This window comes from Schistocerca serialis, chromosome 2 (assembly GCF_023864345.2).
Source record: "Schistocerca serialis cubense isolate TAMUIC-IGC-003099 chromosome 2, iqSchSeri2.2, whole genome shotgun sequence".
Classification (NCBI taxonomy): domain Eukaryota; kingdom Metazoa; phylum Arthropoda; class Insecta; order Orthoptera; family Acrididae; genus Schistocerca; species Schistocerca serialis.
Window position 1 is genome coordinate 121,702,529 of NC_064639.1, and position 288,358 is coordinate 121,990,886.

At 41.7% G+C, this 288,358-nt stretch overlaps 1 protein-coding gene across 1 annotated transcript; it reads right to left on the bottom strand.

The window, feature by feature from the left end:
• Positions 1 to 4,511: 4,511 nt before the first annotated feature.
• On the bottom strand, positions 4,512 to 237,589 carry LOC126456801 (kinesin-like protein KIF13A). Its single transcript, XM_050092590.1, has 34 exons — positions 237,462 to 237,589; positions 163,523 to 163,677; positions 161,843 to 161,956; positions 161,366 to 161,613; positions 154,380 to 154,491; positions 151,342 to 151,554; positions 151,173 to 151,193; positions 146,779 to 146,869; positions 143,937 to 144,085; positions 141,053 to 141,299; positions 139,367 to 139,507; positions 139,077 to 139,251; positions 132,667 to 132,829; positions 132,335 to 132,478; positions 132,090 to 132,254; positions 126,606 to 126,731; positions 126,082 to 126,304; positions 123,660 to 123,774; positions 122,032 to 122,274; positions 118,170 to 118,303; positions 113,997 to 114,179; positions 105,461 to 105,652; positions 103,490 to 103,692; positions 94,969 to 95,059; positions 93,955 to 94,097; positions 88,518 to 88,713; positions 72,098 to 72,166; positions 67,030 to 67,223; positions 65,542 to 65,663; positions 58,029 to 58,782; positions 50,981 to 51,176; positions 36,021 to 36,218; positions 21,099 to 21,275; positions 4,512 to 6,424 (listed from the first exon to the last, which is right to left on the bottom strand). Exons 2-34 carry the CDS (start codon positions 163,655 to 163,657, stop codon positions 6,339 to 6,341), a joined length of 5,763 nt encoding a protein of 1,920 aa, XP_049948547.1. The 5' UTR covers positions 163,658 to 163,677; positions 237,462 to 237,589; the 3' UTR covers positions 4,512 to 6,338.
• Between the last annotated feature and the right edge of the window lie 50,769 nt (positions 237,590 to 288,358).

Genomic DNA, 288,358 nt, shown 5'->3' on the forward strand with positions numbered 1-288,358 from the left:
AGCAAGTAAATCATTCATGAGCAAATGTTTTTGTAAAAAAGAATGCAGTTCTGTTCTTTCTGAAGAACATCTTATCTTTTCTGAAAACTTATGTAATTAAAATGTTATTTTATGCAAAATGTTGTTGGTTACCAGAATTTTCCTATCTTAGAATGTAATCCTTTCAAAAATCCAATGCCATAGTACTGTGTTCCTGATTTTTCTGTTTCCAAAAATATACATTACAATTAATTAATGAATCATCTCAGAAAATTTGAGTTTCCAGAAATTTGTTGGCAGGTTTTGCTATGTTTCAGAGATAAAAGTGCACATCAAAATTCCACTTTGTAAAATGGAACCTATCATTTTTGTCCTTTGAAGAACACTTAGTTTTCATTGAGCTATGTAACTCATTTCTCCTAAATACAAAGTCTGAATTGCCACAGTTAATCAGATGTGGTGTGAACACTGAGCCACACATGCGCACCAACTCCTGGTATGCATTGCTCAGCAAACGACCCATTTGCTTGATCTTGTCACAGTGGGCTGTTTACAGTGAAGTTCAAAATGCTTAAGACAGTCGATCCACCCACAGATTGTGAAATATGGTCAGTGATTTTTTGACCACAAGAAACATTGCAGCAGAGGAAATTCATCAATAGATAAGAGAGGTCAATGGCCCCAATGTGATGAGTGATAGGAAAATGTATAAGAGGGTGAGAGCTTTCAAGGATGGGTGGGAAAATGTCCATCATGAACAACGATCATGCCGATCATCAGTGATCTCAGAATATTTGGTCAAAGCCGTGAACAAAAAGATTCAAAAAGCTCGGTGACTCACAATTTCAACTTAAGCACTGGAATTTCTGAACATGGATAGCAGAACTTTGCACAGAATTGTCTCTGAAAATTGTGATTTTGCAAACTGGGTGTGCATTGGATTGTTAGGCTGTTGATCAAGGAACACAAAATGGGAAGAATGGCTTGTGCTCTTTATTCTTTTTGCACTGATATCGAAGGAAGGTTATCAATTTTTGGAGAACATTGTTATAAGGAACAATATAGAGGTTCCTCATACAACCCCAGCATCTAAACATCAGTCAATGGAATGGTGTCACATGACATCACCAGTCAAAGTCAAGGCCCACCTACAATCTCAACACACAAGGTAATGGCAACTGTGTTTTGGAATAAGCATGGAGCCTTGTTAGTTGAGTTTTTGTAGCAAGGGACAACAATAAATGCAGCCACTGACTGCACTACCCAAATGAAACTTCAATGTGCAATGCAGAATAAGTGATACAGCCTTCTAATGTGTGGATTTTTTTGCTGCATGACAATGCCATACCTCATTCTGTCACTCACACTCAAAATATGATCAACAGACGATGAGGGTTTAAAAAAACCAATCAAGCAATGTTCACATAGTCAGTCTGTGTCCAAAATTCATCACGTAAAGTTCCTTGACAGTCAACATTATGTACAGTCACTTGATCATACTCAGTGTCAGTTTCACTTTGCTTGAGTGGTGTTTATATAGTGAGTCACTGCTGAGACACAGTCATGTGGACTGGTCAGTAATTGAGTGTGGGCAATGCATTACTGTCAGTTGTTTCTGTAATTTAGACTCATCATAGTCTTTGTCAGTTTACTGATCTGTACTATTACAAATGTGAAGTTTACAATATAAAAACTGATCATCATCAAGCTGTTGTATATAGGGAAATTGTGGTGCCAGAATTTGCCATAAAATGCAGGAAGAGAAACACCTAGCTCTGGGCTATGCCATTTTGATTTTCAACTTTCTGTCATTCCTATCAGTGGAATCTGGTACTACAACAATAACTGAATGAAACTTTTGCTGCAAGATGGCACCTAGTCAACATGTCTATGTCATCACAATAAATGTCCATTTAGAATCATCCATGAAGCAAATACAGAATCATTCTAATGATGATATGACACAGGTTGCAGATGGGGAAATCCACTGACATAAGCAGCTTTTAAAAAGGCACATTGTAATAGGTAACATCTTGAAATGAACATCTGGGGAAAGAGGTTCAAGGATGACAAAACCACAAGTAGACTTCAAGATAATGGACATTCACACTTTATCACAGAATGAGGATGTCGGAGGCCTGCCCTCTATATAAAGGAGGATAAGCTGCAATCTGTGGCAGACCTTGTGGCAGAGTACAATGCTGGCAAAGTCACAAGCATTTCGGAGAACTCTGTTCAGTGCCCACTACTGAATGTGGAGCTCCACAGCAGATGACCCCTACATGGTTCCATGTTGACCCAATGATTGCAACTGTGACTGCTGTGGGTATATGATAATTAAGACTGGACTTTGGCTAGACAGAAACCTGTCAGCTGGTCAGATGAATCACATTTCTTGTTACACAAGTTTAATGGTCATACGCCATCATCCAGGTAAATGGCTGAGACCCTATCAGGCACTAGCTACATACCCAGCAACTACAGTCCATATTTTATGAGAATTATGCAACCAGTGTGAAGCTATCTCCTACCACACAACTTTATAAACCTACCACGGACTTATTGGATAATGCCATGCAAAATCATTGCTGTTCAAATTTTACTAACACACTGCTAAGCAGTTGCTAATGTTTTGAGTCATCAGTGTATTACATACACAACAGACCAGTTCATGATGGGAAAGACTATCCCTCATATATCTTACAGAGTTGTCAGTATTATTAGAGAAATTCAGTCTTATACAGTGGTTGATTGACAGTTACATTTCTTGTGCATCATTTGTAAAAGTAACAGGAGTGGGGATGGAGGAGATGATTAAATGGTACATTTTTGTGGGATGTAAAAATATACATACTACTAATATTTTAGTAACATAAATGAGAAGTCTTACAAAGCTATAAATTTCATAAACAAATCTGCACAATTTTATTGCAATAAAAAATAAAATACCTGACATTTCAACATAACAGTGACAACTCAACAGCCATCAATCACTGAAGATACATAATATAAAACTACGAAAGTAAAACATCAGAACAAGAGATCATTATTACTTTTAAAACTGACAGTTCCTATTCCACAAAATTTGATTCATGTAATAAATGTAAATATTATAAATAAATAGGATGCAACCAGTCAATTTTAGTTAAATACTGCATGTGTATGTAGCATAAAGTTGCAAAATAAAACACAATCATTTTTCCCTGATTAATGAAAGACAAAATGTTTATTTACAAACAAAATGCTGTTTTCTGGTAAGAATGCAGCAGAAAAACATTTTTTTCAATAAATAATTCACCTCCCCTTATCCTCGCTATAATGTTGAAAATCTGCCATACAAGTACATTCAGGGACTGGGTCAAGCCTCTTCAGAACAGTTAAAATGAAGCAGTTTGAAAGCACACATCATTACAGTTGTGGGCCCTCTTCAACAAATTGTCCCTTATTGTTATGAAAGTATGGCAAATACAAGTTTTGTACCAAGAAGATACAAAATGCTTTATTCACAATAAACACAGTAGGAATGCCTCTCTTTAATATAGTTTCTTAAACATTTAAATTGATTTCTGGCAATGTTTCTAAAACTGGAACGGTATTAGTGAAATGGACAAAATTTCTAGGATGGATTATGGTAAAATATTGTTAATGCAAATATTATGTCTGTTTTTGGAGAATTTTCTTTCCTTACACCTAAAATTTACATTAAGTCTGTGGACAGCTTTACATTGGACAAAATGTTTGGAGACTTTCTCCATACCTTCTGTTATCACAAGTATAAGAATGCTTCAGGAGGGGGTTTCATATATGCACCAGTGAATAAAGTGTGCACTGTCTAATATGGATGTCCAATGTGTGTATCAATGTTAATGGAGAGAGAGAGATAGAGAGAAGGAGAGCAACAGTAACTTTTGGCAATTTATACTTATGAAAAAATATTTTTACAGTTAATATTATGTGCAAAATGTTTCTTTATACAAATATAATTTTTACAGTTACTCTATGCAACATAGATACTGGAAATGTCCTTTACAGCTGTGTGTTTTCTCCAGTGTTCAATACTGTTTTACATGTTACAGATTTTCAGAACAAAACAGCAGTGCGGAAAATCACTACGTGATTTGCCAGTGCAAAGACCTCATAATAAGTCAACATGTAACTGCTGTCTGTAACATCTCTCTCCCCCAGCTTTCTGACTTTTTGCAGAAGTAAGTTAGGAAATCATCAGGTATAAAATATTACTACATTTTAATAAAATACACCCTCTTGTTAACAATATTTCAGTTCTGAACATAAAGTTTACAATATGTAATCCACTGTGAATAAATATATTCCTCAGAGATGTGATGTGAAAGTAAAATTCCCTGATACAAGGACACATACATTTTGAAACTGCACAATGAAATTCTGTTTATATGCTAAACTGAAATAGATCAATTAATCAATTGGCAGCAGATTAATATGCATTTGTCAACCATGTGATGTCCAAAAAGCATATTTTTTCCACCATTATACTGGTAGTTTTGATTTTGACATTGTTTTTTTTACTTTTAAGATGTTCTGCTGTTGTAAATTGTTTATTTGTTCTTCTGCTATTGTTGAATGCATGTTTCACTACAAATCTGGCTGTTACCATGGTGACATGATGAGCAAATCATTTATAACCATACAGTTATTGCTGTAAATTTATTCTCCTAAAATTGTAATATGAAAGTTGATAATGCATCTATCCATGGCATAAATAACGAATAAGGAAAAATATTAAGTTGTTGCTATCAGCACACATGAGCAGCTACAAATTTCTGATTACTTAAATTTTAAGCTGCAGAATTGAATTAAGGAATGCTTGGAGTTATACAAATACGTAATTCCACTACTTAAATGAAAGTAGTTACTTGGAATGACACTGATCTGTTGGCATTTCAAAACTTGCTGCTCAGGTAACTGGCATCAATTAACAAACTATGCAGCATGTTAACTATTTCAGCATACCTGCTAGTATGTAATTTTTGCGAAATAAAGCAGTATAATAGTTTACTGAATATCACAGCAAATTATACTTGTGTGTTGCCCTTCTTTCATCACAGAGTTTAAGTAATTATTTATCTCTTTGTTAAACTAAAAACTTTTTAAATTAATAAATAACTTACTTGACATTTTCTATTCTTCAGTAATTTTGCAGATATTCAAAATTTTCCTGTTTTGATCTTGTAAAATATTTGTACCAAAAGATGAATTAATAGCTATTGCTAACACAAAATCTCAATACCTCATGATTTCCACTGTGATCTACCCATCCACAAGCATTTCTCATTACTTGTAACAATTGTGCACCCAAAATAAAATTACATTCTTCCTCTTTAAAAAAACACACACACATACCACATTAATAAAAAAAGGGACAAAAAAATCAGTCAAAATCAACCAGTATAGTGCACCTCTCACATCTTCCTTTTTTTTTTTTTTTGTTATTACGTGCTATATGGCTACTGGAAAATACTGTAGAAGCATTATTCATGGAATGGTGTATTGCAAAATAATGCAATTGCCACTGATTTGTTGCACTTTCAGTTATATTATTACAACAGTACAAAATGGCCACATCTCTGAGGCCATACTACACTGAGTGATTGCTTGAACTTCATTTAAAACTACCTGACACAATACAGAAATACTCAGAACTGGTGACATTGCTGTTTAGCAACAGTGGGAATGGATACAGTGCATTAATACCTGCAAGCAGCTTTTGTGTCCTTAGAAAGAAAATCACAATCTACTCCAATAATCCAGATGACTTATGAAAACATTGCTTTTCAAGTTCATCTACTGCACAAAACAGAGAACTGCAAATAAATATGCACAGTACTTTAAAAAAATCTTAATACCAGTGGCACATAACTATAAAAATGGAGGGAAATTGTATTGCAGTATCATCAGTGGCTCAGGATCAGCATTTGCCCTGTTTCTACAAGGTTTGAGATACTTATTTAGAAGTAAAATGTAAACAAAAACAAAAAAAAAAGCTCCAGGTCATCATCTGTTTCTCACTACTTGGCAATTATATAATAGTTTCAGAACAAAGTGGAAATGAACAAAGAATTTAGTGAAAGAATTTTTGTTTTATACACTAAATAACAGGTAAGCCTACAATAAATAACAGATAGCTCTAAATCTGAAATTACACAGACTGTTGAGCCTCCGGTCTCAAAATATACACTCATATTCTACAAGTAAGATACTTATACAGTAATCTGTGCTCAGAGTGAATTTAGTTTGGAGTGAAAGTTGATGGCCATTTGGCTGGACAAATAACCAACAAGACTGTGCGATAAAATCTCAGCACAGCAGGCTGCTGCTGGCAGTTACTTCCTCGTTGTGGTTCGAGTACCCACTGTGCTCATACCTTCACCACGGCTACGGGATCGATGTAAGGTGGACAGGCCTTCACCTGCAATTTATGAAACAATACGAAGCAGTAATGAACAATGCACTCTACAATTAAAAAGTAAACGATACAGAGAGAAGTAACATTTACCCTAAACTGTAATTACATACTATGTACAAACGTAAAGCACAGCTTGATTAAACAGAGCAACAAAATCCTTTAACTATATTTCCCCAGAATGTTACAGTGAAACAAGGCATTACAAAAGAATATATTGTTGTCATTACTGTGTCTCAAACATTAAAACTATAAGGGTATGATAACTGAAATATCACTATAAAAGTAACAATGCAGCTTCTTTCCTTGCCCATCTGATTTTTTTATATCGCTGTCATCATACTTCAGTATCCTACAGTCTCTCATTTGATCAAATTACTGATTATTAGGTAAAAATAGTAGCTTTTATTATTTACATTGGAAATGTAAATAATATATGCTTTCACACATGTAAGCATCTTTTGCAATTACTGTTGACAATGATGATGCTATGTAAACCGTCTGCATACAACTATTTTGAATCACAGGGCATCTCGTATACTTTGTGACGGAACATTAGTTATATACCCAACTAAAACAACAAAACAAATCAACTGTCACCACATTACCATTTTAAACACAATATTTCAATGACCAAACGCCATTTTCTTTGGGTCCTACAAGTTTCACAGTTAGGTGTACTTGCTGCCTGGACTACAACCAGAATGTTAAATATTGTTTGTATCGTGTCACTATTTATAGCAGAGTTTAATTCCTGATGTCCACTATGCCCTTCGATGCTCTTTTATTTTTCAGGCATCAGTATTCTGCGAAAAACAAATTTTCTCAGCATTTTCCAACTCTTATGGGTGTGATGGCCTGTGAGATATCCATAAATTGAGTGCCAAACCACAAGCGTTATTTAAAATGCAACTGCTGTCCATGTGTACTATGTTTTCTGACATCCTTATTTCAATAGACTCCTGTCCCAGAAACTTGGCATTTGCCCATGGTACTGACCTCACTGTATTTCTTTTCGTGATTATACTCAGTGCAACGCTCAGTGACAGCTGATTTGCTTGGTTGTTTTAGTTGGGTATATCACTGATGTTCCTCATATCTCTCCTTGACAGCTCTGATGGTCTGCCCCACGTAAGACATGCTGCATTCACATGGAATGCTATACACACACCGCTTTCAGAGACCAAATCGTCTACAGATCTTTTCAGATATTGGACCAGCATAAGGTAGATAAGTTATTTTTGATTTCTCTTCCTCAGTCTCAACCTCTCCCTCAGGTATTCTTAATTTTAACTGCATCGCCTGTTCAATTTGATGATCTGAGTCCCCACTCCTTTGGAACACTATTTGTAGGTGGTGCAATTCTTCAGCGAAGCTCTCCTTGTCTGAAAGTGTTTTATCTGTTATGCACCAAATTTCTGTGTGGTAGACAGTGATGGCTTGAAATTACATTTTGACTTAGGAATCCACCCATTTTTCTCTTAACTAACACATTATGGAAGGGCTGTTGGCCCTCTTTTTCAAGTTCTATCACAAATTTTATACTACGATGGGTGGAGTTTAAATATTCCAAGAGAAGCTTTTCTGCTACTGAGACCACATGGCAAACATGTTGTCCACGTTGGAAGAAACATATTGGTTTCAACTTGGCTGATTCTAGTTCCTTTGCTTCAAAGTTTTCCATCTAAGAGTTCGCCACAAGTGATAGTGGGCTATTCATCAGCAGGCCATCGGTTGTTCATAATATTTTCCATTGAACAGGAAATAAGTAGATGTGACAATGTGCCTAAAAATTTCAGCAAACTAATCACTGTACATTTCTGCAATTAGCTCCAAGGAAACAGAAAACAAAAGTGTCTTAAAGAGCGGGATTACATTGAAACTGACCATAATATCAACACCCTGGAGCCGCAATTGACTGAGGCGATGTACAATGTGAGTGGAGTTGTGGATGTGGTGTTTGCACTTCTGCATACACTGAGAATGCATTTCAGGTACTTTGCCAGCTGGTATTTAGGTATACCAATATTACTAGCTACATCTCTCAGGGGAATGTACTTTAGAAAGACCATTTGATTTGTAACATCCACTATGCTCTTTTATGTTCCTTCGTTTTTCAGAGCTGACTCTGATATTCCATGAAACGCAATTTCTGTCAGGGATGTGACAGTCAGCGAGATTTTAATGAATTCAGTGTCAGGTCCCAAGCATTATTTAAATTGAAACCACTTCCCTATTTATTATGTTTACTGACATCTTTATGTCAATAAACATTTTAATTATGCTGTCCCTAAAACTTGCCATTTGCACCACAGCACTACTCTTATGTTACTGTATTTCATGATTATATTCGAGGCAATACCCAGTGACAGGTGATTTACTTGACTGTTTTAGTCAGATATGTCACTGATGTTCCTTGCATCTCTGCTTGGTGGTTCTGATAGTCTACTCCTTATAAAAATCATTTGTTGTAGCCACTTGGAGTGGAACATTTAAACTCCATCCATTTCAATAGAAAAATTCATGAAGGATCTCCAACTACCTTTCCTCAGCGTCTTAGTTAAGAGATGAATGCATGGATCTCTGGGTTACAGTGTATATAGAAAACCTACACACACTGTCCTCTGTACCCACACCTCATGCCATCACCATCTGACAAAGAAATTTGGTGCAAAAGACCCTTGCATAGAGCTCAAATACTTTCAGGCATGGAGAGCTTTGCTGAAGCATTACAACACCTATGAATAATGTTTCAAAGAAATGGGCACTCCAGATCGTCAGACTTAATAGGCGATGCAGTCAAAATCAAGAATGTTGGGAAGAAAAAAAAAAAAAAAAAAAAAAAAAAAAAAAAAAAAAAAAGAAAGAAAAAAGAAAACCTTATGCTTTCCCATATCTCAAATGATTGGTAAGCTCCTATGGAAACATGGCATCAATTATATTTTGCTCCCTTCAACTAAGATAAAAATTACTTTTGGTAATGTAGGTCTCCAAACGCTCAACATTTCATGATTATGTGGCGTGTCTTACGTCGGACAGACTATGAGAACAGTCAAGAAGAGATGCAAAGAACATGAGCAATACATCTGACTAAAGGAACCAAGCAAATCAGCTGGTGCCGAGCACTGCCCTGAATATAATCATGAAATGAAATGAAATGTAGTGAGACCAGTATTGTGGTGCAAATGTCAAATTTCTGGAACAACATAATTACAGAGCCTATCAAAATAAATATGTCAGGAAACCTAGTAAACAGAGATGGCAGTTCCAATTTAAATAACTCTTAGGGTCTGACATTCAAATGCCAGAGTTTTGGCCATACAACGCTGAGTTGCAGTGACGAAGCAACTTGTGAGAAGTGTGGAAAGACAGCCCATGAAGCTGGGACAGATTGTCCATCTCCAGCAGTCTGTATTAACTGCTCTGGAAGCCATCCAGTCTGGAGCCAAGCCCGCCCTGTTTTCGCAGAGGAATGCAAAATTCAGGAAATCAGAGTGACTAAGCGGATCCTGTACGCAGAAGCCAAAACGGACTATCAGACGATGAAACCCCCTGTCTTTGCCACTTCTTACGCTTCGTCGGTGCAGAAACCTGTTACTAGGGTCAACACTTCAACTCAGACGACATCCAGTGTTCCCCTATTTACCTCTAGCACCTGTACTTGCACATGTATGTGCCAAAGTAAAGCAAAAGACATAGCGATTCAAACAACTACAAGGGAAGAGACCAGTAATGCTTCCACAGTGCACAGCCCGAAGTATGTCCCTCAACACCAAGTTTCATCGAAGAAATGTGGCTCTCACCATTTCCTTTCCCCTTCATCCTTGCTGGAAAGTGAGCAGGGAAAGGATCCCAACTTACGGGTCGAAAGCTGACCCGGGCGCCATCAGACGTCATTCTGGCATGTCTGACTGATGATGAGAACATAATCGATTTTGATGCCTCATCACCAGACCCAGTCAGCCCCAAAACCCCATCTCACTCTACAAGTGCCTCACCACTTTGGCACAGAGACGGGTAAATCGAGACTACATTGACGAAATGGCTACCATACTTCAGTGGAATATAAATGGATACAGGACTCATCTGGTGGAACTGAGACTCCTTGTAAAGGACAGACCCTTTTGCCTCTGCCTTCAAGAGACTCATTTTAAAGAGACTGACACACCTTTACTTGGAGGTTATCACCTTTATAGAAATGATGACCTTATTGGTGACAGGCGTTGCAGTGTTCATAAAGGACACTTTTCACTCCTCACCTATTCTCTTAACAACAACACTGCAAATGGTTGCTGTTCAGATAGTGGCCCATGTTGACATCACAGTGTGCTCTGTGTACTTACCACCCCATAAGCCCCTTGATAGTAGGGTCCTCACTCATCTTCTTGATGAACTACCATGACCCTTTCTCCTTTTGGGGGACTTCAATGCATACAGTGCACTGCAATATGGGGTTCTAACACCACTTGCCCCAAGGATCAGGTACTTGAGGATATGCTACACACAACAGATCTTATACTGCTGAACATGGGTCAAGCCACACATTTTAGCACCGCTACAGGTTTGTCTACAGCCATAGACCTCTCCTTCTGCTCGCCTGCTCTTGAGGACACTGCTCAGTGGGCAGTGCATGGTAGCGACCATTTCCCATTCTGGATCCATCTGCCTAATGGAGCAGATACTGAAGAAAGCCACTGAGATGGTTATTCAAGAAGGCTAACTGGATGCTTTACAGGCAGTTAGCTGTTTTCGAGCAATGTGACGGGATCCAGGACTGGGTGGATCACATTACAGCTGTGATTCACCATGCTGTTGATGCATCCATCCCAAAGTCTGTGAAAGTGTGCCTAGAAGGCGACCTGCCCCTTGGTGGAATGATGAGTGTCGCTTTGCAATCAGGAACAGAAGGGCAGCAATGCGCAGATTCAATCGATGCCCTACAGATGAGAATCTTGCAAACTTTCGAATGGCGCGTGCAAAGGCGAGAAGAATAATTTGGGAGAGTAAGTAGAGGTCTTGGCAAGAGTTCCTGAACTCCATCAATAGGTCCACACCTGCATGCAAAGTATGGGAAGCCATTAGGAGGATCTCGAGGCACAACTCTCGACCGCCAAGTAGCAGCTGTATGAATACAGGGGTCTCTTGTAACTTCAACAATGGATATAGCTCAGATAATGGCTGAATCATATAAATCCATTACGGCCGATTCCAGCCAGGATCCCACCTTCCATCAATATCAGGAGGCACAGGCAAAGGCTGCTCTCGATTTCCGTTCCACCAACATAGAAGAATACAACCAGCCTTTCTCTCTGTGGGAGCGACCCCTGGAAACAACCAAATAACCTACAGCATGTTGCAACAGTTGGACCGATGGTTGAAGGAAGTCCTCCTTCAACTCTTCAATAAAATTTGGATAACTGGTGACTTTCCAAACTCGTGGAAGGAATCTATTTTAATCCCAATTTTAAAACCAGGAAAAGATTGGACAGACCCTGGTAGTTACTGTAGTATTAGCCTGACAAGCTGCATAGGAAAGACACTAGAGTGTATGGTCCATCGGTGCCTAGTGTCGGTTCTGGAAACCGGGTCCCTACTCAGTCCCTCCCAGGGTGGGTTCAGGAGGTTTTGCTCCACTCTTGATAACCTGACAGTGCTTGAAGTGGCCATTCAACAAGCTTTCCTTCATAACCAACACTTTATCAGTGTTTTCTTCGATTTGGAAAAGGCCTACAATAATATCTGGAGGCATAATATTTTGTTGCAGCTCCACGTTTTAAAACTGGGGGACACCAATCTTACTTTTAAGGAAAAGGTGAAGTATCCGGGTCTTATCTTTGATGAGAAGTTAACATGATTGCCACATCTTAAAGAACTGAAACTGAGATGTCTCAAGGTCTTAAACATCCTTAAACGTGTTTCATAGGTCTTGGGGAGCTGACAGAGCACGTCTGCTCCAACTTTATAAGGGATTCGTGTGACCCCGGCTTGAATATGGATGCCACATTTATGGGTCAGCAAGGCCTTCATACCTTAAAATGCTGGCTGCAGTTCACCAGGAGGTTTTTATGCTGTCAGTAGGGGCCTATCGCACGAGCCTTGTTATTATTTTGTGTGCAGAGGCTGGTGAGCCTCCGCTGTCTATTCGACATCATCTTCCCCCCAGGGGCTCAGCATTCATTTGCTGAGTACGGGCTTGGCGACCCCAGGGTCCTGAGCTGGGGACTGGTCAGCGCCGCCAGTCTCCCGTCACCGTAAACCCCGGACATGCTTCAGCGACAACCGCATGGCGCTGCGGTGGAATATTGTGTGCTGCGGGGAATGGTAATCTTGGCTTGACGGCCTAGACTGTGAGGAAGGTAAACCTCTACAAAAACCCCTCAATCTTACGATGAGCTGCGCGCCTATAAGATGCATGGCTGTTGGGGTGGAGCAGTCGGAAGCGGGCAACCTCTGGGGCACCTGCCGCACCCCAGTTGTATAAGGCTTACTCAGGCACGCGGGGCTCTGTCTGAGCGGACCTTTAGTTCCCTAGCTGCTCGAGGGACCACAATGGACCCTTTGACCTCTACGTTTCCCCCTACCAGTGGATTGGGTGGGCCACTGGTAGGAAAACACACCCAATCGAAAAAGCGACTTCGTGCTGGGAGTCCTCCAGCGCCTGGTGTTACTAGAGATTTAACAGACTGTCGTAACAGAGCACATGCTGATATCCAGAATGTGTTTTTGATTGTCAAACGGAAGGAAGGTAGCTTTGAGAGAGTTTCTCCCTTTTACATCCACAAGGGTCTTGAGGGAATTGCAGGAACACTGAAATCTGTGAAGTGTCTGCGCAATGGGACTCTGTTAGTTGAAACTTCTAGTTCCCGTCAAGTCACTTCTCTTAGGAAAGCAACCTGTCTCGGAGAGTACGCTATCGAGACCGAGCTCCACTCCACTTTGAACTATAGTAAGGGTGTTGTGACATGTAGGGACTTGGTGGATGTCCCCAAGGACGAGTTGAAATCTGAGTGGGCTGACGAAGGTATTGTCGACGTGCAGCATATTATGAAACGAGTCGATGGGGAGCTAGTCAAATCCGACTCGTTTATTCTCACGTTCAATTGCCCGAGACTCCCAGAGCATGTTAAAGCGGGTTTCTTACGTTTGCCAGTACGGCCATATTTCCCCAACCCAATGCGCTGTTTTAAATGTCAGCGCTTTGGGCATACTACGTTGGGGTGCAATGGGATAGCCACTTGTGGTAAATGTGGTCAGCCTGCCCATGAAGGAGCCGATTGTTCATCGCCTGTGAAGTGCGTGAATTGCTCTGGGAGTCACCCTGTCTGGAGCCGGGTCTGCCCCATCTATCTCGAGGAACGGAAGATACAGAAGATCAAAACATCTAAGCGCATCCCCTATGGTGAGGCCAAGAAGCTCTTTAAGGCCATGCAGCCTCCTTGTTTACAACATCTTTCGCTTCCACTCTGCAGGAACTGGTACAGTTGCCCACTGTTGCTACACAAACGGAGGTTGCTAGTGTCAGCACTAATACCTGCATTTGCCAGTGCACTTGTGCCGCTGCGGTTGTTTTGCAACCTGCAGCTCTCCCCACAATGTCGGACAAGGCCGTGGTTGCTGACATTGGGGTACTTCCTGCACCTCCCCATATGGCACCTTCTGCCCAGGCGAGTAAAGCTCCAACTGTTGACAAGGTTCTGCATTCTAAGCCCCCCAAGACGAAGACGCCGAAGGTGAAGGTTTTGCCACTTGAGGAGAGTAGTCAGGGTCAGTCCGATGACGATGCCATCGTACTGTCTGACATCTCCCTTGGGTCGCCATCAGAGCTGATGGACATTGATGTCGACCGGGGGCGATCTTCTCGCCCCAGGAATAAATCTCCGGCCAGTGTGGGTCCTCCTCCAAAGCACAGGAGCAGGGTGAAAATTCAGCCACCCTGATCACTGGCTCCCATATTACAGTGGAACCTGAATGGGTTCAGGAAGCATGTGGCTGAATTACAACTCCTTGTACAAGAGCGCGCCTTGTGCTTATGTCTCCAAGAGACACATTTCCGGGCCACTGATGCTCCTTCTTTACGGGGCTATACCGTGTATCGAAAAGATGATCTGATGGGGGAAAGGGCAAAGGGTGGTGTTGCGGTTTTTGTCCATGACATGCACCACTCATCTGAGCTCCCTCTCATTACGGACTTGCAAGCAGTTGCAGTTGACCTTCTTGTGGGGCGGAGGCTCACAATCTGTTCCGTTTACTTACCGCCTCAGGATGCAATAGACTCTGAGGCTCTCACAGACCTTATTACCCAACTCCCCCACCCATTTCTCCTTCTGGGGGACTTCAATGCTCATAATGTCTTATGGGGCTCTACGACTACTTGCCCCAGGGGTCGCATTCTGGAAAGCCTCATGGCATCCGAAGAACTGTGCATCCTCAACTCTGGTGCTCCCACTCATTTCTGTACTGCTTCTGGGTCGTCGTCAGCTATTGACCTTTCCTTTTGCTCTCCAGCACTCACGGATTCTGCTCTGTGGGAGGTTGCCGCTGACCTCCATTCTAGTGACCACTTCCCCCTTTGGATTCGCCTCCTGGATGAGACTGTGGCATTACCAGTGCCGCCCAGGTGGCACCTCTGCAGAGCTGACTGGACACTTTTCAGCCATTTAGCTGTTTTGGAACACCGTGCCAGCGTCCACGAATGGGTCGACCATGTTACAGCCGTGATCTCCCATGCTGCTGAATTGTCGATCCCATGGTCCTCAAGTCATCCCAAGAGGCGCCCTGTCCCTTGGTGGACCACTGAGTGCCGCTCAGCCATCCGAGCCCGCCGTGCAGCTCTGCGCCGCTTCAAGTGCCGTCCCTCAGCTGACAATCTTGCGGCCTTTCTGGTGGCAAGGGCCAAGGTGCGGCGAGTGATTAAAGAGAGCAAAAGACGGTCATGGCAATCGTTCCTGAACTCCATCTCCCGCTCCACTAGTTCTACAAAAGTATGGGAAGCCATCAGGAGGATTTCCGGGAAATGCAGCCAACTACCTGTCACGGCATTGCTGCATCAGGGTTGTCTACTCACATTGCCCAGACACTGGCCATGTATTTTGCCAAATCTACTGCCACTATTAACTGTGATCCAGATTTCTGCCGCTACCGCACTGTCATTGAGAGGGATCACTTGGACTTCCGGTCTCCAAATTCTGAACCCTACAACTGCCCCTTCACAATGTGGGAACTGGATTCGGCGCTGTCTGAGGCTCATGATACAGCGCCAGGTGATGATCAAATCCTGTACAACATGCTGCAGCACTTGTTGCTGCCATCCAAGGAAGTTCTCCTGAATTGTTTTAATATGATATGGTCATCCGGCACGTTCCCTGACTCGTGGAGGGAGGCGATTTTGGTTCCCCTCCTCAAACCGGAAAAAGACCGAATGCATCCCAGTAGTTATCGGAGTATTGCTTTGACAAGCTGTGTCGGGAAGACATTGGAATGCATGGTCAACCGTCGCCTGGTTTGGCTGCTCGAGACTAGGCAGCTCCTTAGCCATTCTCAGTGTGGCTTTCGGAGATGTCGTTCAACTATAGACAACTTGACCCTGCTTGAGGCGGCCATCCAGCAGGCCTTCCTACGTAACCAGCATTGTCTAGGTGTATTCTTTGACATTAATAAGGCGTATGACACTACTTGGCGCCGACTTATCCTCAGTCAACTCCATCAGTGGGGCTTTCGTGGCCATCTCCCCATCTTCATTTGGTCCTTTCTTTCCCGCCGCCTCTTTCGATATCGGGTTGGTAATGTGCTATCTGATTTGTACGTGCAGGAGAATGGTGTTCCTCAGGGAAGCGTTTTAAGTGTCACCAAAGGTTTTCAGAAATTACTGCAACCAGTCGCCTTTTATGTAGATGTATTTTATTTAACCATGACCGGTTTCGAGCTGCCTAGCAAGGCAGCTCGAAACCGGTCATGGCTAAATAAAATACATCTACATAAAAGGCGACTGGTTGCAGTAATTTCTGAAAACCTTTTCACACCACAGTCGCAGTGTTCCACATCCACAATGGATAAAAGTCTTAAGTGTCACCCTCTTTGCCGTTGCCATTAACAGTATCACATCCACTATCCGGAGTCCTGCCCAGTGCTCCTTGTTTGTGGACGATTTTGCTGTTTTCTGTTCTTCCTCCAGTCTTGTCACTGCTAGTCAGCAGCTGCAGCTTACGATAAAGCGATTAGAGGCATGGACTGCGAAGACGGGTTTTACCTTTTCTGCAGACAAATGTGTGTGTGTTCATTTTAATCGTTCTCGACGTGCTTTTACCTCCCCTGAATTGCATCTGAGGGACACCATTCTTCCTTTTAGAGACACTGTGGGGTTCCTGGGCCTCACTTTTGATTCCAAGTTGTCGTGGTTGCCGCACCTTAAAGACCTCAAGGTGCGGGCCCTGAAGGCGCTGAATATTTTGAAGTGTCTGAGCCATCGGTCCTGGGGAGCAGATCGGGCGCGTCTGCTGCAGTTTTATAGGGCTTTCGTCCGGTCGCGTCTTGACTATGGATGCACCATGTATGGGTCAGCGAGGCCTTCGTATCTGAAGATTCTTGACGCAGTACACCATGAGGGTATCAGGCTGGCTACTGGTGCCTTCCGTACCAGTCCCATCCCCAGCCTGTGTGCTGAGGCAGGGGAACCGCCGCACGCTATCTGGCGGAAACTCCTCATGGTGTGACGGGTGTGTCAATTCCTTGCCTGTCCTACCTCCCCTGCATACCCTACTGTTGCCCGACCACCTATGGAACGTCTCTTTTCCAGTCGTCCAAGGGCAACGAGACCATTTGTGATTTGTGCCAAGCATTTGCTTGAGTCCCTTGGTGTGGAGCGTGTGGCACCCCAACTCCAGGGTTTTACCCGCCTGCCTCCCTGGTTGCTCCAGAGGCCCAGCGTCCTTTTAGACTTGTCAGAGTACCGGAGGAGCTGCACTCCTGCGTTTGTTTTTACCTCCTTATTTTACGATATTTTAAACCAGCATGCCGAGCATGAACCAGTATTTACGGATGGCTCTAAACAGGGGGACTCTGTTGGTTGTGCTGTTGTTTTCCCTGATCGAGTCGTCAAGTTACGGCTTCCTGCAGCGTTTACCATCTTTGATGCCGAATTGTTTGCGATCTTGCGGGCATTGGAGCAGATGAGATGTGTTCCCAGTCTCAAGTTTCTCATCTGTTCTGACTCCCTGAGAGCCCTTCAGACCATGCAACACTTGTACCCAGCGGATACGGTCGTCCAGAACATCCATGATGCCCTACTCCACCTGCAACGGCAGGGGAAGGAGGTTTCTTTCTGCTGGGTGCCGGGGCACGTGGGTATTAGGGGAAATGAACTGGCGGATGTGGCTGCCAAAGATGCATGTTCCCTCCCTCGCGTTGTTGAATGTGCCGTCCCCCTCCATGCTGTTACCTCCCTTTTGCGTTTTCGTGTTATGCGTCAATGGGAAGAGGAGTGGCTGGCAGTTGGTGAAAATAAGCTGTCTCTGGTCAAGGCCACCACGCGGCCATGGCGTACGTCCTACCAGTCATGCAGGCGGGATGAGGTTCTCCTCACTCGCCTCCGCATCGGGCACAGTCCCTTAACGCACGGTTTTTTACTCCGGCGGGAGGACCCCCCAATCTGCAGTGCTTGTGGCGTCCAGATTACTGTCCGCCACATTTTACTTGACTGTCCTTTATTCTCTGACCAGAGGGCGGTGGTTTCCTTGTCACCGGATTTGCCCTCTATTTTGCAAGACGATGCAACGACTGTTGTTAAAGTCTTACGGTTTTGTGTCCTGTCCAATTTGTTGCCTCGGATTTTAGGGAGAGGATTTTAATGTGCTGCTGGGTGACTGGCTCACCCAGGTTTTAGGCAAGAGGTCTGCCAGTCACGATTACCTACTTGTTTCACTTCGATTTCTGTTCTCTTTTCCTTGTGTTTCCTTTCCTTTTTTAGTGTGTTTCTTCTCCTCTTGTTTTGCCTCTGTATGCGAGGATTTGTAACTGCATCAGGTCTGTGTCTTTTAGCCATTCTCCTTGTTCGCTGTCCGTCTTCGTCCCTTCACTGCATGTGTTCCTGTTTCTATGCATTTGGGCGCTGATGACCACGCGCCCGAAAACCTCAAACCACACACACACACACACACACACACACACACACACACACACGACATCATCTACTCATGGTACACCAAGCATACAGAGCTTTGTCCATTCCTACATAACCAGCATGCAGTTACGTTGTTCAGCCACCACTGGAACAGCTGTTCGATCAACCACAAGCAACATGGCCATTTGGGATCCGTGCAAGGGAGAGCTTTGAATTATTACAGGTGAGGGGCATTAAGGTCCAAAGCCAGGGGTGGAGTAGGGTGTCCCCCTGGCTACTACCAAGGCCTAGATTGCTTTCAGAACTAACTGCTTACAAGAAGCATTGTACCCCATACCATGTTTCTAAAATTAAATTTAATGTAATTTTACATAGCCACCCAGATTTTATTACCGTCTACATGGATGGTTTCTAAGCAGGGAGATGTTTTTGGTTGTTCTGTCGTGTTCCCTGAGACTATGCTCAGGATATGGCTCCCAGGGCAGTTTTCAGTTTATTACGTGGAATTGTTTGCTATCCTGGGGGTGATGGAGCAGATGCGACAGCACCATGACAAAAAATTTATCATCTGCTCTGATTCTCAAAGTACCCTTCTTGCTGTTGGACAGATGTACCCATTGGATCGGATGGTGCAACAAGTGCAGGACACTCTCCTCCTCTTGAGCAGGCAAAACAAGGAACTCGTTTTTTGCTGGGTTCCAGGGCACATAGGCATCCAGGGTAACGAACTCGCGGCTGTTGCTAAGGAGGCTTGCTCCCTTCATCCTCCTGCCCGCCAATCAGTCCCTCTGCGGGCTGTCACTTCATTTGTGACCAGGAAGGCCATATGTTGGTGGTGAAGAAGTAGCCCTCACTTGGCTTAGAGTGGGACTTTGCCCACTGACATACGGCTTCCTCTTATGTCGGGAGGAGACCCTGTATTTCAGAGATGCGGGACACAGCTGTCAGTGTCATCTTTTAACTGAGTGTGTTTTATATGAGGATCTGAGGGTTAACTGGGTCTCCCACAGGATCTTCCCCCTATTTTAACTGATAATGAGGAGAGTGTTGTTCGTGTCTTAAAATTTTGTGCAGTGTCCAGAATTCTTTCCAAAATACTTGGTGTGAGATCTTAATGTATCATAGAGTGACTGGATCACATACTATTTCTAAGTAGTCATCCAGCTATTGTTATTTGTCCCTTTTCTTAATAGCATCCTCACATGTATTTTCTCCATGATTTTATTTAGTTATCCCACTGTGCCTTGCTGGGGTTTTATTATGGGCTTTTATGAACCTCACCTTTTTGGGGTTCCTTTACATTTCCTGTGGTGTGATCAAACACAGTTTCCCAGTTAATTATCTCCTTCCATAGATAGTGAAAATCTTCTTTGGTATAACATAAATGCAAGGGTGCTGATGACCTAGCTGTTTAGTGCCCTCGGCCATAAATCATCAATCATCATCATCATCATCATCATCATCATCATCACTGGCATTCAATTTGTTAAAAGCTCGCTGGCTATCACAACTGCCAGAGTTGGGAAACACGGAGAGAATATGTCTTTTGTGCAATATCAGTGGGAGCTCTGAAAAATAATAATGCATCAAAGGGCATAGTGGGTGTGAGGTATAGGACTCTGCTGTAAATGGCATCAACAACAGTTCACAGTCTGTTTGTAGTCCAGGCAGCAAGTACACATAACAGCAAAACTTGCAGCACCTGAAGAAGATGGCTGGGCCAGTAGTAAAAATATTGCGCTTAAAATGAAAGCAACAACTCGGCAGAGCACCCAGGAACACACCATTATTCAACATCTGTGGTGTTATATGCAAAATTTATAAATGGTCCCTTTCATAATGGTGCTTTAATTCACTGAAAGGAGTTTGTGTGCATCACCAGTTTAGTACTGTTGTGTCTGACTCACATTTGACTAGTTGTCCTTTTACTTTTTCACACCTGGGGATTTAAATCAATGCCCACGAGCAGCCAATATCTGTAATTGCTTTGTGTCTTAATTCATAGTGGCTGCTGGGTTGAAATGGTATTATCATACACTGTAAGGTGGCCTACAGAGTATGGAGATAAATGCAGATGATGGGTAAGACACGGAAGGGAGAAGCAAAATGAAATTTCAAGCCACAAAATAGGTATGAACTGCAGAGACAATTAAAGGACAAATTGGGAATAGAAGAATATTTAAACATAAGTGTAGATGGTAAGCAACAGTAAACTGTCAAGAAACATTGAACAACAGATGATTCCACATGATATGAGAGAGTTTACCAAGGTAGAAAATAAGTAAATGTGAAAGAGAGATGAGGCATAGGTACAGACTAAGTGTGACGGTTGAAAGGCAGTACACAACTACAAGAGAGATCAGATGAGGTCAAGAGAACACTGAAAACAAGAACATGTTGTACAACAAACAGCCACCTGCAGAGGGCTGACATACTAATCTGGGAGGATGACTCCTTATCAGTTCTGAATGTCTGTGTTTCTTTTTTTTCCAGCCTAGTAAAAAACAGCATTTACACTTGCACAGTACACTTTGAAAATATTACTGACAAAAGCAATAGGCATACCTCTACTGCTGCTTCTCTTCATTGAACCACTAGGTGGAGCCGATTCAGATTGTCGATTTCCAGTCCTCATGGCACGGCCTCGTCGATCTTGTATTAATTTATCTGCTCGTACAAAAATTCCACACTTTGGTTTGCAAGTGAAATACCGCACACCCTGCACAGTACCATCATTCTTTCCTGCAAAAGGGAAGGGGTGCCTGTGATCACTTGGCAACATGATTACAGTATGGGAGATCCTTTACATTAAATGTGAAACTTTTTCATTCAGCACTCTTCATTTAAGTTTATCATGAGGGATGCAGATAAAGCATGCTAAAGTTGTCATAATTATCTAACTCACAGCTAAAAAATCAATTGCAAGGTGATGTAATTTTTTTTAAAATTTCCACTGAAGTGTTAATAATCCGTCAGTTAAGAAATGCTAAATGTAACAGTTATAACAACATGGTTCCCATGGCTCTTACTCCACTTTTCCATTTGCTTATCCCAGTCTTCAAAGCAACCACAAAATTTCTATTCTGCTGCCCATCACAGTTCCCCAGATGATGCCTTTTTAGTGGCCTTAAAACTGTGCAGTTTGAGATGGTCTTTAATTTTTGTAAATAAAATATTCATATAAATATTATAAAATATTCACATTTTGGAGAAACAGGGGTATTCAAGGATGGTGTTTCTTGTCCCGACTGAAAGCTCCTTGTTAATGATAGTCATATGAGTGGACACATTATCATGTTAAAGCATCCACAACATATATATAAAACTTACAAGAATTAAACTGGGTAACATCTTTGATAACTGCCAACATTTTGACAGTTGAACACTCTGCTATCTGTCAGAAAGCAGCAAGCAGTTAATAGTCTGTGGTGATTTCGAAGCAGATTTTCTAAATGATTATGACAGGAAAACTGATATGGAGACCTTATTTGGATCCTACAATTTAATCATTTAATCTAACTCTCCAACATGGGTGGGTAAAGACAGCAGGACCCTAATAGGTATTTTTTTCATGAAGGTCAAAGCAAGGAAATAACTATATACCCAGTAACATATACTCTTTCTTGTCATGATGTGCAGTTAGAATAAATGAGATAATGCCTTACAGTACAGACCCTTCTCAGCAGAAATCAGTTATGATACTTAAGGATAGTTAACAAGAGATGACCTGGTGTGAAATTTATAGTGAACCAGATTCTCACATAAAAATGTGTTCCATGATTAATTCACATCATTATTTGGAAATAGCTTTCTGCTTAAGCTAATCAGAAAGGTCATTAAATGTACAAGTAAAAAACCATGGATCACTAGAGGGATTAAAGTATCTTCTGAAAGGGATAAAACTATTCAAAATTACTACAAAAAGTTATTTAAAAAAATCAAGAAACAGGCACATTATGCAGAAGCCAATAAATCGAAAAACAGACTTAAGGCTATACGGAATGTAGTGAAATGATAGACAGAGCAACTGGCCAACGAACAGAATAACATCACTACTGACTTAAATGGAAGAGCTATAAATGACGAGTTGCAAGAAGCAAATGTGTTTAATGATCATTTCTTATGTATAGTAGAAGATATAGGGATAAACAGTTGATGAGGTGCAGGTAGCAAATGTGTTTAATGATCATTTCTTAAGTATAGTAGAAGATAAAGGGATAAACAGTTCAAGGGAAAAAGCACAGCAGTGCATTAAAAAAGTAATTCTCATAAAATTCAAACATATGAATGTATCACAAACTGTTTCATTTGAAATTAAGAAAATTACATAGTCCCTCAAAACTAAAAGTTCATATGGATTGGTTAGTACTTCCGACAGAACACTAAAGATTTGTTCCCATATAATAAGCCCTGTCTTATCTGAAATATGCAACTCATCATCTACTCAAGGCATTTTTCCAAGAGACTGAAATGTGCCGTTGCTACACTGCTCTTTAAGAGAGATGATAGGAGAGATGTCAATAACTGCTGGCATGTTTCGCTACCTACTTACATTATTTTCCAAAATCTTAGAGAAGGTGACATATTCCAGAATAATATCCCACCTATGTAACAATAATATCCTCTGTAAATCACAGTTTGGATTTCAGAAGAGTTGCTCTAATGAGAATACCATTTAGATGTTCACCCACCAAATTTTACAAGCATTAGTAACAAAATAGCATCAGTTAGTATTTTCTGTGACCTATCTAAAGCATTTGACCATGTGAACCACAATATCTTCCTAGATAAACTGAGATTTTATAGCACTGATGGCATAACTAAATAATATACAATGTCATATCTAACCAAAAGAATACAGAAAGTTTCACCTACTAGTTCAACCAACGTAATCAGGGAAGATTTTTCTGAATGGAGAGCAATCACATATGGAGTTCCCAAGGCTAAATCTACGTCCACCATTGTTCTTCATATATGTAAATGATCTTCTGTCTATTATGCAAAAACAGTATTAGTTTTTTTTGTAAATAACATTAGTATTGTAATCGATCCAAGCAGGCACACAGCAACAGTATAAACAGTAAAAAATGTTCTTAACAGTGTCACTGACTGGTTTCCTGCAGATGGTCTTGCTTTCAATTTTGAAAAGATACAACATATTCAATTATGAACATCTAGAGGTACTACATAAATGCTTGAACGGATGGTGAGCCGACGCTTGAATTGGGTACTTGAGTCTCGGGGCCTTCTGGCTCCATCTCAGGGTGGGTTCCGTAAAGGCCGCTCCGCCGCCGACAATCTGGTGAGCCTGGAGTCGGCCATCCGTACTGCTTTTGCCCGCCGTCAGCACCTGGTCGCTGTCTTTTTCGACATGCGGAAGGCGTACGATACGACATGGCGTCATCACATTCTTTCTACGCTTCATGGATGGGGTCTTCGGGGTCCTCTGCCGATTTTTATCCGCAATTTTCTGTCGTGTCGTACCTTCCGCGTGCAAGTCGCGGCCTCGTATAGTTCCTCCCACGTCCAGGAGAACGGTGTGCCACAGGGCTCTGTTTTAAGTGTCTGTCTGTTTTTAATAGCCATTAACGGGCTTGCTGCGGCCGTGGGACATTCTGTCTCCGCTTCCCTGTATGCTGACGACTTCTGCCTTTACTACAGCTCTACTGGCATTGCAGCTGTTGAACGTCAGCTACAGGGCGCTATCCGTAAGGCGCAGTCTTGGGCTGTAGCGCATGGGTTTCAGTTTTCGGCAGCCAAGACCCGCGTTATGCATTTCTGCCGGCGCCGAACAGTCCATCCTGAGCCGCGGCTTTATCTTGCCGGCGAACTCCTTGCTGTGGTGGAGACCCACAGGTTTTTGGGGGTGGTTTTCGATGCCCGATTGACTTGGCTGCCTCATATCCGGCAGCTGAAACAGACGTGTTGGCGGCATCTAAACGCTCTGAGATGCTTGAGCAACACCCGCTGGGGCGCCGACCGCTCTACACTGTTACGGCTCTACCAGGCGTTAATCCAGTCCCGTCTGGATTATGGGAGCCTGGCTTATGGCTCAGCATCCCCATCTGCGTTACGGGTGCTGGACCCGATTCTCCACAGCGGGATACGCCTTGCCACTGGTGCTTTCCGCACCAGCCCTGTGGACAGCGTACTATTGGAGGCAGGTGTACCTCCACTGCGGTTCCGACGCCAACGTTTGCTGGCCGCTTATGCTGCCCATGTTCTAAGCTCGCCCGGGCATCCAAACTATCGTCTCCTGTTCCCGCGGTCGGTCGTCCGTATGCCAGAACGTCGGCCCCGGTCCGGTTGTACAATAGCGGTCCGCGTCAAAGAGCTTCTCTCTGGGCTCCAGGGTTTTACTGTTCCACCTCTTTCCGGGCTACTTTGCCTACACCCCCATGGTGTGTTCGTCGCCCTAGCCTTCGGCTCGACTTGGCACAGGGCCCTAAGGACTCAGTCCTTCCAGAGGCCTTCCGCCGCCGCTTTTATTCCATCCTGGCCACGTATCAGGGCTCTGGTGTTGTTTACACTGACGGTTCGATGGTTGCTGGTCGTGTCGGATATGCGCTCACTCTAGGGGACCATTCCGAACAACGTTCCTTGCCGGATGGCTGCAGCGTTTACACTGCCGAACTGGTCACCATCTTTCGTGCCCTAGAGTATATCCGCTCCTGCTCAAGTGAGTCCTTCGTTATCTGTAGCGATTCCCTGAGCGGTTTACGAGCTCTCGACCAGTGTTTCCCTCGTTCTCGTCTGGTGATGGCTATCCACGAGTCTCTGCATACTCTCGCCTGTTGCGGCCGCTCTGTGGTCTTTGTGTGGACCCCCGGTCATGTCGGTATCCCGGGTAACGAACATGTTGACCGCCTGGCGAAAGAGGCCACCAGTCAGCCATCTCTGGACGTTGGCCTCCCAGAGACTGATTTGCGGGCAGTCTTCCGCCGCAGAATCTTGGCGCTATGGGACGATGAATGGCGCGAACTGACAATGCGCAATAAACTCCGTGCTGTCAAGGAGACGACGGCTGTGTGGCGGTCATCCCTGCGAGCCACTCGCAGGGACTCAGTAGTTCTTTGCCGGCTCCGCATTGGCCACTCCCGGCTGACACACAGTTATTTACTGCGCCGGGAGGACCCCCCACTATGTCGCTGTGGGGCAGCTTTGACAGTGGCCCACATTTTGCTGGCCTGCCCCCTTTTAGCTGTGGTCAGGCAGACATTTGCTCTGCCTGCTACGCTCCCTGCCCTTTTAACAGACGACTCCACTATGGCTGACTTAGTTTTACGTTTTATTCGGGCAGGGGGATTTTATCATTTACTCTGAGTGTTTCTGTTTTATTTTCTTGTTTTGTGTTGATTCTGGCCTTTGGCCTATGGTTTTACACTGATTTTTTAATGTGTTTCTAAGTGGTTGGCCTTTCCTTTTTTATGTCTATGGTCGGCCAACCACCGTCACACTCTGTGTGGTTTTAGTTTGTTTTGTCTTGTCTTTGTCTCAGTATCTCTTGTTCTGTATCGTCTGTGATCTCTTCTGTTCCTCGTTTTTATTCTCTGTGGGTGTTCTTTGTCTTTGGAAAAAGGGACCGATGACCATAGCAGTCTGGTCCCTTTAATCCCCCAAACCAACCAACCAAATAAGTGTGCAGACAGTGTGGAAATAATAAATAGGGAGGAAACTTTAATATTTTTAGGTGTCCACATTGATGAGAATTTAAACTGGAAAAAGTTCATTTTAGAACTTTTAAAACAACTTAGTTCAGCCATATTTTCACTTAGAATCATTGCAAATCTTGGGGAGAGACAAGTCACTAAGTTGACATGTTTTGCAGATTTTTAGTGTCATATGGAATACTGTTCTGAGGTAATTCATCTTTAAGAAAGAGTCTTCATTGCTCAGAAATGTGCTGTATGAGTAATATGTGGTGCTCACCCATGATCATCTTGTAGGCATCTGTTTAAGGATTTGGGCACTCTGGCTACTGCTTCACAGTACATTTATTCCATCATGAAATTTGTTTTAAATAATCCACTGCAGTTCAAAAGAGATAATGTAGTAAATATGAGGGCCATTCATAAAGTAAAGAATGCTTATTTTCTATAGAAATTTTTAATTAATATTTTTTATTTAATCATGTCAGAAACACACACTATAGCTTACAAGTTATACAAAATGTTCCAAGACATGGTACTATAAGCATTACAATTACAATTAAATGCAGCGTGACCAGTATGCAGCAACTTTGCATGCTTTCTTGGTGGCATCGATGACATTCTGTGGCTTGCACGACGTTGGGCATAGACTGCAGACAAGAAGGTGACTCATTGTCTGTTCTTCACCACATTCACATCCCGTGGAGTCACATGCAAATCCCCATTTTTTCAAGTCAGTCTTCATTCTTCCAACTCCAGAATGCAGCCTATTGAGGGTCTTCCATATTGACCAGATTTTTTTTGTGACCTGATGGGAGGCTTTTGGTCGGGATTATCCACCCTGCAAGGTGGCTGGATCTGGAACACCATGAGTCGAGTCTGAAGTTTGAAGGTGGTTCAGTGACGCTTTCAGTTGAATGGTGAAAGCTTTTCCTTGACTCGAGCCTTGGTACTGCTGGCTGATACCCGTGTAGTGCGTGGGTCTTCAGATTCAATGCCTTAGATTTTTCCAGTCTGGATGCACATTCACGATGGATATATGGAGGTGGGATGCCCACCAGACAATAAACTTTATCAAGTTGTGTGTATCTCTAACATCCCGTAATGAGTCTGCAGGTTTCATTCAAGGTGATATCCGGTTGTTTAGCATGACTACATCTGCACCACACAGGGCAAGCATATTCTTCAGCTGAATGACAAAGAGCTACAGCAGAAGTTCTTAACTTGTGAGGATGCGTCCCCCATGTTGAAACCGATAATTTCCGGAGAATGTTGTTCCCTTCAGACATCTTCCGTTTGGTGTTCAAGCAATGTCTTCTGTAGATAAGTGCTTGATCAAGAGTGGATATTTGGGGGTGAAGCAGTGTTCTAATTGCTTGCCTTCCCAGAACATCTGCAATTTCCTTGCTGCATGCCTGTTTCTAAGATGGAAAGCCTGAATCTGTGTTTTTGCTGGATTTGGCTTCAGCTGGTTGTCTTGGTAATAGCCACTTCGAATTTCTAGAGAATGGGAGAGCTTGTCTTCAACATGTTCAAAAGATGTTCCTTGAACTGCTAGAGCGGCATCACCAGCATCTTTGTCCCTTGTGGGCAGGGCTGATCATTTGTGCAGATGTTAAAAAGTATAGGAGCTAGCACACTTCCTTGTAGAAGGCCATTCTTTACATTCATCCATCTGCTCTGCTTACCTTCAAATTCAACAAAAAACCTTCTGTTCTGAAGGAAGCACTCAATCATTTGGGTGAGTTTGTAATCCCCAGTTATGTTTTATGTTAAGCACTTCATTTACCAGTGTATGGTGGTTAACAGTATCATAGGCTTATGTCAAGTCAATAAAAGCTACACCAGTGACTTTGTTGTTTTCATAGCCATCTTCTATATATTTTGTTAGGTGAAGTACTTGTGAAGTACAGCTTCTCCCTGGTCGAAATCCAGCTTGTTCTGACATGAGCAATGGTTCTACCACATCAGACAGTCTGTCCAGAATCGTTCTTTCCAATATTTTAGATAAATGACACAGTAAGAAGATTAGTCAGTAGTTGTTGGGATCGCTTGCATTCTTGCCAGGCTTGAGTGTTGCAATAACTCTGGCTTTTCTCCACAATTTGGGGATTTTGCAGTAGCTGATTCAACTGTTGAATAAGTCCAAGAACTATTGCTTACTGACAGGACCAAATCTTTTAAGTTGTTCAATGCAGTCATTTATACCTGCCACCTTACCAGTTTTGCCTTTATTCAGTAGTAGTAGTAGTAGTAGTAGAGGGGTTTTGTGGGCGCACGACAGCAAGGTCTTCAGCGCCCGTTCAGTGTCATAGTGAGACAGGTGCCAAGGAGAAAAAAAAAAAAAAAAAAAAAAAAAAAAAAAAAAAAAAAAAAAAAAAAAAAAAACCCTCAGAACATTTACATAAAACGGAACATAAAACACGGGGAACAATCATTGAAAAATATGTGCTCACCCACACCGAAGCGTGGGACGGAGCAGGGCGTCACCAGTAAAACATGGACAACACAGGAAGAAAGTGGTAGAGGGAGCTAAAACAATGTAGCAGATGGAAGTGGCTGGCTGACCGCAAGGAAAAAAGGGAGGAGTCAGCCACTCTGCAATACACTAAAACCTCCAGCCTAAAAGTTTAGGCCAGAGTCCAGACACATCACAAAACTTAAAAACCCTAGACACACACGTCTCATCGTTAGCTAAAACACAAGGCAGATCCCCATCAACTTGAGCTTCTGCCCTTGCATCACGGTATAAAATGCAGTCTGTTAAAATGTGCTGGACAGAGATGTGCACACCACAAGCATCACAAAACGGAGGATCCTCCCGCCGTAATAAATAGCTATGCGTCAGAGGACAGTGCCCGATCCGAAGACGTGTGAGGGCCACCTCTTCCCACCTGAGCAACCGGCAGGAGGAATGCCACGGCCGAGTGGTTGACTTTACCGACCGCAGTTTATTGGCCGTCACTGCCAGCCATTCGTCCTCCCACAACTCCATGCACTTCCTGTGGAGTGCAGCGATGACTGACTGCAAGGGGATAGGACACTGGACCACATCCTGCTCTCTGCAGACCTCCTTGGCAGCCCGATCAGCCTGTTCATTGCCCCATATGCCGACATGACCAGGCACCCAGCAGAAGGATACCTCTTTACCCCGCTGTTGGAGCAAGTACAGTTGGTCATGTATCAGCTGGACCATCTCCCCAGTCGGGTATAGGTTCTGCAGTGATTGTAAGGCACTAAGAAAATCGGAGCAGAGAAGAAATCGATCGCCCCGAACACGATTCATCCGCTCCAGTGCCTTCAGGATCGCGTGGACCTCCGCTGCGAAAATGGTATATTCAGCAGGGAGGCAAATCCGGGTAACATGATCAGGGAACACCACAGAACAGCCAAGGAAAGTCTCCTGTTTGAAGCCATCAGTATAAACGACAGTGAAACCGTGATGCACATCTAAAATGTTAAAAAACAGAGATTGAAACGTAAAATCTGGTGTGCCATCTTTCTTAAAATTAGTCAAATCTAAAATAAGTTTGGGTCTCCGGAGGAGCCAAGGTGGAGATCTGCTCCAACCGCGACGTAAACCACGAAGACCAGCCATAGACATCGCACCGAGGCAATCCTGTGCGCGAATTCCATAGGGCTGCGTCGCATGTTGCCGGTTATGAAACAGTCGTGCCAGAGGAGGCTGAGCAACGGTATGGTATGCAGGGGTGTATGGTGTGGACAAAGTTTCATACGCCTGGCGCACTGTAAGTAGCCGTCGCCGCATATGAAGTGGCGGTTCACCAGCCTCTGCACAGAGGCTTGGTATGGGGCTACTTCGGAATGCCCCAGTGGCCAACCGAAGCCCTTCATGGTGCACAACGTCCAACAACTTTAAGTAAGAAGGCCTCGCAGACCCATACACCGTGCACCCATAATCGAGCCGAGATCACACAAACGCCCTGTAAAACTGGAGCAGACAAGTCCTGTCAGCTCCCCATGTACTGTAGCTAAGACATTTTAAAATACTTAAAGCCTTAAGTGACCACCATTTCAGGTCTTTAAGATGAGGTAACCACGTGAGCTTCGAGTCAAAAATGAGCCCCAGAAATCTCACCTTGTCTTTAAAAGTAAGAATAGTGTCCCTCATCCTCAACTCAGGAAAGGTTAAAATCAAACGAGAACGGTTAAAAAGAACACATACAGACTTCTCGGTGGAAAACTTAAAACCACTCTTCTGCGCCCAGTCACCCAAATGTCTAATCGTAAGTTGCAACTGACGAGTTGTCGTTGCAAGGCTTGAAGAAGAGCAAAACAAAGAGAAATCATCCACAAACAAAGAACACTGGACAGGACTTTTCACTATGGACGTAATGCTGTTAATAGCGATGGCAAAGAGAGTCACACTTGAAACGCTGCCCTGAGGGACACCGTTCTTCCGCGCAAAGCGATCAGACAGGACATCACCAATTCGGTATCTAAAATATCGTGGTGAGAGGAAAGACTGAATAAAAAGAGGAAGACAACCACGAAAACCCCATTCGTGAAGCTGCTCCAGGATGAGACACCTCCAAGTGGTATTGTAGGCCTTCTCGATGTCGAAAAACACACCTAGAAGGTGATGACGGCATAGGAAAGCTTGTTGTATAGCCGCCTCCAGGAGGGCAAGGTTATCGAAGGTGGAACGAAACCTCCTGAACCCACACTGAAAGCGACTAAGGAGTTGCCGGGATTCCAACATCCAGACAAGGCGGCGGTTGACCATCCGCTCCAAGGTCTTCCCTATGCAACTAATGAGGGCAATACTACGGTAGCTACTTGGGCTCGTGCGGTCTTTCCCAGATTTTAAAAAAGGGATTAAAACTGCCTCACGCCACGCGTCAGGAAAGTGACCCGATGCCCAAATGTCATTAAAAAGTGCAAGGAGGAGTTCTCTGTTGCGCATTGTGAGGTGCCATAGCATACTGTAATGGATCCTGTCGTGACCAGGGGATGTGTCACGAGCTCCAGACAACGCAGAATCCAGCTCCCACATAGAAAATGGGCAGTTGTAAACTTCATGAGAGGTGGACTGGAAGTTCAGACTACATCTCTCAGCAACCGCTCTATGGCGCTGGAAACCTGGATCCTGACTGGTTGTTGCAGTAACTGTGGCAAAATACGCTGCCATAGTCGGGGCAATGTCTCGCGGATCCGTGTGGAGAGTGCCGTTAGTCATTACAGCAGCTATGGGGCACCTCCCTCCTCTGCCAGAAATTCTCCTGATGGTCTCCCACACAATGGAACTTCTGGTGGAATGATTAATGGTGTTCAGGAACGTTTGCCATGACCTCTTCTTGCTCTCACGAATAATGCGGCGACATCTTGCCCTCGCCACCCGAAAGGCTGCAAGATTCTCAGCAGTCGGCCGACACTTGAACCGACGCAGAGCCGCACGCCTGGTCCTGATTGCAGAGCGGCATTCGGCACTCCACCAAGGCACAGGTGGCCTCTTCTGGTGGCCTGTGGACTGTGGAATGGATGCTGCAGTGGCGTGGTGGACCGTTTTGGTAATATGATCCAACCACACCTCAACATTCGCACAGTGATCGAATTGGGCCAACTGGCTATAAAGTGTCCAGTCGGCTCCACTGAGCACCCATCGTGGTGGTCTCCTTTCGGGGCCCACGCCATCTGGCAGGTGAATCCAGACTGGGAAATGATCACTGCCATGCAAGTCAGCAACCACTTCCCAGTGAGCACTGGCGGCAAGAGCTGGAGAGCAAAGCGAGAGATCAATGGCAGAGAACGACCCAGTTGCCGTGCAGAAATGAGTACTCTGTCCTCCATTGAGCAAGTAGGCACAGGATGACAGGAGAAGCCTCTCAATTGCTCTACCCCTGGGGCAGGTAATTGCAGAGCCCCAAAGCACATTGTGGGCATTAAAATCACCACAAATAATGAATGGCTGGGGGAGCTGTGTAAGAAGGTCGGTGAGGGCCACTTCATCAAGAGCATCATGTGGGGGCAAGTAAAGTGAACGTACAGTCAATGGATGACGCACGTGCACGGACACAGCGACAGCCTGTAAAGTCGTCGTACGTGAGAGAGGCAAGGAGTGGTAGTCCGTCCTGACGAAAATACCTACGCCGCCTCTAGCTCTCTCTCCACGCAGGTCATCCTTTTTGTGGAGTGAATAGCCTCGTATCTCAGGGGAGTTTGATGGATGTAAATACGTCTCCTGGAGACAGAGACACAGTGGTCTACCCTGAGAGAGTAGACGGAGTTCCTCCACATGCGTCCTGAACCCTTGCAAGTTCCACTGGAGTATGGGAGCCATCTATGTTGGGGGTAGCACCTTCATCCTGTCTCTCCGACGGGGCGGGGAGACCACAGCAGGTGGAGGGGCAGGCGTGGGACGAGATGATTGCCCCACACATACATCGTACTCCATCAACTCTGGGGAAGAGTCAGATGAAGCCTCACGTAAAACCACATCTGCATGGTCAGATGGTTTACCACAGGATTTGACCCGCTGTTGCTGCTGTAAAGTAGCTTTCTGTGGTTTGGTGGACTTTGGGAGAGCTGATGTGGGAGTGGTAATTGGCGCACTGGGCTTGGGAACAACCTCAGCTGTTGGAGGTGCGAGGGGCTGGACCAAGTTCGCCACTGTACCTTTGTCTGCCGTTCGAGTAGCGGCTACTGGCTCTGAAACACTGGCTGCTGCTCTATTCAGATCTTCCATTGTGAGATGGTAAGAGAGTATGCTGTTTTCCTGGCACATCAGTTTTCGCAAAGTAAAATTTGAAAACAAGCTGAAAAAGTTTCTCCATATCAACTCCTTCAATTCTGTAGAAGAATTTATATTATTGTAATGTGTAAAGGGTGGTGGGTAAGAATACTAACTCATGTCTGTATTTAATAATAATAACAATAAAATAATAATAATAATAACAATAATAAACAAAAGACATAAATGTTCAGTATTTAGCTGTGTTTACAAAATAATGTGTGATGTTAATTTAAAATGCTTGTTCCACATCATTTCATTATTATTTACCATGCAAATGATCCATGGTACATGAAACTACCCAACAAACTAAGCCTGTCATTTTGAAGGCACAAATTCAGTGTGAGATGGTTGTGCAAGGCAATTTAAGTCCTTAGTAGGTGGGGTTATGCTGACCTGGTAACATAATATGGCATTTGCAGAACAACAACCAAACACTATAAACAACTAGTGCCACCAGAAAATCAAAAATGACCAATATCATAAGTTACAGATAGTGAATATTACTTATCAGTAGATGAGTAAGTAGCAGTATCTCTGCCCCTCTGTTGCACAACCAAGGAGATAGCAGGACTTGAAACAGAATTTTGTTGCCATGTAGGGCAATCTAGGTGGCCAACTCAATTCACTCGAACTGTTCAGAATGTTCTCAGAACAGTCACGAAAAATTGTGGCCCAGTGACATGGTGCATTGTCATCCATAAAAATAACATCATCAGTTGGGAACATGAAGTCCAAAAATAGGTGCAAATGGTTTTCAAGTAGCAGAACGTATCATTTAGAATCAATGATTAGTTCAGTTGGACCAGAAGATGCAGTCCATTCCATGCAAACAAAGCCCACACCACCAGCTCAGAACAGTGCCTTGCTCACAACTTGGGTCCATGGCTGTGTGGGGTCTGCGCCACAACATTTTAGGGAGAGGATTTTAATGTGCTGCTGGGTGACTGGCTCACCCAGGTTTTAGGTAAGATGTCCGCCAGTCACGATTACCTTCTTGTTTCACTTCGATTTCTGTTCTCTTTTCCTTGTGTTTTCTTTCCTTTTTTAGTGCGTTTCTTCTCCTCTTGTTTTGCCTCTGTATGTGAGGATTTGGAACTGCGTCAGGTTTGTGTCTTTTAGCCATTCCCCTTGTTCGCTGTCCGTCTTCGTCCCTTCACTGCATGTGTTCCTGTTTCTATGCGTTTGCCCGAAAACCTCAAACCACACACACACACACACACACACACACACACACACACACACTGAACCCTACCATCAGCTCTTACCAGCTGAGATTGGGACTCATCTGACCAAGCCACAGTTTTCCAATCATCTAGAGTCCAAACAATATGGTCATGAGCCCAAGAGCGGTGCTGCAGGTAATGTTGTGCTGTTACCAAAGGTACTCACGTCACTGATCTGCTGCCATAACCCATTAACACCAAGTTTCACCACACTGTCCTAAGGGATATGTTTATCATACATCCCACATTGATTTCTGCAGTTGTTTCATGCAGTGTTGCTACACAAATGATGCTGCTCTTGTTCATTAAGTGAAAGGCGTATGCGTAAGCGTAACCATTCATTGTTTGTGGTGAAAGGTAACACCTGAAATTTGGTATTCTCAGCGCACTCTTGACACTGTGGATCTTGGAATATTGAATTCCCTAATAATTTCTGAAATGGAATGTCCTGTGTGTTTAGCTCCAACTACAATTCAGCATTCAGAGTCTGTTAATTCCCATCATGCAGCCAAAATCATGTTGGACACCATTTTGCATGAATCACCCGAGTACAAATGACAGACCCACCAACACCTGAGTACAAATGACAGCCCCACCAATGCACTGCCCTTTCATACCTTGCGTATGCAATATACCACCATATGTATATGTGCATATCACTATCCCACAACTTATCACCTCAGTGTACTTTTCTTATAAAGATTGCACATGGGTGAGTCTACTAATAAATTCATCAATAAATACTTTAGGCCACTTAAACGTAGATAAATATTTTATGGTAGGTGGGAAACTATTGAAAATGTGTGTTCCTGAATAATGGTCACCTTGCTGGGTCAAAGTGGTTATGTCTTCATGAAGGCTGTTATTTCTGGTACTTATTCCATGAACTAAGTTGTTGATTTCAACCAGAGATAAATTACTTATGATAAATTTCATACAGGAATAAATACAATGTGAAGTACTAGTTAGGACACAGTTCTGTAAATGGGCTTCTGAAAGATGAATTCAAACTATATGCTTTTGCCCTGATGAGTTCCACAGAATATGATACCATATGAGACTGAGGAATAAAAGTAAGTAATGTCTGCCAACTTTTTTATGTTTAAAACACATATGCCTGATAAAATTCTCATAGCAAATAAAGATTTGTCTGTATATTTCAGCAGTTCTCTTGTAAGCTTCTCCCAACTGCATGTATTATTAGGTTTAATCCAAAGATTGAACACTGTCAATCACCTCTACCTGCATGTCCTGCATGCATATATTTTAGGCCTATGTTGTACAGAAACCTCTTGCAGTTTCTGCATTGCATATAATGATATTTTTTAAATTTATATCCACTTCCCTGCTCCATACATAGCTATTCACTGTTATTTTGATATCTGGACCATTCATTCGACACACAAAGAGACCAAGGTCTTTTTTATTACTATTTAATTTTCATCGTGACAGTTTACTTCAAGACAAAATCTTCTTCATGGGTCTTTCTACCAAAAAATTCAATTTTTATTTATCTATTACTATCATCCCAGGTGCCTTAAATGCGCAAATGTACAATATACAGGGCATGTATCAGTTTACTAGCATCACTTAATCTCAGTTGTCTTCTCCCTTGCAGTATCACTTACTATGAAGTAAGTAGAATGCACTTTATTATCATCTGTTTCTGCTCTTATCTTAAGTGTCTGATTCTCAAAGTTCAAACTTTTCTTGGAATTACAAGAACCACCACTGACCCTACTTCTGCAGACTATTTTGATTAAAAAAAGTTTCATGCAGACAAGAACAACAATCAAAAGATATGAACATGAAAATGTGGCAAATCATGGCCTTTTAACATGTATTTCAGAAAATTTATTACCTGTTGGGGCATCCAGAGCCACGCCTACCCATGTTCCTTGCGCAAATTCAGTTCCGCCTACATAGGCAACAACACCTGAAGAGTTATAGGGTCGAATAAGGACACTCTCACCTACTACAACCCATTCAGGTATGGGTGCATCTGAAATTCTGTTTAGATCACGACGTGATCCAAATGAACTTCCAGCATCACCATCATCTGTAACATACGGCAGGAGTTTCAATTAGACGTTATAAACAACCAAATATTACAAACTGCATCTCAAAAATAGAAAACAAAATCGATCATTTTTATGTTGTGCTGGTTAGATTCCAAGTTATTTATTATTATTTTTTCAGTTTATAGCTTTCAATTCTTTACTTTTGCCACTAAGTATGTTTTCGAAATGATGTTTTAGTTTATATGTGAGACAGAAGCAGTGTGCCTGCCAATTGATATCATCTGGATTAGGGCTATCATTCAAAATAATAATAATAATAATAATAATAATAATGAAAGAAAAACTGGTTTGAGAATTATGGATAATGTACCCTTCAAGGGGAATGGTTCTGCAGTACACACTACAAATAGGTTATGTTGGTCATAACCTATTTGCTTGGCTTCTCTTTATCAAATGACAGAACCTTGGTAATATCCTTCAGGTCCTACAATAAAACTCTCTGTTCCATTTCCATGCTCCTACCAATGACTGTGATTAGAAAAATCCTGAGACCACAGACCAATGCTTGCCGACTTTCAAGGAAACCCTGCATCACCATATGTCTATTTCGCTATGAGATTTCAATATCCAAATTGGAAGCTAACATGAAAACTGAAAGATTACTGGAAGACATCCAGCCTGTGACACAATCAATGTCAAATGTTTAATCAGCCTATGCACTAACTATGGACTACTACTGGTGTCCAAGGCATTTAAACATCTACCGAGGAAGACCAAGATATATCGCAGCCCAAACAGCATGTTGGGTGAGTTCCAGATCGACAACGTAGCAATAGACAGACAAAACCATTGCAGCATTATGAATGTTATGGTGCTTAGAGGAACTAACTTCAATTCCAATTATTACCTATCACTGGTAAAAATGAATCTAAGGCATCTAAAAAGGACCAATAATACACCAGTGAAGAATAAGAAGATCCCCAGATTTGATTCACGAAACTTTAGTATGATAGTACTAGCTAACAAGAATGGCTGAACCAGAATACCAGGAGGGTGAACACCTCTATACGCCAGTATCAACCCAGAGACATCATAGTAACAACAGCTCAGGAGACATTCTCCAGCAGAGCTAAGAGGAATGAGCACAATTGGTGGTCCAGCAAGTGTGACGATGCTACAGATGCACAAGAATGATGTCAACTTACAAGCCTTTATTACACACAGGAAGCTCACAGTTAGCGTCATAGGAGGGGGCAAAGAGGAAGAACAGTGGACAATTTATTCAGCATGTGGAGGACAACCTTAAAGGGAAGAACCAGAGAACTATATAAGGGCTTCAAACAACAGAGAACGCAGTACATATTGCCTACTTTACATCTCCAGTGAGAAAATGGATCACTATGCACCAGTGATAGAAAATGGACTAAAACGGTAGCTGACTGCTTCTAGAAACTTCTAAGTGCCAAAGAATCCACTCAATAACTCCCAGTTAGAGAACCTACTAACCCCAACACCAAGCATATCCCTCTTCCCACGTACATAGGAAAGGAAAATGTCATACATCTCCTCAAAAACAACAAAGCCTCTGAGAAATATGGTATAGAGACATGAATGCTGAAATCAGCTGAAGAAAACATACACAAGCTTATACAGTACACACAGTAATCCTGGACACACGAGCTAGCAAAAAACTCCCAGATAACAGGACCTCAGCCATTATCCACCCAATTCGCAAAGCAGGAACAAATCTGATCCTGGTAACTACAGAAGAATATTGTTGCTTGCAGTCACATATAAAAGCTTTTCATAGATCTTCAATGACACATAACGAGACAGTGGGACAAGGAGTTAGAGGAATACAGGTCCAGTATTGAACAAATACAAAACTTTGAGACCACCATGTTATACAGCAAGAAATAAGCCAGGCAGTGGGTAGCTACCTTCGTAGACTTCCAAAAGGCATATGACTCTTTGGATAGAACCATGCTCTTTGGAATGTGAAAGGAACTAGGACTCAACAAAAAACTCAACAGATTGGTGCAAGTCACCCTGTGCAACACCAAATTGAAAGTAGAGTTTAGAGGACAACTCTCAGAGAGTTACCAGACCAATACAGGGGTAAGGCAAGGAGATGGTATTTCATGTATAATAAATGTATGCATCTTTGTGACTTAGGTATTACTCAGTGACAAAAGCATGCTGTAATTTTTTATTCTTAAATACTGTACTGTCAGCATTCAACATATAGTTCTGCTGACTGTTAGTGCTGGAAGCTTCCAGTATATGCATTACACCTCAGCTGATCACAAAGCCATTTTGTTTGCAGGTGAAAAAGTGTGTTTGAATTCTGCTAATGCCACTAAATTTGGAAGGCTGACTAACTGAAGATAAGATGTTATATAAAAGTTATATATGGAGACCATTGTGTGCAAGAGTTAAATGTTACAAAAATTTTTTTTCAGTATAATGTAATTGGATAGATAAAAAATCTACTCACCAAGCAGTGGCAGGGGAACACACATATCAGAAAAGGTTTTATGTAGGCATGCTTTCAGAGCCAGTGAATCCTTCTTCTTTAACCTACTGAGTATAGACTGGGATATCTATGGATTCATTGTGGGAGAGAAATTATGGGCAAACTTTAAGAATTTTAAGAAGATTATAAATCATGGTCTGGAGAGTTATGTGCCTCGTACGTAGATAAAAGATGGAAAAGATCCACCATAGTTTAATAACTAAATTCAAAGGATACTGAGGAAGCAGAGGCTGGTGCACTCTCAGTTCAAAAGGGAACACACAAATGACAACAAGCGAAGGTTAGTAGAGACTTGTTCATCTGTGAATAGATCTATGAGCAAAGCATACAACTACCATCATCACACTTTAACAAAAGATCTGACAGAGTATCCTAGAAAATTTTCGTTTTATGTAAAATCGCTAAGTGGGTCTAAGACTTCCATCCAGTCCCTTGTCGAGCAGCCTGGTGTGGCAGTTCACAAAAGCAAAACACAAGCCAAAGTTTTAAATTTCACATTCAAGAAATCATTCACACAGCAGAATCAGACAAACATACCATCATTTGACCTTCAGACAGACTCCCATATGGACGATATAGTGGTAAGCATACCTGGTGTAGAGAAACAACTGAAATATTTGAAAGCAAATAAATCATTAGCTCCAGATGGAATCCCAGGTCAGTTTTACAAAGAGAACTCTACAGGATTGGGCCCTTACATAGCTTGCAGTTACTGTGAATCTCTCATCCAACATGAAGTCCCAAGCGACTGGAAAAAAAGTGCGTGTGACTCCACTGTATACGAAGGGTAAAAGAATGGACCCACAAAATTACAGGCCAATATCCCTAATTTCTGTTTGCTGCAGGTTGGAAATTTTCTCCACTTGTGGACTGAGTATTGTGTTGTCCTCATCATCATTTCATCCTCATCATCAATCACAAGTTGCCCAATGTGGGGCCAACTGAATCAAGACTTGCGCTTCGCGGCCGAACCCAAATGGGATCTCCCAGCCAGCAATGCCATACGATGATTTCATTTTTTTACATGATATAATGCGAAGTATGGATGAAGGGTAACAAACAGATCCCATATTTCTAGATTTCCAGAAAGCATTTGACATGGTGCCCCATTGCAGGCTGTTAATGAAGGTATGAGAAAATGAAATAAGTTCACAGATATGAGAGTGCCTCAAAGACTTCTTAAATAATAGAACCCAGTATGTTGTCCTCATTGGTAGGTGTTCATCAGAGACAAGCGTGGCCCAGGGAAGTGTGATACAACTGCTGTTGTTCTCTCTCTCACTTCTTAAATAATAGAACCCAGTATGTTGTCCTCATTGGTAGGTGTTCATCAGAGACAAGGGTGGCCCAGGGAATTGTGATACAACTGCTGTTGTTATCTCTCTCTCTCTCTCTCTCTCTCTCTCTCTCTCTCTCGAAGAGAGGATATATTGAAGGGCAAGTTCCCATCTCCGGAGTTCTGATAGGTTGGTGTCAGTGGGAAGTATCCAGATAACCCGGACGGTGTGACACTGTGCCAAGATGTGCTGGCCGTGCACCCAGGCTTGTTTAGCCATAGGGTGATCCTCATTACCAACAAACACTGTCTGCCTGTGTCAGTTCGTGTGAATGGACAGTTTGTTGCTGATCATTCCCACATACACTCCTGGAAATGGAAAAAAGAACACATTGACACCGGTGTGTCAGACCCACCATACTTGCTCCGGACACTGCGAGAGGGCTGTACAAGCAATGATCACACGCACGGCACAGCGGACACACCAGGAACCGCGGTGTTGGCCGTCGAATGGCGCTAGCTGCGCAGCATTTGTGCACCGCCGCCGTCAGTGTCAGCCAGTTTGCCGTGGCATACGGAGCTCCATAGCAGTCTTTAACACTGGTAGCATGCCGCGACAGCGTGGACGTGAACCGTATGTGCAGTTGACGGACTTTGAGCGAGGGCGTATAGTGGGCATGCGGGAGGCCGGGTGCACGTACCGCCGAATTGCTCAACACGTGGGGCGTGAGGCCTCCACAGTACATCGATGTTGTCACCAGTGGTCGGCGGAAGGTGCACGTGCCCGTCGACCTGGGACCGGACCGCAGCGACGCACGGATGCACGCCAAGACCGTAGGATCCTACGCAGTGCCGTATGGGACCGCACCGCCACTTCCCAGCAAATTAGGGACACTGTTGCTCCTGGGGTATCGGCGAGGACCATTCACAACCGTCTCCATGAAGCTGGGCTACGGTCCCGCACACCGTTAGGCCGTCTTCCGCTCACGCCCCAACATCGTGCAGCCCGCCTCCAGTGGTGTCGCGACAGGCGTGAATGGAGACATTTCGTCTTCAGCAATGAGAGTCGCTTCTGCCTTGGTGCCAATGATGGTCGTATGCGTGTTTGGCACCATGCAGGTGAGCGCCACAATCAGGACTGCATACGACCGAGGCACACAGGGCCAACACCCGGCATCATGGTGTGCGCCACAATCAGGACTGCATACGACCGAGGCACACAGGGCCAACACCCGGCATCATGGTGTGGGGAGCGATCTCCTACACTGGCCGTACACCACTGGTGATCGTCGAGGGGACACTGAATAGTGCACGGTACATCCAAACCGTCATCGAACCCATCGTTCTACCATTCCTAGACCGGCAAGGGAACTTGCTGTTCCAACAGGACAATGCACGTCCGCATGTATCCCGTGCCACCCAACGTGCTCTAGAAGGTGTACGTCAACTACCCTGGCCAGCAAGATCTCCGGATCTGTCCCCCATTGAGCATGTTTGGGACTGGATGAAGCGTCGTCTCACGCGGTCTGCACGTCCAGCACGAACGCTGGTCCAACTGAGGCGCCAGGTGGAAATGGCATGGCAAGCCGTTCCACAGGACTACATCCAGCATCTCTACGATCGTCTCCATGGGAGAATAGCAGCCTGCATTGCTGCGAAAGGTGGATATACACTGTACTAGTGCCGACATTGTGCATGCTCTGTTGCCTGTGTCTATGTGCCTGTGGTTCTGTCAGTGTGATCATGTGATGTATCTGACCCCAGGAATGTGTCAATAAAGTTTCCCCTTCCTGGGACAATGAATTCATGGTGTTCTTATTTCAATTTCCAGGAGTGTAGAAGGCTTCACAGTGTAGGTAGGTCAGTTGGTAAATCACGTGGGTGCTTTCACACGTGGCTCTGCTTTTGATCGCGTACACCTTCCAGGTTACAGGAAAGAGGTTTTAGGTATGGTGGCAGGTGATTGGCGTGAAAGGAAGTGCTCCATCGCAGCGAGGCCCTGAACGTGTGGGATATTTGTGTATAGGGAAGTGGCATCAATGGTTACAAGGATGGTTTCCGGGGCTAACAGATTGAGTAAGGATTCCACGCGTTCGAGAAAGTGGTTGGTGTCTTTGATGAAGTATGGGAGACTGCATGTAATGGGATGAAGGTAGGCAGAGATACGTTCTGTGGGGGCTTTGTAACCAGCTACAATGGGGTGGCCAGGATCATTAGGTTTGTGAATTTTAGGAAGTGGGTAGAAGGAAGGAGTGCTGGGTGTCGGTGAGGTCAGGAGATTGATGGAGTCAGGTGAAAGGTTTTGTAGGGAGCCTAAGGTTCTGAGGATTCCTTGAAGCTCCACCTGGACATCAGGAATGGGATTACCTTGGCAAACTTTGTATCTAGTGTTGTCTGAAAGCTGACACAGTCCCTCAGCCACATACTCCCGACGATCAAGTACCACGGTCATGGAACCCTTGTCAGTCGGAAGAATGACTATGGATCGGTCAGCTTTCAGATCATGGATAGCCTGGGCTTCAGCTGTGGTAATGTTGGGAGTAGGATTAAGGTTTTTCAAGAAAGACTGAGAGACAAGGCTGGAAGTGAGAAATTCCTGTAAGGTTTGGAGAGGGTGATTTTGAGGAAGAGGAGGTGGGTCCCGCTGTGATGGAGGACGGAACTGTTCCAGGCAGGGTTCAATTTGGAAAGTGTCCTGGGGAGTTGGATAATTAGGAGTAGGATTAGGATTATTCTTCTTCATGGCAAAGTGATGTTTCCAGCAGAGACTACGAGTGTAGGACAGTAAATCGTTGACGAGGGCTGTTTGGTTGAATCTGGGAGTGGGGCTGAAGGTGAGGCCTTTGGATAGGACAGAGGTTTCGGATTGGGAGAGAGGTTTGGAGGAAAGGTTAACTACTGAATTAGGGTGTTGTGGTTCCAGATTGTGTTGACTAGAATTTTGAGGTTTTAGGGGGAGCGGAGCTGGAAGTGGGAGATTGAGTAGATGGGAGAGACTGGGTCTGTGTGCAATGAGAGGAGGTTGAGGTTTGTTGGAAAGGTTGTGGAGGGTGTGTGAGTTGCCTTTCTGGAGGTGGAAACCAGGAGGTTGGATAGTTTTTTGAGGTGGAGGGTGGCATGCTGTTCTAAATTGCGCTTGGCCTGTAGGAGGATGCTCTGAACAGCCGGTGTGGATGTGGGAGAGGAAAGATTGAGGACTTAGATTAGGGATAGGAGTTGACGGGTGTGTGCATTGGCTGAGTTGATGTGTAGGTGAAGGATTAGGTGGGTGAGGTCTATGGATTGTTCAGTTTGGAACTGGTATAGGGACTGATGGAAAGAAGGGTTACAGCCAGAGATGGGAACTTTAAGTGTGAGGCCTTTGGGGGTAATGCCAAATGTCAGACAAGCGTGAGTAAATAAAATATTGGAGTGTAATCTGGCTAGGGCGAAGGCATGTTTGCGGAGGGAATGTAAATAAAACTTAATGGGGTCGTGGGAATGTTGTGAGGGGGACATGGTATTAGAAGGTGGAAAGGGTAACATGAGGCTAAAGTGAAAATAAAAATAAATGGGGAGAGATAAAGGTGAACTAGAAAGCAACTGGAGTTATGGTGGCAAACAAAGTCGAAAAAGTGTTGGTTTAAGCTGAACTATGTTGATCCTGTGGTGAACTTAGGTTGGTGAACAATGATGTGTACAAAGGTTAGGTAGTTGTGTTGCCACCAAAACACGTTAAAGGGTGGAGAAATTCGGGAAAATTTCGAAAAAACTGGGTGTAAATGTATTAAAAGAACTGGTGATGTGGTGGCAGATTATGGAAATGAGGCTAACAATTGTCTGACGAAGAAATAATAACGTTAAAACCTGTGGGAAGCTGCTAAAAAATGATCGGTTATGTGGGAAAAACAGGAATGGAAATGTCTGAGGGACTGCGTCACCTTTCAAACAACACTACATACAAAGTTTGCCAAGGTAATCCCATTCCTGATGTCCAGGCGGAGCTTCAAGGAATCCTCAGAACCTTAGGCCCCCTATAAAACCTTTCACCTGACTCCATCAACCTTCTGACCTCACCGACACCCCGCATTCCTACCTTCTACCTACCTCCTAAAATTCACAAACCCAAAGATCCTGGCCGCCCCATTGTAGTTGGTAATAAGGATCACCCTGTGGCTAAACATACCTTGGTGCACGACCAGCACATCTTGGCACAGTATTACACCGTCCAGTTATCTGGATACTTCCCACTGGCACCAACCTATCAGAACTCTGGAGTTGGGAACTTGCCCTCCAATATATCCTCTCTTCCTGTTACCCACCAGGCCTCAACCTCCACTAATTTCAAATTGCCGCCCCTCGTACATGACTTGTTACTAAACAACATCTTTGCCTCTGTACTTCCGCCTCGACTGACATCTCAAGTCTTTGCCTTTACATATGTCTGCTTGTGTCTGTATACGTGCGAATGGATATGTGTGTGTGTGTGTGTGTGTGTGTCCCGGGATTGGAATGACTCCTTACCCTCTCCCTTAAAACCCACATCCTCTCGTGTTTCCCTCTCTTTCCCTCTTTCCTGATGAACCAACCGTGGGTTGCGAAAGCTTGAATTTTGTGTGTGTATATATGATTTGGTGGACAGAGTGGGCAACCATCTGTGGTTGTTTGCTGATGATGCCATGGTGGTGTGCAGTACGGTGTCAAAGTTAAGTGGACTGTAGGATGATACAAAAGGACTTAGACAAAATTTCCAGTTAGTGTGATGCATGGGAGTTAGCCCTAAATGTGGAAAAATGTAAGTTAACATGGATGAGTAGGAATATCAAACCTGTAATGTTCAGTAATATTACTAGTGTCCTGCTCGACAAAGTCAAGTCACTTAAATATCTGGGTATAATGTTGCAAGTCAATATGAGATGGAATAAGCATGTGAGAACTGTGGTAAGGAAAGTGAATGGTTGACTTCAGTTTATTGGGAGAATTTTAGGAAAAAGGTGTTCACCTTTAAAAGAGGCTGTGTATAGGACACTGGTGTGGCTTATTCTTGAGTACTGCTGAAGTGTTTGGGATCCGTAGCAGGTCAGACTGAAGGAAGACATCAAAGCAGTTCAGAGGCGAGCTGCTAGATTTGTCATCAGTAGGTTTGAACAATGTTACAGAGATGCTTCAGGATTTCAAATAGGAATCCTGGAGGGAAGAGGTGACATTCTTCTCGAGAAACACTACTGAAAAAATTTAGAGAGCCAGCATTTGAAGCTGACTGGTGAATGATTCTACTGCTGTCAACGTAAGTTGCACACAGGGACCACAAAAAGTAGATACAGGAAATTAGGACTCATATGGAGGTATATAGGCGAATGGAACAGTCATATTACTAGTAGTGGTACAGGGTACCCTCTGCAACACACCATACAGTGGTTTGCGAACTATCTATGTAAATGTAGATAAAGAATAGGGGAGAAGGAAATGGACTGGAGAGGTTTAGGAAAAGGGTGAGGGTTCGTAAAAATCACCCAGGACCCTGGGTTAGGGGAGACTTACTGGATAGGATGAGAAGACAGACTCGGTGATTAGAGAAAGAAATAAGTTATGTCTTCAGATTAAAGGGCAGCACACTAACCTGCAGAAACGACTGTGGCAACTGAGATTGTAGAAAACAACCCTCATAAATGAATTTAGGGTCATCATTGAATGGTTTAGTAGAAAAGACAAATTTTTATTTCACATTATAACTTTTTTTCCAAATAGAACATACAGTTTTTTTCTCATACCACTGAACTTTTAAGTAAGTGTGCAACTTGTTCTTGCTCGCGTGGTTCCACTGAACACATATGTAAGTAAGTAAATGCTTTCTATAACTACCTGGCTTAATATACTTAAGTTTGTTTCATTCTTATTTTCTTTCAATGGCTTTTAAGAAAATTAGAAAAATAAATCTCACAAAATTGGCAAACACTGTGACAAGTATTTTCCTGTGTACTGACAAAGGAAAACCCATAAAACTGTGCACATTTGTAGCAAAATTATGGCATAAAGAAACACTAGATCAGCCCATCTTTTTGAGAAATGAATTTAACTATACTTTTCCTGCCTTAGACTTCATGTTACAATTGTCCTGCGCTGTGGGGAGGGAAACTTTGTGACAACTAATATTCCATATTCTTTGTGCCTTGTTACACATGAAAAATTATTGCCATCAAGAGTAAAGGATAAACATTCCATATATGTGGATATTATATGTCAAATCACCTATTTGTATAAGTTATCATACAGAAGATTCTATAAGTGTCACAAGGTTGCCCAATTTTAATGTTTCTGTCTCCCAGAAAAAATGGCCAAGAGACAGAGCAAATCTCTATCACCAAACACTGGACTAGGGATGGGGATCAAAACAGACAATCTAAGGATACCACACCTGGCTTCTGCTGATGAATCAGTTTATTGGCAAATGTAATGCAAGAGGCTTTTATGCAACTCCAAGCACTGCATTTAATAGCAGAGAAAGTTGATCTTTAGGTTAGCATTGGAAAGACTGAAATCATTACCAGTATTAAAGATACCCCACAAATTATGAGTCACCGTTACCACAAATATCAAGGGAGCCAAAACTGAGAAGTACCTAGGAGAATGGATGTCAGATGATCTCAGTGAAATGGTAGCTCCTGAAGAAAGTAAAATCAAACTGTATGGTGCTTGCAGAAAAATTTACACCTTGAAACATCTATTAATGAATGTAAAACTAAGACACTACCATGTGTACCGGTATGAAATGAGTGTTAAGTTACAAATGTGTCGATAGGGAACATTTGTTGTGAACGAGCCTTAATTTTTTTTTGTTTGGTTGGTATGACATCTGTCAAAGATATTTAGTATACATCAAGTCATGGGACAAACAATATCATATGTTTTCATTGTGTTAACAATGTCGAATTTTGTACCAGAAAGTGACGATTTGCGGAAAGCATTAATTATTCGTTTTCATTTGAAAAAAAGTGCTGCAGAGTTGCATCGAATGCTTGTCGAGGCATATGGTGATCATGCTCTATCAGAAGCAACATAAAATAGTTTCAACGGTTCAGAAATAATGATTTTGATGTAAGACATGAAGAACGTGGAAGACCACCAAAAAAGTTATTGCAAGCAATATTGGATGAAGATGATACTTTGAGTCAGAAGCAAATGGCAACAATGCTAAATGTTGCACAACAAACAATTTATGACCGTTTGAAAGCTATGGGAAAGATCCAAAAATGTGGAAAATGGGTGCCACATGAATTGAATGAAAGACAGACAGAAAACCGAAAAACCATTTGTCAAATTTTGCTTCAAAGACATGAAAGAAAATCAATTTTGCATCGAATTGTTACTGGCAATGAAAAATGGATTTATTTTTAGAATCCTAAATGGGAAAAATCATGGATTAATCCGGGACAACCATCAACATCAACTGCAAAACCAGATCGATTTGGCAAGAAGACAATGCTCTGTGTTTGGTGGGATCAGAAAGGTGTGGTGTATCATGAGCTTCTAAAACCCAGTGAAACTGTGAATACTAATTGCTACAGACACCAAATGATCAATTTGAACTATGTATTGATCGATAAAAGACCAGAATGGACCAGACGACAATGCAAAGTAATTTTTTTACATGACAATGCACCTGCACACAAAGCAAAACTGGTTCAGGATACAATCAAAACACTTGGCTGGGAGCTGCTACCCCACCCGCCATATTCACCAGACTTGGCCCTTTCCAACTACCATTTCTTTTCATCAACGGGACACGCATTGGCTGAGGAACACTTCGATTCCTACGAAGAAGTCGAAAATTGGGTGTCTGAATGGTTTGCTTCAAAAGACGAACATTTCTATTGGTGTGGTGTCCACAAATTGCAGGAAGGTGGTCAAAAGGTATAGAAAGCAATGGTCAGTACTTTGAATAAAATATTTTTACTTTTCAATTCAAAATTAGTGTTTCATTTTCACAAAAAAACACTCATTTCATACCGGTACACCTGGAATAATACAGTAATCAGTCCATGAGTCCTCTTTGCAGCAGTGTGCCTATCCCTAATCAAGACTCAATCAAGACTCCCCAATAAGCAACCTCAAATTACAAGAAAACAAATTCTTGTTAAAGATAGTGAGGTCAAGGATCCTACCAGATGGGAGACAATGGTACAAACCTAATCATGATCTCCACCAACACCAACAGAACCTTACCAATGCCATTAGAAGAAGACAACTAGCTTTCTGCGGCCACCTGTATAGAAAGAACTCCCAAATGCTGTCCTATAAGACCTTCAAAGTAACCATCAAGGGTAAATCTACTGGATTCCTGCAGATAAAGCAAATAGAGAAAGACCTTTCAGAACTTTGTATTAGCCAAGACTTAATCATTAACAGGGGTGACTACCATTTAGCTATTGAAATCAAGTCATTGCCTTACAAAAGTTAATTGCAATGAGATCAGGAAATGGTCCAAGGAATGCATGATAAGAATTCAGCAGAAAAATGAAGAATACAGGGCTAACAGCAAAGCTCAAGGTACTAACAAGAAAACAGCTACTAAACTTCACCAAAGACAACAGAAGTGGCAGACAACAACAGCCAAGCAAAAACACAAGAACCATTGTCCACAGGTGGCCCAAAAGAGTTAAATAATAATAATAATAATAATAATAATAATAATAATAAAATATAATATATATTTTTCATCCCCTTTTAAACTCTCATTCTCAGGAGTAAGGGGGCAGGGAGAAAATATCAAGCAGTAAAGGCAGGGTGTTCATACATATGAGAAAAGCACATGCAGGGAAAAGTATATGTCATTGCTAACATTCAATCAACAGCACCACAAGGCACTATAATATCTTCCCTTTTGTCTTTGCTTTATTTTAATATGATTTTTATGTATGAGGACACACTTGTGCATAATGTTCTCTTGCATAGAAATTAATTAGGTTGTGTTGGTAATATTTATTGCATAGTGCCTATGTTCATCTGCCACACGAAATTAAGAAAAAAGAAGGAATTCACTTGTTTGATTCAAAAGAAATTTGACAGCTTGTGGCATGTAAAGCTCACATGAAGACCTATTAAAAATAAAATTTAAGTTTATCTGACTTCACAACTGTCATTGATTTCATGATTTAATTGAGATCAAAAGTAGAGATTAAGCTTTGTATGAATTTTCGGTGCCACCTTCCAGAGATCACCGGTATAACTTCCCAGACAAGACACACACAAGGTCAAGAACAAACAGATATTTGAATACCTAAGAATGTTTTTAATTTCATAGGAACAGATGACTCAGGAGGTGATAGCACTTGAAAATAATTCTTATTTAACAATGAACTTTTATGTTATTTTACTTGAAGCAGATGTCTTGATCCACACGTATCTCAGTGTGCTATCCCCTTGCACGCACTCACCTCGCTGTTGAGCTCCCGAGTCATGTGTCGGTGGGAGGACGAGTGGCTGGACGTGACTGACAATAAGCTCCGTCTAGTCAAGCCCACAACGCGTGTGTGGTGTACTTCCTTTCAGCCCCATCGACGGGACGAGGTTCTCCTCACTCGGCTTCGAATAGGCCACAGCCCTATGACGCATGGCTTCCTGCTCCGGCGGGAGGACCCTCCACTGTGTGGTGCTTGCGGCGTCCAGGTCACTGTGCGCCACGTTTTATTGGATTGCGTTTTATTTTCTGACCAGCGGGCCGCGGCTGCCTTGCCAGCGGACCTGCCAACTCTTTTAGGCAACACTCGGACGAATGTGGTTAAAGTTTTAAAGTTCTGTGCCATGTCGAATGTTTTTACAAAGATTTTAGGGAGGGGATTTTAACTTGTTTCCTGTGTGACAAGCTCGCCCATATTTTATGTAAGTGGCCAGACACTGACGGTTTCCTATGTCATTCTTGTCGCTATGTTATCCCTTACCTTAGGTTTTACCTTCTCAGGTCGTATTTTCCCTCTTTTCCTGCTTTGAGTGTGTTTTTCAGTTTTATTAGGTCTCTCCACATTCGTTCCTTTTACTGTGTGTCAGGGCGCTGATGACCTCGATGTTGAGCGCCCATAAACCCCAACACACACACACTACTCAGGAGACTGCTATTTTCCTTGCTCCTCTTTTCTTTTTTCAGTTCCCTGTAAATCAATATCTCTTACTGTCCCTTTTAATAATTTCTTGTGTGTTTTTCTCTGCATTACATCCACATCCACCAACCCAACATCCTTCCTTCATCTTTTCACCATTTTTCTTTATCTCTTCTTTTAATCCGCACCCAATAATTCTTTAATGTTTTAGTATTTACCCCAGACCTATTGACTGTGTCATTCTTGAGTGTGAAATAGAAATTAAATTCTTAGTCTTGCAGCCCATTATTATTTTCTGTTTCTCTCCTGAAACAGGTTTCTCAAAACCAAAGTTTAAAATGGTGTTAACTGATAAAAGTGAGGACACTGAATGAGCAGTATCCTACAGTTTTCCCTTTCCTGCACCTATGACAATAGCATCTCAAGAGAGAAGAAACCTGAATGTAGAAATCTGACAATAAAGTACGAGTAAGTACAATACAATACCATTAATATGTCATTTATTCCAGTATTAATCACAGGCATACATAATGAGATTAAGACTGCAATAAATAGCTTATTACAGTCATTGTGCAATTTGCTCATTTGGGTACAGCAGCTATATAGTAAGTGATGGAATAAAATTATACAGTGTAAAAAACCAGTTCTCAAGGAGTCCCAATACGAAATAAGAACTAGATGTATACCATCATCTGTATTTCTCATAGATAACATTGTTGTTGACCAAAGGCTAATGATTTGAGATTAAACTGGTGTCACAAACATGAGAGCTGAAGCTCAGGAATTATTGCTATTATTAGTATTACTAACTGTTTCTCAGATATGATATACCCATGGCATCAAACTAAGTTTCGCACTCTTGTGGCAGCAATTTTCATGAACAATTTGTGGGAGCAGCGAATTAAGACACTGTACCTTCATGTGGAAGTCTTTCTGAAGATGTGCTGTGTGGGCTTGACACTCCATTGTGTCCAAGTGCCAAGTTTTGGAGCCTCTGTTCCAATTTATAAGCAGCCTTGCTGTCAGACATTGCTGGACGGGCCATGGGAAAGGAAGCACGGTGCTGAGTTGAAACTGCATTCTTTGAAGTTGTTTTACGTCTTCTGACAACCTGTAATTGAAATGTATTTGGTTATTAAACATATTTAGTGCCATCTGCAGATTGTACAGTGTAGGTTCAACAGTGTAACTAATAAGAAAATAAATTCCACATCAAACTAAGTTCTCTATTTCTTCAGCAACAGCAGTTTGTTATTTTCAGGGGGCAATTCTACAGTTTCTAAAAGATTTGATGTTACAGCTGAGGACCCCATAAGCACTTGAATGAGAGTAAATTATGTAATAGAACACTGTTTATATTAATAATGTAATTTTGATCAAGTTCTTAAACAGACATTAAAAGCCACAAAATGAACTACTGTAAGATGAAAGTAATGGCACTATTACAATGCTTCTGTTAGTATTTGCTGCCCCTAATTTAGAATCAATAATATTGACTAAAAAAGTAAAAAATTGTTCTCAACTCAATCTTGGAAAATTTCAAAAAAAAGTTGCCATGGTATATGGTAATTCTTGAACAATGAATTTTGGACTGTAACATTCATATCACTTATACATACATATAATTTCATATTGTGCCTTTTCCTGTAATTTAAAAATCTGCATAAAAGATAAAAGGTAGCGATGGAATCACAGCTAAAATTCAAACTCTAGAGTACAAACAAGAGAGATTGAAGCAGTATGTAATCAGAATCCATTAGAAGATTTGGTCAAGGAATCAGGAGACAAAAAATGACGAATGATTTGAGAAAATGAATAATGCCCATTGAGAAGTAGTGGTGACAAGAAGCTGTTACTACCGAGACACTACCATTGATGTTATAAGCTTACTGTCCTTGCTGGAAGGTGCCATGTATGATGCGAATACATCAGCATAGAGGGATACAAGCGATCGGCAGAAATATTTATGAAGTGCACAGATTTCACGGTGGTTAGTGTAACGGAACATACCACACATAAGCTGAAGTGAAATAGCAAAATATGACCACCAACAAGCCTCCTGATGTTCTTCACTTTATACTGAACAGGACCTTTCCTGGAAGTAAGTATATATTGATGTGATCATCAACATAATTTAACAGGAACGACACAACTCACCTTAACAAGGAACACGCTCTGACAGTTCTGTGGCAAAGGAAGGAAGACAAAGGCTTAATGCCCTGTTGATGAAGAGGTTGGTAAAGATGGAAGACAAGCTTGATTAGGGGAAGGATAGGGACAGAAATCAGGTGTTCTTTCCAAAGCATTTGCAGTAAACAATTTGCAGAAACCATGGGAACCTATATCTAGATGGCCGGATGGCAACCAAACCACCATTTTCCTGAATTCAAGACCAGTATGTTAACAGTTTGCCACCACATTCTATCTGCTCTACAGTCCAAACATTGTGTTCAGCACACACTGTGATAATAAATGATGGATTTGTCAGGTAAAGCATTTGGCAAAGATTTTTATTCACTGCTGTTGTAATGTAAGCAGCGGTGTTATAACTACTATGAACCAAAATAAAGTGAATTTAAATGTATTGAAATTTCTGTGAACTGCTGTGTTAGCAGTTGTAAATACTTATGTCAATAAGCCCAGAATTTGATATATGAGGTGCTATCCAAAATTTTCAGGACTAGTGCTGCCATATGTCGAAAACCTTACCTTTGCATTAATGGTCACCATCACCCTCAAAAAAGTTCCCATCTGCATGTACACACGGGTCCCAGTGCTTCTGCCACTAGTCAAATGTTTTCTGGAAGTCCTGTTCTTTGAGTGTGTTTATCACCACCAGCGATGCTTCTTGAATCCTCTCTAGAGTGTCGAACCGACAGCCTTTCAACTTGAGTTTCAGCTTTGGGAATAGCACGAAGTCGCAAGGTGCCAAATCGGGTGAGTACTGTGGGTGGGATGCAACTGCCATGTTTTTTTTGCCAAAAATGTCCTGGTGAGCAAGGACATGTGGCGGGGCACACTGTCGTGATGCAGCAGTCAGTTCCCTTGATGACAAAGTTCGGGCCCTCATCGCCGCATGTTTTCACAGAGCCATCGCAAAATGTCACAATAGTACATGGAATTCACTGTTTGGTTGGGTGGGATGAATTCTTTGTGCACAATTCAACTTGGTATCAAAGAAAATGATGATCATGCTCTTCACTTTGCTCTTAACCTGTCTCGCTTTTTTGGATCTTGGAGAGCCTGGGCTCTTCCACAGGGGTGATTGTTGCTTTGTCTCTGGGTTATAACCGTAAATCCAGCTCTCGTCGCTGGTGATAACCCATGACAAGAAGGTTCGATCGTCAGCTGCAGTCTGATGAAGGTCTGCTGTTCTGTTCGCGGATCCATCGTAAAATCGCCACACACCAAACACAGAGCATTATGGAAATCACTATGGACATGCAACATGTCCTACCAGCTGAATGCCACTCTGTACACTGACTCCTCTGATAGCTCTCGCCACCTAGCGACTCCACCTCGTATTATATATTAGAAGTCACAAACTCCCACTTAGTGTATGGTGAAATTATGAATGATGAACAGATAACAATAAAAACAGATGACACTTTAAATGTTCTTATCATTACCACTTTTTCTGAAAATGCTTGGACCACAATAAATACGATTTATATAAATGGTCTTGTGCACCCATGGAGGAGAGAGAGAGAGAGAGAGAGAGAGAGAGAGAGAGAGAGAGAGAGAGAGTTATTAATATTTCACTTTTGTGTTGAAAACTTATAATTTCCACAAAATAATGTTTAATACACTACCAATTAACAAAATCAGTACTCCCACTACAACTGAAATATTAGTCATGCACAGCTGAAGCTGAAATGATAATCACAATAGAAGTTTAATATATTACAGTTGCAGGGACAGGCACTACATCAGTGAATTTCTTAATTAATATTATGTTAGTCTTGCTTCCTCAAAACTTTTCCTCTTCTTTGACCAACGAAGGAAAAAATAATTGTATCTGATAGGGAACTGGTTTTGATGACAATGTGGTCCATCCCCTTCTATCAGTTTTAGACATAATTCATATCTATATTTGATTATTGAGATGTTTCTCCTGGTAGATATGTATTTGTTTTGACAGAATAATAGTTACATGTTGTTTATTGCCAAAAGCCTTGGGGATCTCAAAGACTTACAGTACCTCAGATAGAACTATGTTCCAATGATCAGTACTTTTGATGTGCAACTCTAATTAATTTATTTCCTTTTTAATCCATGTCATATTAAACAGCTCAGTTGCAATGTATTAACATATACCAGCACTAAAGCAGCTTTGCAGAGGGTCACTGTGAAGATAGTTGAGGGTTTAGTTTCAAAATAATGTGGCCTAATTCCCAAGAGGATTTTATTCGAATAGACACTTGCCATGGATATCTTCACACTTATAAAAGAATACTTTGTAATAAACATACCTGATGACAGGTGTTCTCTGGGATATTGACAATTTTATGTCCTTAGCAAATGCAGGCATCACAGCGAATGTTCTGATTAATGTGCAGAATGCAGCCATGGGTCACAAGACTAACAAGGTACTAATTAGGAACTTTCACAGGTCATACCATCATACTATCATACTGTCGAGCACTGCTTTTAACTTGTAAGGTGTTGTCAATAGGGCAATGCAACAAAATCAGGGAAATAAATTACTTAATACTACACCTGTGGCAGTGTTCTGTACATTTTTTGTGTGTCCACTAACTCCATTATATCATACTAATGGTAAATTATCATCCCTGTTTCGTATAGAATGCTGTAAACCTTATACAGACTTTGGATGGGCTTTCCAATGATGATTTGCTGGTCTACAGACAGATGCATTGATGTCTGCCTGAACAACAGGAATATGTTAAACAAATGGACCATGGGCAGTACAGTGTGAAGTACATGGTGCATCATAATTAACAGTGAAAGCTGCCAAGGATGAAAGTATATGACAACAAAAGCAAAGTGCTATATCCCTGGTAGACGGATAGCGGTGGACATATCAGTCAATGCACAAATGGAGGAAGCTGACAGACAGGAGAGCCACTTGTGGAAGAGTAACCCAACCCAATTGTATAGAGAACGAAACACGACAGACAGCGTACGGACAAGACAACAGACCAAGACTAGGACAAGCAACCTTACAAAAACAAGGCACTTAGCAAAGCAGTTGCCACAATGATGACAACAAGATCAAGAGCAGTAGAGAGACCAAAGATGCAACCAGAGAGAATACTCAGCTACCATGCAACATAGTTATCCAATCGCTAAAGTATAGTGAAGATTAATCTATAGTATCAAGCGCAAGCACTGAACTGCATGGTGTGCATTGCTGCCTAAATACTGGCCACATGGAATGGTATTCACTGGCAAACTCAAATGGAGAGACTGTGGCACACTCGCCATGAAAGTGCAGTGCAGCCCTCCATCAGCTGTTAAGGTCAAACTCCACTGGTAGTCATTCAACCTCTGCGGTACTTGGTACCAGACAAAGCTATTCCAGTAACCATGAGCCCGCAAATGTGCTGTTTGCATGATTACTGTGAATGTGTTGTTGCGAGCTGCCGTGACATATAGTCCCCATTAGTGGAATGTATTTGAAATGTAAATTTTTCAATTAAATTTCCATTCAATTGGGCACAAATTTCACTCATGAACTACCATAACAAGAAATACAATACTGCTTCAGCAAGTTACATGTTACAGCCTGCCCGGTTAGCCATGTGTTAGGCCGCATGGCTTTCCAGATTGGGAAGGAGTCACTGGTCCCCAGAACGAATCCTCCCGGCGGACTTGGGTCGAGGTCCGGTGAGCCTGCCAGTCTGTGGATGGTTTTTAGGCGGTTTTCCATCCGCCTCGGCAAATGCAGGCTGGTTCCCCTTATTTCACTTCAGCTACACTATGTCGGCAATTGCTGCGCAAACAAGTTCTCCACATAAGCGTACACCACCAATACTCTACCACGCAAACATAGGGGTTACACTCATGTGGTGTGAGACGTTCCCTGGGGAGGGAGGGGGGGGTGTCCACCGGGGGCCGAACCACACAATAACCCTCAAAGAGTGGTTCAGTGTGAGGCGGCGGGGGGGTGAGGTGGACTGGGGTAGTCATCGTGGGGTTGTGGACCACTATGGCTGCGGCGGGGACGGAGCCTCTCTGTCGTTTCTAAGCCCCCGGTTAACATACAATACTATACATGTTACAACTTACTGTACACTCATAGCTGTTAAAGGGTCTATTCTATGTACTGTCCTCACATATGGATGAAGTACTGTAGTCATCCTTACAGTGATGCATGAATTCTTTAAAAAAAAAAAACCTGGATCATCTTGTAAAGCTTGGCAATATTATAAAATTTGCTGCTGTAGTTATTCAACCAAATCAACGGTAGTGCTGGACACTACACTTTTGAGATGACTCCAAACAGAAAAGTCCATAAAACTGTACCATAAATCTTGGAGGCCAAGGTACAGACTCTGCTTGACCTAATTATTTTGGACTGTACTGGCACATTACATGCCATCCTACATCAGTAATAAAATGTGCCTGTGCCCCATCATGCTTATACTATACTCCTTAACCACGGGACATTGGTGAATTAGATGAGGACTTATTTAAAATACATTTGTACTAACAAAGATGATATTTCATACTGAAATCAGTGTTGGCTCATAACCACATACTCACAATTATAACAAAAAGGCTCGTTAGAAGACCCAAATTTACTGAAACATTTGCTTCTGTTCTTGTGTACTCCAACCTGTGTGAGCTTCTGCTATTAATTATGATACATCATGTATAGTATAGAACAGTCATAAAAAGCAGAAGAGTGTTTGTCCACACAAGAGAATAACAGCAAATCATGAGCTCTGCAGCAGAAAATTGCAGAAAATGTGAGCATGTTTTTGCAATGTTAGTGCTTTATCTCCCTTGTACTGAGCTGTTCTGTGATGCAGTGTACAAGGAAAACTTAGAACTCCCATCTCAGAAACATTGTGCTGTAGATTCAAAGTTTAATATACATATTTCTTTTCTAACATCATTTCAGAAGCTTGTGAATACATTTTAATACACAGCAAATGAATATTGCAGTATCTCACACATATATACTTTCTGCAGTCGAGGACTGTCGAAATACAGTTTCACATTTGCTGTTTGCATCTTCCAGATTTTTTGAAGCATTCATTATTATAAAAAAACAATAACTTGTTATAAACTTAATATGTCCTGAGACGTTAGCTCTTAATAACACTTCCATATTACAGTACAGAACAAAACCATTTGATGGTGTGGTCTTCACATTGCCTACCCATTCTGCGATTTTACTGTAGAACAAGCATTCCATGTACATGGTAATATTTCTCCTATAATAATAATATTTCTTAGTGGCACTTTGACCTGAACAGCATAATCATTTCCATGAGTAGTGCAGCCCCTTTTTATCACTGAAATCAGTTTCTCTAGTTACCTAACTAGTATTGAACATTGTCAGTGACAGAAAATGTTAAAACACAGTTCCTTAGACAAATTCTATAAACAACCAGCAGGAACCTGTAAACCTGTATATCTGTATAGGATTTTCAGAGTATGTCCAGAAGTTTTTATAGCACTAAAAGTTCCTCCCCCTCTCTCTCTCTCTCTCTCTCTCTCTCTCTCTCTCTCTCTCTCTCTCTCTCTCTTTCTCTCCCCCCCCCCCCCCCCCCCTCTATCTGCAGAGCAATAACATGATCAAGACTGGGCATGGTATTTTATAATGCACACACTGGATAATGCATGAATCCCGAAATATTTCAACTATATGCAGTTTTACAATATTTTACAATGCAACGTATATGATGTTAAGTGCAAAACACACACACATATGGGAGGGCAGGACTGGGAGAAGTTACAACAGCTTAGAAAATTTATTTAATGTACTTACTTTCCCTGGAGGTAAACGGGTGTGGACAACTGAGCTTCCTTCTGATGGTGAGTCATCGCCTGAGTTTGGTGTTGCAGGAGAATGTGAAGAAACAGCTTTGGTCAGATTTATTGTATCCGCACCTCCTGTCAGTTCATCCACAATGTCTGCAGAATCACAAACACTTCCTGGTTGAAGTTCATGAGTTTGATGTTGAACAGTATCACTTTCTGATATCTGATCACTGGATAACCTACTAACATCACTTTCCGAATCAATGTTACATTCACTGTCTTTCGGAATGGAATTTTCGATGTTATGGGGCTCCTCTTTCAGTTCCTTGCTCTCAGACAATTCTTTTTCACTCGTGTGGCTATTTTTCAAATCCAAACTTAAAGAACTTCTATCAGGTATGTTCGCAACAGAAGGCTGGACATTCTGAGTATCACTTTCCACAGGAATCTCTGAAACAGCCTGCACTGATTCATTTCCTTTGTTGGCTGCTTCAGTAGATTTCCAAGGAATTACTTCTCCTTCAGCTTCGGCTTCAGTGGAACAGCTCATCCTGTTTTCAACAATTTCTTGCCTCTCAGAGATATTTCCATAGTTCTCTATCTCTTCTTCATGGTAATTGGCTTCAGCAACAGGGTGTAATTCAGCAATAGCCAGCGGTCGTGTTTCCACATCTGGAGTCTCATCAACACTAATACTCCGTACAGACATAGAATCTTCACTAGTAAGATTCGTGTAGGAGACAGCCTGAGATCCATATCCACTGAAATAATAGTACAAATATTTAGTTACACTTATTATTCAGGTAAAAACAAGGTTTGAATCCGCTAGCTTCAGAAAATGAAGCAACTATGACAAATTCAATAACTACATCAAATAGTAGTTCAAAATGGTTCAAATGGCTCTGAGCACTATGGGACTTAGCATCTGACGTCATCAGTCCCCTAAAACTTAGAACTACTTAAACCTAACTAACCTAAGGACATCACACACATCCATGCCCGAGGCAGGATTCGACTGAAGCACCTAGAACCGCTCAGCCACTGTGGCTGGCTCAAATAGCAGTGCACTAATAAACATTGTGCACAGCTTTTGCTGCAAATAGTTCAGTATTGCAGTAAGGTAAACAAAATTTTATTTATTAATGTTGCAGGTAAGTTCTGGTAAACTGTAAATATATTAGCTCTGCTATGAACACTGCACAGCTTTTTATGTTTCAATGAACCCCAACAAGTTGTCCACCAGGATGAATGGCTACAGCCAAGCTCTTGCCAAGAATGAAGTTGACTACCCGATGGTACGATACAAGATGCAGTTGAGCACAAAATGCTCAATTTCAATGGCTGCTTCACAACCCATGCTATCTGGATCCTTCCTTGCACCAACAGCCTCTATGAACTAGGCAGATGGGAGTTATCTTTACAATACATCCTTCACTCCCGTAATTGTCTGGCTTCCATCTCCAGTAACTCACTGTCTCCACATCCTCCACCCAACAGTTTTCCCCTCTTCTGCCCTGCCACCCCTAATAGTTCACATCCCCATGTCACCTCCAGTGTGCCTCGATCCCCACTGACTCTGACGACCGTGCATCACACACTTAGCCTATGCACCTGCCACCTCTCCCTCCCACATTGTTAGCTGGCAAACCAACTGCCTGCCTCTGAGCCGCTAGCCATCCAACCCCAACCCCTGTCCCTGCCTTTTTCCCCTCTCTTTTTCTCTTCTCCCTCCCCACCCTACATGACACTACCCTCACCACAGCTAGTCCACCTGCCAAAATACAGCACTGGGGCTGTTTGTCAAGCTGGCACCACGTAGAGGCATTGACGTGTGTGTGTGTGTGTGTGTGTGTGTGTGTGTGTGTGTGTGTGTGTGTGTGTGTGTATGTGTGTGTTTTACTCTAGCTCAAAAAAAGTATTACTCCAAAAGCTAGGAAGTTTTCACTCTTTTGTGTGTGCTATTCATGACTCAACTCAATTACAAACTTTAGTTATTAATAGATTGTCTAGTTGGATATATTAAAGGAAAAGACAGTGATATATTTGTACAATATCTTGGATTTAAGCTAATTTATTCAAAGTTTTAAAGCAGAAAGCCTGTCCACTATGTCCCATACACAGCACATCTCTAATCAAAAATGGGTGATGGTTGTCCCTTCCTTTCAGCCAGTTCTACCACCACTGTCATATTGTGCTGCTCCTCAATAGCAGGGTCACTATATGTAGGATATCTCAACATTCTTTCCAGAGTACGTACTGCACAGGAATCCTTGACTGTTTCCACCACCAGTCCATTCTGTGCCATTGCCTTGTCTGGTAGCCGGAACATTGTCACCTCTTTCCATAGATGTTGTAGGCATACGAATGTGTCCGGGGTGGACTAGACTGGTTTGACTGCTGGTCACATGCACTGGATGGCTTTCATAACACCCAGGGAATGGGGGCAAAGGCATAATTCATAGTTCAAATATGTCTTGTCTGCTTCAGTGCCATCAAGCTACAGGTGCCCGGGTTCGCCACGACCGTAACCAGCTATATCTGCCTGAGTCCTCTGGGATAAACCATTCTGTTCAGCTCATGGAACAAGAACTGTACAGAATGTCCCACAAGGAATATGTAATATATCACTGGCATATTTGAGTAAAATAATATTGAACATGTGATCTGTTCTGAATAGTCGTTAGAACACCAGTCGTTTGTTTTAATGCCGGTAGCATCACAATTGTTCTGTTATTTGTGTTTCATTGCCATAAAAAAAGGTTGCACATTTTATGTATCTTTACAATGAGGTCATTAGAGGAATACCACAAGCTTGGAAGGGAAAAGGAAATTGGTAGTGTTCTTTTCAGATGAAACAACCTCATCAAGTGATTTCAGGAAACCACATAAAGCACAAATTTGGATGGCTGGATGGGGATATGAACCCTGCTCCTCCTGGATGCAAGTCACATGTCTTAACAGCTGTGCTATCTCACACTCAGTGTTTAAACAAGTGACTGGTTTGTTGTTTATGGCACAAATGCTGTGTTATTATACACCGTTATAGTGGAATACAAAATACCACAAGAGTGACCAATGCTAACTGTTTACAGATATTGTATTTGCAGCCAGCCGTGGTGGTCGTGCGGTTCTAGGCACTACAGTCCGGAACCGCGGGACTGCTATGGTCGCAGGTTCGACTCCTGCCTCGGGCATGGATGTGTGTGATGTCCGTAGGTTAGTTAGGTTTAAGTAGTTCTAAGTTCTAGGGGACTGATGACCTGAGATGTTAAGTCCCATAGTGCTCAGAGCCATTTGAACCATTTGTATTTGCAGTTTCATAGTCGTTTTAGAAGAGTACTGCTGATATTATCTAAGGGCCAGAGTTCCTGATCCAGGAGTCTGTGGCAGCATTTGAAGTACATTGAGCAAGACTGTGATTTTTTCAACTGTCTTCTGTCAACTGAATAATGACACTTATACAATCTAGAGGAATAAGAAAGTCATTTATGATAAAGCCAAGGTACCTCTGTCGCTATCATGTGAGGTAATGCTCCCACAGTTTAACCATGTATTTCAATCCAAACAGTTATAACTAATTACCCAACCAAAATCCACATAAATAATTTAAAAATATTTTAAATTTAATTTCTCAATCAATGTTGGCTGTATTTTCATAGACAGCCTCCTGTTAGGTCCCATTAGTTTCTACTGACATATTATTTGCTGGTTTGAGAAGAGCATCAGGTCTATAGAAAGAAACTCAATAAACTTTTACACATGCTACTTATTCCACTTGATGAATCCTTTTGTCGCTATAGAGCAACATTATTCAGTGTATGATCTGCAGTAATAGTCAGAAGTTCTTCCATTGTGCATTACATGAATGGTGAAGGAAAGGGAGAAAAATGTTAGTGGCACAATATGTATGCACCGTACCCTGTAAGGTGATTTTCAAATATGCACATTAAATAACTGAAGAGTGAAATTCTCAAAGGTGTTAAGTGACAAAACATTATACACAATATTATGTTTTAATAAAGTATTTTCTTTGGTTTTTATACCAGGAACTATGTGAAACCAAAGCACTCTTATTGGACTATTTACAATATTAACAATATGTAAATAACATTGAGCTAAAATGCGTATAAAGCAATACTTAAATCTGGTACTTAAAAAAATTGGATTTCCTGTGAAAGGTGTTGTGCCACTGAACTTACAAAAAAAAAGTTTCAAATGATAATATAACTACAATATCCTTATCAGTACCAAACTGGAGTTAAACAGTATGAAACACATGAAAGTGTTATATTACTGATATTGCAAAAACCTATTTTTCAAACAATAATAAAACTTTACTGATACAAAACTGTATTAAACAGTTGAAATACAAACACTTTTTACTATTATTCCTGACAGAGTTAAATGTAGAATGACTTTACTCCTACAGGAAGACAGTCCAACACTGACAACAGATCTTTCTTCTTTTCAACAGTGATACTATCTGGCATTTCAGGACTGGTATTTCAGCTTTCTGTATATCCCTCAGTGTCTTTACTTTTTTTCAAAACATGAAATTCTTTCCAGTGTTATATAATGCTGAAAGTTGTTTTCATTAAAACTTTTCCAGGATATGGCTCTGAGCACTATGGGACTCAACTGCTGAGGTCATTAGTCCCCTAGAACTTAGAACTAGTTAAACCTAACTAACCTAAGGACATCACAAACATCCATGCCCGAGGCAGGATTCGAACCTGCGACCGTAGCGGTCTTGCGGTTCCAGACTGTAGCGCCTTTAACCGCACGGCCACTTCGGCCGGCTTTCCAGGATATCTCGCATCCATTTGGAAGCAAGAGGTTTTTGTTATGTTCATTGTGTTAACTGAAATTAAGGAGTACGCAGCAGACTGCAAGTCAAAGAGATAGTCTACCTCCACATGTACAACTTTGAACTTACTTATACTTTTTGCTGATGCAATCACTTTTTTAAGATCTGCTGGGATAAACAGCTTCATTACTCTTTTATGCTTCTCAACAAGAGCAAAATCTCAGTTGCACTGTAAACAGCTGTGACTGCTAACAAGAAAATTATTATGGTGAATGACTTCAAAAACTCCACAGGAAATTAGAAATAGGTACAAAAAGTATTATTACTCTGTTTTTATTTTGTTCTACACAGTTATCAATAAACACATGTAGATCCTTTTTGTTCTGTAATACCAAGATTGACAATACATAAAAGACATGAAGCAATTTTGTTACCTCCTTTATTAGCAATACCTTCACACCCTAAACGCATGTAGGAAGTCTGGGTGTCACCTAAGCTGATGCAGAAATTAAAATGGCTCAAATGAGAATGATAAAATGTTTCTGAATGAGTAAGTGTAGAAACATACAGTACTTGCTGTAAATCCATAGAAATAGAAGATATTTCACTTTCTGACACATAAGCAAGAGTGATTGTGGCTTTCATCTTGTCCATAGCATTTTTCGCCTTACATAGGTGCAATTCTATTGCCTGCTTTGCAGGTACACTTTTTAGACTTTGCCCTTTCACATTGTAGTTTGTCACAGGTTTTAAATCTATATACCCTGGGGCGATGGAATTTCAGTTCAGGAAAATTTTTCTTTAAGACAGCCTTATAGTATCAGTATCAAACCCTGTTGTTTGGAAGTATTTCATTAAACATATTCAAGTCTGGACGTACAAACTATGTGCTAGATTTTGCCCATGAGTAGTTGCTTTCATCCTTTGGAAATTAATTAATATAATTTTTCACTCTGCACTAGTAACTATTTGTATACTTAGTTGGTGCATTAGATTTCCTGTGAACAATGTAATTTATATCGCTCTTCTTCTTCTTCTTCTTCTTCTTAGAAATTATCACTTCTATTTCCTTGTGGCCTAAATAATACATGTTCATGAATGTATTTTTGCAAATCTAAATCAAGTCACCTTTCCCATTTGGGACACATTGCAGTAATCTACCACGTATTGGTATCTTCACTCTCAGTATCATATTTTTGGTGCCACTGGACTTATCCATGGTAACTATATTGCATAAGAAAGATCTTCTTGTTTATCTGATCTAGCTTACAGAATTCAGGAAAGACATGCAGTTTTGAATCTTTGTCAAGTTCCCTGCAATGGAATTTGCATTTGCATATTTTCTGCAATTATAAGGATGCATGTTACCAAGTTAATAACCAATATCTAACCCAACAATGGTTTCAGTTTTAAACCACATTTTAAAATAATTTCAACATGCAATTCATGTACTTCAAGTGCTGGAGGATCTTCTCTTTAGGTTTTGTACTAGCAGGCTTGATTACAAAAGTAAAATATAACCTTTTCACTTTAAATAAAGATAATGTATATAACTTCGCCTCATAAAGCATGGACCACACTGAACTCAGAACTTCCCACAATAACAATGCTAATCCGCATCTCATCAGTGATAATATCAACCCGGGTTCGATTCCCGGCGGGGTCAGGGATTTTCTCTGCCAGTGATGACTGGGTGTTGTGTTCTGTCTTTAGGTTAGTTAGGTTTAAGTAGTTCTAAGTTCTAGGGGACTGATGACCATAGATGTTAAGTCCCATAGTGCTCAGAGCCATTTGATAATATCAATGTGGCACTTAACACTTTTCAAGAGACAATGACTGCTGTAGTTCATAGCAGTGCTATCTATCATCATCATCATCATCATCATCATCATCATCAGTTTCAACTCAAAGATGATAAACAGGAACACAGAGCTTGTGAGAGGAAAATAGCTACAGCTTAAAGCACTTTATGACCAAAAAAAATTATGACCATTTTGGCACTTCACACCTTTGAGAATTCCACTCACAATTGTTGATCATTAACTAAGGGAAAATATAAATGAATTAGAAAGACTACAATCAGATGGATAAGTACAACTAGGACAATTCATATGGCAGAAACAATGAAACAAGCACCATATACCTCCTGTTATGTCACAGACCGAATTATACCTCACATAGCTCAGTGTTGTTTTATTGATGTAACATAATCAACCATTCAAAAAAAGGAAAAAAATGCTAATTATGTTAAATCACATAATCATCTGTTTATACATAGTAAGTTCTAAACAGCAAAAGAACATCTTCAAACTGAGAGATGCATATCCACAATGTGTGAGGTGTCAGACAGGCCCTTCTAAAAGCATAAAGAGAGGGAACCATCATTATCAAAGTGGTAGGTTTCAGTAATTTCGGGTAATTCAGTTGTAGGTGTCATTTGTGAGATTCAGAAGTTTACACAATTAATTTGCATCATTTTTATGACCTTTTCCCCACAAAATAATCATTGAATAAAATGCTATAACATCCTTAGTGTAACATTATTTACAGGTCAGAACCAGTAGCAACAAATGGGTGGACACAGAGTGGATATAAAATACATATGATTATAATAATTAGTTATACCATATGAATGTTGAGAAGAAAGGAAACGATAAGTATTATCAAAATTTATAGTTATTTCTTATAGTTATTTCTTATAGTTATTTCTTACCTAGAAGATGCACTTGGAGTACTCATCTTTGTTGACTGAAGTTCTGCTAAGGAGTCCAGTGTTCTTGAACTAGGTAAACCAGATTTTACCAAGTAATTTGGTCTTGTATGTTGACCAGAACTCTGAAAACAAATAACATTACTTAAATAATAGAGACTTCTGCCAAAACACAACAGCATTTTCATGACATGGATTCTGTATATTCTAACACCTGTCTTGAAAACACACACAGTATATATGGAACTAACAATGTGTGACAGGTCATAAGTCTAAGTATTTACCTCCTAGGACCGGAACAACTGAACTACGATCATCGCCAGGCCTTCTCACTAGGCTTCCACCCTCCCACAGTGGTATTCTGCCACACAGCCAACTTGAGTAGTATCCTATTCTGTACATATACTTGCCCCACTAACAGCATCCCTATGGAAGTCCCAAGTGCAAGACCTGTCCCTATCCATTGGCCATCACTTTCTGTTTCAGTCTTGTCACTGGCATTACTTATGCTGTCAGAAGCAGTGCCACTTGTGAAAACAGCCACATCACCTACCAACTTCACTGGAGCCACCCAAAATATTCGATGTGGGTAACATCATGAACTAATAATCCACATGTATGAATGACCTCTGCTAAATTGAGGCCAGGGTCAAATGCAACACCCAGTTGTAGAGGATGGTGTTTAGCACAATATGGTTAATTTTAATAACTACTTCACATCATGAGCCATCTAGATCTTACTCCTAAACCCGCTTTTTGTAATTGTGGGTCTTTAAGTTTCCCCTCCAAAACGTCCTATATTCCCACAACCCCTTGCCTCAATATAAATTTCTTCCTGTCATTTTCTTGCTCAGTGTCAGCCTCTAACTTCCCATAGAACTTTTCCCTTCCTCATCATCTCCATCTTGAAGTCTCTTATGCCAAATTTTCCACCTTCCACTGTAATATTTCCTCAGAATTTCTCCTAGCAACCACTTACCATATCTTTGATGTAGAGGCTGCCATGTCCGCTGCATACACCTGTGTGTTTACACACTGGCGCAACTTTTCTTAATGTTGTCCACTGCTGTTCAACACTCTCTCCACCCCAAGTCTCTTCCATGTCTTCAGTACTACTCACTCTAGCCATATTACAGAAAATTAGTGAATATGTGTTACTTACTTTAAAAGGATCTCTGTGAGGTATTTGAGCAGTGCACTTTAGTGTTGTTACTCATCCAAATATCTTTCCATAGGACATAAATAGTGACTAGTGAGAAAGCTGGTGCCCAATGGTACACCAAAATGGTAATACATAATGGCCACCATCAATATGTTAACAGTTATAGAAGATTTGTCATGTCTGTCATATTTTACTCACATACAAGTTCTGTAATTTTTGCATCTTACTGTTGAGCTTGTTTGATGATAATTAAAACATCCTCTTTTTTACCAAACACCCTCATACTGCCCAACTGAAACTGAAAATAGCAAATATGGTTATACACTTACTTGATAAGACTCTGACTCAGAAAATTCAGGATCACTGTAAATGCCATCTGGGTCTGCCAGCTCTGCTTTTGAACTCGTATTAGACTTGGGAGCACTCGAACATTTCTGCTGGACTGTCGCGGCATCTTTGCTTGTAGCTGAGTGGCTGCACTGCTCCTCATGGAGTGTCGTCATTCGGAGACCGAGCTTCGTGGCTGCAAGGTTGGGAGATGCTGTTGCCAACAACAGACACTTAAGAACTAAGAAATACATCTAAGAAAGTCCACTTATGATCTTACTTTCAGCAAGAGATAATTATGCAGTTCTTTCCGATAGAAACTGTGTGCAGCATTTTTCAGATTAAGAACATGGTAAAAACTCTGCAGTAGATTACAATTATAAACAATATTTTATTTGGCTAAAACTGAAATTTTGACAATAAATGGCATGCACAGTGTAATTCTCATAGTTTTCTTAAGAGTACAAGGCAACTATGCTGGAATGTCAAAAGGTAGGTTACAAAAGTATAGTCATGGGTGTTATGTATATCAATGAATACTACTGCACTAAAAGTCCATGCTGCAGTTGTATGATTATAAAAACATCAGTGCTATTAGTAATTAATAAATATTGATGTTTAACAGAGATTGTTATTTCTAATATACAACTGGATTCAGGCATTGTGGCATGCATATTACAGAAATGTGCTCTGTACATAAGCAAAATTAAAAAGGTTAATGAGTTTTACAAAATGGAAGCTCTATAAACAAAGCTTGTAACTCAAAGAACAAGTTTTCACTATTCAGAAGTATGGCAGACAGTTAAATTGCCAGTTTCATATAAGCTACAGAATGGGTTTCTTTAGAGCTGATTTGGTACAATTAATAAAATTTTAGATGGCTTTGTACACTCCATGTTACCTTCAAAGTTCTTTATTTATCTACTAGTTTTTATACTATGTTCACAATTCATGAGTCCCACAAGAGAGAGTAGCACTCAAGAATGAACAGTATTTAGTGTCATGTACAGCTATTTTTCATTGATAACATCCCCACAGCTCACACGTCTTTGTGCATTTATGCACTGCTCTCTAGTAAATTTGTCACTATGCCCTAACTCCGGAAACAATCAACTTATATTTATACTTGAGTGTTTATTTGTTTTGCCGGTGCACTTTTTATATGTGCAGCACTTCATTTTCAGTCTTACAAAGTACTGTGCCTAGTGGAAATTCTAAATGATGATGCAGTCAACAGTACGAATCCCTTTCTGATGTATCGTTAATAGGGATAAATGTTCCATTTTTCTGGACATTTAAAGCAATAATTGAGTTCTTGTAGAGTAAACCGCAGTGGATAAGGTGTCAGCATAAACAAATGAATTTTTCTCTTTTGTTCATGATAGGCAACATATTTCTGTGTGTTTTACTATCAAATACAAATTAGAAAGGAAATTAAACATGGCGAGATATTTCCTAGTCTAATACTCATGTAGTGTTGAGAGAACAGATGTCAAGATATGGAGAGTAACTTTACATATTATTAGTACAGTCTGCTGTAACAGGTCTGTTCAGGATGTGGCTAGGTGAGCAAGAACATTTGCTCACCACTTGGGAAGTGAGCACCTGTGCTATACTATGGCAATCTGACTCAATATGTCATGCATAGGAAGAGAAAACTGTGTGCTGTCTTTGGAGAAATGACCATGTATTAAGTTCCCCAAGTCTTTAACATAAGTGTATATACTTACAGGCAATGTTTAAAGTGTAGAGTAGCTCATTTTAAATTGATGAAAAGCAGCACGATGGCCAGGTTAAGTACTTCAAAGCAAAGGTGAGACACACTAACATAAATTAATATGACTTCAGTGTAGGATGCTTAGTTGCAGTTACTACTTATAAACCTACAGTGTGACAGGCAGTTGTGTGGTAAGTTTCAAAATAAAATAAGTATGTACAGCTGTATAAAAAATTTCTTCAACATACACTGATCAGCCATAACATTATGAACACCTACCTAATAGCCAATATGTCCTATTTTGGCACAGATAACAGTGGCAACACTTCATGGCTTGGAAACAATGAGGCCGTGGTAGGTCAATGGAGGGAGTTGGCACCACACCTACATACAAGTCACCTAATTCCTCAATTCTGGGAGGGGGGCGGGGGGGGGGGGGGGGGCAGGGGGGATGAGCTCTGATGCCACATTCAATCACATCTTGGATGCATTTGATCAGATCCAGACCTGGTGAATGGGGGGGCCAGTACATCAACTGGAAGACCCATCGTGTTCCTTGAACCACTCCATCACACTCCTGGCCTTGTGCCTTGGTGCATTATTTTGCTGAAAAACATCACTGCCATTGGGAAATATGATCATCATGAAGGGGTGTATGTAGTCTGCGACCAGTGTATGATAGTCCTTGGCTGTCATGGTGCCTTGCACGAGCCCCACTGGACCCATGGATGCCCACAGGAATCTCTCCAAGAGCTTAACGGAGCTGCCGCCAGCCTGTCTCCGTCCCACACTACAGGTGTCAAGGAGCTGTTCCCTTGGAAGATGACAGATTCGCAACCTCCCATCGCCATGATGAAGGAGGTATTGGGGTTCATCAGACCGTGCAATGCTCTGCCACTGAGCCAATGTCCAGTGTTGACAGTCACGTGCCCGTTTCAATCGTAGTCACTGACATCATGGTATTAACATTGGCACATGCATGGGTCGTCAGCTGAGGAGGCCCATTGTTAGGAGTGCTCGGTGTATTTTGTGTTCAAACACACTTTTACTCTGCCCAGCATTAAAATCTGATTTTAGTTCCACCACAGTTCACTGCCTGTTTTACCTGTCTGGCCAGCCTACGATGCCAGACATCTGTAATGAGGGGGTGGCCGCCCACCCCACGATGTCTGGACGTTATTTCACCGCATGTTGAAGACACTCACCACAGCACTACTCAAACACCTGACAAGTCGTGCAGTTTCCAAAATGCTCATGCCGAGCCTAACGCCATCACAATTTGCCTTGGTCAAACTCGGATAGATCACATACCATTCCCATTCTACACACAAACAGCATGCTCACTGATACTACATGCACTGTACGTGTGTCTCACTAGCAGTCATTTCTCACCAGATGATGATGCTATTGCCTGGATGGGTTTACATCTGTAGTACGTCAGTGGTCATAATGTTCTGGCTGCTAGTATAAATTTCCAATTTAAAAGTTTGTAGTTATGATTACGTCAATGTCTGGACATGTGTACTTGTGTGAATGACTTTTTTATTCAATGAAGAGGATGTAATCTATCTAAGAGTCTCACTGACAGATTTCAACCTAAAAGCTTATCTTTGAATTAGCAGTGCTCAGAAAGTGATACAAGACATTGATGCTTTAGTGAAAAGCCAAATAAGTAGTATTGATTGAATTCCAGTATTTTTATGTTTAACATGTGAATAAAATAGTCATGAAATACAAGTTGATGTCAGTTTAAACTTTGCCCAAAAATGGCAATCATCATAAGACTGTTCAGTCATGAAAAATATGTTTCATACTCATCCCACTAATTAAAAGAAAGGTAACTTTCACTTCATTTGCCATTTCTCATCAATGTAACTAAATTTTCTGCAAAAGGCATTAATTAGCCACAGTGGACTGACCCATCACTGTAGAAATAACATTAGTGGCCACAGAACAGATTCATTGACAACAACATCTCATGTAGAGGTACCTTATTTGATTCCTCCATCCCCTGCCCACCCTTCCCCTTCTCATGCCATTAGTCCCTGTGAACCAGATGGTTGCTCATTGCTGTGGCACGAGCATGAGCTAGCTCCCAAGATTAGACTGGTAAACAGGCCTGTGATATAAGTGTTTCTCAAGATTTTTTATGACTTTTCCAATGAAATTAAAAGAAAAAAGCTATCCCTCACCTGATCCTTCACATTACTGTTGTTAAAGTGAGGCAAACATAGCCATCTTATTTTAATGTGCATAGTTTCTGACAAATGGATACTGAAATAAAAGCTGCATTAGTATTTATTAATACAGAGTTATATGAGGTGATATAATATCCATTTCCATTTTATGTTTTGCCACACTTAAATTAGATTCTTAAGATTTCTCCAGCATTTATATAGGTGATAAGCAATTTTGCATTGCTCCATAACTTTAAACTATTTTCAACATTCAGAAAAACATCAGTCCAGTTCTAAATATGGATGTGACACATTGGTAGACACAACAGCTGGTGCAGCATGCAAAAACAAAATATAAAGATGACTTGGATGTGGCCACACATTTAATTTCACTAAAAAGCTCAATGAGTTAAGAACGAAAATGTTAGGTGTAACTAGTCAGCACTTCCTTGTGGGGTACAAAACAATAACAGCAACATAAGGATAATCATACAGGATCATACAATGTGAAGCATATTTACAAGGTGGAAAAAAGTGATTAATGTAACATATGATCCCTTCCCTTATGGATGAAGAGTTTCTTTCTCCAAAAATGCTGTTTATCTTACTTTAAACCATAAATAAATAAATATTTATGTGTAAAGACTGACAAGAAATAACACCCTAACACAAAACCACTCAACCTGGTATCCTTTACTGTGTTGAGTGAGTTAAATAATCAAAGATGTTATTATTAATTTTAGATAAGTCTCCAAGTTGTTGAAAAATGAAAGCCAAACAGGTTTTGCCAGAAAACTACTGGTAATAAAAGAAGCTGATTGCTATGACTGTATTTATTCAATACTGCAAAGCTTATGCAGCTTTAAAAATGCACTTAAAATGTTCAGCATTGACTACTACAGAGTTTCTTGATATAATATTAAAAGAGCAGTTATTAACAAAAAAACATTGCCAGAAATTTTGAAAAAATATTGTTAATTTGTACCTGTACTTTTCTCATACTGACTGTTACCAAACAATACTATTGTGTGTTCAACCCATAGTAAAACTCCTTTTTGCATTCTCCCAACAGGAAAGGATCATAACACGGCCAACCGAGCAAAGAGTTGAAACAACACAGAAGGTATGACATGTAGCAATCACTGGAAAAGACAGAAATATGGGGGAGCAACCTACGTTTGGGCCCGGCCGGCTGCAGGCGAAGAGAGTTGAGGTTCAGGTTCAGATTGAGGAATGTAGGGCGAGCTGAAAAGAGCACCACACCATCATAATACAGTAAACAACAGACACCAGTGACAAGAAGGTGCTTGTAGCTAAATCCTGGGTGTGAAACTGAGTATTAGTAAGTTCCGGATAGTTACACAAATATGCAGGGAGCAACACAACAATGTTCCTCTGGTTACAGATACTATACAGTGCAATTCAGATATTGAAGGGTAACACATAAAGCTAGGGAAACTTGTTAAACACTTTGTACAAAACACAGATCTGGAATATTTTATTGTACATTTAGGGTAAAAAAGCAGGGTTCTTCTAATGCAGAAGATAAAAGATTAATATCCCAGAATGTATAGTAGCAAAACTTATCACATAGATCTGGTCATACATGTATACATTGTTGCATTGCCACAGAACACTTATTACAATGTACAATACGTAAGAGAGAGAGAGAGAGAGAGAGAGAGAGAGAGGGAGGGAAGCACTACAATACTGTAGAAGTGTTGTTGAAGTGCTCTCTCTCTCTCTCTCTCTCTCTCTCTCTCTCTCTCTCTCTTTCTCTCTCTCTCTCTGAAACCTCACTGGTAGTTAACATTCATTAAACTGTCTTGGTTCAACTCCATTTCTCTCTTGCTGTGCATGCTTCTCGATATGAGAAGCAGAGCAACGTACCAACACCATTTCTACTTCCTCTCTGAATGGTCTCTCTTCTTTCAATCACTGATTTTCTTTTGCTCATGGAGCTACTTCTTGTCCCATAGTTAGAATTTGTTTGTTCCCATATTTGTGGTCTACCATCAGGGTAGTTTTACATCATTTTAGATATCCATTAATAGATGTTTGTCTCCTCTGCTATATGTTTTAGTGTCATACTTCAGCCCATTAGTTCCAGTGTGCAACATCATCACCCTAGCAGTGAGCAAGGAGTATATAATCACAACATATGACTAATGCGGATAAGACAATGAGGATCTGCATCAACTAAATAAACTGAGCCACTGTTCATTCTCTTTTAACTGTGATGTTAATTGGATTTTAACAACAAAAATAATCAAGTACTGATAATATAATGTAAATGGATACATAAAAAATCTACTCACCAAGCAGCAGCAGGAGAAAACACACACACACACACACACACACACACACACACAAGGATTTAACTTTCACAAGCTTTCGGAGCCAGTGCCTCCTTCTTCTGGCAGAAGAATTGAAGGGGAAGGAAGGGGGGGGGGGCGAAGAAAAAGGATTGGAGAGATTTAGGGAAAGGGGAAACGTTTAGAAAAGTCACCCAGAACCCTGGGTCAGGAGAGACTTATCGGATGCGATGAGAAGGAAAGACTCTTTACTTTTGCCAGTTACAGGGCTGGAATAGGTGGTAGTAAGAGCGTGCTTAGGGCAAGTCATGCAGTGGGGACAGGCACATGAACAGAAGCTATAGGGTAGAGACATGGGTGCAGAAGGAGCATAGGGTCTAACAAGGATATTGCAGAGACTGGGAGGGTGATGAAAAGCTATTCCAGGTGTGGTGGGCAAAATCTCAGACAGAATAGATCTCATTTCAGGGCATGGTTTTAGGTAGTCATAGTCTTCTTGAAGTGTGATTGATACATTCAACACCAGGATAATACTGGGAGACAATTGGTGTGCTCCAAAGTTATTGTTTTGGAGGGGGTCAGCAGTACCAGGATTGCATGTGATGGCCCAGAAATCTGCTTTTGAACTAGGCTGTTGGGACAATTACGTCCAATGAAGGCCAAAGTGAGAGAGGTGATGTATTGCTGTAAATAGTCTGCATCCAAACAAATACGTTTGCCATGAATGCCAAGACTGTATGGAGGGAACGTTTGACATGGAAAGGATGGCCACTGTCAAAATGTAAGTACTATTGCTTGTTAGTAGGTTTGACGTGGACAGAAGTGTGTAGCTGGCCTTCGGTGAGGATGAGATCAATATTATACATCAAGGAAAGTGGCTTGGTACTTGGAATAGGACCATGTGAAATTTAATTGGGAGAAGGTATTTAGAGACTCCAGGAATTTTAACAGGTCAGCCTCACAATGAGTCCATACGGCAAAGATGTCATCAATGTATCTAAATCAAACCAGTGGGTGAAGGTTTATGGACCGCAGGAAATCCCCCTCCAAGCGATCCATGAAAAGGGTTATGGCTAATAGCTTTTTTCTCGCCCTCCCAATCTCCGCAATATCCTTGTCAGACCCTTTGCTCCTTCTTCACCCATCTCCTACCCTATGGCTCCTACCCCAGTGACTGCCCCCGCTACAAGACTTGCCCCATGCACCCTCCTACCACCATCTATTCCAACCCTGTAACTGGCAAAACATATACTATCAAAGGGAGAGCCATCTTCGAAACGACACGTCATATACCAATTGCTATGTAAACACTGTTCAGCATTTTACATCACCATGGCTACCACCCAGTCATCAGTCAGGATGAATGGGCATAGGCAGAGGGTGTACACAGGCAACACACAATATCCTTCACAGAGCATACTGTACAAATTGACCTTGGTGCTTGTTTCACCACACATGTCATCTGGATTCTTCCTCCAGACACCAGTTTCTCAGAAAAATGGCTCTGAGCACTATGGGACTTAACTGCAGTGGTCATCAGTCCCCTAGAACTTAGAACTACTTAAACCTAACTAACCTAAGGACATCACACACATCCATGCCTGAGGCAGGATTCGAACATGCGACCGTACCAGTTCCTCAGAACTCTGCAGGGAGGAACTAGCACTACAACATGTCCTTGGTTCTCACCACCCACCTGTCCATAATTTATGCAAATTTCTTCTGTCTCGGATTTTATTCACAGTAACTACTCCTTTTTTCACTCTATTTTAGTTTTCTATATCTTTCATTTTCTGACTTGTCTATTTTTCAATGTCCCCCCTCCCACTTGTTACATACAATGCACTTAGCTTTTCACTCTTACTAACTTTTGCACAATATTTTATTAGTACTCTCTGTCTTACATATTACCCCATCTTCCACCTTTAAGCTCTCAGGTTTTCAAATCTCATCCGGTGCAGTCCCCAACAATCAGTCTTTCCTTTTCATCCCGTCCAGTAAGTCTCCCCTGACTCAGGGTTCTGAACAGTACCCCTTTCACTAAATCTGAACAGTACCCCTTTCACTAAATCTCTCCAGTGCTTTCCCTTTATTACTCTTTCTTCCACTTCAGCTCTTCAGCCAGAAGAAGGCGCCATTGGCTCCGAAAGCTTGTAAAAGTTAAATCCTTTTGTGTCTCTGTTCTCCTACCGCTGCTTGATGAGTAGATTTTTTATCTGTCCATTTCAATTAGATTTTAAGATATTTAAGGAACGAGTGAAAGAAGAGCATACGTATAATCCTACAATTTACTTAAATCAGGGTTCCCTTTTAGATGTCATTTTGCTACCTGTAACACATATTCCACAATATAATGTTCTACTTTTCATATATGGATTCCCTAATACTGCAATTTACAATCTGTGTCCATGTCCATCTACAATCTGTGTCCATGTCCATCCAGTCAATGCCCTTAAACCAGTTCTTGAGCACAAAACTATTAACAGTTTACAAATAAGCATGTGGCATGCCCTGAAAATAACAGATGCAATATCAGGATGCCAAAAGGCAAACCAACTTTTTTTTTCTTTTTTGTTTTTGCAAATGATTAATGCACATGCAGCTCAACCAAACGGACACAAACTTTCCACTGTGGTGTATATGATTTGCATTGCAGGAAATAAAGGCTCAAGAGAACTTCTAAATTCTAATGCACTTATTGTTATAATTACCATCTGAGATCTGGAGTGACAAAATTCAAAATACATTATTGATTATTACACATCTGACACCCATTTCTGAGAAAAAGTTCTCTCTTGACTATTCCATTACTGTCTTCAGTTATATGCATTCGTACTACTCTTGCATGTTTTACAATTTACCCACCTGCAATTAGATAACTATTTTGTCTTTTCTACTGTTTTAAGCTCCAGCAAAATATTTCCTTGGTCTATCCATCATCCATTCACCTTGCTACATATCCTACCCCATCTCCAATTCTTTTTCATCAGAATTATAATTTTTTGTCAATTTCTGATCTGATCCTTAATCCATTTCCTTATTCTCTTGGCTCTCCAAGCAATTACCATTGTGCATCTCTCCACCTATAATACTTGAACAGTTGATGTCTCATTCTCACAAGGCAAAACTGGCAATAAAGACTAATTGAGAATTTTCCTTCCTGCACAGATTGGAAGCACAGATTTGAAACAACTATATAGTTTATAAAAGTGTGTCATTCCATTTTTGCCACCTGCGGAGTCCTCAGCTGCTTTATACTAGATTTTCAGGACTACTTTCAAACTTACTCTGTTATGTTCTTCATTATTTGTTGAAATTTGTGTCACAACAGGAAAACAATACATCAGCAGCAGAACAAAGACAGTTGAGATATGTTCCATTAATTTGTATTCCTTCTTCATTTCCACATTTAAGGATCTAAATTCTTTCTTTAGGGCTGCTGAGAATAGCTTTGGATGATGTGGAATCTTCTTGCCCAACTATTGTTTCAACTCTCAATTTCCTAGTACCTAATGAAGTATATACTAATGAAAGGTGAACCTTCAGTTAAAACTTCCAGGCTGAGAAGCTGTGATCATTATATAAAACTATTCCTTGATGTTTCATCCCTGAATGTGGGAGACAACTGCTGTTACAGTTTTACTTCTGAATATCTGTCTTGCAGTTGGAGAAAAAATGTCCAGCAATAGTTTTATATATTGACCATGACCTCTCAGCCCGAAAGCTTTCATGGAAGTAAACACCAGCCACAACAGCCAACATTGTATGAATGGTTGAACCAATTCCTTGTTTCACCAAGGCTATCTGTACAGATTTCTCACAAGTGAGTGAAAAACAGTCTTATAAATCCCAGATAAAAAGATAATCATATTCATTACTCACTTTTATAACTTTGTTCATGACTTATGAATGGCCCGTTGTGTTAAATCCATTTATGATGACAGTTTGTTCCTTTGCTGGATTGAAATCCAATGCCGCCTCCCCCCTTCTAAAATGCAGTTGGTGATACGTTTAGGGGTTTAGGGTAGTAAATGGAGATATACATACATTTTAGGGTAGATGTCGATAGAGCATAGCTTTTTATGTCTTCAAATGCTTGTACAACATTTTCTCTGGAATCATCCCTGAAGTTTCCTGGAGAACAGTCATTCTCTAATCTCTGTCCTACTTGCACTTTAAAATCCCCAGCTATCATCTTGCAGTGGGCTTTGCTCTCACTTTCCAGTTTTCTTTACCTCATCTTAAGAATATGTGCAAGTTGGTGCATAGAGATGAACAATTTCCATGAAATATGGATTTTTTTTTTAATCTTGTTATCATGTCTGAGATTTGTTCAGTATCTGTAAGAATTTATTTTTAAAGATAGACGTGTGGGCAGACAAAACCCTAATGTTTGGCATGTCATCAATAGCAATGGATGAAGAATAAGAAGAGCATGATATGTATAAAAACCATACAATAAATGATCCATGCATTATTCAACAGTTTTGTATTAAGATACGGATGTGTTAATTAAGTTCAGAAAAACAGACAATTTCCTAGAGTAAATCAGTTATATTACAACAGGGATAAAAGAGAAAATTAATTTACCAATAAATATTTATTTCTGGACTGAGTATTAAAGGCAGAGGAGAGAGAGAGAGAGAGAGAGAGAGAGAGAGAGAGAGAGAGAGAGAGAGAGAGAGACAGACAGAGAGAGAGAGAGAGAGAGAGAGAGAGAGAGAGAGAGAGAGAGCTCTGTGTTAATGAAAATAATGATAATGGGGACTGCTTCACAAAGACCAAAACATTTGGTTACATATTTTCGCCATATGGCAACTAAACCTGTTGGTATTGACAATTATCTCATAACGAGTGGTGACTGAATAAAATAACTATGAGTGACTCTTCAATAATCAAAATCTTCAATAATCATAGCAACTCATTCTCAACTAAGCTTGAAATTTACAAAGATACTCCATTTCGGAAAATATTTTATTTTGTTTTTCTGAAGATATCTTAAGAAAATAGATAACAATCAATAGTGCAACATTTAACACGTCTAACATATCCACTGTTGTACAATAAAAAGCTACTATTACTGTAAATGCTGCATTTATATTGACATTTAACTGAGGTGATTGCTGAAAAGAAGCTGAATAGATACTTATGTTTGCACTGAAAAAGCAAAAATCCATGAAATCAACAGTTACATCCTAATTTTTGTGTTGAGCAATATTAAGAAACTGCATAAAATTAGGTAATCCTTCATAACCATTAATTAAATCTCTTTAAATTTTCTGATTTCATGGAATATTCTTCAATTTTTCAAACAATGAACTGATAAAGCATTCCTTTCAGCAGATATCTGACAAAATAAAAATTCAAGACACACAAATAACTGTTAAAAGATACAAGTTACAATTTTTCAGCCTCTGTTTAAAGTCAGAGAGACTGGAAGAAAAAAAATGACAAACATCTATCTTCAATTTGTTACACAAGGACAAAACATCAATTCTGTACTAACATTTAAGATTATGTGGAATCAATTTCCAACAGAAAAAAAATTGGATGCCATGCATTTATAATATTTATTCGAAAGGATTCTACACGGTTCATATCACGAACATATAATTTTACTACCTTACGTATCCGGATCACATAAACTTAATTTTGTTTGTTTAGTTTTAAAATTCTTATTGCAATCATTTCTGTCAACAGTGAATAACATTCCACATAAAGATTCTTTAGATTTTCTAGAAAATAAATATAATTCTGGGACTCACGTATGAATGAGAATCAGCATGCACAGACACTGACATAAGATATATTGATATCCCAAGACAGTTATCCAAACACTATTTGCCATTTGTTTACAATTTAAAGCTGTTACTTTCCTTGAAATTGTAAAGCTACACACCCAACTTATTTAAGGAAAATCACTCTGTGTTCGCCACATGAGGGAAAAATATCTACTATGATAGATTCGACACATTCTATACAAACAATACTGCCATTTTCTATGTTCCTTTCTTATGATTTACCTTCAGCCACAGATGAAGGGCTACCCAGGTATCTGTGTTTTTGTCAACACTGTTACAGTTACTCTGGGCATTTCTGGTTGCTTTGGAAATAGATATTAATGGCCATAAAGTAAATTAAACACTACATGTAAAATCCTTCAGTATCCTGCTGGAAAACCACCTAAAATAGGGTCATCATGCAAATAAACTAGTCAAGAAGCTCAATTTGCAATGTTCTGCATTTTTCAGTTATCTTACATGGTACTGATATGAAGACAATGTTGCCAGCTTATTTTGCTAATTTTTACTGCCTTTTGCTTTATAGAATTCCCTTTGGATGCAATACAGCTAAAGGGAATAAAGTATTTATTTGGTAATAATTTAGTAATAGCAGTAAGGATATTTTATAAAGTAGGTAACTGCACATTTCACAGAAGACTATTGCACTCACTTCCAGCTGCGCTTATTTGTTAATGGTGTTCCTTAATAATAATAAGTTTTAGAGGAACTGTGATTTATACAAAATGATTTCAACATAGACTTTGCCACCTTGTCCAGGGCCTAAAGTGGGGTTCTGTACTCTGTTAGGGATTCTTTCAACAGAGCCTTACCAGTCTTTAATATAATTAATTTCATAGCAAACATATAATAGGTAACAACAGAAAATGATCTGAAAATCTAAAAAACTACATTAAATTATAAGTACACTCTCCTGTACAAATCATAACCTATATAAAGGAAGTGAGTCCCTCATCTGGGCCATAGAGAGATTGTATAACGAGCTTATAAAAAAAGTGAAACTGACATATACACTGCAGGCAGTTACCACAATCTACCAATTTCTTTAATATTCCAAGGAAAGTAACTTCATAATGTACCATTCTTTCTTCCTCATTTGTTAGAACATAATATTATTTCCGAAGGTAACACAGGACTATTTCCTTAGTATGCAATGCGTTACCATCTTTCAGTGCAAATCACTGTAGTTACAACAAATTTTTTTAAGGAATCATTATGTGGAATTTAAAATGGTGTCATGCAATTCAAGATGCATTCCATCTGAGGTACCGGGAACAATTCTGAACCTCTGTGACTTTAAACTAGCTACATGTAACATTGAAATCAGAGCAGTGTTATTCAAACTTCATGATTCACAACTACTGGTATACACACCAAGTTATTTATGGTGACTGGCTCTGATGTATTCAAAATCCAAGTGTAAAAATATAACTGAGAGTTACACTATCACTGTACCTCTTCAATTACATAGTTTGATACAGCACCATACAGAAAATGTCCTGCAGCTCATCACCTCACATAATGCTGATGCTACATATCTACATAATAAACAAGGTTGCAAGAAGTGCCACTCAATACTCAGTTTTAAACTGACAACTAAAAACCTACAGGGATAAATGAAGTAACAGCTGAATAAAGTATATTTCCTCAATATTCTTTCTTCTCTTTGCCCTTTCTTGCCTGTTCTTCTCTTGTTCTCTCTTGGTTTACCATTTCATGCTTACTCACAAATGATCATTATTAATAATTGTTAATCATCTCAGAAGATGTGACTTTTCATGCTTTCCTGACAGCTCTGTTGCAAATACGCTTCTTGGGTTTGCCGTCGTATTGTATTGTGTAACTCGCACAATATTTCATCGATGCAACTGCTTGACATCATCAGTTGGTGGTAGCTGCTGCTGTCACTGCTGCAAGGTGCGACTGATGATAATCATGCGGCGGTGGTGGAATTTATCATTCCGGAAGCAGGCAATATGCGATATGCTTTGCCATGCCTTCCGTTCTAAGCAAACTCAAAGCAGGGATGCAAACGAAGATGCAGAGGCACCCACTGCAACAGCATTCTTGCCCTATTTTGGTGGCATGTCTTCGAGAATAGAAAGAATCCTCAAAAAGCATGACATCAAGTGTGCTTTTTGGCCACCAGCAAAATTAAGGAATATATTGTGCTCGGTCAAAGACAACCTTGGCCTTAGGAAATGTGGCGTGTATAAAATCCCATGCCAATGTGGAAAATCTTATATCGGATAGACATGGCAAACTGCACAAGAATGTTAAATCGAACATCGTCGTCATACGTGCCTGGGGCAACCTGATAAATCAGTGGTAGCGGAGCATTGCCTGGTCACGGGACATTGTATGCTTTCCGAACAGACGGAAATTTTATCCCCAATGTCATCTTTCTGGGACTGTGTTGTCAAGGAGGCCATTCATATCAGTACGGCGGACACTCTTATCAACAGGGATGCATGTTTTCAACTAAGTGCTGCCTGAAATCCAGCACAGGCTGCCATTAAATCAAAAACAGGGAAAACAAGAACTTCTGATTCATCATGTGACACAACGCACAACTGAGATATAGTTCAGACTTTAACCGCAGGAGCGTCTGGCACACAGTTGCTGCCCATAGCACACACAGATGGAATTTCTGCGGCTCCCAGCAGGGGGCGCCAGGAGCGCTGCTTTCCTCCAACTACGTGCGTCTTTCCATGCACGCACATTGCCTGCTCCTGGCACAATAAATTCTGACGCTGCTCCTCAATTATCATCAGTTGCGCCTTGCACCAGTGACAGCAGAGCTACCACCTCCTGATGATGTTGAGCAGTTGCATCGATGAAATACTGTGTGAGTTACACAATACGATCCAGCGGCAAACCTGAGAAGCGGATTTGTCTCAGAAGATGTTAATAGTGCTTAAAATGGTACTGCTGACAGAAATTAGTTCTCAAACAGAAACCAGGTCTAATAATCCAGTAATCAAAATCAATAAATTGGAGAAACATACCACCATATTTCCAGACAAATTATTAGCAAAGGAGTCACAACAGTCGGAGCGTGTAAGGAGAAACCACCAATTACATATGTCAAACAATGGAAAGTCCAGGGTGGAATAACAAAAATATGAAAAGGATAGATAGCTAGTCACCCTAAAGAGATTTTGAGCCACAGATAGATATTATGAAAAGACTGCTAAACTAGTCCAGCCATGGAGGAGACAGTTCACAAGAGTCTCATTCAAATAATAGTTGAGTACTGCTTGTCAGCCTGGGACTCTTACCAAGTAGAATTGATACATTAAACAGAGAAGATCCAAAGAGGAGCAGCACCTTTCATTGCACTTTCATTTAGTAAGTATGGAAGTGTCACGGAGATGCTCACCCAGATTCAATGGCAGGTGCTACAAGACAGGCACTGTGCTTCACAATGCACTTAACTGTTAAAATTCTTAGAGTGTACATTCCTAGAAGAGGCAATCAAAATATGCTTTCTCCTAGATATCTGTCATGAAAGAAATACCACCTCACATGGAGGCTTACCAACAATAGTTCATCCCGCACTCCATTCCTTGGGGAATACAGGGGCAATCTAGATGTAAATGAAAATGTGGAAAATGGTTGAGCTACAGTGGTATGGACATTGAAGACTTTTCTTCATCTACCAGTGCACCACTTCATCTAGCAAAATGTTTAAGTGGACCTCCTTGCTTATTCCCCTATTTCAGCAAATACGATCACATTCCGAAAGATAAAGCAAGGGCATATAATGTGTGAAAAGAGGGCAGAAACATGGAGGCACAGAAGATTTTACTACTATAATAGACAACCTATTTCCCCCCACAAAATAAAAGTTTACAGACTGGAGATCTGGTACATAGCATGTAACATCTGTTTTAATGATGTTCTTCCATCATGGAAATTTCCCCAATCACCTACACAGGAGAGGCATTAGACACTACCTAACTTGTTTGTGCAACTCAGCATCAAAAGGTAACTTAAACTGCCACTAATATTTACCATTTTTCATTCAACAATACAAAAGAATTGTAAATGTTCAGTTGCCATACTATGCTGTTATGATCTGTTATCAGATGTTGTGCTTATAATGGCCTCACACAATTTTAATTAATTATCTGTACCATTTATGTAATAAAGTGCTGGGTGCACGTCACAAATGCTCAAAAAAATCTTCTAAGAATTTCCACATGCCAAGGAAGATAATATATTCCATTGTCTCATTATGTGTCCTAGCTCCAAAAATCTTCCATCACTACCCATTCCTCTATCGGCTATTTACTACCTTCCATATGTACAGCTACATACATACTCTGTAAGCCACTGTATGGCACATGGCAGAGGGTACCACTACTAGCCATTTCCTTCACTGTTCCATTCGCAAAGCCTCATATGCACCTTGAGATCAAATATACCATTTTATTGATTTCAACCAGAAGAACATTCTGTATAACATTATTTATAAATATGTCTGCTTGTGTCTGTATGTGTGGATGTATATGTGTGTGTGTGTGCGCGAGTGTATACCTGTCCTCTTTTCCCCCTAAGGTAAGTCTTTCCGCTCCCGGTATTGGAATGACTCCTTACCCTCTCCCTTAAAACCCACTTCCTTTCGTCTTTCCCTCTCCTTCCCTCTTTCCTGATGAGGCAACAGTTTGTTGCGAAAGCTTGAATTTTGTGTGTATGTTTGTGTTTGTTTGTGTGTCTATCGACCTGCCAGCGCTTTCGTTCGGTAAGTCACCTCATCTTTGTTTTTATATATAATTATTTATAAATTCATATATAGCAAAATTTTGTTTTTCATTGATCTATTTCTATATAATATGTACATCTAACTGCTTTAAAAGTGAATTCTAATTTAGATTTCTCTCCGTAATAACATGGTAAACTAAAATAAGGAAATCGCTGAAATGACTACGAAGCTGCTAGAATAATTTTAATCATAGTGTAACTCAAGTAAATGAAACATTACTTGCATCTACAAATGCAAGACCATTAATGTTTGAATAACACTGTTCTAAACTACACAAAATGCAACTATACAACATCTTCTGTGATCTTAAGTGTAATTATGAACACTGATTTCTTATAACCCAGACAGAGGCTATGGGAGTAACTATCCAAAAACAGCAATAAAACACTGTGCAATGTCAACAGATAACCACAGAATAATTTGTTGATGTTCCTGCTGTATTCCTGCTATGATACACAACTCATTTTCTCAATTTCTTCAGGATTCAGGAGTAGGATACTACTCTAAAGTCAACACAACACAATGCTTAAAACTCACAAAATCAATAAGTTTCTTATAGCGAAACTTTCTGTGGAAGACTAGGGTTGAATTTATGTGAAACAAATCACTATAACAGGTGAAATGATATCTACAGTATGCAAATATTTGTTTCATGGGTAAAACACTCTTCCACAATATTTTTTCTTTTAGTAAATTGAAGAAAATAATTACGTTGTAATATCAGAAATGACAAACAACAGTATACAGTGCTGATATTGCAACAAGCCACAAAAGACACAAATATTTTGCACTTTTAAGGCCTGGCAGAAATTAGCAAAAACAAAAATGCCAGATTTTCAACTTGGTAAATTATTGCAAAACATAGTCATGAAAAATATCAGAGGAAATTTTACACCCCACAGAATTTTAAAAGGAAAGGTAATGCCATGCAATAAAGCAATAAGATAAACAGTAGTGTCTCAGGAATTCCTAGTCAAACTACAAATACAGCAACAGAAGCTACTTGGTCTATCCTAGAACAAACAGCATTCACGATATTACCCAACTGAGTGGATCATTTATTTCACAATATACAATATAGAGATTATTGTCTTTTCTCTCTGCATATAGCATCTTCTTTTCACAAAGGTATTAAGCCAATGAAATGCACTATCTCTAGACCAAAACAAACATATGTTAAATGTTCAATTTCATAAACAAGAAGTAGCATCAGGTTTTCACTATCTAGTCACAGACCAAAATACGTCACACTCAGTGCAAGTAAAATGTCACAAATGCTGAAGGTCTACTTAAAATTCATAGCAAAACAGAGAACAAGCTCCATTTTACCTGAGAGGATGGAGCCTAGGTTGCAGAACAAAATGAAACAATATGTCAGAGTAAAGATGTTGGCAGCTGGTTTTAAAAATATATCCTACCTTCAGGATGATTATTTTTGTTGGACATGGCAAGTACAATAACCACTATTTTTCTCATTATTAGGTCACTATTCTTGGGTTCCCTAACAGTACTTGGAAATTAAGAAAGTTACGAAATACACACAGAAAGAAGGAAAATTACATTTAAAGTCAAATTATTATAATTATTTTTGTGCAAGTATTTTCTTATAATGTTAGTGAATGCAAACAAGGAAGAGATTAATACAATATAGATGTCAGCTGTGCAAAAGAAACTAAAGCTATAATTCATATTCACATCTACATGAAATATTAGATTGAAGATGGGAACCCATACAACAGTAAATGTATTTTGTCAACAACCTGTGCAAATTTCTAATGCATATAACTGTGGAATAAATATCTTACTTGTGAAAAATCTGTCATTGTACCAAGAGCAACAGCAGTGCTAGGAGACAGACATAGGCAAAAAGAGTTGATATACTGAGCCATAGTTACATTAAAATAGTAAAAGGGAGCACAACCCAAACAGCAGCAAAAAAACAAATAAGTAAATATAATCAAAGCAAGCTGCCACTTACGGGGATCTGTGATCACAAAAACACACACAGGTGAAAATGAGAGCAAATGAAAACATATCTTCCATGTGAAGTACTTATAAGCACAGATAAGCTGTTTATACAATTTGTTTCTTTGACTGTAATATACACCGGTGTGGATATTGGAGGAGAGACTTTATAGATAGTTTGACGTACAGCAACTGGAGGCTTAACCAGTACAGTGTTTCTTTCTGCTAGTGTTATTACTGTTATTTTGACTGTTTTTAATCATAATTCACCTGTAGCAGGATCTCATTTACCTTACAGAAATCATATCAAAAATACCAGATTATTCAAACTGTCTATGTACTGTCCTTTCACACAGAAATATAATTTTTGACCACCTTTTCCAGTTACTTTCTCTCATTCTGCAATTATGTCTTTTATAATCTATAGTTCTTCCTTTTCTAATGTCATTACAATTTCAGCCATCAGACATTCACTGCTGGATGAGGCTTCCTCTACAGCTCTACAGTTTTCCATGCATTATGGTCTTAAAACACACACACACACACACACACACACACACACACACACACACACACCATCCATTCACTTAGTTACATGTCTAGTCCATTCCACTTCTTCTTCTGTAGTTACAACTCTTTTTTTCCACTCCAATCTGTTTACAGTTCCACTTGCCCATTTTCCTGCTTCTCCTTGTAATTCCCAACGTGCATCTATGCATCATTAAGTGAGCAAACCTCCATTTTAAAATGGTTTTCATATTAAAAGTCTATGCCCACGGTCATTAAGTTGAAGCTAGTACCCACACTGATTGGTAAACCTTCTGCATTGAATGCACTGGAATCTTTGTTTTGAAAACTCAATACAGCTCTCCAAACCTACACTTAATATTATAATAGTTTATTTTACTGTCCATCCAGTCATTACCATTAAAAATACTGGTACTATGACTTCATCATCCATGTAACTTCTACAATTAAAACAAAATGGGTAACAGGCATGTTTTAACTTATTAGTAAAGCATATTCAGTGATGATTCTGTAATAGTTTTGACTCTAAAAGCACTCCTCCACCCCCCCCCCCCCCCCCTCCCAACGCTTCTGTCCTTCCTGCTATCCTCATGAAAGACACAGACATATATCACAAATACAAACAGTGAACATACGAACATAGTATTGTCAAAGTAGGAATTTTTTTTTAAGAAAAGGATGCACAACACAGCACTGAGTGTTAAATGCATACTGATACACTAAAATTTGCAAGACGTTACCTGTAACTCCATCTTTATGAATCTGATGTTAAGTGCATACAGAAACCTCACACTTCAAGAAAAATATGGGCTCTGAAAAACCAGGATAACTGAGTAATGGATGACCAGCAAAGTTTTTCACTTTAAACTCAACTGATGATGAAAGAAAACTACAGTTGTCATAATAATAGGGAAAAGAAACACTAAACACTATTAGCAACTCATAGAAAACATCAAATCCTGAAGCAAAACTGCACACAACTCTATAGCAATTTTATAAACAAAACAGTCCACACCCTGTTTTTGTTTAGCTGTTATGACTGGTTTCAACTGAAGTAGATCTTCAGATTTAAACCTGAAATACAGGAAGACTGTTACTGCTAGTGGCATCTGTTGTTGTTGTAGCCTATAGTACTTGAAATAGCAAAAAATTTATATGATCACCACTGATTATTCTTTACTAGTAAAGTGAAATGTTTCTGATTAAATGTTTCTTAACTTGCTTAGGAGGGGTAAAGCAGAATAATACTGATAATATATCACTATTTCAATGGGCAGATTATACATTATTTTAAATTAATTATTGTTGATTTTCTGGTTTACTTTCAAAAACCTTTATTAGTAGTTGTATATCTGAACTAGTGCCAAACAATACTATAGCATCTCAATAAGGAAATTGGTTCAGATATGTTACATTAATCCATATTCTTTTTTCATTTTCCCTACTTAAAGACACAAAAACTTCCTCATCTTTAACTTCTGTTCCTTTATTCACATCGAATGGTTTCACATTGCTCATCTGGCATTACTTCTGACACATTATTTTTATTATTAATTATCTCTGTACCTGATTATTCTCTTGATCAATACAAACATTCAAAGAAATCATTAAGTGGTTGGATAATTTTCCCTGTGTTGCTGGCCACAATGATGTCCGCTTTGTTAACTATAAAATCAGGTGTCTGCCTTACATGTGTTTGTATTTTTCTTTCTTCATTTCTGATGTAACTTGTGTAAATAAGCAATTTTTCTCTGTCCATTTATGATCTGAGGAACAGCTTCAGAATGATAGAATTTAAATCAGGAACAAATGACATAATTCTGAAGCCTTGATTTCTGAATAATTCTTAAAATTTGTTATCATGGAAGATATGATTCAGCAACTGAATAGTTCAAATATTACACAGACAAAAGAACTTCCACAATATAAGCAAAATAGTTAAGTTAGGAACTGCCATAACAGAAAACATTGCAAGATTCTGAATATACCTGGAAAAAATTTGACACCAAATTTGGGAAGTAACTGTAATCTTACCATTATCGGTGAATGAAACAAATGTCTGTTATATTAAAACATTTTGTGCTCCACTGCTATCTACACAGCTATATAAGATTATTGTCTTACAAAAGGAAAAAAAGAGCACTGTCATTAGCAAATGATATTGGAGGGCAAATAACTAAAACATTTAATTTTATACACATTGGTTGAAAAATTCTTACCCAGTCCAAATGGTTTTGTTGGTGTTGTTATCATATCACCATCTGCTGAATTGGCTTTTGCAAAACCAGGAGATGTTGAAGGGCGTCCTCTGCTTTCCCTGTGCATAGAATTGTTCAGATGCTCCAAGTTAAGGTCTGTAACACTCTCAGACCTTGCGACTCCACCCACGTCGGAACTGCTATCGAACCGCATAATCTGAAAAGACGGAAACTAGCTAGATCATAAAAAGTATCAAATTATTTCATAATATTGACAACCTTGCATCTAGAAAAAACTTTGGTAATTCCACTGATATGAAGCTGTACATGTACAAGGCTTATAGCTCAATAATAAAGAAGATAGTTTTGTACATGTTGGCATGTGGCAATAACCAAGCAAAAATAAAATTTAAAATAATAAATCTGTGATGTATAATGATACCTAAAGTACAAAGGTTTATCAGGGACCACATCATATATAAAGAAAGGTAGGTATTTATAGTAAATGCCATATGTGTTCAACTTTACCAAAGTAACCAACCTTGCCTTAGAATGGTATCTGAAATTCAGAATTCTAAACACTGCACTACATTTAATACAGTGGGTCCCAGGAGGATCAGCTAATAGTCAGGAATATGACAAGAATGATCATTTGAAGCAAAAAAATATATATTAAAATGAATGTAAATAGTCTCAACTGCAAGAAATATTTTGTTTTGACGTTGCCGGTTTTGGTCTGTTTTAGACCACCTTCAGATGTCATACTGAAATATGAACATATAACGGAATTAGAGGGATGTAGTAACATACAAGATACATCACCAGTAGCTTGCAACAACTAGTTGCTGTCACAACTTTGAAATCAGCTCCTGTGAAACATGCGTATCGTCACCTTCAATCCACTACCATGGTAAATAATGGTGTCGGTCAACCAGTATTTTCACTGCCACTATGATCTAAGAGCAATATGCAATTACTTGCATGCATTTCTACATGTCACATGCATGCCTCTATGTATTTGACATCCAGCTGCTGTCGCAGCTCTGAAATCCTCTTCTGCTGGATGGTGCACATCAATATGACCACACTATCTCCATGGGAACCACTAGTGTTGCCTAACTACCATCATTGCTGCCATGCCATCTATGAGTTTATGATAAATCTCCACAGATGACTATCAGTATTCTCACAACCAATTATGACTGGTTATCTCTTTTACACATATTTTTTTTATCACAGATAGATAAAATGCTGTTTATAGCAGTTACTTTGTATAATATAAGGCACCTATTTCTTCATTTGTTATTAGCTTTAGTGTAACCATTCCATATATATTGTACTGAAACAACTTTTTTACATCCTGTATGCCTAATTGGCTATCACTGATGTAATTTGGTATTCAGTGGGCGGAGCATCACATATTTAAGCAACAGCCGCATTGCTCTCCTTAGTGGTTAGCATTCGTGGGGTCGTAACACCTGCTCTGTTCACTGTCACAACCTATCATCATGAGCATAATTTCTTCTTTTATTATTTGTTATGTAAGACATATTTTATATATTACTGCATCCCGTTTCTTGTGGTCGAGACTGTTTACATTCATTTGAAAATAATAAAAAAATGTCCTCAGAGAGAAATGTTCGCAAAAATTACTAAAAACATTATATACATGGGTTCTAAAATGCATACCTTGGAGCTATGAGCTATTTCATACTGTGAAACAAATCTCTTCTTCTGCAAGCTCTTTGTTTTCCGTGTTTTGAGAGGTGGTAGTAAGAACACGAAAAAAATATCCAGTAAACATGCACTCTAAAGTGCATATCTTAAAAGCTATGAGTGCTTGTTCATCTTCACTATTGAGAAACACATCTCTCCTACTGAACAAGTGCTAATAGATCTTAAGGTACACATTTTAGAGTCCATGTTTATTAGACTTTTTTTTTGTCTATACTACCTCCTCACAAAATACAGAGAGCAAAGAGCTTGCAGTAGAAGAGATTTGTTTTGCAGTGTTGGAGATGAAGAAGTACTCGTAGCTCTTGATAGACTTTTTTCTGTCATATCCCTGAATATTGATCATTCCTTCTGGGACACCCCGTATATCAAGCACAATAGTTTCTGCTATTGCTACCATCGTTTCTGAAAGTATTTGTATGGAGTGTAGCCATGTATGGAAGTGAAACATGGACGATAACTAGTTTGGACAAGAAGAGAATAGAAGCTTTCAAAATGTGGTGCTACAGAAGAATGCTGAAGATAAGGTGGGTAGATCACATAACTAATGAGGAGGTATTGAATAGGATTGGGGAGAAGAGAAGTTTGTGGCACAACTTGACTAGAAGAAGGGATCGGTTGGTAGGACATGTTTTGAGGCATCAAGGGATCACAAATTTAGCGTTTGAGGGCACTGTGGAGGGTAAAAATCGTAGAGGGAGACCAAGAGATGAATACACCAAGCAGATTCAGAAGGATGTAGGCTGCAGTAGGTACTGGGAGATCAAGAAGATTGCACAGGATAGAGTAGCATGGAGAGATGCATCAAACCAGTCTCAGGACTGAAGACCACAACAACAACAACAACAACAACAACAACAACAATTGCTACCATGTAACTCAGGGTCTGAAGGTTGTGCACAGTTATAAATACAAGAAGAAGTAGGGTATTGGAGTAGGTATCCTAACATGTTCCAGGAAAAATGCAATGTCTGGAAACACTTTGCGTACACCTAATGAGTATTGCTATAGGCTAAAGAAAATATCACTCCACTCTAATAGAAATGTGAATAATAAGTGGAACTTCATATAATGGAGATCCAGAAACTACGGTGTTCAGGCTCTTGTAGCAGTTGTAATACTCATTAAGGGCTTCCCATTCATCTTAAAGAGTGGAAATAAGTCATTCAGAAAATCATCAATAACATCACTAAATCCATGTCATTCAGTTATGTAGCAGTGTTAACCATTCATGCTAAGTGTGTTGGGAATTACTGGAAAGGGCAGAGACACAAACAAATTGATCAGGCAACAGACTGAGGCAGAAGCCATAATTATGATTTTAATGAAAGTGAAATATGGGTGAGCAGTATAAATAAAGGATGGGACAAGACAGTTCACTGATGGCAGAAATAAAAAGACTGAACTAATGATGCAATGGAAGTTGAGAAGAGGAAATTAGAAAATGTGTAGAAACATGCAGGAACAGCTTGGGTGTACATTGCATGTCCAGAAAGTATGCACCATTTTGTAAAAAAATAAAATAAAATAAAACAAAAAAACACACACACAAAAACATATTTTCAAACTGAAATTTATTTTTATAACAAAGAGCATTTCTTAAACTATTTTTCTGCATACCTGCCACCACTGTTCAGACATCCGTCATAGTGGGAAACCAACTTTTCTAAGCCATCTTCTTAGAAAGACGCCACCACTGAAGACGGCCATGGCAGAAAATTGTTTTTTGCATCATCATTGCTGTCAAAGTGTCTCCCTCCAAAATCATGCTTGAAGTTCAAGAACAAGTGGCAGTCAGAAGGTGAGAGATCAGGGATGCATGGCATTAAATGCTCATTAAAGGCATTGTGTTGCTTTATGACAACATAAGTCCCCATTCTGCTGGTGTCACTCAAACTTTATTCAGCAATTTGGTTGGGAGCAGTTACATCAGCCACCTTACAACCCCGATCTTGTACCTTCTGACTACTAGTTGTTCTTTAACTTTAAGCATGATTTTGAAGGAAAGTGCTTCGACAGCGATGGCAATGCAAGAAACGGGGTTCAGCACTGGCTGTCTTCACTGGCAGCAACTTTCTATAAAGAGGGCATAGAAAACTTGGTTTGCTGCTATGACAAATGTCTAAATAATGATGACAACTATGTATAAAAATAGTTCAATACATGTTCTTTCTTGTGAAAACAAATTGTGGTTTTAACAAAATGTCTGACAAGCTTTTTTTTTTCTTTTTTTTTTTCCAAAATGTTACTTTCTTTACAGACAGGCCTCATATATTGCTGAAGTCAGTAATGGATGGAAAAGTCTGGAGGAGGGCTTTATCTAGCAGCAAGCATCACATGGCTTCTGACTACATTCAATTAATGCAGAACTGATAACCTAGCTATTTGGTCCCCTCTCCCAAATCAACCAACCAAACATTTGTGCATTTTTGAGCTTTAATGTACCCTTTTGATTTGTCACAAATTTCTTGGTTCTTTTCTCACCCTTTAATCCTTTGTCTGTTAGAGTTCACTGTCCCCCCCAAATCAACCAACCAAACATTTGTGCATTATTGAGCTCTAATGCACCCATTTAATTAGTCACAACTTTTTGGTTCTTTTCTCATACTTTAACACTTTGTCCACTAGAGTTCACTGTTTTTCTGCATATCAGCTTCAATCAAGCAATTTGTAGGGTTAGAGATATTAGTTGTAATATTGCTGCCTTGCCCAACAGAGTAACGCCAGGTAAGCATTTATAGCTTCATACTTCAATGTATTTACGTTAGCTTTATTTCAGCATATTCACACAAACATATTTCTCCTTGTTTCATGTGTCACTGACAATGTCTGTCAATGAGGTATCGACTTTCTCAACTGATACGAAGCTTTTCAGTGATAGACACTAATATTTGATGGATTATTGTCAGCAACTGCAAGAAGAGGGAGCAGTACAGCAGCTGTACTCCGTAATGAATGTTATGAAATGAGTTAGTTCTCGCTTATCTTTCAAAGGATACAGTTCATGAATATTTTGTATTTATGATGGTATCTCTGTAATTACGAGATAAATAAAATGGAGAGGATAGCGGAATGTTTCAAAAGAAAAATATTTTGCTATTGTGTGTTTTTGTTTTATTTATTTTGCAAAAAAACTGGAAAGTTATCTTGAAATGAAGCAAAAAAATGAGGCTTGCACAAATGAATAACTGTAATTTTGGTACTCTGATAGTTTAATACACTGTCTTACTTCCTTATTCTATTTCAGTGTATTTTTTTAAATTTTTGAACTATTCGAGTACCAAAATTACAATTATTCATTTATGCAAACCTTATTTTTTTGCTTCATTTCAAGGTAACTTTCCAACTCTTTGAAAAATAAATAAAATTCTTTACAAATAAAAACATTCAGTTATAGAGAATTTTTATTTTTAATAATTGAACTATATTCAGAACTTATTTATTTTCTCATTACAGATAATACATCATCAATCTTAATTCATGCACTGTACCCTCATTGTCAACTCCATGCGAAAGGAACCCAATTGTGTGAATATACTGAAAAAAGGCTAATATAAATATAGTGTAGTGTAAAATTATAAATCTGTAAAACTACGAACTGTGGCAAATGTTATCACACGTCACCACTTTTGAGAAAATTTCATGTCCATAAACATGAAACAGTAGTCAACAAATGAAGAAGGGCTTCTACAGCAAGACACTGGTTTTTATCATAACAATTTACCTGCGAGAAGTTTGGTACACTAGCTGTTTTCCTCATGTGTGTCTGACCCTGTGCTTGCAGCAGCTCTTTCACAGCAACATTCTGGCGCAAACGGTCTAGAGTCAAGATGCTCTCCACTGCACTTACTCCTTTAGTATATTTCTCTAGAAAAAAATAATAGAAAAATGCATTACATAAAGTGAAGAGTCATCAGTTGTAGTTTTCAGCATCATATTAAGAAGCCTTATATTTTATTTTTTATCATAATTGGTGCTGCTATATTTATTGTTCAGTTTATTTTTAATTATTCTGGCCATTCAACAATAGACACGTAGTGAACAACAACGCAAGAGACATGGAAAAGTAAAGACTAATCTACAGAAAATATGAGCTGTATATCCAACTAGGTTGAGGAGACAAGTTTTTTTGCATTCCAAAGAAACCAACTAAGTACTAAATACAGAGGAGAGGTGTAAAACTGCAAGGTACTAGAAATTAAATAAGCAGAATGTACGAAATAGAAAAAGTGAAGCTGGCAACCTAACACAATATAGAGATGGCCTAACAGAGTGACAGCAACAAGAAATTGAGTGTACACATTTGTCTCTATCTCAAAGACCACCAGTATTAATTAGTGTGCATGCACACACGCACTATTTTCCCTACTATGAAGCAAAACACTTTCTTGTCTTGTCAATGAAAGTTAAGGAAAAAAATGTTTCACTGTCTTGACATGCAATTCAGATATTCTTTCAACACATTTAAAAAATTAAATTAGTTCTGACTTTAAAATAAGGTCTCACCCTTGATTAATATCAGAAGATTGTACTACTGAAAATGACAGCAAAATTAAGAAGAAGAATGAAAGAGAAAAGAAATACAAAAGAAAAAAGAACTAGAACATGGGCACAATTAATTTCAGAACTATGTCGAAGACATAGAAAGAAACAGCACAAAAGATAAACACTATTGATACACAACTTCACACATGTTTATGTTAGATAACAAATTTATAGAAAAACTGCAACTGGTTACCTATGTATGTTTCTCCATCACTCATTGATGTCTCTTCACCAGAAGCAGCAATCTGTGCTAGCGATTCACGATCTTCCAGTTCTTCACTTGCCTTTAATTAGAAATATGAATATATGAATATAATAGAGGGAAACATTCCACGTGGGAAAAATATATCTAAAAAGAAAGATGATGAAACTTACCAAACAAAAGCGCTGGCAGGTCGATAGACACACTAACAAACACAAACATACACACAAAATTCTAGCTTTCGCAACCAATGGTTGCCTTGTCAGGAAAGAGGGAAGGAGAAGGAAAGACAAAAGGATATGGGTTTTAAGGGAGAGGGTAAGGAGTCATTCCAATCCCGGGAGCGGAAAGACTTACCTTAGGGGGAAAAAAGGACAGGTATACACTCGCACACACACACATATCCATCCACACATACACAGACACAAGCAGACAATGTCTGTGTCTGTGTATGTGTGGATGGATATGTGTGTGTGTGCGAGTGTATACCTGTCCTTTTTTCCCCCTAAGGTAAGTCTTTCCGCTCCCGGGATTGGAATGACTCCTTACCCTCTCCCTTAAAACCCATATCCTTTTGTCTTTCCTTCTCCTTCCCTCTTTCCTGACGAGGCAACCATTGGTTGCGAAAGCTAGAATTTTGTGTGTATGTTTGTGTTTGTTAGTGTGTCTATCGACCTGCCAGCGCTTTTGTTTGGTAAGTTTCATCATCTTTCTTTTTAGAAATATGAATATATGTATATATTTTATTAAACAGCAGCAATAATATTTTAATACATCACAGAATTTACTTTATATTAAAAGTTGCATATCCAGCATATTGAGCTCAAAGCTTACCAATCATGTTCAGGTTAACGCAACGATTCCATCAAGCCACCTACCACTGAACTGTAAACACCAATCACAAAAGCTCTAAATCTGTAAGACCAGTCAACTAACTCAAAAAGTAAGATGTAATGCTTCAGTCTCACTGGAAAATTTAGTTGATTTTGCCGTTAAAAAGAAGACATGTGCAAATTGTAAAGAAGAAATCACGAAGTTAAATGAATGTGCGTCCAGCTTACAATTTATAATCAGTGCTCTGAAAGTGGATATCTCTCATTTTCAGCTTGGAAAAAGTGAGTCGAATACTCAACAAGTTCCACAAAGCATCGCAAAAAGTGGACTAAAGTCACTTACAAAAAATAGAATGCAAGAACTGCAAGATTGTGTAAACAGTAAAAGTACTGGTGACACAATCTTTGTGCACGAAAATCCTTTTGAAGTGTTTTCAGATGTAGACTATGATATCTCAACGAGCTGTGTCAAACCAAATGGAAAGAAAAAGGACATCAGAAACAAAGAATGACAGAGTCACTTTCAACGACAAGAAACAAACAAATTCAACCGTGATTGTAGTTGCTAACAGTGAAACAGAATCAAGTGTTCCTCAAGATGGATTATCGACTAATAGGGACAAAAGATACAAAACAAACAGTGCCACCATGCAACATCCAAGTACCAGCAGTCCCAAAACGGTTATCATCAACCAGCAAAAACGTATAAAATAAACCTCTTTGCAGACAGTCGAGGATGGAACATAGCAGCCAAATTTCAGTGCAGAGGCAGTCACAAGATAACTAGCTTACTGAAACCAGGCAAAAAATTTCAGGCAGTGATTTCTATGAACCATGACATGAAAACTTAGCAGGACCAAATGACATAGCAAAAAATGAAATGAAAGACCTAGAGATCTCACTTAAAAGAAGGCTACATGAGCTAAGAAACTCAAACATGATCATATTATCTGTTCCACATCAATGTGACTTGCCAATCTGGTTGTGTGTAAATAAAGAAGTGTGAAGTGCAAATAAAAAGATACTAAACATATGCCCGAGATTCAAAAATGTTACATTTGTAGACATAAGCTGCATAGGAAGAGGAATCCACACATCCCATGGCTTACATCTCAACAGACTAAGGAAGGACTTACTTATAAAACGGATCCAGAAGTAGTGAACAGCAAATTGAATGTGCAATGTTGTGCTGCAGAGGCTATCCCTCTCAAGGGCAAAAATAACGAATACTTGAGAGAATCAAACACAAAATGCCAGGTCAGTAAAATAATACATCAGCAGGACAAGAGCAATGTTTTTTTTTAAAGACAGTAAGACCCTCCACCAGTGCAACACCAGATGCAGGTGTATGTGTTTCATATGTGCCTCAGATGGACATCAGTCTACACAAGAATAATTTATCACTTTTGCATTATAATGTTCATGGTTTAGAAAACAAAATAGATGCTTTTGAAACATTATTACAGGACTATCTTAACATCTATTAATAGTTACAATACACCAGAAACCATTGGACAACATTCAATATTGCAAATTAGAAGGCTACAACCTAGCTGTGTTCTACTGCAGAACACACAATAAAGGTGGTGGTGTTGCCATCAACTCAAGGAAATTTCTGTGTTGACAAAGATTTCAAAATTGCAATTCTTAAAATCACATTTTGCGCTGTTCATTTCTATGTCACAGGTGTATATAGACCCCCTGTGGAAACTATGATACTTTTCTGAAATCATTTGATGGAGTTTTAAATAAATTAATGTCATGCTGTGGAAGTGTAAATCTTGTCACACTGGGAGATTTGAACATCAACACTTAACGTGATGGTCAGGAAAGTGAACATTTTACAGATTGTATCCTGTCTTATGGAGCTAAAGATCTTCTTGGACTAGTACCAATCATAACAGCTAACATACATAATAGTTCAATTGATAATTGATCATGTTACCACAAATTATGACAACATCATCTCAACAGACATAATACATGGTCACCTCTCAGATCATTTAGGCCAAGCACTAGTGCTAAAATGTAATACCAAATTCAGACCAAGAAAAATGTATGAGCACAGGCGAATATAATCTGCAAACAACATTGCTACACTAAGACATAGTTTAGGCCAGGAATCATGGGAATAAGTTATGACTGCCATTGGGGTCAACAATAAATGGAACATGTTCATAGAAATTATGACTGAGCACTTAAATAGAGCCATGCCATTAAAAAAAAAGTGAGTATCCAGAAAAATCAACCTTCAAAATCAAAACCTGTGCCATTAGATTTTAAAACAAAAGACCTGAAAGAAAAAATGGAAAACTTGTATAGCTTACAGAGACTGACTAACTCAGAGTTACACAAAGAACTCTACAAACAGTACAAATATAAATACTGTAAAGTAGTCAGGAGATTAAAATGAGGAAGAATCAGCCAACAGATAGAAGGTTCACATAACATTTCAAAGACTTGCTGGTCAATTGTAAATAAAATCATAAACAGTGAAACAGAAACTAAAAGTAATAATGTACAATTAAATGCGAATAATGAAGATATCTCAGATCCTGTTCTAGTACAAAATATTTTTAATAATTACTTCATAGATACTGTTGAAAATGATGTCTCTATGAAACAGGATATACAGCAATCATATGAGTCCTGTAATAAACAGAACTGCAGTACACTACCCACAGTAAGCACATATGACACTCTGCAGTTTATTGGTAACTTCAGAAACATACAATCAACAGGATTAGATGAAATTTCTCCATATCTATTGAAGAAATGCAAACATGAACTAATGAAACCACTAGTTCATCTAATAAACTGTGTTCTCGAAGACAGTGTGTTCCCTGACAAGTTAAAACTGTCTGTAGTGAACCCAATACACAAAAAGGTGGAAATACAGCATGTACAGAACTACAGAGCCATTGCCCTAATCTCAACTTCCAGAAAACTGATAGAGAAAATAATATTAAAAAAATCTTCGAACATTACAATGAGGCTGAAATATTAAGTGCCTTCAAGCATGGCTTCAGAAGAGGTCGAAGTACCACGTCAGCAGCAGTTCAATTTGTCCATCATGTACTTGAAAAAATAAATGAAAAATCCCAAGCAGCAGGAGTATTCCTGGACCTCTCAAGGGCTTTTGATAAAGTACGGCATGATGTGCTCTTATCAAAAATTGTGAAGAGTGGTGTCACTGGAAAACTTATGCAACTGGTAGAAACATATTTAAAGGCTATAAAACAGGGCACGGAATTATGTACTCTGATGGACAAATACTGGAGAAGAGAAGATCAAGCATAAGAAATGTACATTTTGGTGTTCTTCAGGGCTCCGTTTTAGGTCCAGTCCTACACTATGTAAATGATTTCCCAAGTTCTCTTGACAATATCCAATTGATCACTATGTATGCAGACAATACATCTGGTGTCTGTTATGCAGACAATGAGCCCAGCCTAGTTGAAGAGATACGTAACTTTATTGAAAGAGAGAACCTAAAAGTAAACATAAAAAACTAATATTATTCATTTTAAACCAAGTGGTCCAAACAGACAAAATACTGTGATTGATGAAGTTCTACCAAAAACCTGTACAGATTGCAAATTCTTCGGTTTATGCATAGATGATTAACTTTCATGGAAGCAGCAAGCTGATTATGTCTGTAACAAAAATAACACCCAGTCTATATGTATTAAGAAGATTATCACCATATCTTAATTCTGAAACCCTAAGGATTGTATATTATGAATTAGTGTATCCTTTCTTGTCTTACTGTGGGGTGGGACATGCCAACTAATATGAAAAGGGTTTTCATATTGCAGAAGTGATCCTTGAGGAACACAGCAAAAATAAAATCAGGAACTTCTTGAAAACCCATATTCATTAGACACAATATTCTCACAGTTTATGGCATGTATGTACTAGAAACTATAGTGCTAGTGAAGGAAGACACTAAGATCACAAAAACAAACATGGATCTTCAAAACTATTTAACAAGACATAGAAAAGATTCTCATATGGTTAACAGAAGATTTACTTTAATAGCGAAAAGCCCTTATGTCAAAGGAGCTGTTTTTAATAACTTGTTACCAAATGTAGTTAAGATATTGACAGGGGATACTTTTAAAAAATTGAGTCAAGCAGTGGCTTATCCAAAAATTCCGTTATAACTTGAATTTATCATGAATTACAATGTAATAAGAAATAATGTAAACTAAAAAAATTATAATTGTAAAAACTTTATACTTAGTTGAAAATGCACATGCATGTAAAATTGCGTGTTAAGAGCAATAAATTGAAATGAATTGAACTGCTACTGAAGACAACTGATGATCTCCAGAGGATGCTTACCATATTTACTCGAATCTAAGCTGCACTTTTTTTCCAGTTTTTATAATCCAAAAAACCGCCTGTGGCTTAGAATCGAGTGCAAAGTAAGCAGAAGTTCTGAAAAATGTTGGTAGGTGCCGCCACAACTAACTTCTGCCGTCGAATATATGTAGCGCTACACAGGCATGCTTTGCAGGCACAAAGGTAAATACTGGCGCCAAAACCTCTGCGTCAGTAAATAAATTTTAAAAAAAGGTAGAAGAAGAGGTTTGTTCTCTGCCCCGAGTTTCGACCACTGCATTTTCATACATTACCCAACAAAGTAAATAGAAATTCCATATTGTTCATCTTCAAATGTAGCAGCCTTTCAAATATTCATAGCAACAAAAATAAATTTCTTAACACAAAAATACCAACAATGCACAAGACTTTAGGATTGTTGCACGAGTTGATACGCTGGGGCTAATTAAGATTTCATGTAGCGCACCTATAGCTTCGTGGAATTTTGTGAAGTGCTTGTTGGTGTTAGTGAACCATAATGAAGCGCTTTCATTATAGTACCAAATTCAAGAGGGGAGTTATTTCTTTTGATTGATGAGAACAACATCAGGCGATGGCGGCTGCAGAGAGACAAATTATTTGAATGTTCTAGTAGCAGGAAAGCATTTAGTGGGCCAAAGTGTGGCCGATATCATGCACTAGAAGTGATTGTAAATGAATTTGTTAAGGAACATCGTCAGAAATTCATGCCTGTGAATGCTCAAATTTTAAAAATTAAGGCACATGAAATGGCTAGAGAGCAAAAAATCAAAAATTTTAAGGCAAGTCGCAGGTGGATTGATCTGTTAATGAAGTGCTGGTGTTTTTCACTTCGGAGGCAAACATCAGTTACACAGAAACTGCTAAAAAATTATGAAGAAAAACTTGTGCAATTTCAGCGATTCATAATTAGGCAGCGCACAGAAAAGCAATACCTTCTTGGTCAGATATGAAATGCTGACTAAACTCCCGTATATTTTGACATGCCAACAAATTATATGGTTGATGCCAAAGGAAAGACAGACATAAGTGTTCTTACATCAGGGGGTCAAAAACAGCGGATGTCTGTCATGCTTGCTTGCACAGCAGATGGACATAAATTGTCCCCATAGTTTTCAAGTGAAAGACTTTACCAAAATCGGAAGTGTTTCCAAAAACTGTAATTGTACGAGCAAACGAAACTGGGTGGTTTCCGAAGGACACGATGTTGGAATAGATTAGGTGTGTGTGAAATCATCATCTTGGCACAATGCTTGGTTTATGCCATCTGTCGGTATCTGATGCGTACGCAGGCCATACAGCATCTGCAGTTAAATGAAAATTAAAGGAAAGCAAAATGGACTCGGCAGTAATTCCTGGCGGGATGACGTCAATTCTGTAACCACTTGACATCTGTTTGAATAAACAATTTAAGGACAAGCTTAAACGCATGTATACAGACTGGCTTTCAAAAAGATACAGACAACTGACACCAACAGGACGTGTAAAATGCGCAAGTTTGTCGCAAGTGTGCCAATGGATTTATGATGCATGGGAGTGTATTCCAAATCAGACTGTGGAACAAGCATTTAAAAAATGTCCGATATCCAATGCACTAGATGGTACAGAGGACGATGCTCTGTATGAAGAAATGAGCAACAAAGAATCGAGTGATAGTGATTCAGAATCAGAATCATGAATGATATTTTAAACATTTCGTATAAGATGTATTACAAACCTAATAAAATTTTGTTTTAAATTTCAGTGTTTAATTTCTAAGTTATTTTCATTCTTATTTTATAAGTGTTGCTACTCTGCATTGCACAGGATAGAAAAGCGTGGAGAGCTGCATCAAACCAGTCTATGGACTGAAGACAACAACAACACAATCAGCATTTGAAGTCATAATTAAAAATCTACTACGAAAATACGACTGGCAAGACTGTTTGGGGTGTATGTCAATATGGCCAACTCTACATTCTGAATTTTTTCCTATCTGTAACAAGAGATGGTTGCTAATAGGAACTTTTATGAATCGTGAATCACACGCAGTATTCTCTTCACCATAAGAATAATATGAATGTAAACATTATGCCATGTATTCTTTCATGTTTGCTGCTATTTCATTTAAATAATGTCTGCCTAATAAACTGCAAAACTAGAGTGAGACAATGGCAAACGCGGAAGAATATACATATCATGTCATGTTTCTATTCGTATTATTCCTATGCTGGATAGTGATACAGTCAGAAATGAAGCACGGCAACTGACTAGATTTTTGAATCTAAGATGACTAATTTCTGTGCAGAATGTAATGTAATAAAGAGTCGTCTGCAGACGTTTTCAAACGGAGAAAAACTTTCGCTAAATTCTCATTCAGAACATTTTCTATCATACGCAGTCTATTATTTGGTTCTAGTTAATCATTATCAAAGAAAGCAGTAGTGTAAGTAACAACAAATACCAGTCTCTTGTCATTGTTTCGCTAATGAGGCAAGGAAGGGTACCCGTTTGAATACAGACGCGTAACGCATAGCAATGGCTACCTGGTAAAGCTTAACTGCTAAGCTTATGACTCGAACCAAACTACTGTATGACAGACATCCATTCGACCTAAATTGTGTCTCATGTTACAATGGACCAACATTGTTTCTATTTGGAGCTGCGGTCTAAAACTTCTCTCTCCCCTTAAATTTCGAGTCTCAAATTTCAGGTGAAGCTTAGATTCGGGAATTTTTTTTTTCCTTCATTCCGAGTCTCATTTTTCAGATGCGGCTTAGATTCGAGTGCGGCTTAGATTCGAGTGCAGCTTAGATTCGAGTAAATATGGTATTCAACCATGAGAGATGTCTCTGCAATCTATGACATGACATGATCCACACTACGAGGTTTCATCATACATCCTACATTGCTGTACAAGTGTATCATACCCACTATCAATTTTCTGTATGCCACTGTTGGAGGGATATTTTCCTGTTGGAGGGATATTTTCCACTGTATAGTATTCACTCGCAACTTAAAGCTGGTTTTCTGGTACACCTTGTATCATGTAACAAGTCAGAATGGTGTGGGGGTCATCTTTTCGTGCATACATTATTGCCATACTTCATGTTGTTTTGTAAACCTTGGGTATTCCTTTAAATAGGATGTAACCTCTGCTGTGCACTTCACAGTGGTTTGTAGAGTACAGATCTAGACATTCCTTAACTTACGAATGTGTGTGTGTGTGTGTGTGTGTGTGTGTGTGTGTGTGTGTAAATGCTAAATATCAAATTAAAAGATGCAGACTAACAGTCAGTTCACTTATACAAAACTAAATTTAAGCACTTTCTTACCTTTGGAATGTTTGATACAATCTCATATGTGACACCACTCTGTGTCAGGCAGTCTGTTCGAACAATCTTTTTTCGTATCCTGTCAGTTATGCTTTGTCGCTTGTATATATTCAAAGCAAGTCTCTTCCTAAGAACTAAATCCATAGTTGCTGGATGAGACAGTCTGACAGTTGTTTTCAGTATCAGATAAACCCTTTCATTGGCTGCAAAAACATTTCAGTCATATCATTATTATTGTAATCTGAACAGGATATGACAGTAAATTTAAATTTCTTGCTCTAGTTCATGATTAATTTCCAAGTATTCATTGCATTTCAAAATGTGTTTAAAATAAAGAAATATTTTAAAAATATATTTCTTATTGAGACAGAAAATAATTTAATCATAATTGTCTGTATTGATCACACCAGTATAACTGGTTTAGCTTACTGCTATGAGTATCAATGCCAAATGCTTCGTACACCCAGGTACATGAACAGGTGCGCCTGTTTATGTAACTGCATGTGCTAAGCATTTGACATGGACATTAGCATCAGAATACTCTTAATGATTGCAGTAAGCCAAAACTGGTCATATTGTGAATTATTCAATAAGGTGTGATCAAAATGGACAATTATGAATAGTACATTCAAGAGGACAGTTATGAACAAAGTGCCAAATATAACCACAGATTTGTTTATAGATTTTATGTTTTCAATTGACAGAAAACAATATTTATGGTATTTCACATATCTATCAGTTTTGAGTCTGGTGAGGCTCAAAACCTGTGTAGATGACAGGATCTATAAGAAGTAAAAGAAAAAGAATGGTGAGATATGAGCATCTTAATAAGCAAATACAATACAAGTCGCAATTCAAATCTAAGGACTGATTGTTAACTAAGAGGGACTGTCTACACAGAAAAAATTGTGCATTCCCAATAGTTTCCTGTCATTATTGTCACTGTAAATTACTCATTGTTCACTTTTGTCTGCATTATGGACATTAAAATAAACAATACCTTTGGTCATAAATCAAGACATGAATACATTCCCCAATGCTGAAGTGTTTAATGAAAGATTAATTCACCATTAAACACACAAAACATACAGCACTATCATAACAAGTGAAGGAAAAGGTGTGCAATCTTATGTGAGAGCATGTAAATCCAATACAACAAACAGTGATTTGTGAGGCAGAGGGACAAATTTATTTTAAAATGAGAGAAACAGCCACTGGGGCAAATTCAAAAACTAGTTGAATATGTAAAGTTTCCAAAATTTTAAGAAACGGTTCATCAGGAATGTGTCTCTCACCTCTGCTCCAGTTTTTCCTGATTGAGAAGCTGATAAATAGGCAATCCCACCCCCCTTTTGTTGCAAATACTTTTGATATTCAGTTTTTCTTTTTCTTTTAATGAGATCAAGTATCTTCTTCCAGTGTCTGCCATCATTCCACAAATGCCTAATTGAAGTTGTAATAACTCTGAAGTAAGATTATAAAATTGTAATTTCTTTTATATATTCTGAGAAGTAGTCAGAGCAAGGAGTTTGAAGATAGCTACAATTATCATCCAGGAACATCCAATTGCAGACATATTATTTATTCTCTGTTGTAAGATCCCCTTTAGCACAGTCTTGAGAATACCTACCATCCATTCAAATATGGTATGTTGGCATACTTCACATTGATATTCTGTACACAAGCCAGAAATATGAATGGTAGGTGTACCAGGAATTTCTCTGCTGGATTCCAATGACCTGAAGGAAATTGGGTAATGACATTTGGATGCCGGTTGTTTTGGTTACGGTGGTTCAACACATCCAGGGTTCAACACCTAATTGTTATTTATGTTTTAGTACACTCAAAGGATTACCCATTCTTTAAAAATATAACAACAGTAAAACACATATGTGACAAACAGCTACGTAACTGCACCACAAACAAATTTATGTCCATACTGAATACAAGCAAGCAGTGCTTTTTTTGTACCTTCTGTAACTTTATTTAAGTGCAAGCTGTCATGGATGGATGAGTCCCATGCAGCTACAGCACAAACATCTTTTTCTTCATGTTTAATTATAGGTAAGTTATAGAATTTGTTGCCGTGTTCCTTTGGTAGAATTGAATTTGCTCCAGTAATTGAAACATCTTCCCCAGATTGATGTACAGATAGATCATCAGCTGTAATAATGAAGAATCATGTCAAGTTACAGCGGAAAAAGTAAAGAAAAGTATTAGCAAAAAATTAGATACAATTACTGATAACCACTCAAATTTTTTAATAAACTGAATATTTCAATATCTCTGCATGAAAACAATCAAAAATATTAATAAAAATATTTTCAAAATGAAGACAAAAAATTAAGGGTACAATTAATGAGTGGAATAATACACAATGTCAACTTCCATTTCCTCATTTTGAGTCATGTTTACATAGCAAGACAAATAATAAAGTAGAACAGCTGTTCTAAAGCAATGTGGGTAAGAATCAATGAAGCCACAGTTCTGTATACATCCTTTTTTTAATTTTAATAGCTGCCAAATATCTTGGGGATACTTTAGTCTGATAAAAACACAGGTTAAACTACAGTAATCATTAACTTTTTCAGAAAGAAAATGGATAGAGGGATGGAGGGGGGAGAGGCAGTTACAGCCCAGTTTTAACCACACAAATCTACACAGTTATGAACAATCAAATTGATGACCATCCATGATCAGTAAGATACATTGATAACAAATTTAATAATTTAAGACCAACACCATAATGATACAGATGCAAAGAAAAATAGAAAACAAATTTTAAAACTTGATAGCATGCATGAAATCTTAAATATGTAATATGTACCAAGTTCCCTTACTTCCTCTCCATTGATGTAACCCCCCCCCCCCCCCTCACACACACACACACACACACACACACACACACACACACACACACTTGTACATCAAAATTGGATGGTAAATACCAAACCTCATCCACACAGCAGTTGTAGATTGTTCGTTTATTTAAATCCGAAACACTGTTACACTATTACAAGCCTTCACAATTTATCCACTTTTGTATACAGATGTTTCTTCATTTGGGATATTCCCAATCGAATAGGCAACAAATGCAATGCACTTGCCTAAAGAGAGAGTGTTTATTTATTTTATTTATTTATTTCATTTCATGTTCCGTAGTTACTGGTAGCGAGTGAATCACAAGGATTTGGAACGTGTCAGATTCTACATAGTTCAAATATAACTTGTATAAATACAATAAAAAGATACAATGTACATAAAAGTCAACTAAACAACAGCACAATCAATTAACAGAAAATTGTGTTTCACATGTTAAGGATGAGGAATATATTTATGATATGCAATTTGTCAGATTGTAAACAGTTGAAATATATCTTACACAAATAAAAGATACGACGTAAATAAGATATCACCTAAGCAACAGCACATTCAGTTAACAGAACATTTTTGTTTCACATGTTAAGGACGTGTAATATATATAGGAGCCAAGATAAACTAAATATTCCAAAGGAAAAACAGGAATACCAATAAATAATTGTCATAGCACTCAAAATAAAATTAATTATACTAAGTTTACAATGCTTAAAAATTTAGTGATCATATATTTTCTTTCACATATTCATCAACTGTATAAAAAGATTTCTCTATCAGGTACTCCTTGAGAGTTTGTTTGAATGCTGGCAATCTTTTGTGAAGGCATTAGATGTGTGGTGGGAGAGCATTAAACAGCTTAATGCTGGAGTAATAAGCTCCTTTTTGAACCATAGTGAGGCTTCTCAGTTCAATGTACACACTGTTTTGGTTCTTGTTTTATAGCCATGAAATTGGCTGTTATCTTTGTAGATAGAAGGGTTTTTACAGACAAACGTCAACAAGGAAAAGATATATTGTGAGGAGGTGGTAAGGAACCCCATCTTTCAAAACAAGTGCCTGCAAGAGTGCCTGTGATGGTCACCACTCATTATTCTAACGGCTTTTATCTGTGCAATGAAAATTTTCTTTGTGAGAGGTTGGTTCCCCCAGAATATAATAGCATATTACATTAATGAATGAAAATAGCCAAAGTACGAAGACTTAATGTGTCTACTTCAGCCACTGAAGCAATAACCCATAGTGCAAATATTGCTGAGCTAAGTGCTTTATAAAGATGAAGAATGTGTGCTGACCAGTCACATTTACTGTCTATATAACCACCCAGGAATTCTGTAACCTCAGCTTTTTGTATTTTTTTATCTCTGCACTTAATGTTAATTTCTTCCAGATTTCTTTGTGGAGTATGAAATCTCATACAAAGGGTTTTATCTGTATTGAGTGAGAGACTATTAGAAGAAAACCAGTTTACAATACCATTGAAAACTTTATTCGGGTTTGTTCAATATTGTTGTCTGTAAAATCATCAATTAGAATTGTAGTGTCATCTGCAAAAAGAGTAAATTTACTGTTTGTGTCAGAACAAAGTGGGAGGTCATTAATGAAGATGAGGAATAGTAGTGGACACAAAACAGAGCCTTGTTCCACACCACAACTTACTAAGCCCCACTCAGATGAGGCAGGTTCTCTGGATGAGCCATTCAGGATTACAGTCTGCCTTTGGTCCTTTAGGTATGATTGGAACCACGAACCAACGATACCACCCAAACCATAATATTCTGTCTTTTTCAAAAGGATTAGATGGTTTACACAATCAAAAGCTTTTGAGAGGTCACAAAAAATACCTATTGGAGACATTTTTTTGTTCATGGCTTCCAGAACCTGGTTGGTGAAACAGGTGCTTGTTCTGTAGAAAGACCAGCACAAAATTTAAACTGACTCTTGTTTAGGATACTGTGGAAGCTAAGATGACTGACAATCGGCCTGTGCATGAGTTTTTCAAGAATTTTTGAAGAGATGGTTAAGAGGGAGATTGGGCAATAGCTTGTAACATTGTTTTCCTCATAATATTTTCAACATTTCATGGCCCTGTCAGCAACTGTATAAATATTAATTTTAAATTAACAACAGCCTCAGTTGTAATGTTTACCTAGATTTACCTAGTTTTCAGTTGGGATAACCCAACCTTCTTCAGAGTAAAAGGAACTAAGATATGTCCATAATGGACTACGTCAAAAACTAAAAACTATAATTTATTTATTTATTTATTTATTTTTTAATTATGAATTTGGCCAGCTATGGACCGCATACAGCTTAAGACTTATGGTGTTTCTTTCTCTTCCGTTCTTCCCAAGAATATATAATATAATAATACATCATCATATTGTAATAACTTACTGGGAAACAGCCTCAGCCCCACTTCGCAACCACAGTACATCAGCAACGGATGTCGTACTGGAACTGGCTATAGCCTCGAGAGTGCATGCGCGATAGTGTCTCATGAGTACTTGTTAACACTGGTACCAACACGTACTCTTAAACTCAAAATTTTATGAATAACCAGGTGTGGCTAATGAAATTGACATACATATTATCCTGTAAGGAACAAAGATATATCGTCTATCTTAACATTTGCAATAATATGTTGGACGTCAAAAGTGAAGGGAGCAATGCATTTATTATTTTGTTGGAGATGGCATGCGTGGTTCGACATTTGCTGAACACTTAGTGCAATGGACTCACACAACCAACCCTCCGGATAATACTCAGCTCTTGCGTTGTGAAGTGAAGGGTGTGAGGTTGGATATTTTTGAAGAAATTAAAATTTTTAAACACTTACTATATGACAAAAATAACCTCCTTAGCGACCAGCTGCAGCTGTGAAACAAAAACTTTTTTGAAAGCTTTCAACTGTTATTCCATCCACCATAATTTTAGGGAATAATCACGCCATAATTTTAGGGAGTAATCATTATACCCTTGCCAACGTGTTTTTAGTACTCCTGTTTGCTCAATAGCTGGGGTTATCTGGTATTTCAAACCTGTAGTTATCCTCATGCGGTTAAGTTCAATGATTAGCACGAATGTGTCTAGGTTGGCTTATAATATTAAACGCATTCCTCCCTTCACTTTTGACGTCCAACATTTTATTACAAATGTTAAGACAGTTGATATATCTTTGTTCCTTACAGGATAACGTATACATCAATATCGTTAGCTGCACCTGGTTATTCATAAAATTTTAGGTTTAAGAGTACATGTTGGTACCAGTGTTAACAAGTACGCATGACACACTACCATGCATGCGCTCTCGAGGCTATAGCCAGTTCTAGTACAACATCCGTTGCTGCTGTACTGTGGTCGCGAAGTGGGGCCGAGGCTGTTTCCCAGATAAGTTATTGCAATATGACGATGTATTATAATATTACAGTTTTTAGTTTTTGACTTTGTCCATTATGGTCAAATCATAGTTCCTTTTATTCTGAAGATTGTTGGTAGGTAAATCTAGTTAACCATTGCAACTTCGACTGTAGTTAATTTAAAATTAATTGTTTTTCTCACCTTTTTTAAAGAGTGGTATCACTACAGCTAGTTTTAGCCTGTCTGGGACTATTCCTTCTAGCAGAGATTTAAATATGTTCATTATATTTAGCAATTTCACACATGCACTTCACACATGCTATCTTTTTAGCTGCATCTCTGTAATTCATTTTAGCAGCAAAATCACGCACACCCATATTCACCGCCATCTTATGACTGATGCATCAAGAGCCAACAAAATGTCTTTCCCATTGAATATCACTATAATTTGAAAGACTAAGCACACAAGAGAGACAAGAGAAATGAATGTTACTTTCCAGAGTGCATATCCAGCAAAGTAAGATCCGAATGCCTGGTGCAACACTGTACAGCACCGCTAAGTATTGTGGTTACTCATCAGACTTTGTTACCCCTAGCTGAAAGAACTCCCAACAGCAACAGCTACAATTCAGTTTTAGAAATGATGTTTCCCTCCTCCATGTAGCCTTATTCCAACAAGCCAACATCTATGCAAGTACTACAAGAAATGTTGTGCAATCCTTCCCCGACCAGTATGCTGCCCACAGACAGTGCACAGTGAATGTGTCTGGAAGTTTGCTAAGCAGTGCTCACTTGTGATTGTGGTCAGCAACTAATACTGATTAACTTTAGACTTGGACATAATCTGTCTGCCATACATTGAGGACATATTCTAAAGCTGTCTAATTCAAGGGAAATAAAATTCTCAGTTTTTATCAAATATCATGAGAGATCCCTGAAATGTTTAATTTTAGGTATGTGTTTCATAGTTCTCCGTATAGAGCCATATTGTACAGGTTGTACATAGACAAAATTTCATTCCTTTGCAACGATTCTTTCATGGTCACTAATATTTCCCTATCATCCAAGATCAGCTGTTTTGTGACAAAGGGAAAACATTAATCTCTAAGAATGGAAAGTCCAGGATGGAATAACAACTTGAAAAGGATAGATTGCTACTCACCAAACACAAGAGGCGTTCAGTTGGATATGAGCACAATGAAAAGACTGCTACACATTTAGCTTTTGAACAAAAAAGTCCTTTCTCCAAAACAGAAAAACACACACACACACACACACACACACACACACACACACACACACACACACACACACATATATATATATATATATATATATATATATATATATATATATATATATATATATATATATCAATATAATGGAAGGAAACATTCCACGTGGGAAAAATTATATATAAAAACAAAGATGAGGTGACTTACCGAACAAAAACGCTGGCAGGTCGATAGACACACAAACAAACACAAACATACACACAAAATTCAAGCTTTCGCAACAAATTGTTGCCTCATCAGGAAAGAGGGAAGGAGAGGGGAAGACGAAAGGAAGTGGGTTTTAAAGGAGAGGGTAAGGAGTCATTCCAATCCCGGGAGCGGAAAGACTTACCTTAGGGGGAAAAAAGGACAGGTATACACTCGCACACACGCACATATCCATCCACACATACAGACACAAGCAGACATATTTAAAGACAAAGAGTTTGTCTTTAAATATGTCTGCTTGTGTCTGTATGTGTGGATGGATATGTGCGTGTGTGCGAGTGTATACCTGTCCTTTTTTCCCCCTAAGGTAAGTCTTTCCGCTCCCGGGATTGGAATGACTCCTTACCCTCTCCTTTAAAACCCACTTCCTTTCGTCTTCCCCTCTCCTTCCCTCTTTCCTGATGAGGCAACAATTTGTTGCGAAAGCTTGAATTTTGTGTGTATGTTTGTGTTTGTTTGTGTGTCTATCGACCTGCCAGCGTTTTTGTTCGGTAAGTCACCTCATCTTTGTTTTTATATATATATATATATATATATTAAAAAAAGCACAACTCACACACACATTGCTATTGTCTCCAGCCACTGAGACCCCAGTAGCTAAGTGTGCGTAAGCTGTGCTTGTGTGCCTATGTGTGTGTTCTGTTTGAGAAGATAGACTTTTGACTAAAAGCTTAAATGTTTAGTAGCCTTTCATTGTATCTGTCTGCAAGTCAAAACCACCTCTACGTGGCAAGTACAAAACTATCCTTTCCATACGGGTGTTTTTTCAATATTTCAACATTTAAAATTAAAACCTGATTATTGGATAATTTATAAACGCAGTGTTGCAAATTTCCAACTCACTGCTGTAAAACTTAAAATAAAGCTTCTCATTACAGCACTAATTTTGTCACTATATTTGCTCCTTTAGAATGATTGCTGCATTCTCACAACACATGGAAACACAAAAAACAATGTTGTGTATTTATAGCATTACATCAACCTTGATTACCCCAGGCCTAACAATGTCATTATGGAAGTGCTACACTGCTGCTAAGTTTGCATTCAGGTGATTTATCTCCTTTCAATGACTATTTTTCCTGTAGAGTCACTGTAATTGATAAAATTGAAGAAGGAATATGCTAGGCCACATTCCACTCTTCACAATGGACAAGAAGAGGCAGAACCGACCAGTCAAACCATACATGGAAGCGTTTGGTACCTACATACATACTCTGCAAACCATTGTGAAGCGCATAGCATGGTATCACATGTCAAAGATTTGTTTCCATTCCAACAATATAGAGAGTGTGGGAAGAATGACTGCTTGATTGCTGCTGTGCACACATAATTAGTCTAATCTTGGCTTCACAAATCCTATGGGAGTGACTTGTAGTGGCCTGAGAAGATCTTGAGATTCTCTATTTAACACATGTTCCAGAAATGTTTAAGTAGGCTTTGATGGAATAATTGGCATCCATTCTTGAGAGTCTGCCAATTAATGATTTTCAATATTTCCATGATGATCTCTTCTGACTAACAAACCTGGGAACATTCATATTGCCATTCTCTTTAAACATTCAATATCCCTTGTTAATCCTAAATGCTACTGATCCAACACATTTCTGCACTATTCCAAGCAAAGATGCACAGGTGATTTGTAAACAGTCTTCTTTGACTATGACTGAGCCAATGTGATCATTACACTTTATATCCCAATTAACTGTTACATCCAGGTATATGTACGAGTCAACTGATTCCAATTGTGACTCATTGATGTTGAACAGAGAGGACAATACTATTCTGCATTTTTGAAGGGTACAGCCTTACATTTCTGAATATTTAAAACCATTTGTCAATCTACAATAATGTTGGAAGCTGAAGAAATGAATTAAAATTCGTGCCACGGCCTGGACTCGAATCTGGGTCTTCTTGTTAACTAGGCAGAAATGCCGACCATTACACCACCACAGCACTATGGACAACATTGCTGCACGAACTACCCAAGTTGAGTGCCGTCCCTAACACAAACTTCAGTTCATATCTCCAGCTTATTTTCCCCATACATTATCACATTACCAGGGCTTTCCGGCTTTGGAATAGCACCCCAGTGTTGGACGTAATGGGGAAGTCCTGTACTGAAAAGAAGCTGGAGATATGAATTGAAGTTTGTGTTGGGTAGGGCACTCAACATTTGTGCAGCAATGTTGACCACAGTGGTGTAATGGTCAGCATTTCTGCCTAGTAAGCAAGAAGACCCGGATTCGGGTACCGGCCGTGGCACAGTTTTTAATTCATTTCTTCAGCTTCCAACATTATTGTAGATAAAGATGAGACTTAAATGTCTCAGGAAAAATTTAAATATAACATATGTTAATCTTTGCACTACTCTGAAATCTTATCAAGATCTGACTGGATGTTTGCACTGCTTTTTGGAGATAGTACTTCATCACAGATAACTGCATCATCTTCAAGAAGTCTGATGTAACTATTAACATTGTCTATCAAGTCATTAATATACAACATGAACAACAATGCTAGCAACACACTTCCCTGGCGCACAACTGAAGTCACTTCCTACTTCTGCCAATGACTCTCCATCCAAGACAATATGCTGCATCCTCCCTACCAAGAAATTCTCAATCCACTGGCAATATTTTTGATACTCCACAAATTGTACTTTTGTTAATAAATGTTGGTGTAGTACCAAATCAAATGCCTCCTTGAAGTCAAGAAATACTACAGCCACCTGATGCCATTATAAATGATTAGTAGGCAATTGCAGATACTACCATTGAGATCCAGGAAGAGAACAGGCACATGTGGTTCCATCCCAGGAGGCGGCTCCCAATCTGCTGGGGCTCCTGGTATCCCAGAGCCTGGTGCAGGCACAAGGACAGCATTACGTTCCTCTGTCAGGCTCACCCACTGGTCTACCAGGCTCTGCTCTCTTTCGAGGTCTTGCTCTGTTTTGTCTGTAAAATAAATGACTCGGCAAGTGGAACAGAAGTGGAGTTACTTTGTAGAATGTGTAACATAAAACAGTACTTGTTGACATGGCTTAGAACATTTGTTCTTTGTTTGCTGTTTTATATTATTCACTCTGTTAACTGTTATATCAACCTCAAGATTCAAAAGTGAGAAGACCAATTTTTTAGAAAAATACCTTACAGATTGTGCTGCAATCCACACAGAAAAAACAAGTCCATTAAATAAAACTCAGTATTGTGAAAACAGTAAAGCTAGTAAATTTCCTAAGGTTGCATGATCAAAAATTACACAATAAAATAGGTTCTAGGTGGCTTTCAAGAATGAGACGAATTCTGGTATAACAAGACGCATCTGTATCCCTCAATATGTGCTGGCATACAAAATTTATCATGAAAGAGTTACAAGTCTTTAACAAGTTTCAGTAAGCTATTTCAACAATAAATTGTTCCTGATATTTGTACAGATATTCTGTACAGTGGCAATAATGAACCATTACAAAGAGTAGTGGTGGAGGTCTAGCAGTATCTTGACCAGACCATGGTATCAGGCACTGCTTGTAGCTAAAGAAGTGAGGAAAGGACACTGTAGCTCGACTTCTTACAGGAAACATATTGGGACTACCAAAACATCCCACCACCACCACCACCACCACCACCACCACCACAACCACCACCACCACACAACATAGATTCACTGTTATTACAATTGTGTGATGTGAAACATAACGTTATCTTATTTCTTCAGATTATCATGGGATTTTGAAAAGGACAAATGAGCCTCTTGTTTATTCATAAAATTTACAGAGTTTTGAAAATATGTATTTTCTGTTCTAACACTAAACACAGATGTAACTAATTGCACACTTGTATAATAATAATAATAATATAAAAAAACATATATTTTTTTGTGAAACCCATTTCTTCATAATTGCAAATATTCATGTAACTATATGCTTGATTTAATGTCCTTAAATAATTTTTGTATGAAATAAATTAATGTATTCTGCCATTTCAGTGTGAATTATGTAATTTTCAAGTAATACTGGTCCATGATGGCATTATTTTAACAGCAGTCAATGTACAAACTGCCAAAGTAGTTTCTCTCTCTACAATTTCTTGAAAGAAGATAATTAACAAGACTGCCTGCTCAGCCATCAATATGTTGTCTACTATCAGTGACAGACCTGAGCCTCCGTGTTGTTTGTATTTCACAATCACACATACAAAGTCAAACAGGTGCTATAAAGTACATTAACTGTAGTATTTCACAGTGTAGAAGTGAACTGCAAACTGCTAATGGGCAGAAATTTCTTAATGCAAGTGAAGTCTGAAAACTTTTGTACATTTGGACCTGTTGGAACAGTCACTTTCATAGGGCCTTTAGTTGAAATAATCCTAAAATAGACTAGTGTTGCAAAATAATTACATAATTCCCACAAAAATGGTATAATACATAAATTTACAATGCACCACACTTCTGGTAAAGTTATAGGATATAATCTGTGCCAAAAACTGTGTTTATGCTTTTAAGACAGTTTATGAAGTTTTGCAACAGATCAGGACACAGTCTTTTTTGTACAATACAAGCAATTTCTTATTGGTAATCATAGGTTTCTGTTTTTATCTGAGTTACAAATCACCAGTCACACTGATGAAGGCAATCTGCAGTAGCAGCCGAAACATCTGCAGTTTTATCACACCGTGATGCAATTACACACCTAAAAGAATCCTACTGAATTGGGTATTGACTGTGAAAACTTATACTCTTACATATTACAACTCAACTTGGAGGCAAAAAACTGGTGGGGGGATAGATACAGGGCATCCAACAAAAGACTACCCGATTTTAGAAATGAATAACACAAAAAAAGACCAAGAGTGGAATGCAATGAGCAATATATTTATTGTGAATGCTGTAAGAACTTTTTACATAAGTTTCAAAACATTAGTTACCAAATATGCTAACAGACAGTTCTTCATGCTGTACGGATCACATCTGCATGCATAAATAAACTCATTCTCTGCAAGAGTCTCTGCAATCACTTCACAATTTTTCAAAATGATCAGAGCTCACAGTAATGAGATGGCACAGACAAAAAACAAGTTTTCCACCACATCTTCTGGTATTTCAATGGAAAGGGATTCAGCTGCTACATAGAGTGAAGATTCAAGCTCATTCAGAGTGGTGGGATAGTTCCAGAGACAGCGTTTCTATGTGCCCCACAAAAGTAGTCACATGGAGGCCAATCCATGCCTGCACCAGTAAATGTGATACAATCCAATATAAGAATTCTACTCCTGAAGTATTCGTCAAGAAAGCAAAAGACTTTGCTTTGTGCAATGTGATCAAACTCTACCTCATATGAACCACTCAATGCCTTGTCGATACTTCAATGCTTGCTGTGTAATGACAAACTGTTCCAAAATTATAATTTGCATTCACTAGTTACCAATTCTCACCTCTGCTGCATACCACGTCTCAGAAGTTACTTTGTGAGAATGCAGTGCTTTTGCTTCACACAAATGTGGATTTCTGGACCCCCAAAATTGTCTGTTTTGTTTATTCATGAATCCATTCAAGTGGTAGTGTATTTTATCTGTGAACCAGATATAGTCAACATAAAATCCTTCATCATGAACCACTATGAGAACCTGCTCCACAAAGACAGCCCTCTGACACTCAATGGGTATGACGTGGCAACTAGATTTTGAATGAAAACATGTGCAGACTGATTCTCAGTATTGTATGCATGCTGGAACACTTCAAAATAGTATTTGTTGCAATTCTTTGGATGGATTTGTTGAATAAGTCCTGAAAATGTGGTGACATTTCCAGGAGTAACATTAGTTTAGCTGGGGCCACCATTCCCCACTACATCATTCGACATGCTGCCTGTCCATTCAAATTTGTTGAAGAGCTCACGGTTTTTGCGTTGAGTCCTTTTGGAACATTAAATTGTGTTTGAAAAAGAATCACATATTGCTCAAGGGAATACTCAATTTCAACCTCTTCCTTTGGTATGCTAAACTGCTTTCAAATTTTCAACTGTGGAACTGATCACTCTGGTTTTTGGAGTGCTATTTAAAGGCACTGTGTATTGCAATTACAGCACCGTCTGTTAGTAGCCTTTGTAACAACTGCTGTGAAACTTCTGTATAAAACTCCTACTGATTTCACAATAAACATGCCATATGTTGCATTCTGAAATGATGGAAATGACAGGTTGGAATATCAACAACATTAGGAAAAGGACAGATTGCTACTCACCATAAAGATGGCCCACTGAGTTACAGACAGGCACAACGAAAAGACTGTTATACATTATAGTTTCTGACCAAAGCGTTCTTCAGCAAAGAAAACACACACACACACACACACACACACACACACACACACACACACACACAGTCACACAATCAAGCACATCTCACACAAGTGACAACTACTACCAGCTGTGCCAGCTGGAGCCACTTGTGGTAGTGGTCATGTGTTAGTGAGGTGTGCTTGCTTGTGTGAATATGCATGTGTGTTCTCTTTATTTTAGAAGGCTTTGCTTGGAAGCTATAATGTGTAACAGTCTTTTTGTTGTACCTGCCTGCAACTCAGTGAGTCATCTTTATGGTGATATCAATCTAGCATTTTTCTGAGACTTGTTGCTTTCTCCCATTCATATTTGTTTTCATGCTTCTTTTGTTAATTATTTTAAAATCAGGGAGCCCTCTGTTGGACACTCTGCATGTACAAAAAGGATTTGCTTACTGAGCTGTTGAAGTTAACATTTCATCTTAAAGTAACTGGTTGTCGTTTTCAGTCCATGTGGTTCTTTAAATTATTGTAATAATAAACCAAAATAATATAGAAGATTAATGAAATGCTATTGTGACATGGTCATACTTCCACGGTATCTCATTTGTGTTTTGGTGAACAGTCTCAATTGGTGAATGAGACTACGTATATAGCAGAAACTGTAATACCTTGTTTATTTATCAACTTCTGTATCTGTTGGTCTAGGTATTGCCGCCTCCTCATCAAGGCATCACTCCATTTTTCTCTGAGGATGGAAAGGTCCTCTTCTTGGTATGAGTCTAATGGTTTCTGGAGACGTGACCTGGAACATATAAACATAAGGGATCCAAGTTTCCAGCTTTTGTGGTAAAATGTTATAAAATTACCTCACCTGTCTTTCAACAACTTCTTTGCCTCTACACTTCTGCCTCGACTGACATCTCTGCCCAAACTCTTTGTCTTTAAATATGTCTGCTTGTGTCTGTATGTGTGGATGGATATGTGCGTGTGTGCGAGTGTATACCTGTCCTTTTTTCCCCCTAAGGTAAGTCTTTCCTCTCCCGGGATTGGAATGACTCCTTACCCTCTCCTTTAAAACCCACTTCCTTTCGTCTTCCCCTCTCCTTCCCTCTTTCCTGATGAGGCAACAGTTTGTTGCGAAAGCTTGAATTTTGTGTGTATGTTTGTGTTTGTTTGTGTGTCTGTCGACCTGCCAGCACTTTCATTTGGTAAGTCACATCATCTTTGTTTTTAGATTTATAAAATTATCATAATTATTGTATTCACCTGAGTATAAGATGAATCTGAGAATAAGATGATTCCCTTTTTTCAAGATACTCTTGAGAAAAAAGTACTTTTTAACATATTCTGAGTAATTGGAATTACAAATTTTTATTGATATAAGGTGTCTGCCTAAAAAATTAACATTGCAGCTATTCTGAACTTAGTCATTTATTGATTTTCTACATTTTGATAATACACAGAAAAAATAAACAAAAATTAATTGTTTATATTAATTTTAATCTTCACTGCCTTTTCAATTTACTTAGTCTGTCATCTGTGGCAACACTATTTTTAATCATCATCATTTTCATCCTGACAGGACAGTTTTAAAACATATATCTTCATTCCCACAAATATTCTGCAGTTTGTTCTGAATATGTTTGGATTTCTGAGGTTTTGGTTATGGTGGGACCTGAACACACAGCGAATTTCGCTTCTATACTGATGTGAGAACATTACAGTGTCTCTTACTTCCAAACATATTGCCTGCACGCCACTCTCTCTTGGCTGTGTAGAACCAGCAGCTGACACTCTCCCTATCATTCCTGTCATACCTCATGGTCATCATTGACAACATTGATGCAGGAAACACATACGAGGCTTGTATAAAAAGTATCTGACCTTTGGCCAGAAAAAATATTTCAAATACCTGATGGGGTTGGAACCCTAATCCCCTTCAAAGTAGGCCCCTTGTGCTGGCACACACACAGCCCACCAATCCTTCCATTGCCAGAAACACTTCTGGAAGTCTTCTTTTGGATTGGTGTTCAACCCCATCGTCGTTTTACGCATTATCTCTTCTCTACTCTCAAAATGGATGCCTTCAATTTCGAAAACAACCAGAAGTCACAAGGAGCCATGCCTGGAGAGTAGGGAGGTTGGCGAGTGGCTGTAAATCCCTGTTTGGCCAAGAAATTTTGGATCAAGTGGGATGAATGTGCAGGGGCGTCATTGTAATGCAGTTGCCAGTTTTTCGTTGTCCACATGTCTGGTCTTTTGCATGGAACTGCATCACAGAGTCACCAGAAAACATCTTGATAGTACTCCTTGTCACTGTTTGTCCTTCCAGTGTGTATTCATGGTGCACAATTCCACAGACATCAAAGAAGACAGTCAGCATCACCTTGATTCTGCTTCACACTGCCGCACCTTCTTTGGCCTTGGAGACTCGGGATGCTTCCATTGCGGCAACTGTCTTTTTGTTTCTGGGCCTTACCCGTACACCCATGACTCATCTCCAATTATATGAGTGTTCAGAAACCCAAGATCAGTGTTGGTGGTGTCCAGAAGGTCCTTTGCAACAAACCCAAGATCAGTGTTGGTGGTGTCCAGAAGGTCCTTTGCAACATCAAAATGGAGGTCTTTTTGTTCCGGCAACAACAATTTGGGCACGAATTTTGTAGCCATTCGGTGCATGTTCAAATCATCATGCAAAATTGCATGTGCAGAATCTTTACTCACTCCAGCCTCTTGGGCAATCTCCTGCACAGTCAAACGATGATCTGTCATCACCAAATTTTGCGCCCTCTCAACAACAGCTGCACTCCAAGCAGTTTGGGGCCTGCCAGAATGCTGGTCACTCTCTGCTGATGTGTGGCCATTTTTGATTCGGTTGAACCACTCCTTAATTTGTGTTACACCCATCGTATCTTCTCCAGACACCTGTAGAAGCTTACAAAATGTTTCGCTTTGAGGATCACCAAGCTTTTGACAACATTTGATGCAGTATCTCTGCTCAACACATTCAGTGATCTTGAGAGAATTGGTAATCTGACGAACATGTTGTGTAGCACCTCACTCAGCGACCGACAGGCAACAACTGATGTGCTGGAAGGCGGGGACAAAATTCTGACATGTGCATAAAGTACTGTGTACAGTGGCACCACGCTATCATCTCTATTTTGCGTGGGCAAATCACAGGTCAGATACTTTTTAGACAGACCTCGTATGTATGCCTCTACTCCCAATCCTCACTTCTAGCATCTCCTACAGAAATTCATGCTACTGTTGAGAATTTGTCCTATTTTGAAGTCAATTTGATTGTGAGTACAAATGGATTCAGGAAAACTGCAGTTTAAACATGGTAGATGTTCATAAAAAATCAAAGTATGCAGAATACATTCCCATGATTACCTGTATGCAAAATCTGATGCCCACACGACAGTTCCCTCCCCACACTCATCACTGTTCACAACTAACCTAGTATCACTGTTCCCCCTCCAACGTCCCGCAGTGCTGTGCTTGATCAACAGTGAAACATGGACGGCAATATCTTCTAGGGTGCATGTCATATGTAACAACAGCAAGGAACACATAAATATAAGATCATAAACAGATTCAGTCCAATTCTAAACTTTCACTCATCCCACAATCTAGTGACATCTGTTGGTTCCACACTCTAGTGACATCTGTTGGTACTATCTCCACATTTGTTAGAGAATTTTTGGATTATTTTTCTTTCTTGTAACATATAAATGTCATCACCTCGTTCCAAGGCTGATTAAAAGCCGGGAACATTTTTCCCAGTATTCTATTAAGTGAACAGTAACCCAGTTTCTCATTTGCAACCAACTTGGGAAATCATTACATTTTCTCATAACCAATGGAGGGGGGACAGTGATACTAGGTTAGTTGTGAACAGTGATGAGTGTGGGGAGGGAACTGTCGTGCGGGCATTAGATTTTGACTTGGGTTCAAAATCAAGTAAGGGTTTTTGAAAATCAAATAATGGTTTTTGACGGATAAGACTTACATGGTATCTGCACAAGTACAAGAACTTTTACTGCAACTTGTTCAAATACAACAAAAGTTTGTAACTTCATAGAATTTAATGTTATGTCTTCCTCTGTTTCACAAAATTGTTAATATTTTAAGCAGAGCATTAATTTATAGCATTAGATAGCTAGTTCAGAGATACATTCATATCCCTTGCATTAGCTCCAAGAGTCAAATGTCCCATGATTCTTTGAACAAGGTCAACACTATATCGAGCACTTTAGTGTATCGGGAAATCTTGAGCCTATTCAAATCCAAGTACTGTTTGCTTAGCCCTACCCACTGGGACTGTTCAAAATAAATTTGTATGAAACCTTAATTTGACATTGCTCCCCCCCCCCCCCCCCTTTCCAAGTCTTATTAGGAGCAAAATTAAAACACAAAAAACTTTACCTTAAATGTTGCAGTTCATTTCTGTATCTCGTATCAGTGAAGAAAATGTGCCCACTGTAATTCAGTTTCAAGGAAGTACCAGATCACATTGATGCTTACCTAATAGATACACTTCCAACTGCAATACTGACAATGGACTGACAAATGATGGGCAATGTTCCCGAGTTCTGGACGGGTTTGACTTGCACCCGAATGCGTCGCTGCTGGCCTTGGCGGAGCTGATACACACCACCAGTCAGCAGGTCTGGTCGGGCTGACACTTCCACTGATGAGTATTCCCCTTGTTCATTTAGTTCCTGGATTTCTACCCAAAGTTCTATCTTCCGAGTTAGTTCACTCCACCTGACCACAAGAGAGGAAATATGCATAAATTATCAAATAAAATAATGTCCTAAAAACTTCAGAAAAGTATATTTTACAGGAAAGACAACTGTCTGATGTAAATAGAGCAGTAAGTGATAAATGCATCTCATCAATCATTGCCTCAAAATTTCAGAGCTTTCAAAAATGTAAGAGAGAGACTTAATGAACACAGTGTCTCTAGCATCCTCTCAATTCCATGCTATCTGCTCACTACAAATTACACTGCTTTCATATACTTTTATGTAAAGGAAGGATGTTAATGGAAGGGAAGATGCATGAAAAATCTAGTGCAAATGTAATAACTGCACACAAATATCATGAACATATTGCCTCAGTGTAATTAGTGGAATTTTGAATTTCCATATAGGAGAGGGGGAGCTTAGAAAATGTTTGAATATCTTTTCTAATGAGAATCTCTATTGCTATGCCAGTTTTGACAAAATAATACCTAACTTATATTCCAATTTATGACCACACATATTAATGACTAATTGTGAAGTGAACTATGGGCAAGGAAGTGTGATCTCTGAAAATTATGATCTGTCACTCTCTTGGCATTGATGACACATATTAATAAAATTTCTTGCAGTCACATATTTTGGTATTTCGATGATCTGGACCTACAAGGCACAGCCAAATAGCCATGTACTTGCAGTAGTTTATGGACTTCACCTCCCCTCGCATTGTTTGGGTTCTGAAAGACAGCATGGATTACCTTCTAAACTACTGAAATAGTTCAGAATAATTCCCTGTTGGACACCTGTATTAACTCTTCTTAATACAATACCTTGTTACTTCCAATCACAATAACTTTCACAATTTTTGATTGTCATCCTGTTTCTATTGTTGACACGACAACCCTTTCCCCTCTGCCTGTAAAACATCTTCAAGCCACGACATCTAGAAACAAGCAGTGGATATGCTAATTTTCTGTCCCGCATTGTAGATGCAATGCGCCCATTTCTTTCATCACACCCACGCATATTGCAAACCATTTCTCCCACAGTGTGACATCTAAAACTTAGCTAGAAAGAAAATAAACTTTCTTCAAATCTCATGAGCATTTTTCATCGTTATGAAGGCTCGAGAGATGTGCTATATCCTTTTATCACAACTAACATGCCACATCTCAGTTGGAAGGTACTGTAACTCCCACCTTATGACAATCTGTTCACTATTTATGTTTATTAAAATAATCACTATAACTTACATCAATGTGGTCAGATGCTTAGGAAATGCTACACATTTGTAACAAAAATATCGAAATCCATATTTGTTATAAAACAATTATCAAAGTTCTAACAGGATCAGCAATTTAGCCATTTTTAACTACATACCTCAATTCAGCCATTTTAACTACATACCTGTCTGCTAGAGATCTTGCTTTTGCAAGCTGCTGTTGCTCCACCTCCCAACCATCCTTTGAACGGGTAAAACCAGCACAGCGATGACCCCACACTTCAATAGACAATGCTCCTTCTGTGAAAAATTAGGGAAATTTTTCTACTTTTATTTTTAAAATGCTACACGCAGAATGAAAATTTCAGGTTGCAGAGTAACATTAATCTTTTACTACAGCTGTACACGTTTTGGTGCACTGATCATTCACATTATGAAAATGAACTTAGGTGTTTAATTTGTTGTAATTATACAGTGTGGACAAGTGAATGGAAGCATTATCTCAATAATAGTCTAGATCACAATTTTATTATACTATGGTGCATAATAAATAGTATAATAATTCTACATAATAAATGATGTAGACCAGCGGCGGGCAAACGTTGCACGCGGCTCATGAGCACACAGCGCTGCACGTGTGCTGCTTGCGTGCAATCACCGAACGGGACAGTGCCGACAGCCTGCAGGTTGCGGCAGTGTAGTGCCAGGCTAAGCTGCGGACGTTGAAGCAAAGCGACCACTGCGTAGTGAACGTTGTATTTCAATAACCGGAAAATGCAGAGTGAATCAAGGAAACGGAGAATTGGAGATCTGCTATCTTTGAAAAAGGAATGGGAGAATCATTTGTTCCCTGTGGAAAAAAGTAAAAATTGGAAATGTATAATATGTGACAGTACTCTCGCTGGTGAGTGGAAGTTTAATATTGAACGCCATTATAATAAATTTCAGTATGTTGCCGTTCTTAGTGCAATAAAAGAGGAATTTCTCAAGAGATTTTGGGATATATCTTACTTATCCCAAGGTTTTGAATAGTTCTCAAGAGAATCTGGTTTCTGTAGCTGATATTCATCTCAGTTTGCAAATGGAATTAATAGATCTACAGTGTAATTCTCGTCTGAGAGACAAATTCCTTTTGGCAAGACGTGTAATAGATTTTTATCACGACTTTCCACAGCAAGAGTTTCCTCGTCTCCATCGTGAAGCCATGAAGATAGTCAATGTTGGGCTCAACATACTTTTGTGAGAGATTTTTTTCTGTTATGAAAATTAATAAGTCTCGGTTAAGAGCAAGCATCAGTAATGAAAATTTACGTAACTGTTTGCATTTGTCTGTATGTAGAAATTTTGTTCCAGACATTAAACGTATTGTAAACTCCACCTGTGATAATTAAATAAAACGTACCGTAGGTAATAGGTACTCTTTCAAACCATGATTACTTTCAAGCACTCCTACTGACCTTACTCCTTCATTTAATAAAGCAGGCCAGGAAACAAAATGCATTACAGGGGAAGAAGCGGAGAGACGGTATGGTGGGGAGGGGTGAGGAGCGGGTGGCCAGCTTGCTCCTCTGTGCACGCAGAACACCTGTTAACTGCACACGTGCATGTGCACCGCACACGTGCAGAATTCCTGCCCGCCACTGATGTAGACTGTGTTACGGTAATCAAACAGAATATACAGCACACTGTATTGTCTCCACATGGTGTAATTCTGTCTTCTAGTACCAGGGAAACATTTGGACATGACTCTTAATCTTTTTTAATAAGGTGATGCAACACATCAAAATCTACATTTGCATAGACTGAGATGTCTCTCATGGGGAGGTAGTACCACTATTCAAGAGGTGTGTCTCTCAGATATTAAAATTACGTAGCAAAACAGTACTATCTGCTGCTAATATTGTATGTGAACGGACCTCAACAGTTCAGTGACACAGAGGGCAGACAACTGCAGTTGCAAGGACAGGCACTGCAGTTCGCTGTTACACACACTCAAAAGTTCACAATGTCTTCAGAAAACGTCACTAGGAGCAATTTTCAGACTTTTGAAACAAAATGTCTATACTACTTATAGCTTTTTAACAATTTTGAACATACTGATTTCAAATAAAGCAAAAACAACCTATCTCAGAAGCTTTATAATGAAGTTGAAAATATTACCAGTCTGCTCTTACATTAAAGTGGCACCTATGGATTAGTTGTGTACATATAACCTTCTTACTCTAAAAACTGTCAAAATGGCTGTCATCAATGATATGCTGCTGAAATCATTTGAAATGGAAGAAAATATGTACAATATTAAAATGGTGGTGGTGAATACAACGGAAACATTTTGTCCATTACTCTGAAGAATTGTTTAATGCAGTAAAAGCACAGGTGTCCCATACCATACGCATGTTACTCCAGCCAATATTAACCCAGCTGCCAATTTCCACAAAGATATTTCAGAAAATGAATCCAACATAAATAATTAATGGTATCAAATGGTAGCTCTAGGTCCAGGCTGCAAAAACAAGTTGCAGGAGTGATGGACTTAACACACACACTACTCATTCTGTACTTATTGTACATAAATTTACAGCTCTTTCCATACTTTACTATTCTTACCTGAACAATGTTCCAAAAATTCCTCTGTAACAGGCACCACAAAATCCTTTGTATGATCAAATTTGAAGGTCATAGATGCATTGCCTGATGAACATGCTGCAGGATATTCTGGGTCTACCACTGGTGGTACAACAATAGCTTCTGGATGATTCCAGAACACATACTGACAGAATACAAAATTTGAAAGAGAAAGAGGTAGACCTGTTGCTTGCTTGATAGTTACCTAGATCAAAACAAGTTATGTGTTTTAATACAAGTACCTCTGTAATTAGTAAAAAAGAATGAGAACCAAATGTGTAAAAGAAAACAGAAAAATTGTTTGCCCTTATAACATGAAAAGATAAAATTCATGTGATGCTACATTTTACGTACATTGTTGCACATGTTTGTATGCTTAGACTCTAAAACTGAGAATTCACTTTCAGTGATGCTTTTATTTGCTGCCAGTGTCAAATTCTAACATATTATGTTTTGTTTGTACTTCTTTAATGTTTCATTTTTGTGACAGCAGCAGTTAAACTTACCCTGCAAGTAACTTGACTACTGGAAGGAATTTCTTCTTCATCCTTTCCACTGTCACCAGAACTTTCTGACGCAGCTTCTGCTGTTCGATCCTGTGGAAATGATCCAGCAACACGACTAAGTTCAACCTGAAAGTAAACAAAATTTAGAAAATCAGTTCCACATCATTTGAAGGGTTCATTCCTTCAAATTTGAAGGTGGTGTGATGGTTGTTTTCATATATGGTATTATCATGTTGCACATACTGTACATAATTTGCTTCTACAGAGAGACACTTCTGTCCATAAATCACTATACATTGGAGAAAGAGTCACTTGTGTAAAATGCAGCTCACCTCTTTCACGTACAATACCCTCCAAACCGCATTTGCAGGCCAGTAGGCAGATTCTTGACTACCAATCTGTGATACAATAACCCCAGCCAGCCTCAACATGTGTTGTGACATGTGCATATGCATTCATTCATATGAGGATATTAACAAAGAGAGAGATCTTAATAAATTAAAAATCCATAATACATTTCTCATAGAACCAGAATCCATTCTTTATGATTAATTGCCAGTGAACTACACAGAGGTGAAGAAAGTCAAGGAATACTACCTAATATCGTGCCGGACCTCCTTTTGCCCAATGTAACGCAGCAACTCAATGTGGCATGGACTCAACAAGTTGGAAGTCACCCGCAGAAATGTTGAGCCATGCTGCTTCTATAGCCAATGGTAACTGCAAAAGTGTTGCCAGTGCAGGATTTTTTGCACAAATTGATTTCTGAATTATGTCTTACAAATGTTTGATGGAATTATCTTGGGTGAACCAGATGGTCAAACCAACCATTCATAAAAATTTTCCAGAATGTCCTTCAAACCAGGTGTGGAAAATTGAAACCCCAGTGATACGGCGCATTGTCATCCATGAAAATGCCATCATTGTTTGGGAACATGAAGTCCATGAATGGCTGCAAATGGCCTCCAAGTAGCAAAACATCCAGAAGACCCAGTCCATTCCACATTAACACAGCCCATACCATTATGGAGTCACCATCAGCTTGCACAGTGCCTTTCTGCACCATTCTCAAGCCCTACCAACAGCTCTTACCAACTGCAGCTGGGAATCATCGAACCAGGCCACCGTTTTCCAGTCATCTAGGGTCCAACCAATACGGTCACGAACCCAGGAGAGGTGCTACAGGCGATGTTATGTTGTTGGCACTTGTGTTGGCCGTCTTCTGCCATAGCGCATTAACGCCAAATCCTGCTGCACTGCCCTAACGGATCCTCTAGTTGCAAGTTACACCTCGATTTCTGTGGTTATTACATACAGTGTTGCCTGTCTGTTACCACTCAAGACTCTACACAAACGCTGCTGCTATCGGTCACTAAGTGAAGGCCGCCAGACACTATGTTGTCCACAGTGAGAGGTAATGCCCCAAATGGACTGCAGAATATTGAATTCCATAATGATTTCTGAAATGAAATGTCCCATGCGTCTAGCTCCAACTACCATTCTGCGTTCAAAGTCTGTTAATTCCTGTCATGTGGCCATAATCACATTGGAAATGTTTTCACTTGAATCACGTGAGTACAATGACAGCTCTGCCAATACACTGCCCTTTTATATCTCGTGTATGCAATACCTCAACCATCTGTCACATGCGTGTATTGCTATCCCAGTGTATTTTTGCTATTTATATTATTTTGAAGTATGTAAAACTTCATAGCAAAGTTATTCCGTACAAAAAAAATGGAGGGAATGGAGGCAATAATAGTCAGATTTCTTATATACTCAAAACCAGTATTCTGTAATCTGATTTCTGGCATGATCATTATGTGATGCAAAAAAATTACCATGCTTGCATCAGTTGGTATCAAGATAGAATGAAGAACCTTTGTGGAGTGAAGACACTGTTTTCATTCTTTGCCCCAGCAGCTAGAGCTTGGGCACTGCTCTTTCCATCTTTCCAGCAGGTATGAAAACTATTTTCTGATGTCAAAAGCTTTCTGAAAAGCTGTCATTCTGAGGTCACAAAATTCCAGCACAAAGCCACCTCAGCAATTTTCTACAACTTCTGTGGTTGCAGTTAGATGGTGCACTCATATGTCACTGACAAGGATTGCAGTCAGCTCTTGGTACTTACCCCCTTGAGCCATGATAAAGTTTTAATGTCCATTACCTTAGATACAAGCTTGGAATGTTGCCCACAATTACACACCACCATTTTGACATTGCAGGCAGAACTATATAGCGCGGGAGGAGCAAAGTGACATTGGCATTGCCATATGGTAGGGAGCCAGTTCAACGATCCCTCCCCTTTGTGATCTTGATCATTTTCTTTATTTGTTCAATTCTCGCTCTCTGATTTATCTTGATATCATTCACCCACAGTATCACCGGTGTAGGGGTAGAATCTAGCCACGAGTATAATAACAGGAAAGACTCTTTCCTTCTCATCACATCCATATGTCTCCCCTGACCTAGGGTTCTGGGTGACTTTTTGGAACTCAACCCCTTTTCCTAAACCTCTCCAGTACTTTTCCTTTAGCCTTCTTCCTTCCTCTTCAACTCTTCTACCAGAAGAAGGAGCCACTGGCTCCGAAAGCTTGTAAAAGTTAAACCTTTTTGTGTGTGCCTTCTCCTGCTTCCGCTTGGTGAGTGGATTTTATATTAATCCACTTACATTATATAGTCAATAATTGATTATCTTCATTGTTATAAGTGTTCACTCACAGAAATACAAAAAGATGACCTCTAGATAATATGCTGTGTTATCAAGTTTCCGCACATTAGTCTCACAGCAGGGAAAAATCTTGCTGTGTCAAGGCTTTGTGCCTACTCAGCCAGTAACCAACAACACAGCTGAGTTATGTCAGCACAGACCTGACAGGGAACTGCTCTTCAGATGACAGATAAGAGATAATCACACTCTGCCTGGCCACTGGGCAGCAATCCAAGTGCCCCAGAGTCCACTGGCTCTGCAGACCTTTTCTCTTCTGCAGTCTTCGTGAAGGAAAGTAGTATCTACAGTATCCTAGCACCCAGGCAGTATTTAGTCTGGCAGCTAGTCTACGCTCAAGCAGTTCATTCTGAGTGAATTTCCTGGGACAGCCACTGATGCAAAAGAATTCTCACAATTAGGATCACACTCGGGAGCTGTTGCTATGACAATGCCACTGTATGTCGACCTTCACCTCCAGCAGATGATAGCTACAGACTTATACCATTTGTAGCCTCTACATCAAACAGACCTGGCTTCTGATACTGTGACCAGCAATTGGACTTTGTAATATTTGTCTTTGGTTTCCATCAGCAATGTGCCATATTTAAACTTTTGTGTATCCTTCTGGGACTTTAAATTTTGCTTGTCCTCTTGGGAATTTAACTATTGCACATCCTTTCCAGACTTTGATTGTGGAGCGCTACGTGTAGGGGCATTCGATTTTGGAACTTCCAGTTTACTACTACATTATCAGGCCTCCAGTCTTCAGATCTTCAGTATTCAAGAAGTGACTTGCTTTTAGTTATTGTCTTCATAACTAATTCACATTGGAGAAACTTGTTTATGTGTGTTACAATAAATTACATATTCATTTTCTACCTGGGTACTTTTCCTGTATGACCTTCCTTGGATACATCAAATCATACCTGTATATCTACTGAATAATAAAGGTTTCCTTGAATTTTTACTTGTATGATATTACCAGCATTTTATTAATTGAAACAGGTTTTCTTTTTTAAAAAATTACTGCTTAACAACATTCTGAACATGCCAACAAGAGATGCCAAAAACACTCTGACCTAAAATTTTTTGTGGGAAAATTTCTTTGGTATTTTATGCAACTCCACATTCTTTTCCCTTTTTATCATCATAAACTACACTAATCAGCCAAAACATTATGACCACCTAGCTAATTGCTGGTATGTCCAAGTTTGGCATGGATAACACAGCAACGCATCATGGCACGGAAAAAATGAGGCCTTGGTAGGTCACTGGAGAGTGCCACATCTGCACACTCAAGTCACCTAAATCCTGTAAATTTTGGGGAGGGGAGCAATGAGCTCTGACGCCAAATTCAATCATATCCCAGGTGTGTTCGATAGGGTTCAGATCTGGTGAGTTGGGTGGACAGCACATCAATTGGAACTCACCACTGTTTTCATTGAAAAACTCCGTCACACTCCTGGTATTGTGATATGGCACATTATCTTGCTGACAAATGTCACTGCTGCTGGGAAACATGATCATCATGAAGGAGAGTGTGTGGCCTCCAACCAGTGTACAACATCCCTGGCTGTCACAGTGCCTTGCATGAACTCACTCCATTGCCATGGATGCCCACATGAATGTTCTCAAAGGCGTAATGCAGTCACCGCCAGCTTGCCTCCATCCCACAGTACAGGTTTCAAGGAGCTGTTCCCCTGGAAGACGACGGATTCATGCTCTCCCATTGGCACTATGAAGAAGGTATCAGAATTCATCAGACCATGCAATCCTCTGCACTGTGCCAACATCCAGTGCCGATGGTCACATGCCAATTTCAGTATTGATGTTGTGGTGTTAATATTGACACTTGACCCATTGTCAGGAGCATTTGGTGCACTGTGCATTCAGACACACTTGTATTCTGCCCACCATTAAAGTCTGATGATAGTTTTGGCCACAGTTCACCACCTGTCCTGTTTTACGAGTCTGCCCAGCATATGATGTCTGACATCTGTAATGAGGGGTGGCCATCCAACTCCACGACGTCTGGATATGGTTTCACTTTGGTTTGGCCACGTGTTGATAACACTCACCACAGCACTCCAAGTACAACCAACAAGTCACGCCGTTTCTGCAATGCTTGTGCTGAGCCCTCAAGCCATCACAATCTGCCCTCGGCCAAAGTCAGATAGGTCACACTCAGGTCACACTCCTCCATTCTACACACGGACAGCCTGCTCATTGATTCTACATGTACCATGTGTGTGTCTGTCTAGCAGTCATTCCTCACCAGGTGATGCTGCTATCGCCTGGATGGGTTTATATCAATAGTAGGTCAGTCGTCATAATGGTTTGGCTGATTAGTGTATTTTACAATTTATCCCTCACTATATTAGCAGTTTTGTTCTGTCATGGGCTATGGAAATTACTTTATATCTTTTCATAAACAGCTACAAGTTATTTTTGAGATGTGAATTTGAAAGTTCAACATAAGCTGTAAAATTATATCTGGTGTGCATGTATGATCACAAACCATTGGTATTCTTTGATGGCAAAGTGGTGTGATTTAGCAAAACAGGTATATTTCACTGAATAACAACTGTATAGTACAATAAGCTCCATCACAGGTAAAAGAAAGTGGTATTTTTATAAATTCGATGCCATTCTGCCCACTGTTAAAACTGGCAGTGGCAAGTAGAGACCAACAAGAAAACCGTACCAAAATGCAAGGAAATCCAGTCAAGTACTTTTGCAAACAAAAGCCATTTAGAAGTTAATGAGTTACTAACCTGCAAACGACCTGCAACTTCTCCTTGTTGACTAATAATGGGTGTGTGATAGTCCAATTTTACATCATGGAAAAGAACTTCCAGAAATATATTTGCAACACCAATCAAGTTGTGATTTTCCTGAGATTCATAAAAAGGATCAAGACCTTTTGCTGGAACATCCTCCTGAAAACAAAGTACAAAAAATATTATCTTTTGAGAGCTAAATGAAAGTTACATTTAAAAAAAAGGATCAGATAATTTACCAGAGGGAGCCCCTTCTCCTTCTTTTCTTCATACAGTTCTCGCATATCAATGAGTTTGTTTTCCAGCTTCTCCATAGACCATACCTGACTGCCTTGCTTCTTACGTTTCACAAGTATTGCTGGCTCACTTACGAAAGAGCCTCGCTGTAATGGAGTATAGGTATACATTTAATGCTGGTCAACAGTTGCATATTTAATTTAGTAAAGTAAAATATTATAGTCCAAACCAATACAAAGTTCTCATTAAATGATAAAGTCCTAAATGAGAAATGCACTGGCAGATAAATCAAAACCAGAAGAAAATAAATGATTCAAAGAGTAAACATAAATACCTTACGATTAGGACTTAGATTGGCTGGAGGAATCTGAAGTGTGACACTGAATGTTGTCTGTCGTCCCATTTCTTCTGCTAAGAAATTTGCTTCTTTAACCAGAGAATTGGCTCTTAGTATGTCAGCCTTGAGCTGTCCAAGGCTGCGCTTGAACATTTCATCCCTGCAAATGACCCAAATCATAAAGTTAACAAAAAGGGTAAGAGCTTTCTTTATAGAAAATGTATAACATTATCTGAGAGTTGAATTATTCAAGTCTGTTTAGGGCTAGACTCTTAATTATCATTATTTTGCATGGTATTTACAATGAAATGCCTTTCTACTATGAGCAACAAAGGCGAAACTTTCTTGAATGATTTATCATCAGAGAAATAAAAGTGATTCTTATTGGAAACTCAAAACAAATCAAGCAAGGTATTACACAAAAGTATTTCTTGAACTTTGAGTACTTAAAACACTATCTAAGGGCATTACAAAGCACTTAGAGTTTTATCCAAGCATATCGAGGGGTCACAGAGAGAAGGCATAAAATTAAGTGCTGGATGAAAATCATGAATCTGCTGTTTTAAATATTGTAAATTATTTTTAACTTCTGCAGGAGAATATCATGATTCACACAGTCGAGTATATCATATGTCAAAATGAATATATCCTGTTCAGCTCATAGTTCATTTTAATATTCAAAACTGATTGTCACTGAAATATTTACATATTCCACTGGACCCTGATTTTTTTTTGTGAATTTAATACCCAGCTGAATTTATCAACATCTAAAATAGGGAAACATTTTCAGGGACAAAAACCTTTGATTTCAAAATGAATTATAGACTGAACTGGCTACTCATTTTGACGTATGGTATATTACTGCAGAATCAATACATGAGAATTTGTTACTGTGATAACTCATAGTGTTACCACTCGTGTTGCACTGGTATCACCATCACAACATTTTGCAAGGCACTTAAGTGATCCATCGCTATTTAACTCCGTGCACCAGCACCTGGTGGAGCAGGGGCAGCCACCAGGTGGTAGGATGATCAAACATCAGAAGACAGCACCGCATCAGGGCCTGTGCGCACCACTTCCAGTCAGTGCCACCTCGACACACTGATCACCATACTAATGTCATATAACCCAGGGCAGGGAGCACTTTGGACTCGTACGGAATGCTGGAACTTCGTGCATGTTCTTATTTATGTGTGGAATTACTGCACAAGTGTCACGAGAGTCGTCGGACTTTCGCGTGTGTGTCTCACAAAGTAGAAAATGATGACTGGCACATTCTTGGAGGTGGTGCTGCTGCAAAGTTTACTGCAGCAGCATCTGGGAAGCCAATGCCATTTGGAATTGCAACAGCATGAACACACAGCCATGTTGGCTGGATGTTGACCAGATTGTTGGTAAACCGACAGCAACTGCAGCCCCATCTGCCTCTCTTCCACACCTGTGAAGAGTGTGCAGAAGACTGGGAAACATGTGAGAAGATTTATGGCAACACTTCACTGCCTTCAAGGTAATGGACACTGATAACCTTACAGCTCTTTTTCTGTTGTGCATTATGCCCCATGTGTATCACTTGTTTGTAGTGTTGGCCCTGCTTCATGAACTTGCTTGCCTCTCATGGTATGAAATGTCTTATTATCACTGGCACACTCATGTTATTTCCTTAAGGATGGAGTTTTATCAGTACATGAAGCAAACTCTTCAATAATATTGTGCTTCAGCTGTACAGTTGCAGGGCATCAGTCAAAAGTGCCACTTTGTTATCTCTCAGTACAAAGTGACATATGCCAATACTATGCTATCATTAGGCTAGCCTCAGATAAAGAGGTCCACCAACAGGAACTACAATTTGAACGCCCTACCTTAGAAGAGGTCCTTCTATTGCTCAATCATTTCAAGTTCCTTGTGTGGTAGGTCACTATCTGGATTCCTGACTCGATGTGGCCACTGTATCTTGGCCAACAGCACACATTTGGGTTCAGGCATATGCTCACAGTATGAAATCATGGTGGTGCTGTAAGCCACATCCCACATAAACACATCCATGGTGGGCTGTTTCCTGCAAGCCCCTTCCTTCATGCCTTTCAGCATTGCTGGCATAACTGCTCCAAGTGTTGGTCTTCTTGCCATCACTGGTGGGAACAAGTTGTTCACCAGTGTGTGTATCTATGGGAATCTACTTCAGCTGCAAGAAGATGGTCCTGCAGTGTCTCTTATTAATTCTCACACTTATCTACGTCTCAGTGCACCATCATTATCTCCTGCTACATGACCTCTTGTAAGCTACAACAGACAACAGATCCAAATTCTTGGACAATCTATGGCAAACATGGCATATGAGGTGGTGGTCCACTCATTAACCTTTCTTGTGGTAGACAATGCTTTCATGGAAAGCTTGTTTGGCTTTTATGCTTTCACACTGTCTGGGTTCACATTCACCAAATCAGTTACCTGGTTTCTGTCGAAGTGCCATAACAGGAACTTGATGAACTTTACAAAGGTTTATTCAATTTTCTTTTTCTTTTTTTGCCTACACTCAGCAAAGATAAGGATTTTACCACTCATATCACCCTTAAACCAATGACATCGCTTTGTCTTTCTTTTTTTCCAGGCCAGGCTGGTGCTCCTGGTGATTTATGACCAACTCAAAGAGGAATTCAATAGGTTGACAGTTCTGGAGATGACTGAACCTATTTCATCCAGCCAATGGGCTACACCACCAGTGATCAAGAATTTTATTCTGCTAGTTCCATCATTGAGGCAATTGTAAGGTGACAATCGATACACAGTCTGTGACTGACATGTACCCTATTCCGTGTCCAGAGGATTTGGTGACAAAACTGACAGGAGACAGCTATTGGAGGCATATATGCAGTTCCCTCTTAATGAGGCATTTCAGGAGTTACTTGCCGTCAACACCTCCTACAGCCTCCAGAAATATAAATGGTCAGTTTTTGGGGTAAAAGTGCTCCGACTCTTTTTCATCATTTCTTGGAGCAACTCGCATAACATATTCCTTGTTCTATCAACTATCTGAACTATATTGTGGCAAGGATCCCTCCATTTACGAGAATTTGTGGAACCTTCAATTTCTATTTCAGACTCTGCAGGACACAGGTCTCAAGTGCAATCTGGATAAAACACACGTCTTTCAGCCCGCTATTGAGTATCATTTACATCGGTGGACCCAATCAACTAACACTCACATTGCTGCCATTTATACTCTTCCTCAACTCACCAACCAGAAGGAGTTCCAGGCTTTTCTGGGCAAAATAACTTTTTATTACAAAATTCATCCCACAAACAGCTACCATCGTGTATCCTCTAAATCAGTTACTGAAAAAGGGTGCACCATTTTTGTTTGTATGATTGCATGTGACCGAGCATTCAGGATTCTGAAGGGCAGTCTTTTATTGGCTTCCCTGCCTTGCCACGTTTCAGCTGGATAAGTAGCTCATCTGTAGCCCCACAGTACGCCTGTCACACAAGATGGCCCACACACTGCAACAGTGGACCCCGTCCCTGAGCCACTACCATTCCATTCCATTCAACAGATCAGTACTCCAATGTGGATGCTCTCTCATGCCCTCTGAAGGGTCCCAACCCCAGTTTCCACCTGGAGGAAATTCTTTGCTTTTGTCTCAATGAGGAAGCTCAGCAGGCACTCAAGAGTTTTTCTATTACGGGTTCACAAATTTCTTATGCTATCAGTGTGGATCCTGTTCTATACCAGATGCAGCAACATATCCAGTGGTGGTGGTGAGAATGACCTTTGGCACATGCATTGGACCCTATCCAAAATATTTTGTGCTGTGCTACAGACAGACCTTTGGTTCTTGCATCATAGCCACAGGGGGATCAGTTTGGCATTATGGATGAAGATGTTTCCTCGCCACTGTGTCAACTGGTCTTGTGTCGACCAGGAAACTGAACACTTAACTGCTGTGTGTCCCAAGCATACAGGTTACCAGCCACTCTGTGGCAATGTTACTCGCTGCGGCTGACATCCATGCAGCCATGGTAATGCACCCCCCTGGATTCTGTGAGCCCCTCTTCGGATGCATTTTTGTTACTCATCACTGATGCCTAATCTCGGTTCCCATTCATTGTGAAATGCGCTCGACAACAGAAGAGTCTACTGTGCATACCCTCAACCAGATTTTGGCTACTGAAGGCCCTCGCCAAACCCCAGTGATGGATAGTAGCCCGCAGTTCACGTTTCAGACCTTTTAAGATTTTTGGGTGCAGCATGACATCCACCGTGTCTGGGTGCCCCCACTTCACCCACAGTCCAATGCAGAGACAGAATGCTTGTAAAGAACTTTAAAATGCAAATGAAGAAGTATATCAAGGACACCCCAGCAGAGAAGGTATTCACGTGTTTTCTAAGTACTTGCAGGTCCACTCCTACTGGTGAGAAGAGCCTGGAGGAGTTGCTGCATGTGCACCAACTGTGCAGTGCTGCACATCCTGTTGCCAACCCCTCACCCACTTGATGTGCCTCAGTTGCCATACCATGTGCCAGGGTCCCCGTCTGGACTCACGCCTTCAGTCACTGAGTGCGTTGGGTTCGGCAGTCATCCACGGACAGTGGGTTCGAGATGTCTCCAAGCTGCAGCCAGGTGACAGGCTGGTGGCCTACCACCACAACCGATTACACCCAAGGGTAGGGTACTGACCTCTGCCACCCTCACAGGCTGGCCGGAGTGGCCGAGCGGTTCTAGGCGCTACAGTCTGGAACTGCGCAACCGTTACAGTCGTAGGTTCGAATCCTGCCTTGGGCATGGATGTGTGTGATGTCCTTAGGTTAGTTAGGTTTAAGTAATTCTAAGTTCTAGGGTACTGATGACCTCAGAAGTTAAGTCCCATAGTGCTCAGAGCAATTTGAACCACCCTCACACTTCCTTCTCAAGCCATCCCACCTTTCAGAGCCTGGTCTTCTGTCTTCTCCACCAGTTGTCATGGCATTTCCTTCTTTGGTCAAGCCTCCTGTGTGTGCTCCCCCTTGACCACAGCTCCTCGTCTGCTGTCTTTCTCTAATCCCTGCAATGTTGTCATGTGCTGGTGGTGGAAGACGTCCTTCAACAGGCAAAGCTGCTGGGGGGGACCATAGGCGCCACAACAGCACATTCCTGCTCCCACCCCCGAGTGGCTAGACATCCATATGACACCCATTCTGGCATTGGCAACCCTGGTGGATGACATTGCACTGCAGTGTGTCTGCCCACAGTGTACTCATCACCACCAGAGCCACTTGTGGTCATACTCTCCGGTTGCTGCAAAAAGGGACTTTCTACCTGCGCCACAGGCAGTGCTCTCTGTTGCCTGGGAGGCTATGGACATCAGCTTCCTGCATCCCACATGGCACTCCAAAGTATAGGGGAGAGATGCTGGATTTCACTGAATCATTGTCACTCCCTCTCCAAGGGAGAAGAGCACTCTGTGTTGTATTGGTGCCTGCACCATGGCTGATGGTGCAGGGCCAGCCACCAGGTGCAGCATGATCAAATGTCAGAAGGCAGCACCACATCGAGGTCTGCACACACTGCCAATAGTCACTGCCACCTCAACACATCGATCAACAAACTATCGTCGTATAATACTGGTGCAGAGAGCACTTTTCTCATGTTGCTATTGTAGTTTCTCATTTTAACTCAGACTCTGCTCTCGTGATGAATTGTGATTTGTACCTCAGTCTCAGCCTGGCTTGTACTCTGGACTTGTGTGGGGTATTGGAACTATGTCACATTAAAATGCTTAGAACTTCACCAGTGTTCTTATTTGTGTGTGGAATTACTATAGTTATGACTGGGAATTATTTTTTGATGTAACTAAGTCATTTGATTTGTGAACCATGATTTTCTCTTACATAACAAAAACATAATTTGCAATATTTAAAAGAGCATGTTCTTGATTTTCATCCATGATTAACTGTGCACCTTTGTTCAGTAACTTTGCCATATGTATGTGTAAAACCATAGGTGACCTAATGACCACAGGTAACATTTTAAGTACTACAATACAAGGAATACTTCTGTGTAACACTTCTCATAAATTCTCAAAATTCTGAAAGTATGACAACAGAAACATGGATTGTTACTCTTTACCCCTATTTTATCTATGCCTTGGGAAGTGGCTTGATAAAAGTATATTTAATATGGTGTATGATGAGAAATAATCACAAGAAATGAATTACTTTAGTAATTTAGTATACAGCTGAGCACTGTTGAATAAATATGTTAAATTCAGATTATAAATGATTATTTCTGAATCACAAACATAAGACAGAAGTATAATAATACAGACTTGTCAATTACAAGAGCAGGCATGGATCTGGGTCAGTTGGTTATTATTACATGCAAATTAATTTAAAAAGTTAAGATCATACATTTGTAATGCAGTCTTACCTTTCCTGTGCCCATCTTTCTACTCTCATTTGTGTTGTAGGAGTACATGGTGTTATTTTTCCTAGGCGGAATGGGTCAAAAGGTACATATGGCGAATATGGCGTTGAGGGGGACAAAATATTCCTCAGCTGTTGAAACTGTCTTTCATATTCTTGTCGTTGTTTTTCCAGAGCAACTGTGAAAATTATTTATACTGATGAGAAAAGTGCTTTCTAATATTCAAACCTTTTATATCCCACACCACAAAACAGAAAGCTATTGTCACATACAAGAAAAATATTAACATTTACCTTGCTTGTCCTCCTCATGCTGCTTTTCTAATCTTGCAATGGCGGTCTGTATAGGATCATTACTCAGTTCATTCAGCATAAGTTCCTCTCTTGCAAAGTTGTAGTCAATTGTTTGTGCAGGTGTCTGTGGTTCCGACATGGCTATAAATAAAAGGACAAATGTGAGATTTAATACTAACTTGGATGATAAGTTTGTTAATAATGTTACCAGAGAATTAAGTGATGTGCACACAAATATACATCGAAAACTATTTCAAACTTCAATGCAAACCTGTGCTTCTACCCCCTCCCTCCACCTCCCTTTCACAGCATATATGTAGAAGGGTATTCATGAGTTACCCAGTCCTTCAAATACTTTATGACTAGAGTTTGGCTTTGTTAAAATTAATGATAATTAATAATAATAATAATAATAATAATAGACAGAACCAATGAGGAACTGAACAAGGACTAAAGGACAAAGTTCTGGTGTGGATGATGATCGTAACAGTAGTAGTAGTAGTTAATAATAATAATAATAATAATAATAATAATAATAATGACTAGCTGTTATTGGCAACACATTTATGTGGCTCAGTTGGTTAATGGAAAAGAAAGAAAAAAAGAAAGCACACATTTAATATATATATGGGAACTGGATATATGTCCTAATCTCCTTCTCTGTACTTTTTCTGTCCTCCTCCGCCTCCTCCCCTTCTCTTTATCCATCTATCCCTCCTCTCTTTGTCTGTCTCCTCCTCATCCCTCTCTCTGTTCATTACCTCCTCCCACTTTCTTCTCCCATCTTCTCTTTCTCCTCCCTCTGGAACACAGAGTCCCAGGTTCCATTCCAGCCAGGTTGAGAATTTTCTCGGCCCGGGGACTGGGTGTTTGTGTTGTCCACATCATTTCATCACCATTTGGGAAAGTGGTGAGACTGGACAGTGAAAAGATTGGGAATTTGTATGGATACTGATAACCATGCAGTTGACTGCCCCACAAACCAAATATCACCACCTCCTCCTCCTCCTCCTCCTCCTCCTCTACCTCCTCCCCCTCTCCCTCCATTTCCTCCTGCTCTCTCTTTCTTCTTATCTCTCTGTCCATCACCTTCCCTCTTTCTATTTCCATCTTTTCCTCCCCCTCTCTCTCCATCTCCTCCTGGGCCCTCTCTCTGTCCATCTCTTCCTTTCCATTTTTTATGTTCATTTCCTCCATCCCCTCTGTTCATCTCCATCCCCCCCCCCCCCCCCCCAACTGAACTTTAGCCATCTTTGTCATTATTGCAAAGTCATATTCATTTGAGTATTGTGTAAAACTTTGAAGTAATTCAGTTAAGAAAATTTTCAAGATTTTTGGTAATAAGGTTTCCTCTTCATATATTACATGTTTATTCACATATTTATATATTTTTTTAAAAAGGTACAAACAAACACTCATATTTGACTACAACATTGTGTCAAACTTCCCAAGAAATTAGTGAAGAGCATTTGAAAATTTATCATTTTTGACAAACAAACTTCTACATTTTTGTTTATACAGATAATAACACAAATGTTCATAACATGAAAATTTAACTATCACCACACAAAATCAGAAAAAAGATTATATATAAACTGTCTCTACATACCTCTTAATCTATAATCGACAAAACTCGTATTGATAAAACTATAGTATTTACTCATTATACAATTCTGTAATACACACCTGAAGACTTCGGACAATTGACCCTGAAAAAATGGTGATTGCCCCACAGTATTCTGTCTCCATGATGAAGAGGTGTTTTTTCAGTTACAGGGTAACCGTTGACATATGAGCGGGCGTTATTAATGGGCTCCATAAAAAGACCACCATCTTCAATTGTAATCACACAGTGCTCTGGCTGTATACCTAAACCTGACAGCTGTATATCTTGTTCTGATGGGGCATCTCGACCCCCAACAAGGGTACGTTCCTAAAGAGAAAACATATCACACATTTCTGTTGAATGTATTTATGAAAACAATTTTAATTTATAAGACAATGTTCTACAATAGTTGCAGTAGCTTCAAGTTACATGCTTCTCATTTCTTCCTTTATGGCAACAATGAAAAGTGGATTATTAAGCATAAGCAAGGTTTTTTCAAAGAGCATTCACGTAACTACTGTAAGATATTATCGAATGTCAGCTTTCATAAAAGTACATTATTTATATGAGGATAGGTCACGACTATGTTAATAAAATAGTGGACAAAATGTTGGTACATTTTACTGCAGACATTGTAACATATTTGACTAGTTGGCAACAGTGAGTTATGCTGGATTTTACACTATTTGACACCATATGTTTTATATAACTATGCAAGATGTTTTAAATGCCTTGTGATACTGTCTTATGATACCTGATGTGGGAGTGAGGAATGAAACCTACACTTTTAAATCCACTCATCCATCTGGCTGAATTTATTATAACTTCTTTTATGTGAATTGTCTTTTCTTTTAATACTTACGAGCAGTGGGGCACAACCTTCACAATATTTAGAGTAGTAGACAGTCAAAGATGCTCAGGATTTGTTGAAGAAATGTAGATCTGATATGGTGGAGGTTTTTTTGTGCTGTGGATTAGCAGTAGCAAAGTTTGTACATCATGTGACCATAGGCTCTACTGTGGAGATGGAGAAGGATGAGAAATTCTCTTTCTTAAATGTGTCATCGAACAAAAAACAGGTGGACAAATCAGCCATTCTGTGTATACAAATCTGAATCTCTATGGGCCTAACTTGCATTATCCAGCTCAGAAGAGAACTATGCTGAATATCCTAATACACAGTCAGGTCTTTTTCTGACTAGGACTCTTTGAATAATCTGATGACGGAGCTCAGAAAGAACAGGTATTCAGTCTGTTGCATTAAGTCAACTCTCTTGAGGAAATCAAGACATGAAGATATTTGCATAAGACAGGAGAATAAATAAATAGTGCAGCTTCCATTCTGTCATGCAAAAATGAAGACGGATTTTCCAACCACTCAGGAAAACCAAAGAAAATTAGTGAATTCTTAAAGATTATGTTGGCCTGTGAATACCAGGGACTTATAATATTCTTTGTGAGTGTGACAGCATTTAAATGGGGCAGTCCATATGAACTACTGCCAACTGATGTGTTGAACATTGATATCATCTAAAGTACAGAAATTTTGAAAAATCAGCAGTGGTCAAGCACAGTCTAAGAAATAAAAACAATATTTTGTTTGAATATATGAGAATTCTGACACACTCTGAACTATTGGGACACTATGATCAGGGAAGCAGTGAAGTTAGACAATGTGATAACAACTTCAGTAATAACACCAGCTATGCACTGGACCATGCATTGAAGTGTGCACTACATAAAGAAAGACTTCAAATGACATACCATCAGGTATCAGTCATCACACTGGAAACATCATTGGTTAGTGAGGATAAATGTAACCTTCAGATGCACAGGGCGCCAACACAGCACGCACCATTTCCATGTCATCATGATGTAACCTAGCCAGTCAGATGCTCAGAGGCCATCCTCTTCGCATCAGAGTGAGAGCCTCAGCAGTTTCACAACAGTCAGGCATAGTTCCTGTGATGGTATCACCTTGGACTGGAACAACTGAACCACATCATTCATCGTGACTTTGATATCTGTCATCGTGCCCCTGGAATTAGGGACATCCTACCTAAAAGCCTTCCCACCCCTCCTAAATTGGTGTTCTGTTGCCCACCCAACCTCCATAAAATTCTAGTTCATCCCTACAGCCCTCTCACTTCCAACTCTTTGCCACAGGGATCATATCCCTGTGGAAGACTCAGGTGCAAAACTTGAGTCTATGTGATTGCCGTAAGCTTATAGACACCAGTGCTTACTAATTTAAGTTATATAATACAGCACTGAAGATGGTCACTCAGTGACAGAAAATCGATTTTGCGATAATAAAAATATACGACCAATGCTGTCTCTCTTTTCAAGTATACTCATTATCTGGTCGTAGTGCACAGGACACTATGGAGTCGCCAATCAATCAAACCTTAAGATGTGCTTATAATTGCTCAAAACTGGTCTAATTTTGATCCAATAAAACTATTTACAACAGAAGTGGTTAGTTATTTAACTCTCATATTTAATATAATTGGAGAGAGAAAAAATCTACTCACCAAGAGGGAGCAGAACAAACACACAAAAGGAGGTTATAATTAGGCAAGCTTTTGAAGCCAGTGTGGTTCTGGGTGACTTTCCCAAAATCTACTCCTTTCCTAGACCTCTCTAGTCCATTTCCTTCACCCCACTTCTTTCCTCATTAACCCTTCTGCTTGAAGAGGAGCCACTGGCTCCATAAGCTTGCTTCTTTTATGTGTGCATTCTGCCACCACATGGTGAGTAGATCTACATCACTATCAATCCAATTACATTATTTTGTCAAAAATTGTTTTCATTGTTATAACTCTCATATTCACCTCAAAAAAATATCCTGACATCTGTAATTTCTTTACACAAATGACAGTTTACATACAGGGAGCACTTCTGTAATATACAGTATAAGAAAGATATATATAAATTTGATTCCCTCAGAAGTTTTTACCTTACCTTTAGGTAGTAAACCAACAATTCATTAAGTGATGGATCAGCATTCAGGTTTACAAGGTAATATTTGTTTTTCTCCACCTTGATACCAGATGCTTGCACGCTAATACCCATTTTCTCTAATGCCTGCTGGCGCTCTTGTTGTAAGCGTTCTGAAAAAAGGAGTTTTTACAATTTATCTGCTCTGAAAATCTATAATTAGAACTTTTTATAATCTAAATACTGTCGCTAACATAACACTGCAGCCTGAACCATTGTTATTCTGTGTGGCACTATTCACAGATTAAGTGATGATTTCAATCTTACCTACATGCCTGTCATTCATTCAGCTACTCAAGTATATGAAGAGTCACTGGTTTTACACCTTCCGTTATTTACATTCTGCCCAGAAGTTTCCAACATCACTCTGAAGGTTAGATTACATTGTTCCTTTCTTCATTAAAAAAATCACAGATTATTCTTATTCTTATTCTGTTACATGGTATGGACATGCCTTTATGTTCATGTTAGTGAATGTAGTACACATGTGAAATGACTTTTAATCCATTACTGGCAACCTCTGAATAGCCAACATGATTTCCATGATACTTGTTCCTAACAACTTGACTATGGCACTCTGTCTTTTGTGAGAAAGTTGATGTTGTCAGGCAATCTAGGTGGGATCATTCACATGGCAAATTGTCATATTATGACTCATTTGTGTACATGATGATGCTTCAATTGACATTACAGAAAGCTGGTCACTAGGTGGGATCATTCACATGGTAAATTGTCATACTATGACTCATTTGTGTACATGATGATGCTTCAATGGGCATTACAGAAAGCTGATCACAACAACAGTGCAGTTACTGAAAGCCAATTAATGACACACTGGATATATGATATCTTCATATGCGTGCAGTTTGAGAACACGTCAAAATTATATTTTTTATCTGTGTGTTGTGTGTAAATGGTTGTTTATTTAGACATTTTGCAAAAATGCCTTACATGCACCATTCTCAGGATGCTTACAGATACTGCCCATTTGCAAACCATTTGAAAAAGTCTTTGATTCTATGTGCTGTATTTATTTAGTTGTTTACTAGCTGCTCTGGCAAAGCTGTAGAAACATTCCATCATTTTTGAACTGGATTTGTTATTTTTTATGACCTGAACTATTATAAACCTGCACGTGAATGTTTTTGTACAAGAAGTTGTCTGCGTACCACACAATGAATGCATATAACACTTGACAGTTCTTCAACCAATAAGCAACAAATCCACATCTGCAACCTACCATTGATAGTGCTCCATCATTAATGCATGCAAATACATTATGAAAGGATTTTTTTTTCTAAAGTATGATTTCACACATTAAACACAAATAATTCTGTTGTATCAGTAATGAAATTTGTTAGATTTCTTCCCACAATGCACCATTCCCATCACAATAATGTACATATGGCATCAATAAATCGTTATTCTGTGCAAAAACTGGCAGTTGCATGGAAAATGAAGAGTTTTGAAGAGTACTTACAAGTCTTTTATCACCATTAAGTGCCATTTCTCCAGTTCATTGGCTTACTGTGCTGTCGTTTAGAGGCAACATTATTAAAATTTCAGGTACATCCTCAAGCATTACTGTTGAGGAGTTTCTCCAATATTACAGTTTTTATCACTTTTGCAATTAATTGTGAAATGTAATAATCTGCAATTATCCATGTTCGTTCACTGTGTGTTGTTTCTTAAACAACTGAACAGTTGTTCAAATGGTTCAAATGGCTCTGAGCACTATGGGACTCAACTGCTGTGGTCATAAGTCCCCTAGAACTTAGAACTACTTAAACCTAACTAACCTAAGGACAGCACACAACACCCAGCCATCACGAGGCAGAGAAAATTCCTGACCCCGCCGGGAATCGAACCCGGGAACCCGGGCGTGGGAAGCGAGAACGCTGCCGCACGACCACGAGATGCGGGCTGAACAGTTGTTGAACTATTTTGAAATATTTATACATTTCCAGAAAATATTCAGTGGGCTTGTCCTAATAAGTTGGATGCTTTGTAGAAAGATGTTCTTGCAGTCAATTTTGCATCATAACCTCACTGAATAATGTTTTATGATGCAACAAATACATTGGGTGTTGATGGTTTACAACAGATTCTATGAACAAATACTGCCATGAAGATATTTCATTTTATGAGACACTCTGTTTATCTGTTACAGCTGGTTGGTGTGCAGGGAGATGCATGAGATATTGTGCAATGAGGCTCTTTTGTTTGCACTCGCTCTATAGTGCCATTTAGTCCCTCTTGTGTAATGTAAACTAGACATATGCACAGGCAATACAAATAGTATATTTTCTGAAATCAAATTTACAATGTGGAATTTTATGAAAACCTAATGAAAATGTTTTTAAATCCCCTACTGCCTAATGCCCACCATGAAAGCTGGAATGCCCAATACTGGGCAGTACAACCCAGGGTTGATTACCAGCAATATAAATAGTAAAATTAAAAAAATTATCAGTTTCCTATTACAAAACCTAGTTTATACCTATATGCACATTTTCACAATGAGACAGCTCTTATGTAATTATTCTCAAGGAATTGCAGCAGATCTCTGGTGATCAGACAAAGAACTGCAAACAAAGGAAGATTGGCAAAAAATCTTGCCTTTGACAAAGTTTGATGAAATTTTGTTTGATCAAACTAGGGAATGCTCCATGTGTGGATTACCAATACATATGATTATGATGTGAGCTAAATGCTGGTTATATAAATTAAAACTCACAAATAGTACTACACATCAGATGCTATTATGCTACGAGAGACAACCTTTTAGAACTAAAAATTACATTACCTGTCTTCTGTAGTTTCTCCTCCCACGTCTGCGACATTTCTTTCATAAGCTTCTCACTTTCACTTAGTTTTTCATGCAGATTTATTCTTTGCTGCAAGAAAAACAAGGGAAGAAGACAGTAATAGCAGACCCTTATGAACAGGTTCAACAATTCACAATTTATCACTGGCAAACATCCTTTGGACAAAAATTCATGCACGCAAGTGTGGGGGTGTGTGCGCGCACACACACACACACACACACACACACACACACACACACACACACACACACACACAGAACATATATGAGATCTAGATGCCAATCTGTGTATTAACCACTGGATTCTGAGAGTAAATGGCATCTTTAAGTCACAAAGACTAAAGAGAATGCTCATAAATCATTCAGTTTTCACACTACATAAGTACTGTCCTCTGTCAGACATATTACCACATTATTTGTTTACCTTAAAAGGCACAGAGACAAAGCTATGAAAGACATTCTTGTATAAATAAACTTTTGAAACATGATCCTTATTCTTCATATACTAAATTTGTGAACATGAGAAGAAGCAGGATATTACTTTGAAAACAACAAAATTGTTTTCATTACTTACTGACCACAGTCCAGTGTTGATAAACTACTCATTGTTCTTGTGTCTTAGTATCAGCTTCATCCGAAGAAATGAACTGTGATGAATGAACTCTTGATGAGACTCAGGATAAAATTCAGGGATATCTTGTCACTCAGATCACAGTTCACTCATCCATTACCACATTTTGTGTATTTTCTGTCATTATCTGGGCTCCCACTTTCACTCTATTTTATTTATTTCACTCATATTTCTCTCTTTTTTACTTCTACTCATTTTAGTGACTCACAAAGCACTGTCATTTGATGATTACCTCACTGTTTCTACATTGTTATACTCCCTTTCTTTGCAGAAGAGTACAAACTGGTCCATATAAAAACAATGGTGCCATTTTCACAGGATAGGTGTAAGTGATGGAGTTAATTAACTATAAAACTTTATTGAAATTTTATCATGAATGGTCACACGTGAGATTTTTTCAACCACGATATAGTGTATGTCATATAACACTCTAGGATTACAGGAACAGGGAGACATTACAACATCATTCACTTATCTTTCACTGTGGCTTTTGGCACAAGGACATTCAAAATTTGCACTTTGCACTCTTGCCTACTTATCTTTACACACACCTGAATGCCTGTGGCTGCAGAAGATACTTCAGTTTAGAGTTTTCTTGTGCACTTTTTATTTCATATTCAAGTAAATTCTTTTCAACTTTTGGTTGCAGTTTCAATATTCAGTATATTTTTTGCATTATGCTGAATTATATATGCAAAAGAGTATATTCTCAATGAGGATGGGACTCTGACTGATTGATTCACAAACGCTATTCTTCCTCTTGTACTAACAGGTAGTAGGAAGAGGTAATTTATGCACACAGTGAATTGAGGATTGTGTATTTTTCAAATAATTGGGAGAAGTCAGGTATATATTTTTTTTTTTTTAAATTCTGGCCTAAAACAATGTTATTGCCCACAATTAAAGCAGGTGTAGTATATACAGTTTGATGTGGAATAAAAATTTCACCATTTTAAAACTAAACTGACTTCTAAAAAAAATTTTCTTTGAAACTGAGTGTGTGTGTGTGTGTGTGTGTGTGTGTGTGTGTGTGTGTGTGTGTGTGTGTGTGCGCGCAAGGACATTTCTTGTTTGCACATAAGCTTATATAAGTCAATGGATTAGTTTTTCTCCATAAACTAACCAAACAGAGCCAATGTGCAAGTAGTAATCATGAAAGTCCTGCCATCCAAAACAACAAGAACAGAATTCCTCTTGATACACCTTATTACGCTGTACTAGATTCTATTTACTCGCCTGAATACCAAAGAGCAGGTTTCTCTCATCAAATCTTTAAATGAGTTTGTCACTATCAAACCTTTCCACATCTCCCAAAGTAACCATTAACAGAACCCAAAATCCTATCCTCACTACTGACAAAAAAAAGTCTTTACCAGCCTGCATATATGACTGTTAAAATGTAATGCTACATTGGTGTTGTTATAGTGGTGTGCACATAAGAAGGCGTGTGGTAAGGCGATGCACAGTTTACCATGTGATGCTACAGCCAATAGCATCATTCTACCGTGTGAGACTGTTCCATGTGCTTCTGGTGCACATCAAACTCTTGGCATGCTTTATCATGTTAGTCTGGGTTTGGTGAGGGTATTCAGCCAATAGTTTTCCTTATGGGTGGCATATGGCAAACATGAGTACTAATATGTTAAGAACTGACAGTGATAGTTTTCCAAGCATTTCAATAGTTGTAGGGAGAATCAGAAGAAAAACAGTGGGCCAATGGGGCACTCACGCCAGCGTTGTCAGTTACTAGTGTAGGCAATGACTGAAGTCTGAGTCATAGAACAGAGACAGGGAGCACACTGGAGACAAAGAAATGCATAATGTCTCTCTCTGAGCAGAAAACATTACAGTCACCTTCTTAGTTGCAAGCAACTATTATGACAGAGAAAAGACAGAGAGGGTGGTGACATTACTGGTTGTGCAGGATTCTGCTACCATTTTTACCTGAAATCCCAAGGGCAGTGGTGTGTTACACTGTATGAGGCATGTCTGGAAAGTAAGTACTGTTTTGGAAAAAAACTGATAAAAACACTTTTTCAAACCAAAATTTATCTTTACAGGAAATAGGACTTCTTAAACTATTTTTTACATAGCCCCCACCACTGTTCAGACATCTGTCATAGCAGGAAACCAACATTTCTATGTCTTCTTCATAGAAAGATGCCACCATTGAAGATAACCACTGTTGAACAGCATTTTTTGTATCGTCATTGCTGTAAAAGTGTCTTCTTCCTAAATCATGCTTCAAGTTCAAGAACGAATGGGAGTAAGAAGGCCTGTATGAAAGGTGATTGAACTGCTCCCAAATGAACTGTTGAACAAGATTTTGAGTGACACAAGCAGACTGGGGACATTTTTTGTCAGGAAGCAACACAATTTCTTGACTGCGCATTTCACACCTTCTGTTTTGAGTTGCGCACTAAAGTTTTCTCAATACCCCACAGTATCATACAACATTGAGTTTCACCTCTGGGAAGGAACTCAACAAGCAGAATGCCCTGTCTGTCCCAGAACACAGTGCACATGATTTTTTGAGCTGATAATGTTCTGAATTTTTGTTTTTTGGAGGATCATGAATGGCTCCACTCCATCATCTATTGTTTTGTCTGGAGTGCCATGACAAATCCAAGTTTCATCACTGGTCACAATTTCGTTTCAGAATTCATCCCCATCATCACTGTATCAGATAATAAATGGTAAATCACTGCCAAGTCGCTTCATTTTGCGGATATCTGTAAAGATTTTTGGATCCAAAGAGGAACACAATCTGTGAATATTCAAGCAATTTGTGACAGTCTCATGCAAAACAGTTTTTGAAATTTGTGGAAACTCATCACAAAGCTTTCCTATTTTAAACTATCTGTTTTGATGACTTTTCTCATTCATTTTCTCAAATAAATCATCACTGACAACAGAAAGCCACTCACTCCATGCTTCATCATGAACACTGGTTCATCCATGACTGAACTTTCTCAGCCACTTTCTTACCATTCCATCAGTCATTACATTTTCAACATAAATCTCTACAAACTGATGATAAATTTCAGCTGGTTTAATTCAAAAACTGTACAACAGAACGCACTTCACACTTGGTGAGCTCTTAAGTATTTTGAATGATCACTAACAAATGTAAACACAACAAAATCCATCCATTTCTAATGGTGTCAGTGTAAAGGCAAAGTGTGAATGTGCAGAACTGCGACACTAATGCTGCAGTGACAGTAGAATGACATGATACTTACTTTCTGGACAATGTTCACAGATGATACTTTTCATAATGTCTTACATTCAAATGTTTTGACTTTTGCATTGGGGCTTTTGTTTCAATACCATTTTTAATAAAAAACGGGTATATATTAGCCAAGTCTAAAAAGTGTTTATAGAATGTTCTTTGTGATACAATTACATATTCAGTGTTCCCAAAAAATTATTTAATGATGAAAGATTGGTGCTTTTGGCATGCAGTGTTGCAGAATCATATTCATTAACCAGTATATCTCCTCCACAGCCCAAGGAGTGATCCACCCACATGTTGGAGCTCTTGCTGTATCTCATTCCTTAATAATTTTCATTTAATCTCCAACACAAAAAATTGGTTAGTGAACCCATAAACTAAAATTAATACAATGCAGTTTTCACCTGTATCTTCTGACTGTTTACAAACTATTAATAATAAAAGTTCAAATTACAGAAACAAATGTGTTCTCATTTCTGTATGGCTTAAAATGTAGTCCTTACTTACATCTTTAAAACCTTCGGAGCCCTGAAAAAGAAAAGAATTTACATTAAACCAGCATCACCAAATGTTGACATGTAGTAATAAGTTAATAAAAAATTGCATGCATTAAATAATAAATCAGCAACATGGAAAATAACACACTGTCGTAAATAATTAAATAATTTCAACTTACTGTTGCATGTTTCAGCATCTCTTTCAATGCTTCTACTTCTTGCCTCAGCTCTCTTATGATTCGAGCATTGGGATCTTCATTCACAACAGCATGATTGACAATTCGCTTTGCTCTGTCAGCATACCTTAATGTTGACAACGTTTCTTCATAGTTATCAGCAGCAGGTGATACTGTTGCTACCATCACAGTTTTGCTATTGCCTCCCAAATTATCCTGCAAAGTAGTTACATCATGTAAATATATTTCAACATTGTTTTGAAACATTTATTGTATTTTGATTAAATTTTAAAGCAGCGAACTTTCTGCTACAAAAGGGAAAAAGCAATGTTTTGTATTGCATTAGCTAAGCAACACAAAACACACACGACTATGTTGTCCTGACAGACTAAATTGTACCCTTCCCTGTAAAATTAGATGGTCAGGACAATTCAGATATTAGTGTATGAATGTGTGTATTCTCCACTATTTACCTCTGAAGGAGGACATAGTCCAAAAGTTTAGTAATACTTTCAATCTTGTTTAGTGTCAATTGGCTTCAACTATATGGTGAGTTTTTAGCTTTACTCCTTCCAGTGTTTATTTCTACAATACTTAATCTACATCTACATATATACCCCACAAGCCAACATCGTAGATGACACCTTTTACCAGTACAAGCCACTCCCTTTCCTGTTCCACTCACAAATGGAGCATGGGAAACATGGCTCTGTGCAAGTCCTTATTTCACGTATCTTGTCTCTGAAGTCCTTAAGTGAAATCTACGCTGGCGGCAACAGAGTCATTCTGCAGTTCTCTAAATTTTCTCAATAGTTTATCTTGAAAAGGTCATCTTCCCTCTACGGATTCCCATTTGAGTTCACAAAGCAACTCCGTAATATTCATGTGTTGATAGAACCTACCAGTAATGAATCTAACAGCATACTTCTGAACTGCTTCAACGTCTACCTTTAATGTGAACTGGAGGTGATCCCAAATACTCCAGCAAGATTCAAGAGTGGGTCACTTCGGCATTCTATATGTGGTCTCCTCTAGAGATAAGTTTCGCTTTCCTAGAATTCTCCCAAAATACTGAAATCAACCATTCATCTTTCTCACCAATCTTAGGTGTTTGTTTCATCTCATATCATTATGCAATGTTACACCTAGATATTTAACTGATGCGAAAGTAATAAGCACTAATAATGCATTTGAACATTACAGGTTTATTTTGCCAACTCATTTGCATTAACTTACAGTTTTCTATATTTAGAGTATGCTGCCATTCATCATACCAAGTATAAATTTGGACTAAGTCATCCTGAATCATCTTACAGTCACTCAATTATGACAGTTTCCCGTACACAACAAGAGTGTCAGCAAAGAATTGCAGATTGCTGCTCTCTGTCTGTTAGATCATTTGTGTGTACAGAGAACAAGATCTCTCTGGTGAACACTGACCATCCAGGACAATGTACTAGATTGCATTACTTAAGAAATCTTTGAGCCACTCACATGCCTTACAACCTATTATCACACTGGACTCTCACTCGGGAGGACGACGGTTCAATCCCGTGTCCGGCCATTCTGATTTAGGTTTTTCATTATTTCCCTAAATCGCTTCAGGCAAATGCTGGGATGGCACTTTTGGAAGGGCACGGCTGACTTCCTTCCCTATCCTTCCCTAATCCAATGAGATCGATGACCTCGCTGGTTGTCTCTTCCCCAAACAACCCAACCCAACAACCTATTATACATGCTCAGCCCGTTGTTAGCAGTTGGCAGCAGGGCACTGTGTCAAACAATTCCTGGAAATCTAAGAATATAGACTCTGTCTCCTGCCTTTCATCTTCGGGTCAAGCAGAATCACACGAGAAAAGGGCAAGTTGAATTTGGCATGAGTGATGCTTTCTAAATCCATGATGGATGGTAGCTTTTCTGTCTCAAGGAAATTTATTATATTGAAACTTAGAGTATGTTGAAGAATTCTGCGTCAGTCCAATGTTAAAAATATTGGTCTGTAATTTTGCAGGCCCATTCTCTTACCATTCTTACATACAGCAGTTAACTGCACTTTTTTCCAGTGACTTGTGACTTTGCACCGACCAAGAGATTTGCAACAACTGGAGGCTAAGCAAGTGGCGAATGGTGAAGAGCACACACTGTAAAATTGAACTGTGATTCCACCCAGACATGGTGACTTATTTGTTCTCTGTGTCAGGGATGCCTATTTCTATATCCTCCATAAGAGAGTCAAATGATGGGTTGTCTGTGGAGCCTCCTGGATGAATGATTTCTTAAACATAGAATTTAAAACTTCAGCTTTCCTTTTGCTGTCTTCTACTGCCACAACAGACTGGTCCATGAGAGACAAGATAGAAGCCTTCAGCCCACTTAGTGTTTTTATGTAGGAAAAAAAGGTTATTTACAAATTCAAACAATGGAAACTCCACAGAGGAATATCAACCACATAGGAAAAGACAGATTGCTACTTACGGTAAAGAAGACACATTAAGTTGCAGGCAGGCACAATTAAAATATGCTTACATAAAGCTTTCAGCCACAGCCTTCATCAGCAAAAGAGAAATGTATACCATTCATACACACAAACAAGTGCATCTCATACACACACGACCGCCAACTCCAACATCTTGGGCTGGAATGCCGGCCCAAGATGCTGGAGTTGATGGTCATATGTTCATGAGGTGTGCTTGCTAGTGTGTGTGGATGGTAAATGTTTCTGTTTTGCTGATGAAGGCTGTGGCCGAAAGCTTTATGTAAGTGTCTTCCAATTTTGCCTGTTTGCAACTTAAAGTGTCTTCCAATTTTGCCTGTTTGCAACTTAATGTGCCTTCTGCTTTTTCCCCACATTATTTACAAATTCTTTATGTTACTTTCCACTATGATGTCACAGATGTTTCAAATAAGTGTAAGATCACTACAGTTTTAATTGCACACAAAGAGTCATGAGCATCTTGTTCTTAACATTTTCTGATTACAATGTTTGCTTCAACTACATACAGATCTCTATGGTGAGAGGTGTAATTGGTCAACGTACTAACCTTGAGCAACCACGTGAGCACAGAATCTCTGTACGGAACAAATTTATCCTTATTTTTACCCATCGCCTGGTCAGCCAATTTCGAGATGACTAAACCCAGGGTAGTTAGAGATCTGTAACATAATTTCAAGTAGTTTTAAATAAACTAAACAACAAGTGTTTTTGCATATAGGCAATTAGTGAAATGCACTAAAAGATAATGACAACAAAACAAATTTGAGCAGTTTTAACACACGATTTATTTGATTTTCTTATTTACTTTCGAGTTCCATAGATTCTTTATGCAAATCCATCACTAGGATGTAGGACATGTCAGATTATTACAGAAGTAACCACATGTAAAGGGTCACAAGGCTTACAATCTAAATCATATGTAAACAGATATAGGACAAGTGAAGCACAACTGTTCAGATAACTCAGGTAATACACTGAAGCACCAAAGAAATTGGTGTAGGCATGCAGTTCAAATACAGCGATATGTAAACAAGCAGAATACAGCACTGCAGTCTCAAACACCTTTATAAGGCAACAAGTGTTTGGCGCAGTTGTTAGATCGGTTATTGCTACTACAATGGCAGGTTGTCAAGATCTAAGTGAGTTTGAAAGTAGTTTAATAGTTGGCACATGAGCGATGGAACACAGCATCTCTGAGATAGTGATGAATTGGGGATTTTTCCCATATGACCATTTCATGAGTGTACCGTGAATATCAATAATCTAGTAAAACATCAAATCTCTGACATTGCTGTGACCAGAAAAAGATCCTGCAAGAACGGGACCCACGTCAACTGAAGACAAGCATTAAATGTGCAACCCTCCCACAAACTGCTGCAGATTTCAATGCTGGACCATCAACTAGTGTCAGCGTGCGAACCATTCAATGAAACATCCTCAATATAGGCTTTTGGAACCAAAGGTCCACTCGTCTTCCCTTGATGACTGCACAACACAAAGCTTTACGCCTTGCTTGGGCCCATAAACACTGACATTGGACTGTTGATGACTGGAAACATGTTTCCTGGTCAGACAAGTCTCACTTCAAATTGTGTTGAGCAGATGGACGTGTAAGTGTATGGAGACAACCTCATGAATCCATGGATCCTGCTTGGCATCAGGGGACTGTTCCATCTGATGAAGGGTCTGTAATAGTGTGGGGCATGTGCAGTTGGAGTGATACGGGACCCCTGGTTTGTCTAGATACGACTCTTATAGGTGATACATACATAAGCATCCTGTCTGATCACCTGCATTCATTTATGTCCATTGTGCATTCTGACAGACTTGGGCAATTCCAGCAGTACAAAGTGACACCCCACACATCCAGAATTGCTACAGAGTGGCTCCAGGAACACTTTTCTGAGTTTAAATGCTTCCGCTGGCCACCAAATGCCCTATACGTGAACATTATTGAGCATATCTCGGATGCCTTGCAACATGCTGTTCGGAAGACATCTCCACCCTCTCATACTCCTAGAGATTTATGGACATCCCTGTAGGATTCACGGTTTCAATTCCCTCCAGCACAACTTCCGACATTAGTCAAGCCCATGCCGTGTCATGTTGCGGCACTTCTGCTTGTTTGCTGTGGAACACAGGTGCACCCGTTCCTTTTTTCTCCAGTGTAGTAATAGTAATAGTCATTCAAACAAATTATAAAGCTTACACTTTAATTCATACAAGCTGCATTCTGTCAATCTACAACTACATCTACATCTACACTCAGCAAGCCACCTTGCAGAGTGTAGTGGAGGGTACTTTGTATACCACTGTCACATCCCCCCCTTTTCTGTTCCAGTAGCAAATAGTTTGTGGGAAGAACGATTGCCAGTAAGCCTCTGTGTGGGTTCAGATCTCCCTAATTTTATCTTCATGGTTTTTTCATGAGCTGTGTGTAGGAGGAAGCACTATATCTGTTGACTCTTCTAGGAACGAATGCTCTCAGAACTTTAACAGTATGCCACATTGTGATACCAAATGCCTCTTGCAGAGTCTGCCACTGGAGGAAGTTGATTATCTCTGTGACCCTACATGCTAACTAAATGAACCTGTAACAAAACCGGATTCTCTTCTTTGGATCTTCTCCATTTCCTCTGCCAATGCTGTCTGGTATGGATGCCACACTCATAACCAATATTCAAGTACTGGTTGAACAAGTGTTTTGTACACTACCTCCTGTGTTGATGGATTGAATTTCCTAAAGATTTTTCCAGTGAATCTAAGTCTGGTGTCTTCCTTTTCTGTAGTTAGTTGTATGTGGTCATCTCACTTTAAGCCTCCCCATACACATACTCCTAGACATTTTAGGCTAATAGCTGTTTCCAGCGATTGTTCTGCAAGCGTGTAGCCATATAATAATGGGTCCTTCTGTCTATGCCTATATCTAAGCAGTATGTTACATTTGTTTATCTCGAGTGTCAACTGCCACTCCTGCACCAAGGGTCAACACAAGGAATTTGAAAGGCTCTAAATTTTTCTTTGTCACCACATTTTAATTCGATATCTTCCTATTTCTATGCATGCTATGTGAAGCTGAATGAACCAAGTCTTGTTAACATTAAGGGGCAGATAATGTGAAGTGAACCAATCTAGAGGTTTTGAATATGGTTGTCACAGTGTCTAGTCTATAATTAGGTGCTTTCTCAATCATAATGATAGTGGCATCCGCAAATAAGCTGAAGTGTGCCTTTTGGCTCACACTGCAAGACAGGTCATTGATAAAGACTGAGAATAGTAAGAGACCAAGCACTAAGCCCTGCAGCAACTCACATTTCTTTGTGTTCCAATAAGAGCAGGCAGCTGTCATTGAAGAATTATTCAGTACTACCTTCTGCTTTTTGTCTTCTAGATATGACTTGAACCACATCCCTACTTTACCATTTAAGCTATAGTGTTCATACTTGGAATTTTGTGGTCAATACACCAGGCAAATGGTTTAGACAGATAACAAAAAATTCCAAATGGTGACATTTTATTGTTTGTAGGTTTCGGTAAACAGTTAACAAATGAGAAAATGATATGTTAATTGAAATAACCTGATGGAAACGAAATCAATTTTTATTAAGGGCATTGTGTTTATTCAGATGATCAGTATATCAGCTTCTCTAGGGTTTTAGAAAGATTTGCAACCAATGAAATTGAATGGTAGTTGTAAACCTCAGTTTTATCACTTTTTTGTACAGTAGTTTGAAAATTGCATATTTGAGTCTATTAGGAACAGTATTTTGATTTAGGAACTCATTAAATGTGTGTCAGAAAACTTTAAGAATAAATCTGCAGCAGTGCTTCAGTACTTTGATTGATATATTGCCCACACCAGTAGCAGTTTTCTTCTTTTTTTTCTTCTGTTGTGAAATTGGATACATGAGCTTGCCTAATCTTGTTCTGCACTGATTTTTGTAGAAGATTCATGGCTTCAACCACGCATCCTTTACACCCAATCTGATTACCTACTGTCAAAAAAAGGTTGTTGAAGAGATCATCAACTATTTCACCATGCAGCCATTATGACTTCAATACAGTCTGTATCCTCTGAACTTTCGTCTGTCTTCCTTTGTACCACCTTCCCAGATTTAATGAACATGGTCTTGGATCTTTTAATCACATTCTTTAAAATGCTACAGTGTAATTTGTAGTGCTACTTATCCTGAGGTATATTAGAGTTTCTGAGTGAAGTTTTGTTTTACAGGTTGTTTTACTTCCTTTGCAAGCCACTGTCTCCTGCAATCATTCTAATTTGTACTTTTTGAAATTCTTTTAGAAAATACAGGCTCAAACTGGGTAACAAATTTGTTTAGGAATGGGTTAAATTTTTAGACCATTTAAGATTTGTGTTACACAAATTTTGATCAAGTCTGTTATTGTTTACAAAAATATTGTTAATCAGGCTTGTACAGTTTTTTTGTCAGTCATTTGTCAGAGTCAGACTGAAAGAGCGAATCACATTCTCAGAATCTGTCCTATCACTATTGCAGTAAGAACATTTACATTAAAATCACCAAGCATAACTATTTCTTTGGTCTTTGAGAACAGGCAAGTTAAAAGTGATTGTAATTGGTTGAGGGATACATTCTTCTTTCCTGAGAAATCTTTGTAAACAGTAATCACATAAATAGGTAATGTCTTTTCATTGAGCCTGTCTGCAACTCTACAGGTCATCTTTGCGGTGAGTAGCAGTCTGGCCTTTTCTTAACATTGGTGATATTCCAAGCCAGAGTTTTCATTGTGCAACAAGCCTCAAATACAATAATTTTTTAACAATATTAGGAAAAGGATAGATTGCTACTCACCATAAAGATGACTGGTTGAGTTGCAGACAGGCACAATGAAAAGACTGTAACATATTACTGCTTTTCACCCAACCAGAGCTGTCTCTGATAGCAGTCGGGTATGTGAAGTGTGCTTGCTTGTGTGAATGTGTCTGTGCTTTCTTCTTCACTGAAAGATTTGTCCATGAGCTATAATGTGTGAAAGTCTTTTTGTTGTGCCTGTCTGCAACTCAACAGGTCATCTTTGTGGTGAGTAGCAGTCTGTCCTTTTCTTAACGTTGTTGATATTCCAAGCCAGAGTTTTCATTGTTTAATGATAATTCTTTTACAGTATTATGACACAAAGTAGCTACCTCTAATCCTATTGCTCAAAAGTGTGCATATCTCTTGAGTTTCACAGTTTTAGTGAGCTTTTGTTATCTCCTCCTTTCTTCTTTAACTCCAATGAAAAGACTGTAATATTTCCTTCTCTACCAGATGCCAAATCCTACACATCTCTCACGTGGCTCTGCTTACAGCTAATTCAGGCATATGCCAAAGCAGCTGACCCAGGTCTGCCTCTTTTCACAGTGCTGCCATTTAAACAGTTCAATTATGGCAACCAATACTACTAATACTCACCAGAAAGGAATACTAGTTCTTCCATAATAATTCCCATATGGGGAAGGGGAAGGGGGGGGGAAGGGGGAAAGGGGAGGAAAGGAGAGGTGGAAAGGGGGGAAAGGGGAAAGGGGGAAGGGGGAAAGGGGAGAAGGGGAGGGGGAGGGGGAACAGGGAGGGGGAAAGGGGAGGGGGAAATGGGAGGGGGGAAGGGGGAGGGGGAAATGGGAGGGGGGAAGGGGGAAGGGGAGCGGGGAAGGGGAAGGGGGAAGGAAAAAGGAAAGGAAAGGACTAATGATTTGCTGCATTGTCCAAACAAGACACAGCCAGGGCAAAAGCACCACAGGTGCAAAGATGTAAGCTGGTGCCAGTGCCATAGAGACTTGCCACCTGCAGGAGTTCCACCAGCACCAAGAGCGATGGTGAGGATGAAGATATCGACTTCCCCTCAGCCAATTGCTGGCCGAGTACAATCTGTCAATGACCAGACGACAACAGACAGAAGCCTACTTGGAAGATAGAAGAGTAGCTCACGCGCATCTGGTTATAGATCATCTTACAAGGCTGACTTAGACAGGAACCTCTTTTAGTGAGCTCTTAGAAATGAATACACAATTGTTGTAAATTGCATTTGCTGTGTACTGTGAAGTTTACATATGATTATTTGCACTTAGCCATTAAGGGCCTGTCTTGTGTTATATTACATGCAGTGTTGCGGACTTCATTATTCAATTAGTCACAAAGATAAGTAAACCTTTTTAACTCATTTGTGTGACTTTGTTACTAATTTGTTGGAGTATTGTAGAACCTTCACCCTCCTATCCTGTTACCTGACCCTGGAAGGGAAAAATTGTCTTAGCAGTGTACTGTACTGGACGAACTCACAGACTCTGCCTACTATAACAACAGTGGCAACTTGGCTTTCACAGCAGTAGTGATGAGGCCTTTACAAAACTGGTGACAAGGGTTTACAAAAGGTATCAGCTGCATCAGACTTTGTGTGGAATCAGTGGTGACAGGGAAAATGTGTGCTGGACCAGGACTTGAACCCACAACCTCCTCCTTACCAGGCAGTTGCCTTAAGTACTGCACCACCTGGAAACAGTGTTTATCGCAAATGCATGGACTATCTTGGCAAGCTCCCCTGCCAACTCACATTTCCACCTAGCACCACCTATCTGCAGCCCCTGTCCATGTACTCCTGCTCGCTAATTTTAGATTCCCACTGGAGGTCTAATGTAAGTGTGCATCTGCACTGGAGATTGTGGATTCTTACTCATTAGAGGCAGTGTTCAACTCAGAGTAGCAGCCGTGTCTGATGTCCTCATTGTCAATGGGAGGTTGAACACTAATCTTCCTTGCTTCCAAAGTAGTGAGGAACTTTTGGTTCCACCTAAGTAGCTGTAAGGAAGTATGCACTGTCTGTGTTGATATTTTACTGATAACATCATCTTTTTGACTTGCACTCTTTCTTCTATGCACAAATCATACACTGGCTCAGTACCAAGGTAAAATAATTGCTGTGGGATGCAGTCTTATGGGTTATATAAGTCTGCAATCTTAGTGGTTGCATAAGTCATGTTGCTTCCTCTCAAGTTTCGATGACATTATGTCAGCACAAAGGCATGTCTTTTCCTATCTTTATTTAAGTGGCATCTTGTATAGAATGGCACGAACAAATTTACTTGCTCGTACTTGAAGTTCAGTGCCTGTAAGGCAGTAAAAGAATTTAATGGCACAAAACTCATAATAATTGTTTCTTAAGTACCAAGTTTTAATTTTTGCAATCCAGTAGACTAGTACTGAATATTTTCAATTTCTTTCACCTCTGGTGCTTCTGAACCATATCTCCCTCATACATTTTTCAAAAGATCATGATATAAAGACAACAGAGATTCTGCTTCTAAAATACCAGCACAGAACTAATGGAAAACATACACAAAGAGGTACAACATACAAGCCATAATTAATTTATATAATTCTTGGGGTCCCATTCAATGATAATGACTGTACAAAATTTACCACAGCTTCAGTCCAAATTTTATAGTATTAAACAATGAAACATCATGAGTCATTTGATGATTATTTACTGCTGCAATTTATTGAGCTAATTGTGACTTACTTGTTGATGTTCGATCCTTCTTTAAGACGATCTCCAACAGCACCAGTCTTCACAGCCCTCTCACTACCTGCCAAGTCCACTAAAGACATTCGACTCACTTTCTCCCCTGAAACACCACTTTTTGCATCTGTCAGTGTCTGTGTCAAAACCACCGAAAACACTGCATGCGACCGCGAAGATTCACTATTCATATTGGTAGCTGCAACTGTGCGTGACTTGTTGCCTTCTGCCATTAGGTTATCAATGTCCTGGAATAGAATGTACATTTACATTAGTTAATTGTACTCAACATATGTCAAAAGGTTGTATCTGTATCTTAATATTTATATCAAAACCAAAGAGCCTGACTTTGTGTGTGATTACAAGAATGTAAATAAATAAGAATGTGTTTAAATTCAAGCACTTATGAACATTTCCATACGATTCCTGACTCAATTAAGTTTTTGAATATTTAGTATAGTTTTTGTGTTCTATTACCTGAAATGATGTGACAGCTAACTGCGAAAGGCCATCAACATAAGGACCTAAAACATTGTGTTCCCTAACTTTCAATGACTGCTTATTCGTTTTTGGGTCAAGTAGATCATGAACCTGTAAAATAACAATAGTTATTAGTTCCACGATGAACTCTTTCTACCTGTGTATAAATAAGTCATGTGTATAAATAAATCCATCCTGGATTTTTCATTGTGTATAAATAAAGATACACCAGTTTGTTAATACATACTTGACCATCTACTCCCTTTGTCAGGAAAGTTCCATTACAGTTTTTTTTTATTTCTGAGTTTGCAATACTAAAAAGTAACAAACATTAATTTTATGTTACCTGGTATGTGTATATCCTTGAAATGATCTTGGCCACATCTGTGCACAAACTCACTAGGTAACGGGGGTGTGCTTAACAACACACTATTTGGGTTCTTGGCGCTTTAGTTACAATGACACAATAGATGCGATTGTGAGCTAGGAGTGAACATTAAGTTTCGCCTTAAATTCAGGAAAACTCTAGTGAAGTGTGGACAATGATTAAGCAACAACATGCATATGAGACACTTTCAAGAAGCAGTGTTTTTGAGTGGTACAAAAGGTTTCGTAAAGGCGGAGATTCAGTGCAAGAGATCACAGAACTGGTCCCCTGTCTACAGCACATACTTATGCAAACATTGAGTGTGTAAGGCAGTTATTGCAAGAAGACCACCATGTAACTGTGTGTACAATATCAGAAGACCTTAATTTGAATCATGATGTGTGTCATAAGATTTTGGGCAAAGATATACGGAAATTGAACTTAATGCACTAACAGACAAACAGAAAGAGGAAAGGTGAAGCATTTCTGTTGAACTACTGGGTAGAGCCAGATGTGATCCCACATTTCTGTCAAAAGTTACTGGTGCGGATGAAAGTTGGTGCTACCAGTATGACCCTCACATGATGCGTCGAAGTGCAGAATAGTGGAGTCCGGGATCACCAGCTTCAAGAAACGTCAAACGACAACCTTTGAGAACAAAGGCATTGTCGATCACATTCTTTGATAGTAAAGGATCAGTTCACCACGAGTACATTCGTCCAGGTCAAACAGTGAACCAAACTCTTTACATCCAAATCTTGAAACATTTGCAACAAGCAATTTGACGTCAATGGCCTGATTTGTGGTATTCTCAGGACCAGTTCTTACTGCACAAACCTATACTGCTTTATCTGTTACCAAGTACCTGACCAGACATTCTGTTATTGACATCCCAACATCCGCCACGTTTGCCCGACCTCTCGCCTTGACATTTTTTCCTCGTTTCTGCGAGTGAAAAGGTGACAGAAAAGAAAGTTACATCGAGATATTATAGATATCCAATAGGCAGTGACAAATGAGCTTACAAGCATTGATGTTGAAAATTTCCCTGCTTGCTTCCAGGTCCTGCAAAAACTGTGTATAAATATTTATGTGGATTGCTTCAATAGGAGCTAGGATCATTACTTAGTAAGTGCAATGTTACATTTCTTTAAAAAAAACTGTACTGGAGCTTTTCTGACAAAGGGAGTATTTACCACGCTACAGTATAGTTAAAACATTTATTATATGAGTGCCTACTCCTCCTCTGCTCACTTTCCCATGAACATGACACTCATTTCTCATGAACATCACCTGACTCATCAACTCACCTTCTCATTGTAAATTTCCATATAGCTTACTTCCACTTTATACGACAGCTCAGGGCTCTGTTGTCTGGAAATCTGGTCAAAGAGTGAATCACACAGTCTTGGAATTATGCCCTTGCTATCTTGGCTTCCCATCATGGTATATGATTTTCCTGACCCTGAAAGAAAAGTTACAAGTGGTGAGTCAATAACAGATGCACAGAGAATGACAAATTAAATACATTCATTTAAAAAAGCCTTGATTCCTGATATCCTAATAAATAACCATACAGTCAACATACACACCAAAGTAGCACATCAGAAATGTAAATAAGAACATTAAATGCATTTAAAAATTGTGCTGAATTATATTTAAGGCACAATTTTTTTAAATTTTCACCAGGCAGTCAAAAACCTCCAGACAGGGCATCCCAGCCAATAATGTCATACATTCATTTCATTTCATTTTTTAAAAAAATACTGATGCACTCTATTCAGTATGCAACTTGTTTTGTTTCTGTATCATAAAGAACACCATTCATGTCCATCTTCCGTGAATAAGAATTCCTCATCCTGCTTTCCAGTAACAATTGTGATTTGAAGAGAGAGAGAGAAAAAGAAAAAAAGAAGAAAAAAAACAAGAGTAGTGGCTAACTAGCAATGAGATGAGGGGGAAGCAAAGATGATTTCATGGCAGGTGGACAGAAGTTCTGCAGTGCTCAGTGCAGGATCCCACACTGTTCAGCAGAAAGAAATTAAAAATAGCGTCACTTGACAGAGTGTGAGTGTCACTTCCCTTCTTTCAGTCACTGTATTGTGTAACTTAACAGTTATGTTTCATTGGAAAGTTTTTATCTTGTAATTTAGGTCACTAAAAAGGTTCAACACACAATACTACTCTGGGCAAAAATCGTCGTTGTAGCATCATAGCAGGAGTTTGACTATGATAGATTTTCAAAGTGGTCTGTGTTATTTGTAGGGCTCACCCATATGCGAGGTTCTACAATAATCAGCACCACTGAGCTCAGTTGTTGGTTTGCTGTCTCTTCACAAATACACCAATGATTTGTCACTAAGTGTAACGAATGACTGAAAAGTTTTCTTACTATCCAATGTAATAAAACATAGTTCTTGGTCAAAGGGGCCAGAGATTTAACTGCACTGCAAACAGGATTACATACAAATAAATTTAGTATTTGGTTTGGTGGGAAACAACTAACACACGACTTACATTTTAAAAGTATAGATAAAATTAATATATCATCCAATCTTTACTGTGTATCTACCCAGATCAAGAGATAAGTTAGATATAGTGTTCCACTGCAGCGTACTTATGGTTTCTGTCAAATCTCTCTCAAGGTTTCCATGTATTCATTGTCCCTATTTTTAACATAAAGCACAATGACAGAGGCAAGGTTCCAATAGTGTTCAACTACTTCGTCACTGACACACCCCAGGATAGTCATATTGTTTAAATAATGATTAATTGTCACACAAAGTGATACGACATTCAGTACAAATGCAGATGAGATGCAGAGATGAGCAGTAGACTGCTTCATTAGAACACCTGTGGAAATGCTAACGGCCATTCAGTTTACCTTCACACAGACATAAGAGGACCTATGATTTTCTTCTGGGTGGGCACCACAGCTTTGATACATGTGAGGAAAGACATCATACCATTGGGCAGTACTTGAAATAATTTATTCAGCACTACTAGTTTCAAGCATGGCCCGTTTTAATAAAAGTCTGTAACAGTTAAAGAAATTGGTATTTTTTAAATATATTTTGTGGTGGGCATTAAGTTATTGAAAATGCGTTGGTATTACTAAGACAGTGTTAAGAGAGATTTTTAAGTTCTGGATAATGATCATACATCATTAAATCTTTAGAAAGCATGTTGTTAGTAAAAGCCCAAAAATATTAACAAAACTTGTAGCTTTTTAAATTTTTCTTTGTGGTTCACTCCCTCCCCCTCCCCTGCCCCCATCCCGACCATTCTCCTACGTTGATAGTACATGTATTAAAAATGCATTGACACTGCTAGGAGTAAAGCATTACAAAAGAAAAAATGTGGGTCATTCTAATAAACTGTAATATTGTAACACAATTTTATTAGCTATACATACCAATACAAAAGGAGTGCCTTATTTTTCTACATAATTTCCATCAACAGAAATACATTTTCTCTGGCAGTTAGGAAGCTACACTATGTGATCAAAATTATCCAAACACCCCAAAGACTTATGTTTTTCATATTAGGTGCATTGTGCTGCCACCTAGTGCTAGGTACTCCACATCAGCACCCTTAGTAGTCAGTAGACATCGTGAGAGAGCAAAATGGGGTGGAGCTCACGGACTTCGAACGTGGTCAGGTGATTGGGTGTCACTTGTGTCATTCGCCTGTACGCAAGATTTCCACACTCCTAAACATCCCTAGGTCCACTGTTTCTGATGTGATAGCGAGGTGGAAACTTGAAGGTCAGCCATAAATATTTTTTAGGAACAATTTTTCAAGGAATACACATGGTTTTTATTTACTAATTCCTTGTAGTGGTGAATGTGGATGGCATTGCAACTGGCATTTTTATTTTGTTCTTTGCCAGTGAATAAAGTGAGTTTGGATATTCTTCTTTGCACCTAAGACTGCTACCAGATTTGTAAACATATCAGCAACAAATGAAATTGAAAAACAACTGTCTACGTACCACTCCAGGACTTTGAAGTACGTCAACTTCGACTTTTTTTCGCGATGGTGTCACTTTCACTTAAAGTTAAGAAGTTCTAACTGCAGTGCCAAATGCTTTTCATTATTATACTTAATACTAGGACCAAAGAGTTACAGAACACAAGCTGAGGTCTGTACTGTTTCCCCTACGGGAAGTTAAGAGTTTTTAAAATTCATAAATTTAAAGCACAGCATAATAAAAGTGTGTTTTTCAAAATTTTTCATAAAAATCTTAATGATGCACGCTACTTTTTATACATTATATTAACTTAGTGGCCTACATACTGGTTGCATACAAAAACTGAGGTCAGTAAGTCAATTCATTACCGAGTAGCAGGTCTCTGAAAACAGGAAAACGGTGCCCGACTAATGACTGGGTACACATCCTTGACGCATGGTCAGAGTTTGGGCAATGCTATATGGCAGTTTTTCTATTAAGACATGTAGCATGTACCGGATATGACTAAATCCTGAAATAGTCACCTTGGGATCCACCAAAATATCTGTGAGTCTACACAGAAAGACCTAGAGACCTTTGGAGAAAGACATAGAGGCCTTTGGAGAAAAGAGAAGCAGCAGTATGAATACCAAGACCTCAGATGGAAAATCAGAAATGGAAGAGGATGTAAATAAAGATGAGATGGGAGATATGATACGGCTAGAAGAATGTGACAGAGCACTGAAAGACCTAATTCGAAATAGAGCCCCGGGAGTAGACGATATTACTTATAGCCTTGAGAGAACCAACAACGATAAAACTCTTCCATCTGGCGTGCAAGATTTTTGAGACAAGCGAAGTACCCTCAGACTTCGACAAGAATAAAATAATTTCAGTTCCAAAGAAGGCAGTTGCTGACAGGTGTGAAAATTACCGATTTATCAATTTAATAAGTCATGTCTGGGGAATATTAAAAACACCAACACGAATTCTTTGCAGAAGAATGGAAAAAGTGGTAGATGCCGGCCTCGGAGAAGATCAGTGTAGATTCCAGAAAAATGTAGGAACACCTGATGGTATACTGATACTATGACTTATCTAAGAAGAAAGGTTAATGAAAGGCAAACCTACGTTATAGCATTTGTAGACTTAGAGAAAGATTCTGACAGTGTTGACTGGAATACACTCTTTGAAATTCTGAAGGTAATAGCGGTAAAATACAGGGGGCGAAAGATTATTTTCAATTTGTACAGACACCAGACGGCAGTTACAAGAGTCGAGGGGCATGAGAGGGAAGCAGTGGTTGAGAAGTGAGTGGGACATGGTTGTAGCCTATCGTCAATGTTATTCAATCTGTATACTGGACAGGCAGTAGAGCAAACAAACAAAAAATTGGAGTAGAAATTAAAGTTCAGGGAGAAGAAATAAAAACTTTAAGGTTTGTCGAAGAAATTGTAATTCTGTCAGAGATAACAAATGACTTGAAAGAACAGTTGGAGGAATGGATAGTGTCTTGAAAAGGGGATATACAATGACCAACAAAAGCAAAACAAGAATAATGGAACGTAGTAGAATTACATCAGGTCCTGCTAAGGAAATTAGAATAAGAAAAGAGATACTTACAGTAGGAGATGAGTTTTGCTATTTGGGCACCAAAATAACTGACGATGGCCGAAGTAGAGAGGATATAAAATATACGAATATAGTTTTAAGAGTTAGGAAGTCTTTCCTGCAAGTATTTGTCTGGGGTGTTCCCATGTTTAGTAATGAAACCCAATTTAGTGCTGGAGGGAAGTGTGTGCGTGAGTGTGAGTGTGTGTGTGTGTGGGGGGGGGGGGGGGGGGTAAAAATTGTAAAGCGAGACCAAAATATGAATACAGTAAACAGACTCCTAAGAACGTAGGTTGCAGTAGTTATTCGAAGATGAAGAGCCAAGTACAGGATAGAGCGAGAGGGACTGAAGACAACAACAACAACAAATAATCTCAAGTCGAGTTACAGGACACTGAAGTCGCAAAAAGCCTTTTGGACACCCTGTAAATTCCTCTGACCTCTGCACTCTTAATTTCTAGACATGCATCATACACAGAGAAAGTTAATAATGAACTACACTGAAGAGTCAAGGGAACTGGTACACCTACCTAATATAGTGTAGAGCCCTCGCGAGCAAGCAGAAGTGCCGCAAAACAATGTGACATGCACTCGACTGTTGTCTGAAGTAGTGCTGGATGGAACTGACATCATGAACCTTGCAGGTCTGTCCATAAATCGGTAAGAGTACGACGGAGTGGAGGTCTCTTGTGAACAGCACGTTGCAAGGCACCCCAGATATCCTCAATAATCTCCATGTCTGGGGAGTTTGGTGGCCAGCGGAAAGTGTTTAAACTCAGAAGAGTGTGACGCAAGCCACTCTGTAGCAATTCTGGAAGTGTGGGGTGACGCATTTTCATGCTCGAATTGCCCAAGTCCGTCGGAATGCATAACAGACATGAATGGATGCAGGTGATCAGACTGGATGCTTACGTACGTGTCACCTGTCAGAGTCGTACCTAGACGTATCAGGGGTCCCGTATCACTCCAGCTGCACACATCCCACACCATTTCAGAGCCTCCGCCAGCTTGAACAGTCCCTTTCTGACATGCAGGGTCCGCTCGATACAATTTGAAACGACACTCGTCCGACCACGCAGCAAATTTCCAGTCTGTGTTGACGGACCCAGGCGCAGCGTAAAGCTTTGTGTCGTGCAGCCATCAAGAGTACACGAGTGGACCTTCGGCTCCGAAAGCCCATATCGATGATATGGCCCAGCATTGAAATCTGCAGCAATTTGCGGAAGGGTTGCACTTCTGTCAATTTGAACAATTCTCTTCAGTCGTCGTCCGTCCCGTTCCTTCAACACCTTTTTCTGGCCGCAGCAATGTCGGAGATTTGATGTTTTACCGGATTCTTGATATTCACGGTACACTCGTGAAAATGGTCGTACGGGAAAAATCCCCATTTCATTGCCACCTCGGAGATGCTGTACCCCATCGCCCGTGCGCCGACTATAACACCATGCTCAAACTCACTCAATTCTTGATAGCCTGCCTGTCATTGTACGAGGTGCATTCAAGTTCTAAGGCCTCCGATTTTTTTTTCTAATTAACTACTCACCCGAAATCAACGAAACTGGCGTTACTTCTCGACGTAATCACCCTGCAGACATACACATATTTCACAACTCTGACGCCATGATTGCATGGCAGCGGCGAAGGCTTCTTTAGGAGTCTGTTTTGAATCGCTGGGGCAATAGCAGCACGGCTGGTGAATGTGCGGCCACGGAGAGTGTCTTTCATTGTTGGAAAAAGCCAAAAGTCACTACAAGCCAGGTCAGGTGAGTAGGGAGCATGAGGAATCACTTCAAAGTTGTTATCACGAAGAAACTGTAGCGCAATGTTAGCTCGATGTGCGGGTGCGTTGTCTTGGTGAAACAGCACACGCGCAGCCCTTCCCGGACGTTTTGTTGCAGTGCAGGAAGGAATTTGTTCTTCAAAACATTTTCGTAGGATTCACCTGTTACCGTAGTGCCCTTTGGAATGCAATGGGTAAGGATTACGCCCTCGCTGTCCCAGAACATGGACACCATCATTTTTTCAGCACTGGCGGTTACCCGAAATTTTTTTTGTGGCGGTGAATCTGTGTGTTTCCATTGAGCTGACTGGCGCTTTGTTTCTGGATTGAAAAATGGCATCCACGTCTCATCCATTGTCACAACCGACGAAAAGAGTGCCATCCGTGATGTCGTTGCGCATCAACATTGCTTGGCAACATGCCACACGGGCACCCGTCAGCATTCGTGGCACCCACCTGGATGACACTTTTCGCATTTTCAGGTCGTCATGCAGGATTGTGTGCACAGAACCCACAGAAATGCCAACTCTGGAGGCGATCTGTTCAACAGTCATTCGGCGATCCCCCAAAACAATTCTCTCCACTTTCTCGATCATGTCATCAGACCGGCTTGTGCGAGCCCGAGGTTGTTTCGGCTTGTTGTCACACGATGTTCTGCCTTCATTAAACTGTCGCACCCACGAACGCACTTTCGACACATCCATAACTCCATCACCATCACTTTCAACTGTCGATGAATTTCAATTGGTTTCACACCACGCAAATTCAGAAAACGAATGATTGCACGCTGTTCAAGTAAGGAAAACGTCGCCATTTTAAGTATTTAAAACAGTTCTCATTCTCGCCGCTGGCGGTAAAATTCCATCTGCCGTACGGTGCTGCCATCTCTGGGACGTATTGACAATGAACGCGGCCTCATTTTAAAACAATGCGCATGTTTCTCTCTCTTTCCAATCCGGAGAAAAAAAATCGGAGGCCTTAGAACTTGAATGCACCTCGTAGCAGCAGTTACCGATCTAATAACTGCACCAGACACGTGTTATAAAGGCGTTGCAGACAGCAGCGCCGTATTCCGCCTGTTTACATATCTCTGTATTTGAATACGCATGCCTATAAGAATTTCTTTGGCGCTTCAGTGCATATTGAGAGTCAAGAGTAGGTGCCTTACCATGTAACTAAAAGCAACAAATAGGTAATAAAGTAACAATGGCTCCCGGCTAAAGACAGCTCCCGGCTAAAGACAAAGTGTCAGCGGTACGGCGCCGACATAAAAACTATAGGAGTGAGGAACACTTGCTGGAAGTCATTAAACAGCGATCAGGGGCGGCGGCCGTGAGCCCGCTGCGCCTGTGGTCGCCCTCGGCAGACGAGCTACCCTCGCTGCGACGACGTGCCGTGCGTGGCCGCGAAATTTCATTAAATGAAGGCCATTACGCGCCCACCCCGAAGGCAGTGCCAGCAGAAGCAATTCCGGGTAATTACGGCAGTTCGCCCCAAAGCGAAACTCTTGCCCACGACAACGGCTCTGGCACACTGAACGAAAACCGCCGGCTTACCAAGGGGCGTAAAATGTCCCCGCTGCCCACCGCCACTAAGTCTGCGGAGGCACTTCTGTCAGCTACAGAACGTCCCGCACAGCAAGGGTGGTGGCATTCGCCTCCCAGTCCTCTCCCTATCCCACAGCCAGTTTCCGAGGAGACCGTAAATACAGGATGATTATACACTACTGGCCATTAAAATTACTACATCAAGAAGAAATGCAGATGATGAACGGGTATTCATTGGACAAATATATTATACTAGAACTGACATGTGATTACATTCTCACGCAATTTGAGTGCATAGATCCTGAGAAATCAGTACCCAGAACAACTACCTCTGGCCGTAATAACGGCCTTGATACGTCTAGGCATTGAGTCAAACAGAGCTTGGATGTCGTGTACAGGTACAGCTGCCCATGCAGCTTCAACACCATACCACAGTACGTCAACAGTAGTGCCTGGAGTATTGTGGCGAGCCAGTTGCTCGGCCACCATTTACCAGACGTTCTCAATTGGAGAGAGATCTGGAGAATGTGCTGGCCAGGGCAGCAGTCAAACATTTTCTGTATCCAGAAAGGCCCGTACAGGACCTGCGACATGCGTTCGTGCATTATCCTGCTGAAATGTAGAGTTTCGCAGGGATCGAATGAAGGGTAGAGCCCCGGGTCGTAAAACGTCTGAAATGTAACGTCCACTGTTCAAAGCGCCGTCAGTGCAAACAAGAGGTGACTGAGACGTGTAACCAGTGGCACCCCATACCATCAAGCCGGGTGATACGCCAGTATGGCGATCACGAATACACTCTTCCAATGTGTGTTCACCGCGATCTCGCCAAACACGGATGCGACCATCATGATGCTGTGAACAGAACCTTCATCCGGAGAAATGACGTTTTGCCATTCGTGCACCCAGGTTCATCGTTGAGTATACCATCGCAGGCGCTCCTGTCTGTGATGCAGAGTCAAGGGTAACCGCAGCCATGGTCTCCGAGCTGATAGTCCATGCTGCTGTGAACGTCGTCGAACTGTTCGTGCAGATGGTTGTTGTCTTGCAAACGCCCCCATCTGTTGACGTGGCTGCACGATCCGTTACAGCCATGCGGATAAGATGCCTGTCATCTCGACTGCTAGTGATACGAGGCCGTTGGGATCCAGCACGCGTTCCGTATTACCCTCCTGAACCCACCGATTCCATATTCTGCTAACAGTCATTGGATCCCGACCAACGCGAGCAGCAATGTCGCGATACGATAAACCGCAATCGCGATAGGCTACAGTCGGACCTTTATCAAAGTCGGAAACGTGATGGTACGCATTTCTCCTCCTTACACGAGGCATCACAACAACGTTTCACCAGGCAACGCCGGTCAACTGCTGTTTGTGTATGAGAAATCGGTTGTAAGCTATCGTCATGTCAGCACGTTGTAGGTGTCGCCACTGGTGCCAACCTTGTGTGAATACTCTGAGAAGCTAATCATTTGCATATCACAGCATCTTCTTCCTGTCGGTTAAATTTGGCGTCTGTAGCACGTCATCTTCGTGGTGTGGCAATTTTAATGGCCAGTAATATAATAATAAAAATCACACAATATCCACCAGTACATCAATGCAATACAGCTACATCCAAACTTAATATATACAACTACAGAAATCTGTAATTATTGATACATGTTCAATTACCCGAAAGTTCCTAAATGCAATATAACATATACCGTACAGTTAAAAGGAAGTGACGCTTGATCACGGTCCGCGTCACTTTCCATTTTTAACCAGACTTAACGTCTGAGAAAGTAAAGAAATAATAATAATGCTCACCTGCCCGACTACTTTTGTCAAGTCATAAATGTGCTGTCCTGGTGTCCTTATGAGACACGTTCATAAAAAGGTTCGTATAAAAGCCGAAGAAACTACTGACAATGTTAGGAAGTAGTCTTTTTGTAGAAACAATAAATGGCCAATCTGTTGCAAATTGGAACATTTATTAAACCCCTTTACCGAGGTTTCAACGTTTATAAAGATGTCTTCAGAAATACGCTTAGACAACAGTATTACATGGTGTGACCGAGGTACGTTAAAATACAGCCGGAAGGCGCAAGTTAAGTAGAAAATTTCACCTCCGTAATACATTAAAAGGCTGCGACCGCTCCGGACGCAGGCTCGAATCCTGCCTCGGGCATGGATGTGTGTGATGTCCTTAGGTTAGTTAGGTTTAATTAGTTCTAAGTTATAGGGGACTGATGACCTTAGAAGTTAAGTCCTATAGTGCTCAGAGCCAATAAATTAAAACATGCACAAGACGGTTGTTGTCATATAGTATTCCTCACCAATGTACGGCTAGTGCTAAATTGGTGAGAAAAACCGGATGACAACAACCATGTTGTGTATGTTTTAATTTATTATGGACGCGAAAATTTCTATTTGGCTGACGCTTCCGGCTATATTTTAACGTACATCAGCCACAACATGTAATCCAGTTGTTGTTTACTGTTTCTACAAGAAAGATTTAATTCTACGCTTGCTGCTCCAGTCATGTACAACATTTTAAAAGATAAGAAGTAGCATGGTTTATGTGCCATTATCGAAGGTCGACATTTTATCTTTGGTATCGATGTTACAACGTTTCAAACACATTATCGAAACTGAAACACAGATAATCAAATTCCTAACATCGATACTTTGTAAATATCGAGGAGCATCGAACGTTCCTAGATGTGCACAATGTACAAAGTATCTCGATGTAAAAAAAATACAGCCTATCACGGGCACGAGAGAAACTTCTAACTTCGCCGTCGTAAATAAGTTAGAACGACCAGCATCGGAAACAGCTTCCTGCAGATTCTCGGCGGAGTGCGACCCCGTTGGGTAAGTCCATTCCTCTCGGCCTTTAAGGACGTCAGACGGAGGGAGGCCTCCCCGTTAATACTACCGCCCCGTCTAGCATCGCCGGCCGTCGGGAGCGCGGAGGATTTAATCCCATTACCGGAAAAATTACTGGTGGGGGCCGGGATATAGCGCTGTAAAAAGCTCTCTCCCTGGCCGGCGGCAGCCCATCAGATTAGCCCAGCAAAGTAAACGCCGCGCCGCCCCGCTCCATCTGCATACATATGGCGCGCGAGTCGACCGCTTTATCAAACAGCTAACGCGGACACCTGTTTCTGCAGTGCCGCTCCCTCAGCTAGCCCGTCGCATCACAGTACAACAAATTGAATCCGCCTCGGTAGCTGCGCGGCCAGTGTGACAGATTGCTAAGTGAAGAGGCCCGGGTTCGATTCCCGGATATGGTCGAAGATTTTCTCCGCTCGGGGAATGGGTCTGTGATGTCATTACGTTCGTGTATCGTCATACCTGACATTATACTACTAAGAGGGCTGTATTGGCACGTTCCGTACGCCACTAAATAAATAAAAAAATATATTGAAGTGCCAAAGAAACTGGTATAGGCATGTGTATTCAAATACGGATATATGTAAACAGGCAGAATACGGTGCTGCGGTCGGAAACGCCTACAGAAAACAAGTGCCTGGCGCATTTGTTGATCGGTTACTGCTGCTAAAATGGTACGTTATCAAAATTTAACTGAGTTTGAACGTGGTGTTATAGTCGGCGCACGAGCGATGGAACACAGAATCTCCGAGGTAGTGATGAAGTGGGGATTTTCACGTGCGACCATTTCACGAGTGTACCGTGAATGTCAGGAATCCGGTAAAACATCAAATCTCCGACATCGCTGCGGCCGGAAAAATATCCTGCAAGAACGGGACTGACGACGACTGAAGAGAATCGTTCAACATGACAGAAGTGCAACCCATCCGCAAATTGCTGCAGATTTCACTGCTGGGTCATTAACAAGTGTCAACCTGTGAACCATTCAACGAAACTCGTGTACATTTGGCGACTGCACGACACAAAGCTTTACGCCTCTTCTGGGCCCGTCAACACCGGCATTTCACTGTTGTTGAGTGGAAACATGTTGTCTGGTCGGACGAGTCTCGTTTCAAACTGTGTCGAGCGGATGGACGTGTACGGGTACGGAGACAACATCATGAATCCATGGACCCTGCATGGCAGCAGGGGACTGCTGAAGCTGGTGGAGGCTCTGTAATGGTGTGGGACGTGTGCAGTTGGAGTGATATGGGACCCCTGATACGTCTAGACACGACTCGACAGATGACACATACGTAAGCACCCTGTCTGATCACCTTCATCCATTTATGTCCACTGTGCATTCTTACGGATTTGGGCAATTCCAGTTGGGCAGCGCGACACCCCACACGACCAGAATTGCTACAGAACACCCTTCTGATTTTCAACACTTCCGGTTGAGCGTATCTTGGATGCCTTGCAACGTGCTGCTCAGAAGATATGTCCACCTCCTCGTACTCTTACGGATTTATGGACAGCCTTACAGGATTCACGGTGATAATTCCCTCCAGAACTACATCAGACATTAGTCGAGTCCATTCCACGTCGTATTGCGGCACATCTGCGTGCTCGGGGGGCCCTTCACGATATTAGTTAGGCAGGCGTACCAGTTTTTTTGGCTCTTCAGTGTACAACAAACGCGGATTCAGCGGTGACACTATAGACCACAATACTGGGGATCCATTTTATCCCACCAACCCTAAAAGAAAGCTTTCTCCCGAAGTGAAACACAAATGTGTCAAGTAATAAAAGTAATAGTTGTTTAGCTCTCTGGTGGGGGGAGGGGAGGGGGACGTGCCATTAATCAGCATGATTGTCTTTCTGACAGTTTTGTTTATTACGAAGGTACGAACAGCAGTACGTCTTTCTTTAACCGCACCTCAAAGTTTTCAAACGGTAATCCACTTTCTGCTAGACCTATTCAAAAACGTATCACAGTGTACCATTCATGTAAAACATCTCGTTATTACGAGGCGCGATTAATAAGTAATGGAACACATTTTTTCATTAAAGCAGATCCTTTTTATTCAGTTTTCAAATACACCATATTATTCCCCACTCTTCCCGTTTATTGTGATGGCTTGTTTACGCGCATGGTATCCTTCTACTGGTCGACGTCGGACCCACGTCTTGCGAAGTCAATAACCTCCTCATTATTCACGTACTGCTTCCCGAGGAGTATATTCTTCATTGGGCCGAACCGCGCAATAACCCCGGGTTCGGTGTGCGGCGACGGTGGGGTGAGTGGACTGCTGTAGCCTGTTGTCGGATTGTGAACCACTGAGGGCTACGGCGGGAACGGAGCCTCTCCGTCGTTTCTAGGTTCCCAGTTCAATACTTACATACATACATACATACATACATAATTGATAACAGTTACATCGGGACTTTATGCAGAATGAGCGGCGAAGAGTGAAAACGTGTGCCGAACCAGGACTCGAATCCAGGATGTCCTGCTTACTAGCCAGTTTCGTTAACCACTGCACCATCAGGACACAGTGTTTGTCGCAACTGCGCGGACTATATCGGCACGCCTCCCGGTCGACCAACACTCACGTCTAGGTGGGTGTCATTTTTCAGTCCTTGCCTAGGGTGGCAGAACACCTAGCAGCTGTCCTGGCCGCAAGCTTGAGTGTTAAGTGATTGAATAACTTACTTGCCGTATTCAGTTTTTCCTTGTCGTTCGTGTTTTGAAAGAATCCACTCCTATGCATCGATCCACGCACTCCTGTGTGAATCCTGTCCTTGTAAGTTTCCTTGAAAGTTCTTCCGCTAAAGAAGAGCTATGTGCAGTCCTGCGAGAAGTAGTTACGAAAACAAAAAAGGCAAATAACAGTAGTACGAATGACATGATGTGCACGCTGCTGTTGCGTTGCAGTACCGTGTTGTACCTGACAAACGTGAAGGCACCAATGTTTACAATGTCGAGACGCTGTAGGAAGATCTCTGACAGATATAGAGACCTGGGCGCAGCAGCTCCGCGTGCCTAATAGAGTTGTGGCGATTCGTGAATGAGTCGTTCACTTGAACGACTCTAAATAAAGAATCGTAAAAATCGAATCGTGATACGGACGGATCGTCGTTCAAAAGAATCGTAAGAACGATTGCGTGTTTCCGAGTCGTGACGTTTCCAAGTTCTAACGGTTCATCGATTCTTAGTACGCACTACGCTATGCTTTGAAGGCAACTTCCGAATCATGCCGAGTCGTGCCGAATGATTACGACCGCCAGATGGCAGTCAAGTGGAGGATGCGGGTGAACAAAGGAAGCAATTTTTCACCACCTGTCGCACAAATCGACTCCTCTTCCCTGGCATACTGAAATAAAACAATAGATGCAATCAAATCAAACGTGACCTTTCGTCAATTAAGGCATTACACGTATAAATCGAGAATCACACTTGTAACGTCATATGCATGTTTACTCATAAATACACTATTTCTGACACAGTTCGATTCTAACCCCATTGACGATTTCAGACATGTCCTGCCATCTGTGAGTAAGATGTAGAACTTTTTGCATTCCGTAAGAATCGTGCCATCGCAGACTAGAATGAATCGTGAAAGAATAGAGAACGAATCGTAGGAATCGATTCGCAATGTGAGATTGAATCGTAGGAATCGAATCGTGAAAAAGAATCGTGTTGCCCAACTCTAGTGCCTAATGTAACCAATCACTTTACGCAATTTTGTTAGCGTCTCTATAGCAACGCCTCGCCTCAGAGTTACTCGAGCTCTGTAGATCGCTATTGTTTTCGACTGCAACTGTTCGCTCTTCGTAGTTGAAAGCCGGCAACAGTGTTGCCAACTGTCAGAGGTCAACTTGCGCCGGCTGGACTACAGAGAGTTCCCCTCTAAACACAGCCGTCACCGTGAGAAAGGCGCGGCAGCCGTTCACTGCAGTGGGAGCGCCGGGCGAAACTTCGTGGCTGCCGTATGGCACTCGGATGACAAAGGTCTGTGCAGTGTGAATGTGAAGCCGCCATATGGCTTTCCATACCGAGGCCGTGTACACAGGATGGAAATCACAACACACTAGCCGCGCTCACGTTCAACCGCATAGCGCGTATTTCACGCCGCTGGACTTTCATCTTTGTGGACACCTACAGGAAGACTATTTGCCGGTGACGACAAAGGGAAGGGTGATATGCACGTATACAGATGGCGGGAGTACCGTATACATAAGGTATAAAAGGGCAGTTCATTGGCGGGGCTGTCATTTGTACTCAGGTGAGTCATGTGAACACGTTTCAGACGCAGACGGGAATTGACAGACTTTGCTCGTTGAAGTTAGGCGCACGGAACAATCCATTTCGGAAATCTGTAAGGAAATCAATATTCCGAAATCCACAGTGTCAGCCATGTGTCGAGGATATCAAATTCCAATCATTGCGTCTTAGGCCGGTATTGCACTATCAAATTTCTTTGTCAAAGATTTGATAAAAGATGTGATCAAATATTCCGTCAAATATATTTGACAAAGATCTTTGACGTAGCGCTAGATGGGGTACTCCACTGTCATCATATTTTTCGTCGAAGTTCAAGATGGCTGACAACAACAGCTTGTTATTAACCGCAGCAGTTGCACTATCACAATTGCACTGTGTGCACATGCGGAAGAGAAGCGGGGGAAAAAAAAGGAAACATACCTGGGTGAAGCCGTGGGTTTTACGACGACATGATAAAAGCATTCAACAAAACTTGTTACGTGAGCTTACAGTGGAGGACGTCAGGTCGTACATCAATTACTTAAGAATGGATGAGCATACATTTCTGTATGTGCTCAATGAAGTGTACCCACATATCACAAAGCACAATATTCACTTAAGAATTGCTACATCTGCAGAAGACAGGCTCACTGTAACACTCCGATTCCTTGCTACAGGAGAGGGTTGGGTTAGGTTAGGTTAGATTAGGTCAGGTCTCCAATCTTCTTAATCTATTTTTGTACTCAGCGTGCCTGACGTTGTAAATCACCTCATCAGCTTCATACATCTCTATTAATTTTGTAGTTGTCGGCACACACCAATTGTATTTACCAGCAATGTTTATAAAAACACTACAGACGACAGAATGCTGCAGTGATGCTAGCGCTCCGTGTGGTAACATGTCACATCGCAGTGAACAGAAGACAAGCGACTTCTTTGATCAAACCTACAGCGAGGTCCTAGAATTGATCAAATATTGGACGACAATTGACAAAGTTCCCTATTACACCATCAAATATCTTTGACAAAGATAATGGACAAAGATATTTGACAAAGAAATTTGATAGTGTAATACCGGCCTTACCATGGGCAACGCAGTGCAGCGACTTTGCGAAGAGTTGTCAGTGCTAACAGACAACCAACACTGCGTGAAATAACCGCTGATAAATGTGGGGCGTATCTAGAACGTATCCGTAAGGACAATGCGGCGACATTTGGCATTAATGAGCTGTGGCAGCAGAAGACGTGAGTGCCTTCGCTAACAGCACCACATCACCTGCATCGGCTCTCCTGAGCTCGTGACCAAGTTGGTTGGGTCCTACTGTAAAACCGTGGCCTAGCCGGATGAATCCCGATTTCATTTAGTGAGAGCTGATGGTAGGGGTCGAGTGTGGCGCAGAGCCAAAGGTGCCATGGACACAAGTTGTCAAAAAGGCACTGTGCATGGTGGTGATGGCTCTATAATGGCGTGGGCTGTGTTTACGTGGAGTGGAGTGGCTCTTCTTGTCCAACTGAACCGATCTGTGACGCGAAATGGTTATGTTCCGCTATTTAGACACCACTTGCATCATTCATGGATGTCATGTTCCCAAACAACGATGAATTTTTTATAGATGATAATGCCGCAGTTGGACTGAAGATCATTCTGGACAATTCGAGCGAATGATGTGGCCATTCGGATCGACCGATAAGAATCCCATTGAACATTTATGGGACACAATCGAGAGGTCTGTTCGTAAGCAAAATAATGCACCGGCAACATTTTCGCGTTTTGGAATGCTATAGCGGCAGCACGGCTCTATCTCTGACTTGACTTACGATATTCATAATCTAACCTCAAACCTTTTCATGGCAGGAATATGCATTTCACCTCATTCAACAGAAAAATGGTTCAAATGGCTCTGAGCACTATGGGACTTAACATCTGAGGTCATCAGTCCCCTAGAACTTAGAACTACTTAAACCTAATTAACCTAAGGACATCACATACATCCATGTCCGAGGCAGGCTTCGAACCTGCGACGTAGCGGTCGCGCGGTTCCAGACTGAAGCGCCTAGAATCGCTCGGCTACTGCGGCCGGCATTCAACAGAAAAAAATAAATCATGTATTAAGGCAAGTTATACCTGATGATGGACCCAAAGAGTTCGAAATGCACCGTGTATTTGACCAGACATGAAAATTTGTGACTGAAGGCGTACTGTCCGCCCCCGGTAGCTGAGTGGTCAGCGCGACAGACTGTCAATCCAAAGGGCCCGGGTTCGATTCCCGGCTGGGTCGTAGAATTTCTCCGCTCAGGGACTGGGTGTTGTGTTGTCCTAATCATCATCATTTCATCCCATCGACGCGCGAGTCGCCGAAGTGGCATCAAATCGAAAGACTTCCAACAGGCGGGAGGTCTAACCGACGGGAGGCCCTCGTCACACGCCATTATATTATTAACTCATACTTCCAGTGTACTCAATACAATCACGTTTGAAGCTCCAAAATATGGATAAAATAAAATACGAGAAGAAGTATAAATATTTAACTTAAGCGATAAAGTGGAAGAACATAGGGAGAAAAAAGGTAACATTTTACATGTATCACAAAATTCCAATAGTTGTCAAGTAGTACAAGCAATCAGGAAGAAGAGATTCTGCAAGGCCGAGAAAATTGTCGCCCTAAAATGTGAAGTCAGGACATGTTTATTATCTAAATCATGAAGTGAAAAGGAGAAGACCTTTGACGGCAGACGGAAAAATTTCAAGATATTAAAATCATCGCATAACTACTACAACCTACATCCATTTGAACCTGCTTGTTGTGCTCAAACACTGCGTACACGAATGGAAAACAAGCTTCTGAGCTTGTGGCCCACCAACAAAGATTGATAGAACATTACTTTTTACTTACCCTGGAATGAAGGGCTTCATTCCACGAACGAGTGGATACGACCGAACTCAACAAGGAAGCGCGCAATTAGCATACAGACACTTCTCTGATTGGAAGGGATCATAAAGCACGCTTTTAGGGGCAGGTAGCGGATACTGAAATAAACTGTACGCGCAACGAGAGGGCGAAGGATTTTCAAAGCCGGCCTGCAGCTATTAAAACGCACGGAAAACTCTTAATGAAACGGGGGCACATTTTAAAAGCTAGTTGCAGCCCTAGAAACAAAGGGCGTCACAGCTCGGGCAGAATGGCCGCCGCCGACAAAACAGCGCAAACAAAGGGCACAGAACGCCGCCATTGTTCTCGCTTTACCTGGGGCTCCGTGCTGCCGCTTTTTAATACTGTGCTAGTACCTTGTTACACGGAAAAATAAAGGCCGGCCCCGTTGGCTGCATTAATGCCAAAGGCAGGGAGGCAGGAAAATCGCTCCAGGGGACCGAAGGCAATTGTCGCCCGGAAGGCAAGCCCTCAACAGCCAAAGTAAGAGCCCATTACAATGGTTAATACAGAGATGTTCGATACGCGAGCTTCTTCAACACAAAGTGACGCAACAGCTTGATGGAGACAGTTACATCCAGTGGCGGCTGCTGTGTAAGAGCACGTGAACAACCAAACTTTTGACACCTTGCGGATTTATTGGTTAATTTTCTTTTGATGCTGTTAAACGTACTGTATAGGCGGTAATCTGAAACACACAGCACTAATTCTACAGCGGTGTGCTACAAGTTGCTCCTCTTGACTCGCTAAACTTGGCATCAGGGTCGCGAGCCCACCTTCACTTGTGCACGTTTTAAGGAGCTTCTGCGCATGCGGAATTGGCATCACGTAATTGCCTTAAGGGGGCAAATACATATGGATTTGATAAACGGTCTACGTCTACGATGTGCACTGCTAGCTCTTACCACTCAACTAAAAGTTTACATCAATGCCGCCAGGTGATAACATACTGCAGCAGACCTCTGCCAACGTTCGCTTGGCATAAATCCCGCAAGGTGGTGGTGGTGGTTAGTGTTTAACGTCCCGTCGACAACGAGGTCATTAGAGACGGAGCGCAAGCTCGGGTTAGGGAAGGATTGGGAAGGAAATCGGCCGTGCCCTTTCGGAGGAACCATCCCGGCATTTGCCTGAAACGATTTAGGGAAATCACGGAAAACCCAAATCAGGATGGCTGGAGACGGGATTGAACCGTCGTCCTCCCGAATGCGAGTCCAGTGTGCTAACCACTGCGCCACCTCGCTCAGTCCCGCAAGGCGGGAGCACATTCCACAGATAAGCGAATTCACTCACTGTGCAGTAAAATCAGATCGGGCATTAGTATATGTTAGTTATACTGACAGAAAAACCTATTTTGCGGGATTCTAAATGATATATATATAGAACATTAAGTTTTGGATTTTATCGCAGAGTAATCCATTTGAGGCAATGAGAACCATAAAGCACATTATCGTCGGTTGCGAGACTGTAGCTTCTGACATCTGTTGATATTATGGTGGGTCAGGTTTATCTGTGCTGTAGGTCCACATTGTACGTATATTTGAACATACACGAAACGCTATCTCACTGGTTTCTCTGATATTCATTTAAATATGGGGCGTCGAAGACGGTGTGCTATTGGTCCTTAGGGCTCTCAGCGCCTCATTTGTATTCTAGTCAAGTGGCCTTGTTGGTAGGTAGTACTACGGCAGTATGTGTTTGGAGTTGTTTGTCTACTGTGCAGGAATCGGCTTTCCTGTGGAGTGTCAAAACAAACTATGTTGAACCTGTATTAAGCGGTAACAGAAAAGAAAATTACCAGGAAAGTTTAGTCGCAAAGAAAGTGGGCATTCCAGACCAGACCCGTTGTCTGAGAAAATGACGAAATCATATAAGCGTGAGTACAAGCGAACATTTAACAAAGAAGTGTATAATATGCATTAGCTGTGTGTGTGTGTGTGTGTGTGTGTGTGTGTGTGTGTGTGTGTGTGTGTGTGTGTGTGTGTGTAACGTAATAATGCCTGATTTTCAGCCCGGAAGTTAATTCGTTAATTTATACGTAAATTAGGAATCTTTTACATTTGACCGAAAACATAAAAAAGTACGAAAACTCCCACTTACACAAAAAAGCGAAACGGAGAGTAGCGAAAGCTTAAACGTTATTTCGTTCTTGCCATAAACTGTACTTAATTCCACAAAAACAATTCTTCCTTTTTTCAGACATGTTATGTATATTATTATTATTATTATTATTATTTCTTTCTTGTCTCAGACGTTATGTCTGGTTAAAAATGGAAGGTGACGCGGACCTTGATCATGCGTGACTTCCTTTTAAGTGTACGGTATATGTTACATTGCATTTAGGAACTTTCGGGTAATTGAGCATGTATCAATAATTACAGATTTCTGTAGTTGTATATGTACGTTTGGATGTAGCTGTATTGCTTTGATGTACTGGTGGATACTGTGTGGTATGACTCCTGTAGTTGATAGTATAATTGGTATAATGTCAACTCTATCCTGATGCCACATGTCCTTGACTTCCTCAGCCAGTTGGATATATTTTTCAATTTTTTCTCCTGTTTTCTTTTGTATATTTGTTGTATTGGGTATGGATATTTCGATTAGTTGTGTTAATTTCTTCTTTTTATTGGTGAGTATGATGTCAGGTTTGTTATGTGGTGGTGTTTTATCTGTTATAATGGTTCTGTTCCAGTATAATTTGTATTCATCATTCTCCAGTACATTTTGTGGTGCATACTTGTATGTGGGAACATGTTGTTTTATAAGTTTATGTTGCAAGGCAAGCTGTTGATGTATTATTTTTGCTACATTGTCATGTCTTCTGGGGTATTCTGTATTTGCTAGTATTGTACATCCGCTTTACTATTATTATTATTATTATTATTATTATTATTATTATTGACAGCAGCTGAAGTTGTATAAGTATGTCGATAAGCATAAATGTTATACAGCAGATGCTATTAATTTAGCACTCTCATATTTGTCTGAATTTAAAATCTGGAGACACCCAGATAGTACACCTACGAGCCCCCACAGATTACACCGGTCAAGATTTATTTCGATAAAGACACGACCTCCTCTCGCAGCTTAAACGCGTAGCGCGCTAGCTGAGCCAGAACCGAACAGAATCTACTTTATGCGCAAACAACCGTAAAGGCATTTCCCATGTACATCATCAGGCACCGCGCCAGGTGTCAACTTTGTTTGAGCAAATAATACGCTGCGGATTAACAGAAATGGCAGCCATCCTGTGTGTGGCGGTATTAGACGGTTTTCCACGCTCTTTTCGGCAAATGCTGGGCTGGTCCAGAACCTCAGCCTTAGAATGTTTATACGATACACTCAACGGATGGCACACACAACTTCCTTGCCTTAACCTTATCAGTCTTTTCTGTAGCGTACAAAGTCTTCGAATCAAATGTCTTGTGGTGACAGATACCGTCAAGGGGACAACTTTTGCTGCAGATTAAATGTTCACAGACGCTTCCCGGCGACAGATACTCTGCTTCTTTTGATAATTGGTCTGTGCACGATAGTCCACGCAATTAATATGTTCCAAAAAGTCTCGAGCGAAAATGCTTTTTCTGAGACGATGATATCTCGGATTCTATTGATCGCAGATATAAGGGGTCAAGTGTTTTGGATAGCTCTATAGCCTTTGGTCTAACGATCGTTTGCACATCTAGCGGAAGAACGGGCATACTGTAGCTAACCTATAGCACAGGATCAAATTTAAACGGCGCACAATTCCCCTAGGCGATGCAAATGGAGATGATCGGTTGGTTCTTTTGCATTAGATGCGGTCTAGGATGGGCGTTAGATGTCTTACAAAGGCACCACTTGTTCACGGGCGGTTCCTGAGGATAACACGAATTACCATGTTTTTTGGGTACCGATTGTGGGGCTCGCCACTGCTATGATTTCTATTCACGGCAAACCGTCGAAATTTTTGCCACATATTCTTAAGATGGCATTCTTAGGGAACTTCGAACCTTTCTCCGATGTCATTATCAGTTACCGAATTCCAGAGGTTCAAAGTTACCGTACTTATGCAGAGAACCGAAAAAACAGGATTTTAACCGTTTTTGCACAGTGGCCCGAAATTATCTACATGACTCACCAATGCAAATGGCTCAAATTTTAACTGCGCACTCTACTTTCCCGTTTCCGATAATTTTTACCCGTTATCTCGATACACCCGAGAAACCACGATTTTTGGGTACCAAAAGTACCAATTGTGAGGACGGCCACTTCTATAATTTCTGTTCATGGCAAGTCGTCGAAATTTTTACCATGTGTTCTTAAGATGATATTTTCGGAGAACTTGAAAGTTTTTTCGTTACGATTATCCGTTACCAAGGTCTACAGGCTCAAAGTTGCCGTAATTATGCACGCAAAATATACACGTAATATCCGCCTTGAGGTGCAAATATAGTTTAGTGAACTCATGGTAAGGGTTCGTGAGATTCTGACATCGCCAAGCTACGTTATTAGCCCCCATTTTTTCACGAATAACATTTTATGACACTCTGTCTCTCGCAGATGGGCTCATCAAGCGTATACACCCTGTCTTGACCCGGAAATTATTCGATGTTGCCACACTGATGAGTAAGCACCTTACGAAAAAATTATTGTGGCATTTGCAGCCTACGTGAAACTCAAACGTGCATTTTTCGGTGTACGGCACGTGTAACCTAAAAATGTTGCGCATTTGTATGTAAAGTAGTGTAGAGTGATCTTGCATTGCACGACAGATATTCTTGATTTAGCCTCATATTATGCGTACTTAGTTGTTATTCACATGCCTGTAAATGTGACGAAGTAGGAAAAAAAAAGATTGTCAAAACTTTACTGACCTGCAGAATTCGTTATACGTGTATAAGCAGCACACGCTGCTGTAGCACGGAAAAGAAGGAAACCAGCGGAAAAACGGATCTGTCAGAGCACAAAAAGGGCGAATATGCTGCTGTTTAAAAGGCTCTGACAGAAAAGTGAGAGACCAGTTGGCTCAGTTCTCATTCCGCTTTCCTCACGAAAAACTTCGACATGTGGACATATTCGCGCTTATTTTGTGCTAAAAGGGAGTGGCATAGATACATTGATGGCGGAATAGAGAAACAGTGGCAGTGGGAGAGAAATAGACGGTGATGGTGGGAGAGAGTAGGTTTCAGTGAAAGAGAAAGTGGGATGAATGGAGATAATAGCAGTGGGAGCGAAAGAGAGACAGTGGAAATAAAAAAGACAGATGACTCGAGACCAAACATAGCTTGGGGATCTGGACCCCAGCCCAGATCGGCTAACTTAAACAAGAAAAAATTAACCCACACTCCTCATTCCCTATGCCCACGTGTTGAAGTTTCCCGGTCTAGCGGCGAAAACCCGGAGAGAACGATACCCAAGATTAGGTGTGGAGAGGAGAGAATGATGATTGAAGACAAAGACAGCAGACTATAAGCGAGAACGAAAGGGTGGCAATGAGAGAGAAAAAGAAGACAATGGCAGTGGGTACAGAGAGTCAGCGAAAGTAATGGAGAAGCAGACAGTGGTAAGGCAGGGCGAGAGAAAGGAATGAAAACCGTGAGATTGGAAGAGACAGGAGAAAATGACAATGGGAAAAAAGGAGACAGGGGAAGAAAGAGAAAGCGAAAGAGAGAGAGAGAGAGAGAGAGAGGGTGGGTGGGGGGGGGGGGGGGCAGTGACACCTAAGATGCTGAGTATGATAGCTCCACTACGGTAAGAGGCTGGGTAAAAGGATTTAGAATGTTTTGCGTTAAAAGAGCGCAAAAATGTTCGCATGCCAACATTTTTGGTGAGGAAGGCGCAATGAGGAGTGAGGCAGTTGGTTTAACGAGGAGCATATTCGTCTTTTTTTGTTCTCCGACAGGAACATTTTTCATGTGGTTGATTATACGCTTCAGAGGCGACAACACGTAGGCGCTCTGCGGGGTTTGCATGCAATGTGTGTTGCCTATATGCCAGGGATTAGGCGGAGCTGCTAAAATATCCTTCTTACTTACTCACAGACACACACTCTTGATGTGAACTATCAACCCTAGACGTTTCTCGCGAAGACTTTGAAATGCCCTCTATATGCTACAGCCTACTTTTATTTTTCTTCTAGCTCAGGGAATCAACTCTGTACTTCTGGAAAATCTCGTTTGCAGATGTCTGTAACCCCATTTTATTAAACTAACAGTTTCGGTCATTAACGGATCATCCTCGGGTACAACGCGACATCGTAATCAGATGTATGACAAACCATAACTATTAATAAGCATTGTGCCATCTGCTTCGCCACAGATTTACTGTATGCTGTATGTGCTCCAGATTTATACTTGAACTAACATTGTTGCTTTACGACATGGCGCCTGTTAACAGTTATGGTATGTAACGGATCTGCTTATGAAGTCGCAGGATGGTCAGTTTATGACAGACACTGACAATTTAATAAAGTGATAGCATAGCTGTGTGCATACCATGATTTTCTAAAAGCTTCTAGAAGCTGTATATCATCGCCTCCTCAAAATAAACTCTCTGTGCCTGACTGTAGCACATATTTTACACCATGTGCTTACTGTTCAACATTTGTTTTCGTTTACGCATGTGCGCAGAAGGTGGCAGCATCTGCTTGAGGAAAGATGTTTATCACGGTGCCAGCTTGTTATCGAGAAACTAAGTTTATGTCTGTTTGTTTTCTGTGATTTAAAAGTGTGATGTGTTTAGAATATGCTGTAAAAAGCTAATATACCCTACTCTTTCGAATAAGTGATTGTTTATTTCATCACAACAAAACAATGATGTACCTAGGTTGGAACTTAAATAGTGGCAACACTGCTGTGGAGACACTATACAATGGATTCTGATAGCAGACGTTGTTGACATACCTACCTTACCTCCGAGCAAATGGACTCGCCCGTCCCACGTCACCGGCGTACGACCAATCGAGGGAAACAGTCATTTGTGAATGAGTTGTCTAACGTAACGGTGACACTATACAGGGTGATTCAAAAAGAATACCACAACTTTAGGAATTTAAAACTCTGCAACAACAAAAGGCAGAGCTAAGCACTATCTGTCGGCGAATTAAGGGAGCTATAAAGTTTCATTAAGTTGTACATTTGTTCGCTTGAGGCGCTGTTGACTAGGCGTCAGCGTCAGTTGATGCTAAGATGGCGACCGCTCAACAGAAAGCTTTTTGTGTTATTGAGTACGGCAGAAGTGAATCGACGACAGTTGTTCAGCGTGCATTTCGAACGAAGTATGGTGTTAAACCTCCTGATAGGTGGTGTATTAAACGTTGGTATAAACAGTTTACAGAGAATGGGTGTTCGTGCAAAGGGAAAAGTTCTGGACGGCCGAGAACGAGTGATGAAAATGTAGCACGCATCCAGCAAGCATTTGTTCGCAGCCCAGGAAAATCGACTCGCAGAGCTACCAGAGAGCTGCAAATTCCACAATCAACTGTATGGAGAGTCCTACGAAAAAGGTTAGTTATGAAACCTTATCGTCTGAAATTGGTTCAAGCACTGTCTGCAGATGATAAGATTAAAAGAATCGATTTCTGTGATTTTATCCTTGCTCAAATGGAAACAGATGAATCTTTCGTTTCAAAGATTGTGTTTAGTGATGAAGCAACTTTCCACACTAACGGGAAAGTCAACCGCCAGAATGTCTGTATATGGGGCACTGAGAATCCGCGGGAAACAACTCAGTATGAACGTGACTCGCCTAAGGTGAACGTTTTCTGTGCCATTTCAGCCAATAAAGTTTTTGGTCCCTTTTTCTTCGAAGGTGCTACTGTAACTGTACTGTACTGTAACTGGACTACACATTGGCACTTATCTGTCCGTAACTACCTGAACGTCAACTACCCGAGGCGATGGATCGGCCGCCAGGCAGCCCGTGACAGAGCACGTCATCACTGGCCTCCAAGAAGCCCTGATCTTACCCCCTGCGATTTTTTCTTATGGTGGTATGTTAAGGATATGGTGTTTCGGCCACCTCTCCCAGCCACCATTGATGATTTGAAACGAGAAATAACAGCAGCTATCCAAACTGTTATGCCTGATATGCTACAGAGAGTGTGGAACGAGTTGGAGTATCGGGTTGATATTGCTCGAGTGTCTGGAGGGGGCCATATTGAACATCTCTGAACTTGTTTTTGAGTGAAAAAAAAACCTTTTTAAATACTCTTTGTAATGATGTATAACAGAAGGTTATATTATGTTTCTTTCATTAAAAACACATTTTTAAAGTTGTGGTATTCTTTTTGAATCACCCTGTATTTTCGGAACAGTAACAATGGAGTTGGATCAAGATTGAGTGTGCCAGAGGTCGTACAGCACGACAGTGTCATCAAGGTCTTCAAGAGGCGTGTGGGGAATCGGCATTGGCGTACAGAACAGTGGCACGTTGGGTAAAAGCCTTCAACGAAGGTCGGTAAACTGTGACAGACATGCGTCGGTCAGGTCGTCCTAGCGTCTCTGAAGAAGAAGTGCATGCTGTTGTCGCGTTAGTGGACAGTGACTGAGGCCATACGATTCGTGAGCTCGCCCACGAAACCGGATTATCGCATACGACTGTGCTTCGCATCCTGAAGGAACGCCTGGCCATGCGAAAAACTGCATCACGATGGGTTCCGCATGACTTGACGGAAATGCAGAAACAGATGCGTTACGAAGCTGCTCAGACGCAATTGGAGCGCTATGAGCGCGAAGGAGAGGCTTTCTTACGTCGTATCGTAACACTGGATGAGACATGGGCCACATCGTACGAGCCAAAACTGAAACGCCAATCCAACGAATGGCGTCATTACGGGTCGCCGCGAAAGTCGAAAGTGCGTCAGAGGCCCAGTATGGTGATTCTCGTGTACGACTATGATGGTGTTATCCTAACGCATTACGTTCCTCCACGGCAGACCGTCAATGCACAGTATTACTGTTCGTTTTTGGAGCATCACCTGCGACCAGCTTTGCAAAAGAAGCGGCGACACTTTCTGCGCAACTCGCCCATCATTTTGCACTACAATGCGCGGGCTCATACAGCGCAAGCTATGGCTGCTCTGTTCGGTCGATGGGACTGGGAAATACCGTACCATCCACCATACTCCCCGGACTTAAATCCTCGTGACTTCGATTTGATTCCGAAGATGAAGGAACCATTTCGTGGCATTCGCTTTCCACATCGCTGGCAACGGGTTCTACACAACGCTGGTAACTACTTTGAAGGACAGTAACAGGTGCAAACTTGTATCTCTTTTGTATCGGTTCTGAATAAATAGTTGCCACTATTTAACTTACAACCCTCGTATTTTTTTTTCTTCCTATTTAGCACTCGGTCTATACTCGGTAACGATCTATAGCCGCGCGATCTCAGGCACCTTGCCACGGTTCGCACGGCTCCTCCCTTCGGAGGTTGTAGTCCTCCCTCGGCCATGGGTGTGGGTGTTGGCCCTAGCGTAAGTTAGATTAAGTTGTGTGTAAGCCTAGGGACCGATGACCTCTTCAGTTAGGTCCCATAGTAGCTTACCACAAATTAAAAAAATATATATATATATACTTTCACATTCCAGTGGTATTGTTTTCCTAATTTTTATGTCTGACATTGACTTTTCTGAATATTATATATATTTGATTTATTTTCTAACATAAATAGTACACAATTTGTACATGTCCTAAAATTCTGGTGAATCACACCAAATTTTTAACATTTAGTATGTTAATATTACTTTGTCCCAGAACAACGCATTGATAACCAATATAGACTTTTCATTCATAAAACCTAATCTCAGGACTGAGAGTCTTAAGTTAACGTCCCCACGGCGCGCGGATAGGAAAGCGTGCTACGTTTTCGTCGTAAGTGTCGTGCATTTGCGGGCGTGACCCCGACGGGCGCGGATAGTTCACAGGGATTAAAGTATCTACAAGGACATAACTGACAAGGAGACCGCACCTACTCGTCATCAGTGATTTCGTCCACTTTTATGGTGTATCTAGGTGTTGGCCAGAAATGAAAACGACAAAAGTAGGAGCTACACATGGCCAAGCGTTTAGAAGAAAACAGCATTTTCTGCGAGGGCGGGCGATGCTTGAGCATTTATGTTCGCGCACTTTGCAGGCAGCGGTTGGTTCAGTGGAAGGAGGACAGGACGGCAAACCGAGGGTCGCGGGATCGAGTCCTACGCGGATTTTTTTTTAAATTTTCATTTTTTATGTTACTTACACTGTAAATAAACCAAGAAAATGCTCACTATATTGTACTTATGAATAGTTTCATATAAGGCATGAAAAGAAAAGGCAAAGGAAAATTTGGGATTGCAAATAAATTTCGAGGAAGGAATTGTACGACGCCCACGAGAATTTCGTACATAAAATTAGGGACTTTCATTACTTTACAATTGATAATTTACACGAGATGCGCTAATATTCATTGTAAAAACAGGGAAGCAGTAATTTTCTCGGCGTTTTTCACACGTCATAAACGCGGCATTTTTACAATTACATGGTTGTTTTAAAGTTTCTAATCAAAAATAAAATTGATTTACAATCATAAAAGATTCTCTGTCATCGCACAGACTGATAGTAAACCAAGCGTAACGCACCATTTCGCCAACTACTGGTGAGGCTCGCTTGTGGCGTACAGTGGAAAACATTTAATGTAGTCTTCTTAGGATGTGATTTCTTTTACCCTCTCGACAAAATAACAGCAATTTTGAAGCTTTATGGTCAAATTCGTTAGATGAAGACAAAGACAGACATCGCAGGGGGTTGCAATAGAGGCATGCATTTGGAAGGGGGGTTGGGGGGAGGGAGAGAATCACTTAAATACTGAACGGCTGCAATCCCTCTTCGTCTTGAAAAATCTCGTCGCATAATTGTGAAATTCTTTGTCATTCCACCAAGTCAATTAACAGAAGTAAGCATTCATAAGCAGCGGTAACGTAAACCGGCATAATATGCACTATTGGGCAACGGAAAATCCACGATGGCTGCGACAAGTGTAACATCAGCGACCTTGGCGGGTTAATGTATGGTGCGGCATTATGGGCGGAAGGATCATTGGCCCCCATTTTATCGATGGCAATCTAAATGGTGCAATGTATACTGATTTCCTACGTAATGTTCTACCGATGTTACTACAAGACGTTTCACTGCATGACACAATGGCGATGTACTTCCAACATGATGGATGTCCGGCACATAGCTCGCGTGCGGTTGAAGCGGTATTGAATTGCATATTTCATGACAGGTGGATTCCTCGTTGAAGCACCATACCATGGCCCGCACGTTCACCGGATCTGACGTCCCCGGATTTCTTTCTGTGGGGAAAGTTGAAGGATATTTGCTATCGTGATCTACCGACAACGCCTGACAACATGCGTCAGCGCATTGTCAATGCATAAGCGAACACTACATCTACATCTAGATCCATACTCCGCAAGCCACCTGACGGTGTGTGGCGGAGGGTACTTTGAGTACCTCTATCGCTTCTTCCTTCTATTCCAGTCTCGTATTGTTCGTGGAAAGAAGGACTGTCGGTATGCTTCCGTGTGGGCTCTAATCTCTCTGATTTTATCCTCATGGTCTCTTCGCGAGATATACGTAGGAGGGAGCAATATACTGCTTGACTCTTCGGTGAAGGTATGTTCTCGAAACTTCAACAAAAGCCCGTACCGAGCTACTGAGCGTCTCTCCTGCAGACTCTTCCACTGGAGTTTATCTATCATCTCCGTAACGCTTTCGCGATTACTAAATGATCGTGTAACGAAGCGCGCTGCTCTTCGTTGGATCTTATCTATCTCTTCTATCAACCCTGTCTGGTACGGATCCCACACTGCTGAGCAGTATTCCAGCAGTGGGCGAACAAGCGTACTGTAACTTACTTCCTTTGTTTTCGGATTGCATTTCCTTAGGATTCTTCCAATGAATCTCAGTCTGGCATCTGCTTTACCGACGATCAACTTTATATGATCATTCCATTTTAAATCACTCCTAATGCGTATTCCCAGATAATTTATGGAATTAACTGCTTCCAGTTGCTGACCTGCTATTTTGTAGCTAAATGATAAGGGGTCTACTCGCTGTTGAGAGGAATGTCGTTACACGTATTGCCAAATGCATTGAGGTTGACGGACATCATTTTGAGTATTTATTGCACTAATTATTTATAGGTAATCACGCTGTAACAGCATGCGTTCTCAGAAGGGTACATGTATCAGATTGGAACAACCGAAATAAAATGTTCAAACGTACCTACGTTCTGTATTTTAATTTAAAAAACCTTCCTGTTACCAATTTTCGTCTAAAATTGTGAGCCATATCTTTGTGACTGTTACAGCGCCATCTATCACAAAGCGAAGAGAGTGGTCCAACTAAAACATTCATATTTCTTTACGTACTACACGAGTATGTAATAAAAATGGGAGTTCCTATTTAAAAGAAAACGCAGTTGACATCCGTTTGACCTATGGCAGCGCCATCTAGCGGGCCAATCATAGCGCCATCTGGTGTCCCCCTTCAAGCTAGACATGTTTCGTTCTTTTTTAGTTTTTTCGTTTGACGCTTATTTCTGAACAAAGGTATAAAGACATCTACTAGTGGACATTAATGTGGGCTGTGTCCGCTCCTCGCCTTTATGACGGCTTGAATTCAGCTGGGGACAAACGCGACGCCCGAATGTCTGTGGCGGAACGGCCGTCCATCCTCCCTCAAGAGCCTAAACCAAAGAAAGTAATGTAATGATGTTGGACGCTGGGGTCGACGTTCATTCATCCTAAAGGTGTTCCACTGAGTTCAGGTCGAGACTCTGGTGGGCCAGTGCATTCCAGGAATGCTACTGTCCACAAATCGTTGCCTCACAGACGCTGCTTTATGATAGGGCGGCTTGTCGTGCTGATACAGTCATCGACTCCGAGTTGCTCCTGAAATGTACGGAGTTCATAATGTTGTAAAATTTGTCCATATCCTTCAGCATTTAGCTTTTCCTGAAGCGCAACAAGGGAACCACGCCCTAACCACGAAAACACCTGCATACCGTAACACCACCTCCTCTGTACTTCACTGTTGACACAGTAAGTGACAGTAGGTAACGTTTTCCTGCCATTCACCAAAACCTAACCCTTCCATCGGATTGCCACACGGTGCAGCGTGATTCGTCACTCCACTCGTTTCCAGTCGTCTGTTGTCCAGAGGCTTCGCTCTTCACACAAGCACTTCAAGCGTCGCTTAGCATTGACTACAAAACGTGTGGCTTACAAGGAGCTGCTCGACAACCGTACTCCACTGTTTTTAACTCCCTACCCAGACTGCACTGACTGGACTGCTGGTAGGACCATGGAAGTCAATGAGCCATTTCTTCTCCTAATTTCATACAATTTTTGACAGCCACACTCCACAGTAATCGACGATGCCTTAGTGCCAGTACAGGATGTGGGCTCCTGCCCACTCGTCTCATACAGGTTGCCTAAAGGATGCTGCTTTCTTTGAATGCTATACAACAATTCGAGCAAATAACATTAATAGCTTTATTTCAATAAAGCAGACTGACAATACTTAACTTTGTATTTACAAGGTGCATTCAAGTTCTAAGGCCTCCGATCGCCCTGCAGACGTACACATTTTTCACAATGCTGACGCCATGATTCCATGGCAGCGGCGAAGGCTTCTTTAGGAGTCTGTTTTGACCACTGGAAAATCGCTGAGGCAGTAGCAGCACGGCTGGTGAATGTGCGGCCACGGAGAGTGTCTTTCATTGTTGGAAAAAGCCAAAAGTCACTAGGAGCCAGGTCAGGTGAGTAGGGAGCATGAGGAATCACTTCAAAGTTGTTATCACGAAGAAACTGTTGCGTAACGTTAGCTCCATGTGCGGGTTCGTTGTCTTGGTGAAACAGCACACGCACAGCCCTTCCCGGACGTTTTTGTTGCAGTGCAGGAATGAATTTGTTCTTCAAAACATTTTCGTAGGATGCACCTGTTACCGTAGTGCCCTTTGGAACGCAGTGGGTAAGGATTACGTCCTCGCTGTCCCAGAACATGGACACCATCATTTTTTCAGCACTGGCGGTTACCCGAAATTTTTTTTGTGGCGGTGAATCTGTGTGCTTCCATTGAGCTGACTGGCGCTTTGTTTCTGGATTGAAAAATGGCATCCACGTCTCATCCATTGTCACAACCGACGAAAAGAAAGTCCCATTCATGCTGTCGTTGTGCGTCAACATTGGTCGGCAACATGCCACACGGGCAGCCATGTGGTCGTCCGTCAGCATTCGTGGCACCCACCTGGATGACACTTTTCGCATTTTCAGGTTGACATGCAGGATTGTGTGCACAGAACCCAGAGAAATGCCAAATCTGGAGGCGATCTGTTCAACAGTCATTCGGCGATCCCCCAAAACAATTCTCTCCACTTTCTCGATCATGTCGTCAGACTGGCTTGTGCAAGCCCGAGGTTGTTTCGCTTTGTTGTCACACGATGTCCTGCCTTCATTAAACTGTTGCACCCACGAACGCACTTTCGACACATCCATAACTCCATCACTACATGTCACCTTCAACTGTCGATGAATTTCAGTTGGTTTCACACCACGAAAATTCAGAAAACGAATGACTGCACGCTGTTCAAGTAAGGAAAACGTCGCCATTCTAAGTATTTAAAACAGTTCTCATTCTCGCCGCTGGCGGTAAAATTCCATCTGCCGTATGGTGCTGCCATCTCTGGGACGTATTGACAATGAACGCGGCCTCATTTTAAAACAATGCGCATGTTTCTATCTCTTTCCAGTCCGGAGAAAAAAAAATCGGAGGCCTTAGAACTTGAATGCACCTTGTAGAACAAGTGTCGCAAGCGATGGGCGACATGCAAACAGTAATGTTCTTCGCTATAGACAAAGTCCAAACAAGCAATGGATATGGATCAGTAATAACTGTTCTCGTAGCACTCTCTGTTAGGCGGTGCTAATACTCTGCGAATACTCCACTGGCGTCCGGCCGAGGCTGGCAGGAGCCGCGCTTATTTTCACTCGGGCTAGATGCCGCTCCTATCGTAGTGACGTCCTGGTCAGCGCCCTATTGGCCGACGCCGCTTCACCGCCTTCTCTCGCCTTGCAGTCCGCAACTCGTGGTCCTGCGGTAGCGCTCTCGCCTCCCGCGTACGGGGACCCGCGTTCGATTCGCGGCGGAGTCACGGATTTTTCCTGCCTCGAGATGAGTGGGTGTTGTTGTCGTCTTCATCATCATCATTCATCCCCATTACTGTCGGAGGAAGGCAATGGCAAACCACCTCCGCTAGGACCTTGCCTAGTAAGGCGGTGCGGGTCTCCCGCATCGTCCCCTACGCTCCTTCGAGTATGGGACCGCATCATCATCCTGGTCTTGCATTCTTCTTCTTCGTTCCGGCGCTTGTGGTTACGCCAGAACACAGGACGTCTGCGTGGTCTTAGTTTAGTTGTGGTTGTTTCTTCGCGTTTCCACTTGAGTCACATCACCAACAGTCGACCTGGACAGCTTAGAAGGTTTGATTTGTCCATGATGGACTTGTTATTCAGGTGACATGCTCGCACAATGATTAGTATACGTTCGAATGCTCAGAGCTCTCCTGATCGACCCAATCTGCCGTTAATGCGTCTATACTAACAGCACAATACTGGGGTGGGAGAAGACTGCACCCCTCTTGCCACACGTACTCATCAGTTCCGCATTCACAGGGGTGTCCGGTTAAATTTGATCAGATAGTGTACGAAAAGAGAAACAGTGTTACGAGACGACGAATCTGGTACATGTTATTGCTGTAAACATTGTATTTGATGTAGCGTTACATTAAGGCGTGCGAGCATAAGTCTCGGAACCATCTCGACCAGTTCTGATACCAGAAAATTTTTAAGAACCATATGTCTGAATTCGAGTGCAGTGTGGCGAAATCTCGTCAAAAAAAAGTTCAAATGTGTGTGAAATCTTATGGGACTTAACTGCTAAGGTCATCAGTCCCTAAGCTTACACACTACTTAACCTAAATTATCCTAAGGACACACACACACACACACACACACACACACACACACACACACACACACACACACACACAGACCCACACACACACACAGACCCGAGGGAGGACTCGAACCTCCGCCGGGACCAGCCGCACAGTCCATGACTGCAGCGCCTGAGACCGCTCGGCTAATCCCGCGCCGCGAAGTCCCGTCAAAGTAGTGAGATTGTATGTAGCATGCCTTTAAGGACATGTTAATAGTTCTGCCCCGCTGTAAATACGAGGGTTGCCCAGAAAGTAATGCACCCATCTTGTTTTCTTCACCAATTCTTAATTGGACATAATGAGACTTACACACTGAAAGAATGGTGTTTTATCTACACACTCTATTTTTCCACGTAATCTCCATCCAGCCCTACGGCCTTCCTCCAGCGCGAAACAAGGGCGTGTATGCCCTGTCAGTCCTAATGGCGGAGCCAGTGCTTCACTGTGTGAATCACCTCCTCATGCTCCTCAACTGGCGAGACGTAATGCATCTGTCAAAAATGGTTCAACAGGCTCTAAGCACTATGGGACTTTACATCTGAGGTCATCAGTCCCCTAGAACTTAGAACTACTTAAACTTAACTTAACCAAGGACATCACACATATCCATGCTTGAGGCAGGATTCGAACCTGCGACCGTAGCAGCAGTACGGTTCCGGACTGAAGCGCCTAGAACCGCTAGGCCACAACGGCCGGCATACATCTGTCCTCGCGAGTGACAACATCAGCTCCCTGCAACATGTCAGGTGGCGTGTAGGTCTCCCCGACTGCTGCAAATCGTGGAGCTCCGCCGAACCGCCTTCTCATGACCTCACCCTACGTGCCCAGCGACTAACTGTACTTCCGTCGACAGCAGATGCTCCATAGACTTACACAAGTGTTTGTGAATATTCCGCAGAGTTTCCTTCTCTGCAGTGAGAAATTCAATGACGGCACGTCGCTTGAAACGTACATCACCTACAGACGCCATTTTGAAACTGTGCTGCAGCTACGCTATCTGTCGGAAGTGAGGGAAAATTGGCGCGCTCACTCCGGAGACTTCAAATAATACGTACGTAACGTTACGCATTCGTAGCATTGTTTTCAACTGAGAAAAAAACGCGGTGCATTACTGTCAGGGCAACCCTCGTACGTGGAGAACCAAGCAACTGAAGACCGCTATGTCGTGTCGATCTAAGTGGATTACCAAAACAGGCACAGAATACAAATTTACAGCTCGGCCCGTTCAATACACCTGTGGTTGGAGTTGGTCATTGTAGTCTCATTAGCCCGACATATTACACATCCCTGCCATTTCTCATCGTAAGTAGGAAAAATTTAGATTTTTTCCCGCCTGGACAAAGAATTTAGGAATAATTATAGATCAAATCTTAAACTAGGCTGAGAAAATAGCTACAACGTGCAAGAAAACATCAACATCTCTCCATGCCCTATAAAAATAAAAATAAAAACTAGAAAAAGAAACGTTTTACAACCAGCTGTTGATTACAGTGATATCATCCTGCATGGTCTCTTTCGGAAAAGCCCACGGAGCTTGAACTGGTAATGAACGCCTGCGTTAGTATATCTGTTACACTGGACTTTTTTTTATCATATTTCACCATCTTACTCACAGCTACCCTAACTACGCGCAAACAAGCGCAGTTCATACACATAGTGTCCTCTACCGTCTTATCAATGTGTACAATAATATCTTCTCTAGACTTTAATCTCTTGTGTAAACAACACAGTGGAAACACTTATTCCCATCTGAGTAAAACACTTCCTGTTCTACTCCTCCACTCAGCGACCTTCTTGAAGTCCTTTTCAGTAACACGATTTCGACTCTGGAATAATCTCCCACACTGTATCAGATAGATGAACAACATGTGCTGTTCGAAAACACAGTTAAGGGCATATCTATTAACAAACAATAATAGCTGCGTTTGTTCTGTGCACACCCCCCTAAGGGCAGTCACTAGCGGCACCTACTGGTGCAACTGTTTACCTTTTACCATGCCGAACTGCCCATGTCAGTTGCGCACTTATCGTGTTACGGAATGAAGAGGAAGTGACAAGATACTCTGTATTGATTTTAATAGAAATATTTCTTAGCTACACTGCCGTGTTGCAAGAAATTCCTTTTAATATACCCTCCAATGTTGTATGTTTCGTCGCACAAATCTGATGATGAGATTCTCCCGAAATGCGTCACTAGCTGATAAATTATTTTTGTAATCATGCAAGTGTTTTATCATTTGCTGCCAGTAGGTTCGCGGATCTTCTTAGCGGATTTTTGTCTAAAGTGATCTGCTTCTATGAAACTGTGATTTTCAGATTCTGGACTGAACTTACCGAAAGTTTTAATTACTCATCAGCACTGTAAACCCTGGTTCTGTAGCAGCAAGAGAGTTTTACTAGGGACTGAATGCTCCAGTAAGTGCCACACATTATACAACGCACAACAGGTATGTTTCTCGATAAAATGCGACACACGGCAAGAAACTTCAGGAAGCACTCATTATTTTATTTAATCCTTCTACCTAATTCTACACCAGTCTCGCCAAGCATGAAGGCTACACAGCGCTACAAAACTGAAAACAGATGAATGCGACGACGAGAACAAGTCTTTCTGCGCGCAAGAGCCAGGATCTTGACATTAATTAGAGCAAAAATGTGGAGTGACTAACTTAAAAATGGGAGGATGGGAATCAGCGGTACTCAACGGCGCTCAAAACTCAAGTTGGCAGACGACTCACTTGCACAAAAAACACGGGGGAAATGCTCACACTGACTGCCACATGAAGAATATTAACGAGTGACTACGGGAAAATTGTCGTTGTCAACCATAACAACGTGCAGAAAATACACAGGAGTGTAAATAATGAAATCGATTTATGTGGAACCGTAAAGAAAATTTTCAGATCCATAAACTGTGAGAACAAGGAAGGAATACGTAGAAATGAAAAATATCTGAATCAACTACTACCTGTACACACCAACTTTAATTTAGCTCATGGTTACCAAACGTAACGTCAAGCATGTTGATGCATGAGACATTTCCTTTCATAATCTGTAGATCATTGAATCCCAAACCGGGGTAATACCCATCTAATGGGTAAAGTTAAATTTTTAAAGGATCATTATTATTATCACTACTTCAAAACAGTGTAATACTGATTACGTAAGTTTCCAATAATCACATATTTTTTTCAAAAACTAGAATTGTCGGGTGACACCTTGCGGTGTGTAAGTCTGGATTGAGAAAAAGAGGGATTTTGGATTTTCCAAATCGAATTTTTGGTTTTAGATTGTTGTTTGTTCGGCAAGCTAGTTTTATGGTTGTTTTATTTAAGATTTGGTTCATTTTTTTCTGTATTATATAGTTCACAAATTGTATGAAAAACATATGAAATCTAAATCCAAACCACACCCAAAGACATAAAATTTACATGAGGAAACAAAACTAAACAAAAACCATCATACCTACCGACATTATATCTGTGGCATCAATGAGAATAAACCGTCAAACTAGCTGTCAAAAGTATTTCAAGAAAATATTCTCTACAAATATACTTAAGTGTATATAACAATCTATCAACGAATAGACAATCGACGGTTTATTCGCTGGTACAATATAGGGACCTATTCCAACTAGCTGTAAGTACACTGGTGTTCAAAACTAAAGCAACAAACCGCTATTTCCCCGTCCTGTGTCTAATTCTCGATATTATCATACAGACAACCAGGTATCCGTACGATCGTGTTCTGTACGGAAGATAGCATTCCCATCAACGGACAATCATGCCATTGATGTCATGGTACCTATGAAACGAGGTAGGATTTGCCGGGTAGCCCCGCACCCACAATCGCTGTGTACACAGTCACAGGCGGTGCAGTATGGCACAGACAAGATGCCTAGCAGACACACTGCGGTGAACAGACACAGAAAGAAAGAAAGAAAGAAAGGAAGGAAGCAGGCGAGTAGCAAAGTGACTTGGCCCGATGGCTTCATGTAAATCGTTCTGTTGTTTCTCGGATGTGGCGACAGTTTATAGAGACCGAAACTGTATCCCGATGACAACAGGGCCAACCACATGTAACATCGGAAAGAGAGGACCATTATTTGGCTGTAAGGGCACAAAATTACCGCATTAGTACTGCACAGCAACTGACATGTGAGCTCACAGCACCCACTGGACAAGTTGTATCGAGGCAATCTGTATGCCAAGGCTTCGGCAGAGTGGGCTTTATTGTCGGAGACATGCTGTACGTCTGCCTCTGACGCGTCTTCACAGACGGAACGTCTGGAATGGAGTCATCAACATGCCACCTGGACGGTCGAACAATGGACCAATGTTGTTTTCAAAGATGAGTCCCGATTTAGTCTGGAGAGTGATTATCGATGGATTCGCATCTGGAGGGAACCTGGAACACGATTTCGGCGCCCAAACATTGTGGAAAGAGACCGAGATCGAGGAGGATCCCTAATGCTGTAGGCAGGGATTATGTTTACCACTCGAACCTTTCTTCATAAAGTTGTACAGGTGAATCGGCACGGTTTAACTGCTGTCAGGTATCGTGACGAGATGTTGGGACCCGATCTGCAGTTGACTACGAAGTCTTTCGCGACGGAGTCAAATGGTTCAAATGGCTCTGAGCACTATGGGACTTAACTTCTGTGGTCATCAGTCGCCTAGAACTTAGAACTACTTAAACCTAACGAACCTAAAGACATCACACACATCCATGCCCGAGGCAGGATTCGAACCTGCGACCGTAGCGGTCACGCGGTTCCAGACTGAAGCGCCTAGAACCGCACTGCCACACTGGCCGGCGCGACGGAGTCCTTGCATAAAAACTGCTCTGTTTACTTGCCGCGTCAAATTTGAATAAAATCCCAAGCTTTCGATGACTACCTCCGTCATCTTCGTCAGGGGTAAAACTGGCTGACCACTGACTTACCCCTGACGAAGATGACGGAAGTAGTCATCGAAAGCTTGGGATTTTATCCATATTTGACGCGGCAAGTAAACCGAGAACTTTTTAACCTGATTTGCAGTTGTTGCGAGGTATTGTGTGCCCAGACGTCGTATTCATGGACGATAATGCTCGACCTGATTGAGCACGGGTAGTTGATGTTTTCTTGGGAACGGAAGATATTGCAAGCACGGCGTGCTCTGCTTGCTCTCCCAATATGAATCCCATAGAGCATTTTTAGGATGCACTACGGAGGCGGCTTGCATAACGTTAGCATCCACTGAGCACTGTTCAAGTCTGCGAGCAGCTCTGCGGAATGATGGGCGTTACTGCCTCAACATGAGACTGATGAGATCATTCACAGCGTGCCCCGTCGTTGTAAGGCCTATATTGCTGCCAGAGGTGGTCACATCCCGTTCTGCCGGCCGCTGTGGTCGAGCGGTCTAGAACCGCGCGACCGCTATGGTCGCAGGTTCGAACCCTGCCTCGGGATGAATGTGTGTGATGTCCTTAGGTTAGTTAGGTTTAAGTAGTTCTAAGTTCTAGGGGACTGATGACCTCAGATGTTAAGTCCCATAGTGCTCAGAGCCATTTGAACACCCCGTACTGAGCATATTAACCAGTTGTCGGAATATGTGTGCAAATTCGTTAAGTTGGAAAAAACGAAGAACATTTTTGTCTGCTGTTTTGCATGTTGTAGTTGTTTGCGCGTTCTGCATGTTTTTACACTGTTCCTACTGTACTATCACGTGTTTATTCTGTTTTATGACAAAATAAACGCCGCCTTGCAACATTTCCTTTCGATGCTTTAATTTTGGACACCAGTGTATGTAAACTTTTATGTACAGCTTCTATAAAATTAAGCTGACTGACCAAATGTAACATCTTTGCTTGAGAATGATGCTATAGTCGAAACAAGTTTGTAATAAAGAAGACCTTTTGGCTGCACTGACTTAAATTTTTTTACACTGACACAAATGGTCGTATCTTTTGATTGTATTGACTTAGAAGCTTAAATTTTTTTACACCACAAAGGGACCGTAGACCTCAGCATTTGACAGAAATTTCAACTTCATATCTCTATCGGTTCCCGAGAAAAAGAGATCGTAACACTCGGACAGAAAGATGGACAACAAAGTTGCGTTTTTACCGATTGACGGACGGAACCCTAAAAATGAAAAATCAGTAGTAGAATCAGCTAACTTCTAGCTGTTGAAGGACCTGTGGCCTGAAGGTGCCAGTTGGCTATCAGCTGGATATTCGTTTGGATGAGGTGTTACTGGAACAAAGCGTACTGGCCAGAGTATTAGGGTTAGTGATTTTTCACATTTCATAGCGCTCTGGCAGAAGCCGGTTCATCCCATCGTAATGTGGACACTACAAGTTCCTTTACGGTATTTCCTTCGTTATGGTTTCAGAGAAACTGAGGCACTTCCAGTAGAGGGTAAGTGAGAGGCGAGCAGTCAGACGCCGCTCCAGACACCGTAAAGAAGCGCCGCCGACCTGCGATATGGGGCGCGCCAAACAGCCCTTCTGTGTGCACCTCGCGCCCTAGTTCCAACTTCGCGAAAGCGTCTCTTATCCTCGTTACTGAAATGTATCGCTAGACTTGTCTGGCGGTTACGAGGAGGGAGAGCGAAGTTCCCCGCACAGCTTTTATCGACGTCCAATAAAATACTTTAAACAGCACCTACTGCTACTCTACCGCGGGTGCCTCCCTCGTTCGTCATATTTGACAACACCCGGTCGAGTTTGCCCGCCCACTCTGTCTTGTGTCTTCAGTATATTAAATTATTTTCTTGAAGCAGTGGACAGCCAGAAAATTTACGGGCAGGGAAGATGCATTTCGCAATTGGTTCACAGATTAAATTACTTTTTCGGTCAAATGTTTGACCACAATGGAAAAAAAGACTACGTAGAAAATACAAGGAGAAGTCGAACGAAAACGGGACAGATGGAGAAAAGAGTAAACAAATTATTTACTATTTCAAAAGTAATTGCTGCAACTGTCAATACATTTACCCCGCCGGCCGGTGTGGCCGAGCGGTTCTAGGCGCTTCAGTCTGGAACCGCGCGACCACTAAGGTCGCAGGTTCAAATCCTGCTTCGGGCATGGATGTGTGTGATGTCCTTAGGCTGGTTAGGTTTAAGTAGTTCTAAGTTCTAGGGGACTGATGACCTCAGATGTTAAGTCCCATAGTGCTCAGAGCCATTTGAACCATTTTTGAACATTTACCCCACTGTGAGACAAGACTGTCAACTCCTTCATGGAAAAATGCCTGCGCCTGTCTACGGAACCATAATTGTGAACAGGCTTGCACCTCTTCGTTTAAAGCAAATCGACTGCCACGAATGTCTTTCTTCAGAGCTCCAAAAATATGGAAATCACTTGGGGAAAAATCGGGGCTATATGGAGAGCGTGTAATGGCTTCCCAGCAAAACTTCCGCAACATAGTCGAAATAACAGGCATGCCAGTTCCGGGAAAGTCATGATGACATTTGTCATTAGGTGCAACGGACGGCAGCTCATTGACTTTCTGGAACGCGGCGCCACAATTAACGCAAATCAGCCCGTGGTTCAAATGGCTCTGAGCACTATGGGACTCAACATCTGAGGTCATCAGTCCCCTAGAACTTAGAACTATTTAAACCTAACTAACCTAAGTACATCACACACATTCATGCCCGAGGCAGGATTCGAACCTGCGACCGTTTCGGTCGCGCGGTTCCTGACTGAAGCGCCTAGAACCGCTAGGCCACAACGGCCGGCTGAGCCCGTGGTCACGTTGCAAAAAACTGAAACGCGCCATCGACTCCGAACGCCCGGGAATGTTGACTGACGACATCATTCTTCTGCAGGATCATGCCCGCCCACATGTTGCCAAGGTTGTTTCAAGTACACTGCAGAAATATCGCTCGGAAGCCCATTACGCATCCTCCACACCTTCACGCTCTGTCCCCACGCGTTTTTCCATATTTTTGGTGGCCTGAAGAAATGGCCATCGTGTTGTTTCGGAAGTAGTCCACGGCTGGGTACAATCATGGTTCTGTAGGCAATCGCAAACATTTGTTCACGAAGACACTGACAATCTTAGCTCACAGTTTGAAATGATAAACAGTTTACTCACTTTTTTCCACATGACTCGTAATCATTTGACTGCTCCGTATGTATGGAATAGAACTTCTAGAGCGTGTACTTTCTCGGGAGCCAAGCTGGTCTTTCTCTAAATTGTCTTCAGTTTTGTTCCCGAGGCATCTACGGTATTATTTTTTTTTAATGTTTTCGAAGCATGGGTTCAAATGGTTCAAATGGCGCAGAGCACTATGGGATTTAACATTTGAGGTCATCAGTCCCCTAGAACTTAGAACTACTTAAACCTAACTAGCCTAAGGACATCACACACATCCATGACCGAGGCAGATTCGAACCTGCGACCGTAGCTGTCGCGCGGTTCCAGAGTGAAGCGCCTAGAACCGCTCGGCCACAGTGGTCGGCTAGAGGCATGGGTTGCAACGCTCAAAGTTTCGCTGTGTTCACGTGCTATCCTCTGGAACCACCACGTTTAATGTATATCACTGATTAATATATAGATCACATGCTTCGTTTCTGGATCTAATGCGTGTACTTTTTAAGCTGCGACGTTATCAATAACACTAGGTATTTATCTTTTAGGTATTTTACTGTCTTTTTAATTATTATTTCCTTTCCAATTCTTCGCTTTGTTTTAACTGATCCGGCTCAGAATACTGCTAAGTTAACTATCATGCGATAGTGAAACATTTAGACGCTTTTTATTGTTATTTATGCATAGCCACATGATACATGACTATGCGTGGATAGCGATGGAGCTTACATGCAGATTTATCTGGTTGCCTACGTTAAGGAGTCGTAACAGCACACCTCAGGAATAACCACGATCGTTTCATTCTTCTTCCCTCGTTTTCAACACGTTCGCCAGATCGTTGTATCATTACAAATAAACATAAAAATGCCTGGAGCTGGGACAAAAAAGAATAATTACCTCAATCAATGTCGATGAATGACAAACTTGAAACTAAGCTGTTTTCATGAAATGTTTAATGCTTTGTGATGAAAGCAGGAAACTGCAGTTCCTCACTGTTTACTTCGAATATATTTCATTTGCACTTACTTCCCATGCAAACTTAATTCGAATTAAAGAGTATTAACAACTTATATATGCAGCAATAAAATCCGAGACCGATCACCTTCAATTTATATTGGTATACGAAGGGTAATATTTAAGACTTAATCGTCATCTGTACATGAATCTGTATAAGTGTGAGTAGCAGTCGCGCATCGAAGATGCCGTACAAACTTTATTACGTATACAGATACTTCATCCATCTCAGGAATCGATAATCTGGTCGATTTTTACTTGTTATCGATATCGACACAGGTGAGATATACGTCTTCTTATTCCGGAGAAACGGGGTCTTAACAAAAGGACAGACAGACGGATACAAAATGACGAAGAAGAATTTTCTCGGTTCATATAATTGCAAATTAACAATTTTTTGATTTTTTCCTTCGCTCTTAGTGTAAAACGTTGCTGCTTGCCAAATATCATGGTTCTAGGTCAACGGGAAGTGCCCCATAGGCTTTAAAGAGTGAATTTGCGAGCATCAAAATATGTGACACGAATGGCCGCATCTTTTGACACCACTGACTCAGACAATTAAATTTTTTTCACCGACAAGATCTTAGTATGCGACATAACATGATAACAATTTCATAGACCTACCCGTTTCTGAGAAAAGCATACTTTAGCAAACGGACGGATAACAAATTACCAATTTTTTCGTGTATTATACAAACAAACTAACAATTTTCGCATTTTTTTCTTTATTTGTACTGTGAAAATTTGCTTCTTGCCAAATTTCATGTTTCTAGGTCAACGGAAAGTATCGTACAGGTTTTGATCAGTGAGGTTGCATGTATCAAAATACATGCCGCATTTTTTGAGTGTATTGATTTAGAACTTCCGGATTTTTTCACCGCCAAGGGACCGTAGACTTTTCTTTTTGACGTAATTTTTAACTTGATATGTTTACATGTTCCTGAGGAAAAGGGTTTTAATCAGCCGGACAGAAAGACAGACCGATAGACGGAAGGACAACAAAATGATCTTACAACGGTTCCGTTTTCTACCGATTGAGGTACGAAACCCTAAAAATCAAGCTGAGAGTATGAAAGTTGGTGATGGTGTTGGTCTTTTTCTACATAGTCACTCATCAAATATGCTACATGTGGTGTCACCGCCAGACACCACACTTGCTAGGTGGTAGCCTTTAAATCGGCCGCGGTCCGGTAGTATACGTCGCGTCGCCACTATCAGTGATTGCAGACCGAGCGCCGCCACACTGCAGGTCTAGAGAGACTTCCTAGCACTCGCCCCAGTTGTACAGCCGACTTTGCTAGCGATGGTTCACTGACAAATTACGCTCTCATTTGCCGAGACGATAGTTAGCATAGCCTTCAGCTACGTCATTTGCTACGACCTAGCAAGGCGCCATTACCAGTTACTATTGATGCTGTAAAACATGTACCGTCAAGAGCGATGTTCACCAATTATGGATTAAAGTTAAATGTTCCAACAGATACGTACTATTTTTGCTAGTTTCATATCCCTGACCTGTTCCAGACCTCACGCCAGCCTGCGTGAGCTTAAACGCGTGCCTTTCGGCTTGCTCATAGTGGCTTGGCTGTCTTGCCAGGCCAAAACACTACAAATTTTTCCCGATGGTGGGCGGCTAAGCGGGGATATGGACTGTAGAAGCCTGCATTTTGACTGTTCAGCAAACGTTACACTTGAAACATCACCTCGTCGTCATGCTGTATATGCCTGCCACACGATGGTTTCTTCGTCAAGGATTGATGATGTCACTGGGTGACATGTCAGAAGAATGAGGGTGGTGCAGCGAACACTGACATTCCATAGAAGCAGCTGTGCCCAGTTCCAACTGTGCCCAGTTGCAGAATTCAGACGGGCAGTTGTCGAGGACCAAAAGCACCGCTTACACAGTTACCCGCGACACTTTGTCTTGATAACCTGCTGCAACCTCGGTAGTACGCTCCTGCGACGGTATTTCCATTACGAGCACAATCTGTGAGAACCACACCAACATGACAGTTTCCAAAAACACCCAGATTCACTTTGTCCTTATGACGGCAGGGTTTCCGTCCTTCCCTGCAATGGTGAATCCACACATTCCCAGTGGCTCTAGGCGTCACAGCGACACACCCAGCACACGTCCAAGGCGTAGAGGTGGCCAAGAAAGTCATCTGGCTGGGCCTGACACTGTCTCAACATCTGCGCTACTGTCTAGGTTCGGCGGGCTTTTTCAATGGGGGTGAGCAGATGCGGATCCTAGCGGGAGTCGACCTTTGTCATGTTAAATAGGTCGTGCAGGATGCTGAAAAATGATCCGTGGCTGGTGTCCACTTATCGCCTCGACTGTCATACACCACTCTCTGAGCACCAAGCCCTCCATTTTTCTTGCATAAACGCACTACGAAAACAGAAATTTCTTTCATAATTTCAGAGGGAATCCAAAGAACACTTTACTAGGACATGTACTTATATCGCATATCTGCAGGGGGGATTCTTATTAACGTTAAAAAATTCCCTAACCGACGTACATGAGGCTGAGGCAAGTAAATTAATGTGAGACGCATGGGGCCGCAAATGTTGGAAAATAGGCCGGCCTCTGTGACAGAGAGGTTCTAGGCGCTTCAGTGCGGAACCACGCAGCTGCTACCGTCGCAGGTTCGAATCGTACCTCGGGCATGGATGTGTGTGATGTCCTTAGGTTAGTTAGGTTTACGCAGTCCTAAGTCTAGCGGACTGATGACCTCAGGTGTTAAGTCCCATAGTGCTCAGAGCCATTTGAACCATTTTTGTTGGAAAATACCCCGAAAGTGGATGACAAGTGTTGAACATGTGACGTCACTTCCAAAACAGGGAGGGTATTTTCGAGCGTGTGCGTGATGGGATGATTGATTCACGCAATACTTGCATTCTAGCGAACGGTTAAGATTCCGAACACCTTCTGTAAATGTGCTCTGTTGTAAATATAGAAGTTACAAAATTATTGTCCTCGCTGTATCCGAGCAAAAGCTGTTCTGACTTTGCGGTTCTTTCCTTTGTCCCTACTTTTTTTTATTTACAGATGTTATTTGGGAAAGAAAGCGTACTTTATTTACTGGTAACGATGAAATTCGGAAGCTTATACTCATTTACTTGTGACGTAATACTGTCGGTTTTTGTTGTCCTGTACTTCGCAATAAACCAGCGAGGACAGCGTAACTGGCAAATAAACTAATAAATAAATACCTCAAAGTAAACACACAACTGTCAAAAGCAAAGCAAAAAGATAATGCCTGCCACACGCAAGATTCGAACCCTGAGCCCCAGGCGTTAAAGTCGCTCACGTAGATCGAGAGCCACACCGACGTTAACAGTTGACTTGGATTGGGATGATCAGGTGCCATAGACCGATAGGTTCCACCGTTGCACTTCCTGCGAGGTACGTCCTCTGATGACGTCACATGTTCAAGATCACTCATCCACTTTTGGGGTATTTCCCGACATTTGCGGCCCAGTTGTCTTGTATTAAAGTACTTTGCTCAGTGTCATCTACGTCGTTTCAGAGGTTTTTAAACGTTAATAAGAATCACCCTCTATAAACAAAAGATCCTCTTCTTTCGATTATCACCTTTCTCGTTGGTTTATCTACACAGGTGAACAGCAGCTACTTTTTTCCGAATTTAATAAAGAGGAAAGGTATGCACAACATGTGTAGCTTTTTTCACGAACTGCGAACGATGTAAAACGAAACGCTATTTCAGAGAACTATGAAAATTACGGGCACTGGAAAAGTTTATCGATCCAAAATTAAACACAGTAATTTTATTTGTATGCGGTTCTTACAAATTAAACTGAAACAAATGGATGGATTGTTATAATCTCTTGAGTGAGTCACCGGTTGGTGAGCCACTTCTTTCACAAAATCGAAAACACAAACGCAGTTCCATATCGCAGCACCAGTCAGCTGTCAGAATCGTCCGCTTTCTGGGCGAGCCACAAAGTTACAGGGAACGTCCTTGAAAGTAACCAGCTGCCGTCATGAATAATGCAACAGCGAGAGGGCCTCCGTCGCCAAAAATATGGCGGGTCTTCTCCGAACTTTACCTACCATCGGCCAACGAGGCGCGACGTCGGAAACAACGGACAGTCCAAACCAGAGCTCTCAGTTTTCAAGCAGGCGTACATTAGCGCAGCGCACATATATTTACCTAAAACAGTACTCAAAGAGAATGTGTTAATATTTCTGATTTGTTAAGTCTCCTTCGCACCAAAGCGAACATAAGCGAAAGTGTAACAGCGAACCAGAATTCTGTGCGGTATAAACGCTAGACACGCGTGTGCGAACGGCATTCGCCCGTGTTCGGTCCGCAATCTCTTGTGTTCGCTCGTGGTTCCGCTGGTTGTCGCTCTTTTACGGAAACCTCCAAACGAAGTTCGCTTCGGGCTGTCAGTACAGAAAGCTTTCGTCTGCTGTCTTGTCTACTATTATTGTTATTGATATGAATTGCGTGAGAAAATGAGACAATGTAATATTGCTGATACAAGCATATAGCTATCATCTAGAATCCAAGAGAACCAGAACGCAGATGCGCAGGCAAAGGAATGTGTTTGGTAGAAATTGCCGAAGCACTCATGGGCGCTACTATTGGGGGACTTGAGAAAGATGATACGAGGGCTATCCACAAAGTACATTACGTTTTCGTTTGTGTCCGTTAGGGCCGGGGCTAGCGCGGCCATCTTGGTGTCATGGCATTCCGCCGCTCAGTCGGCATCCTGCCGTGCTAGTGAGAGGTTCGTGCTGTACTCCGTTGAGTTACTGTGACAGTTTGAAATGTCAGCGTTAATTGAGAATGCCGCGAAGTGTGAAGTGCGTGCTGAAATAAGGTTTCTGACTGCAAAAAACTGTACACCGATAGAAATCTATCGGCAGCTTTGTGAAGTGTATGGGGACAACATAATCACTGAAGGTGGAGTGCGTCAGTGGGTCATAAAATTTAAAAATGGCCGAACTAACGTTCACGACAAAGAGCGAAGTGGAAGACCCAGCATAGTGACTGGCGAACTTGTCGAAAAAGTCGATGCCGCGGTCCGTGAAAACCGTAATTTCACAATAACGGAACTCTCTATGAGTTTTCCACAAATTTCACGAAGTTTGTTGCGCGAAATCATTACCGAAAAGCTTGGTTACCACAAGTTTTGTGCAAGATGGATACCAAAAATCTTGACAGAGATTCACAAAAATCAGCGAATGGCTGCAGCGTTAACGTTTTTGGACGCTTACGAGAAAGATGGCGACTCATTACTCGATCGCATCGTTACTGGTGACGAAACATGGGTTAAGCATGTGCACTGCGAGACAAAATTGCAGTCAATGCAGTGGGGGCACACAAATTCCCCCCAAAAACCCAAGAAACGCATGCAGACAATGTCGGCAAGGAAGGTGATGGCGACTGTCTTTTGGGGCAGAAAAGGTGTGATTTTTGTGGATTTCCTGGAAAGAGGCACTACAATAAACTCTCAAAGGTATTGCCAAACTCTGCACAACCTCAGAAGAGCAATACAAAACAAGCGCAGGGGAAAGTTGGGCTCAAAGATCTTGCTGATTCACGACAACGCCCGGGCCCACACGGCAAATGCCACTCGTGAAGTTCTCGAATCTTTTAAGTGGGAGTTGTTCCCTCATCCGCCGTACAGTCCCGACCTGGCACCGAGAGACTTCCACTTATTCCCAGCAATGAAGAAGTGGTTGGCTATGCAGCGTTTTGATGACGACGCACAGCTTCAAGAAGAGGTAACCACATGGTTGAAGGCGCAGGCGGCCGAATTTTACGACGAAGGAATTTACAAGCTCGTCCAACGCTACGATAAGTGCCTTAATTTAAATGGCAACTATGTAGAAAAGTGGTATTTAAGTGTGGCTTTCATCTGTATATAATAAAAATATTTTACAATACTTTATTTATTTTTAATTCCAAAACGTAATGTACTTTGTGGATAGCCCTCGTAGATTCATTAGACGCTAGCGTCATGCAGAAACGGAGTGAATAAGATGAAGTTTCGTAATTCTTTTTACTAAAAAGGAAAAGCACAATAAATCTACTTGAAAGTAAACAAGTGCGAATATGTATCTATGCTGATTGAAATTGAAAATATACGAAAGAACTGATCATGCTCGCTGTTTACGTTCATGGTATCTGTATTTACGTGGCTGATCTATCACTGTTACGGTAGAGATTTTTTATGGTGATCGTAAATGGTTTACGGCGGATCAAGCTATCTTTAAAGCAGACAGCCAATGTAACACGTCGTATGTTAAAATTGCTACACCACGAAAATGACGTGCTACAGATGCGACATTTAACCGACAGGAAGAAGATGCTGTGATATGCAAATGATTAGCTTTTCAGAACATTCACACAAGGTTGGCACCGGTGGCGACATCTAGAACGTGCTGACATGAGGAAAGTTTCCAACCGATTTCTCATGCACAAACAGCAGTTGACCGGCGTTGCCTGGTGGAACGTTGTTGTGATACCTCGTGTAAGGAGGAGAAATGCGTACCGTCACGTTTCCGACTTTGATGAAGGTCGGATTGTAGCCTATCGCGATTGCGGTTTATCGTATCGCGACATTGCTGCTCGCGTTGGTCGAGATCCAATGACTGTTAGCAGAATACGGAATCGGTGGGTTCAGGAGGGTAATACGGAACGCCGTGCTGGATCCCAACGGCCTCGTATCACTAGCAGGCGATATGACAGGCATCTTATCCGTTGGCAGTAAGGGATCGTGCAGCCACGTCTCGATCCCCGAGTCAACAGATGGGGACGTTTTCAAGACAACTATCTGCACGAGCAGTTCGACGACGTTTGCAGCAGCATGGACTATCAGCTCGGAGACCATGGCTGCGGTTACCCTTGACGCTGCATCACAGACAGGAGCGCCTGCGATGGTGTACACTACGACGAACCTGGGTGCACGAATGGCAAAACGTCATTTTTTCGGATGAATCCAGGTTCTGTGTACAGCATCATGATGGTCGCATCCGTGTTTGGCGGCATCGCGGTGAACGCACATTGGAAGCGTGTATTCGTCATCGCCATACTGGCGTATAACCCGGCGTGATGGTATGGGGTGCCATTGGTTACACGTCTCGGTCACCTCTTGTTGGCATTGACGGCACTTTGAACAGTGTACGTTACATTTCATATATGTTACGACCCGTGGCTCTACCCTTCATTCGATCCCTGCGAAACAAGAATGTTCAAATGTGTGTGAAATCTTATGGGACTTTACTGCTAAGGTCATCAGTCCCTAAGCTTACACACTACTCAACCTAAATTATCGTAAGGACAAACACACACACCCATCCCCGAGGGAGGACTCGAACCTCCGCCGGGACCAGCCGCACAGTCCATGACTGCCGCGCCTCAGACCGCTCGACTAATCCCGCGCGGCGATCCCCGCGAAACCCTACATTTCAGCAGGATAATGCACGACCGCATGTTGCAGGTCCTGTACGGGCGTTTCTGGATAAAAAAATGTTCGACTGCTGCCCTGGCCAGCACATTCTCCAGATCTCTTACTAATTGAAAACGTCTGGTCAATGGTGGCCGAGCAACTGGCTCGTCACAATACGCCAGTCACTACTCTTGATGAACTGTGGTATCGTGTTGAAGCTGCATGGGCAGATGTACCTGTACACGCCATCCAAGCTCTGTTTGACTCAATGCCCAGGCGTATCAAGGCCGTTATTACGGCCAGAGGTGGTTGATCTGGGTACTGATTTCTCAGGATGTATGCACCCAAATTGCGTGAAAATGAAATCACATGTCAGTTGTTGTATAATATATTTGTCCAATGAATACCCGTTTATCATCTGCATTTCTTCTTGGTGTAGCAATTTTAATGGCCAGTAGTGTATCTTTCATATTTCATGAATCATATTTCATTGACATTACTTTCGTTATACATACAAACTGCTCCCGAACAGGCCTTGAAGGCCCAACGGTACCGACCGGACGCAGTGCCATCCTCAGCCCATAGGCGTTACCAGATGCGGATACCGAGCAGCATGTGGTCAGCACACAACTCTACCGGCCGTTGTCAGTTTTCGTGAGTGACGCCTCTACTTCTTCATCAGATAGCTCCTCAACTGGCCTCACAAGGGCTTGCCAACAGCAGACCCAGATGGTGACCCATCCAAGTACTGGCCAAGCCCGACTGCGCTTAACTTCGGTGATCTGACGGGAACCAGTGTTACGACTGTGGCAAGGCCGTTGGCCCTTCCTTATACAATCTTCAATTAAATCCTTGAAGAACTAAACGTATAGCACTGCGGACACCACAAACTATGCAAAATTTCAGCTGATTCAGCTTCCTCTTTCCTATGTGTTTTACGCAACCCACAATGCCTTCAGTTACCATGCACAAGATTTTCCTATTCTCTCGCTTGTCACTCGGAAAGCATTAGACCTACAGAAAGAACGATCAGGACCTTTTCCTAGGAAGTATAATACAGTTACTATTTGTTCTCAAATATATTTTCGGTACAAGCTGTATTTTTCGAGTTATTCAAGAGAAGCATACAGAAGTGACCTATAAAAGCGTTTTTCTTAAATCACTCGAAAACTACGACCTCCAGCAAAAATGTAACCCAGTAAAAAAGTAACAGAATTAAATTTCCTACAAAAAATTCCTGTTACTTTTTTCTGTAGAACTAATATTTTGCATGTAGTGATGGACAGGATACGAAAATGTCGCTCGTGTTTTTTGCAGGCATTGCAGATTGCATGAAATCCTTGGGTAGGGGCAGCAGAATCGTCGTGTGTAGTAGTTATCGAAATGCGCGAGAATCACTACAGTAAAATGTTTCTACTTGCTAATAACCAGAGTGTAAATGCTAGTCTTTCTTCAGGTTATGTTTGCCATCGGTAATTAGTGTTCTGGTTTAAATTTTCCCCTCCACTGCAAAGAGAAGCCAGCCAAAACCGTCAACCGACTAATGTTAAGAAAAGATGGAGTTGCAATTCACAGTTAAGTGCACTACCTAGATGCATTTGACGTTTACATATAAACTACGAAACGTAAATTCTTCCTTTCCTATGCAAGTTTGCTTCCTTCATCATAAACAGTGCGCTCGCCGTGTAAAATAATCCTCTCTGAATATAATATTTTTGCATCGTGATTCTAATTATAACGAGCGACCGAAAATGCTCCGTTTGAGGGCGTTGCTGCAGGATGTGTGCAACATAGCACGACTCCGATGTAGATATGAAAGCACCGACACGTAGACAAAGGATTAGTGTGGCGTTCGTGTATTTCTGACGTGTGAGCAGTATATGCGGAAACGTGAACTATGGCGATGTTATTACCAAATGCGTCCAAATAGGTCCAACGTGTTGTTATTCTTTTCTTGGTTGCCGAGGGACAAACCCCAGCAGATATTCATGGGTGAACGAAGAACGTTTATGGGGTACCATGTCTGTCGAAAACCACCGTTTTAGAACGGTGCGCCAAGTTCCGTGCTGGTCGTGACTCGACACACAACGCCGATCGATCACAGAGGCGGAAGCTACGCCAACTCAAATGGAAGACACTCAAGCACCAGCCCTATAGTCCTCCACCCTTGCAATAATCACGCCTTCGGTCCCTCAAAAAAAGGCCTTGAAGGGTCGACGATTGGTGTCGGATGAGGATGTGCATCAGGCAGTTACGGCCTTCGTCAAGCAGCAGGACACGGTGTTTTGCCAAACGGGTACCTTCAAGCTCGTGCGTCGGTGGGATGACTGCCTCAGTGCTCACGGCGATTTTGTCTCATTGGCATACCGATTCTGGACCGTACGAACTTCGAACGGAAACTTTTTCACTGCCCCTTATAGACAGTGTTGTATCTTGTGTAACCATTATTAGCGCCAAAAGACAATAGCGCAGCGTTCATACGCTACGTTGGTCATTCCGTATTATCTCCCGTTCCGTCTAGTGTGATCGGTCGTCCACAGATGCAAGCGAACGGTAGTGAACACTGGTGAATTGTCTGTGAATCACCATTCGCTTGTGTTCGCTTCCATTCACTCCTGTGTAAAGGGGACTCTACAGATTTTCTTTTAACTGTGCACTAGCAAAGTGGTACATGTTCGTCTGACGACACTGGCTTCGTCTGAGAGAAGTTTGACAACAACGCTCTGTTGTTAAGACGTCAATCCGCACGTACGAGGACAACACGAAAAGTACGAGTATTAAGCTTCTCCCGGGTGTATTTCAGCGAGAAAGCCTACATGTGGACAGGGTTCACTGAAAGGAACTTCCAGAACGTTACGTTATAGCTTGTTACCACGACAATGAAACAATATTTCACGTTCCAACACAGGCATTCTGTGGCAACAGAATACGTCGGTGACGCGACTTCTATGTAGCATCAATACATGATGCGAAAAAAAAAGAAAAAAGAAACTGACAATAAGGTGTGAGCAGGTTTGAGAACATCAAATCGAGCAAAGTTTTCCGCGTATGTACAGGTTCGATGTGCAACGTTGTGGAGCTATGGCCATGAAAAGATCGCCAATCGGAGACGAGCGCCACGGAATTGTGGGCATTTTGGTCAGTGTGGCTGATTTCCTTGCGTAGGACCCTGGTTCAATTTCCGGCATTGTGAAAGATTTTCCCTTCGTGAGAGGACTGGAACGGGTTCCACTCAGCCATGCCAACTGAGGAGCTGCCTGAGTGAGAAGCAGCGGCGCCAAGGTCTACGAAGCCGGCTACGGCCGGAAGAGTGGTGTCCTGTACCCCAGGCACTCTATACGGCATCCAAATTTTGAGGGTGACACGGCAGTCGGTTGGTGCCCTTTCGCCCGTCTGAGGGCAGAATGGTGGAGCTCCCTTCCTTCCATCCTTCACAAATAGTATGTTACGTTAAATAGTGTAGTGATTAAACTTGCTGAATTAACTTCTTTCAAGTGGTCAAAGCTATACCAACTCTGAATTTTTATCTTTGGCTGATTACGTTATACCAGTGGTTCCCAAACTTAGACCACTATCACCGCGTACAATTAGACATTCTCTAGTATTCCCGCCCTCCACCCCTCTCCCCAGTCGTTTGTTGCCCCTCCCCCCACCCCATTCCCCAACACTAGCTCCAACTTTTGCACCTAACTAAACTGTAAAACGAAAGACTCTTCTTGGAACACTTTTATTTTTAAGAGATGTGAAACATGAATGGATGTGTGTGTGTGTGTGTGTGTGTGTGTGTGTGTGTGTGTGTGTGTGTGTGTTGTTAGGATGGATGATGAAGCAATTTGCGGTGCATCGCAAGTGCTACCCAAAACTCCTTCTCAGATAAGAAAGCTGACTATCCACAGTGAGGGTAGACACGTGCTACAAAACATACTTCCCCTGCATTACTCCACTCCATTGTGGCATACGCTTGACCTGCACACTGCAACCCCATTTAAAATCAAACAGCCGCGCGGGATTGGCCGAGTGGTCTACTGCGCTGCAGTCAGACTGTGCGGCTGGTCCCGGTGGAGGTTCGAGTCCCCCATCGGGCATGGGTGTGTGTGTTTGTCCTTGGGATAATTTAGGTTAAGTAGTGTTTAAGCTTAGGGACTGATGACCTTAGCAGTTAAGTCCCATAAGATTTCACATACATTTGAACATTTTTGAAAATCAAACATGGTCAGATGCGTGGACTATACTTACTGTTTGCGAATCACTTGATTGCTGGGGAACTGGCACAAATTGGGGTACTCCAGGTTGTTAATGCCCTGTATCTAACAGTCTCATAATGACAATAATAATAATAATAATAATAATACTGCGTACAGCCTTCTGTAATTGCTGTGTCGTGCTGTCAATCAATTCATTTAACTGTTTCGAAGTGAGTAATGACGCAATTTCTGGACGACTGCATGTACTATCTACAACTTGGTGGAGAATACGTTTATCACTTGTTACGTGTATGTCTCACTTATGTCATCAGCAATGTCCAGGACGAAGAACAATATACGAATGTACTGAGTGGACTGTATGAGGTACCTGAACCTCGATCGGATTAATGTTACCAATTGAGAAAAAGAAATTTTTGATAGCTTATATAACCAATATTAGAATCTTACATAAATCTTTTGAAAATAATTTAGTTTCATGACTGGAACAGAATTAAGGGCTATAGTTTTTACGGGTCAGAAAATTTATTTTATGCCTCAGCGGGTAATTACCCCTGTGGTGTCACCGCCAGACACCACACTTGCTAGGTGGTAGCCTTTAAATCGGCCGCGGTCCGGTAGTATACGTCGGACCCGCGTGTCGCCACTGTCAGTGATTGCAGACCGAGCGCCGCCACACAGCAGGTCTAGAGAGACGTCCTAGCACTCGCCCCAGTTGTACAGCCGACTTTGCTAGCGATGGTTCACAGACAAATTACGCTCTCATTTGCCGAGACGATAGTTAGCATAGCCTTCAGCTACGTCATTTGCTACGACCTAGCAAGGCGCCATTATCAATTGCTATTTATCTTGTAATTCATGTATCAACAAGAGCGATGTTCACCAATTATGGATTAAAGTTAAGTATTCCAGAAGCTACGTACCTTTTTCGCTAGTATAATTACTTTACCTATTCCAGACCTCACGCCATCCTGCGTGAGCTTAAACGCGTGCCTTTCGGCTACCTCGTAGTGGTTTGGCTGTCTCGCCAAGTCACAACCACCCCCACGTTGGGAACCACTTCGTTACACATTTCCAGGGTAAAGCTTGGCTCTTAGATCAACTACGCTAAAAGCAGCTGTAAAGCAGTTAATTTGTTAGGAAAATAAGCTACATTTCACAAAAGGTACTGGCGTTAAGACAATAGACATTAGGTACTGCGCAAGGTGCAACGTTCTTAATACTGAAACCTAGTTTGTACTAAAAAAGGTCGTGTGACTAGATCGTCTCGTCGGGTAGACCGTTCGCCGGGTGCAAGTCTTTCGATTTGACGCCACTTCGGCGACTTGCGGGTCGATGGGGGTGAAATGATTATGATTAGGACAACACAACACCCAGTCCTCAGCTGAGAAAATCTCCGACCAAGCCGGGAATCGAACCCGGGCCCTTACGATTGACATTCTGTCGCACTAACCACTTAGCTATCGGGGGCGGACTAAGGTACATACAGAATGAATGAATTTTTATCCTAACAAGTGCATTAGATCAAAAACATGGTTGAAATGGCTCTAAGCACTACGGGACTTAACATCTGATGTCTTCAGTCCCCTAGAACTACTTAAACCTAACTAACCTAAGGACATCACACGCATCCATGCCCGAGGCAGGATTCAAACCTGCGACCGTAGCACGAGCGCGGTTCCGGACTGACGCGCCTAGAACCGCTTGGCCACAGCGGCCAGTTGTAGATCATTAGTGTCCTAAGTGAATGGTGAAAACGAAAAAGGAGTTAAATTTTTATCACCTTTTCTTTCTTTTTTTCAAGTTACATTTTGTACAGCAGAAGCTCGAAATTCCTGCCTCTAACATCACAACAAGGTGATATCGTCGAAGAAATGATTGGTGCACCCTCTCGGAAATTGCTGGCATGTTGCGAATGATTGTCACGCGCGGCTAGGTACACTCCTCAACTGCGTTCCCTTACCGGCTCAACTTCTGCGGGCTCGTCGCTGATTGGCTGTCGTTTTATGTCTGTAGCGCCATAACGGCGCATTTCCGAAGTATGTTGATGTGGAAAGTTTCGCTCGATTCGACGTCCGCAGTTCTGCACGGAAACCCTGCTCTGACCTTAATGTCAGGTTGTTTTCGTCCATCCTGTATACATTTGAGATTATTTCGTAACATTCATCGTACGAGCTCTACAGTTATAATTAGATTTTTCGTGAAGGCTCTGACTTCCACACAGCGTTTATGAGACAAGTCAAAAAATAACTTACTTAGATTAGTGAAGTTCGTCTGGCCATGAGCCGTGCTGATTTTAGAAGGCAACGGGAGAAAGCTGGAGGAACAGGACACAAGTGTAGAGAAGGAATATTTCGATGCTTTTGCGTTCCATAACAACATTCTGGCATTCCGCCACTTCCAATCGGGCTCGAAACATGTAACAAGCATCAAACGCAGCACGGCTCCTGCGGCAGACATTTTACCTCCCTCACTCACCCTGGCTGCCAGCTGTGCTACAATACACGCTTCCCGCATCTACACAGACGGAAAAAAATCGTAACACGAAGACGAAGTTGTGCGACATACACGAAAATTGGTACGCGTGTTTCTACATCTGAAACATGATGTCCATTTATACACTACTGGCCATTAATATTGCTGCACCAAGAAGAAATGCAGATGATAAACGGGTAATCATTGGATATTCATTCAACAAATATATTATACTAGAACTGACATGTGATTACATTTTCACGCAATTTGAGTGCATAGATCCTGAGAAATCAGTACCCAGAACAACCACCTCTCGCCGTAATGACGGCCTTGATACGGCTGACATTGAGTCAAACAGAGCTTGGATGGCGTGTACAGGTACAGCTGCCCATGCAGCTTCAACACGATACCACAGTTCATCAAGGGTTATGACTGGCGTATTGTGACGAGCCAGTTGCTCGGTCACCATTGACCAAACGTTTTCAATTTGTGAGAGATCTGGAGAATGTGCTGGCCAGGGCAGCAGTCGAACATTTTCTGTGCCCAGAAAGGTCCGTACAGGACTTGCAACGTGCGGTCGTGCATTATCCTGCAGAAATTGGCACCCCATACCATCAAGCCACGTGATACGCCACTATGGCGATGACGAATACACGCTTCCAATGTGCGTTCACCGCGATGTCGCCAAACACGGATGCGACCATCATGATGCTGTAAACAGAACCTGGATTCATCCGAAAAAATGACGTTTTCCCATTCGTGCACGCAGGTTCGTCGTTGAGTACACCATCGCAGGCGCTCCTGTCTGTGATGCAGCGTCAAGGGTAACCGTAGCCATGGTCTCCGATCTGATAGTCCAGGGCTTCCCAACCTTTTCAGCAGGTGGACCCCTTCTTCAGTCGAAAATCCATGGCGGACCCCTAGTCAGTCAAGAGCACAGTAACTTCAAATTTCAGAGCGAAACCCATGGGAACTGAAAGCTTCTTAATGCAAGTTCCATGTTCACAATGATTCCTTCCCCCCCCCCCCCCCCCCCCCCCCCGAGGTATCAACAATAGTCTTTGGTTTAGAGATGAATGAAAGCAACTTGAAGGTCAAAAATCGACTTCTGAAATAGATGAAATAGGTAGTGCACTGACAAAGCAAGTTTAACATTTAATGATGCCTGGGCCGCGTAAGTACCTGCGGGCGCTGTGATTGGTCGACAAAGGTCGCTCCGCGCATGCGTAAAAAGTTTCAGTGTATCTACCGCCGTGAGCCGGAGCACAAACGACCCCCGTATTGTTGCGAAAGAATCAGAGAAGCTGCATTTTCGGGCACTAAACTGTGTATGTGTTCTCACTTAGGAACCGCAAAGGCTGCTTGGGAATACGACCTGAAGTAAATGTACACATGTTTTTCACACGAGGAAAAAGTGATGAATTTGATTTTCACATTTTTGTTCAATAATGTTACTCGTTATTTTACACGATTGGTGAAGGGTGGCCGCGGACCACCTAGAAAGAGCCAGCGGACCCCTAAGGGGTCCGCGGACCACACGTTGGGAAGCCCTGTGATAGTCCATGCTGCTGCAAACGCGTCGAACTGTCCGTGCAGATGGTTGCTGTCTTGCTAACGTCCCCATCTGTTAACTCAGGGATCGAGACGTGGCTGCACGATCCGTTACAGCCATGCTGATAAGATGCCTGTCATCTCGACTGCTAGTGATACGAGGCCGTTGGGATCCAGCACGGCGTTCCGTATTACCCTCCTGAACCCACCGATTCCATATTCTGCTAACAGTCATTGGATCTCGACCAACGCGAGCAGCAATGTCGCGATACGATAAACAGCAATCGCGATAGGCTACAATCCGACCTTTATCAAAGTCGGAAACGTGATGGTACGCATTTCTCCTCCTTACACGAGGCATCACAACAACGTTTCACCAGGCATCGCCGGTCAACTGCTGTTTGTGTATGAGAAATCGGTTGGAAAATATTCTCTTGTCAGCACGTCGTATGTGTCGCCACCGGCGCCAGCCTTGTGTGAATGCTCTGAGAAGGTAATCATTTACATATCACAGCATCTTCTTCCAGTCGGTTAAATTTCGCGTCTGTAGCACGTCATCTTCGTGGTGTAGCAATTTTAATGGCCAGTAGTGTAATTTCAAACTAACGATTTCGGAATTTTCCCTTTAAATGTAATGTGAAATATTACTTCTTCCCAAATTTCATGATTCTAGGCCAACGGAAGGCATTCAATACGTTTTCAGGAGTGAGTTTTCAAGCATCAAAATATGTGACATTAAGGGCCGTATCTTTTGTTTCCATTTACTTAGAAGCTTAACATTTTTACACGGCCAAGGCACCACAGACATTAGTACGTGACGTAAATTTGAACTCAGTACACCAAATTGTTCCAGAGGAAAACGGTCTCAACAGACGGACAGACAAACAGACGGATAAAAAATAACAAAATATTTTTTTCATATTATATAATTACAAACTAAGATTTTTCAGATCTTTTCCTTTACTTGTACTTGCCAAATTTTTTCCTTACTTGCTTCATGCAAATTTCATGATTCTCTAAGTCAGCGGGAAGCACCGTAAAGATTTCGATGAGTGAGTGTTCTAGTATCATGTTATGTGACATAAAGGACCGTGTCTTTTGATTGAACTGACTTGGAAGCATTTTAACGTTTACACCGCTGAGGGAGCATACACCCTAATTTGCAGCTGATACGTCTAATCGTTCCTGAGAAAAAGTATTCTTAACACTCAGACAGACAAGAAAGCGATCCTACAAGGTTTGCGTTTTTACCAACTGTGCCACGGAATCCTAAACATTACACCGTTTTGTTCTGCTCAACTCTCAGTTAGCGGCTAGAGGTAGTGCAAAGTTTATTTTTTCGAGGTAATAATTAAAGCTACGTAATCATATTTTTGTTTATTTGGTGGTACATGTCGGCGGTACAGACTGAAATCCGAGCGGGACAGTAACGTAGCACTACGGTAGAGAAGTCAGACAAAATGTAGTGGGTTGGCGGTCTTCCTCAATCGCGCAGGGCTATTATCTTTCTCGTAGATTCTCAATAAATGTGATCTGGGAGTTCGCACAAACTTACCCAAGAGGAAGTAAAATTCTAAAATTGCCATATTTTTTTAAATTACTGACTCGGTGAGTTTGAGTATATTTCGTGCCCAAAGGGCTAATTTTGACAGGAAGTATACGATACTAATTCTGTCTTAAACGACTGATTGTTATCCACTTCGTTCTTTTAACGTAGAGTAGAGAGTAGTGCCCCTCCCCCGCTCCCCTCCTTTCATGCGCCTCTGTGTACAACCCTTTAAGGAAGTAAAATATATATGTTAAACAATACGGACAAGAAGACAACAGAAACTTTTGAAGTCCGGTTCTACAGAAGAATGAAATTCGATTGGGTAACTAATGAAGAGGTACTGACTCTAACCGCGGAGGAGAGAAATCAGTGGTACAACTTCACTAAAGGAAGGAATCCTTTGACGGGACACAACCTGACCCATCTTGAAGTAGTCGGTAGTGTGTGTGTGTGTGTGTGTGTGTGTGTGTGTGTGTGTGTGTGTGTGTTTGTGTGTGTGGTGGGGGCGGAAGGGAAGGGGGTCAAAATTTTAGAGGGAGACCATGGTTCAACCATAATTGGGAGAAAATGTTACACTGCTACTAAACCACCGTACATTTTGCTACAGCAAATTTTATTCACAGGAAGTCATAATATAAAGGTTATACATCAGTTAATCACAATTCTTAGTTGTCCACTGGCATGTTACGTTCGAAATAAGTAAAAAATGTCCTGTTTTCTACCACAGAATGACCATTTTATTGGTCAATATGTTGTTGCAAATTTATATTATACTCTAGTTAAAAATAATTATAGCTCCAAGAGCATTTTACACATAAAAGCCTACCGTTGGGGCCAAGCGGTTCTAGGCGCTTCAGTCCGGAACCGTGCTGCTGCTACGGTCTCAGGTTCGAATCCTGCCTCGGGCATGGGTGTGTGTGTCTCTTAGGTTAGTTAGGTTTAAGTAGTTCTAAGTCTAGGAGACTGATGACCTCAGATGTTAAGCCCCAAAGTGCTAAGAGCCATTTGAACCATTTTTTACACATAAAATGTGTAGAGAATCTTTTGCTTTAGACACTACTATTACAATCCAACAAAGATCTAAATCGGTGTTTCTTCCATAGTAACTCGGGGATTTTTCTTCCGATTCCTCGTTTTCCTCATTTGCTGCTTCAAAGTCTGGGTCTACATCACTGTCATCTGTACACACAACATTACCTTCTTCAAGAAAATCACCCTCTTCACTAAATTCTCAGCTCTCTGCGTCTTTATCAGCTTCGCAAAAAAAACACCAAGTATGTTAGTATGAAAATCAAACTCAGCGCCATCTATATCGTGCTAATTTCAGTAGCAAAAGACGAGATTAGCACAGAAAAGGGCCAATGTGGTATGAACTAACACTCTTCTAACTGTGACTGCACGATATTTCATCTAAGATGCCACACAGAGATAAATTTTAAGCCATAGAACAAATAGGCCGACTATTAGAAAACAAGGCACACCGTTACTGAACATTCGTAAAATTAACGACAAGAGCACAGGTATTAGCAAAACGCACGAGTCAGGCAATAAATAATTCAGCTACTATTAACAACAATGCCTGCCACGCGTCGCTCATGTATGCGGATTGGTGGGAACTGCGAAGACTTACCAACTGCAACCGTAAATTTTACAAGCCTTTCATAATCTAGGGTTAAGTAGAGTAGGCAGGTCAAATGGATGTAGGCTGCAGTAGTTTTGCATACAGGGTTGCACAAGAGCAGACTAGCCTGTATGTTGTTGTTCTTGTTGTTGTTGTGGTCTTCAGTCCTGAGACTGGTTTGATGCAGCTCTCCATGCTACTCTATCCCGTGCAAGCTTCTTCATCTCCCAGTTCCTACTGCAACCTACATCCTTCTGAGTCCGCTTATCCGCTTAGTGTATTCATCTCTTGGTCTCCCTCTACAATTTTTACCCTCCACGCTGCCCTCCAAAACTAAATTGTTGATCCCTTGATGCCTCAGAACATATCCTACCAACCGATCCCTTTTTCTAGTCAAGTTGTGCCACAAACTCTTCTCCCCAATTCTGTTTCATACCTCCTCATTAGTTATGTGATCTACGCATCTAATTTTAAGCATTCGTCTGTAGCACCCCATTTCGAAAGCTTCTATTCTCTTCTTGCCCATGTTTCACTTCCATACATGGCTACACTCCATTCAAATAGCGTGAGAAACGACTTCCTGGCATTTTATATCCTCTCTGCTTCAACCATCATCAGTTATTTTGCTCCCGAAATAGCAAAACTCGTTTACTGCTTTAAGTGTCTCATTCCCTCAGCATCACCCGACTTAATTCGACCATAATCTATTATCCTCGCTTTCCTTTTGTAGATATTCATCTTGTAGCCTTATTTCAAGACACTGTCCATTCCGTTCAACTGCTCTTCCAAGTCCTTTGCTGTCTCTGACGGAATTACAATGTCATCGGCAAACCTCAAGGTTTTTATTTCTTCTCCATGGATTTTAATACCTACTCCGAATTTTTCTTTTGTTTCCTTTACTGCTTGCTCAATATGCAGATTGAATAACATCGGGGAGAGGCTACAACCTTGTCTCACTCCCTTCCCAACCACTGCTTCCCTTTCATACCCCTCAACTCTTATAACTGTCATCTGGTTTCTGTACAAATTGTAAATAGCCTTTCGCTCCCTGTATTTTACAGCTGCCATCTTCAGAATTTGAAAGAGAGTATTCCAGTCAACATTGTCAAAAGCTTTCTCTAAGTCTACAAATGCTAGAAACGTAGGTTTGCCTTTCCTTAATCTATCTTCTCAGATAAGTCGTAGGGTTAGTATTGCCTCACGTGTTCCAATATTTCTCCGGAATCCAAACTGATCTTCCCCGAGGTCGGCTTCTACCAGTTTTTCCATTCATCTGTAAATAATTCGCGTTAGTATTTTGCAGCTTATTAAACTGATAGTACGGTAATTTTCACATCTGTCAACGCCTGCTTTCTTTGGGATTGGAATTATTATATTCTTCTTCAAGTCTGCGGGTATTTCGCCTGTCTCATACAACTTGATCACTAGATGGTAGAGTTTTGTTAGGCCTGGCTCTCCCAAGGCTGTCAGTAGTTCTAATGGAATGTTGTATACAAGCCTGTAGACCAGCTTCAAAGCCGTCTTTGGCCTGGTGACTACAACAAGAACGCCGGCCCGAGTGGCCGTGCGGTTCTAGGCGCTACAGTCTGGAACCGCGCGACCGCTACGGTCGCAGGTTTGAAACCTGCCTCGGGCATGGATGTGTGTGATGTCGTTAGGTTAGTTAGGTTTAAATAGTTCTAAGTTCTAGGGGACTGATGACCTTAAAAGTTGAGTCCCATAGTGCTCAGAGCCATTTGAACAAATTTTTGAACAACAACAACGACAACAAGAGACTGGAATTAATCCACGAAAACTAAAGGGAAAGGCGTCGTAAGCAAGGGCGCCTTTGTCGCCCAGTTTACTCAGAGTTACCAACGGACAATGTAGAATTTCCTGCCTCCTTGAAACGCCCGGTACTCGCAACCGAGCATGCACCCCTGTGAGTATTCTAAATCCGCGCGGAGCGAAGAGGCAATCCGGGGGGCCGCCTCCGCCGTCCCATTATCCGGCGGAAAAGAGGCCGGCAGAACCGTTCAGCCCTTTCCTCGGGCGCCGTCTCCAATCTCCCTCGGGAAGCCGTCGAGGGCGACCCCCAACCCACCTGAGGGCAGCTCACCAGCTCTCGCGGGGCCCACTGGGACACGGGTCGCACTGCGCAGGCGCAGGTGTGACGAGGGCAGGCCGCCATTCACAGCCGCTTCTCCGCAATTCCACCTGACGAGAAGTCCGCTACCTCACGCTATACTACAGCATCTCTCGTTGAGTGTGGCGATATAAACCCTCTCCTAAATCTTGTTTCTATGTATAAAACGTGTGACACTAACAGGGCTGGTACAAGAAAAGCGACGTATTATCTGGCACTCCGCTCGCCTCCTCCTGTCCCACGGATATTACTTGCCTTTATATGTACAGTAACCTAAACTGCTGCTATAATCAAAGACATTTTATTAAGCCGTTATTTTCTGCTGCCAAGCTTATCTCGGCTGCAGGGCCATTATCAAGCCATCTCCAAACATATGGAATTGTTAGTGCTTATAACTATGGCTATTTGTAGTTACTAACAATTTCGTATATACCTGTCGCAGTACTTCCTTCCATAACACATCGTTAACGCTGTCGCTGACCTGAGTCGAAACAAGGCCCCGTGAGTAAGACAACATTCCATTAGAACTGCTGACAGCCTTGGGAGAGCCTGCCCTGGCAAAACTCTACCATCTGGTGAGCAAGATGTATGAGACAGGCGAAATACCCTCAGACTTGAAGAAGAATATAATAATTCCAATTCCAAAGAAAGCAGGTGTTGACAGATGCTAAAATTACCGAACTATCAGTTTAATAAGCCACGGCTGCAAAATACTAACGCGAATTCTTTACAGACCAATGGAAAAACTGGTAGAAGCCGACCTCGGGGAAGATCAGTTTGGATTCCGTAGAAATATTGGAACACGTGAGCTGATATTGACCCTAAGACTTATCTTAGAAGCTAGATTAAGAAAAAGTAAACCTACGTTTCTAGCATTTGTAGACTTGGAGAAAGCTTTTGACAATGTTGACTGGAGTACTCTCTTTCAAATTCTGAAGGTGGCAGGAGTCAAATACAGGGAGCGAAAGGCTAATTACAATTTGTACAGAAACCAGATGGCAGTTATAATAGTCGAGGGACATGAAAGGGAAGCAGTGGTTGGGAAGGGAGTGAGACAGGGTTGTAGCCTCTCCCCGATGTTATTCAATCTATATATTGAGCGAGCAGTAAAGGAAACAAAAGAAAAATTCGGAGTAGCTATTAAAATCCATGGAAAAGAAATAAAAACTTTGAGGTTCGCCGATGACATTGTAATTCTGTCAGAGACAGTACAGGACTTGGAAGAGCAGTTGAACGGAATGCACAGTGTCTTGAAAGGAGGATATAAGATGAACATTAACAAAAGCAAAACGAGGATAATGGAATGTAGTCGAATTAATTCGGGTGATGCTGAGGGAATTAGATTAGGAAATGAGACACTTAAAGTAGTAAAGGAGTTTTTCTATTTGGGGAGCAAAATAACTGATGATGGTCGAAGTAGAGAGGATATAAAATGTAGACTAGCAATGGCAAGGAAAGCGTTTCTGAAAAAGAGAAATTTGCTAGCATCGAGTATAGATTTGTCAGGAAATCGTTTCTGAAAGTATTTTTATGGAGTGTAGCCATGTATGGAAGTGAAACATGGGCGATAAATAGTTTGGACAAGAAGAGAATAGAAGCTTTCGAAATGTGGTGTTACAGAAGAATGCTGAAGATTAGATGGGTAGATCACATAACTAATGAAGTATTGAATAGAATTGGGGAGAAGAGGAGTTTGTGGCACAACTTGACCAGAAGAAGGGATCGGTTGGTAGGACATGTTCTGAGGCATCAAGGGATCACTAATTTAGTATTAGAAGGCAGCGTGGAGGATGAAAATCGTAGAGGGAGACCAAGAGATGAATACACTAAGCAGATTCAGAAGGATGTAGGTTGCAGTAAGTACTGGGAGATGAAGAAGCTTGCACAGGATAGATTAGCATGGAGAGCTGCATCAAACCAGTCTCAGGTCTGAAGACCACAATAACAACGCTGTCGTTGTCTAATAACGTGTATTGGTCCCCATCGTTGGTGCACAGCAGACGAAATTATTATGCTCTAGCTATGTAATGTCTCTTCAGTACTCTTTCTTGCTGAGCAGTTTGCGCTAAGACCTATTTAATATTTTCAGTAAGTTTGATAGCTTCAATTGACAGCTGAGTCAGCGATGTTATATGGTTACATAGTTGGCGTCATAGACTATAGATAGCGTAGACTGCGCATGACGTCATTTTACTGAAACCAACAGTTAAGTCACATGCCTCGGAGCACGAAGCCGAGCATGTCATTACGCTTTTATATTGTATAGTTTGTGGCATTTTTGTTACAGATCAAATGCTGTGATTTTTACTAGATGCAGAAGTAAAGACCTTCAGATATGCTCAGATCCGTTTTGTTTTGTATCCTACAGATTAGGTAAAGTGACGAAAATCTCAGTTGTGTGAGTGAATTGCAGAGGTTGAAAGTTAGGATGGATGTTGGTCCTTGGATGTATAACTTGGTGAATGACTAAGATTTTGAGACAACATATCGTTAATATCTAGCTTACTACACGAGTATAATCAACGTTTTGTAATACATTACGCTTTCTATCTTGATATCATTTCGGTATCTGTACTGGATTAAGCAGAAGTCAGAAAACATACATGCTTATTTTGTGTAAATACCTGACAATAGACACATGAAATAATTTCCTTTCTTGCAAAAGCTTACTAAAGCATTTCACGCATATTCTTTTGGAATCAATAGAAAACTAAGGCTGCGTTCGAAATTGTTATTTTGTCTTCCACTCTTGTGGAAGCGGCGAACTGCAAGGATTCACCGTGGAAAAAGAAAACAAGCATTCACTAAAGAACAGTCATTCTGTCGCTTGTTAAAAGAACTGTCAATATCTTTCAACTAGACCACATGTAAAAACGATAACAACTGCTTTATTATCAGGAACTTCGGTGAAACTAAATTAACTGCACTACTACATGAGTAAGAGCAGTGCTACAGTTCGTTGAATTATCAAAATCAGTGCTTGATTTCAACTATAAATGAGAGAAACTGTAACTGTCAGCTCCACTTTACACAGCGCGTAATGACAGGAATTCAGCTTTCTGCCCCGAGTCACGTGACTTAGATATTGGTTTCAAGTGTTAACAGTGCAGAGATAGGGACTTGCGCGGTCTATGTTATACATGGTCTAGGGCTGGCTTATTCACCTAGTAAAATTCTTCGCTAGTTTTGTCTTTGCCCGTAAATTTGGGGTAGCATTCATCTCAAGCTAGGCAAGAAGAGCCCAATGTCGTAGAGACGTAGGTACGCGTCATCATCATGAGTTTCACGAGTTGTCCTATCGACTGTTGCGTGCTTTCTGTATCTATCGACCCATCGACTGTTTCGTGATTCTTGAATCTGCATTGCTTGTGTGATTTCATTGCCATGTGTTGCTAGCGTGTGCGTCGTTTTCAACAAGTGCGAAAGTTTTCGAGCAAATTCTCAAGGATAGTCTGAAAGATTTCGCCATCGGTAGCTTTCCAGCAACATTCAGATTTATCCTTGAGACAACTTTAATTTCTCAGTTTCACGTTTTTGTCCACGCGAATTATGCACAATCCATTGGCCTTTATAAAAATGACGAAAGACTTTAATTTCTCCCTATTTCACGTTTTGTGCACTTGATTTACGCACGAGTTTCGTTTAAATGACTACGCGCTCTTCTTGACTTTCGTTATGGTTACGGTTCCTTCCTTCAGGCATTCATTATGTTCATGAAACAAACAACAACATCCAAAATTCTTGGAATTACAGCTTAATAATTAATTCATCCTGGAAGAGCATACCACAGATCTGCTGACAATTTTTATTTTTGTGCGTATGTATTTACCTTTACCTCTGACTTTATCGGTGCAACTGCAGTGATCGATATGCCTACTCATGTAATCGATTTAGGTTACTGACGTCACGATGACGTAGCGTTACGTCACTATGACGTAGGGCTCTCTTCACCTAGGTTGAGATGAATGGCTACCCATAAATTTGTTTTCTCCATTATCGTGTTAAAATCGAAAATGCGATGCAAATTCTGCATGTAACACCAAAGGGGCCAATAATGAACATTTTTTAAATTGAAATCGACATACACACACGCAAATATCCTGACAAAATTCTTAATGAACAAACCGACTTAAAACAATAAAAATTACACTGACCATTTAACTGAAATTATAGAACACGATAACAGATAAAAGAAATTTACGGGCAAAGACAACGCCAGCGAACATTAGCAAAGAATTTACTACTACCATACACAACTCTATAGATGAATAAGCCAACCATGCAACTATATAACATTGTTGAATTAGCTGTCAACGGACGCTGTCAAACTTAAAGAAAATATTAAATAGCTCTTAGCGAATATTGCTCAGCAACAAATTACACTGCTGAGACATTACATATCTGGAGAATACCAATTTCGTCTGCGCTATACCTAAGATAAGTAGCAGTAGACGATATTAGAAAGCGAGAGCGTTAACGATATGTTATGGAAGAAAGTATCACGACAGATATACACAAAACTGTTATCAACAACAAGCAGACCTGGAAAGATGCACTATCTATTCCATATGTTTGGAGATAGCTTGATAAATGGGCAAGGAGCCGAAATAAGCCGATAGCATCAGAAAATAACATCTTAATAAAAAGTCTTTCAAGATAGTATCGTTTTGGCTTACTATACATATATTGTTCTTACAACATGCATGACGCAGCCGGCCCAGAAGATTTCGAAATAGTTGCCTTTACTTGGGATTTTCATAAAAGATATTAAAAAATAAATCTTAAACTAATGATCGTGGAAATAGATCTTTTTATTTTGTAATGAGTATAATTAGGGAAGAACACGGCAATCAGTCGCGTGTCAACTTGTATTTTATTGCAGATCTAACTAATTTTCAGCTACGTTGTAGCCATCATCAGTGCATTCAGCAGCGAGTCATACAGACCCAGAACGCTTTCATAAGCCGTATGATGGTAAAACAACCTTACTCTAGCCACAGTTCACTTCACAGTCAACTCAGTGTCAGCTGAGCTATGGACGATTTAATGTAATTTATTTTACTTGTGTTTTGACACGCTTTATGGGTCTATATGACTCGCTACTAAACGCACTGGTGGTGGCTACAATGAAGCTGAAATCTAGCTAGATCTGCAATAAAATACAGATCTTCATTGGTATGTTCTTCCCTGGCTATAATCAATCCACAGTCGCTGAACACAACGGTTCCTAATGGGATACAACCAGACTGCAACAGGTGTTACAGAGACAGCCCTCTGTACATTTCTTCATCTCATTTCAGTGTTAAATATTAAAAGAACTAATAATTTCCATTTAAACAAAATTCTGAAATCTTTCAAAGCATCTGGTGGAACCGGAAAGGGCTAGACTTCTTGTGTTGCTCTAGTTTGAATAACAAAATATACTACCTATTAAAACGAGTGGAAACATTGAAAATATTAAATTGTTATTTTTTAGTGTAATAATGGAATTTTACAAATCATTTAACTTTCTATCGGAAAGTGTGTGACAGAAATACGAAAAATAGCACCTAATTTTATACTGTTGTGTAAAATATACAACGCTTTTGAACTGCGTTAAGTTGTATATTACTTGCAAACTGATAAACATGGTCGAAATGTTTATATCTGCAATTAAGAAGGATAACACAAACTTACGTGTGGTGCGAAGAAGAAACATTCTATTAGTAAAATCATTTCAGGTCAATGCGCAAACCGGCTTCTTTAAGAGGAACTGGTGTACGGTAAATTGTAACAATGTAACGTGCTGAAGTAGTATTGTATTTCTTGTCAGGGTAGTCCTTCGGCGAAATTTGAGCCCAATTACAAGGGGACTGAATCGGATAGTTCATATTTCAAATAAATTTTACTGAGACGTTATTGCTTCTGTTATCGTATACTTTCACCCATGGCAGTTTTGCTACTAGTAATGATGCACGCTGTACATTACAGTATTGTACTTGGTTGCCTACAGCGTCCCTCTCACTTTGGTGCCCTAAGCACTTGTGTCGCTTGGACCTTAAACGGGACTTGGATACCAGAAGATAGTGAAGCGAAAAAGGTATGAAAAACAGGGTATAGCCGGCCGAAGTGACCGAGCGGTTCTAGGCGCTACAGTCTGGAACCGCGCGACCGCTACGGTCGCAGGTTCGAATCCTGATTCGGGCATGGATGTGTGTGATGTCCTTAGGTTAGTTAGGTTTAAGTAGTTCTAAGATCTAGGGGACTGATGACCACAGAAGTTAAGTCCCATAGTGCTCAGAGGCATTTGAACCATTTTTTGAACAGCGTATATAATTACAACGGCCAAAGAAAATACGGCAAAGTGGTACAAAACGACAGAAGACAAATAAAACGAGACCCACAGAAGATGATACATAGGTGTCGAAGTTCTTTGGGTACTGCATGATGATGAAGTCCCGTACTCCTTGACAGAGCGTAGGGGAACGATGCGGGAAACCCGCACCGCCGTACTACCAAGGTCGTAGTGGAGATGGTTTGCCATTGCCTTCCTCCGACCGTAACGGGGAAGAATGATGATGATGATGATGATGATGATGATGATGAAGACGACACAACAACACCCAGTCATCTCGAGGCAGGTGAAAATCCCTGATCCCGCCGGGAGTCGAACCCGGGACCCCGGGCTCGGGAAGCGAGAACGCTACCGCGAGACCACTGCATAGGGGAAAGAAAATATACATTGCGTTTTCCAGAAAGCAGAGTGTTAAGAAACCAAGATGTAGACCCGCATGTGGGATGCCCAGAAGGGCAGCCGTAAAGTACCGCCAGTATTTATCAGAGGTATGTGTTGTCGAGATGACGTGAGGTAGGAGCACACAACCAGGTACTAAAAACAGCGCGAAAAATTGGCCAGGTGCAAGTAGGACAAGCGCACTGGAAGTTCCGTACAAACTTAATCCTTGACACAGATAGTTTACCCATTTTGGGAACCGAGGGTCTCGACGATTTTTGCCTTTTATCGACATTCATACTGGAAAGATATCGGTCCCAGGGATTTCAAGACATTCGAGAACGTTTTAATTTCAAGTTTGAAGTCGAATAACAAACGACAGTTGCTGTTTTTTCGTGTGGTATACTTAAAAGTTAACAATTTTCTTATTTTTTTTTCTTTATCGGCATCGTGAAAGCTTTCCTCTTGTCAAATTTGATGATTCTACATCAAAGGTAAGTTTCCTACAGCTTTTAATGACTGAGTTTGCAGATATCAAAGTATGTGACATAAATGGCTGTAGCTATTGATTGCATTGACTTAGAAGCTTAACATTTATACATCACCAAAGGACTACAGACCTGAGTATATGACGTGAAGTGTTAGGTCTACCCGTTCCCTAGAAAAAGGGGGCCTACAGACGGAGAGAGGGACAGACGGTCTGATAACATATGACAACTTTTTTTCATGTGATATAATTACAGATTAACAGTTTTCGATTTTATTTTGATTTGGTTGTAGTGTGAAACCTTGCTTCTCGCGAAATTTCGTGATTCTAGGTCAACGGGAATTACCCTGTAGGTTTTTATGAGTGAGTTTGCGAGCATCAAAATATCTGACATATATGACTGTATCTTATGATTACATTGACTTTATAAACTTCATTTTTTTACATCGCTATGAGACGATACACCTTAATATATCATATTAATTTCAACTTGATACGTTTTCTCGTTCCTGAAAAAAAGGGTTGTTAACGGTCGGAAGGGGGTACAGACAAACGGAGTCATCCTGTTAAGTGTACCTTTTTTCCTGAGTGACGTACAGAACCCTATGAGACCCGCCAGGTTAGCCGAGAGCGCTTATGCGCTGCTTCCTGGGCTCGGGTAGGCGGGCCGGCCCCGGATCGAAATCCGCCCGGCGGATTAACGACTTGGGCCGGTGTCTCGGCCAGCCTGGATGTGGTTTTTAGGCGGTTTTCCACATCCCGCTAGGTGCATACCGGGCTGGTCCCCACATCCCGCCTAAGTTCCACGACACGCAGACATTTGTAACACTTGCGCACTATTTCATGATTACACTAGACGCAGACAGTTTGGTTACACTGGTTCCATCCTGGGGGGTATGGGGTGGCGGCAGGAAGGGCATCCGCCCAACGCCTTTACATTAACCTTGCCAAATCCGTTGTAACCACGCCGACCCTGCGCACATTGCGGGACAAAGGCGCAAAGTGAAAGTGAAAAGACGTTCAGAACCCTATGAAGTACTTGCGCTACATCAAAAGGAGCAGACAATTGACGTCACCGAATTCAGGAGGAACTCGTTCCACAGCCAGCGTTTGCTTTCTAGTATAGCAGAGCAGTAGAGGGCAAGTGGGAGAGGTATCCTTAGTTCTGCATTATATTACTCGTACAGAAGGTGTGTAAATTAAATCGTGAATAATGTTGCCTCCTGTAGTTAACAGTCACACCCATCTTCGTCCCTGTAAAGCTGAAATATCTGGTGGTGTAGCTCGCGCAATATAACATGGGCCCTGCGCGGAAACGTGTACACGCCCTGAGCGCTGGGTAAGCCCATTCCTTTGTTCTGAAGGAGCGGCTGCCTCAGTTGCATGTCGCCTGTCGACGTCTGCATTTTGAGTGCTCACACTACTGTCACTTTACTACACTGCATGGCACTGCAGTCTTCATGGACGACAAATGTTGGGACTGTTCTTCATAATCCAGCATATGTGATTGTATGCAGTGCCATTAAATATACGCTGAAGTGACAAAAGTCATGAGATGCCAACCAGCATCGTGTCGGACCTCCTTTTGCCCGGCGTAGTGCAGAAACTCGACGTTGCCTGAGCTCAAGAAGTCGTTGCTAGTCCCCTGCAGAAATACTGAGCCATGCCGTCTCTATAGCCGACCGTAATTGCAAAGTGCTGCTAGTGCACGATTCTGTGCAGGACATGACCTCTGCATTATATCTTATGTTGGGCGATCTGGATGGACAAATCATTCGCTCGAACTGTCCAGACTGTTCTTCAAACCAATCATGAACAACTGAGATGCGGTGATACGGCGCATCGTAATCCATAAAAATTCCATCGTTGTTTGGCAACATGAAGTCCATGAACGGCTGCAGATGGTGTCCAAGTAGCTGACACAACCATTTCCAGTCACTGATCGGAACAGTTGAATCAGAGCACTCTGTCCGTTGCATGTAAACACAGCCCACAACATTACGGAGCCATCACCAACTTGCACAGTGCGTTGTTGGCAACCTGGATCCACGGCCTTGTGTGGTCTGCGCCACAATCGAACCCTATCGTCTACTGTTACCCGCTGCAGTTCGGACTCATCTGACCAGGCCACGGTTTCCCAGTCGCCTAGGGTCCAAACGACATGGTCACGAGTCCAGGAGAGCTGCTGTCGGCGATGTCATGTTATTAGCTAAGGCACTTGCGTCGGCCGCCTGCTGTCAAAGCCCAACGACGCCACATTTCGCCGCAGCACGTCCCACATTAATTTCTGCGCTTTCTTGTCTGTTAGCACTGACAACTCTATGCAAACGCCGCTGCTCTCGGTCGTTAAGCGGAGGCCGTCGGCCACTGCGTTGTCCGTTGTGAGAAAAAATGCCTGGAATTTGATATTTTCGGCACGCTCTTGACACTGGGATGTCGGAATATTGAATTACCTAACGATTTCCGAAATGGAATATCCCATGCCTCTAGCTCCAACTACCATTTCGCGCTAACAATCAGTTAATTCCCGTCGTGGGACCATAATCATGTCGGACACCGTTTCAGGTGAATCACCTGAGTGCAAACGACAGCTCCGCCAATGCACTGCCGTCTTATACCGTAGGTACGCGATACTACCACCATATGTATATGTGCTTACTGCTATCCCGTGACTTGTCGGAAACCACAGGCGGCTGGCTTCTATGACAAGGGTATTGGAAAATTGGCACAACGCTACGACACATGTCTAAATTGGAGCGCCGACTAGGTACAGAACTACCTGGAAGGTGCAGCTAGCTGTTGCAAGTACAACAGTTTTGATTTTCATTGTGGTTTCCATTTCGCGACCGATCGTTCCTTACTTACCGAATAGCTCTCGTACATTGAGGTTCCAATACAAGTACCAAAGAGGTCAACAACCACCCTGCCTGAAATCAAAATACCTACTAGCTCACCTTATATACCTTTTGGCACAAATAAGTAATCTCTGTGTCCTTCCCTAGCCTGCTGGCAGAGCGCGCGGCCGTGACTTACCCGTCTGGCCGTAGGCGAAGATGCAGGCGTTGTAGCCCTGGAAGGCGTTGTCCAGGATGTCGCGGCCCAGGCAGTCGAACACGATCTCCTGACTCGCGAAGTTGGCGTCATCCTTGTCCAGCGAGTAGAAGCAGTGGTCGAACGCGAAAGACTTGGGTTGTTTCCTGCAACAGCCCACCAACAGCGTACTAAGTACCAACACAGCAAAGTCAAAAACCGAAAACAGCAACATTCATCAACATTAATTACTAGGAACAAGAAAAATTCGTTTAATGTTTTTGGCAGTTTTCAGTAGTTTTTCGTCAATTTTTGTACAATTTTTCCCCCGTTTTGATATTAGTTCCTTATTTTTATCTTATTTCTCCGTTTTTCAGTGTTATTTTGGAAATTTAAAATATACATATCAATTATACACTCATGTTCAGAAAAAAACAGAACACCTTGAACGACTAGACATCAGACGTTCATATTCACAGTGCATGAACATTAGTATGTTCTGCAGAAATGACTAGCATTTCAGTCACCTCGGTTCAGCATGTGTCCTGTTGCCCAGTAGGCACAGGCTCTGCCATGGGCCCTGATAGCTGTGGCCCGATGACAAGACATCGTTGTTTGGGAACATGTAGTCCATGAACAGCTTTCAAATGGTCTGCAAGTAGCCGAAAACAACCACTTCGAGTCAATGATCGATTCAGTTGGACCAAAGCACCCAGCTGTTTCCATGTAAACACAGCAGCCACCAGCTTGCACAATGCCTTGTTGTCAACTTGGATCCATGGCTTCGTGAGCTCTGCACCACACTCCAACCCTACCATCAGCTCTTACCAACTGAAATCAGGATTCATCTGAGCAAGTCAAGGTTATCCAGCCCGCAGGCGATGTCGCGCTGTTAGCAAAGGCATTCGCATCGGTCGTCCGCTGCCACAGCCCATTAACGCAAAGTTTCGCGGCACTGTCTTAGCGGATACGTTCGTCGTGCGTCCCACATTGATTTCGGCGGTTGTTTCACGCAGTGCTGCTTGTCTGTTAGCACTGACTACTCTACGCAAACGGCGCTGCTCTCGGTCGTTAAGTGAAGGCCGTCGGCCACTGCGTTATGCGTGGTGAGAGGCAATGCCTGGAATTTGGTATTTTCGACCCTCTCTCAGCACTGTGGCCCTCGGAATATTGAATTCCACAAGTATTTCTGAAATGGAATGTCCCATGCGACTAGCTCCAACTACTACTACAGGTTCAAAGTGTGTTAATTCCCATCGTGCTGCCATAATTTCTTCGGAAACCTCTTCACAAGCATCGCCCAAGTACAAATGACGGCTCCGCGAGTGCGCTGCCCTTTCATATACCTTGTGTACGTGATACTACCACCATCTGTATATGTGCATATCGCTATCCCATGGCTTTTGTGACCTCGGAGTATATTGGTAGTAGTGGTTTGGGTTTCTTCCTCTAGTATGACTTAGCTTGCATCAGATTTAGCGGCCGGCCGGGGTGGCCGAGCGGTTCTAGGCGCTACAGTCTGGAACCGCGCGGCCGCTACGGTCGCAGGTTGGAATCCTGCCTCGGGCATGGATGTGTGTGATGTCCTTAGGTTAGTTAGGTTTAAGTAGTTCTAAGTTCTAGGGGACTGATGACCACTGCAGTTGAGTCCCATAGTGCTCAGAGCCATTTGAACCATTTGAACCAGATTTAGCAATCGACGTACACCACTGGCCATTAAAATTGCTACACCAAGAAGAAATGCAGATGATAAACGGGTATTCATTGGACAAATATATTATACTAGAACTGACATGTGATTACATTTTCACGCAATTTGGGTGAATAGATCCTGAGAAATCTGTACCGAGAACAACACCCTCTGGCCGTAATAACGGCCTTGATACGCCTGGCCATTGAGTCAAACAGAGCTTGGATGGCGTGTACAGGTACAGCTGCCCATGCAGCTTCAACACGATACCGCGGTTCATCAAGAGTAGTGACTGGCGTATTGTGACGAGCCAGTTGCTCGGCCACCATTGACCAGACGTTTTCAGTTGGTGAGAGATCTGGAGAATGTGCTGGCCTGGGCAGCAGTCGACCTGCGACATGCTGTCGTGCATTATCCTGCTGAAATGTAGGGTTTCGCAGGGATCGAATGAAGGGTAGAGTCACGGGTCGTAACACATCTGAAATGTAACGTCCACCGTTCAAAGTGCCGTCAATGCGAGCAAGAGGTGACCGAGACGTGTAACCAATGGCACCCCATACCATCAAGCAGGGTGATACGCCAGTATGGCGATGACGAATACACGCTTCCAATGTGCGTTCACCGCGATGTCGCCAAATACGGATGCGACCATCATGATGCTGTAAACAGAACCTGGATTCATCCGAAAAAATGACGTTTTGCCACTCGTGCACGCAGGTTCGTCGTTGAGTACACCATCGCAGGCACTCCTGTCTGTGATGCAGCGTCAAGGGTAACCGCAGCAACGGTCTCCGAACTGATAGTCCATGCTGCTGCAAACGTCGTCAAACTGTTCGTGCAGATGGTTGTTGTCTTGGAAACGTCCCGATCTGTTGACTCAGGGATCGAGACGTGGCTGCACGATCCGTTACAGGCATGCGGATAAGATGCCTGTCATCTCGACTGCTATTGATACGAGGCCGTTGGGATCCAGCACGGCGTTCCGTATTACCCTCCTGAACCCACCGATTCCATATTCTGCTAACAGTCATTGGATCTCGACCAACGCGAGCAGCAATGTCGCGATACGATAAGTCGCAAGTGATAGGCTACAATCCGACCTTTATCAAAGTCGGAAACGTGATGGTAGGCATTTCTCCTCCTTACACCAGGCATCACAACAACGTTTCACCAGGCAACGCCGGTCAACTGCTGTTTGTGTATGAGGAATCGTTTGTAAACTTTCCTCATGTCAGCACGTTGTAGGTATCGCCACCGGCGCCAACCTCGTGTGAATGCCCTGAAAAGCTAATCATTTGCATATCACAGCATCTTCTTCCTGTCGGTTAAATTTCGCGTCTCTAGCACTTCATCTTCGTGGTGTAGCAATTTTAATGGCCAGTAGTCTAGTTTACATCGTAAAGGATGATTGATAGACGCCTGACCATCAAAATGTGTCGGTAATTTCGGATTCTACGTTCAGTAGGAAGATCTGCTACACTGGATCCGTTCGTACGAACGCTCCCACTGGCAGCCGTTAGGTTCACACCCGTGCCGCCGGATTCCTTACAGTCTCACGCAGAATACCGTCGCGGCGGGTGGGGGGGGGGGGGGGGGCGCGTGGCGTCTGATCGGAGACAAGTGGTCCCCGGAGTCAATGGCGCGAGAGACCGTCACGTAAAGGATGATTGATAGACGCCTGACCATCAAAATGTGTCGGTCATTTCGGATTCTACGTTCAGTAGGAAGACCTGCTACAATGGATCCGTTCGTACGAACGCGCCCACTGGCAGCCAGCTTCACACGCGTGCCGCCGGATTCCTTACAGTCTCACGCAGAATACCGGCGCGGCGGGGTGGGATGGGGCGCGTGGCGTCTGATCGGAGACAAGTGGTCCCCGGAGTCAATGGCGCGAGAGACCGTCACGTAATAAGCCGCCGCTGCTACCACCGGGGAGCCACTGCTGCGAGAAATTTATTTCCGCTGCCGGGACGCTGAACTTTATTGCAGGCGCCCAGGCGCACGCCGATGTGACGGCAAATGAAACGTCACGCTATATTAATGGTTTTCCTCCTGCTTATCCCCTGGACGGCAGCTCAGGATGTAGTTGTTTCAAAACGTGACGGTATATTGTGCACACCTTGCCCAAGACTGGGAAATGTAATGCAATAATAAAACCCCGTTAATAACGTGCATTTCATAGCTTGCGGTTTATAATCACCTGGGAAATTTCCGTCAGAAGTTAGTCTAAACGAGCGCGCAGTGTACTGCGTCGATAGCAAACGCAAGTAGCTTTATTGTTGTACTTCGACGTTGTAATCATCCCCCTCCTTCCTTCTGCCGTCTATTGCCCACATTAAACAACGCCCAGTCCAAGTAATTAATAGGCAAAGTATTTTATGAAGATTTGAGCAGTGCGAAGATTGCAATAAACTTTCAAGTTTGCTTAATTTGTCACGTTGATATGGCTCCAGTTATTCCTGTCTACGGGTCTGATTCTTGAAGCTGAAAATCGAACATGAGGTCCTCACGGTTGGGTTGAACTAAATGCATTGAAAGATTGTTGTTGCAAAATGTGTTACGTAAATATAGTTTCCACTGATTTTGTCACACTTTAGTATATCATACACAATTTTGATTGTCCAGTCAGTGAACTCCTGACGACGATGGCGGAGTGGGCCATCGAAAGCTCTAGGATTTTATTCGAACTGACGCGGCTGGAAAACCGAGAACGTTTCATTCAAGTATTTTGATTTTTCACATTAATACAGTCGAATTAGTTGTTCGCACCTATTTACAAAAAACCGTCTGATCACATTAGAGTCGAGCTTACGACTCTCACACTCTGGGGAAACAACCATATTCCAAAGTGTTTACAATTTTCCTTAACAAATGAATTCCTACTAGTTTTCGTTACGTTATGAATTTCGATTATTATTTCATAAATAAATCCATAAATAAACATAGTAAACAGTACCGGATTGCGTAATTAATAATAGAAATTTTAAGTGTACAAATAATTCGTAATTTCAAATGTTGCTATAAAAATAATTTTAACTGTACATTCAGAACTAGTACTTATGGATTGTCACATCGAAACTGAAATATTGTATAAAGTAATTCCTTTTCACATATTTCAACTTGAAATACATTGTGTATAAAATCATATGAAAGTTTGCAGAAAAGCAACTGAGATAATACTGACCTGTCCCAAAATTCGAAAAATAATACTGGTATCGACAACTACTGTTGAGGAAAAGTAATGCTTGAGGAGGATGTCCCGTTACAGCGTTTAATATTAGTTCAGTGTATAAATTTATATATAAGCTTCTCTGCTCTTTCTTTTTTCCTATAGCCGGCCGCGGTGGTCTCGCGGTTAAGGCGCTCAGTCCGGAACCGTGCGACTGCTACGGTCGCAGGTTCGAATCCTGCCTCGGGCATGGATGTGTGTGATGTCCTTAGGTTAGTTAGGTTTAAGTAGTTCTAAGTTCTAGGGGACTGATGACCACAGAAGTTAAGTCCCATAATGCTCAGAGCCATTTGAACCATTTTTTTTTCCTATAGAGATGACTTTTGCATATTTTCTATATAAACTTTGCGTCTATAACTTCGCTGGTAAATATATCTGTACTGTAAAATTTATTTTAAATTGTATATGCGTTGTTTCTTTCTTACTTTAGACTTAATTTCTTGCTGCAATGGGATGCGCCTTCTGATTTTCTCTTGGTGAGACTATTGGCTAAATATTGGGTAAAAATGTTGAGCAGTATGATAAAATATTAGAGGCGAGAGGCACTATACTAGCTGCGTATGCAGACTACAAGATTTTTATTAAGCAGATCCATCTTTGTCTAAAACGCTTCATTTTCTGTGTGAGTTTTGTTGCATTAGTATGGGATTACAGATTTTCAAACACGTAAAATAAAATGTAAATAAGCACAACAGCTTTAGGAGTCTGCGTTCAACTGAAAAGAACATCTTAGACTTCATATGGGCCATATTTGTATTTAAGTGTCCAATATCCACACTAGGAAGCTGATTTTGTTTCTCGTAGATGCACAAGGACGAGATCGAATATAAGGAGCACACTGGAGAACTCATATCAAAATTCACCGCATAATAAGTTCCAAGCTGAAATTCAATGAAACAGTACACTGAAACTGTGCAAAACTGTGCTTCTTTCCTCATACAAATTGAAGAAATTTCAATTATTTCTATGCCTTATATCGTCAGAGGTACTACTAGATTTTTCCATTTGTGTATTATCCATGACAGTTATTAAATGGAACGGTAGATAATCGAAAATTACTAAGGCTCAACCAAAACTGAAAAACATATTCCGTCAAGCTGTTTCAAAGAACTCCATGGCTTTTCCATATAAGGAAAAATACGTATACAATCTGCTATCAGTTAACTCCCCCCCATCAACGTATGATGAATTAGTCTAGTCCTTGGATTGTCCCGTATTAGTTTGTTCCGGTGGGAACGCTTTTATACGGAAAGATAGAACTGTCGTGAGAAACGGCTTATCATGCTGTCCCAGTGCCATTTCAGTTGACTTTGCAGTTTTGGCAATGGTGGTGGCGGTATTGAAATGAGTAATAGGCAGAAGAGCTTATAAAATGAGTCACGTGTTTATAAAACGACATTTGTTAAAAATGACTGTAACAAATTCTCTGCGGTATTTGTAACTAAAAGAGGTTAGCGTAACTATTTTAGAAATTAATTTTGTATTGGTGCATTTTCACATGGCAGATGTTTGTGCTGAGTCCTCAGCTGTGTAATTCATGTTCAGGGGCAAGAGGTCCGCTAAACTGTTAGAATCTTTTTCAAATTTGGTTTCCGATTGTGTTGCACAGCTTTTATTAATTGTGTGACGACAACATGTAACACCTGAAACCACTGTTACCTCATTTACTTTGTGCGGCTGGTTTCGGTCAAAGACCATTATCCACCATAAATTTTGTTAACCAGCATAAGAAAATACAATACATGGCTAAACATAATTTACAAATGTTGTATTTTTCAAATTACGTTCTCATGCATGTACGTATGTAAATTTTGCTGAAATAAAAACCACATTCATACTACAATTCTATTCAAGATCTACTTCCTGTGATGGATACTTTAAATGAAGCTTTAAGGAAACTCGGATTAGCAGCCTTCTCCAAAGAAAATGAAATACAATTTCTCAATGAATGCATATGCTGTTCAAAACCTTTTGTTGATGGCATCACAAGTATAGAAGGGGACGAAGATACCTACTACGGATGTCTTCTCCAAGAATTAATGAAAATCCAAAGAATGCTAAGCGGTTTCAAATGGGCAAACCTGCGTACTGTGGTGTGCTGACAGAAGTTATTAAAGAGAGTCTTATAGGTGTTTTGAGAGATTCCGTTCTATTCTATTGTAAAGGATGACCTAGTACCACGCATAGTTTATCCTCTTTTTCTATTTGAAATGGTTACCGAAGGTTAGCAGAGAATACGTTAAAGAACTTTTTATTTCCGTAGTGTAGAAGATGAAAGAAGAGGAAGAAAATGGGAAGAACTTGTAACATTCCGAAAAAAAGGTTGAATCTTTTTGTATGTTTGTAGCCATTGATAGTGATCTAGGCACACTACAGTATTTAAAAAATAATGACAATAGTTTCGATTCCTTGAACAGATAACCAACTGAATTATTTTCCCCTTGAATACAGCACTTGTTTACCAAGTTATGCTCCTATTGTACGACTACTTTCCTTAGGTGGAATAACAATGAAGCCACATAAGCGGAACATGAAAGATGAAATATTTGAACAATTACACATGCCAACGAAAATTTTAAAAAAAAAACTTTTTTACTTTGATATCTGATCTTTATGGATTTTTATGAGCTGAATCCAATCTGGCCTTAGTTTTTTTGTATCACCCATAGTTTTCGAGGAATACGCTTTTTATTATATAGGATAAAAATCCTGTGTTATAAGGTAAACGGGGAAATTAATGAAACGCTTTGTTACAACATAAGCATGGTCTGTATTTACAGTAAGCTACTTCAAACAATGATATGTGTTAACATAGGTTTCACTTGTCAGCTGGAATTGGTTTGTATTTTCTTTCTCTTTTTTTTTTTCTTTGAAGCTTCTTGTGTAGCGTTTTCTAGGATGAGTCGCTTGCTGAACTTCTCGATGGAGTGACCAACAGTAGTCCCCAAAATGTTGGTATTCCAGCGGCCTCGCTAGCGTTTTTCCATCACTTTAATGTCCTGGTGAAAACGCTCTCCTTGCTCCTCACTAACATTCAATGCCAAACTCATTCATCAGACTGGGAATGTCTGAGCAGTACAACACTAAATCACCTTCTTGTCGAAAAAACTTGGAAAATTGATGCTCTCTGTTTCTATACGTGTATATGCTGGTTCCAACTGCCAAAAAGTTCTTTTATTTTAATCTAGAGCCAACCAATTCAGCTTTTTCTTTCGTTAAGCCCAGATCCCCGACCAAATCGTTAAGCTCCGTCTGAGTAAACAATTTGGGCTCTGAACTTTCTGTATTACAATGGAATTCATCATCATCTGGTTCACCTGAATCAGATTGTAGATTAGAAAATACTTCTGTTGGAATAGAATTTAAATCATCTGGTGGTTCAGGAACCGGTAATTCTACACCATACCCTACTGGGCGGATGGCGGACGGAAGGTTAGGGTTGCTTATTACCTTCTTGTTTTTCGAATTATGACCAGTAATATCAACACTGAAAAAGCAGCAATCATCCGAATGATTTCTTGGTTCCCTCAATATCATAGCAACAGCAAATTTAAAGGCTTTTTCTCGTTTTTGGACCATTTTCTCAGATCTTCAACACACACGTGACATACCTTATGGAGCGCCCAAGTTTTTTCTTGATCACCAAGTTTACATCCAAAGTATGATAAGCCATTTCACAAAATCTGTAACGTTTGTCTGGTGTTTTTTAATCAGAAATTCACCACAAATGTAGCAAGAACTGTCAGCAGAGTTTCTACAGCCACAATTACACATTGTACTGAGCACATGTACAGGAAACGGGAAAGTGAGGTTAGGTTGACAGTAAACAAAACACGGAGAGAGGAGACGAGGTACTGCGGAACTGAAGCTGTGAGGACAGGTCTTGAGTCGTGCTTGGGTAGCTCAGATGGTGGAGCACTTTCCCGCGAAAGGCAAAGGTCCCGAGTTCGAGTCTCGGTCCGGCACACAGTTTTAATCTGCCAGGAAGTTTCAAAACACCTTCTGTTAACACAAAAATAGAATCGACCTTTTTTGCCAGCAAATTTTTTTCAGCAGTGCTACTAACGTCATCTACATTTATTAGCCTCGTTTTTAAATTATTTTAACTGTATAAAAGCTATTAAATTCTTTAAAAAGTCGCTTAATTTAATAAATTTAACTGTTAGATGTGAAGATATGGTGGGTGATACAGTTTTTTAAGTACCATATTTGGATTTCCCACCCTAAAAACATAATAAGGTATTTTCAGCAAAATAGTTTTTGCATCGTTGGCCTGTGTTATTAGTCTTACAATCATTGAAATAAATGGCATATAAAATTTTAGTACCCAGAGGTACTTTATTTGAATAAAGGTATTCTGAAAGTACGTCTTTTGCATTTTATAATTAAGCACCCCTATTTAAAGCCATTTTATATTTACATTTAAAACTAAAATTTAAATACTGACTGTGGTATCGATAGTTTCGATGCCACAGCGCAGGTGCACGCTCTAGGTTGGCACTACGAGAGCGGACAAACTACGCCGACCACAGCGCCCTCTAGCCGACGCTGTCTAGCTCGACGAGCGCCGCTCTACTTTCTGCCCAGTTGATCAAGAGCAGACGGCCGGGAAACATCGCTTCAGCTTAGCTTGCTATACAGACTTGTACCAGTTGCGACGGCTCTAAAGACGTCGCACCTTCGTGCTCATCTGTACGAAATAACGTAATCAGTTGTGTACTTTGTTTTGTACTATAGTAAAACCAGTTTTACTTTACTTGCAGTGCCGAAAGCTTTACCCCACCTGCTCCCTCTCGCTTCCTACATTCGGCCTATGTTACAGATTTCAGGAGCAGACCAACGCGCCGCCTTCCAGGCGGCAAACAAAAGACTAACCAATGCCGAGCGCGAGGTTATATGCTGCCTGGTGGTGCTGAGTGCACGTCACGCGGTAAGAGAAGAATGTGAGCAGAAAAGAGACGAATGGGGAATCATTCTAGCGGCGATAAATGGCGCAAATGCGGAAATCCGCCGACTTAAGCGACTTCGACAAAAACCAGATTGTTATGGGTCAGTGCCTGGGAGCGAACGTCTCGGAAACGGTGAAGAGCCGGCCCCTGGTGGCCGAACGGTTCTAGGCGCTTCAGTCTGGGACCGCGCGACCGCTACGGTCGCAGGTTCGAATCCTGCCTCGGGCATGGATGTGTGTAGTGTCCTTAGGTTGGTTAGGTTTAAGTAGTTCTAAGTTCTAGAGACTGATGACCTGAGATGTTAAGTCCCATAGTTTTAAAAACGGTGAAAATGATCGACTGTTCGCGTGCTACTGTCGTGAGCGTCTGTGGAAAATGGCTGAAGGACAATTAAACCACGAGTAGGCGACAAGAAGTTGGACGACCAAACCTCATAACAGAACACAGGGAAGGGAGGCTTGTCCGTTCTGTAAAGCAGGATAGGCTGCGATCTGTGGCAGATCTGACGACAAAGCACAGTGCCGGCGCAGGCACAAGTGTTTCGGATCCCGCCGTTCATCGCAAAGTGTTGAACACCGTGTTTCGCAGTGGAGGATCCATACGTGTTCCCATGCTGCCCCAGCATCAGCAATTACGACTGTAGGCGCACGGGATCAGAGAGACTGGACTGCGGATCAATGCATTCGTGTCAGCTGGTCGGATGAGTGGCGTTCACTGTTCTACCAGGTCGACGGTCGTGTCCAGAAACGCCGTCATCCAGGCGAGCGGCTGCTCGAGAAACGCAGCGCGCCACGGACGCAGGCTGGTGGGACCAGAACTGTGTTGTGGGGGAGACATTCACCTGGGCTTCTATGGGACCTGCCGTAGCAATCGAAGGCACCACAACAGCAGTGGAATGCGTCAACGTTACTAGGCAACACCTGTGACCACTTCTGCTTGATGTCTTCCTCAGCAGCGATGGCATCTCCCAGCAGGATAACAGTTCGTGTCACAACGCCAGAATCGTACTGCAATGGTTTGAGGAGCACGATGGTCAACTTACGTTGACCTCTTGGTCATCAGATTCGGCTGATCTGAATCCGATGAAACCCAGCTGGGAGGCTTATCGGGCGCCAGCTCCGCGCTCACAAACCAACCGCCCGTAAGTGTGTGACCGGTGCGTCGGCATTTGCTGCCGAAAACCTCTGGACACCTGTTAGGTACTTGTCGAATCTATGGCAAGCAGAACCACTGTTGAATTGCGTTTCAGAGGCGGACCAACACGCTTTGAAGTATGTAAAACATTCTCGGTATTCTTGCCGCGTCAGTCCTGGATAAAATCTCGAGCTTTCGACGATTACCTCCATCGTCATCGTCAGGAGCTGACTGTATACCGTAAGCCGACGCATACCGATTTATACCTGAATGCACGGAGTTTCCATCATCCTGCTCAGAAGAGAGCCGTTTCGAACACGTTGGTATACAGGGTGTTACAAAAAGGTACGCCCACATTTTCAGGAAACATTCCTCACACACAAATAAAAGATGTTACGTGGACGTGTGTCTGGAAACGCTTAATTTCCATGTTAGAGCTCATTTTAGTTTCGTCAGTATGTACTGTACTTCCTCGATTCACCGCCAGTTGGCCCAATTGAAGGAAGGTAATGTTGACTTCGGTGCTTGTGTTGACATGCGACTCATTGCTCTACAGTACTAGCATCAAGCACACCAGTACGTAGCATCAACAGGTTAGTTTTCATCACGAAGGTGGTTTTGCAGATGCCCATTTGATGTATGGATTAGCACGGGGCAATAGCCGTGGCGCGGTACGTTTGTATCGAGACAGATTTCCAGAACGAAGGTGTCCCGACAGGAAGACGTTCGAAGCAATTGATCGGCGTCTTAGGGAGCACGGAACATTCCAGCCTATGACTCGCGACTGGGGAAGACCTAGAACGACAAGGAACCAGTTGTTTCCGTACCATGTACAGCGTGTGCAGGCACTATCAGCAGCTGATTGGCCTCCACGGGTACACTTCTGCGAATGGTTCATCCAACAATGTGTCAATCCTTATTTCAGTGCAAATGTTCTCTTTACGGATGATGCTTCATTCCAACTTGATCAAATTGTAAATTTTCACAATCAACATGTGTCAACTGACGAGAATCCGCACGCAATTGCGCAATCACGTCATCAACACAGATTTTCTGAGAACGTTTGGGCAGGCATTGTTGGTGATGTCTTGATTGGGCCCCATGTTCTTCCACCTACGCTCAATGGAGCACGTTATCATGATTTCATACGGGATACTCTACCTGTGCTGCTAGAACATGTGCCTTTACAAGTACGACACAACATGTGGTTCATGCACGATGGAGCTCCTGCATATTTCAGTCGAAGTGTTCGTACGCTTCTCAACAACAGATTCGGTGACCGATGGATTGGTAGAGGCGGACCAATTCCATGGCCTCCACGCTCTCCTGACCTCAACCCTCTTGACTTTCATTTATGAGGGCATTTGAAAGCTCTTGTCTACGCAACCCCGGTACCAAATGTAGAGACTCTTCGTGCTCGTATTGTGGACGGCTGTGATACAATACGCCATTCTCCAGGGCTGCATCAGCACATCAGGGATTCCATGCGACGGAGGGTGGATGCATGTATCCGTTCCGGACACATGTCCACATAACATCTTTTCTTTCTTTGTGTGTGAGGAATGTTTCCTGAAAGTTTGGCCGTACCTTTTTGTAACACCCCGTATAGACCAAAAACTGTTTCTGACGAGGACCAGTTGAGGTCCGAGATTTACCATCTGAAGTACGTGTTCCGAAAGAACGACTATGGTGCACGCGATATAAAGGCAGCGTTGTCCAAAAAAAAAGGAAACGTGAAAATGCTCCACACTCACAGGATGAAACACCGATTGCGGTTCTCCCTTTTTGTGGCGCGATTTCCAGTAAAATAGGAAGAGTCCTGCGTAGACGATGTATAAGGCCGATGTTTCGTCCTCCTAAGAAAATTAAGGAGATGATGCGCCCTGTTAAGGACAATCTCGGCCTCAGGGTCCCTGGAGTTTATAATATACCGTGTGAATGTGGAAGCAATTATATAGGTCAGACGATTCGTACCGTTTCCGACCGCTGTCCAGAACACCAGCGCCATATTAAACATAGAGAACTGGAGAAATCGGCAATTGCGGAGCACAGTCTGACGAACAAACATAAAATATTGTTCGATGAAACAAAAATTCTGTCCCATGCCTCCACGTACTGGGATTCTGTTATTAAGGAGGCTGTCGAAATAAGAACGAGCCAAAATAACTTTAACCGCAGTAGTGGATACCATCTGAGCTGTGCATGGAAACGAGCACTTGATGCAGAGAAGCAGCAGAGACGTTCCTTCCAAGGTTTACGTTCCAATGGAAGTGATGGCGCCACTGGCGCACAGTGACATCGTCTGCGACAGCAGCACGTAATCGCCGACCAATCATAAGCCGACCAATCAGAAGCCATCCATGGGCTATAAATAAGGCTACCACAGCAGCAGTGTATCTCCCTTTCTCTCCACCCCCAGCTTCGCCTTTACCGTTGTGTCCCACCCTCTCTCTATCTCCACACCCTCCATCTCCTTTCCCAACACAACACCAACACCGTCTACCCCTCCCGGATGATGAGCTTCGCCCTGACATCTACCCTTGCTACCAACTCTAACCCCATCTTCCTGCCTCCTCCTCAGGGCTCCCTCTCCTCCCCCTCCCTCCTCCTGAGCGGCTTCCCCCTCCTACTCCCCCTCCATCTCTTGTGTCTCTGCGCTCCCTCCTGCCCTGTCTTCCCTCTTCGTCTCCCACCCCACGTGTCTCCTGCCTCTTCGTGTACCCACTGACGCCCCTCCTCTCTTCATCCCGCCACTTCCCCTGCTGCCCCTTGCTCTCCCCTCCTTTCCATCCCCTCTGCCCTTTCCCACGGCAGGTCCCGCCTGACAGTTTTATTCTTCGTCGTGTGTGCTCCAAGCGGGTTTTAAATGTGTTGTTCCGGAGTGTTTTTACTACTGTGGCCGACTTTTAACGTGTGCATGTCCATTCAGTGTCTTCTCTGAGTTTTGAAGACTCGCCAACTGTGTTTTTTTTTAACTTTCTGGTGGCTTTTAACTGTCCTCCATGACCGTCTCCATGTTAGTCTGTTTTTTTACCTCCATTTTCTCCCCTCATTCTGTTTTAAGTTCCCCTTTCTCGCCTTATGTATGTAAAATTTTATTCTTATTTTAAGTTGTTATGTCACTCGGCTGAAGAGCGGCGGATTGTGCCGCTGACAGCCCTCCGCTGCCCATATGGGGCAGGGGAATGAAATCACAAAAAAATAAAATTAAAAAAACCAGTAGTGAAGACAGTCAGCCCCTGACGATGACGATGAAGGTAATCGTCGTAAGCTCGAGATTTTATCCAGAACTGACGCGGCAAGAATACCGAGAATGTTTTACATATGAGTGCTGTCGTGAAAAACTTCGTTCCCAACGCTTCTAACAAGGGAACCTCCCCATCACACCCCCCTCAGATTTAGTTATAAGTTGGCACAGTGGATAGACCTTGATAAACTGAACACAGATCAACTGAGAAAACAGGAAGAAGTTGTGTGGAACTGTGAAAAAATAAGCAAAATATACAAACTGAGTAGTCAATGGGCCACATAAGCAACATAATGGACTATGTGAGATTAGGAGTGCCGTGGCCCCGTGGTAGCGTGAGCAGCTGCAGAACGAGAGGTCCTTGGTTCAAGTCTTCCCTCGACTGAAAATTTTACTTTCTTTATTTTTGCATAGTTATTATCTGTCCGTTCGTTCATTGACATCTCTGTTCACTGTAATAAGTTTAGTGTCTGTGTTTTGCGACCGCATCGCAAAACCGTGCTATTAGTAGACGAAAGGACGTGCCTCTCCAATGGGAACAGAAAACATTTATCGCAAGGTCATAGGTCAAGCGATTCCTCCACAGGAAAACACATCTGATATATTCTATACGACACTGGTGACGGCATGTGCGTCACACGACAGGAATATGTTGTCGACCCACCTAACTTGTACACTTGGCGAATGGGTAAAAAGATTCTTCTACCTTGCCCGATTTAGGTTTTCTTGTGAATGTGATAATCACTCCCAAAAAAGTGATGAAAACATAAGAGTTTGTCACATAAACTGAAAATAAAAAACTAAACTTTTTCACTCGATGGAAGATTTGAACCTAGGACCTGTTGTTCCGCAGCTGCTCACGTTACCACGAGACCACGGCGCTCCTGAGTTCGCATCATCCATGATGTTGCTTATCTTGCGCATGGGCTACTCACTTTGTATATTTTGCTTATTTTTTTGATAGTTCCATACAACTTCTTCCTGTTTTCTCGATTGATCTGTGTTCAGTTTTTCAAGGCCTATCCACTGTGCCAACTTATAACTAAATCTGAGGGAGGTGCGATGGGGAGGTTCCCTTGTAAGTAGGTGGTCATAATGTTTTGGCTCATCAGTGTAGATGCAGAGAATCCATTTACTGTTGTCTCAATCGTTTATATTTGAAAATAACGTACGGTGCCAGACATAGTGAGCGAGTGAATGTCAACGGCAGCCGGTGCAGGAGTGGAGCTGCTGTGGCACCTGCGCCGCCCGCCGCCCTCAGGTAATTGGCGCCTTCGCCATTTCCCGCGCGTCGCCCCGGCTAATGCGCCATTTCCTCCCAACTCGCATTCCTGCCCGCGCCGGCTGTCCGCGCGCTCCGTGCGCTGATCGATGCCTCGGAGCCCCCGTGCGGCGCGCCACCCTCTTTGATTTGCACCGCTCGGCGCCGTCGGCACGTCTGTAAATATTTCCCTGCCGCTCGCCCGTTCGCAGTTTTTGCTGCGCGCGCCTGCAATCTGTTACCACATCGCTGCTCCGCGATTGATGGCCTCCGATGGTCTTTTTGAGTTAGTTACCACCTTTTTTCTCCTTCATCTGTTGAGAGATATACGAGTACACCCGTATCGGTTTGTTCTCGTTGGCCCGATAAAACTCATGTATTTCCTACTCTGTTCTCCTTTACTGTGGTGGTCTCACGGCTCATTCGAGCTTATGAATAGCCAACCGAAAACCTCTGATACTTTATGTACCGCTCAGATGACGAATAGTTTGGCTTTAGGAAACGTGAAGGCACCAGCGTGGCAATTCTGACGACGCGATAGATAATGCAAGTAAGACTGAATAAAAATGAAGACACCTTCCTACGATTTATCGAGCTGGTAAAAGCGTTCGACAGTGTCAAATGGTGCAAAATGTTCCACATTCTGACAAATAGGTAAGCTATAGGGAAATACGGGTAACATACAATATGTACAAGAACCACGAGAGAATAATAGAAGTGGAACACCAAGAATGAAATGCTCGGATTAAAAACGGAGGCCGGCCGCTGTGGGCGAGCGGTTCTAGGTGATTCAGTCCGGAACCACGCGGCTGCTACGGTCGCAGGTTGGAATCCTGCCTTGGGCATGGATGTGTGTGATGTCCTTAGGCTCGTTAGTTAGGTTTGAGTAGTTCTAAGTCGAGGGGACTGATGACCTCAGGTGTTAAAGTCCCATAGTGCTTGGAGCCAGGTGGTGATTAGTGTTTAACGTCCCGTCGACAACGGGGTCATTACAGACGGAGCGCAAGCTCGGGTTACGGAAGGATGTGGAAGGAAATCGGCCGTGCCCTTTCAAAGGAACCATCTCGGCATTTGCCTGAAACGATTTAGGGAAATCACGGAAAACCTAAATCAGGATGGCCGGAGACGGGATTGAACCGTCGTCCTCCCGAATGCGAGTCCAGTGTGCTAACCACTGCGCCACCTCGCTCGGCGCTTGGAGCCATTTGAACTTTTAAAAACGGAGTAAGACAGGCACGTGGTCTTTGAGTCAAATGGTTCTGAGCACTATGGGACTTAACTACTGAGGTCATCAGTCCCCTAGAACTTAGAACTACTTAAACCTAAATGACTTAAGGACAGCACACACATCCATGCCCGAGGCAGGATTCGAGTCTGCGACCGTAGCGGTCGCGCGGCTCCAGACTGTAGCGCCTAGAACCGCATGCCCACTCCGGCCGGCCACGTAGTCCTTCACCCCCGCTGTTCAATCTACGCATCCAAAAAGCAATGACGGAAGTTAAAGAATGGTTCAATACCGGAATTAAAAATCTAAGGTGAAAGGATATCAATGATAAGATTCGCTCATATTGCCATCCTCAGCGAAAGTGAAGAAGAATTAATGGATCTGCTGAATGGAATGACCAGCATTATGAGAATACAATATGGACTGAGTGTAAGGCAAAGAAAGATAAAAATAACGAGAAGAATAAGAACCTCAACATCAGAATCGGCGATCATGAAGTTGACGAAATTAAAGAATTCTAGTACCTAGGCAGCAAAATAACCCAAAACGGACGGAGCAAAGAGGACATAAAAAGCAGACTAGCACTGGCGAAAAGGGCATTCCTGGCCAAGAGAAGTCTACCGATGTCAAAAACAGGCCTTCATTTGAGGAAGAAATTTCTGAGAACGTACATTTGGAGCACAGCCCTGTATGGTAGTGAAACATAGACAGTGGGGAAACCAAAACAGAAGAGAATCAAAGAATTTCAGATGATGTGCTACAGAAGAATGTTGAAAATTAGGCGATCTGATATGGTAAGAAGTCAGGAGGTTCACCGCAAAATCGCCAAGGAAAAAATGGTCCAAATAGCTCTGAGCACTACGGGACTTACCATCTGAGGTCATCAGTCCCCTAGAACTTAGAACTACTTAAACCTAACTAACCTACGGACATCACACACATCCATGCCCGAGGGAGGATTCGAACCTGCGACCGTAGCAGCAGCGCGGTTCCTGACTGAAGCGCCTAGAGCCGCTCGGCCACAGCGGCCGCCACGCCAAGGAAAGAATATACGGAAAACAGTGACAAGAAAAAGGGACAGGATGATAGGACATCTGTTAAGACATCAGGGAATGACTTCCATGGTACTTGACGGAGCTGTAGAGGGTAAAAACTGTAGAGGAAGGCAGAGATTGGAATGTAACCAGCAAATAATTGAAGACGTGCTACTCTGAGATGAGGAGGTTCGTTCTGGAGAGGAATTAGTGGCGGGCTGCATCTTACCACTCAGAAGGCTGATGAAGAAAAAAAGAAAACTTGAAACGAAAAGCGCGCGCAAGTTTTGTTAAATCCAAAAGGATAAGCCTTATTCTTGCGAGGATAACACGGTAAGCGCCTTAACCCGATTTCTCCCCGTTGTCAGTGGGAAAAAAAAGTCAAAATAACCTAACACGTGTCTCGGCTTATCTGTAGATATTCGACCGTTTCTCAGGAAACTACGGTCAAAGTTTTCGAGGTACTTTATGTGCCTTTTAGCGAGTAAACAGTCCAACCGAAGAAGTGGCAAAGTGGCAAGTGTGGACACTTTACAGTTTTGCGCCCCATGTTAGAAAGTCGAGTTTTTTTTTTGTTTTTCGTTTATCTACACGTGTCCGTACTACTATAAGAATATTTTCCACTGTATACTGAAATACCATTGTCCTTGATCGCTTATGAATTGTACGTCTGGTACATTAAATTAAAAAAATGAAACCGGGAAAGAAGCAATAAATGAATGGAAAAATTATTTGAAATTGTTTTCAGTGAAATTCTTGTAGTGTATCTTGATTCATAATCAACTGCGAGCGCCCGTGCTCGGCGAAATGATTCGTTATGCGTGGTTTGCGGCGAAATTATTGCCAACGGGTGAAATCTTCAGCATTGTTAACGGCGTTTCTTTCTCAAGGAGGTTTATACGAATAAATGTCGCTGTGGCAAACTTGAATTCACTCGATGCTCGTGGCGTTCGTAATTTCTATGTTTCGAATGTTTCTACGGTCGGTACCATCGTAGAGCATGTTCCAAATTTTCCTCAAGAATAAACATAAGAATAAAATATGTTGTTGTTGTGGTCTTCAGTCCTGAGACTGGTTTGATGCAGCTCTCCATGCTACTCTATCCTGTGCAAGCTGCTTCATCTCCCAGTACCTACTGCAACCTACATCCTTCTGAATCTGCTTAGTGTATTCATCTCTTGGTCTCCCTCTACGATTTTTACCCTCCACGCTGCCCTCCAATGCTAAATTTGTGATCCCTTGATGCCTCAAAACATGTCCTACCAACTGATCCCTTCTTCTAGTCAAGTTGTGCCACAAACTTCTCTTCTCCCCAATCCTATTCAATACCTCCTCATTAGTTACGTGATCTACCCACCTTACTACCAGAATAAAATATAAGAATTAAGAATTCATGTAAGTCTGAAATATAACGTACACGTACGGGGTGTTTCCGTAACAGCGCGCAAAAATTTAAAAGTGATGTTATATATCCCCATAGGAAATATCCTAGGTGATGTAGATCAGGTGTGCCTGCAGCCCATGGAATTGGACCTGGGACCTACCCTTCCAATCCAGCGACCAGGAAATATAGCACTGAGATGGTTTCGAACATCCATAGTGAAGTGAGGCGGTGCGCCGTCATGTTGTTGAGTCATAGTAGATTTGCAGCTGCCTGTGATGTGATTCGAAACACATCAGGTATATTATGTCCGGATCCATCAGAATCTTGTTTACCGATGTCATGCTTGCATTGAGGCTTGATGGGCGTCAGTTTCAGCACATTTTGTAACATACAGTACTAATGGTACGCTCATTGTGTCAGTCGTGGTGTTTGCAGTTAACTGTAACTACTGTCAATAAAAAAAGTACACAGTACAGTGATTTTATTCCTATTATCTCCTTCAACTGGCTTCTCCGATCCCAGGTTCCCTGTGTCGACTATTTCAGCGGAGCATCCTCTATGTACTGTTGTCCGCAGCTCGTGGTCCAGTGTCTAGCGTCGCTGCCTCTGGATCACAGGGTCCACGGTTCGATTCCCGGCCAGGTTGGGGATTTTCTCTGCCTGAGGACTGGGTGTTTGTGTTGTCCTCATGGGACAATGTAAATGCGATAAAACAGGGCTGCCTTATGGACAAGTAAAGTAAACAAAACCTGCGTCATGGCTCCCCAGTAATCAGGCTTGTCCTCCCCGTTTCCTTGCAGGAAATAAAGAATGTATCTGTAAATAAACAGCACAGTACATATAAACTCGTACGCATGTTAGATGTAAATAAGATGGAAAACAGTAATGCTAGATAAAGCGGTAGACAAGTTTATTTCCATATCTTCTTAAGCTGGCTTCTCCGACTCCATTTCCTACCTAGAATTGTTCAGTGGAATATTTTTTTTAATGTCCTATTACATTTTCCCACACTCTTACAGAAACACCTTGTGTGAGACGTATTGTGAAACACAGTTGTAATTTTACAATTAATGTAACACCCTTGTTTCCCCTAACTTAATAAGAAACATTCGCGTAGTAACCTCCTACGGACATGAACAGGTAAATAAAAAGACTAATCGGGTTTCGAACACGGGACGCAAAAGCGAAAGGCCGCGATGTTAGTCACTTTGCCACCAGTTGGGCTGAGCTCGTCGTGCCCTAAATGGCATCCAAATTACGCCAAAAACTTTGGCGGTCGTATTCTCAGAACGGTCGAGAATCTACAGATATGCCGAGACACGTGTTCGCTTATTTCGGCCCCTCTTCTATTGTTTACGGGAAATCGGGTTATGGTACTTGCCATGTTCTCCTCGTTACCGTTAATCCCATCTAGTACGGAGGTCCGCGACACTCAAGATTTGGCAAATTCATTTTATTTAACTTCCTGTAGCCGCAGTCATGAGAGAACTCGTGTACTCCATCTTTGTGCAAACTTTGTTCTGTGTGTGACGTACTGTAAGTGTTTATGTACCGCATTTTCTGAGGCGGCCATCAGGGACAGGCCCAGCATTTGCCTAAACGGGCGTGGAAACTGCCTAGAAAGCACAGCAGCGGCCGTTAATCAGCCGTGCGGATTTCATCCTTCATCCATGTCTGGCTCAACTTATCTCGCAAGCTATCGCGCTACGCGTTACACTATACGAGCAGGACAGCTAAAAGGACAAACATAAAAAATATAATTAGTTTCCCTTTCTGCCCCTTTACATCATCTTACTCTCGCGCTAAACAAACATCCTATTCCAGCGACTGCAAAAGCTTTCGTATTACTCAGCAGCTTATACATTTTCCATATGGGTTAGGAATGGAATAACTAAGAACTACAGGCGCACTAAAATGAAATAGTTGCAGAAAATATGCGAAGATATCAAAAAAAGAGATAATCGTCGCAAAGACTGAAGCTGAAAGTAAAGGCGTCGACATTAAAAGTGCAAGAGGAATTCCACAGTTAAACGCAGAGGAAAGAGCGGGTAGGTGGAAAGAGTACAAAATGCATATTGTTAGTAGTCAGTACCAAAAATATGACAGTTTACATGTGATGTGCTACGACAAAGAAACGAGCCTGTGACCACTGGAGTGCCACAAGCTACCGCAAAATCGTAACACAGCACATACACACGTCATACTAACACATGTAAATACGCATGACAGAGGTTTAATCTTCGAAACGGATTGTGGATGTAAATAAACAGTGACCGGTAACAGTATCTTTGTTGTGTCATTCAACATCAATAACAGTTACGGCAACGCCTAGCTGAAAATGTTCGCATTTAAAGGAAAGACTAAATTCAAGGCCACTACGAGGGCGAGGAACTGTCTGATGTGATCGCAATGCGAGTCGACATGGAAGAGTGTGCTCCCTGCCGCCGTTGGATAAGCAGCTGCAACAGCAGGTCGTATACCCCTACCTTACGTATTTGTTACATAGTTTAATACTTAATTTCTTTGCGTGTTTTTGGGCACTTGCATTGTTTAACTCATAAATTTCGGGCGTATTATAGTATTTGAGAGTTGAAGCATCGCGCTTTAGTGTTTACTTCGTAGATTCTTACTTAAATTGCCTGTGAGTTTCGTATAGGAGGTGTAATTTCGAGTTTTAGTTACTGTAATCGCAAATTCAGGCAGATTGTAGCGCAGTCGTTAGGCATTTGTACAGGGTAGTTAATACATTCTATGCGTGTTTCCCTTGCGTTATCTAGGCACGGACTCGTGTTTCAGTAACTGTTGTTCAACATCGATTAGAATGGACAGGGACTGTGATTGCTGTGTTCGGATGAGGGCTGAGTTGGCATCCCTTCGCTCACAGCTGCAAGCGGCGCTGACTTCGGTCGGGCAGCTTGAGGCTGTTGCCAATGGGTACCACTGTGGGGAGCCGGACTTGAGTATCACGGGGATGTCAACCTCGTCCCGTCTGTCCCCAGATCGGTCTGCTGCTGTGGTTGCCCCGGTTGCTGCCCGCAGTAGGGCTGAGTCCTCGCCTGTGGTTGATTGGGAGGACGTTCCAAGGCGTGGCAGGCAGCGAAAGACGTCCCCGGAGGCTGATCAGAAAGCCTCCCCGGTGCGTCTGACAAACAGGTTTCAGGCCCTGTCTCTGGCTGAGCCAGATGCAGCTGCCTGGCCTGTTTCAGAGGATGATTCTCAGCCTTCAAGGTCCGCGCAATCACAGAGGGTGGGCTTATTGGTAGTTGGGAGCTCCAATGTTAGGCGCGTAATGGGACCCCTTAGGGATATGGCGGCTAAGGAGGGGAAGAAATCCAGTGTGCACTACGTGTGCATTCCGGGTGGAGTCATTCCTGATGTGGAAAGGGTCCTTCCGGATGCCATGAAGAGCACAGGGTACAGCCAGCTGCAGGTGGTGGCACATGTCGGCACTAATGACGTGTGTCGCTTTGGATCAGAGGAAATTCTCTCTGGATTCCAGCGGCTATCTGATTTGGTGAAGGCTGCCAGTCTTGCTTACGAGATGAAGGCAGAGCTCACCATCTGCAGCATCGTTGACAGAGCCGACTGCGGACCTTTGGTGCAGAGCCGGGTGGAGGGTCTGAATCAGAGGCTCAGACGTTTTTGCGACCGTGTTGGCTGCAAATTCCTTGATCGCGCCATAGGGTGGTGGGGTTTCGGGTTCCGCTGAATAGGTCAGGAGTTCATTACACTCAGCTGGCGGCTACACGGGTAGCGGAGGCTGTGTGGCGCGGACTGGGCGGTTTTTTAGGTTAGAAGGCCTCGGGAAAGTACGGAGTGGGCTGCAATCTCAAACGGTGCATGGCAAATACAGGACGTGCTTGGATCAAGGAACAGTTGGAATTGTCGTTGTAAATCATTGTAGCTCTGCTGGGGAAGTCCCTGAGCTTCAAGCGCTAATAGAAGGCACAGAAGCTGAAATCGTTATAGGTACAGAAAGCTGGCTAAAGCCTGAAATACGTTCTGCAGAAATTTTTACGAACTCTCAGACGGTGTTCAGGAAAGATAGATTAAGCATAATTGGAGGTGGAGTGTTTGTGTCTGTCAGTAGTGGTTTATCTTGTAGTGAAGTCGAAGTAGATACTCCGTGCGAATTGGTATGGGTGGAGGTTATACTTAACAGCCGAACTAAGTTAATAATTGGCTCCTTCTACCGACCCCCAGACTCCGATGATATAGTTGCTGAACAGTTCAGAGAAAATTTGAGTCTCGTAACAAACAAATACCCCACTCATACGGTTATAGTTGGTGGGGACTTCAACCTTCCCTCGATATGTTGGCAAAAATACTTGTTCAAAACCGGTGGTAGGCAGAAAATATCTTCCGAGATCGTCCTAAATGCTTTCTCCGAAAATTATTTCGAGCAGTTAGTCCACGAACCCACGCGAATTGTAAATGGTTGCGAAAACACACTTGACCTCTTAGCCACAAACAATCCAGAGCTGATAGAGAGCATCATGACTGATACAGGGATTAGTGATCACTAGGTCGTTGTAGCTAGGCTCAATACCGTTTCTCCCAAATCCACCAGAAACAAACGCAAAATAATTTTATTTAAAAAAGCGGATAAAGTGTCACTAGAAGCCTTCCTAAGAGACAATCTCCATTCCTTCCTAAATGACTATGCAAATGTAGACGAGATGTGGCTCAAATTCAAAGATATAGTAGCAACAGCAATTGAGAGATTCATACCTCATAAATTGGTAAGAGATGGAACTGATCCCCCGTGGTACACAAAACAGGACCGAACGCTGTTGCAGAGGCAACGGAAAAAGCATGCGAAGTTCAGAAGAACGCGAAATCCCGAAGATTGGCTAAAATTACAGACGCGCGAAATTTGGCACGGACTTCAATGCGAGATGCCTTTAATAGGTTCCACAACGAAACATTGTCTCGAAATTTGGTAGAAAATCCGAAGAAATTCTGGTCGTATGTAAAGTACACAAGCGGCAAGACGCAGTCAATACCTTCGCTGCGCAGTGCCGATGGTACTGTTACCGACGACTGTGCCGCTAAAGCGGAGTTATTGAACGCAGTTTTCCGAAATTCCTTCACCAGGGAAGACGAATGGAATATTCCAGAATTTGAAACACGAACAGCTGCTAGCATAAGTTTCTTAGAAGTAGATACGTTAGGGGTTGCGAAGCAACTCAAATCGCTTGATACGGGCAAGTCTTCAGGTCCACATTGTATACCGATTAGGTTCCTTTCGATTACGCTGATACAATAGCTCCCTACTTAGCAATAATATACAACCGCTCGCTCACCGATAGATCTGTACCTACAGATTGGAAAATTGCGCAGGTCGCACCAGTGTTTAAGAAGGGTAGTAGGAGTAATCCATCGAACTACAGATCTATATCATTGACGTCGGTTTGCAGTAGGGTTTTGGAACATATACTGTATTCAAACATTACGAATCACCTCGAAGGGAATGGACTATTGATACGTAATCAGCATGGTTTCAGAAAACATCGTTCTTGTGCAACGCAGAAGCTCTTTATTCGCACGTAGTAATGGCCGCTATCGACAGGGGATCTCAAGTTGATTCCGTATTTCTAGATTTCCGGAAAGCTTTTGACATCGTTCCTCACAAGCGACTTCTAATCAAGCTGCGGGTCTATGGGGTATCGTCTCAGTTGTGCGACTGGATTCGTGATTTCCTGCCAGGAAGGTCGCAGTTCGTAGTAATAGACGGCAAATCATCGAGTAAAACTGAAGTGATATCAGGTGTTCCCCAGGGAAGCGTCATGGGACCTCTGCTGTTCCTAATCTATATAAATGACCTGGGTGACAATCTGAGCAGTTCTCTTAGGTTGTTCGCAGATGATGCTGTAAATTACCGTCTAGTAAGGTCATCCGAAGACCAGTATCAGTTGCAAAGCGATTTAGAAAAGAAGATTGCTGTATGGTGTGGCAGGTGGCAGTTGACGCTAAATAACGAAAAGTGTGAGGTGATCCACATGAGTTCCAAAAGAAATCCGTTGGAATTCGATTACTCGATAAATACACTCCTGGAAATTGAAATAAGAACACCGTGAATTCATTGTCCCAGGAAGGGGAAACTTTATTGACACATTCCTGGGGTCAGATACATCACATGATCACACTGACAGAACCACAGGCACATAGACACAGGCAACAGAGCATGCACAATGTCGGCACTAGTACAGTGTATATCCACCTTTCGCAGCAATGCAGGCTGCTATTCTCCCATGGAGACGATCGTAGAGATGCTGGATGTAGTCCTGTGGAACGGCTTGCCATGCCATTTCCACCTGGCGCCTCAGTTGGACCAGCGTTCGTGCTGGACGTGCAGACCGCGTGAGACGACGCTTCATCCAGTCCCAAACATGCTCAATGGGGGACAGATCCGGAGATCTTGCTGGCCAGGGTAGTTGACTTACACCTTCTAGAGCACGTTGGGTGGCACGGGATACATGCGGACGTGCATTGTCCTGTTGGAACAGCAAGTTCCCTTGCCGGTCTAGGAATGGTAGAACGATGGGTTCGATGACGGTTTGGATGTACCGTGCACTATTCAGTGTCCCCTCGACGATCACCAGTGGTGTATGGCCAGTGTAGGAGATCGCTCCCCACACCATGATGCCGGGTGTTGGCCCTGTGTGCCTCGGTCGTATGCAGTCCTGATTGTGGCGCTCACCTGCACGGCGCCAAACACGCATACGACCATCATTGGCACCAAGGCAGAAGCGACTCTCATCGCTGAAGACGACACGTCTCCATTCGTCCCTCCATTCACGCCTGTCGCGACACCACTGGAGGCGGGCTGCACGATGTTGGGGCGTGAGCGGAAGACGGCCTAACGGTGTGCGGGACCGTAGCCCAGCTTCATGGAGACGGTTGCGAATGGTCCACGCCGATACCCCAGGAGCAACAGTGTCCCTAATTTGCTGGGAAGTGGCGGTGCGGTCCCCTACGGCACTGCGTAGGATCCTACGGTCTTGGCGTGCATCCGTGCGTTGCTGCGGTCCGGTCCCAGGTCGACGGGCACGTGCACCTTCCGCCGACCACTGGCGACAACATCGATGTACTGTGGAGACCTCACGCCCCACGTGTTGAGCAATTCGGCGGTACGTCCACCCGGCCTCCCGCATGCCCACTATACGCCCTCGCTCAAAGTCCGTCAACTGCACATACGGTTCACGTCCACGCTGTCGCGGCATGCTACCAGCGTTAAAGACTGCGATGGAGCTCCGTATGCCACGGCAAACTGGCTGACACTGACGGCGGCGGTGCACAAATGCTGCGCAGCTAGCGCCATTCGACGGCCAACACCGCGGTTCCTGGTGTGTCCGCTGTGCCGTGCGTATGATCATTGCTTGTACAGCCCTCTCGCAGTGTCCGGACCAAGTATGGTGGGTCTGACACACCGGTGTCAATGTGTTCTTTTTTCCATTTCCAGGAGTGTATAATGCGACACATTTTATCTTATTCAGAGTCCAGTACTCCATATTATTCCCCACTCTTTTGGCTACAAAACTCTATTTTTCAACATAACCTCCGTTCAGACACCAATTTGGACGCTACGTATAGCGTCACCACCGTATCGGGATCCTCATGGAACCATAGGGGCTGAAGCGGGAATATCCCACGATGTCTCTCAATAAATTCCGCATATTTTGAACCGAAATTGGCCGATAAGAAAAATGTGTTGCCTTACTTACTGAACGCACCTCCTCGTAAAAAGAAACACAAAGCTAATGCTTACTCCCTACTCCCGGTGGAGCATCGGAACTTTTTGTTTGGCCTTTTGACCCTGTATTATAACCTTCTTGTATTTTACACTGCACACTCTGTGACAGAAAAATGAACAGAGATAGAAAAAAACCAAAAAAATCCTTAGAATCTTAATCGCGCTCAAGATTGGATTCGTCACTCACATGTCGGAAAAAATTTAAAGAAAATAAAACTTTCTCGTAATATTTACGTATGCCAGGGTGAATTATGACCTGACAATGTGTATTAACAAACAAGCTGTGGAGCGACAAGCATAAAAGTTTTTCACAAACTCTACGTTTTGGCTAGTTATCCACACAAGTCGACGAAACAGATGGACAAAAAAAAAAGGAATGTTGCGCGATGAAGTAATGCAGGAGAATGGGGAGAGGTCCCAGAGGACGGAATGAAAGCCGGCAGCGGATTCAGCGGACAGCGAGCAGCGCAGGTTTCGGCGGGCCACGGGCCACGCCCATCCCGGCAGAGGTAAACGCGCGGGTGGGGTCGCCGGAAGATTAAAACGCCACCAGAACCCATTCCGGGAGATCGATACCCCGTCCCCACAGCGTATAAACGTCCCTCCGGAAAACCCGCTCGCGCTGAAACCTAGCCAAAGTGGCCGGCTTAGCCGTCGCCGCTGCCTGGCGCATTGGTGGGAGTGCCCCGCTAAGTACCTGCCAAAAGTGTCTCGTTACTTCATGCACTTACACACCACGTGGATTTTCATCAATAGGGGATCATCATCCAAACTCATTGTGCGTGGTGTAGCTTCAGTCAGTTTTCTTCTTACGATTTGCACGCTCAGCAAACACCGCTCCAGAGGCTAGGCCACTGCCCCATAGCGATTGCGAAGATACAGCTCTGATCCGGCAGTCCCATAATCTGCTAAATTACATTCACTGAATTCTAGTTTTTTTTTTCTTTTTGCAGATACCACAGTCGAATTTCTCCTTAGCTGCATGCAGTGCGGCTAGCCTTTCGTCACTAGTAACTGTGACGTCCCCGGGAACTAAATTCTACCGACCTTTCCAACCATCGAACCATGTCGTCACCATGGAAACTACCAGTCTATCCTTTTCATTACTAATATATATTCTTGATTCCGTAAAGTGTTTAACACTCTCTGCGACAAACTTTGAGTAGCTGTTGACTTTACACTGGCGATCAGCTATCCACATTGCCAAACGGGTAACATGCAACCCAGAGACAACAAATATTTTCAGTATTTTATGTTAGCATTGAACGAACTTAAAAATTCAAAATGGTGTCATAATCTACGCATTAAGGGGTATAATCTTAAGTTAAAGGCTTAACGCAATAAATCAAATATTAAAAGTTAGAAACTGTGTGTATGTCTTAAAGCAATATAACTCACAGCGCGCAAATTTCTTAGACTGTATTCATCCACTATTTGAGACTCCCAACAAACGTTACGCGTAGTTTTAAACCTTTTCAAAATGTTTTCCGGCTGAGAATCCGCACAAAATAATGAAAGGTAAAACACATATGGCCTCCTACGTTTTTATTGTTCACGCGGTAAAACTTCAGCACCATGCACGACATTTTAATTTTTTACTGCCTTACTGCTAATTTTATTCACAACACATTTTGCAGAGAGTGTCGACATATACTGCTAAATGCCACTTGCCCTAATTATTTTAGAAATTGCGGAGGAATGTTATCTGTGCCTTCCACCTTATTTTATCTCAAGTTCTCCAAAGCTCAATTAAACTCTGACTGCAGGATTTATCCCCTGCATCTACATCTACATCTACATCTACTCTCCAATTCACATTTAAGTGCTTGGCAGAGGGTTCAGCGAACCACAATCATACTATCTCTCTACCATTCCACTCCCGAACAGCGCGCGGGAAAAACGAACACCTAAACCTTTCTGTTCGAGCTCTGATTTCTCTTATTTTATTTTGATGATCGTTCCTACCTATGTAGGGTGGGCTCAACAAAATATTTTCGCATTCGGAAGAGAAAGTTGGTGACTGAAATTTCGCAAATAGATCTCGCCGCGACGAAAAACGTCTTTGCTTTAATGACTTCCATCCCAACTCGCGTATCATATCTGCCACACTCTCTCCCCTATTACGTGATAATACAATCCGAGCTGCCCTTTTTTTGCACCCTTTCGATGTCCTCCGTCAATCTCACCTGATAAGGGTCTCACACCGCGCAGCAAAATTCTAACAGAGGAGGAACGAGTGTAATGTAAGCTGTCTCTTTTAGTGGGCTTGTTGCATCTTCTAAGTGTCCTGCCAATGAAACGCAACCTTTGGCTCGCCTTCCCCACAATATTATCTATGTGGTCTTTCCAACTGAAGTTGTTCGCAATTTTAACATCCAGGTACTAAATTGAATTGACAGCCTTGAGAATTGTACTACACTCCTGGAAATGGAAAAAAGAACACATTGACACCGGTGTGTCAGACCCACCATACTTGTTCCGGACACTGCGAGAGGGCTGTACAAGCAATGATCACACGCACGGCACAGCGGACACACCAGGAACCGCGGTGTTGGCCGTCGAATGGCGCTAGCTGCGCAGCATTTGTGCACCGCCGCCGCCGGCGACCCCACCCGCGCGTTTACCTCTGCCGGGATGGGCGTGGCCCGTGGCCCGCCGAAACCTGCGCTGCTCGCTGTCCGCTGAATCCGCTGCCGGCTTTCATTCCGTCCTCTGGGACCTCTCCCCATTCTCCTGCATTACTTCATCGCGCAACATTCCTTTTTTTTTTTTTGTCCATCTGTTTCGTCGACTTGTGTGGATAACTAGCCAAAACGTAGAGTTTGTGAAAAACTTTTATGCTTGTCGTTCCACAGCTTGTTTGTTAATACACATTGTCAGGTCATAATTCACCCTGGCATACGTAAATATTACGAGAAAGTTTTATTTTCTTTAAATTTTTTCCGACATGTGAGTGACGAATCCAATCTTGAGCGCGATTAAGATTCTAAGGGTTTTTTTGGTTTTTTTCTATCTCTGTTCATTTTTCTGTCACAGAGTGTGCAGTGTAAAATACAAGAAGGTTATAATACAGGGTCAAAAGGCCAAACAAAAAGTTCCGATGCTCCACCGGGAGTAGGGAGTAAGCATTAGCTTTGTGTTTCTTTTTACGAGGAGGTGCGTTCAGTAAGTAAGGCAACACATTTTTCTTATCGGCCAATTTCGGTTCAAAATATGCGGAATTTATTGAGAGACATCGTGGGATATTCCCGCTTCAGCCCCTATGGTTCCATGAGGATCCCGATACGGTGATGACGCTATACGTAGCGTCCAGATTGGTGTCTGAACGGAGGTTATGTTGAAAAATAGAGTTTTGTAGCCAAAAGAGTGGGGAATAATATGGAGTACTGGACTCTGAATAAGATAAAATGTGTCGCATTATACACTCCTGGAAATGGAAAAAAGAACACATTGACACCGGTGTGTCAGACCCACCATACTTGGTCCGGACACTGCGAGAGGGCTGTACAAGCAATGATCATACGCACGGCACAGCGGACACACCAGGAACCGCGGTGTTGGCCGTCGAATGGCGCTAGCTGCGCAGCATTTGTGCACCGCCGCCGTCAGTGTCAGCCAGTTTGCCGTGGCATACGGAGCTCCATCGCAGTCTTTAACACTGGTAGCATGCCGCGACAGCGTGGACGTGAACCGTATGTGCAGTTGACGGACTTTGAGCGAGGGCGTATAGTGGGCATGCGGGAGGCCGGGTGGACGTACCGCCGAATTGCTCAACACGTGGGGCGTGAGGTCTCCACAGTACATCGATGTTGTCGCCAGTGGTCGGCGGAAGGTGCACGTGCCCGTCGACCTGGGACCGGACCGCAGCAACGCACGGATGCACGCCAAGACCGTAGGATCCTACGCAGTGCCGTAGGGGACCGCACCGCCACTTCCCAGCAAATTAGGGACACTGTTGCTCCTGGGGTATCGGCGTGGACCATTCGCAACCGTCTCCATGAAGCTGGGCTACGGTCCCGCACACCGTTAGGCCGTCTTCCGCTCACGCCCCAACATCGTGCAGCCCGCCTCCAGTGGTGTCGCGACAGGCGTGAATGGAGGGACGAATGGAGACGTGTCGTCTTCAGCGATGAGAGTCGCTTCTGCCTTGGTGCCAATGATGGTCGTATGCGTGTTTGGCGCCGTGCAGGTGAGCGCCACAATCAGGACTGCATACGACCGAGGCACACAGGGCCAACACCCGGCATCATGGTGTGGGGAGCGATCTCCTACACTGGCCATACACCACTGGTGATCGTCGAGGGGACACTGAATAGTGCACGGTACATCCAAACCGTCATCGAACCCATCGTTCTACCATTCCTAGACCGGCAAGGGAACTTGCTGTTCCAACAGGACAATGCACGTCCGCATGTATCCCGTGCCACCCAACGTGCTCTAGAAGGTGTAAGTCAACTACCCTGGCCAGCAAGATCTCCGGATCTGTCCCCCATTGAGCATGTTTGGGACTGGATGAAGCGTCGTCTCACGCGGTCTGCACGTCCAGCACGAACGCTGGTCCAACTGAGGCGCCAGGTGGAAATGGCATGGCAAGCCGTTCCACAGGACTACATCCAGCATCTCTACGATCGTCTCCATGGGAGAATAGCAGCCTGCATTGCTGCGAAAGGTGGATATACACTGTACTAGTGCCGACATTGTGCATGCTCTGTTGCCTGTGTCTATGTGCCTGTGGTTCTGTCAGTGTGATCATGTGATGTATCTGACCCCAGGAATGTGTCAATAAAGTTTCCCCTTCCTGGGACAATGAATTCACGGTGTTCTTATTTCAATTTCCAGGAGTGTATATTGAACGCGGGTAGTAACAATTTCTATTATTCTGCTTAAAATCGAAATTATACCAAAGACCTCATCATTCTTGCTGCTTGCGTTCGTGCTATATCTAAATACATGGCTGATACATCATTATTATTTCAAAGGTTTTTGAAATAATAAACGAACAAAGAAAAATCATTTTTCCGCGATCATGCTGTGTGCCCCCTAAAGAGCTATACAGCAGATTTTATCAAGTAGTTATGTGACAAGATGTGTATTCAAATTTCACTAATTATACTTTATTGCCGGCCGCTGGTGGCCGAGCGGTTCTAGGCGCTTCAGTCTGGAACCGCGCGACCGCTACGGTCGCAGGTTCGAATCCTGCCTCGGGCATGGATGTGTGTGATGTCCTTAGGTTAGTTACGTTTAAGTAGTTCTAAGTTTTAGGGGACTGATGACCTGAGATGTTAAGTCCCATAGTGCTCAGAGCCATTTGAACCATACTTTATTGACATAACCTCCCTTACACGTGCTTCAATGAAATCCTTGGATTGCTTCACGCACGTCACTGCAGACATTAGGAACTATCTGAGATACAGCAGCTACTGAAATGCAGAACAATATTAAGGTAAATATCTGAAGTTGGTAATTGCCAGAGTCTAAATGCTAGCTTTCTTAGGGTTCTATTCGTCGTCGGTAATAAATTTCCTGATTTTAAATTTCCCCCTCAACTTTAGTGAGAAGACAGTGAAAAGCGTCAACTTCAACCGACATAACTATGTGCTAAGTACTGGAAGCTGGAGCTGTAATTCATTGTTAAGCATTTCAAGGCTCTGAGCACTATGGGACTCAACTGCTGAGGTCATTAGTCCCCTAGAACTTAGAACTAGTTAAACCTAACTAACCAAAGGACATCACAAACATCCATGCCCGAGGCAGGATTCGAACCTGCGACCGTAGCGGTCTTGCGGTTCCAGACTGCAGCGCCTTTAACCGCACGGCCAATTCGGCCGGCAAGCATTTCAAGCCTACGTACAAATACAGGGACTTAAGGCCATGTTCACATGCAAATCTGATGCGCGTTTCCGAAACGCGCGTTTAAGCATCCAACATTCAGCTTACAACCGATCACTTGAACGCTCGTTAACGCGCGTTACGTTTACGGAAAGAGTCTCTAGACGCAGACAATTGCGTAGTTACAAACTCAGACGGCGTCCGTTAGGTGTTCAGCTGACCGCGCTTTTCCGTCGTGATCAGAAGTATGTTCTGTGTATTTGTGGTCTTTTTCTTAGTTGGACGTTGGGAAGAATGACTAACACCTAAGGCATGAATACTGACATGGAGCTACTAATTGACAGCGTTTTGGAATACAGCGTCGCAACTGCACAAAAATAAAATTTTGATATAGCGGGCACGGGAAGAATTGGTTTTAATTTTCTGCAAGGGAAAAAACTAAAAAAAAAATACGGACGAGAGAAACTTTACTATTAACAAGAACAGCCGGTCGCAGTTGCCGAGCGGTTCTAGGCGCTTCAGTCTGGAACCGCGCGACCGCTACGGTCGCAGGTTCGAATCCTGCCTCGGGCATGGATGTGTGTGATGTCCTTAGGTTAGTTACGTTTAAGTAGTTCTAAGTTCTAGGGGACTGATGACCTCAGATGTTAAGTCCCATAGTGCTCAGAGCCATTTGAACCTTATTGAACAAGAACACTTTATTTCGTATCAAGCTACCTGTATTTTCCAAGTCTACCTACATTAAGAAAATAGTAAATTTCGGCAGCACGTTATCCGCTGATGAAGTGGGTCGTCCATTTATACTTGTAAGATGTCATGTTTACATCATCTCTCATTCGTATATAGTACTGCAGTACTGTAATCGTTTTTACAATGGAAACTAACGGGCGATGTAATATTGTCCACTTACTACACGCTATATCAAAAACACACTCAACTTACCTACGTGCTAAAGTTAGCCAATAGTAATTTTTTTTTCCACAAGTCAGCTACTTCCCGCCGAAAGGTCTCATAAAATTTTCTATCAGCCCAAATGCTTCATCAACTACGTTCACGCAAGAAAGTGAGAACTTGCGATTTTCTGACAGAGATAATTATTTCGGTATATCCAAAGATTTTCTAGTGAGTTTCTCACATACAACGGAAATTCCAGAGTCTCTGTATTTTCCATACGCGTGAATGTCTGCCCGGATACAGTGATAGAGTCACATAGGGCCAACATCACTAAAGAACAAAATGTTTACAAGTGAATTATAAAGAACTTTAATGTTCTGGATTTCGTATTACGACATGTTTACCATCTAGAGCTCCGATGCATTGAGGAGACACTGCGTACTGTTCCAGTCCTTGAAATGTTTCCATCCATTTTTATTCATCACAGTGTCTTTTACTTTCATACAGATAACATTACATACTTGACGTATTATTCCAGACAAAGTCGATTTTCCAATTTAGTATGTATAATGCAGCTCCACCACTGAACATCCACTTACATAATATCTGAAGCCGAAAAACACTGCAGTGACTAACGCGCTGTAGCGCTCGTCGTCTTTAACTCTCTTGAAATTCGATCGCGCGTTAGCGTGCGTAAACACGCAATACATCTGATCTTAGCACAAATTTTTGTTTTTCCGCGTCATTTTGCTTGCTTTGTGAAGGACAGTGTATTCGCCAAGCAAAATAGTCCTCTCTGAGTATCAAGGCTTTGCTGTAACTAGTGTTGATTGTTTATGGTGGAACTTTAGGGACGTTTATTAGCGAAAAAAGAAAAATAACGCAGCGTTCTATTGTTTTTCCTCTAGTGTAAACACCTGTTCACAGGTACAAACGAATAGTTGTGAGCACTGACGAGTTGTAGTGAATGCTCGTTCGCATGTGTTCGTAGCCGTTCGCTCCGGTATAAACAAGGCTGTAAGAAGCAGAATACGCTGAGGTATTGTTTTTTTCGGCTGTGCGGAGCAAATAGTGTTGGCGCTGCGAGCGTTGCGGGTTGGCCGAATTGTCAGGCGCTGCCGCCTCGTCCCTTGCTGCCGAGCTTCGCCCTTTAACTGAAGTACAGCGGACCGCGACGAAACGACCCACTGCGAAATGTCAGCTGCGCTCCTGTTGCTTCCTGGGCCTTAATCACCGCTGCTGCTCCGTCTCCTCGCTTTCTTCCACGCTGCGAACCGTAACTACTCGTAGACAGCAGGGCTGTTTCCTTTTTACATTATCATCATCATCAATCATTTGTCACTGATTGCAATTTTCATCAAAATGATTAGCCATTTGACACTGGCTGCAGTTTTCTGACGTCCACCACGTCAATCATCATCAAGAAAAATGTAGTATGTACTCAACTGCCGTTAATTAACTGCTGAATAAGAACAAGCAGAATCATTGTTAATGATTTTGTTGTTATTGTTGTCTTCAGTCCGTAGACTGATCTAACGCAGCTCTCCACTCTCCTTCCCCCACCCTTCACACTCACACTACCCACCAATACCCCCTTGATGCTTTATGATGTGTCATATCGACCTGTCCCTCCTTTTAGTCAAATTGTTGCATAAACCCCCTTTCCCCACAGTTCAATTTAATAACTCTTCAGCATTCGTCTGTAACGCCACATTTCAGAAGATTCTGTTATCCTCTTGTCTCTGCCGTTTATTGTACTATTTTCACATCCATAAAAGGCAAATTCATTATATACGTTCCAACGTTAAAAAAATTACCGTTGGCGACGTTGTTGTGGTCTTCAGTCCAGAGACTGGTTTGATGCAGCTCTCCATGCTACTCGATCCTGTGTAAGCGTCTTCATCTCCCAGTACTTACTGCAACGTACATCCTTCTGAATCTGTTTAGTGTATTCATCTCTTGGTCTCCCTCTTCGATTTTTACCCTCTGCGTTGCCCTCCAGTACTAAATTGGTGATCCTTTGATGCCTCCGAATATGTTCTACCAACCGATCCCTTCTTCTAGTCAAGTTGGGCCACAAATTTCTCTTCTCCCCAATTCTATTCAATACCTTCTCATTAGTTACGTGATCTACCCATCTAATCTTCAGTATTCTTCTGTAGCACGACATTTCGAAAGCTTCTACTCTCTTTTTGTCTAAACTATTTATCGTCCACGTTTCACTTCCATACATGGCTACAATCCATACAAATACTTTCAGAAAAGACTTCCTGACATTTAAATCTATACTCAATCTTAAATTTCTGTTCTTCAGAAACGCTTTCCTTGCCATTGCCAGTCTACATTTTATATCTTCCCTACTTCGACCATCATCAGTTATTTTGCTCCCCAAATAGCAAAACTCATTTACTACTTTAAGCGTTTCATTTCCTAATCTAATACCCTCAGCATCAGAATGTTGAAAATTAGATGAGGTAGTTCTCCGCAGAATAGGCGAGTAAGGGAATATATGGGAAACATTGGCAAGAAGAAAGGACAGGATAATAGAACATCTGTTAAGACATCAAGGAAAAACTTTCATGATTCTAGAGGGAACTGTAGAGGAAGTCAAGAGATTGGGCTACATGCAGCAAGTAACTGGTGGGCCACATCAAACCTGTAAGAAGACTGATGAGTCAAATTAGGAGAAAAAAATTAAAAATGTTCTTCTGCAACGAAATTATAGTAAATTATACGTTTCACGAACACCAATTTGATTTTAGCTTCGTGCACGATACGTCGAAGTGTCTCATGTGTGGAAGCATTGTACGTTGTGTGACATTTCTCGCTTTTAATCAAAACTGTTTGCAATAGGAGCCGTTACTTTCTCTCTTTTTTAACGTAGGCCAAACGCCGACTTTTCTCGCGGACTTCATATCTTTCCCCGGCCTCCTCCGGAAGCTTTAATAACGCTTCGACACGCATCTCGGCAGAAAGCACTCGGGGGCTGCAGCTCTCCCGCCTCGAGAAGAAGTTTGCGCGAGGGCCGCTTGCGAGTGGTCTGGTTCAACGCAGGCCTACCTGCCATGCGGGAGGTCTATTCGCAATGGCAGCCACGCAGCCTGTAGCTAATACGATGCTCTCACGTACTGTGCAGTTATCGCTGATATCCACTAACAGTGTCACAGGTACCGTGAGTCGTCGACAACTGTGAAAAATACTGACACGAATTATTCACGGAATAATATAAAAAAAAAACGATAGAAGCTGACCTCGGGAAACATCTACATCTATATGACTACTCTCCAATTCACAATTAAGTACCTAGCAGAGGGTTCATCGAACTACCTTCAAACTATTTCCGTACCGTTCCAGTGACGAACAGCGTGCGGGATAAGCGAACTCTTAAACCTTTCCATGCGAGCTCTGATTTGCTTTATCTTATTATGATGATCATTTTTCCCTATGCATGTGGGCGCCAACAAAATGTTTTCATACTCTGAGGAGAAAATTGTTGACTGAAATTTCGAGATGTCCTGCCGCAGTGAGCGACGCCTTTGTTTTAATGACCGGCACCCCAATTTACGTATGATATCCGTGGCACTCCTCCCCCATTTCGAGATAATACAAAACGAGTTGCTCTTCTTTGAACTTTTCGATGTCCTCCGTCAGTCCTATCTGATGTGTATCTCACGCCGCACAGCAATACTGCATAGGAGGGCGAATAAGCGTAGTGTAACCAGTCTCTTCAGTAGACCTGTTACGCTCCCTTTCTGAAAAAAAAGGCGGTCTTTGGCTTGCTTTCCGCCACAACATTACAACATTATCTTTGTGATTGTTCCAATTTAAATTATTCGTGATTGTAATCGCTAAGTATTTAGTTCAGTTCACAGCCTTTAGATTTGCGTGGTTTAATGTGTAACCGAAATTTAGCGGATTCCATTCAGTACTCGTATGGATGAATTCACATTCGTCATTATTTAGAGTCAGTTACCACTTTTTGCACCATAGAGATACCTTGTCTAAATCATTTTGCAGGCGGTTATCATCATCTGATGACTTAACAACATGGTAAACGACAGCATCAAAATGGTTCAAATGGCTCTGAGCACTATGGGACTCAACTGCTGTGGTCGTAAGTCCCCTAGAACTTAGAACTACTTAAACCTAACTAACCTAAGGACATCACACACAACCATGCCCGAGGCAGGATTCGAACCTGCGACCGTAGCGGTCGTGCGGTTCCAGACTGTAGCGCCTTTAACCGCTCGGTCACTCCGGCCGGCCGACAGCATCATCTGCAAACAACCTGAGAGAGCTGTTCAGATTGTCACCTAAATCACTATGACAATCAGGAACAGAAGAGGGGTCTATAACACTTCCGTTTTACTTGATGACTCTCCGTCAATTATTACGAACTGCGACCTTTCTAGCACGAAATCACGAATCCAGTCACACAGCTGAGAATCTGCTCCGTAGGCATGCAGTTTGATTAAAAGTCGCTTGTGAGGAACGGTATCAAAAGCCTTCTGGAAATCTAGAAATATGGAATAAATTTCATGTCCCCTGTCGATAGCACTCATTACTTCGTGAGGATAAAGAACTAGTTATGTTTCACCCATAAAGATATTTTCTGAATTCGTGTTCGCTATTTGTCAATAAATTGTTCTGTTCGATGCATTCACAATGTTAGAGCATAGTATATGTTCCAAAATCCTGCTGCAAATCTGCGTTAATGATATGGGTCAGTTTGGGTTCCGCAAAAAAGTAGGAACAGCAGAGGAAACACCCACACTATGCCTTACCTTATGTCTGGAGAAAGAGTGTTACGATTTTGACTGGAATAGACTCTGAAATTCTGAAAGTAACATTCGTAAAGTACAGAAAGCGAAAGGTTTCCTGCAACTTGTGCAGAAAACAGTCAGCAGTAATAAGAATGACACATGAAAGAGAGGTAGTGGTTGACAAGGGAGTGAGACAGGGTTGCAGCCTGTACCCAATGTTATTACATCTGTACACTGAGCAAAACGTAAAGGACACCAAGAACAAATTTGGAAAAGGAATAAATTTTCAGAAAAAATACAAACTTCAAATTTTGAGGATGAGATTGCAATCCCGTCAGAGAAGACGAAGGGAGCAGTTGAACGGAATCGATGTCTTAAAAAGAGGTTATAACATGAATGTCAAGGAAAGCAAAAGAAGGGTAGTGCAATTAAGTCGAATTAAATCAGGCGATACTGAAGGAATTAGATTAGGAATTGACACACTGAAAGTATTAGAATTAATCTGTTACTTACATATTACCAATATTACGTCAGTTAAATTGCAATTCGAGAAAGTTTTTTTACAGACGCGATTCGATACGCCTCCTTGTACGATATTCAAAGTGTGATACGTATTTTTACAATTTACTATTCCTATCCGCTCGTTATACTAAGAACTGATTTTTACTTTCTTTGACAACAGAGACCGCAGTCGAAGAGTTGAACTGCGTTTCACCTGGGTTTTAGAAGACAAGTTTTGTTTTCTATGTGCATTGTTTATCCTCATGCGCATATATATTACACTTAACACACACACACACACACACACACACACACACACACACACATTCGTTTTCACATGGTCCCCCGCTACGAACATATTTTTTATTGTGTACCATGCGTCTGCGACAGTAGGATTGAAACACATGCATCACAGATTTTTAAATATCTCCGAAAATCCCTTCTCTGAGTCGTAGTTGCCGCAACTGACAAGAAGTTGCTTCAAGGTGCACTTCGCTCCAATTAACGGACTAAGTGACAGCACAACAGTATCTATGAGTGCAAACATATAAATTTGGTTGATTTTAAATATGAGGGGTGGGGGAGGGGGGGGAGGAGGAGGAGGCAGTACAGGATGTGGGCTAAGCATAAATATCTCTATGAAGAGGAATGATGCAGAGGAAACATCTTTTGTAACGAGTGTTTATTCTCAATGTGGATAGTTAGCTTTATTTGCTGAGATGTGGTTGTCGATAGCATTCACGACGCACTGAGACTTGCTCGTCATTCTATAAGAAAAGGTTGTCAGAAATACACAGCGCCAATAGTCTCATCGACTCATTAGTTCGTGGTTTAACAAAAAAACCTACAGAAACCAAATATCATTTATTTTTCGTCATTTTAAAACTGCAAGTTTTCAAAGAAAATTCTTTTTCATTCTGAAATGTAGATAAGTGCTACTGTTGATTTTAGGTGGAGGGAGGGAGGGAGACTCAGCGGCGATGGTCTCAGAAAGGTTGAGAAGCACTCTTCTAGATCGCCATCGACTTCTGTAAAAGTTAAAGAAAGAAACTACCTTGTATCTTCGCCACGTTAACTTGACCGTTTTCAATGTACCTTTTCTTAGCAAGTGTTAACAGTAGAAGACCGAATTTTTTTTCTACATACATTTACACCGTCTGCTAAGAGTCTGACTTTTTTTTAAATTAGTACATTAAAATCGTATTTTCGACAAATGTTTTATGGTGATCCATTTTTCGGGCAAAAAATAAAAAAGTTCATAATTCCTTTGTAATACAGCTAGAAAGCAAAACAAATGTCCCTTTATGCAGGTGTACAATGACAATCGACTGATAGAATTTCATTGCTTTCCGCGCGCTATACGAGTTTGGAATAACAAAGAACTGTGAAGGTGGTTCGATGAACCCTCTACCAGGCACTTCAATGTGATTTGCAGAGTATCCATGTAGATGTAGATTGCTTGTAGATAACTGGTTTCAGGGAAAAAGTGCATTAGGCTAAAAAAACAAAAGTTACAGGAAACTGGGTTTAAGGCTTTATTGCACTTGCAGACTCTTCAACATTTTCCTGCTACGCATTTATCATTTAAAATTCACAGCTTCTTTCACTGCATCTGTTTCAGATTACTCTGCCAGTGATTTGCAAGCAGCATGCAGTAAACAATTATATTTCTGAACTTTTGTATGGGAGTTAGGTAAGTTCACAATGGCAGATCTACATCTACATCTACATCTACATCTACAGCCATACTCCGCAAGCCACCTAACGGTGTGTGGCGGAGGGTACCTTGAGTACCTCTATCGGTCCTCCCTTCTATTCCAGTCTCGTATTGTTCGCGAAAAGAAAGATTTTCGGTATGCCTCCGTGTGGGCTCTAATCTCTCTGATCTTCTCCTCATGGTCTCTTCGCGAGGTATACGTAGGAGGAAGCACTATACTGCTTGACTCCTCCGTGAAGGTATGTTCTCGAAACTTCAACAAAAGCCCGTACCGAGCTACTGAGCGTCTCTCGTGCAGTGTCTTCCACTGGAATCTATCTATCATCTCCGTAACGCTTTCGCGATTACTAAATGATCCTGTAACGAAGCGCGCTGCTTTTCGTTGGATCTTCTCTATCTCTTCTATCAACCCTATCTGGTACGGATCCCACACTGCTGAGCAGTATTCAAGCAGTGGGCGAACAAGTGCACTGTAACCTACTTCCTTTGCTTTCGGACTGCATTTCCTTAGGATTCTTCCAATCAATCTCAGTCTGGCACCTGTTTTACCGACGATTTATTTTATATGATCATTCCATTTTAAATCACTCCTAATGCCTACTCCCACCTAATTTATGGAATCAGCTGCTTCCAGTTGCTGACCTGCTGTGTTGTAGCTAAATGATAAAGGATCATTCTTTCTATGTATTCGCAACACATTACACCCGTCTACATTGAGATTCAATTGCCACTCCCTGCACCATGCGTCAATTCGTTGAAGATCCTCCTACATTTCAGTACAATTTTCCATTGTTACAACCTCTCTATATACTACAGCATCATCCGCAAAAAAGCCTCAGTGAACTTCCGATGTTATCCACAACGTCATTTATATATATTGTGAATAGCAACGGTCCTACGACACTCCCCTGCGGCACACTGAAATAACTCTTACTTCGGAAGACTTCTCTCCATTGAGAACGACATGCTGCGTTCTGTTATCTAGGAACTCTTCAATCCAATCACACAATTGGTCTGATAGTCCATAACAGTGTTGCTAATAGCTGAAAGCTCGAAGCAACAGGGAAAAAATATCCCTCGGCTTATGAATGCAAAGAAAAGGTGTCACAGAGCAACAAGTAGTTATGTCTCACTTTGCAGGCTGCCATTTAAACTGACACTTCGGACCTTTAAATGAGGATTTGACTAAAAATATTTTATATTCGCACAAAAATCTTACTTCAAACGATCATAAACTCTAATGAAATTTTCATATTGTCATCATTTTCAAGGTACCTTCTGTCCTTAAAAGTCCATACAGCAAACAACTATGCCTCGTTAGCGTTTCAGAAATTTATTTAGCGTCAAGAGCAATGAGGCATTTTGACTCATTAAGTGATTCTAGGCGGACGATAGTAGGCGAAGGAAAGGTGGAGTGTTGGTCCTCAACATCGAGCTCATTAAAGGCGTGTCAAAAATTGGTCAACACAACGTCGGAGATCAGGCATCGTCCGTGATCGAACGCAGCATTCGCCGTATCTGAATTAAGGGAAAGCTGGAGTAAAATCTGCAAAGGACGTCCGGACGGGAATTTAACCCGGTTCCTCTCACGTTTGCTTTCAGAGCCACTTGGGTGCAGTGCAAGCTGACAAGGGGAGGCCGCCAATTGTGAAATTCAGATTCGATTCGTACTGCGCATAATAAAAGCTCATGGCCAGAGGTGTAATGTGCCAAAGCACCAAGATGCACTTCTCAGCCGTTGTCGAGAAAATCGACAGTTAAAAGAAACCGTTGCGGTGAAATACTCTCTACGATTAATAATTTTCTGCAGCGTCGTGGCGCAGCGGTAAGCGCTCGGGTTCGTAATCCAAAGGTCACCGGATCGAATCTCCCGCTATGCAACTTTTTTTTCCGATTTTTGCCGATATGATACGATACGCGGGGTATGCATCAAACCTGACGAACGATAGAACAATTTTTCAGAATGTCAATCAGGTGTGTTTCCCAACAGATAATTTAAAAAACAATTGTTCTTGTAAAAACGCATCGTTTATCAGATGTACTCGATGTCGTGCTGTATTCTGCTTCCCATGTTTCTGTGATGACTATCACTCTGGTTCGTGCGATACTCCAGCTACTTCTGGTCACTAATTGTTAATTATGTGCGACTGTATACCGAAATTTTCGATAAATTGTATCCACTTGAATGTTATTTGTGATATTGTGTTTTATTTCAAGCTTTATTTTTCCACGACAAACGACTTTCAACAACTTATTATATGCATAATTGTTGCAACTGATTTCCGGGAATTATATATATACAAGTCAAGTAATTGATCAGAAAATGTCCCAACAAGTGCACAAAATTGAAAACGAATTTATAAAAAAAGTAGACGAGAAGGTGCACGCCGCGATTGAGGCCAAAGCCGTGGGCTCCAATGAGGAAAAATGCAGGACCTAACAAGGCGGTGCACACTGACATTCCGCTGTGGCAGCGGAATGTCAACCGTCGTCTTGCGGAGCTGGAAAACAGCTTGCTGCACGGCGAAACAAAAAATAAAAAAAGTCGCATGGCGCGAGATTCGATCCGGCGACCTTCGGATTACGAACCCGAGCGCTTACCGCTGCGCCACGACGCTGCAGAATATTATTAATCGTAGAGAGTATTTCACGGCAACGGTTTCTTTTAACTGTCGATTTTCTCGACAACGGCTGAGAAGTGCATCTTGGTGCTTTGCCACATTACACATCTGGCCATGAGCTTTTATTATGCGCAGTATGAATCGAATCTGAATTTCACAATTGGCGGCCTCCCCTTGTGAGACAAGAACTAAAATGACCTGACAACGTGTGGTCGGCGCCACGTGAGCTCCTGGGTCGAGTTCGGGCGAGCTATTTGTTAATCTCCCGTTACACAGTGCACTAATTAATACTCCATAACCCGATTAAACCTCTGATAGACGTGCACCGATAATGTTGCCGTAATTACTCTCCGTAGCGCTTCCCATTTTGCGCAAACGAGCCATTGTCCCAGACGAGTAGCTCTAATTTATTTATCGATAAGGGAACACACCCACGTCGTTACGCGTGGAAACGCCTTCACGTGGGAGGGTTATCGCCCCCCAGCTGATGGCGCATGCACGCTCAAAGTGTCGTCATTATTCTTTTTTACGATTATTTTCAACGGCTAGTCATCTCGTGTAATTCTAATTTTTACATTTTTCACTGTCATCGAAAGCTTTACTGGGTGACAGGGAAGAAAGCGTTGTCACGGATTCTAATTGCTACACGCAGGAAGAGTTGGTCAGCGATTGGTTCAAAATTCGTAGCGAAATACCACACATCGCTCTCTAATTGACGAGTGTTCAGCTGATCTGCTATTTCCATATTTATATTTCGAAGGTCGACCGATCAGGAGCTGCTTGTTTACTCGCTGTGTGGACTCCAACCAGACTGTGCACTAATGTCGCTCTAACGTGGCTGTTTATAGCTGGCTGCAAGTTCGACTCACGTCTACCACTGCGCCCTTTGATGCTCTCGTTTTTCGCAGCCTGCACTGATATTTCGTGTACGCACATCCCTTCAGCATTCCTCAGCTCTGTTGAATGTGGTACCAGCGTAACCATAATAAATTCAGTGTCCTGCTCCAGGAACTCTATGAGTCCCAAAAACGTGGAAAAATATATAATTTTAAAATTTTTCACAAAATTAACCTTTGATATCAAAGTAAGCAACGCATATCGGAAGAAACTGGCATAAAGTAAATCATAAATTGTTTTAAGGAGGTGGTTCTCCTTTGAAACCACTGGAATATACAGTTTTAAAGCGCCCGTGATTTCATGTGATATATTTGAAAGCAAATTCATATTTTTCTAGACACAATGCGACATCTTGCAACTTCCAAGAACCCATAATGCCTAAACAACTTGTACTCTCAAATAAAAAGCAAAAGTGATCCTGAACTGTAAAAAATTTGTGTGTCTAAACGACATACTGCCCCAATTGTTTCATTACGAAGCCACTCAAAAAGGCAGTAGTACAATTTCAAATATACGTTACAACAACTTTAGATAAACTTACTTTCACTGTCATTGAGCTCCTCAATATAGCCACTATAAAAAAGAAAAACGCCCACGTCATAATCTCCTACAATGAAGTGTCACAATCTCTGCGCCGACTGTTGCTTTCAACGCTATATCTGACTGGCACAATGCATTACGTTGTATAAGTACCTCAGTGTACTGCTAGGAATCTCTGTCTTGCAACAGAATCGGTGATTTCATACAAAAGGCACTGGTATTTAAAAAAATAAATGATGGTTTCAGGCAAGAACCATTGGAACTCAAAGGGTTGAACTGAAATCTCTGTCCCTGTTTAGAAGATTTTCCAGCATCTTTATTTCGACAGACTCCTCAATTACGTTGTCCCAAACCGCGTGGTCTGGGCGCCTTGCCACGGTTCGCGCGGCTCCCCCCATCGGAGATTCGAGTCCTCCCTCGGACATGGGTGTGTGTGTGTGTGTGTGTGTGTGTGTGTGTGTGTGTGTGTGTGTGTGTTGTCCTTAGTGTAAGTTAGTTTAAGTAGTGTGTAAGCCTAGGGAGCGTTGACGTCAGCAGTTTGGTCCCACAGGAACTTACCACCACCTACGCCGTCCAAAGAGTCTTCTATAGACACCGGAAAACATAGTAAAGAAGGGCGAGAGTTTGTTTCAAATGGTTCTGAGCACTATGGGACTAAACAACTGTGGTCATCAGTCCCCTAGAACTTAGAACTACTTAAACCTAACTAACCTAAAGTACATCACACACATCCATGCCCGAGGCAGAAGTCGAACCTGCGACCGTAGCAGTCGCGCGGTTCCAGACTGAGCGCCTAGAACCGCTAGACCACCGCGGCCGGCCTAGAGTTTCAGTTTACACAAGATTGGGGACAAGATAATTTATTAATAAATGGCCGGCCATCACAGCCACCAGACGTGTGAAACGCTCAGAGAATGTGCGTTTCAAGGAATAAAAGTGCGAGTTGCGAAAAACAAAACAGCGCCAAATAAAGAGCGTAATAGGCGTCAGGAGCTACAAATAGCGCCGCGAGGGCACAATACTTCACAATCTGGTTGGAATTCAGGCGGCGAGTACGCATAACATCTATGCTCGCAGCACCTGAAGGAGATTAATGGTTCGTCCTTCGAAATATCAATATAGAAACAACAGTTAGGCAAAACACCCGGAAATTAACCATTAATCTTAACCCCAGGCATCACACGTCTCTCTCTCTCTCTCTCTCTCTCTCCCCCTCCCACACACACACACACACACACACACACACACAAACTGAACAAGAAGAGGGAGATAACAGCAAGCTGTAGCAGTTCCCCTTCAGAACCTGTCTGATGGTGGTTGAAGAGCAACGAGGAAAAAAATAAAAAAATGGTATCTGGCGAATTTACTCATTACCTCATCCGCAGTTCCATATGAGTGGACAGCAGGCAAAACTTTTGAGTTTTACGAGGGGCGGGCAGTAAGTAATGCAACACAGTTTATTTCTCAGCCAATTTAGGTTGAAAAATTGCGTAATTTGCTGAGGAACATCGTGGAATATTCCAGCTTCAGCCCCTGCAGTTTCGCTAAGTTCCGATAGGTGGCAGCGCTTTACGTTGACTTCAAAATGGCGTCTGCAATTGAGGTGCGTTCCAAGGACGGAGTTCCTTTTGGCGGAAAACCAGAGTATCGCAGATATTCTTAGGCGCTCGCACAATCTCTACGAAAACATGACAGTGAACAAAAGCACGGTGAATCGTTACGCGAGGCGTCTATCATCGTCGCAACAAGGTAGCACAAACCTGTCCCAGCTCCAGCGCGCCGGCCGGCCGCACCCAGCTGTGACTCCCGAAATGTTGGAACGTGCGGACGCATTCATTCGAGGTGATCGACAGATCATAATCAAACGTCTCACTGCTCTACTGCACGTCTCTGCTGGTAGCACCGACACACTCGTCCATCAGCTGAGGTACTCAAAGGATTGCAGCGGCTGGGTTCCTCGTCACCTAACAGGAGACCATAAAAAGGCAACGAAGGACCGACTGTGTGGCATTGTTTGCGCTTTACGAGGCTTATACGAAAACTATTTCTCAAAGATCGTCACGGTTGGTGAAACATGGGTTCATCATTTCGAACCGGAAACAAAACGGCACTCATGGAGTGGCTTGAAACCACCTCACCTCCGAAGATACAGTCCAAATCCTCTTCCTCTGCCGGTAAAGTCATGACTTGAGCAATATACAGCTGTACAGAGAGGCGAGAAAAGTTATGGGACAGTGATATGCATATATACTGAAACCTTCACGTCTCCTCTATACCTCTTTTGTTGCGCAACCTTCCCTTCTACAATAACCTATGAAACCTTCCCTTGGGAGTTCTATCTCTTGCTTAATAACAACAGATGAAATCTTCCCTTTGAAATTAATTCCCTATCTCAATAATAATAAGCGCAATCTTCGCACACAAATTTAAATGCTATTTCTTAAAAGTGATTTGCTGATTATTTCGACGAAACATAGAATGTGTCGTCGTCGTGGCCCTCAGTCGTTACCTGCAATAACCCAAAACTGTTCCTCAACTTTTTTACTGTTACTAGATCGCCTTCTGACTGCTACATCGAACTGTGACATGAATATACTTACTCTGTTTTACTATACTCTATTAGCTGCTGGTGGGCTGTCATAATAAGTGGCTGTATTTATTACCAAAGCTGACGTTAACTTTAAGTAATTGCACTGAAGTTACGTAATTCATAGTTAAACTTTTTCTTGACAACAATAAAATTTTGCAAAGTTTTACGTTGATGGTTTTTGGGATGGATTGTAATCAGTAATGCAATATTGCTGGTAAAAATTAATTACATTCTTAAAACGATTATTCAAATATTTACTGTTGGTAATGAAATGATTTTACAAACGTTCAAATGGGACTTATTTTTTACAATAATCTTACAACTATCATTGCGCAAACATACTTTCAGCAGTCTTGAGTTTCTCAAATAAATAATTCAATAATATTAGTTCGCCTTACGATAATACTTAGCTGATGTCTCTGTACATCCGTTTATAATTTCTTGTAAATCATAGCTGGTGGTTGGTACGCAAACCGCTCCTCTCAACCTCTCGCTTCAGACCTGCTACCGACTCGCTTCACATCTCGCTTACTACTGACTTCTTAAGAACGCTAAAGTGCGGTCTCTCCCGCCAACAATGCTTTCTGGTGCAGACAATCCCTGCTACCATTACAAAATGCATCAATGCGCGGTCTTTCCCGCTCTTCTCTTAAAATCTATCCATGCGCGGTCTCTCCCTCCCTTTTTAGCCGGCCGCGGTGGTCTCGCGGTTCTAGGCGCGCAGTCCGGAACCGTGCGATTGCTGCGGTCGCAGGTTAGAATCCTGCCTCGGGCATGGAAGTGTGTGATGTCCTTAGGTTAGTTAGGTTTAAGTGGTTCTAAGTTCTAGGAGACTGATGACCACAGCAGTTGAGTCCCATAGTGCTCAGAGCCATTTGAACCATTTGAACCTCCCTTTTTAAAATCGTATCAGTGTGCGGTCTCCCCCGCCAACAGTACTTTGGTGCAGACATTCCCTGCTACCACAATTATTTCCAAAATGACAAATATTAATTATTCCTACTTAATCCTATTAATAAAATGTAAACATCTTTCATAAATTGTGGTTGGACAGTAGAAATATACACGTGTTACAATACAGATGGCGGCAGTATCTCGTACACAAGGTATAAAAGGTTAGTTCACTGGCGGAACTGTCATTGGTACTCATATGTTTCTTTTTAAAGGTTTCCGACGAGCTCGCCGCGTGGAATTAGCCGAGCGGTCTTAGGCGCTGCAGTCATGGACTGTGCGGCTGGTCCCGGCGGAGGTTCGAGTCCTCCCTCTGGCAGGGGTGTGTGTGTCTTTGTCCTTAGGATAATGTAGGTTAAGCAGAATGAGGTTAAGTAGTGAGTCCCATAAGATTTCACACACATTTGAACATTCCGACGAGCTTATGGACACACGAGGGGAATTAACATTCCAAGATCCACTGTATCAAGAGTGTGCCGAGGATACCAAATTTCAGGCATTACCTTCCAGGCCGCGCTGTCTAGGGCGTCTTGTCACGGTGCGCGCGGCTCCCTCCGTCGGAGGTTCGAGTCCTCCCTCGGGCATGGGTGTGTGTATTGTCCATAGCGTAAGTTAGTTTAAGTTAGATTAAATAGTACATAAGCTTAGGACCGATGAGCTTAGCAGTTTCGTCCCCTAAGAACTTACCACAAATTTACAATTTATTTACATTACCTCTCACCACGGACAACGCAGCGGCCGACGGTCTTCACTTAACGACCGAGAGCAGCGGCGTTTGCGTAGAGTAGTCAGTCCCAACAGACATGGAACACAGTGTGAAAGAGCCGCAGAAATCAATGTTGGACGTGCGACGAACGTTAGGGCAGTAGGGCGAAATTTGGCCTTAATGGGCCACGGCAGCAGACGAGCGACGCTCCTTTGTTAACAGCACGACACCTTCCACAGCGCCTCTGCTGCTCTCGTGACCATATCGGATGGGCACTAGACGACTGGAAAACCGCGGCCTAGTCATACGAGTCCCGATTTCAGTTGGTAACAGCTGAGTGTAGGGTCGGAGTGTGGCGCAGACCCCACGAAGCCACGGACCCAAGATGTCAGGAAGACCCTGTGCAAGCTAGTGGTGGCTTCATAATGGTGTGGACCGCATTACATGCAATGGACTGGGTCCTCTGGTCCAACTGAACCGATCACTGACCAGAGATGCTTATGTTCGGCTACTTGGAGAGCATTTGCAGCCATTCACGAACTCCATGTTCCCAAAGAACGACAATTTGGGAGAATTATTTGGCCACTCGGATCGCCTGATCTGAATCCCATCGAACATTTATGGGACATAATTGAGAGGCCAGGTCGTGTACAAAACCGTACACCGGCAACACTTTCGCAATACGGCTATATGGGCAGCATGGCTCAATATTTCTGCAGGAGACTTCCAACGTCTTGTTCAGTCCACGCCACGTCAAATGCTGCGCTATGACGGGCAAAGAGAGCTCCGACACGATATTAGGGGGTATCCGTATTTAAGGAAATGGCTGGTTCCTAAATTGCACCTCAGAGAATACGACACACAAACACACAAATGGTTAAAGTACGGTAACACACAGAATATAGTTGACACAATTCACAGGTAGATGGCGCACGCGCCATCCCTCTTAGGTTACTTTGATGAATGTGGCGTCAGGAAGGGCGTGCGGCCACACAATTGAATAATAAAATACACCTTGCCAAATCCTGAAAAAGCGGATCCCGTACTAGAGGGGATAAATGCCAGGAAAGGGAATACTATACGGAAAACAGAAATTAATAACTAATATAACACAAGAAATGCATACGAATAATATCTACGTAAATCACCACGTGTCGCACTGGACTGCTAGACGGGAAATTGTCCCTTAGTCACCCTGTGCAGCAGTAGTAGCGTTCTCTGGGAAAGGTCACTTCCCCCCCCCCCCCCCCCCCCCACACACACACACAAGGGAATTGTCCTTTAGTCGCCCTGTGCAGCAGTGGTAGCGTTCTCCGGGGAAGGGTCAGCCCCCCCCCCCCCCCCCCCCACACACACACACAAGGGAATTGTCCTTTAGTCGCCCTGTGCAGCAGTGGTAGCGTTCTCCGGGGAAGGGTCAGCCCCCCCCCCCCCCCCACCACCTCCATCCCCACAAGAACTCTGCTTGTTCTTCAGTTTATAGACAGATTACAACACGAAAAGTATTTCTGAATAAGAGAATTTTGTTAACACTGAACATAAATTGAAGTACTGAAATTCAACTGAACTGTAATAGATATAGCTGTACTACCTAAAGCGACATATGAAAGTCTGTGTCGAACCGGGACTCGAACCCCTGATTTCCCACTTATCGCGAGCGGTCGCCTTACCGCATAAGCTATCTGAGCGTGCTCCCTGGACAGATCCAAACTTCCATATCGCACACACCAATCTATTTCTTCTCACAGATTATTAAGTTAAATTTCCGGATTAAGTTTCAACATTTGAAATACAAGGTGTACATAAAGTCCGAGAACACTTTCAATAAACATAGTACAGATGTCGCACATATTGCATTTTGAAGAGAAACTCTGACAGTTATTTTTTTTACAAACATTTGATATGCGATTTATGAGTGACCCGCAATACGGTAATCGAATTCTTGCCATACCCGTCCCAGCAGGGCATCGTCGACTGTGGCA

What these genes read in the sequence shown, in the direction of transcription:
- LOC126456801 (XM_050092590.1), bottom strand. Translation starts at nt 163,657, where the DNA reads ATGATGGGAAGCCAAGATAGCAAGGGCATAATTCCAAGACTGTGTGAT. An exon ending in GTAGTCAAGTTACTTGCAGG is followed by an intron (nt 126,305 to 126,605) that starts GTAAGTTTAACT and finishes GTTTTGATCTAG; the next exon opens with GTAACTATCAAGCAAGCAAC. An exon ending in TGATGGAGAAACATACATAG is followed by an intron (nt 94,098 to 94,968) that starts GTAACCAGTTGC and finishes ATTTTTTTCTAG; the next exon opens with AGAAATATACTAAAGGAGTA.